The 245,255-nt window shown below is 42.2% G+C and overlaps 7 protein-coding genes and 1 long non-coding RNA gene across 22 annotated transcripts; 4 read left to right on the plus strand and 4 right to left on the minus strand.

Moving 5' to 3' along the window:
* Positions 1-728: 728 nt before the first annotated feature.
* Positions 729-13,191, plus strand: zgc:113279 (uncharacterized protein LOC553749 homolog). 6 transcript variants are annotated; one of them, XM_061782975.1, is made up of 12 exons: positions 729-819; positions 890-1,034; positions 1,412-1,533; positions 3,283-3,310; positions 3,385-3,455; positions 3,563-3,713; positions 3,811-4,084; positions 5,845-5,950; positions 6,340-6,486; positions 8,257-8,317; positions 10,035-10,198; positions 11,837-13,191. In XM_061782975.1, exons 2-12 carry the CDS (start codon positions 899-901, stop codon positions 11,858-11,860), a joined length of 1,284 nt encoding a protein of 427 aa, XP_061638959.1. In that variant the 5' UTR covers positions 729-819; positions 890-898; the 3' UTR covers positions 11,861-13,191. The 6 variants fall into 6 exon arrangements, with proteins under 6 accessions (XP_061638959.1, XP_061638961.1, XP_061638962.1 ...); XM_061782977.1 differs by lacking the exon at positions 729-819 and having other exon boundaries at positions 3,817-4,084; XM_061782978.1 differs by lacking the exon at positions 729-819 and having other exon boundaries at positions 3,409-3,455.
* Positions 13,192-18,488: 5,297 nt separating this feature from the next.
* atf5b (activating transcription factor 5b) lies at positions 18,489-23,206 on the minus strand. Its single transcript, XM_061782635.1, has 4 exons — positions 22,606-23,206; positions 21,843-22,064; positions 20,307-21,489; positions 18,489-19,708 (listed from the first exon to the last, which is right to left on the minus strand). Exons 2-4 carry the CDS (start codon positions 21,979-21,981, stop codon positions 19,522-19,524), a joined length of 1,509 nt encoding a protein of 502 aa, XP_061638619.1. The 5' UTR covers positions 21,982-22,064; positions 22,606-23,206; the 3' UTR covers positions 18,489-19,521.
* Positions 23,207-47,887: 24,681 nt separating this feature from the next.
* On the plus strand, positions 47,888-91,206 carry LOC133482385 (alpha-2-macroglobulin-like protein 1). The gene is made up of 36 exons (XM_061782453.1): positions 47,888-48,072; positions 49,482-49,662; positions 50,382-50,538; positions 52,622-52,674; positions 54,802-54,822; positions 55,235-55,403; positions 55,498-55,582; positions 55,958-56,075; positions 56,158-56,272; positions 56,360-56,469; positions 57,214-57,369; positions 58,185-58,421; positions 58,552-58,615; positions 59,043-59,188; positions 59,312-59,461; positions 61,778-61,972; positions 62,640-62,724; positions 63,386-63,518; positions 63,650-63,875; positions 64,344-64,470; positions 67,889-68,010; positions 68,476-68,527; positions 75,466-75,549; positions 75,636-75,812; positions 76,751-76,832; positions 79,715-79,871; positions 79,976-80,050; positions 82,166-82,328; positions 83,195-83,391; positions 83,462-83,677; positions 87,541-87,659; positions 88,133-88,223; positions 88,315-88,383; positions 89,840-89,945; positions 90,126-90,167; positions 90,800-91,206. The coding sequence occupies exons 1-36, from the start codon at positions 47,990-47,992 to the stop codon at positions 90,814-90,816; spliced, it is 4,380 nt and encodes a 1,459-aa protein (XP_061638437.1). The 5' UTR covers positions 47,888-47,989; the 3' UTR covers positions 90,817-91,206.
* Positions 91,207-94,409: 3,203 nt separating this feature from the next.
* LOC133482238 (pleckstrin homology-like domain family B member 1) lies at positions 94,410-116,785 on the minus strand. Of its 3 annotated transcripts, XM_061782169.1 has the most exons (10): positions 116,349-116,785; positions 115,706-115,816; positions 115,456-115,545; positions 110,687-110,789; positions 109,520-109,564; positions 108,805-109,138; positions 106,547-106,637; positions 106,042-106,188; positions 105,205-105,377; positions 94,410-95,119 (listed from the first exon to the last, which is right to left on the minus strand). In XM_061782169.1, coding segments are annotated over exons 1-10 (1,140 nt in total). In that variant the 5' UTR covers positions 116,394-116,785; the 3' UTR covers positions 94,410-95,118. The 3 variants fall into 3 exon arrangements, with proteins under 3 accessions (XP_061638153.1, XP_061638151.1, XP_061638152.1); XM_061782167.1 differs by lacking the exon at positions 94,410-95,119 and having other exon boundaries at positions 104,586-105,377; XM_061782168.1 differs by lacking the exons at positions 94,410-95,119; positions 109,520-109,564 and having other exon boundaries at positions 104,586-105,377.
* A 1,603-nt stretch (positions 116,786-118,388) lies between these two features.
* LOC133482564 (alpha-2-macroglobulin-like protein 1) lies at positions 118,389-150,744 on the minus strand. The gene is made up of 36 exons (XM_061782834.1): positions 150,447-150,744; positions 149,757-149,937; positions 149,172-149,328; positions 148,011-148,063; positions 145,880-145,900; positions 145,299-145,467; positions 145,120-145,204; positions 144,673-144,790; positions 144,476-144,590; positions 144,279-144,388; positions 142,942-143,097; positions 141,888-142,124; positions 141,685-141,748; positions 140,215-140,360; positions 139,942-140,091; positions 138,751-138,933; positions 137,997-138,081; positions 137,419-137,551; positions 137,059-137,284; positions 136,476-136,602; positions 131,708-131,829; positions 131,181-131,232; positions 130,200-130,283; positions 129,934-130,110; positions 128,983-129,064; positions 126,674-126,830; positions 126,495-126,569; positions 124,966-125,128; positions 123,840-124,036; positions 123,553-123,768; positions 122,082-122,200; positions 121,542-121,632; positions 121,382-121,450; positions 119,746-119,851; positions 119,524-119,565; positions 118,389-118,850 (listed from the first exon to the last, which is right to left on the minus strand). The coding sequence occupies exons 1-36, from the start codon at positions 150,527-150,529 to the stop codon at positions 118,834-118,836; spliced, it is 4,368 nt and encodes a 1,455-aa protein (XP_061638818.1). The 5' UTR covers positions 150,530-150,744; the 3' UTR covers positions 118,389-118,833.
* Positions 150,745-156,581: 5,837 nt separating this feature from the next.
* LOC133482726 (uncharacterized) lies at positions 156,582-165,032 on the minus strand. Of its 3 annotated transcripts, none has more exons than XR_009789889.1 (5): positions 164,894-165,032; positions 161,758-161,867; positions 161,549-161,651; positions 159,965-160,298; positions 156,582-157,278 (listed from the first exon to the last, which is right to left on the minus strand). It is a non-coding gene; the product is annotated as an uncharacterized LOC133482726 (long non-coding RNA). The 3 variants fall into 3 exon arrangements; XR_009789890.1 differs by lacking the exon at positions 156,582-157,278 and adding an exon at positions 159,275-159,380; XR_009789888.1 differs by lacking the exon at positions 156,582-157,278 and having other exon boundaries at positions 159,343-160,298.
* A 2,944-nt stretch (positions 165,033-167,976) lies between these two features.
* Positions 167,977-226,593, plus strand: LOC133482230 (alpha-2-macroglobulin-like protein 1). Of its 6 annotated transcripts, none has more exons than XM_061782144.1 (38): positions 167,977-168,446; positions 176,219-176,479; positions 181,440-181,515; positions 197,508-197,688; positions 198,117-198,273; positions 199,368-199,420; positions 201,367-201,387; positions 201,800-201,968; positions 202,063-202,147; positions 202,477-202,594; positions 202,677-202,791; positions 202,879-202,988; positions 204,169-204,324; positions 205,142-205,378; positions 205,518-205,581; positions 206,905-207,050; positions 207,174-207,323; positions 208,321-208,506; positions 209,177-209,261; positions 209,699-209,831; positions 209,966-210,191; positions 210,648-210,774; positions 212,117-212,238; positions 212,721-212,772; positions 213,669-213,752; positions 213,842-214,018; positions 214,874-214,955; positions 217,778-217,934; positions 218,039-218,113; positions 219,842-220,004; positions 220,934-221,130; positions 221,202-221,417; positions 222,775-222,893; positions 223,369-223,459; positions 223,551-223,619; positions 225,140-225,245; positions 225,426-225,467; positions 226,141-226,593. In XM_061782144.1, the coding sequence occupies exons 2-38, from the start codon at positions 176,380-176,382 to the stop codon at positions 226,155-226,157; spliced, it is 4,464 nt and encodes a 1,487-aa protein (XP_061638128.1). In that variant the 5' UTR covers positions 167,977-168,446; positions 176,219-176,379; the 3' UTR covers positions 226,158-226,593. The 6 variants fall into 6 exon arrangements, with proteins under 6 accessions (XP_061638128.1, XP_061638130.1, XP_061638131.1 ...); XM_061782146.1 differs by having other exon boundaries at positions 176,225-176,479; XM_061782145.1 differs by lacking the exon at positions 167,977-168,446 and adding an exon at positions 175,230-175,362.
* Positions 226,594-226,928: 335 nt separating this feature from the next.
* LOC133482384 (pleckstrin homology-like domain family B member 1) lies at positions 226,929-235,869 on the plus strand. The gene is made up of 7 exons (XM_061782452.1): positions 226,929-227,012; positions 228,905-229,045; positions 229,578-229,688; positions 229,849-229,938; positions 233,085-233,194; positions 233,301-233,403; positions 235,058-235,869. The coding sequence occupies exons 1-6, from the start codon at positions 226,929-226,931 to the stop codon at positions 233,311-233,313; spliced, it is 549 nt and encodes a 182-aa protein (XP_061638436.1). The 3' UTR covers positions 233,314-233,403; positions 235,058-235,869.
* Positions 235,870-245,255: the final 9,386 nt, after the last annotated feature.

Here is a 245,255-nt window from a genome sequence, read left to right on the forward strand (position 1 = left end):
ATCAGCCCCGCAATAAGAGGGAAAAAAAACAACAACAAAAGTAGATGAGGAGGAAATGAAGTCTCGGGGGTTGCTATTGTGATTTTGCAGCGTAGCCGGCAAATTTTATCTGGGAAATCTCATTGTCTCTCGAGGTGTCAGAGGATGTCGCAGTGTGTAAAAATATTTGAAAACGATTTACTACTCTTTTGTTGCCGGTAAATTGGTGTAAAAACCAGGAAATGTCTAACAGTGTACTATAAAGTTTCAGCTCCAAGCAGTCAAATGTAGCTCGCTGCTCTTAATGTAAATTAATGCTAAATAAAAGAATTTAAAAAAAAATTACTCACTGTAAATGTTAGTATGGAAGGAATTTGAAAATGTTGGTGGTCAGTTACATCAACGGAGGCATAACATGTTGTAGTCAGTCGGTGTGTTAAGTGTGTTAGAGTTGTATTTATCTGTTGTTGCCTTTTTAAACTCTCTTAGGTGTCATTTAAATTCTGCTACCTAGTTAAGTGACTTTTGGAAAATATATAGGCCTACTGTATATATTATTTCTTTTTTTGTTTTTACAAAGTTAAATAATGAATATTACAATGTCAATATTTTTATGTTGCTATTTTAAAGTGAATTTACATCCGACTTAATTTAGTATGAATGGAAGGAGTTACATTTTGGGGTTGATTTACATAATATGCAACGTGTATGCAATCAGTGGGTGTGGTTAGTGTCAGATTACCAGGTAGGTACATTACTTGTCAGCAAGCTGTCATGTCAAGGCAAGCTGGAGTACCAGGTGTGGGGACTTGATCGACCAATTACACGGAGTTTGTGGAGGTACTTGACAGAAAGTTTTGTTTTGTCTCACAGTTCTTCATTGATAGTATAATGTGTCCTTTTTTAATAGCCGGACAAGATGAGAGGACGTTATAAACAACTGGAGGGCAAGGAGCGAGTGTACGGCAGCGCTCATCCAGTTTCTCAGCCGCCGGGGTCTGCAGCACACACTGCCTCCGACTTGAGCATCCAGGAGGCAGATGACTGGGAAACAGGTACAAAGGCTTGGATCGTTTGATTAACCCTGTGGAGTTGTCAAATGTTGTAGTTCACAATTCTTCAGTTCGAAAGGAAGATTAAACGACCTCATTTGTGGAATGAAAATGCAGTAATATTCGCCACAATTTAAAAACAAACACATTTTTAAAACTTAACCTTGTTTTGAAATTATTGTACCGTATGCAAGGGTATCGGTAGGCACTAGGTAGACCATTAAAACCATCCTGACTGTATTTACTTGATACAGTCAAGAGAGTAGTGAACTGTGTCTGGCATAAACTTCATGCCTTCCTTTCACACAAATTCTGCTAACATGATTGTGAAAGTGTGTGTGCTTTCGTGATTTATGATACCATATTGCTCAATCTTTTAGCTCCAAAGCGTAGCAGTGAAGATGTTCAGAAAGTATATCTTGGAGTGCGTGTTAAGATGCCTGTCAAGGATCTGCTTCGGAATATCCGCATAGCCCAGGGCAGGGACCCCAAAGATCTTCAGGTAATCAATCAATCATTCAATATATCAATCAATCAATCTATCGATCTATCTCTCTATCTATCTATCTATCTATCTATCTATCTATCTATCTATCTATCTATCTATCTATCTATCTATCTATCTATCTATCTATCTATCTATCTATCATCCATCCTACATACCTTCCTACCTTCCTATCTGTTGGTCTAACTATCTATCTATCTATCTATCTATCTATCTATCTATCTATCTATCTATCTATCTATCTATCTATCTATCTATCTATCTATCTATCTATCTATCTATCTATCTATCTATCAATCTATCAGTCATTCAGTCTGTCTGTGATCTTGTCTGTCGGCCAACCTGTCTGTCAGTCGGACTTTATCTGTCTGCCACATGAACATTTATATAAAGGTTACGCAAATCTAACTTGTGGAGGTGTAATTTCGCCAAAGGAAAACTTGTTTGAAACTTGTTGAAGAAAAGTCAATTCTTATTAAGTTTTTACTCTGTTTAGCTTTGTATTAATATTACAATCATTATTATTTTCTGGAACAGTAAGTTCTTGTAGAGAAGGCATACTATTTTGATTGTCATAGTCTGCTGGAAGCAATTTTTTAAAATGTGGTTGTGTTTTTATGTAAAAGAAACTATCTATCTATCTATCTATCTATCTATCTATCTATCTATCTATCTATCTATCTATCTATCTATCTATCTATCTATCTATCTATCTATCTATCTATCTATCTATCTATCTATCTATCTATCTATCCATCCATCCTACATACCTTCCTACCTTCCTATCTGTTGGTCTATCTATCTATCTATCTATCTATCTATCTATCTATCTATCTATCTATCTATCTATCTATCTATCTATCTATCTATCTATCTATCTATCTATCTATCTACCTATCTATCTATCTACCTATCTATCTATCTATCTATCTATCTATCTATCTATCTATCTATCTATCTATCTATCTATCTATCATCCATCCTACATACCTTCCTACCTTCCTATCTGTTGGTCTATCTATCTATCTATCTATCTATCTATCTATCTATCTATCTATCTATCTATCTATCTATCTATCTATCTATCTATCTATCTATCTATCTATCTATCTATCTATCTATCTATCTATCTATCTATCTATCTATCTATCTATCTATCTATCTATCATCCATCCTACATACCTTCCTACCTTCCTATCTGTTGGTCTAACTATCTATCTATCTATCTATCTATCTATCTATCTATCTATCTATCTATCTATCTATCTATCTATCTATCTATCTATCTATCTATCTATCTATCTATCTATCTATCTATCTATCTATCTATCTATCTATCTATCTATCTATCTATCTATCTATCTATCTATCAGTCATTCAGTCTGTCTGTGATCTTGTCTGTCGGCCAACCTGTCTGTCAGTCGGACTTTATCTGTCTGCCACATGAACATTTATATAAAGGTTACGCAAATCTAACTTGTGGAGGTGTAATTTCGCCAAAGGAAAACTTGTTTGAAACTTGTTGAAGAAAAGTCAATTCTTATTAAGTTTTTACTCTGTTTAGCTTTGTATTAATATTACAATCATTATTATTTTCTGGAACAGTAAGTTCTTGTAGAGAAGGCATACTATTTTGATTGTCATAGTCTGCTGGAAGCAATTTTTTAAAATGTGGTTGTGTTTTTATGTAAAATAAACTGTTACGCCCAAAAACATCTCACTCCTACTTTTCTGCTTTTTTACCAGCAGAACCTGCGCACCCAAAAAGTACAAGGTAAAAATAGATTTTGTGACACTTCCTAATTTTAGTTAATTACTTTGTTAAGTCCTGTTTCATGTGATCTTCAGTGATTAGACACGTGTCTTTCTCAGGAGACAAGAAACGAGTTCAAACTTGCACAGGAAATCGAACAAGCAAGGTCAGTCAACGTGATCCCTCCTCAGATGTCTGCAAGTTGTTATGAAATAATGTCAAGAATTCAACATTCAAAGGACCGCAAATTCCTTGGCTGTCTTTCACTCACAGAGAAAGCGCACCACCAGTGGCCTGGAGGAGCTGGCAATCATTGTCGAGGTGCTGGAGGAGGATCTGAGGACCGACACCACAAACCGTTCCCTTATCCAAATGTCGTCTCCCAGCTCACCAGTATCACCTGAGTACACGTCTGAGACTAATGGTAATTTACTAGTGTCACATACAGGTATTTCTTTGAAGAAAAATATACATATTAATCAATAGCATTACCTCAATTTCCACCTTTACTTGATTAAAAGGTACAGGTTACAACAGTGATGAGTCCGATGAAATCATCCCAAGCCCCCCTTCGCATACAATCTATTCACCTGGGACAGCAGAGTACCAACAAACCCTACCCCCTCCTGAGGCCATGGTCACAAGCTACCAGCCCGCGTGGATAACAGACTATTGGTTCACTAACTGCCCAGTGAGCAGCTCCGAGTTCTTTTGGGCACAGCTTCAGAAGGAGGAAATCAAGCTGAGGACCATCTCTGACGAAGCACTGCTAGCCACTAATAAACACAGTCGAACGTAAGTTTAACATTCTTAATTGTCATTCAATTGTTAAAAAAAATTAAAGTTAAATAATGAATTACTGACTTACGCCAAGACCAAGGGCGAGCAACCTTAAATACTCAAAGAGCCATTTAGAGACAGAGAGAGCCTTTGAACATCTAAAGTGAGGATAACACTCTAGATATCAAGTTTGAACTGCTACAGAGCACACAAAATGTTATTTCTGCATGTAACAAAAACATTTTGAGCTCTGAAACAAGGCAGTGGGTCAAAGCTTACTTTCAAATAAAATGGTCACTGTCTATTTTAGTCCTCCTCGTATTCGTGATATTAAAGCCAAATTTAAAATTTCCACCAACAACAAACCAAAAATGCCGTCTTATTCTGTGTTCCATCATCATTTTATCGCATGCAAAGCATGCAGTCACACACACACACACACACACACACACACACACACACACACACACAAATTAAACACTTTAAAAATCAGATTTTTATAAAATGTGATTTTATAGATTTTTTTGTTCTCATTCTGTTTCTCAATAGGTGAGGTATAGCTATCATGTAAATTACAGGCCTCATCTTTTTAAGTGGGAGAACTTGCAAAATTGGCGGCTGACTAAATACTTTCTTGTATCCACTATATATATATATATCCATCCATCCATCCATCCATTTTCTGAGCTGCTTCTCCTCACTAGGGTCGCGGGCCTGCTGGAGCCCATCCCAGCTATCCTCGGTCAGGTGGCGGGGTACACCCTGAACTGGTTGCCAGCCAATCGCAGGGCACATACAAACAAACAACCATTCGCACTCACATCCACACTTACGGGCAATTTAGTGAGTGATGTCTGTTTTTAACACATTCATGTAGTAAGTAGCATTAAACATTCTGTTTTCTTCAGAAACTTTTCTTTTTCTTGTTCTTTTTCATGTTTTACCTACCAGAGGTCAAATAGCTCAATCAAGCTTGGTGATAGGTGTTGCACATCGGCGCATGTGTCCCATATGTAAACTAACAAATAAAATAAAAAAACATTTTATTTTAATGTTACAAGAACACTATAACCTTCAAATTTAGTATTACATTTGAAAAATAAATGATTGAACTAATTTAACTTTAAATTAAATACTCATTATTTATTTTCTAAAGTAACAGAGAGGCACAGCAAAAGGATGAAAGTGCCACATGCTGGACCACTACAGTCAAGGTGATCAGAGAGACAGGCAGGAGAGTACTTGGTGTATCTTGTGGTCGGAGAGGGTAGAAGGAGACTTAGTGGTGGAACCTCAAAGTACAGGAACTCATACAAGCTAAGAAGTGGGACACTGAGAGGACCAAGGAGAGGAGAAAGGAATACATTGAGATACGACGTAGGGCGAAGGTCGAGGTGGCAAAGGCCAAACGAGGCATATGATGACATGTATGGCAGGTTGGACACTAAAGAAGGAGAAAATGATCTATACAGGTTGGCCAGACAGAGGGCTAGAGATGGGAAGGATGTGCAGCAGGTTAGGGTGATTAAGGATAGAGATGGGAATGTGTTTACTGGTGCCAGTAGTGTGCTGGATAGATGGAAAGAATACTTTGAGAAGTTGATGAATGAGGAAAATGAAGGAGACGAAAGAGTAGAAGATGTGTGTGGTAGACCAGGAAGTAGCAATGATTAATAAGGGGGACATTAGAAAGGCATTAAAGAGGATGAAAAAGGAGCTACATTGTCCCTTTGTATATCACATCTTAATGGCTTTGTCTCACTCTCTCTCTACAGAGCTCTCCATAGTGTGGTGTGTGACGGCAACAGGGCACTGGCCTACGCAATCGCGAAAAGGCTGGCTCCTCTCAACAGTTTAGACCTGAAAGATTCGAATGGGATGGTACAGTACAAATTTGAAAAAGTTTCCAGCATTTTTTTTTTTATTATTAAATAAAGCTTCATTGCCACCAAAATTTTACAGTGTGAAAACAGAAGGATAAATGTTTTATTTGCCAGATGTGTTTCAAAGTTCTACTTTACAGTAAATCTCAAGCCCGTGCAGAATGCTTTCACCAAAGGTTTAACACCTTTGATTTTAGTGTGGTTCAGATACCCAAAACAAGTCAAGAACTGTTAGCATACAGTTACTGTATTTGTAGCACTGTTCGAAGCAGCTGGACCCATCACTGGCTCTATAGGGTCCAACAGATTTCGAAAACTGATTACAAGCAATGAGAAAATGCTCATTCGGTGAGCTTTGTAAAATGCCCTTGTCTTTTATGTTTGCAGACTGCCCTCCTCCTCGCAGCCAAGCACAACCATCACCTGATAGTTGAGGATCTGATTAATTTGGGTGCTCGTGTCAGTGAAAGAAACAACTCGGGAAAGTCGTGTCTTCACCTCAGTGCTGAGAAAGGCTTCATCCGAGTGCTTGAGGTTAGAACCTTGCTTGGAGTAAAACGCCAGTAAATGTGTCCTGATCCTCAACTGCCTATATATATATATATATATATATATATATATATATATATATGCACTTTTCCCCGTGAATATGAGGAATGAAGTGGAAATAACAGTAATGATTGCTATAGGTACTGATTATCCATAACCAAACTACAAGCAGTTATTAGGTTTATACATAAATTATTATTGTCATGTCAATACAACATTTCCTAAAAAGGAGTAAGCCAAAGATGCATTTAATTTGCATATAGAATCTGACGTAGTGCATTTTATTGTATTCTCAGTTTATAGACTGTATTCCATTTGCATCGATGTACTTCAATCCCTGTACCATTCGTTCTTTCCATTTTCAAGTGGCAATCGAAAATCTAAAATAGAAAAAAGGGACTTGTTATTTGGTTATTTGTTTTTTATTTCAACACATAAAAAGAATAATTCATGATTAAACTCAGATCAAAAATATGAAATGGAAAAACAGGCCACAGGACTGAATTTGATTTTAATAATGAATTGGTCAGGTTTGTGTGACTGAAATGTTTGGTAACCAGCGTTAGTATTCCACTTTAGCTTGTGAGCGACCGCTGTCAATTGAGACATATCCACGCAGTTCCTCGCGTAGCGTAAGAGAATGAAAATAAAGGTAACATAATTTTCCATCTTGGAAATTGTCCGTAGGTGTGAATGTGATTGCGAATGGTTGTTTATCTATTTGTGCCCTGCGATTTGCTGGCGACCAGTTCAGGGTGTACCCCGCCTCCCGCCCTAAATCAGTTGAGACAGGCGCCAACACGAGGCAACCCTAGTGAGGAAAAGCTGTTCAGAAAATGGATGGATGGATGGATGGATGGATAGAAAATGGCTGATGGATCGTGGTCAGGTGGCATCAGTACGGACTGATTATGGCGGCTAACAAGCTGTATTTTATTATTATTATTTTTTTACTAATGTTCATTACAAAATTTACGGTCATGCAAATGACCAATTAAATTCAGTCCTATATATGGCTTTTTAAATTGTTGTTATTTTGTTTTAGATTTAAAAAAAAATACAAAATAAAATTATGGGTCACTTTTTATTTTTTTTTGCATTTCAATTTTGAATTGGCAGTTGAAAGTAAATGAAGGAATGATACACAGATTTGTCCCTGTCATAGATTAAATGTTTGATGCCAGGTGACACTTTCAAAAAAAGAAAAAGAAAAATGAAAAATCGAGCTTCTGACCGAAATAGAAGCACATTGAACCTTCAAGTAGCAGTAAAATTGGAACAGTGATGACCATTAACATTATTTGCTACAAGATTGCCCCCAAGTTTTGAAAATACACATTACTTTTTAGTCCCTGTGCCACAGACAAATCGACACCACTAAATATGCAAATCAGATGTTACACAAGACATAATCAACTGATCACAAAGCCGAGACAATATTGTACTATACGTACGACTCAGTAAAACATATTTTGTTCTACCTGTATATTATAAAATCGTATATTGCAAAACCAATACACCTTCCAAAATATCTTGAAACAGTTGTTTAGTTTAAATTAATGTCCATATCTTCATATTTCGAATTGTTTGTAGCCCAGGGTGTGTGCTTTGTATTTTCAATTGACTCTTGCCAACTTGACTCTTCACGTGACTCATTAAAGCTACGACTCGTCTTTGAACTCAATCGCCTTGTTTTTTTTAAAAGCTAGCGACACATGTGATACATAACTTGCTTACCTGTCGGCTTTCTTTTAGGTTCTGAAACGTGTTATGATGGAGGGTGTGTACATTGATGTTGAAGCCACCGATAAGTCTGGTAAGTTGTTTTGCGTTTGTTTTAAAGGAAGTCCCCTGTTGAAAACCTTATGTGCTTTAATGTCTCCATGGATCAATTGCCTTTGCCAAGGAGAATTTTCATTGGCATTGGTGCATTCGAATGATTGTTACTGTGCAAATTTTTGTTTAGTTTTATCAGAGGTTGGGAGGAAGTCACATATCATCTCAGATCATGAGTACGTGTCAAGTGTGACCCTTCAAGTTTCAAGCAAGTACCAAGTAACTGTGGCAAAAATCAAGCAATTCAAGTCGAGTCCCAGCTAAAGTTGATACCAGTTGAGTTAAGTAATCACTTGGGTTAAACAAGTCATGAATTCATTGATCAAATTTGTAAGTACATACAGTATAATGCAGTTCAAAAGTTTGGGTCACCCAGACAATTCCATGTTTTCCATAGAAGCTTTCATGCTCATTCATCAAATCGGTTGCAACATGAATAGAAAATATGACAAGACATTGACGAGGTTAGAAGTAATGATTTTCTTTTTTTTTTTTCTTTAAATACAAATTTTGTCCTTCAAACTCTCACATTAGGCAGAAATGAATCTGCACGCACTTACCTCCATATGGCTCATGCGGCGTCCTTCTGCAACGAAGCATCACAGCGATCGATTTAACAAAACAAGCTCACTCAAATGTATCTAAACTCGTTATTTTCATAATCAAGCGCTGCCCACAGGGTATGGCATTGTGTTGAAAAATGTTTAATTTGGGAAAATCTCCCACTTTACCAGCCCTAATAAAATTAATTGCAAATTCTGTTCAAAGTAGAAACAAACAGTAAGATATTCACAAGCCTGAAAATACAGAATAGACACGGATTACAGAATACCGACTTGTATAAGCAGTTGTTTTGTTTTCTGCTGGTCAAATGTAATTTGATGTTAAATTAACCCGGCTAATGGATAATTAAATTGACTAGTAAACATTATTCATGACATAAAAATGGAGCCACAATCTACTTTTCTCATTGGTCCTCTTCAATCCCTCAGGCAGGCAGCTACCTTAGAACCACTGATTATTGACCAAGATTTCCTATGGTGAAAAGGCATTATTTTAAGATGTTCACATTACAATCTGGTCAGAATCTACACAATCTGATGTTTTATCTTTATTTTTTTTCCAAAAGAAATCAAATTATATCCCATTTGAGCACATATTTCACTGTGACTACAGTGTAAAATGATGTAATTCATTCATATCTGATCCAGATTGTGCATTTGGCAACTGTTTAAACATGGTCAGATGCTAGGAAGCATGTGTTTGTGCTTTATGCAGATGAAGAATATTTTATGAATCCCAATATAAGCGAGTTCAGGTAGCAGATGACAAATATTTAAGCAATGAAAGTTGTCTGTGCTCTCTGTCTTGTTAATAATTATATGTCCACTGAAGTTGCAGTCCGTAGTCCTGTACTATAGTGATTCCCATTTTTGACACAAAGCAGATGAGTAGCATATATGCCTATGAAATAGGACAGTGAAGACTGAAATTTTGACAACAGCGTTAACAACAAAAATGTATGAATTTAAATTGAGAAAAAAACAAAAACAGGTAAAATGACAACACAAACACTCTAACGGCAGATTTGCCACCATTTTGAAGAATATAAGAAAATGTACAGTATATGTAATTCCTTTTTTTGTATTGTTCTTGTTGATCTGGTATTAGTCATCCAACTATGTATGTGTTCATAGGAATGAGTGTTCTTCAGTGTGCTTCAGTGGCCCTCAAGGTGACATTGCAGCAGTTGGAACTGAGAAAGAGCCTCAATCACACTAAGCTCCACACACTCCGCAAGGAACAGCTCCTAAAGACCCTGGAGTGTCTCCTGCAAATGGCCAGCTACTCTCATGTCATGGTTCGTACGAGACCAGAGAACGGATGCATAAAGGATAGAATATGGTACTCTGTATGTCCATAGTCAAAACTTAAGCTCCCGTAGGAACGAAAACAATGCAATTAACACATAATGGAAATGCGAACACCACTAAACAATACATTAAAACCACAACGCAACGACATTAACACACAACGGAAATGCAAATGCCACAACATAGCGACATGAATGTTGTGGATCAATATCGCTATGTTGCGGAAGGATGGATGGATGTTGCAGTGTTTCTATTTCGGTTGTGTGTTAATGTCATTGTGTTGTGGTTTCAACGTGTTGTGTTGTGGGGTTTGCATTTTTTTGTTGTGTGTTAATTTTGTTGTGTTGTGGCATTTGCGATTGTTGTTACCTGTCTCGGCCACTGCAAAACTATGTATATGATTGCATTGTCCCAAAATGCAATACCTGTACATCTGAAAACTACAACAGAAGTCTATTAATTCAGAAATGGCTGAGGCATACAGCACAGGAGCAGAAAAAAAATCAAAATATTAATAAAGTAAGAGGATTAAAAAAATTCAAGAATTAAAAATGAGAGGATTCTGATATTGGAACTAGATCTCTGTATCACGTAACGCGACATTGAACAGACAATATTGTGTAATGAATAAAATACAGGTTTACGTTGGACCCGATTAAGATTGTTCACATGATGTTGTTTATGTCCAGTCATAGCTGAACAGTGTCAATTATAGGTATGTTACAAAAACAAAAAAACAACTCCAATCACGTATATCAAAATAGATGATATAATTAGATAAATAAAATGAGCCTTAGTTTGTAAAAATCAGTTCAGGATTAAGGATTTTATGCCATTTTTTTTATGTCGTGAATCGGCCCAAATTGACGCCGAAATCAGGGAACATTTTGATCTTTGTCAGAACCACAGAATATCTCATCTGAATTGAACATTTTTTAAAAAGGAGGTGTTGAAGGGATTTCCCAACAACGTCATCGGCCAGTAGAGCGAGGATTTCATTGAGCGAAACAATGAAAATCGTGATTTTGGTGGACCTCCACTAAATCCAAGTTTGGGAAATCTGTCACCACGAAATGGAAAGAAAATGGCGGCTGATTTTGTAAAATATTAATGCAACCGATTGCTCGGTCTTTTCTGAGTTCACCAATAATCATCTTCAGATTTGGATTAACTTTATTGTCTCTACTTGAAGTAACTCGTCCGTGACAACACAACCGTGTTTTGATTTTCACTTCTTTTAGTAGGGGCGGGGAGACATTTCCAAAAGGTCATCCAAACATTGCATCTGAGTGGGGAAAAAAAAAAACTTTACTATCATCGTTGTCAATATTAGCATGAAGTGAGCTGAAATGACGCTCCAGGTGTCTTTTAAACATGACTGGAAAGTCCGGCATAGTAAAAAAAAAAAGAGGCTCCCAATTTGCTTTACAAAAATGTAGTTCCTCCCATTCAGATAAGTCCCGTGCTCCTCTTCAACTCTGCCATTGTGATTTCCACAGTTGTGCTGGCAGACAGCGAACAGCAATCAATGACTTACGGCTATGGTGTGTGTGTGTGTGTGTGTGTGTGTGTGTGTGCGTGTGTTTCTAATCACAAGTTCATTTTCCTTCTGTTCTTTACAATAGGGAACCTGGGGTATGAACGCCTAAACCGCAGCATGTCAGCTCGGTCGAGACCCGACAGTAATGTTCTGAGTATGAACAGGCATGGTTTGTGATAGTGACCATAATTCATCGTCTCTTCCCTGACAAATCCAGTCCTGTTACGTCAAGCATCTAAGGTTGTGTCAATTAAAAATGCCAGATTTGGAATCAGGTCTTTAAAAATGTTCACAAAGTGTAGGTGCTCATGAGATGGTTTCTGTGAAACTTCCTTGTTTGTTACATTCAGTAACAACTTGCCTTCAGTGTGTGATCCAGTTGTAAATGTCTAGCTTGATGGTGTATGCTTGTGTGCTATGTATTGTATTTGGCTTAGTTTACTAATTCATGATTTGGATCCCATAAAGTTCCCCATAATTGACTGGTTTGTTTGTATAAAAATGCTATGCCATGCGTGTACCAAACAAACAAGTAAACCTATCAGCAGAAAATTAACCTGACCACCAAAATAACCATAATTGATACCATCTTGTTCAGATCTGGACCTTTTGCAGTAGTATCAAATTACTATTAGCTGACTTGAAGATAATGTGCTACTGTAAATATAGCCGAGTCCAATACGATTGTGTGTATCAATTTCAGCATTGCCCATCGTTATATACACAATACAGCTAATACATTTACAACCATGATACTGGATCAAGATCATACTTTTGTATGAGAGGGCATTATATTATGTGTGTTGAACATTTGTAGTGAGAGGTTCTGTTGTTTTATATGTGTTTTTAAATGGTGTGTTTCATGCAGGCTCTTCATTAATGTCACCTTTTACCGTATAATCAGTAAGTGTATATTTTGTGCTCATTTACAACTGTCAAACAGTTGAAGACTCACTTTTGGGTCAAGAGCAGCGCTATTGTACTGCCAGTTGAATGGAATCATATTTACTGTACATTGACAATTACTGCATCTAATCAAATAACTGTGTTACCGTGGCATTTCCACTTAATATCACTACTCTTAAACTGTATCGGTATTTGTGTCAAATTGGTATTTGTGTCAAATTGTGAGTACTATACTTATTATATTATTATGTATTATTATTTCAAATTTGTATGTATGTTTTGTGATTGGTAAGGAACATAAAGAGAACCCTTTGATAAACGGAGATTTAGACATCACTGTTAATTTTGTTATTGTTATTAGATGGTAGACTCGAGTTGGCAAGGCTAGTATACTGGAATTTATTTGTGTGAAAATACAGCATTGTGTTATGTATTATGTGCTTCCATGTGACAATGACTCTGTGCGGTGATGTGTAAATATAATAACTGTGCATTGCCATCTTTAGGTATGAAAAAAAGTCTATACATACAGTATCCAAGTCTTGCCGTTTTTATTTGTGATTTCCCCCCCCGCTCACACACACACACACACACACACACAAATTGAAAGTTAGTACCACCTTTTGATTTTGTGCACAGCCGTTCACGTCATGAGTCACATGTTGACATGACAAGGGCTGTACAAAATGAGTGTCAAAAAAAAAAAAAGCATACAGCAAATCATGTTGTCAAATGTCGGTCATATTTTGGGTTTGGAGCGTCTCATGCTTTGTACTCAACAACAAGGCAGACTAAAATTCAAAACCATTTCATCCCTTTTTATACATTTTATAAAGATGAACGTCATTGTTTTTAGTGCAAACTGAAATCAAGTTAAACTGCATAGTTCATGTATGAAGTGTTACACAAGACAACAGACACGTTTGTTCAGACTTGTGCTACTGGTGTAGGCACTGGTTTTTAATGTTCTTCTTGGATACTCGCAACTAAATGTGTGATCTGGTGACAAAAGGAAGCCACCGAGAAGACAAAAATGTTGTAGCCACGCACATTAGCTTGCTACCAACTTTATTGTGACAGGTACCATGGCATCCAGTAGTTAAACCAAGAACAAACGCGACAGTGCAATTGAATATAAGCAGAATTATGATCACCACTCACCTTTGTGAATGTTCAAAGAGGAACAACAGGTGATTAGGACAAGTAATTATGGCACATACAAGTTAAACCGGTTCCCGTGCTCATTTTGTTCAAATAGCATTCTTCTTGAACAGTTGCCGAAGCCCCCTAAAAATAGACCTAACGACACCACTGCATCGCGCCGTAAAATGTTGAACTGTTGCCGTAATAAAGACATGAATCCGTCATGTTCACGATAAGGATTAACATTGAGCATGTGTGTTTATGTCACCCACAGTTCATTGAATGTGTGTCTTACTTAACTCTTGCGTTACATATATGTTGCCCTTTTTTTTTTTTTTTCCTCATGCAACCCTGACAGTTTGATTGTGTGCAATAGAGTCAAATGACATCCAGCCACTTCTGCTGCATACCAGCTGAAGCTAAAATAAGTGTTACCTCGCCTACTTAGCCTGTGTAACTCAGCAGCACCACAGTGAACAGAAACATTGATCTGACACTGTTGTCAGCAAGTTACTGTAACTCAAGTTTACAGTAATTTACTGGCAACCTTCCTATGAAACGCCTAACAGTGCATGTGCCCATCTTTAAACTTTGAGCACCTTTTATACCTTTTATTCATCATACGTCATAACGTACTGTCATTTATTATATAAATATGTATGTTTTTCATATTATACAGTTTGTTGCATGTGTATTAAGTCGCTTTTTTTATATTGGAGTTTTATTTTGTTTTGTTTAACTCAGCTTTCTGCAGCCAAGTCAGCATTTCGAATGAGACTGTTCTCGACTGCCTTACCTGGATAAAGGTTAAATAAAATAAAAATGTATTATTATTTTAGATCTCCATGTATACTACTCATAAAAATTTAATGATATTCTGCTTTTGAGGGAAATTTTGAAATGAACCTAAAATGCACTATAACCTTTAGAGGTGAACTTCCTTGGGTTTTATCTAAACCTTAGAATGTACAGGCAATGCCCAAATTTTCATGGTTTCAGTACATTTTGCACAACTTGGTGCTCTCTTAAAAAAAATAAAAAAATAAAAAAGTTGAACGGCAAAATTCACAGATGTTTGATCCAGGACGCGACCAATACATTACCTGGGTCAATTTAAATTGGCATTTAAACAGTCCTCGTCATCATGCTGTTAACATCACGAGACTAAGACATCACTTAAAAATGTATCAAAAGTACTTTGCCATTGTGAGGCTTCAAACAGGTTGTTTTAAGAGGGAAGTGGCCACTGAGCTTAGTGGGTCACAGTATCATCAACAGGTTGGAAGAAAGAAAGAAAGCAGTCCCAGCCCCGGCAGTCAATGGGGTGGCGTGAGACAGTGCTGGGTATTTGGACGAAGGCATGTGGAAGACATGCTTTCAAAACACTTGGGAACTGTTTTAAATTCAGAAAATAATGCAAAATATGTCTCCTTGAAAACTGTTTACACATCTTAACATCTGTGACATGCTTTTGACAAATCAAAAATGATTGCGCACTTCACTTTACATTCCTGTCCTGTCTCATGCAAATGAACCACTGCTCATCCCGTATTGCTTCATTACCAAAATGAGCAGGGGAGGAGCTAGGACGTTTCAACAAGTCGAGTTGATATTAATGCCCATGGAGTTACATTAAATGTCAAGGTTATTGTGACTTCTAAATGTAACTTCAAGGCCTTTCCGCCGTAGGTGAAGACACACACAGGGCTGACACATTCCAAAAAAAAAGAGAGGACAATTTTGCGTGGACAACAGAAAAAGGAGAAGACGGATATGCTCATGACATAATGTGAGTTCTTGGCCTTTTGGAGCCTATGGGGGACCGAAAGTAAATAGTTAACAATTAAATAAGGAACATTTTGAACTAACAATTGAAGACTTATGTTCAGTCTCTCAGATGCTTTATATTACATCACTTTACAATGGAGACGTCACGTATGTCTTTATCTTAGACATAACCAGACGCCATTGTTTCATTTAATCCAGCGGCATCAACAAGCATTCAGCCAGCATCCCAATGCCACCCCCGTCCATACGGCTGCTCATAATGAAACGAAACCCTTCTCGCTGCTGCAAACAGAGCTTTAGACTGCTGCAGGCCATTGTAAAACAATGCTCATCCACTGTTCTGCTCCCCACCACCACTGGATGTGCTCTGTAAATCCTCCCCGACCCACATAAACCCCCTTGTTTTAAATTCTTGCATCACATCACATGCTCCAATTCTTGAGCAAGCTCCTCTTTACACCTCATGTGAGATATATATATATTTTCTTTTTTCTTTTTTTTCTTTTTGGGTAATATTGTTAACCTAATAGCATAATTGCCAAAGTAATGTTTAACTTACCACCACAATATCAATAAAAATAAAAATAAAAATAAAAACATCAATGTGTTTGCTAAAATACTGCGTTTTTTGGCTCTATGTCATGTAGGTCATGGTCATGCCCAAACATTGAGTCGTGTTTGTTTAATTTGTTGTTGTTTTTTCTCGTTTTCCAAAAGCATTAAAAAATGGCTTGGGTAATTATGCTATCAGGCTAACAATGTTTATTTTAATAGAGTGATTAAAGACATTTACAAGCACAATGAGACGTAATCTCACCAAGTCAAAACAGGAAACCAAAATAGCAACACCACAAAAAAGAACATGTAATATGTAATTATTACCTCTCCGACAGTGTCAATGAAAACTAAGCATTATTATGTGTGTAAATTTATTATCACTATTGTATATATAATGTTTTTATAGGATCCGATTACATCAGGGGTGTCTAAAACTAACAACTGATATGGCCCATTTTTATTTCCAGTACTTACATTTTTCACTGGGAGGCAAGGCAAGGTAGACGTTTTTACATTGGTTTTATAAAGAGCTTTCCGAGATTTGCGCAAAAAAAAAAACACAAATCAATTATTTTGAACAAACAGTAACATCATTTCCATTAGTGGGGCCCTGATGAATAAATATAATTCAGTGACATATAAAACAATACATCATTGCTTATCATGTCTTACCTATACTGATGGATTGGTTTTAGGGTGTCAAATCAATTCAATGCAAAAAATGTCAGAGGCCATTTCATCCTTCGATTTTTTTTTTTTTCTTTTTCTGTACGTTGGCCTTGGGCAAAAAAGTGCGGACAATCCTGCATTACTCCACTATGCAGGTGTTTTCAGGTGAATGCAGTTTGTCGTAAATTGTTTTCTGTGCTTAGAAGGACACCTGGTGGCGTTGGAACCGCTGTGGGTCACGGAAGTCATGACATTTCCCAGGACTGTTGACTCCCATGAGCATTGTGTCCATGGCTCCCTGCGCTCTTGCTTGTGCTGATTAGGGGCCACCACCAGGGATTCGGATCCCGTGAAATCACACATTTGCGCTTTCCCATGTCAATACCGCAAATGAATAATGCTGTTTTCTGTTTTGCCCCTTTCATGGTCCCTTATGGTTTCATTTTTCCCGTCCGCAGAACAATGCACTGTATTCCCAATTGTAAAAGTAACTTCCTAAAAAAAACTGTCATCCTGACACGTCTTGCATCCCTGCATTAATAATGTTATATTCATGTTGTATTCGCATTGTCACTAGAACTGTATTACTAATGTAGGTTTTTTAATTGTCACATGCAGATTTTATGTGTTCCGTTTGTGACATGCACTCACCATTTATATATTGTCACACAATCTGTTGTACATTTACTGCAGACAACACATGTGTGAGTAGTGATGTAAGATGAACACTTTAAATGAACAGCTACAAACTGATATCCTTTTGGCATGATTTTTGGTTGCATTTAATTAGATGTGTGTTAAATTTTTAAATTTTTTGCAGTGTTCAATATTAGTACCTGTATAGCTTTGTAATTCAGCAAAAGATTGTTTTTGTGCAATCTTGATTCCACAGCGATAGATTGTAAAGCGTTTACTATAATCTAGTATTTCATTCAGACAATAAACTCATTTTCAATCTTGACCTTTTCTCTGTGTACTTTTATGAAATAATGGGTTACATGACCACACAGATTATGACCACTTAGGACAATGACACCCTTTAGAAAAATCCATCTGTATTAAACGAACTAGAGAGTGAATAAACACATTTAATGCCATTCGCTGTCAGCCCAGTCTTTCATTCTGATGGTTCAACTTGCATCTCTCGCCCCTTCATGAAAGTATTGTGTGATATTGCCTCATGCACTTGAAAGGCCTTCCAACTGCTGCGAGAGATACCAAGAGACTTCACTCTCTCACACACACACACACACACACATACACCCACCCTCAGCTTTAAAATGAGATCGACAACTTCTACAGAAAAAAAACCAACAATGTTTTGTCGCACAACGGAAAGCTGCCCTTAGTGCCCTGGTGGCAAGTCCTGGATCAAAGACCTGGTCTTAATGTAAACAAAGGACAAGTATAGATTCCTTTTGCATGGTTTTTCCATTCCATTTTGTTAAATCCATCAGTGTTCTGCACTGCTTCTCTTCAGTAGGGTCGCAGGTGAGCTGCAGCCTATGCCAGCTGACTTTGGGCGAGAGGCGGAGTACACCCTGAACTGCTCGCAAGCCAATTACTGGGCACATATAGACAAACGAGCATTCACGCTCACATTCGCAATGAGATGGACAATTTATTCTACAAGTAGAGGGAGGAAGAAAAGAAAAAAAAGTCTGAGGCAGAGATGAATGATACATGACTGCTTTATTTGGCTGTAATTCACCTGATGCATAATTTCCTGACATTGATTCATAAAAGGACCTGAATTCTCACAAAAAACAACATATTGGTCAGTCAATAACAACAATTCCGTTCAGTCGCACTCATTGTGAGCCAACGTTAATCGTTGTGTGATTGTTTTTTCGCAAAGTACAGCCGAAAAAAAAAAAGTTAAGGAATTTAGTTGGGACAATGAATAATTTGGTGTCTCTCTGAGTCCAAAACCAAAACCTGAGTATGAATCACACTGGCGAAGAGAACAGAATCTTGACCAGATGATGAGTTGAACTGATGAGGTGGAGAGCTGGAAGCCATGCAGTGAACAGGATAATGCCTTCAAATAACACTCGCACATGCTTTTCCAAAATCAAACATGCATTGGGTATTTCAGTGGGGTTAAGAAGTGTAAATACACAATAATTGAGCGATACAAATCCTCTTAACGATTCCGATTATGAATAATTGCAGAGCATGTTTACATACCTTTTCAGCAATCCCTTAATTCGCCTTAGCGCAAATGGTAAATGAACATTATTAAGTAAAAATAAAATACAAAATAAATATGTACTGTAAATATATTATTTAATGTGGATCCGCCTTGATGCCGCTAATGTGTGTCGCAAAAACCACACGCAATTCAATCACTATTCACTAATTCAAGGATCTTTTTTTTTTATCCCGCCGCAAGCTCAAAACTCAAAGTGGTCACAAAGGCTTGTGAGTTCAGTTGGGATCACAGTGGTCACGGACAAGTTCAGCATCTCCTCTGGAAGCCACGTAACTAAGGCTTTGGAGAGTTCATCACCCTTTTAGGGAACCTCTTTGTTTTTCTTTATGGAAACTATGTTTTTATGCGCTCTCCTCTTGGAACATTATTTAAGTAAATATATTTTAATATAAAATTACTACCAAAATCATGCAACTACCGTTTCATTTTAACAAGAATTAAAACCAGTCTGCGCTCTTGGGTGTGGAGGTGGGGGTCAGCGTGGGCGCATTTTAGGCACTGCCATCTTGTTTGAGCCGCTGACTGCGAGCCTTGTAGACCTCGATGAGTAAATCTTTCACATACTGAATCTCTCGCTCCACCGATTCCGCCTTGTCGCGAAGTTCCCTGTTCTGCCCTTCTAGCCCATGAAGCTCCTCTTCCAGAGAATCCAACTCTGCCCTTTTCCGCAGCCTGTACCTGCAGAGGATAGGTTTTTGGTTTATTGCCTCGCATCTTGATTAAAGAGATGAATCTCTTGGGATGTAACAGCACTGCAAAAATGCAAATCTTACCATGTGAATTTATCTTATTTCTAGTGAAAACATCTTACTCTACTTATTTTCCTTTTTTCAAAATTTACAGCAAGAAAAAAAAAAAAGACTTGTTTTAAGATACATAATCTTTTTTTAAGAATTCTATCAAGTCAATTCATACCAGTTCCTTTGGCAGAGTTTTCCCAATAATTATAGGGACAAAATGTTTTGTTTTCAGTGAAAAATCTGCCAACGGAACTGGTATGAAGTGACTTAATAAGCTTCTTAAAACAAGTAATTTTGTCTTGCAAAAAAAATTATACAAAAGTCAAAACTGCCTTAAAATACAGCAAGATGTTTTCAATAGAAATATGGTAAATTCACAAGGTAAGATTGTGAGTTTTTGCAGTGAGCGAGGACTGCAGACTCAACATCAATTTAGCTGACAAACTTGCGAACATGAGGCTAAATCCCTAAAGCACCAAAACAAACCCTATTGATTCTAAAGGACTCCAGTTAAAAAGACGGAAAACAATTGATACCTGTGAGCAGCGGTTTTGTTTTGGTCTCTCTTCTTCTGCTTCCTCTCCCCAGTGTTCAAATCTAAAGAAGCGCCGCTGACCATCAGCGTCGACTTATGGGAGCAGGGATCGTCCTTTAGCCTCTGGGTCGGGCGGTGGATGGGGGCGCCCAGCAGCGTCCCCTCGCCCTCTCCTCTGGACAGACATTGGTAACTTTGGTCCGCAAGGCATTCTGGATAGAGGTAGTGGCCGTGCTGGGGCTCTACAGCTTGCGACTGCTGGTCCAGTTCGCCGATAAAGCTATGGTATGGCTCTGTGCCGGCCGTAGATTGGTGGAAGTAGCCGTCGGCAGCCATCATTGTCTCTTGGGGAATACTTCCAGACAGTCCTCCATCTTTGCTGCAGTGCAGGACCTCGAGCCCTGCGCTGTCGTAACTTACATTAACCTTCACGTTGTGCATGAGCTGTCCCTCTCGCTTGTGGTGGCCATCGTAGGAGCCACCGAGGCAAAAACTTCGCGCAATCTCTTCGCTGCAAAACATTCCTTCGGAAAAACAATAGCTCTCCTCTTCCTTCAACGATAAAGCACATTCTCTCACCTTCTTGATGCCGCCGAGGCTGTTCTTGCTCACTGTCTTCAACGTGGAGTAGTGGTTCACAGAAAACTCTGTGCTTCCTGAGTAACTTCCCTTGGAGCCCCACGTATCGAGTCCAACTTCCTCCCCGACTTTCACCGCCTCGCTGATGATTCTTCGCCCACTGTTGTGGTGGTAACGGTGGTGGTAGTTGTACGGAGCAGGTCGAGCGATTTTTGATCTGCCCATGGGACCGCCACAGAAGCTGGCCAGGTCCAGTTCCCCTGTTGCCAAGGTAACCACAACAGGGCTGCTGTCTGATTGGCTGGTCCCATACGAGCCATAGGGTAACTGGTAATAAGATTGCGAGCCCATAGCTTGGGCACCTTTGTCACATTTCGAGGATTTCTCCAACTTGCTCGCCGTGCCTGTGGACTCGGAGCGGAAGTAGTCCTCCAGCTGAGCTAGCTCCTCCTGCAATAGAGAGGTCATGACCTCCAGGTCTGAGGGCACCTTGACATCTTGTTCTAATGGTGAGGGTGGAAGGGATGAGCTGGGAGACGACTCGGTGGTTGACACGAATGAAGACAAATCAACTTTTTCCGTCATCCAATCAGAGTGACCATCACCTAGAAAAATGAACATCAAGTTGAATAAAAACAGTAAAGCAATCCATTTCTCTTTTGTGTAGATTTTTTTTTTAAAATGATTCAAACAAAAACTGCAAAAGCTGAATAATAAAAATGGATCACAAAATGTTGAAATACTGTAGGAAAAATAAACAATCATGTTGAAATCAAGCAAAAAACCCTCCCAATAAAATCCAACAACTAACCGATCATCTGAAAATGATTGAACAGCATCGTCTGCGTTCGATATATATCCACTTAGCTGTACTCACTGTACGACATTAGTCCCGTGCTGCACTGCGGCTCCGACCTCGGGATGTGGCAAAATAAAAAAGCATCTTGGCAAATCTCACCAATTAAGCGCTGCCTTTCCACTGGCTCCGCCCCCGTCGTGGGCCGCAATTGGCTGGGGCTAGCCTGTCGGAGAGGGAGAACGTGGAGCCCGCCTGTGGAAATGAGGTGAATTTTCCTGCGAAGGATCGATGCCGCCATTGTATCGTCTGCTGCGATTAAATTGTGAAATGGCACAAATAGTGCAATGGATGGATGAAAGTGTCACACAAACACCTGAAGACCTGGAAAAGGAAAAAATAATTAATTTTGGGGGGTTTCACCCTTCAGACCCAATGAAACAATTCAATTATACATAAAAGACAAATAACAGAATTCCATGAAAACAAGCAATCGTGAATAACTGTTTTGAAAGCTTCTATACAACTTTTTTGTTTAAAAAAAAAAATCCACGACTCTTGTCAATTGTTATGTCATTCAAACAAATTAATTGACAATAACAGTTTGAGAAACAATAACACAGTCAGATAAAAACGTGCATGAACAAAAACGATTTTTACAGTCCATTAAAAACTTCATTCAAATAATTCCAAAATTGATTTACAATGTTTATTAACATAATAATCAACTTGAATGGTACTTTAGCAAAAAGACGCATTTTAATAATGGAAACCCCACTTTAAAATGTCATTCTTCAATTCCAACAATCCCAAATAAACAACTTGACAGTCATGTGAGTTTAAACTGGGTCAGCGGAGTTGAAGAGTGAAAAGTAGACATTGAGGCTCCCTTCTCCCCACTAAGTCACAAAGTAGTTGTACTTACCCCATAGTTGTATGTGGTGTCAAGTGCGTTGCGGAAGCAAAGCACACGAAGCTTTCGAATGAGGACGGAGACGAAGGCACGCTTTAAAAAGCCATATCTTCCCTTTTAGGAAGACAGCAATTGCTCTGGAAGCGATATTATCGGCAAGAACACTTGAAGACACAAAGTTTGGAAATCAATCGCTTACTTCTACAACTCCAGACGCCCCGACCGGATCACATCTCGCGAAATCCCTCCGCGCTTTCCAGCGTTCAGCCGCCTGTTACGTCATCAACTCGACGGGACTTTCCCGCTGCCCAGAGACCTCCACTCACATTCGCCACTTTGACTTGTTTTCCTTTGCATTTAGCTCTTGACTGCTACGCATTGAAACGAATTATTTACTTGGCAGTTCATACGAATGCGTCCAAGGCTAGAGAGCATTTCCCCGCAAAACAAAGTAGTGAACTGTTTTCTTTAAATGGGCAAAATCTCTAATGTACCTACTCGTTCGCCTTCACTTGTGAATTAAAAGTTGAATTCTAGCGAACAAAACAAACAAAGAAAACAAAAACAAAAACGTTTACATTGAGAGAGTGGAGAAGTGTGGCTCAGACACTGGCACTAGTTTCCGGTGCGCCTCAGCGGAAGGACACCGTATTGCAGCGTGAAGGTGTAACTTTCGTTGCAGCCCTGTTGCATCAGATCCGCAGGGGGACTCAACACTCTTGTGGGCTCACTATTGGCTTAGACTGGGAACTTTTTGGTGTGTGTTTCTATTGGCCTCCCATCATTCTTTACACTGATTTCTCATCATTTCACACGAGCACCGACCAGGGAGTTGTGTTACTGACCTCCGGAAAAAAAAATAAGATCCCACAGGTCATAATATAATTAACCAGCTAACTGCAATTGAGCTTATCAAAATTGTATTCATTTTTATGGATCTATTTCGATTTAATGATGAGAGTTAAATTAATAATAAGCAATTGTGAAACGGGACGGTAACTGAAATACAAATTAATACACTTTAATTCCAAAATATTAAATCAAGAAGATGATTGTTGCACATTACAGACTTTTTATTTTTCCCATAAATGTTTTTTAAATCTCATTATTCCATGCATTTCAATCCTCTTTATCATAATTTTCTTTTTCACAGGTTGATATGGTTCAACAACAGTGGTTGCAATTCATTGCTCAGACAGAATAATTACGACATTAGACAATAGCAAAAATAAAATGCTAAGGTTTAGATTAGTAGTGATTTTGTACCAATTTATAACAAGAGTATACCCCAAATAAAGGGCTCATAAAGTGTTTATAACTGAGTTAATAATTATGTCAGAAACAGCTGCAAAACATTAAAAAACAGTTATAAACATCTCATAGCTCACCATTTCGCCCGTTCAAGGTTATCAAATGACATGACATTACAATTTATCACAATTTAATAAAGTGTTGACAGCACGTTATTACACATCTATAAACTCATCATGAGAGTACCCCTATTGTAATCCACTTTTTACAGCATTTCCAAATTGTCTACAATTTTACAAAATGCACATTAAATATTCAAATTACCTAAATACAAACTAAATGTTGATTCCCATGCGAGCTTGACCTGGACCTTTCCTCTCACCTAAAGTCAGCCGGGATAAGCTCCAGCTCACCCGTGACTTTAATGAGGACAAAACAGTATAGAAAATGGATGTATAAATGTAACTAAAGCATTAATTCATTCATTAATTTTCTGTACCGCTTGTCCTCACTAGGGTCGCGGGCGTGCTGGAGTCTATCCCGGTTATCTTCGGGCGAGAGGCGGGGTATAACCAGAACTGATCGCCATCCATTCACAGGTCACATAGAAACAAACAAACCGTTCGGACTCACATTCACAGCTCCTGGCAATTTAGAGTCTCCAATTAATACATGTTTTGGGGATGTGGGAGGAAACCGGAGTGCCCGGAGAAAACCCACGCAGGCACGGGGAGAACATGCAAACTCCACACAGGCGGGACCGGGGATTGAACCCGGGTCATCAGAACTGTGAGGCTGACGCTCTAACCAGTCGGACACCGTGCCGCCAACTTCAGAATAGTTCTATGAAAAAAAACTAACAAGATACAGATAACACTTAATGTTTTGATCATATGGGTAGAAAGAAAATCATGCATTGTAAAAATGCATCGTACATAGATAGAAGGGTTTTCCAGAATTTTGAGGTCAACATTTGGAGTGCGTATTATACATGGGTTCGCATTATACATGAGAAATTATGGTACAAATTATAAGTCATGATATATAGTCATAACATTAAAAAACACATGTAAATCGGGAATATATTTGTGAATCTGTAAAACGTGTAAATAATTTGTGGATTTGACAAACGTGTGAATCGCGGATATATTTGTGGATTTGAAAAACACGTGTGAATCCCGGATATATTTGTGGATTTTAAAAACACGTGTAAATAATTTTGAGACATACCTCTCCCCATATTGATTCACACTATTGTTTTCCCACAAGTGAAAAAAAGCAAGCCATATAAGAGACTCACAGTCAGATTACCCTTTTTATTATTTGTATTTAATTGTTCTTAACTTCTGATCTGAAAGACCTGTGGGTAATAATATTAATGTCAAAAATCACCAACTCATTCCAAATTATCCCTTACCATTTATGTTACCCCATATTGTGTCATAAGTTGGCCGCAATATTAATGAGTGACACTTTTACCCAGTTTACAATGCTTGTTTTGAAAAATCTGTGCGAGGTTTTGAGCTTCTTGCAGGCAAGTTTGCAACAATCTCATCTGCTGTGTGTGCGTCTGTATGGTGACTCTTCATAATGCATTCAAGGACAGATCAGAAAAACTTTACGACACGATTTGTTGTAATGGCTGTTAAAAGTGTGGTGAGAACAGATTCAAAAAGTGCTTCCTAAACTACGCCCCTGCTCCCAGCTGCACTCAGAGCAGCCACTGTGTGAAGCCACTGTACAGTATGTGGACAGCTTGAACATTAACAATGCACTTCAATATTGGAAAATTAAAAAAATTATCATCTTCAATACTGATTCAATTAAAAGGCATTACACAGAAAGCTTAAATGAAAATGTTACCTAAATAAATTACTTTTATTAGATGAAATGCAAATCTATTGTACTTATAACTTAAATACAACTTAATTTAAATGGTTCAGTTCATACCTGGAGGAAAGGAGTTATTTTGTAACCATTGGAAGTGTTCAATCTCATCGAATGGCAATGACCTGTGGGGTCCCTCAAGGGTCTGTACTTGGACACCCCCTGTTCAGCCTGTATATGCTACCCTTGGGTCAAATTCTTCAGAACTTTAATTTTGACTATCATAGCTATGCAGATGACACACAGTTATATCTAGCAGTGTCGCCAGATTACTTCAGTTCAATTGAGGTGTTGTGTCACTATCTAAAACAGATACATAAGTGGATGAGCCAAAACTTTCTTCAATTAAACCACAACAAAACTGTTGTTTTTGGCAATAAAGAAAAGAGGATTACTGTTAGTAAATACCTGGAGTCACTCTCTTTAAAAACCAAAGATCAAGTCCGAAACCTTGGTGTACTGATAGATTCCGACCTGACTTTCAACAGTCATATCAAATCAATGACTAAACTGCCTTCTACCATCTGAAGAACATATCCTGAGTGAAGGCTTGCATGTGCCAAGCAGACCCGGAGAAGCTCATCCATGCTTTTATCTCAAGTAGACTTGACTATTGTAATGGTCTTCTAACTGGATGCTCCAAAAAGAGCATTAAACAGCTGCAGCTCATTCAGAATGCTGCAGCTCTGGTTCTGACCAGAACAAAGAGGTCAGAGCATATTACTCCAATTCAAAAGTCTTTACACTGGCTTCCAGTCCGCTTTAGAATACATTTTAAAGTTCTGCTACAGGTCTATAAATCACCAAACGATTTAAGTCCTGCATACGTGAATGAAATGCTAATGGAATATAAACCCAGTAGGGATCTGAGATCGACAGTCTCAGGTCAAATAGTGGAGCACAGAGTCCAAAGCAAACATGGTGAATTAGCATTAAGCTATTATGTTGTGCACAATGGAATAAGTTGCCAACAGAAGTGACATCAGCCCCAAGTGTGAATGTTTTTAAGTCCAGCTTAAAAACTCTTCTTTTTTCTTATGTTTTTTAGAGCATTTCCACTTTTTTTCCATATTTCTTACACTGCACACTGTTTTAATTGTGCTTTTATTTATTTTTTCTCTTTCTTTTAAATGTCTCTAAGCTGTTTTTCATTTCTTTGTTTTCAAATGCTTTTAATCATGTAAAGCACATTGAGTTACCTTGTGTATGAAATACGCTACATAAATAAATTTGCTTAGCTTTCGTTTCTCAGTGGGAAGCTCCCATTGGGAGCACTTTTTAAAAGTGCATATAATATGTGAAACGCCATTATGAAACAAAACAAAGATTTTGAACAAACTTCTAAAACGGTTCAGTTGTTAAGATTTGTTAAATTAGAAAAGGGGAAACACAAACTTTATTTTTCTTAAATTGAAATTAAATTAAATTGAGCAACTTTCTCCTTATTTAGCCAGTACTTGCTCTTATTGTGAAATGCAGCCCTACTTTTTTTTGTAAATGAGAGCACATGTGCTCATACTGTATGTTAGATTACCGGAGCAGAATTTGAAAAGGACACTTGCACACCCACCTAACCACACCACCGACCACAATCAAACCTCTGACTTCTTCTGCGTTGACCATCTACGACCAGGAAGTGAGACGCATCTTCAAACAACAAAAGATTAACAAAGCGGCAGGCCCAGACCTTATGGCCCCATCCTGCCTCAAAGTCTGCGCGGACCAGCTCGCTCCAGTCTTCACACAGATCTTCAATAGATCTCTGGAACTGTGCGAAGTACCATCCTGTTTCAAACGTTTCCACCATCATCCCAGTACCCAAGAAACCTGCAATCTCGGGTCTGAATAACTACAGGCCTGTCGCCTTGACATCTGTTGTCATGAAGTCCTTTGAGCGCCTCGTGCTGGAACACCTAAAGAGTGTCACAGGTCCCCTGCTGGACCCGCTGCAGTTTGCCTACCGAGCAAACAGGTCTGCGGATTAAGCAGTCAACATGGGACTGCACTTCATCCTAGAACACCTTGACGGCGCAGGGACCTACTCAAGGATCCTGTTTGTGGACTTCAGTTCTGCGTTCATCACCATCATTCCTGAACTCCTTTCCTTCAAGCTTCTCCAGCTCAGTGTCTCGCCTGCCATCTGCCAGTGGATTCACAGCTTCCTGACAGGCAGGACACAGCGGGTGAGGCTGGGGGAGGCCACCTCATCGACACGCACTACCAGCACCGGGGCACCCCAAGATTGTGTCCTCTCTCCGCTGCTCTTCTCTCACTACACGAACGACTGCACCTCAACGCCCCCGGCTACCAAACTCCTGAAGTTTCCAGACGACACAACAGTCAAGAGCACTTCAAAGGCCTCTAACATCCTACATACCAAATAAATTCACAAAAAAATTATGGTTAAAGCACATCATCTATTCTACGCACACAGCTCTTCTCACGAATTAATGCTCCATTCGCGCTTTGTTTTTAATTATTTAGGTACAAATTTTACTATGTTAATAATTTTTTTATTTCCCGAGATTTAAATGCAGTGGTAATGTTCAAACTGGCGGCACGGTGGACGACTGGTTAGTACATCTGCCTCACAGTTCTGAGGACCGGGGTTCAATCCCCGGCCCCGCCTGTGTGGAGTTGGCATGTTCTCCCCGTGCCTGCGTGGGTTTTCTCCAGGCACTCCGGTTTCCTTCCACATCCCCAAATAATGCTGGGTAGGTTAATTGAAGACTCTAAATTGCCCGTATGTGTGAATGTGAGTGCGAATGGTTGTTTGTTTCTCTGTGCCCTGCAATTGGCTGGCGACCAGTTCAGGGTGTACGCCCGAAGATAGCTGGGATAGGCTCCAGCATGCCCTGTAACCATAGTGAGGATAATGGGGAAGATGAATGAATGAATCTTCAAACTGCATAATGTTACAGTGGCGTGTAATAATAACTTCCCTTTTTAAGAATAAAACCTAATTTTTAATTTACACTTAAGCCTACTGTGCTTCTATATTTGATACGTTGGTCACGATGGTTGTACTTAGAGAGCTAATACTTTTTTAGGTGGTATTTTGTGTAAAAAGTTTGGGAACTTGTACCACACTTTGGGGCTAATAAGAGGCGCTTTAAATAGTGGCTGGTGTGGGCTGATTCCCATGACCCATTCCCATTTAACATGAGTTTGAATGTGATTTGTTAATTTAGAACACAAACACATATAAGAAAGTGCGCACACTTGTCCAATCACATTATTTTAGTTGTTTGTTTTTACTAGCCCATCTCGAAAAGATAATTTTTAAAAAATATATATTTCAATTGAGTTGTACAGGTTATAGGTCACAATGATGGAAAATGTTTTGAAATGATTTATGGTGGTCTTATTTTTTTAATGTTACAAAAACCTGACTTTTAAATAGGGAGGGGGTGTGCAGACTCTGGCTACAGCCACTGTACATATAGCCATTGCCCGTTTTTATATTGCTAAGTTTATAAACAAAAAGCAATGGTCAATTTGGACGGATAGGTCACCTCACTCACATCTTGATTGATTTCTCTCAAGTCCAAACGAAATAAATAAATAAATAAAGAAATCAACCCCTGTCATTGTTCAAATTATTCTTGACTGAACGGTATATTGTGTTTATTCTGGGAAATGATTAAAATTCAAATTACATACACATATTGAGGAGCAAAAAAAAAAAAAAAAAAAAAAAAACCTAAAAGTGAACACAAGCTTATAGAAATGTATGTTTACTCTCCCTCCCATCCCGGAGAACTGTGGGTTGTCAACTATGTTTCTGCATCTTGTGACCCTCGAACCGCTCAAGGGCGTTGGGAGCAGTGTGACGGGAAGGACGTGGATGTTGGACAGAATGGCTGAGTCCAAACAAGTCTCACTCCGCTCATTAGTAAAACCGGGATGGCTCCGCATGCTCCCTGGCTCCAGTTTCTCTGCCTATCCTCAGCTTCCCTCGCAAACCAAAAGCTGATTGAAGCAGCCTAGTCTTCCTGTTGCTATAGTAATAGGCAACACTGGCTCACCCCTCTCAAAAACATGTTTTTGGCATTCCTACCGCCATGGCTTTTGTGGCCTCCCCCTCCGAGCTCTTACACCCCCATTGTTTACAATGTGTGTCTTGCTATTTTTGCCGACAGTGCACTTTTTTTTATTATGCATGATGCGCCTCTTTAGTCTCGCATTAAATCGTAATCATACCGGGTCTCCGGGAAAAAGAACGGGGTGCTATGTGCAATACCCCTGCAAGAAATTTGCATCCCATCTGTTCTATAAACTTGAACAAGTTGTTTATGAAGCTGTATAATGAAGCCCATCAACGAGTAATGTTTTTGCAATAGTATTTTGTTGGAAAAAAAATCTAATATACAGATATTTTTTAAAGATTTTATGTTTTTTATCTTCGTCAAAAAGTAATTAAAGCAGTCAAGTTTAAATATTATCCATAAAAGTATTAATAATCTAAAAAATTAAATATAGCAAATGTTTCCATGTAATGTAGAACAATAAATTTCCTATGAACTCTCTGTCATTTTCTACAATTCTAATTTCATTTTCAATATGATTGCCTGCTTTTTGTATAATATTGCCCTCCGTCTGTTGAGTTGTACTGTACAAGTGTACAGGAGCCCTCTCCAGTGGTGCATCGTGGGAAGGGAAGAGTCTGTTTCAAAGCCGCAGATGGCCATGCACTCACTCCTCTACTCTGGCACGTTGGCATCAGTTACACCATAATTTCATCACCAGCTGCTCCTTGAGAATCCTGCTTTACATTAACTTTTTACAAGGATTGGCAACACAAAGGCAGGGGTGCACAGCGGTGCCAGCGCTTGAACCCGTTTTGCCTCCAATATTCAAGAGTTTATTTCAACATATTGTTATTTGTTGCTGAAGCGCCGTATTTGTTGAATGAAATGAATTGAACAAAATCCCCCCTGTTAGAGTAGGATCAAAAGGAGGGGAAAACAATAAGGATTAAAAAAAAAAAACAAGAGACTGGAGACGTATAAGATTGTACCAGTGTGCAGGGCTGTGTTTGAATGATGGCTGGCATATTGTTTTGATAAGTGTTCCCTGAGGAGAGTGAGTCACTTTCTCCTCACATCTTTGTGATGGGGAACTGGGCACTGAGAGACAGTCAAAACAAGTCATCATAATAATTAAAGCATTTATTCTAAAATACTGCAGAGCAGCAGGTTCACACTCATACAGGAGCACAAACACAGAAACACACATACTGAATTCCAATTAATTAGTTTCACAGGAAGCCAAATGAGCATGTTAGACCCTGACATGGTGATAATTACACTGGCACTCTGGGAGCAAGGTAGAATATCAAAAATATCCTGCTATATTATCATTTACTGCATGAGATGGTTGAGACAAAATACAATGATACATACAGTGTACATTTCCATATTCATTATTAAAGTGAGAAAGTAAAATATTGAATTTCAACTGCAAATGCAAAATGCAAATGCAAAAAAAAAAAAAAAAAAAACACTTTAAGTCGGACTTGAAGAGCTGGAGGCTGATTAAATATTTGTACTGTATCATTCAAAAATAAATATTCTGATAATATAAGTAATATCATAAAGACCACATCTTTTTCAGCTTTTGCATTCACTGGAATTTCTACAGCTTTAATTCATTTGATCAAAAAGTACAGTTATAAGTACTGAAATGTTTTGTTATATGTCAGGGACGCTGATAAGTGATTAGTAAGTACACTTTTATTCAACATCTGAAGTTTGACTTTGTCTATTTCACATTTTTAGCATTTAGCACAAAGCAGCTCTCTGCCATCTGATGCCTTAATATGATGAAATGGAAAAAGTCCACTATTTACAATGATTTTGACTTAAATTAACTACAATCATGGAAAAAATGATTAGACATTGTTTTTTTCAATTTCTTGTTTATTTTCATGCTTGCATGCTACCACTAAAGGTACATTACCTTAAGAATACATACAGCCATATTATTTTACGTGCATAATTGTATTCACAGTAAATTTGGTTATTGTCAAGAACACTACGAAAACTGGCTTCATATCAGCTCTTAAATGAAATGTTTATGAGCTGTTTTGGTTGTCACCATTATATTTTTCCAAACATGCCATTCCATGACTGTATACCAATATACAATGGTCTCAATAAGAGGATAATTTTAGGAAAAGTGGCATTAATAGTGCAAGAGCACCCGTTAATGAGTAAAAAGTTGTAAAATTTCAGAGAGAAAAACATTCGTAATATCCTAGTTTCATAGAGTTACTTGGTTTGATGCAATATCGACTTATTGTCGTGTCAAAAATGTGAAAGGGTTTGCTAGAGTGTCACTAATCTGAGATGTCCTTCAACAAACATGCCTGATATTCATGAGATTCCTCCATGGTGACTGGAAAGCTTCCTGCGATATTATGTGAGGCCCTGTGTAAAATGCAAGCAAGGTTGCCTGAAGAGTCTATGAGTTCACATCTGGAGAAACCCATATTACTCGATTACTGTTGTCTTTTCACCACAGTCTCTCATTACAACATTGCAATGTGAGGAAACCAAGCTGTCCCAGCATTTTCAAGTCATGGCGGTCTCATTACAGCCGATTGTTGGTAATCGAGTTCCTTTGATCTGGGAGCTGACGGGAGCTGTGTTTTGCTGCAGTTCAAACAATGTTCTCTCTGCTCCCTCAGCACCTTCTGAGAGTCCCGTGGTAGAGCTGGAGCTACCGCCTGAGAGAGCGACGGAGAGAGAGCGTGAGCAATGCGGGTAAGATGTAGACAGAGACTTAAAGTAAGTGACTGCTGTTTAGAAGCCAGTCTGAGGTTGAACCAGAAGGGGATTAATTCAGACATTTCATTCAAAACCATTCAAAATATTTACGGTAATTCATACTAACCAGTGTTAACTCATGGTAGAGGTTCCCTAAGAAGGAGCCCTAAAAAGAAAACGATATGGAAATATAATGATATACACTCACATTCTCTCTGTCGAGGAATGCTCCAATTTAATGTTATAATAATAAAAAATCAAATGTTAACTATTCAGCTGAAAACCAAACAGCTCTATTTATGTTCTGTTGAGCCGATGACCTATAAGGAACTGCCACTTCCTCATTCATTAACTTGACCCATTACTACCAATATAGTGTGCAATTGGCCATCACACTATGCCCACAACTCAGAAAAATACATCTTCTCTGAAGTGTAATGTGTTTTGTGTTATTTTGCACTGCCAGGCAGCGGTGAACCGGACAGTGTCCACTACCCCGTGGCACCTTCCTAGCTGGCCAGCGGTTAGAGTGGGGGCCGGAGGTTCTGACCAATAGCGTTAAGGCCGTCAGCCACAAACATCGTGAAGCGAGGAGGAGAGAGAGAAACAAATAATCTGGCTGTGGCTGCCAAGGCACCTCGGCAGCCCCAGCCTGGATGACTTCTTCGCCCTCCTCCTTCTCCTCGATTACCGGCCCGCTGAATTCCAACAGAGACAAAGCGGTGGCCAGCCGAGAATGTCTCTCTGTGGCCCGTGAGAAGGTGTGCTATCTGCATCGCTGAGAATTCTTCTCTCCCCGCTTAGGAGGAGCCTTGAGTGGTGGCACGTCTTCGATTGACAACTGAGAGTTACGGGAAGGCAGGATTTTGAGAGCATTTAGCGACACGCCCGCAGCATCTGGAAGCTGAAAGAATGTTTCGATTCTTGACCGTTTTGAAGCCTGATTTCACCTACACAATTTCTTTACCCATTCATTCATTGTCCATCTTGTTAACACGCCTCTTTTCTCTGATGTGTCAAAAATGTAAGGCATTTTTTTTGGTCTGTTTGGCTTCACTTTAATGTTACTGATGAATTGGATTTCTTTAATAGAGCTTTGCTAACTTTACAAAGAACAAAAGAGTGATACAATTTCTCTTCATAAAGGTGAATAAAGTTGATTATGTTTCAGAAGCAAAAATGGTTTCCTACACTTTCTGTTCCGTGTCACGTTTTAGTGTGGTATGGTCAGTGGCGGTTCTAGCATGAATGGGGCCCTGTGTGAGACCCTCTTTGTCCCCCCCAATCCCACCAAAACACACATGCACGAATGCACACATACCAAAACACAAAAACACATTGGAGTGAATAAAGCAACAGCAAAGAATAATTGAAATTAAGGAAATTGAGAATTATAGCAACATACATCTTACATTGCACAAATGAAACAAAAACCTAAGGGAATGTTATTTCAAATAAAGAATAATTTTGAATTTGTTTCCTAGTATGTTTTTTTTTTTTCTATAACAATTTCATTGCACTACATTGTTAGTCATTTTCTCCATGCAAAACCATTTTTGCATTACATAAAAGGTTATCGTTGATTTACTGATGGATCCCACTCCCCACAAGCAAGTATAGTAATCAGATGTCCGAGCCACCTCAAATGGCTCCTCTCGATGTGGAGGAGTAGTGGCTCTCCTGGATGACCGAGATTCTCAACCTATCTCTAAGGGAGAGGAAACTCATTTCGGTCGCTTGTATCCAGGATCTTGTTCTTTCGGTCGCGACCCACAGCTCGTGACCATAGGTGAGTGTAGGAACGTAGATTGACTGGTAAATTGAGAGTTTTGCCTTTCAGCTTGGCTCCTTCTTCACCACAACGGACTGATACAAAGTCTGCATCACTGCAGATACTGCACCGATCCATCTGTCGATCTCCCGATCCATTCTTCCCTCACTCGTGAACAAGACCCCAAGATACTTGAACTCCTCCACTTGGAGAGGGCACTCCACCCTTTTCCGACTGAGGACCATGGTCTCAGATTTGGAGGTGCTGATTTTCATCCCAACCGCTTCACACTCGGCTGCAAAGTGCTCCAGTGAGAGTTGGAGATCACGGCTTGATGAAGCCAATAGAGCAATATCATCTGCAAAAGGCAGAGATGCAATACTAAGGCCACCAAACCAGACCCCGTCTACGCCTCAGCTGCGCCTAGAAATTCTGTCCATAAAAGTTATGAACAGAATCGGTGACAAAGGGCAGCATTGGCGGAGTCCAACCCTCACCGGAAACGAGTCCGACTTACTGCCAGCAATGCGAACCAAACTCTGAAACTGGTCGTACGGGGACCGAACAGCTCGTATCAGGGGGTTCGGTACACCATACTCCTGAAGTACCCCCCGCAGGACTCCCAGAGGGACACCGTCGAACGCCTTATCCATGTCCACAAAACACATGTAGACTGGTTGTTTGAAATCCCATGCACCCTCGAGGACCCTGCCGGGGGTGTAGAGCTGGTCCACTGCTCCATGGCCAGGACAAAAACCACACTGCTCCTCCTGAATCTGAGATGTGACTTCCCAACGGAGCTTCCGCTCCAGCACCCCTGAAAAGACCTTACCAGGGAGGCTGAGGAGTGTGATCCCCCTGTAATTGGAACACACCCTCCGGTCCCCCTTTTTAAAAAGAAGTCTGGCTGGATTGACATTGTCCATGCGATGTTGCAGAAGCGTGTCAACCAGGAAAGCCCCACAACATCCAGAGCCTTTAAAAACTCCGGGCGAATCTCATCCACCCTTCCACCGAGGAGCTTTTTTTCCACCTTGGTGACCTCAACCCCAGAGATAGGAGAGCCCGCCTCAGAGATCCCAGACTCTGCTTCCTCATGGGAAGAGTGTCCTCGAGTGTCCTCGTGTTGGTGGAAATGAGGAGGTCTTTGAAGTATTCTCCCCACGACTCACAACATCAGCAGCGCCCCATCCCTACTATACACAGTGTTGATGGTGCACTGCTTCCCACTCCTGAGATGTCGGATGGTGGACCATAATTTTCTCTAAGCCGTCTGGAAGTCTTTCTCCATGGCCTCACTGAACTCCTCCCACACGCGAGTTTTTGCCTCAACGACCACCAAAGCTGCGTTCCGCTTGGCCAGCCCGTACCCATCATCTGCCTCAGGAATCCCAGAGGGCAAAAATGCCCGATTGGACTCCTTCTTCAGCTTGACGGCCTCCCTCACCATTGGTGTCCACCAACGGGTTCGGGTGTTACCGCCACATCAGGCACCGGCCACCTTACAGACACAGTTCCGGTCGGTCACCTCAGCAATGGAGGCGTGGAACATGGTCCACTCGGACTCAATGTCCCCCGCCTAGCCCAGGATGAGGATGAAGTTCTGCCAGAGGGGGGAGTTGAAACTCCTTCTGACAGGGAATTCTGCCATACGTTCCCAGCAGACCCTCACAATATGTTTGGACCTGCCAGGTCGGACTGGCACCTTCCCCCACCATCGGAGCTAACACACCACCAGGTGATGATCAGTTGACAGCCCCACACCTCTCTTCACCCAAGTGTCCAAGACATGTGGCCGCAGTCCGATGACACAACCACAAAGTCGATCATCGAACTGCGGCCTAGGGTGTCTTGTTGCCAAGTGGACGAATGGACACCCTTAAGCTAGAACATGGTGTTCATTATGGACAATCCGTGATGAGCACAGAAGTCCAATAACAGAACACCGCTCGGGTTCTGATCAGGGGGGTCATTCCTCCCAATGACGCCCTTCCAGGTCTCACTGTTATTGCCCCCATGAGCATTGAAATCCCCCAGCTGGACCGCTCTCCAGCACTCCCTCCAAGGACTCCAGAAAGGGTGGGTACTCTGAACTGCTGTTTGGTGCATCGGCACAAACAACAGTCAGGACCCATCCCCCCACCCGAAGGTGGAGGGAATCCACCCTCTCGTCCCAGCCACCAGGCGCTCGCGTTTGAGCCCCACCTCCAGGCCTGGCTCCAGAGTGGGGCCCCGGTGACCCATATACAGGCAAGGGAAACCTAGTTCCATTTATTTTATTCGTCTTTTAGCCGTGCTTTGTCTGGTCCCTCACCGAGGAACTGTTTGCCATGGGTGACCCTGCTGGGGCATAAAGCCCCAGACAACTTAGCTCCTCAGATCACTAGGACACACGACCCCTCCACCACGATAAGCTGACGGCTCAGTGAGGGCGTCAAATGACTGTTTTTCCTCAAATATCTAACATTGCGTTGCTTCAATAATGTGTTTGATGTCTGTAATTAATTATTGATAAATAAAATAAACACAACAGTTCCCCCCATTGATGATTTAACTTTTAAAGATAGTTGTGATTTCCCTTCCATATACCGTTAATAAATTAAATGAAAACATGCTTCGTTTACTCATGTTTTTAGCAAACGTTTCATGCTCGAACTGGCCTTCAAAACCTGTACTTCTACTTTAGACCAAACCAATCTTTATTTCATTTCTAATGGAGAGACAAGCAAAACAACACCGTTTGTAGGCCCCAGCACTCTGGCATCTCTCCTTGCATGCCTGCATGGGTGTCGTCAGATTCTCTGCGGTGGGCAACAAAAATATGCAGTAAAGCAGTGGTACAGTTGTCCCAGGATGACAACAGTTGAGAAACATTGCTCTATTATCTAGTTTTTAAGTTGTGATCCACTCTTATAAAAGTTTGGCATAGTAAAAAAACAACAACTATATATATTGTTCAAAAATAGACATTTAAATAATATTTGTAACCATAACATGCTTTTATGCTCAAAGTGCCTTTTAGAGAATCTTATGAAGAAACTGAGGATGAACATGACAACTGCATGCACAAAATGAAAGTCAAATTAAATACATTTGCACAAAATACAGCTGCAAAATCACACTTATCTTGGCACTGATCTTTTTTTTTTTTTTTTTTTTTTAGAAAAGCCTAACATCAGGAGCTCATCTTATTTTTAGGAAATGAAGGACACAGGCAAGTAGACAACTATGAATATGCCATAAAAAACAAACTAGTATTAGAGTCATAATTAGAGCAAATTCAAAATACAAATATATTTGTAGACCATACATACAAAACATCCATCCATCCATTTTCTGAGCCGCTTCTCCTCACCAGGGTCGCGGGCGTGCTGGAGCCTATCCCAGCTATCATCGGACAGGAGGCGGAGTACACCCTGAACTGGTTGCCAGCCAATTGCAGGACACATACAAACAAGCAACCATTCGCACTCACATGCACACCTAGGGGCAATTTAGAGTCTCCAATTCATGCATGTTTTTGGGATGTGGGAGGAAACCGAAGTGCCCGGAGAAAACCCACACAGACACGGGGAGAACATGCAAACTCCACACAGGCGGGGCCGGGGATTGAACCCCGGTCCTCAGAACTGTGAGGCTGACGCTCTAACTGTGACATTCGTAACCGCCAAACATCTTATGTACGTACCTTCATGAAACAAGTACCTCCTGTAATTATCCTAAGCATACATACCGGTACTGCTGCATACATTGGGAGCAGTAAACTTAGAATCACAATCATCTTTATTTGCCAAATATGTCAAAAACACACAAGGAATTTGTCTCCAGTAGTTGGAGTCGCTCAAGTACGATAATAGACAGCCATTTGACAGAAATACTTTTGAGACATAAAAACATTAAACACAGTACGGAGAGTCACTGAGCAATGAAAGGTAACCGGTAATGCTGATACAATTTTGTATTTTTTACTTTTTGCGATAATTGTGCAAATGATGCAGAGTCCTCTAGCAATTTAGAGCAGTTTAAAATGACTAATTGAGCAATAGTCTGGTACAGTGACCGATGTGAGACTTCAATAAATTTAAGCAGTTTAAAGTGATGAGCAGTGCGATAATCTGGAACGATGTCAATTGTGCAAATGGTGCAGATAATTCTCAAGCACATGAGGGGCCAGTATGGGTCAACAACAGATATGCAAATAGTGCAGAGTGACCAGACTACTACAGTGAGTGCAGACATATGTATAATAATAATATAAAGTACAATAGGTATAATTTGTAACGTATAAGTGGCCCGACAGAGGTGTGACAAAAATCTCAAGACAGAATTGGCAGCATGTAACAATGGAATGTTCTGACCCAGCAGTGAGAGAATCACTGCCGTTAGAGTGTCAAGTGAATTCATAATTATAATAAATTAAAATTAAATTAATTTAAATTCTGAATCAAAGGTTCAGCACTGGCGGCATGGTGGCCGACTGGTTAGAGCGTCAGCCTCACAGTTCTGAGGACCCGGGTTCAATCCCCGGACCCGCCTGTGTGGAGTTTGCATGTTCTCCCCGTGCCTGCGTGGGTTTTCTCCGGGTACTCCGGTTTCCTCCCACATCCCAAAAACATGCATGAATTGGAGACTCTAAATTGCCCGTAGGCATGACTGTGAGTGCGAATGGTTGTTTGTTCCTATGTGCCCTGCGATTGGCTGGCAACCAGTTCAGGGTGTACCCCGCCTCCTGCCCGATGACAGCTGGGATAGGCTCCAGCACGCCCGCGACCCTAGTGAGGAGAAGCGGCTCAGAAAATGGATGGATGGATGGAGGTTCAGCACTTGCTAGCTCTCAATAGTCAGGCTAAAAATTTTCAATATAGGAACTGTAGATAAAGATAAAAAAGAAATACTGGCTTCATTCACATAGATTGATGATCTCAGTCACAGAGGGGATCAAAGCCCAGAGATGACAAAAGATAAAAGAAGTCCACTGGTGATAATCTTGCTCCCTTACAAATCCAAATAAAAGGACATTTCTGTCCGATACACCGGAGGCACTCACCCACAAGACTGTCACAGATGTTGTTGATAAATGGTTCAAAAACTGGAACAGTCAGACCACATTTTTTCACACTGTGGAAAACCTTTCCACTTCTTGACAAATATACAGAAAAACTATAGTTATACAATTTTTTGAATGTTGAATCTTAGACCCTAGATTTAACTTTATATTGTTCCATCTTATTTTTGAATGACCAAACTCAATTCCCTTCAGTAAATATCAAGTAACTGTTCCACTAGCCATGTCAAATACAATGGCAAGTGGAGTCCACATCACCTGTTGTGTAAAATACAATCTGATTAAATTCTGGAGTCTTGGCTCTTAAGAGGGCACGAGACATACCGCTAATTGGGCGGAATCCCCCATGTCCAATCGAAGTACGCAAAAGCCTGACTAGCAGATATCTTCTATCCATCCATCTTTTGTATTCAGCTTTTCCTCACTAGCGTTATTGGTTAGATGGAGCCAATCGAAGGGTAGATAGCTAAAGTACACTGATTGATTAACCTGTGGTTTAGGGTGTGTTATGGGTGATTTTTCCACCCCAATCGGCTCGGGAAACAGGCCAAAAATTTTGCATTTTAACCTGCCTCAGACTCCGTGATTGTGCCATGAATTGTAATGATATCCAGTTAGGAAGTGACCTGAAATAAGCACTGTTGCCATACACAAATAGAGGTTGCGTTGAGTGTGTAACAGGTCTCCCAAATCACTCAGTTTACAATATTAAAAATTATAAAAATGCACAGCTTACTGTTAATGTGTAGGGGTGATGTTATCAAAATGAGTTGTCTACCCCAGAAATTAGGGTTACAATGTGCTTATTATTATTCCAATCCATTCCTTTTTTTTGTTGTTGCTGCGGCTCAGCATTGAAATAACCATTGTCAGATTTGATGGTTTAGTCACAGACTTTCTCAAAAAATGTTGTGCCTTTCTTTCCTACAGTGAAAGTGAGAATAAAACTGCATTAAAATGTACAAAACAGTTTAAATTTATCTTGCCTGGTTGGCAGCTCAGCACCCCTTAACCTCTGATCCTAGAATCACCCTTGATACTATTACTTTGGTACTACAACAGACGAGTAAATATCAACAGCCTATGAGACTTCCCATTTCACCCCCAAAAATTAGATTTTTCATTGAACTTCATATTCATCGTATTAAGGAGATGTTAGAAAAGCATATATTATATAAATGAACTGCAAGCAGACAATGTACATGCAAACAGCAAAATATGTGAGCTGGACAATGATTGGGTTGACCTTTTGGCTAATGTTAGCATTTTATGAGCACATGGTGCACCTTCACTTAAAATTATTCATTTAGCAAGCTGACTGTGAACAGATTTGCAAATATATTTAAATTTATGAGCGGTTTTTACATCAATTGATATTTCATTATGACCGAGTAGACATGTTAAGCTGGACAACAGCCAACTACACACATAATGTGATGAAAATTACAAAACAAAATAAAATGTTTACTCTACAACTAGCAACTGTTTCAGGCACCGTTGAAGAAAGACGAAATGTTGGTAGTAATGTGACTGAAAACATCAAAGGGTTTCCTAAAGGGGCAATCACCCCATGATGACAGGATGGAAAGCAATTTCAGGGACAAATTGCAGAATGTTCAATATGATCATGAAAATTAAATGTGCGTGATCAAAATTACTAATTTTTTTTTAATCAAATAAGTCATTGTGGACATTAAAACCATGTAAAAAATGTTAGCGCTATTATCATTTCATCGTTTATTACACACACTGTTATTAGCAGAGCAGGGTGTGGGATGCTAAAATCATGTACATCCAATGAAAAAACAAATTTCAGTTCAAGAGTCATTTTACTGGTAATTGTGAAAATGTTTGGCGTTTCATTATTCTGCTACATTTTCATGATGATGGTTTCAAGACATTTCATAGTGATAGTTTGGGGGAGGTGACTCAAAATTATTGGTGGAGATTATGTCTGTTGTGTTGGTCCTAACAAGTACACTACACACACTTTGTGTGTGGTCTGTCACATTTTACAAATTGGCTAAGATGTTTAAAATTTGTGTGTATACCCTGCTCAACTTATATGGAGGTTAAGAGAAATGCTTATATTTATCCTCTGGTCTCCCTGATGCTAGGCCTCTGTGTAAACTGTGTACTTTAGCTACTTATCTTTCTCTAGGCTGCCAAAATAACCAAATAAAAATACAGTCGCACACTGCCTGCAGATTATAAATATTAGCACAAGAAGGGTGCAATGACAGCAGTGAAAATAACCATTTTGGGTTTGCCATCCACCTTCCGAAAAAAATGAAAGCTTTTTCTGAATTATCAATGGTGCTTTAAAAGACTGTAATAATGAAGATGAGTAATAAGGACAAGTAGAAATATCCCTAGTAAAATTATGGGGGGCACAAAATGAAAAAGAAAATGAAAGTCATCAGGGTTCAATGACAACTTTGTATGTCAATAACAATAATTCATTTAAAAAAATCATTTCATAAAAACGAACCACAAACAACTATTTATAAACAGCCAAAGCACAAAAAATGTCAATCTTGTCTATGTTCCTGTTTCTCTGTCTGTGTCTTCTGCTGTTTTGTTTTGTTTTGTTTCCCCATTCTTATTGATGGTGAGTGTTTATTGGCAGAGTCGCTGTCCCACTTCTGCTGAGGAAGACAATCAGCTGGGTTTTAAGGACCTGTCAGGGCTGCGGTTTCAGCACCCTGAGTCCAGCCCGTGTGTGTGAGCTAAAGAAACTTTTTTCCTCAGCTACTATGATCGTTCATCCAGATCCACGGAGGCAGTTCATAGTTGAGGTCGATGCATCAGAGGCCGGGGTTGGTGCGGTGCTGTCTCAGCGAACGCAGACTGTAGTTAATCAGAATCAGAATCATCTTTATTTGCCAAGTATGTCCAAAAGACACAAGGACTTTGTCTCCGGTAGTTGGAGCCGCTCTAGTAAAACAGAGTCAATTTACAGAACACTTTGGAGACATAAAGACATTGACAAAAAACAATTGTGCAAAAAGATGCACAGTCCTCTAGCACTTAGAGCAGTTCGAATGACTAATATTGCAATAGTCCGGTCCGGACTATTGTGCAAAGGGCGCTGAGACTTCAAGGATTGTATGCGGTTTAAAGTGACGAGTAGTGCGATAATCTGGGACAATGTTGGTTGTGCAAATGTTACAGATACTCCTCAATCAGTGTGCAAATGGAGCAGATGCTACTCTGGCATGAGTGGCCAGTATATGCAAATAGTGCAGCATGGCGAGACAACTACAGTGAGTGCACGAGTAATACATAATTGGCCCCACAGAAATGTGACAACGAACTCAAGTCAAAAAATTGCCAGCTTGTTGTAATGGAATTATAGGTTAGGTGTTTAAGAAGTTGATCGCAAGAGGGAAGAAGCTGTTGGAATGTCTACTAGTTCTAGTTTGCATTGATCGGTAGCTATCTTCGGGCGGGAGGCGGGGTACACCCTGAACTGGTCACCAGCCAATCGCAAGGCACATATAAACAAACAACCATTCGCACTCACATTCACACCCACGGGCAATTTAGAGTCTTTAATCAACCTACCACGCATGTTTTTGAGGAATACACAACATTTCAGCAACTCAGTATATAAATAACATTTATTATAATAGGCTAATGTTGCTGGCTTGGTTGGTTTTGTGCTGTGGTAAATTCAACTAACATTAGCCAAAAGCATACAATCAACTCCAGGCTGCTATAATAATTCATAAAGTTAGCCTACAACACTTCTTCACCAGAAGTCGTACGAATAATTCAATGTGCGTGGCAATGGTTTCTTGCTCATTCTATCTCCTGTTGGGTGGATGCCGGTTACTTCTAGCTCATGGTGTTTATCAACAAAACTTATTATTGACCACTATTTTTCAGTTAAACAACACACTAAAGCAGGCATCTTCAGTTAAAATCCATCGGGGTCAGGTTGCAAGGTCTGGGCAAAGGTCTGGACCTCAAAATGTTTCGATTTCGATAGCCGACCCATCCATTCATTATTTGTATGCCTTATTCTCACTGGGATAGTGAAGAAGAGAAGCTATCCCAGCTTACTTTGGGCAAGGTGTGGGTAGCACCCTGAATAGTGCTCCAGCAAATCACAGGGCACATATAGACAAGTGAGCATTGGCACTCACATTCACACTATTTTGGGTTTGCACTGAACATGTTTTTGGGAATGTGGGAGGAAACCAGAGTACCCTGTGAAAACCCAGTCAGGTACGGAAAGAACATGCATGCATCTATGCATCTATGGGGGGCACAAGCCAGTGCAAACTGTAGGCCGGTCCCAAGCCCGGATAAATGCGGATGGTTGAGTCAGGAAGGGCATCCGGATTAAAACTTTGCCAAAACAATGTGAACGTCCATCTAAAGAATTCCATACCGGATCGGTCGTGGCTCGGGTTAACAACGTCCGCCCCCGGCACTGTTGACCTGAAGGGCACCGGTGGAAATTCAGCTACTGTGGGTCGAAGACGAAGGAGAGGTGGAAAGCAGGTTCTTAGGCAGAAAGAGAAGAGGAAAGCATAGATCCTAGAATTGAATGTGGGGACTTTGAATGTGTGGACTATGACAGGAAAATCTCGGGAGTTGGTTGACATGATGATTAGGAGAAAGATTTATATATTGTGTGTCCAGGAGACCAGGTGAATAGGCAGTAAGGCTTGAATTTTAGGGGCAGGCTTTAAATTATTTTACCATGGTGTTGATGGGAAGAGAAATGGAGTAGGGGTTATTTTAAAGGAAGAGTTAGCTAAGAGGCGGCACAGTGGACGACTGGTTAGCACATCTGCCTCACAGTTCTGAGGACCGGGGTTCAAATCCTGGCCCCACCGAAGAAAAAGTGGGACACTGAGAGGACTGAGGTGAGGCAAAAGGAATACATTGAGATGTGACGTAGGGCAAAGGTAGAGGTGCCAAAGGCCAAACAAGAGACATACGATGACATGTATGCCAAGTTGGAGACTCAAGAAGGAGAAAAGGATCTATACAAGTTGGCCAGACAGAGGGATAGAGATGTGAAGGATGTGCAGCAGGTTAGGTTGATGACGGAAAGAGAGGGAAATGTGTTGACTGGTGCCAGTAGTGTGCTGGACGGATGGAAAGAATACTTGATTGTAGTTTCTGTGCAATGGAGTTGATGAATGAGAAAAATGAGAGAGAAGGAAGAGTAGAAGAGGCAAGTGTGGTGGACCAGGAAGTGGCAATGGCTGGTAAGGGGGAAGTTAGAAAGGCATTAAAGAGGATGAAAATGGAAAGGTAGTTGGTCCTGATGACATTCCTGTGGAGGTATGGAAGCATCTAGGAGAGGTGGCTGTTGAGTTTTTGACTAGCTTGTTCAACAGAATTCTAACGGGTGAGAAGATGCCTGAGGAATGGAGGAAAAGTGTGCTGGTGCCCATTTTTAAGAACAAGAGTGATGTGCAGAACTGTGGAAATGATAGAGGAATAAAGTTGATGAGCCACACAATGAAGTTAGGGGAAAGGACAGAATTGAGTATTTGCGAGCAACAGTATGGTTTCATGCCTAGAAAGAGTACCACAGATGCATTATTTGCCTTGCGGATGTTGATGGAAAAGTACAGAGAAAGTCAGAAGGAGCTAAATTGTGTCTTTGTGGATCTAGAGAAAGCCTATGACAGAGTACCCAGAGAGGAACTGTGGTACTGCATGCGGAAGTCTGGAGTGGCAGAGAAGTATGTTAGAATAATAGAGGACATGTACGAGGGCAACAGAACAGCGGTGAGATGTGCTGTAGGTGTGACAGACAAATTTAAGGTGGAGGTGGGACTGCATGAGGGATCAGCCCTGAGCCCCTTCCTGTTTGCAGTGGTGATGGATAGGCTGACAAATGAGGTTAAACTGGAATCCCCGTGGACCATGATGTTTGCAGATGACATTTTGATCTGCAGTGAACGCAGGGAGCAGGTGGAGGAACAGTTAGAAAGATGGAGGCATGCACTGGAAAGCAGAGAAATGAAGATTAGCCGAAGTAAGACAGAATATATGAGCATGAATGAGAGGGTGGTGGGGGAAGAGTGAGGCTACAGGGAGAAGAGATAGCAAGGGTGGAGGACTTTTAATACTTCGGGTCAACCGTCCAGAGCAATGGTGGGTGTGGTCAGGAAGTGAAGAAACGGGTCCAAGCAGGTTGGTACGGGTGGAGGACGGTGTCAGGTGTGTTGTGTGACAGAAGAGTCTGCAAGGATGAAGGGCAAAGTTTCTAAAACAGTGGTGAGGCCAGCCATGATGTACGGATTCGAGACAGTGGCACTGAAGAGACAACAGGAAGCAGAGCTGAAGGTGGCGGAAATGAAGATGTTCAGGTTCGCTCTCGGAGTGACCAGGTTGGATAAAATTAGAAATGAGCTCATCAGAGGGACAAGTTTGGCAAAACTTCGATGTTTTGGAGACAAAGTTAGAGAGAGCAGACTTTGATGGTTTGGACACATCCAGAGGAGAAATAGTGAGTATATTGGTAGAAGGGTGATGGGGATGGAGCTGCCAGGCAAGAGAGCTAGAGGAAGACCAAAGAGAAGGTTGATGGAAGTCGTGAGGGAAGACATGAGGGCAGTTGGTGTTTCAAGAGGAGGATGCAGGAGATAGGCTTACATGGAAAAGGATGACACGCTGGGGCGACCCCTAACAGGACAAGCCGAAAGGAAAAGAAGAAGGATGGAAAGAACATGCAAACTCCACACAGGAAGGCTGGAGCCTGGATTTGAACTCATGTCCTCAGAACTGTGGGGAGGATGTGCTAACTCGTTGGCCACTGTGAGTCCTTTTTGAAATATGCAAATGTTTTGTTTTCCGTTAAAAACTATTTTGAGGCGACTACTACAATATATGAACAGTCATTCATTATTCATTCATTAATCTACCATTCCGCTCATCCTCACCAGGGTCGCGGGCCCATCCCAGCAATCTTCGGGCGAGAGGCGAGGTACACCCTGAACTGGTCACTAGCCACTCGCAGGGCAAATAGAAACAAACAACCATTCGCACTCACATTCACACCTACGGGCAATTTAGAGTCTTCAATTACCCTAATGCGAGAGTTAAATAAGACACACATTCAACGAACTACGAGTAACGTAAACACACATGATCAATGTTACATTAATCCTTATCGCTCATGAACATGAAGGATTAACGTCTTCATTACGAAAACAGTTCAACATTTTATGGCGCAATGCATGCTGGGAGCACACGGCTTAACAATTCACTTTTTATACGCTTAAACACCTTTTAAACTCTTAAACATAGAGTAATGTGCAGTAGTACTGTCCACTATGTACATTTTATTCCTTGTAATATGTATTTTAATGAATTTTCTTTTTTGTTATTGTTGTTTTTTTTTTTACAGTTGTTTTAGGCTTGGGAAGCATTTATTTTACCACCCAAAAATTACAGCACACATTCAAAATACCGTGATATGACGAATAATGGGATAGGAATATGAAAAATAAAAACCGCACTGGACTAAGTCCGCAATAGGTGAACCGTGTAGTAGTGCGTGTAGTTCAAACACAGCCTGTCGCAGTGGCCTAATGGACAAAAAAATGTCATGGTCTGTGTTTTGGTTTGGGCTGCGTTTGGTTTTGTCCCATGTTTTCCTGCGTTCCATGTTTGTCGTGTGCTCATTCAGTTTATCGTGTCCACCTGTTCTCGTCAACCTTCTGCCTTGTGTCGACCAATCAGCTCTCGCCAGCCACTCATGTCTTGTCCAGGTGTTCCTCGTTGTCTCGTCAATCTGTTTGTATTTAGTACCCTGGTTTCTTTCACTTCTTGTTGGTTCGTTGTCATTGCAGTATGTCATTGTCAGGTGTCATTGGCCCTATCTGTTTGACATCTTCTTCACCTGTCATGGTTTGTTTCCAGTTTTAGGTATTAAAGTGTTTCTTTGTGACTCCTGCCTTGCCTCCCTGCTTGCCTGCACTTGGGTCCTCCATGTTTTTTTCCCCCTTGCCTTCCTCACCTTTGACAACCTGAGCGCTGGATAACACTTTAAAAGTGAATTTTAAAGTATAACTGTATTGATTGTTTTTTATAATCTTTGTTTTGGTTATCCTCTTCGTTGGGGGGTGGGCCACAGCATTGTTGCCCCCTCAAGAAGCGCCACTGCTTTAACAGGAAGATGAATGAGTTGGTCAGCATTCCTTTCGAGTTATTGGCAGAGTCAGTAGTGAATTTGTAACATTGACAGCCTCAGGAATTATGATAACGTATGTGATCAATAATTTAGAAGTATTCTTAGGTGATGTATGCTTGAAAATTGCGACAGGAGCAACACAAAAGATGCCATTGGCGATTCCCCCACCCACCTCTCTCAAATTCCTCATGAATTGTTGGAGTGGACAACTGGCAGCAGGCCAGTCCGGTTTTGAACTTTTGGGCAGTGAAACTCGTTTGGCAGCAGGGTGGAGAGTGCAAAAAAAAAAAAGCAGAGAACGCGGGGGAGTGTTCGTGAAGGCGGAGGGGTGGGGGGCGGTGGCTCGCTGGACTATATAAAAAAAAAAAAAAAAAAAAAAAAAGCGAAGTCCAAAAGGTTTGCACTCAGTTCATCAGTGTCCAAGTCCTCCGGTGCAGAAGTCTCTCGGCCCCGTCGGAACAAGGCGCTGTGTGTGCTACACAAACATGGCACCTGTCCTCCAAATGCTGGCGCTCATGCTGGCATCTGTCTTTCTGCAAAGTGCGTCACCGGCTCCTCTCAATGACACGTAAGTAAAGCCAATCGAGACGCGACTGGTCCATGGAATCATCAGAAGTTTGTTGTCCGCACGACGTGTGTATGCATATTACGATTCCGAGTTTTGGAATCATGTGCGTTTAAAGTTGATTGACCTCTATTTTATCATGTAATTTTCGTATCGACAGTTTACATTGTAGTACCGACCAATCAAGTTCGTCACATACTTGGTTAAGGGCCTAAGTATTCAATGTACCACGAATTCAAACTTAATTATGTCCTTTATTTCTCATTGGCAGCAGCGTGTAAGTCCAGTGATTGGAGGCTGTGGTTACAATTGGGAAATGAAAACATGACAAATAACTCGGCAATCGTGCTACGTTCAAGTGTCATTGCTATTTGGTGACTCGGTATTTATCCGTTGCACATGACACATGCACATACAGATAAACACAAAAAGTATTAATACTGAAATAATGAGGATCTCTTCTTAATTTACTCTTTAATTGACTTGGTGTGGAATCTGGGTCGGTTTAGTTTGTAACAGAAAGCTGATATACTGGCAGGAAGCCATTACTTATTCTGTTGCATGAATGGCAACAGGTGAATGCACAGGTTTATTGTACCTTATGCCAAATAACGGAACAGCATATAATTGCTTTGCTTGTCATTATACGTCGTTGGCATAGATAGATGCCAGAATTTTCAGTCAAAATAAGTGAAGGTGCCAAGTGGCACGACCGGTTAGCGCATCTGCCTCACAGTTCTGAGGACTGGGGTTCAAATCCCGGGCTGGCCTATGTGGAGTTCGCATGTTCTCCCCATGCCTGCGTGGTAAAAACATGCATGGTAGATTAATTGAAGATTCTAAATTGCCCGTAGGTATGAATGTGAGTGCAAATGCTTGTTTGTTTCTTTGTGCCCTCTGATTGGCTGGTGACCAGTTCAGGGAGTACCCCGCCTCTCGCCCGAAGATAGCTGGGATAGGCTCCAGAACGCTCGCGACCCGCGTGAGGAGAAGCAGTACAGAAACTAAATAAGTGAAACTGGACATAATCTTTGTTGGGAATCACTCCTCTATTGATTCTCTGGATTGGATTTAAGGAAGCAGGGAGCAGGGTTGACTTAACTTGTTGGTACAATGAACATGACTCGGCTGAAGCTGTAAACATGACCAAATGTCTGCTGTGAAGTTTGCTCTTTGTTTATTTGTTTGTTAATAAGCTATGGCCACAAAACTTGATATTTTTTCTTAGAGAGGAATTCAGATCATTGACGTTCACTTAAAACGCACGGTTTGTTTCAATTGTACACGAAAAACAGATGTGTCACATTTCAGTCTTTAATATTTTGCTAAATTTGCTGTCTCCAAAATATTTAGGTTATGTGACACCAAAGTTGTTTCCCAGCGCAATTTTTGTCTTCTCTCCATCCGTGCAGCATCTTTGCGGTGACTGTGAGCTCCCAGGTGAGCGGAGGTGCGCAGGAAACCTTGTGCGCCGTCATCCAGGGCCCCACGGAGCTCGTCACGTTGACTGTCACCTTGGACATGGACTCTGGCAGCACTGTCATCCTGGAGAAGGAAGTCAAACAGGACTTTTACCAGTGCACGAACTTTCAGGTCTGTCATCAACCCAAGTATATTTATTTATCTATCCAGCTATCCATTTATCCATCATTATGTACCAAATTATGTATCTGGCGCCATGAATGAAAAGCTATCAGTACGGCTCTTTGGCAAATAACTGCTCTGGACTGTGTCCCACCACAGCAAGTTGTTTTGAAACCAAACAGGCCTTGTTCGTTTTTTTTTTAATGTGAAATGACCGTCCGAGTGACCCCAATCAGTCTCTGATAATAATCTGATAACTTGTGATTTCACTCAGTTCCCCAGAGTTTAACCCGAGCTGTGTCAGATCTGGTCTGGCATTTCTCGAACTGGAGCTCAACAAAGGCCGCTTTCTGCTGGAGGCCAGCAATGTACCTGCATTCCTCTGGAAAACATTCCCCACCCCGACCGACCCTTAGTCCTTCAACACACGCATGCACGTAGACCAAAACACGGCCCTCACATATTTTGGAAGCTATCACTTGTTATGTAATAATGGCCCCATTTGCATTGTGAAAACAAGTGAAAACATATGCTTGCGAGTATAGTGATTTCATAGTTGACCCCGCAAAGTGGTTTACTGTTACAACACAGGGCCTTTTGCATTTAAAATGGCATTAATCATATTTGTACAAAGAGCCCTTATATCTGTTTGTCACTCCTCCCCTTCCTCAATTTACAATCTCTCTGTTCTCTTCTCTGTCTGACGTGTGTGATTCTTGGCGCCGTAGGTCCCAGCAGTGCGCACTAATACTGTGGCAACCATAAATGTCACTGTTAAAGGGGAGAGTGACTCCATGAACAAGAAGACCAAAATCCTCATTGTGCCCGCCGCTTTTATCCACATTATCCAGACTGATAAAACTGTCTACAAACCTGGACAGACCGGTGAGTATCACCACAATCAAAATATTCAGAGTTGAGAACTGTTTCGAGGTAGAATAGCTCGTTGCTGTATAACCAGCCTATCTCTACACTGTATAACGAGACATTTACAATAGTAGTAATTCTGAGCCAGAAGAGCCGATTGTAGCCTCAATTTATTAATTAGTATATAATTAACTAGTTAAAATAAAAATGTATAATAGTTAATTAAATTATTAAAACAATAAAATTAATATAATAATTAACCCTCTCCTTGAGTCACCACCGCGATTCTCAAACATGGCTTTTGCTAATGGAATGCGATAATGAATTGCTCTCTAACCAGTCGTCCACCGTGCCTATATCTATATATATAGAGATATATATATCTCTATATATATATATATATATATCTATATATAGATAGATATATATATCTATATATATATATATATATATATATATGTGTGTGTGTATATACACATATACACTTTTTTTATTTACTTATTTTGAAATTCACAGCCTTACTTTTTTTAGTAAATGAGAAAACATAGGGCTAGGTGAAACACATTTAATTTTAATGGAATTCAAATTAAGCTGTCAAGCATTTCAGAAAAGCATTATCATTAAACAAAACATAACCAAAAAGTAATGAATGATGGTTGTTGTTCACTCATATTTATAAAAACAAAAAACAAAACAATATTTCACAAATTCTGCCATGGTATGTAAATTTATGAGCACAACTGTACATACAGTATCGGCAGTCATGCGTACCCCTGCCATATTGGAATGAAAGTGTAGGCTACACCTTTTTCATAACCTCTAGGTGGCGGTGACATTGGAATGAAAGTGTACAGATTTTTCATAACCTCTAGATGGCGGCATACATTTATATAATGTGAAAGCTTTTTCATTTTCCCCTATACCGATGTATAATGCGCACTATTGACTTTTGACAATTTTTGGGGGAAACTATTAGTATGCTCGTGAGTGCACGACGAATAATTGACAGTCAGTTACGCCTTCACTCCCTGATTGGTTGTTATTCCTCCTAGGTGGATAAAATATGACCAAAAATATTTTTGGGGAAAATTATGAAAATCCCCTTCCGACTAAGACTGAAAAACAAAATTTAATAACTCGGCCTTTGACATGTGACATGCAAAGCAAACAAAGAGGTGAGTAGAGGTGTGTCAACTTAACGAATCGTGCTTTTTAACATCCTTATCTGTCATAAGTTTTTAAAACTAAGTGAATCACTGTACAGTGAAACACAACAAATGATGTGAGCGGCATTAACTTTGATGAGGCTTGGAGGAAGGTGAAAGATATTAAACATATTATTCCTTTTAATTCCAGGACTGTCAAAATTTACAGCGATGTGCAGTATTTAAGACAAACACACCATAAACCACCAAGATATATTTAGCAACAGAAACGTAGATCTATTTTTGTAGCAACTACTGTATGTACAAGTTCTCATATGAAATGTATACTTATTTTGAACAGGTGTAACGGACATATTTATGACTTTCACATCTGCGTAATGGCTCTCTAGGACAAACTATTTATTTGTCACTTTTTTTACTCAGCTTGTTTCAATTTGTATTTTTGCTACTTACAGTGTATAATGGAGAACAGCCAACATAATTGTTAGATTAAAAATCATGAAATGCATGGGATTTTCCTCAGATAGCGCTGAATAATTTGAATGCAATAATATAAACTAGTCTACTGTGTGTATTACATTCTCATGATAAATACATTGTGAAATGTGTTACGTAATACACTGGTCCATGTAATTATTGTGTTACTTGTCTGTGGTGAAAGAAAGGTTGGGGCCCGTAGCTGTACAGTATGTCTTTTCACAAGGCAGAAGACAGAATAATAGTTCCTTTGGCTCCTTTTTACTCTCATCCTCTATTCTGCTCTTTGTTAGACAAATGTATTTTGTATTTTCTCTTTGAGAACCATGTTTTGAGGCATAACACGGAGAAAAATGTCCTCTTTCCGTTTTGCTTTAATCTGATATTTTACCTTTTATGTCATGTATTTAAAGCAATGCTTGAAGACTTTCTTATTAATTTCCTACATTCCTGTACAGTGCAATTCCGAATCGTTTCCATGGATTCCGGTTTCATCCCTGTGGACCGGATGGTAAGTTTTCAATTAGTTTTTGTCTTTCAAGGGGTTGTTAAACTGAATGCAAAGGTGAACTTTGTCTGTTGTGATTTCTGGTAAATGTCAAGTACAAGCCTCTGTTTTTGCTTAGCACAGTGGGATGTGAAAGGAGGGCTCTTTGTTGGTTTTTGAAGCCAGCGTGGGTGTGATGCGCTGTGTGGAGTAGTGTGATAAACATGCTGTCAGTTCATTTGCCTCACACTGCATCTGACCCAAACATCTGAATCAATACAGGCTCAAGGCCTTTTCCATTAGTGAGGAGACAATCTGCCGTGCATGATGAACATCTGACAAAAGGAATTAGGAGTACTGCACCAAGTTTGGGTTTTGCTCTTTACCTTTTGCCCCATGGTGTATAGCGGTTCACCTACCAGATCAGTCTTTTGCTTTTATTTGAATGGAAAAACAGCCAGCTAGAAACCAGGGGGATGTTTTTTGATAGTATTAATCCCTTATCTACTCCTCCAAGGCCAAACGTAAAACTCAAACATATTTAATGGAAAAAATGTGAAGCTCGAATTCTGCTATTTCTAAAAATCGATAAATAATCAAAATTAAAAACAATTCTCGGCACCATTGCTCATTAAATTCAAACCCAATCTGAGAACAAAATGTGCAGAACAGTATGCACTGGAACCTTTCTCAGCCTTGACATTTCCTCTGAACCATGATTTATTTACACGTTATAGAGCGATTCTTATGATATTTTGTACCGTCAAGTCCTCAGTTCCTTTTTTGGCATTTTGGCTCATTGACACCATCATATTTCCACACAATTTGTGAGGTGAAAGAACAACAAATGAGAACACATGTCAATCTGTATTTACCTACCAATAAATACACTGTTTTCCAATATATTAGGAATCTGGTGTTATGTTCATTTCCCAAAATAATCAATACTTTTTTTCTGTCCAAGTTTTAGGCTATAAAAAACCCAGAAAAAACGATATTTAATATTATATATAATCATATTTCTGTCATTACATTCATCAATTAAAATGAAAAAAAAATAAAACTATTTCGGCCAAAAGCATCCTTGCCGATCAAATTATTTACATAGGAGCCCTTCTTTAATATCACCTTAACAATGCTCTTATACACTGCAATAATAAGTCCAGAGCCACCAGCAGCTTCAAATACCCGTTTGCTGCTCATCAGTGGTTTTTGAGCAGCTGCTTTCCTCATACAACGCATTGGCCGAACAGAACTTAATATGGACAAGCCTGTTTGGTTGCTGAATCACACACAAATTTAACAGTAGGCCCTAAAGTGATTTTTTATTATTTCTTTTTTTGACAAGTCCAATGTTTTCACCACCAACACACAACAATGTTGCTGGTGCTTAAACTACTGTAGGTAGCGACTGCACTAACTGGCTAGTTATAGTGTACGTATGGTATTTTCTGCCAGAGTGACATGTTAATCTAGTCTCGAGAATTTGGAATGTTCATGCCTGCTGGCTAAGTGAAATAAAACGGCTTAAGCTGCAAGCATGTACTGGCTCATTGTAGCCGCAAGGTGGAAAGATTACTTGGGAAATGTAGTTGGTAACAATTACAAGTTACCCTGCTGAAAATGTCAAAAAACTCAATCACAGACAAACTCATGGATTGCACCGTCCAGGTCCATCCATCCATTCTCGTAACTGCTTATCCTCACCAGGTGTGCTTATAGTAATTTACAACGCTGTGGCCAGTAAGTTACTATAAACCTGATTACACTCCTTAGTGACAACAGTGTTAAGTTAACATTTTGCTTCATTGTGGTGCTGATGAGTTAGCTGAGGTAAACAGGAGCTCTTTTGGATTGCAGAAAAAGTAGGCCCGGTAATGCTTATTTTAACATCACTTAACATCAAGCAAAGCTGACCGGGATGTCACTTTGTTGCATACAACCCACAGCCAGGGTTTCATGAAGAAAAGCGCAACAAAAAATGTAACGCGAGAGTTAAATAAGACACACATTTAATGAACTCTGGGTAACATCAACACGAATGATCAATGTTGTGGTTATAACTGTCGAATTTACAGTAATGTCTGAAAGTGTAGTGAGATATTTCGCCAGCAACTAATGAGTTTGACTTTTGTTTTTGTTCTTTTTCAGTACACAGTGGTGGAGCTTCAGGTAAGAAGCACATTTTGAGCCACACCGACACATTCTGTTCGCTTGAGTGGTTATTGAGAGCCACAGCGAAAGGGGGATTTTGTTGCGTTTGAAACCTGATATAATGGGTGTGTTTCCTCAAGGGGGATTTCACTGAATCACGGGTATGAATCTCCAGGAGAATCTTGCGTGTGTTCTAATGGTCTCTACTCACTCACACAATTAGCGATTTAACACCGCATACGGTGGAAACAGTTTTTCATTCAATCAGCTATGAGACAAAGCTGGACATTGTCACCAATCATGTGCTACAGAAAGTAAACAATAACATTGTCCCTCTTCAGGTTGTTTGGTTATTGTGACGATTCGACCCCAAACGAGACCACTACAGCGTCAATAAGCGCACTTCTGTCTTCTGTCTGTTTTAATGTAGGATCCCAATTCCAATCGAATTGCTCAGTGGTTGGATAGATTTGTTGCCGCTGGAATCCTTGATCTTTCCCATCCCATGATTCCAGAGGCAGCACAAGGAACCTATGTAATCACTGCCACCACAGACAAAGGAGAGAAAATCTCCCACAGCTTTGACATCAAGGAATATGGTCTGCTATAGTTGCTATGCAATTGTTGTGCTCGACTGTATTCATTGAAGCTTCCTTTTTTGTTAATGTTTCTTTATTTTGATTTTTCTTTTAGTTTTGCCCAAATTTGAGGTAACTGTCCACCTCCCGAGTGTGATTACAATCATGGACCAGCAGGTCACGCTGAAGATTTGTGGAAAGTGAGTGTTTTAGTGTGACTTTGCCTCTTCGTCGTCGCTTTCTGTCAGGCAGGAAAGCTACAGAGAGATATTGGAACTTTTAGGTTGTGAAAAAACATTTTTCCATAATGTTTTGGAAGTGTTCTGAAAATCATGTTAATGTAATAAGAATTTAATGTAATGCCATGCTATTCAGATTCATCAGTGATACGTCTTATAGTATGTGTATAAGCAATGTAGTGCACACATTTTGTTGTAGTCAGTCTCATATTTTGTTTTGCTTGTTTTATCACCTGTTTTTGGTGGAATTGTCAGCAGACAGCAATCATCATTGATGTTAGTTATAATAATAAAGATAAAAATGTCTATGAAATTAACTTGTGCTTCTCCCTGCAGATACACTTATGGAAAACCAGTTGTTGGCTCAGTCAAGGCGGTGTTTTGTAGGAATGCTTTTCGCTTATACTGGGGTGCCATATTACAGAAAGACCTCTGCAAGACATATAAACTGACAGTGAGTAGTTGACATAATACTGTTGACTGTTGCTTCATGTAAATCCATGAAGCTTTTGAGTCTAAAAGTGACACTCTTCTAGACCGATCGCAGCGGTTGTGCTACACAAATGGTGAGCATGGCAGACTTTGCCCTCAACAAGAACATGTATGATGATAGTTTTGTGGTGGATGCCGAATTAGAGGAGCATGGCACAGGTAAGCTAGTGGAATGTTTTACTTACCATCATGTTCATTCTATGTCTCGATGCCTTGGCGTAATCTATAATAATATTTCCCGTTTAGGGGTGATCCTGAAGGGTACAGCGCAGGCAAGCTTCAGTGCCCTTATCAGAACAGTCACTTTTGAAGATGTACCTGAAGCATACAAGCGTGGCATCCCATTTGAAGGAAAGGTAGTCACTTTTTTTTAGAGTTATGAAAGCCGGTATAAAACCATGTCAATCCAATGATCAAAAGGATAAATTGCATTGGATTGCGTACATTGATAAAGTTTTTTGTTTTAGGTTAAAGTATTAAATATTTACAAATTCATCCAAATACTTTTGCATACCTGAAAATAGATGTACTTGCTGCAATTCCGAAATGATAAATACCATTTTTTTTTTTAGAAATCTCTAAAAGGTGAAAATCTAAACTTCAATCACATCTTAATTGTTTAAAATCCATTGTGGTAGTGTCTTGTTGTGATTTTACGGGATGATTGGGTCCATTATTGTGATCTAATAGTGCTACTGAAATGCTTGGCTGTTTGAGTTTTACATACAGTATTTACAGAGAGGTGACGGAGCAACATCTTGTTTAAATTTTACATTCATGTTGCGAGTCTCTTGAGGAGCTAGTAGATCAAACAAAGGAGGTCAAGATGGTGGCGCGCTAGTTGTCGCTTTTTGGGGTAACTTATCACGGTCTCCTCCTGTTCAGGAGCCAGGATGCCTCAAGTAACCAAAGTACTAACCAGGCCCAACCATACTTCACCACATCACTAATATAAGCTTGCTGACAGGCACGATGTAGACATATTTCATTTTGTAGGGTATTTATGTGACTTTTTTAAGGTGAACGAATGTTTGTCCACTGGGAGAACGCATAGAATGTTGACCAACTAAATATTTTGTCCTCATTCATCTTGTTTGCAGGTCAAAATGACTGGTCCAGACAGAAAACCTGTGGCCAATGAGCCTGTGTACTTATTCGCCCCAGACTCAATTACCTTAACACTCACCACAAACACAGACGGCGTGGCCTCGTTTTCACTGGACACCAGCAACTGGGGGGACTATGCCAATCTTCAGGTTTGTGACTCCTCTGTTTTAGGCAACTGTGGTACATACTGAAGAAATAAAAACATTTTTTAACCGACATAGTCACAGGCTAAATATGCTAAACTCAACAGTATCAAAATGTCATCATAAACTCTGTCTGATGCTAGTGATGTTAGCAGCTGTTAGCGGCTAACAACACAAAAGGCTAGTCCAGACACCACCGATGTAGCTCTGGTTGGCATGGTAATGCAAGGCTCCTCATTCATTAAAATGCTTTTGCAGCTATTATTTTAGGGTGAAATTACTACTTATGAGTGTTTTTATAGAAAAACATTAGTTGAAGCACCAAATGTATACCATGGAAATAACAGTAAGACTGTACTCTTTGATGTGACACTTTCTTTAAAGAAAAAAATGCAGCTTTTAATAACCGATACCATCTTGATTCATTACGAACCCTTTCAATTGAAATATATTTTGTGACTATACAGCAGACACAGCAATTGCCGTGATTCCTTTTCCTGGTCTCGTCGCATGGTCTCCTGGCCACTTGTTAGGCAGAATTTGGGGAACACAATCATATTACCACAAAGCCCAACAGGAAAAGAGGCAGAAAGAGGAAGTCAGACAAACACACTCAGGAAATTTCTCCCAAAACAGCAGGAGGAATATGAGATGATGACGTATTAATCACTGCTATGTGTTAAAAATAAAAGGTATTTGAAAGAAAGTATATCAGAAGTATCTAAGTCAACATGGCCAAACCTAAATTCAAAGTCACTACTGGTTTATTATTGCGTTAACGCTTCCTCATGAATTTCACTGTTTTGTTTTGGTGTTAACAGGCCAAGTCCAAACTGGTTGAAGATGATGAGCCATATGTTCCAGGTATTCGGAAACCAGAGTACAGGACAGCTTACCACAATGTTTCTCCCTTCTACTCCAAGAGTAGTAGCTTTTTGAAGGTCATGCAGGTCAGCGGGACGATCTCCTGTGACAAAGGTGCCGCAGTAAGAGCCAAGTACATCATCCAGGGAGAGGAGCTCAAGAAGGGACAGGAGTCCCTTGACTTTTTCTATTTGGTGAGTCCAGTTACTGTCAGTATTTGCAAAGTCAGTCTTACTAGAAATGTTATCACTGTGTACACTGAATATACTAGTTCCAAATGTCCGTGTGGGAAAACTAATTTCTTATTGTGTGTGTACTTCGAAGGTGATGTCCAAAGGTGCAATCATGCAGCACGGTCATCTCCAAGTGGCTGTTAGCATGGCTACAGGTACAATTTGATAGTCACTTTTTTTCTTTTTCCTACCTGCGTGGATTGTAACTGGGTATGCTGGATTCTTTGCACATTCTAATGACGTGGTAGTTTAATCAATGACTCTCAATCCGGGGTGGCCAAACATTTTTTTCACCTAGGGCCACATACAGGAAATGGCCATCTGGAAACTATTTGACTTCCAAAAGCAATCCAAGCAATTATGTCTTGTTTTTATATACATTATAATTGAGTTTTTATATACTAGAGTCTTGCACTTGCACGAAAATAAAGATACGCCAGTTTTTGTGCTGCGTCGCAGATGCGCAAACTATGAAAATGAAGACCATTATATGAAAACCATTAAGAGTAACCCTTTTTTATTGCTTGAAATGTTTTTAGTTACATTCTCCAACATTTCCCATTTTGTTCTTACGTCTGTCAGTGAACAAAGGAGAGTTGTCCATATCCCTCCGTGAAGTGATCAACCTGGCGCCGTTTGCACAGGTTGTAGTTTACACTGTGTTGCCTGGTGGCGAGGCTGTGGCAGACAGCCAGGATTTCCCCATCCAGCTCTGTCTCAAGAACAAGGTTGTACCTGGTGTTATTTTTAAATACTCAATAAACAAATGATAAATACTTGAGTTTGAATGGAATTAAGATCTTTTGAAAACTGGATTTATCGCCACTGACCCACTGTTGTCCTCTGTACAGGTTTCTCTTAAGTTCTCGTCCCTCCAAGAGCTTCCATCAGAGAAGACCACATTGAAACTCCAGGCTCAGCCAGGCTCTTTGTGCTCTGTGAGAGCCATTGACCAAAGCATCCTACTGCTGAAGTCAGAGAGGGAACTCACTGTTGACTATGTAAGATCCCTTCAACTTCATACCGAGACACGTCTCACCCCTTGTATATACATTCATTTCTACAACACTGACTTTGACGGTGACACAGCAATCAAGTCTCCTCACATTAGGAAGGTTCAGGGCTCAAATCTGTTGACTTGGGCCTTTCTATATGGAATTTACCTGCGTCCCTCCGCCTGTGGGGATTCTGGTTCGGCACGCCGGCTTGGTCCCACTGTCCAAAAACATGTACACCCATACTATGTATCGATGCGCAGCGACGTAAGATTACTGGCACTAGAAGGCACGCTTAGTTACTGTCGTCCTTACTGTTTTTCATTTACTTGTTTTATATTTATAGTATGATATAGAAGTTTTTTTTCATTCTAATTACTGTATAATTACTGAATTATTACTGCAATTTACTGCATTTACAACGACTGTGTTGATGATAGACTCGGGCACATTCTGACTACATTGTGAGAATGGAACTCTGTCGTAAACCAAGGCGCCCACTGTATCTTATTTTCACTGAAGATGAGAAGACTAATTTTTAAAAGGCTAATTTTCCCTCACTGTGGTTAAGAGAAGAAAAAAAAATCACTGGCCACATTACTGTAGAAGCCTTTTGGGTTACAGATTAAATGTCTTCTACAACCAAGTCCAGTTGTCAGCAGTTCAGCTTTGGCAGATATACAAATTTTTTGAAACAAATCTATTTCCAGACAAAACAGCATTCACACATGCTGTAACGTGCCATGTAATCATGGAATGTAAAAATATTTTTCATTATCTCAAGACAATTTTCTCTCGTCTTTTATACACAGTAAAGTATACACGGTATATTTGAATCCAAAGAGCTAGTTTATTTCTAGCCTTGTTGCGTGTCTTTCGACGTAGTACTGTAAATATGACCGCCAATAAAAATTTTTTAATTTTATTTAAAAAAAAAAAAAAAAAAAAAAGTCGGTGGTGTGGGACAGACAAAACGTAATGCATGGATCAGACTAAAAGACAAATTTGGTCTTTCACGATTGCACTGTCAGACTACTGCAATAAAATATTGTATTCCGATACCACCACAGCCCGTCTTTTACGATCACTAGGCTTTATCTTGTCAACTCAAACGGGACTGGATACTCGTTACCATGGCGACGACAACAACAATGGATTGCGCCGTGTGTATTATAAGAACAAAATGGGACAAAACGTGTTGGTGGTCACCGGTGCTCGGGAGAGGACGTTCATTTCAGGCTTGCTTTAGGTATGTCCACGTACTTTTAATACGATACGGCTCGCAAGCAGGCAACAAAACGTTTTGTAGACTAGCAAGCTAGTGCTAGCACTCACGGTTGTACGTAAACATGCCTTTTTTCTGTCGACTCAAGCTCTAAAGGTTTGGTGTGTGTGAAGTAATTGAATAACAATAAAGTCATTTAATTACAATAAGTTAGCAACCATTATTTCTGTCACGTAGTGTTGGTTTGACCTGACTGATTAGAATAAATGACCTGACTATAGAATATTTTTGAAGATGCTCAGTATACAGTCAATGAACAAGTCATTGACACATTGCTCAATCTTGTGATCGGATCGGTTATCGTTTTTTTTAAACTCTGTGATCGGCCCCAAAAATCCTGATTGTGGAAAGACTAGTAAATATTATGCCAACAAAAATTATTTTGATACATTGTCTATTCAGCAATACAGTACTATATTTTACTGCATACAGTATAATGTAGCCAGTCACAAGGAGTCAAGCCACGTATGACAAAACTCCTTTCAACTCTGCATTTCTCTGCTTTATGCGGTTGCTGTCTTCTCCCAAATTTTCAAAGTATTCAGTTTATCTTCAGTAATATGTTTGTTTGCCTTTCACTAACAAGCACAAAGCTCTCTTTTAAAAATGGGATACAAGCTGTCAGGATGTTTTGTGTGCAAAACCACGGTCGTCGTCCTCCTCGCTATCCCTAATCAAGTGGCCAACTGGCCACCCCTTACAAATACAAACAGCTGGCTATTTGAAATTACAACAGAGGGGGTAAAAAACAAGACAATTGTTTTGCTAATGTAGTTTTCTTTGATTAAAATGTTAGTAAAATGTCAATGCTTGTGTAGTCTTCAAGTATTGACATGGATAAATTTGCTTTAATAAAATCATGAGTGAAATTTCACCATGTTTTGAGTTATCTTGTGAAGAATGCAGATATTTTGCATGAAGATATCAGTCTTTAAAAGCAGATGTCCTTGGCATAAATCCCATTCTACAAATACAAATCTAACTTTAAGTTTTAAAGTTTGGTGAGAGTATTAATAGTGTTGTGTTTAACTGTGTAGGTGTACAGTCAGCTCCCTCTGCAGAAGGTGACAGGATACTCGTATGAGATTGAAGACTACGAGCCATATCCCTGCCTTCCTGAGCCAATCCCAGAGCCTCAACCTGAGATGTTGGTGGCTCTCGAACGGCGGAGCAAGCGCTCATTTTACTTTGGGCCAACCAATCAGAAGAATGATGTCTACAGCGTCTTTAAAGTAAGACTTGACTATCAAGTAGGCTACATTAAGTACTGACATTGACCTGCTTTTAACGTGAGGGCATGTGCCTATCTCGCATGGAATTACTGTATAGTACAGGGCCCGTGGGCCACATGTGGCCTGCTCGCATTCTGTCCAGTCCACTGGCATGCATTAGTTTACAGGCAGATCGAACACAATCAACGCGGCCGACGCGGTTCCGCATCCCAGCAACGAGCCAGCTGCTCAAAGCGGGGTCTATGTACAGTATATTTTCAAAGATTCAAGAAATTTTATTGTCATACCAACACACATTTACACGCTATGGCACAGCAATTTGATTGGGGATGACCACTTCACCACCTGAGCCATTTTAAGATATTAAATTAATGTGACACATCAGGTTACCATATTGGTGTGACCCTCGACAACATCCAGTTTCTCCCTTGGCACCCTGGGAATATGAAATGCCCACGGTGCCAACTGTGACGCACCAGATTCATTGGTTTATCAATAAGGGATTTTGTTAAACGAAGATGTTTTGAAAAAATTTACATTTTCAACTTTGGAGAATGTGCATTTGTGTTCCAACGCGACCGTTCCCCAGGGCACAAAATAAGGTGCATCAAGGCATGCTTCGATGAGATGAATGTTTTGTGACTTGACAAATGTTTCTCTTTTCCAGGAAATCGGAGTCAAGCTTGTGACAAATTCTGATGTGAAGAAACCCTATGACTGCCTACGACATAAATTTGAGTATTACTATGATGGTATGTTTGCTATAGACAGTAATCCCCAGCTATATCGTGATTTTGCGGCACTAGCTGCTCGCGGATTTCACACTGGAACACGTTTATCTTTGTTCACGCATTCCACTGCTTATAGCAAGGCATCCGAAGCTGACAATGTATTGTTTTCATTAAATTGTATTCTTCTGAAGAGCTGTAAATGCTCTGCTTTGCTGGGAAAGGGCACAGAGTTTCATTCCTTCCACTGTGGAAATACAGCACACTGAAGAGTCACTGCCGGTGCATGTAACATAGCACCTCAGTACGCCAAAGCGCATAGTACCCCCTGCAGAAAATGGGGAATTGCTGTATTTGAATTTACTACTGGGTCACTGATGGTGTAGTGGTACAGTCGCCTGACTTGGTGCGGGCAGCGTGGGTTCAGTTCCCTCTCAGTGAATGTGAGTGAAAATGGTTGTCCGTGTCTATATGTGCCCTGCGATTGACTGGCGACCAGCTCGGGGTATAGTCCGCCTTTCGCCCGAAGTCAGCTGGGATAGGCTCCAGCGCCCCGTGACCCTGACCTGTGAATTTACGACTGATATTGTCCTCTATTTATTCAAATGTAGTGACAATGACTGTGATCTGACAGCTGATCCGTGTGGATTCCTATTAAAGGTAAATGTTTCTCTCTTCTTGGCAGATGTCGTAGATTCTCCGTTTTCCATGGCTTTCAATGTGATGCGAGGCTCTGGTAGCGGTGAGAAAAATATAGAGAAGGAGACCATTAGAACATCCTTCCCAGAGACGTGGATCTGGGACCTTGTTTCTGTTGGGTAAACAACAAAAACTTTATTTAATTTTAACAAGTTTTCTCTGTGTCACCGTATAATTTCTTGACTTTTCTAGCCATATTGTTCGAGCTCAAAGCTTTCTGTTAATTTCTCTTTTGTGTGCGCGTGAAAAGAGGCAATGGTTTAGTGAATGTGGAGAAGACGGTCCCAGACACCATCACCAAGTGGGCTGCTGGAGCTTTCTGTGTCTCCTCTGTGGGCTTCGGTGTGGCGCCCACCACTGCGCTGACGGTCTTCCAGCCCTTCTTCGTCAGTCTGACGCTGCCCTACTCTGTCATCCGTGGGGAAGTGTTTACTCTAAAAGCCACCGTCTTCAACTATCTCTCCAAATGCATCATGGTAAACAATTAGTTAGAGATGGAATAAAAGCAATACTATGTACTGCCTGGCTGGGACGCTTTGAATAGGATTCAAAATAATTGAAGTTTGGTTGTTTTATGAAATCTAACGTCCCTTTCTTGGATCACCTACTTTTTAAGCACATAATAGCATTGGTAGAGTCGCTGCAATACCTCTTGTGGTGTTAAGCTGTGTGCACCGCATTGCCTGGACAAACCCTCCGTAAATAGCGGCTAATACAGCGGCTATTTAAATGAACACACACACATTAAACTTGACACTAATCTAAAAACTTCTTCCACATTTTATGCTGTTTTTTGGTGCTGTGCATGTTATGGCACCACATAACTGGAATTAGAACTTGCTTTTTCCACCCACATGCAAGGCGCAACCAGATCCTCCTGAAGGAATTGATTTATTCGACTGTAATTGTTTGCTTACAGATACTGTCTGTCTGTGTGTCTGCAGGTGGAAGTTATGCTCGCTCAGTCTGAGATGTATAACTTCAGGAACTGCGACGGCTGCCAGTACAGTGTGTGTCTATGCGGTGATGAGAGCAGAACCTTCACTTGGATTGTCACTCCAACTGCCCTTGGTAATAATGACTACATCACTTGAAATGATTTTGGCTTCCACATCTCATTTTGAATCATGTGATGTTCAGTAAATTATTCATTACGTAATGGTATTAGAACTTACAGGTTATTTCATTCGATCTTGACTCTGAATATTTTGGTATTTGATTTTAACTTTTTAAACTTTTTTTAAATGGTTAAATATTGTATTAGTTATAATCCCCCAAGAGGAAATTCAATTTACTCTGCTGTATATATTTTTTTGTTGCACACCACACAAAGAACTAGAACATATGAAAGCACTCATATTTTAAATACACCCAATATCTGAACTGAAAACAAGCAAGGATATGAAAAGACGTGATATGTGAGACAGAATATCAAGAAGTTATAGATACCTATAGCTTCCAAACTATAATTGAGATAAAGTACATTAGTGGAGGCAGCATGCACTGAGGCTAGTCTTGCTTACTTGGATATTGTTAAAGTTAAAAGTAGTTATCACAATCATTTAGAGCAGCTGTTCACAAACATTTTCCACCATGTACCACCTCAAAGAATACCTAGCGCTCCAAGTACCACCATAAACTTAAAAATAGTATGAGGGGAAAGCAACTCTCACCAATTATCCAAAATAGGTGTACTTAAGTACACCTATTTTGGATAATTTGAAAAAAAACATTATATTGCAAATGTTTCTCCATGAGTTGAGCCATAAAAAAATTTAAAAACTGCAAATGGATGATTGTAATTTATACACTATGAATAGTATGTTACCAATCCAGTCCTATGGCGGGTTCACCCAAAGAATTCCATACCGGATCGGTCGTGGCCCGGGTTAACAACGTCCGCCACCGGCGCCGTCAACCTGCAGGGCGCCGGTGGAAATTCAGCTACTGTGGGTCGAAGGCGAAGAGGTGGAAAGCGGGTTATTCGGCAGAAGGAGAAGAGGAAAGCACAGAGCCTAGAACTCGGGAGTTGGTTGACATGATGATTAGGAGAAAGGTTGATTTGTGTATCCAGGAGACCAGGTGGAAAGGTAGTAAGGCTAGAAGTTTAGGGACATGGTTTAAATTATTTTACCATGGTGTAGATTGGAAGAGAAATGTCTTGGAGGTGAAAAGAGTATCAGATCGAGTGATGAGGCTGAAACTTTAAAGTGAGGGTGTTATGTATGTGATTTGTGGCTATGCCCCACAGATAGGATGTGATCTAGAGGTGCAAGAGAAATTCTGGAAGGAGCTTGATGAAGTAGTTCTGAGTATCCCAGACAGAGAGAGTCGTGATTGGTACAGATTGTAATGGACATGTTGGTGAAGGAAATGGGGGTGAGGAAGAAGTGATGGGTAAGTACAGCATTCAGGAAAGGAACTTGGATGGACAGATGGTGGTAGACTTTGCAACAAGGATGCAAATTGCTGTAGTGAACACTTTTTTCCAGAAGAGGCAGGAACATAGGGTGACCTACAAGAGCGGAGGTAGAAGCACGCCTGTGGATTACATCAGACGATGTAAGCTGAAGGAGGTTACCGACTGTAAGGTAGTGGTAGGGGAGAGTGTGGCTCGACAGCATAGGATGGTGTAAGATGACTCTGGTGGTGGGGAGGAAGGTTAGGAAGGCAGAGCAGAGAACCATGTGGTGGAAGCTGAGACAGGACGAGTGTTGTGCAGCTTTTCGGGAAGAGGTGAGACAGGCTCTCGGTGGACAGGAGGAGCATCCAGAAGACTGGACCACTACAGTCAAGGTGATCAGAGAGGCAGGCAGGAGAGTTCTTGTATCTTCTGACAGGAAAGGAGAGAAGGTGGAACCTCACAGTACAGGAAATCATACAAGGAAAAAGGTTAGCTAAGAAGTGGGACACTGAGAGGACCGAAGAGAGGCGAAATTAATACATTGAGATGCGACATAGGGCAAAGGTAGAGGTGGCAAAGGCCAAACGAGGCATATATGTATGCCAGGTTGGACACGAAAGAAGGAGAAAAGGATCTATACAGGTTGGCCAGACAGGGATTGAGATGGGAAGGATGTGCAGCAGGTTAGGGTCATTAAGGATAGAGATGGAAATATGTTGACTGGTGCCAATAGTGTGCTAGATAGATGGAAAGAATAATTTGAGGGGTTGATGAATGAAGAAAATGAGAGAGAAGGGAGAGTCGAAGAGGCAAGTGTGGTGGACCAGGAAGTGGCAATGATTAGTACGGGGGAAGTTAGAAAGGCATTAAAAGGGAGGAGAAATGGAAAGGCAGTTAGTCCTGATAACATTCCTGTTAAGGTCTGGAAGCATCTAGGAGAGGTGGCTGTGGAGTTTTTGACCAGCTTGTTCAATAGAATTCTAGCGTGTGAGAAGAGGCCTGAGGAATGGAGGAAAAGTGTGCTGGTGTCCATTTTTAAGAACAAGGGTGATGTGCAGAGCTGTGGGAACTACAGAGGAATAAAGTTGATGAGGCACACAAGGAAGTTATGGGAAAGAGGAGTGGAGGCTAGACTCAGGACAGAAGTGAGTACTTGCGAGCAACAGTATGGTTTCATGCATAGAGTACCACAGATGCATTATTTGCCTTGAGGATGTTGATGGAAAAGTACAGAGAAGGTCAGAAGGAGCTACATTGTGTCTTTGTAGATCTAGAGAAAGCCTATGACAGAGTACCCAGAGAGGAGCTGTGGTACTGCACGCGGACGTCTGGTGTGGCAGAGAATTATGTTAGAATAATACAGGACATGTACAAGGGCAGCAGAACAGTGGTGAGGTGTGCTGTAGGTGTGACAGACGAATTTAAGGTGGAGGTGGGACTGCATCTGGGATCAGCCCTGAGCCCCTTCCTATTTGCAGTGGTGATGGATAGGCTGACAGATGAGGTTAGACTGGAATCCCTGTGGACAATGTTTGCAGATGACATTGTGATCTGCAGTGAACGCAGGGAGCAGGTGGAGGAACAGTTAGAAAGATGGAGGAATGTGAAACAAAAACTGGATGGAATATGGTACAAACGTTGTATTTGGAGCACTAGCTGGCCGGAAAGCTGAGGAGTTTTAATTGCTTCCATCAAGCGGCGATGAGGACAAGGCTCTGGTGAATGTCAAATCGTGCTGCTCCATCTCCTCTTCGAGGCATGCTGACAATCACTTGTACTAACACGTCAGGTAGCATCTCTGATGAAACACTTGGAAACCTTTTCCTCAGGGTCTGATCTGTACTTGGCCTCAGTGAGAACAATTTTGGGCTGAGATAAAGAGGTATGGGGAGAGTGTGCATTATAAGGAAACAAATGGGGTTTTTAATGACAGTGAATAAGACAGAAATCTGGGGGAGAAAACAAGATTCAGAGGAGGTGGGCACGATAAACCCGAAAAAAAAATTGGACTGGATTTGTTGAAGGCTGGACTGAAGATGCATGCCTTAACATGACCTCTGAATAAGACTGTTTGTTTGCACAAAGGCAAGGTCGACCTGAAGGTGAGCGCCGAGGCCCTGAAGACCAACTTGTTGTGTGGCAATGAGGTGGCTTCTGTCCCTGACGTGGGCCGTATTGACACCGTGGTCCGCAGCCTGCTGGTGGAGGTTAGTACCTCTTAGACACAACGTACTGTATATTGTCATTTCAAAGCACAACAAATCGAACCCAGTCTTAATATTATTGCATTATCATACAAAACGGTGTAGTACAAAGTTCTTACCCAATAAAAACAGTTTCAACAGACATGGGACACAAACACACACAGCTGACAGACTTAATTGATGATAAATGTCAGGAAACACCATTGAAATAAAATAATAATAATAAACAAAATAAAACATGACAGAGAATGACTGCCCAAACTGGAGCCCTTTTTTTTTTTTTCTCTCTCAGCAGCATGGCCTCCTCATTGCAATCTGTTTATAATCTGTCATAATTGAATTGAACACAGATTAACTCCAATTAACGTGCACAAAGGATACATCAGCCTCTAGATGAACTGTCTAATTTGAATAGTGTCTCTGTAATGCATTCCAGTTTAACATTTTCTACGTTGGTCTCCCATCTAGGCTGAAGGAACGCCTCAGTCAGTGAGTCACAATGCGCTCCTCTGTCCTGCAGGTGAGTTTTCCCATGTACAAGTTGTTTGGAAAATCTCGGACACAATTTTGGGGGTTTGAATTCAACTCAGACATTTAGCAGCTCCTTGTTTTACACACATGAGAGTTTGACAAACTAATATTCATTGTCATTTTGTCACAAAATAGCAAGGTTTGTCATGCTCTAGGTTTGTCTGTATTGTTTGTGTGCGACCTATTTTCTACAGTTTTTTTATATTGTAACTCTGGTTGTAATTGATAGTTATTAAATAATTTCTTCCCATTAAATTATCAGGATAATCCGCACATTGATAAAAAAAGATGAGTTCCATTTGGTTGCAATAAATGGAAGTGTCATGAACGGAACAAAGGACAGGACCCAAAATGCACGACTTCAATTCAAATGGACAGTTTCAAAAAGAGAGGTTTAATAAACGGGCAGAGGTCGGTACACAGGCAGGCAATCCGAAAAGGCAACAGTATCCAAAAAACGTGAGGCAAAAAGGCAAGGTCAATAATCAGAACAGGGTCTAGGCTTACTATAAGTCGGTGATGTAGAAATAAGGAATGCTGGAACGTGGCAACAAGGTACAACGAACTGGCGACCAGAAAGAATGAGACATGAGGTTAAATGCATGGGGTAATTAGGGTAAACGAGGCACAGGTGGGGAAGATGCTCTCAGGAGCAGGTGTGTACAAGACCGGGTTAAGACAACAACCATAACACATGACAGTACCCCCTGCACCCCCTTAACGGCTGGCCCCAGAGCCCCAGGATGCGCAATGTGGAAGTCCTGAACGAGTGAGTCATCGATAAACCCAGACAGCACCCATGAACGTTCCACAGGCCCGTAGCCCGCCCAGTCCACCAGATATTGAAATCCCCTACCGACGATACGACAACAGCCGCCTCACTGTGAAGACAGGGTCCCTGTCCACGAAACAGGGAGGTAGTAGGGGGCCTGGAAGGCGGGACCAGAGGGGACTCCCAGGTGGGCTTGAGCAGGCTGACGTAAAATGCAGAGTCGACCCGCATCGAACTTGGGAGCCTCCGCTTCATGGTGACAGGGTTGATGACCTTTGTGATGGGGAAGGGCCCAACAAACCTGGGAGCGAGCTTCCGGGACTGCACCCGGAGTGGAAGATGCTTGGTGGAGAGCCAAACTCGCTGACCCACTTTGTAGTTCGGGGCTGGTGTCCTCCTATGGTCAGCTGCGGTCTTGTAGTACTGTCCTTGGTGTAGCAGCATTTGGCGGGCTCGCTCCCAGGTCTTCCTGCAGTGTCTCACCAAGGTCAATGCAGATTCTGGGGCTATGGCAGGAAACAGAGATGGTTGGTAACCATGCACAATGTGAAAAGGCGATAGACCAGTGGATGCAGAGTGGAGAGAATTGTGAACGAACTCGACCCAAACCAGCTTCTGAGTCCAGGATTGTGGCTCCTGTGACGCGAGACATCAAAGCCCAGTCTCCAGGTCCTGGTTCAGCCTCTCAGTTAGTCCGATGGTTTCAGGATGAAATCCAGAAGACAGACTGACGGTAGCGCCTATTAATTTGCGAAACTCCTTCCAAAATCGTGAAACAAATTGGGGGGGCCCCTATCCGATACCACATTCTTGGGAAAATGATGAAACTTGAATACCCGGTTTATCATCAACTTGGCAGTTTCTTTAGCTGAGGGGAGTTTTGGCAGTGCAATGAAGTGTGCCATCTTAGAGAACCTGTCAACAACTGTGAGAATGGTGGTATTTCCTTTAGAGGCCAGTAATCCTGTCACAAAGTCTACGGAAATGTCTGACCAAGGTTGTGGTATTGGCAGGGGTCAAAATTCCCCAGAAGGACGTTGACGAGAGGGCTTGTTAGCAGCGCATACCTGGCAAGCATTGACGTAATGGATAAACATCTCGTCTAACATTAGACCACCAAAAGCGCCGTTTGACCACAGATTGCGTTTTGGCAATGCCTGGGTGATATACAGTCCTCTATGTGAGCCCAGTGGATAACTCTTCCCCTTATGGTCGGGACCACATAAAGCCTGTTTTCAGGGCAATCTTCAGGGCTAAGAGGGTTCTTCAGAGCATCTTTTACCGCAGTTTCAATGTCCCAAACAAAAGCAGAAATGAAACATGACTTGGGCAAAATAGTTTTAGGGTCGGACAAAGAATTCTCTACGCAGAAAATACGCAATAAAGCATGTGGCTTACCATTTTTAGAACTAGGTCGGTAGGATAACGTGGAATTAAATCTTGTGAAGAATAGAGCCCATCTAGCATTTCATCTTTTAGCAGTCTTAAGATACTCAAGGTTCTTGTGATCTGTCGATACTAAAAATGGGGTCTGAGCACCTTCTAGCCAGTGCCTCCAATACACCAAAGCCACCTTGACAGCCAGCAGTTCACGGTCACCTATGTCGTAATTTCTCTCGGCTGGAGTCAGTTTTTTCAAGAGATAAGCAGAAGGATGGTCTCAAGGATGGTAAGTTACATTACCATCCTTGAGACATTTCTGGGAGAGTACTGCTCCTATTCCGGCATCAGACACATCAACCTCTACAACAAACTGCTGTTTGCGATCTGGCAAAGTGAGGATGGGAGCGGACGTAAAGCTCTTTTAGTTTCTGAAAAGCTGGCTGACAAAGCGGGTTCCACACAAAGGGTCTGTGTGGCGAGGTAAGATCATGCAAAGGCGAGGGAGGGTATTGAACTGAAATTTCTAATGAACTTTCTGTAGAAATTTGTGAACCTTTGTACGTCCTTGCGTGATGTGGGAGTGGGTCAGTTAGTCACGGCATCAACTAAGCAAGGGTTCATTTTGATTTCACCTGGAGCTAGCACGAAACCCAGAAAAGAAACAGACACACAGACTAGACTAGACTTCTTTTTTCCTGACGTCGTAGTTTGTGGAACTCAGATTTCTCAGCCTTGACAAAGTTCATTCTGCAGTAACCGCTGCAACACAGAGCGGACATGTGAGTCTTCTCATCCGGGGAGAATATAAAAATATCGTCCAAATATACAAAAATGTACACATTCAAATGTCACGCAAGAAATCATTGACTAAGTTCTGGAAAACAGTTGGAGTGTTAGTTAGTCCAAAAGGCATTACCAAATACTCATAATGTCCCGTTGGTGTGTTGAATGCTGTTTTCCATTCATCCCCCTCCCTTGTCCTAACTAGATCAGAATCATCTTTATTTGCCAAGTATGTCCAAAAAAAACACAAATTTGTCTCCGGTAGTTGGAGCCGCTCTAGTACGACAACAGAGTCAATTGACAGAACACTTTTGAGACAAAGACATTGACAAAAAAAAAAGTCATCTTGGACAATGTTGATTGTGCAAATGTTGCAGATACTCCTCAATCAGTGTGCAAATGGAGCAGATGCTACTCTGGCATGAGTGGCCAGTATTGGTCAACAACAGATATGCAAATAGTGCAGCATGGCGAGACGACTACAGTCAGTGCACGAGTAATATATAATTGGCCCCACAAAATGTGACAACGAACTCAAGTCAAAAAATTGCCAGCATGTTGTAATTGTAGGTTAGGTGTTTAAGAAGTTGATTGCAAGAGTGAAGAAGCTGTCGGAATGTCTGCTAGTTCTAGTTTCCATTGATCGGTAGCGCCTACCTGAGGGAAGGAGCTGGAAGAGCTGGTGACCGGGATGTGGAGGGTCCGAGAGGATATTGCATGCTCTTGTCTTAGTTCTGGCAGCATGCAAGTCCTCACGGGTGGGTAGGGGGGTACTGAGGTGGTCCAGCACGAGACGTTCAAAGGACTTCATGACCACAGATGTCAAGGTGACAGGCCTGTAGTCATTTAGACCCGAGATTGCAGGTTTCTTGGGGACTGGAATGATGGTGGAGCGTTTGAAACAGGATGGTACTGTTTGGTTTTTTAGCGTAGTATAGCAGTGGTCTAAAATGTTATTTTCCCTGGTAGGACAGTCGATGTGCTGCTTGTATTTAGGGAGTTCATGGTTGAGTTTAGCTTTGTTAAAGTCCCCGAGAATAATGAGGGGGGGGGGGGGGGGGGGGGGGGGAACTGAGCGGATTTGCAAAAGTTGGTGAAAGAAAGTCCGGAGTAGCCTCCTTGATGGTTAGCAAGTCTCCCCTTGTGTAAGTGAGTCGTGTAATGTCTCCAAAGACGAACGAAAAACACAAAAACAATACTAGAGAGCGCGTAACCGAGGCGATTACACTGGTAGGTGCCATCTTGGATATGCATTTCTCAAGTCTAGTTTGGTGAAAACCTTGACTCCCTCCAGGAACTCAAAGGCGGTGGAGATGAGAGGAAGAGGGTACCTGTTTTTTACAGTTATTTCATTGAGACCCCGGTAACCGATGCAGGGTCTTGTCCTTCTTGTCCACAAAGAAAAATCCTGCTCGCGCAGGGGATGAAGATGGGCGAATAATCCCGGCTGCCAGTGATTCTTCCACATACTCCTTCATGGCCATGTTTTCCGGCCCTGAAAGAGAACAACCTCCCCCGTGGAGGTGTGGTACCAGGCTGCAAGTCAACTGCACAGTCATAAGGTCTGTGGGGTGGAAGGGATTTGGCTTTGGACTTGGAAAAAACTTCTTTAATGTCATGGTAACAGGTGGGAACTCGAGACAAGTCAGGATCCCCCGATGGGGTCTGTGGAATATCATTTGAAACATAACCCTGAACATTACATGGAGGCTTGAAACAGTTCTGGGTGCAATTGCTGCCCCATAACATAACATGCCCACAGGTCAATGTGGGGGGTTATGTAATTTCAACCAAAGGTTCCCTAAAATAAGGTGGTAATTCATAGCTTCAAAAACATGAAAACTAATGCGTTCCGAGTGAGAATCAGGAAATGTCAATGTGAGTGTTTGGGTGCGGTGAGTGATCTTGCCCATAAAACTGCCGTCTGCAGCATAAGCATTGCGGTGGCGTCTTACTTGAAAGGTTCTAAGGTGCATATGTCTAATGAGGAGGGAGTTGAGTATATTTGCGTCAGAACCAGTCAATAAATACAGATGTATAAATCTCTTGATCTGGAGAGCATAGTGTTACTTCAGGAAGAACCTGGGTAGGGTCTTCCTTAATATTTAGACTCACCGCTCCCGTGCCCTTGTTACCGGCACCGTCAACTTTGACGTGACAGTTGCTCACAGAATGACCCAACTGCCCGCAGTCAAAGCACCGCCCTTCCCTCAGCCGGCGTTGACGTTCCTCAGGGGAGAGACGAAACCTGCCCATTTGCATGGGTTCATCCGTGGTGACGCTAGCCAGTGGATTGAGACTGGCAACGGGATCTGCCTTGATTTGGCTGGTGACCGAGGCTTGTCCTCAAAGTGCGCGGTGACTCATCCTTCCGCTGATCTCCGTCCAGCTCGCGATCCAAAAGCCTTTTGTTGATCTTTATGGCGAGAGCGATGAGCGTGTCCAAGGCGGTCGGAGGTCTAGTGGGACCAAATGATCCTTGACGGCGGGGGATAGTCCTTGAAAGAAATGCATCGAGTAGTGCCCTGTTATTCCACTGACTCTCAGCTGCTAGAATACAAAACTGAATCGCGTAATCTGACACCCTGCGCTTGTCATGTTGTAAAGTGACAAGGGAGCGCGCTGCCTCACGATCTGGTGTGGAATACTGAAAAACTTTCTCCATCGTCTTTACAAAAGAAGCCCAAGAATGACACGCGGCAGAATTGTGGCTCCATTCAGCAGTAGCCCACGTCTCCGCACGACCAGTCAGGTGGGAAATAACAAAAGCGATCTTTGCCTGCTCGGTGGCGAAGGCAGCTGCCTGCAGCTCAAAGTGGAGTTCACACTGAGTGATGAACGGCTTAATATTCCCAGAATCTCCAGCCAACCTCTCCGGTCGAGAGAGCTGTGGGCAGACAGCAATGGGGGTGGCAGGTGGTGGCATGGTGACTGCTTCACATGGAAACGGTGGTACAGTGGCGGCATCGGGTGCTGCTCCAGCTGGTTCCTTCTTCTGAACCATATTCATTAGAACTTCAAACTGTGAGGCCACCTGTCTCATCAAAGTCTCCTGATGCTCTGACAGTCCCTTTAGATGAAGGTGGAGGGCAGCAAGCTGCTCATCCTGCTTCTAGATACGTTGACCCTGCGCTTTAAGGGCTTTGCGCACTGGGTCTGAGTCTGCTGGGTCCATTTTATGGCCAGTTCGTTCTGTCATGAACAGGACAGGACCCAAAATGCACGACTCCAATTCAAATGGACAATTTCAAAAAGAGAGGTTTAATAAACAGGCAGAGGCAGGCAATCCGAAAAGGCAACAGTATTCAAAAAACGTGAGGCAAAAAGGCAAGGTGAATAATCAGAACAGGGTCTCTGGTTACTATGAGTCGGTGACGTGGAAACAAGGTACAACGAACTGACGACCAGAAAGATTGAGACACGAGGTTAAATGCATGGGGTAATAGGGGTTAAACTTGTTCAGACTCTCTTATCGCAGTCTAGTCTTATCAGATATGAACACAATTTGCTCTGTGTGCAGGATCACAAGCTGTAATGACAAACCACAAATGCAAGTCGCGCAATTGGCTGCAGTTTGAATTTAACATGGAAAATCCCATTTAACATGGTCTAATCAGATGAGGTAATTTTTCATCTTATCCCCATTGGATCCAGATGAAATTTTAATGCTTAAACTTTACCTCCGTCCCAGAGCTTAGTTTGTAGCAGTTATTGTTTAAATTCATTATTCTTTATTATAGTAATTTAAAGCAGTTTAATTCTGCTGTACATGTGTTGCTTGTATTACACCACAACACAAAGAAACAGAACAACATTATGGTAGTATTTTGAAAATGGAACTCTTGGTGTGAGTTCTCCCATTAGAGATGGAAACCTTTTTGGCCATAAGAGATTAAATTGTTGGTATTTATTACTAAAGCACAAGTGGGCAGTATTTGTTCAAAGGTAAGTGATGACACTCACTCAATCTTTGTCTGTTTTGTTGCCAGAGGGACCAGTGGAAAAGAACATTTCTCTTTTGATGCCAGAGATGTTTGTTGCTGGATCTGCCAGAGCCACTGTCTCTGTACTGGGTAAAAATACCTGTTATGCTCTCAAACAGCATTTTCATAGAGGTCGTCGACATAGAACCCTCCCTCATGAGATTTTTTTACTGAAGGTGACCTGATGGGCCGAGCCATTAAGAACCTGGACCAACTCCTGGCAATGCCATATGGCTGTGGAGAGCAGAACATGTTGAAGTTTTCTCCCAACATCTTCATTCTCAACTACCTGAAAAGCACAGGTCAACTGACTGCTGAGATTCTGGACAAAGCGACGCGCTTCCTCGAGAGCGGTGAGTCATCATTCCCACTTTTAAAGAAGGGTTCACAAAACAAGACTATCCAAAACAGATCAACATATGGTACAGTAAAAGGTCATTTTCATCATCAAAACAGCTTGAAAAGTATGCTATGCTAAGTAGGTAGTTTAAATCGACCCGATAATGAATGTGTAAATATTTGTTTGCTACTTGTTAACATGATGAATAATTATGAATACATGTGGCATAATTCAGACACATTTTTTGCATACATTATGACAAGTGATTCTCAACGTATGGTACGTGCACCACTAGTGGTATGTGGGCTCCCTCAAGCGGTATGAGAAAATCACTGCACAGTTCAGTTGTATTTAACGTAAACATTTTGGCAACTTCAGTCGAGTGAGGATTAGCGTAAAGTAAGATGAATGAATGAGTTCAGGGTGTACCCCGGCTCCTGCCTGCAGTTGCTGGGACCCGAGTGAGAATAAGTGGTACAGAAAATGGATGGATGGATTGATTTTAATTTTTTTTAACTTTATTGAGGTGCAATTTTTATTTAACATTTTTGTACAATATAGTTTGACTGTATCCTTTTTTAATTAGTGTTTCCTATAATTGTGTGCACTGTTAATGTTCAAACTATATGTAATGTCACAATGGCTTACAATAATAGTCTCGTCACCTCTGTCTCGTTTTTGATGAACACCTGGGTCTACTATGCTACTGTATTTTACTTGTGGTATGATAGTGGTACTTTTTGGAGCTCAGTATTTTTTTTAGGTGGGTGGAACTTGTAAAACGTTTTGAGAACCTCTACGTTATGGACATACAATTTTAGTCATTTTTAAAAACTTGCAGCCATAATTCTAAACCTAGAGGAGAGATGGCATTTTGTGCAAGTGAAACACAATGCAGCGTGTGTTCACAATCGAGAATGTGACATGCATTTGTGCGTATGTGTGTTCCAGGATACCAAAGGGAGCTCATCTACAAGCATGACGATGGCTCCTACAGTGCCTTTGGGAAAAGCGATGAATCTGGCAACACCTGGTCAGTAGAAAAGCAGAGGGGCTAATCAGTGATGGTGCTTTGTAGCAATTAAAAAGGATTGGCATTTTGAAAGAAAAAATCAAACATGGCTCAGTTGTGGAAACAGTGTTGAGTATTGAGCATCTTGAAAGTAGAAAAGAGCAATACAAATGAAAGCCCATTTACCATTGAAAATATCAATCCTTTCCAGTGTCAATTTGTCGCCTTTCTTAAAACCTTAAAATGTTGAGCAATATGACAGTGTAAACAGGCATACAAGTATAAAAAGACAATAACAATTGAGAAATAAAAAATAAATAACCATTATTCATACAAAATATAATGTAAATTACCTTTTCTTGAGAATGTAAAAAAAAAAAAAAAGGTCAAACAAAGCTTAACTTGTATAAAATTTCACTTAAGTATGGGAAAATGACTGCTTATAAGGCGAATCTCACCGCATGAAGATTTCACGACAGTAATCCCTCATTTATTCTGGGGGTTAGGTTCCAGAGCACCTCTGCAATAGGTGAAATCTGCGGTGTTGACCACGTTTTTTGAATTATATTTACACATTTAAAGCTGTATGAACCTCCTCAGACTCGTATTAATCTTCTGCAGAACACTTTCTATACTCTTAGTGCACAGTAATTATGTGCATTACTGTATGTTTATGTACATTTTATTCCTTGTGATGTGTTTTAATTTTTCTTTTTTTTTCTTTTTTTATTTACAATTTTAAAATTACAACATACACTCAAAATCCCACTATACGGTAAATTAGGCACGATATGAAAATGAAAAGAAATCCGCAATACATTGAATCTGCAATAGATGAGCTGCCATATAGCGAGGGAACACTATTTAACCTTAATACAAAAAAAGTTAGGCACTATGAACAGTAAAAAGAAGAAAATAATTATACTCGGCTTGCTGTTAACTTAGATGACTGGTAGTATACTGTATATGCAGAGGGATATTAGTCTTTGTGACATGACTTGCCTTCCAAGCAGTTAAGGTCTTCATCCGTTAGGGTTTTAAATTTGCCATATTGCCTTAGCAGCCACGACTGACGTGTACTCCATTTCCCGTTCTATGGTCATCACAGTTTTTCTCTTTGCCATCACTTGTACGCTGATGTGGTTGTATCACTAAAAGGAAAAAGAAGAAAAGAAAAAGCAGATCAATACACCTGTGGAGTAGATCCTTTTCAATGCTCACTAAACTGAAGTATCGCGAGACCTATAGATGTCTCACGTGAAGTCATAAGTGATGGCATTTTCACCCCTGAGGTTTTGTGCACCTTAATTGTTTTATTAGTTCATTTTTGAGGTTCCACTGTACTGGATATGAAGGGTTTTGTACACCACAAAAATTAAGTGCAGTTATTGAATGTCTCTGTGAAATGTTTGTTGACCTGTTTTTAAATATGAAGTGCTAAGAGATCGCTGGTGTTACATTGTGACTGTTTTGAAAAGTTTTATTAATTCATCTGGCATTGTTTCACTTTTTACTGTCACAAAAATATTTATGGTGTATTTGAGCCTCTCGCCGTATGTCACATTTAGCCTTGATGGTGATCTGAAAAGACATAAAAATACCAGAATAAATGATGTAACACACAATACAGTGCAGTTGCATCAGATGTCATAGAACATTTTTCAGTACTTAGCACTTTATTGTACAGTGACTTTATTAAGCTTAAAGTTCACACTTAATTTGATGTGAGACTAAAAATGGCACCCATGAGGCAAACGTACACATCTATGTTTTTGGCACCAGAAAACATCCTAGCCATTTACTTCACGAGGAAGCTGCCAGAAAATGTTAATATTTCCTTTAAATGGGCTTAAAGCACATCGCTGGGGGGGATTTAACAAACGTTTTGGTTTTGCTGAAAGGATGCCGGGCAGTTTGGCACTTGGCGAGCATGTATGGGGGTGGCTGTTTGTGGAAACAAGGACTCAAGTGTCCAATCACATTAATATTTGCGACAAAAGATGAGACGAAACAGCTTGAATGTGTTGTTTTCTTGAAGTAATGTAGGACTGTAATGAGGGCAAAACAAGTTTGTTCACACTTATCATATCAGGCAGCTTTACAAGAGTTGGGGGTGTTATGTGAACAAATGATAATAATAATAATCATAGCTTATAGGGCCTTTCAAGGGACCCAAAGATGCTTGAACCTTAAAGTAACAGGAAGTACATCCAATTGTACCCAGGGAGCGTTAAATCAAACAAACGGTGGGTTTTATGGGGTTGCCAGTTCCCCCAAAGTTAATAAAACGATACATTTATTTTCCTTAACTCAGTAATATGTCACTATAACTTCATACTCCACTTTACATTACGATTGTGGTGCTCCCCCAAATTTTGAATCGTAATAACATCACCAACCACGTATGCAATAGAAATTTATGCATTGAGGAAAACGTCCTCGTCACAGCCCAAATGAATGTAATCTTAAACTGAGCACTCTGGAGGAATCGGGGAGTGTTTCACTTTATAAGAGGGATTGTGTTTACACAGTTAATATTGACACTACTACAAGAAGTATTCCTGTTCATTTCTGGCTGCATTCATAACAGTATTGCAGTGGGATCCTAGAGTGTCACAATATTCATTCATTCATCTTCCGTACTGCTTATCCTCACATTGTTAGGATATTTCATTGATTTTGTACAATATTTTAGTTCGCGCTCAAAAGCATTGCTGCCCCTCTGTCTGATTCAGCTGAACTCTTTTGTAGACACAGAGGCTTCATATCATACACAAGGTCATTATGTAATTGTTATATGGCTGGGTTCATTTCGGGGTTACCGCCACAGGCACACTGTGCTTTGATTTGTTTTCAAAAGTGTGTACGTGTGTGTGTGTGCACGTGTGTCTGTCTCTCTCTAGGCTGACCGCCTTTGTGATGAAGTCATTTGGGGGGGGGAGGTCTTACATCTTTGTAGATCCCAAGCACGTTATGGAAGCCAAGAAATGGTTGTACTCTAAGCAGGGGCGTGATGGCTGCATCAGATCGGTGGGGAAACTTTTCCACAATGGCATGAAGGTAATGATGTCAGTGTGGCCATTCACATGCTTGCACTGCTGTACCTGTATGTTAGTTTAGTGTTTTACAAAGCAATACGAATGCATATTTTACTGTCCCATCAGGGAGGAGTGAGCGACGACGTGTCCCTGACGGCTTACGTCGTTGCCGCCCTGTTAGAACTGGACTCCGACACTCAAGTGAGTCAAACGTCGCTCCCCTTTTGTATCCAACACTTGGACCCCAAACTCATGTGATGTCATGTTTTGCTTGATCTTCATTTTAAATGGGTTAATACAACTAAAAAGTAAAATCATGGGCTTTTTAAATGCATTAGCTGCAAAAATCTCTCTCTCAGCTATCAGAAGATGACAATTCCTGCATTATTCCAACAATCAGGATATTTCCTTTTTTCTGTGTCATTTCATTGCTGTTACATGTTAAAATTAAATCTTATTTAAAGGGGGCCCACCCATCAAGTTTACAACAAAGTGTTTCTATTTTCTGTGCTGGCCATCTCTAAAAATGTCTGTCAGAAAGCTGTTCAGATTTTGGCTTAAATAAGTACCAAACAGTTTAACCCTACATCAGAATCAGAATCATCATTTGCCAAAAATAAGTATGTCCAAAAAACTCATAAGGAATTTGTCTCCGGTAGTTGGAGCCGCTCTAGTACGACAACAGACAGTCAATTTACAGAACACTTTGGAGACAGAAAGACATTGACAAAAAAAAAAAAGTCACTAAGCAGTAAAGGGTTGCTAGTTATCTGGTAATGCCGGTAAAAAAAAATTTGGGACAATTGTGCAAAAAGATGCAGAGTCCTAGCATTTGGAGCAGTTCGAATGACTAATATTGCAATAGTGTAATTTGGCGACTTTGTGAGTAACTTCCGCCTCCATGAGTGAGTCTTTATGGGGCCTTTTTTTGTGCGTTCATAAATATCAGACATAAACATACAGGTGAAACTAAAAGTTTACATACACTATATAAAAAGACACTTTTTTTCCTCACTGACATGAACTTTTCCTGTTTTAGGACAATTAGGATGACCAAATTTTGTTCTATTTTCTAAATGACAAAAAACTATTTTCTGTGATTTTCTTCAAAGTCAGAATTTTATATACATTTCATTAGTGTTTGGTACCATTGCCTTTAAACCGTATAAATTGGGTCAAGTGTTTTAGCATTCCGCAAGCTTCTCACAATAGTTTGCAGGAATATTGGCCCACTCCTCCTGACAGAACTGGTGTAACTGAGCCAAGTTTGTAGGTTGCCTTGCTCGCACGTGTGTTTTCAGGTCTGCCCATACATTTTCAATATGATTGTGATCAGGGCTTTGCAATGGCCACTCCAGAACATTGACTTTGTTATCCTTAAGCCACTTTGTAACCAGTTTGTTATTATGGTTCAGGTCATTGTCCATTCGGAAGACCCATTTGCATCCACGCTTTAAATTCCTGGCTGATGTCTTGAGATGTTGCTTCAGTATTTCCACGTTGCGTTCTTTCCTCATGATGCCATCTATTTTGTGAAGTGTACCAATCCCTCTTTAAGCAAACAGCCCCACTACATGATGCTGCCACACCCATATTTCACAGTTGGGATGGTGTTCTCAGGCTTGCAAGCTTCCCCCCTTTTCCCTCCAAACATAACAATGCTCGTTATGGACAAACAGTTCAATTTTAGTTTCAACAGACCACAAGACAGGTCTTTTAGAGTAATGGCTTCTTTCTGGCAGAGTGGCCTTTCAGCCAATTTCTGTACAGAACTCGTTTCACTGTGGATAATGACACAATTTTTACTTTCTCATGATATCACACAAAGAAGCAGTGGGTTTCAGGTGTGCCCCGTTGAACTACATCCACAGATATGGCTCTAATTAACTCAGATGTTGTCAATAAACCTATCAGAAGCTTCCAAAGAAATAAAATCGTCTGGCTTTCCCCAAATTTTTTTAGAAAGGCATCGTAATCTTACTGTATATAAATTTCGAACGAAGATGAAAAAGGGTTAGGGTCACTCATTTTTGTGGCATTGAGCGAATAGAAATGATTTTGGTAATCCTAATTGACCAAAAAAGATTTAGTTTGATTTTATGCCAGAAAGTTGGAAAAAAAGCATGTACAGTATTTTTGTATAGTGTAAGTAAACATCTGGCGTCAACGATAAGGATTTACACAATTAGTTTTCTGTATCCATCTGTAGGAATTAAAATTAGATTTTTAAACAGGTAGGCGGTATCACCAGTCACATTATGAGTTCACTCTTGAGACTACTCAATCCCTCATATCTTTGTGTGTGTTTTATGACAGGATCCTGTGATCCAGAGGTGTTTGGGCTGTCTGAAAGAGGCAGCCGGCCAAATGGACAATTTGTACACCACAGCGCTGATGGCCTACACCTTCACTCTGGCTAGGGACGAGGCGATGAGGCTCAAACTTGTCAGCTACCTGCACCAGCAGTCCAGTACAATGGGTACATCATCGTGTTACACACATGACGCAATGTCGGATTCCTTTCAAATCTCCTTTCATTTTTGTTGAATGGAAACGGCTCCAAGTATGTACACTGCAGTTATACTCCACTCTTAATTTATAAACACAGTGATAAAGAGGAATTACATCTGACAGTATCAATCAAAACTGACCTTTATAATATCACAATGTTTGATACAGCTCTTGTACTGTATATCTCATTAGATTGTGCAAGTCGCTGTACAGTATGTGTCTGTTCAAATGGTACATAGGCCTGTAGGAGATGGGATTCGTTGTGGTCGCCTTGACCCAAGCATTTGTATAAAAATTCATAATACAGTGCAGTTTTACATCACTGTTAACTAAAGGCATCGTGAACTTAAATTGTTCAATATTGAGGATTATTACAGGTATTTTTATTTATTTTTTTTTAAGCGTAATTGTTGCACTCGTTCTGTTGTCCCTGTTTTGGGAAAAAAAAAAGTTACAGTATACCCTGAATTCCACATTCCCTGTACCAGTGTTTTCAAACGTTTATTGGGTCATCACTATATTTATATATACTTACATAGATAAATATACTAATTATGAATTATGTACCTAGTGGAAGAACATTAAATTTTTCTGCCTGTCGCTATACGCCGCAGGCATAAAGAGATGACCAAAGATGCATTATTTGTTGGGAAAAAAATATTTTTATACCAATGAAGTAAAATTGTATCATTTCCAGCAGCACACTTGATCCTTGCCCTATACTGCACTTTTTATTGCTCTCAGCCTCAGTACTTAATGGTTAGCAAAGAGCTCAATGTCATGTTTCCCAGTCCTTTCTGTGATACATTTTGATTGCTAATATCCTTGCGGCAGGGGGAACCCGCCACTGGGAGCGAACGGGGGCCTCTATGAAAGAACTGGATTCTCTGGAGGTGGAGATCACTTCCTATGTGCTGCTGGCAGTGCTCTCCGGGCCTGTCCTGCCAAATTTTGGTCTGGACTACAGCTCTGGCATTGTGCGCTGGCTCACACAGCAGCAAAATCCTTACGGTGGTTTTTCTTCAACACAGGTAGGCAAACTTGTGAGAGGTTTCTACCGTCGGGGCAGACTTAATGACTCTGTACTCATATGCTCCTTAGGACACCGTGGTGGGCCTCCAAGCGCTGGCTAAATATGGTGCTGCCACCTATAGCGTTGGAGGCAGGACTGTTGTGACGGTGACGTCATTAGGAGGTCTGAACAAGCAGTTCATAGTTGACCAGAGAAATCGGCTCCTGTACCAGGAGGAGAAGCTGAGCGATGTCCCCGGAGAGTACACGATCAAAGCAGAGGGACAGAGCTGTGTTCTGGCACAGGTGCGATCTTAGCTGGCAGCTTAGCAGTTTTTAACAAGGCTAATGCTAATGCATGCTAATAATTGTCAGTTACTTTGCTTCGACAATTGTATCCTAGCAGGTTTATTCATTGGTAGCTGGAAATGAAATGGTATGAACATTTCACGTCACGATTACCATGACCAAAATTATCATCGCCATATTGCTCAAAGAAATGTCTGCAAGTCAATCACACAAAGCCCGATTGACCTTTTTGACGGCAACACCCAAAGTGAATTTTCATAAAATTGACAGTACTTGAAATGACTAAAATAGACAGTGATATATTTAATAGTGGTTGGACTGAGAAAACATAAATCATTTAAGGCAGGGGTGTCGAACTCAAATTCACTTTGGGACAAAATTCAAAATTGGGACAAAGTCTTGGGCCAAACTCAATATTTATTGAATATTGACTGTGATTGTGCATGTTATCCCGTTTTGCTTAAACACTGAATCTGGAATAAGCAAACTTTAATATTATAAACACAAGAACTCTAATTTGTAATAGAAGACATCAGTGGTATTTGTTTCTTATTTTGATTCATAAAATAAATGATTTTGTTTCCATCTGTAGCTTTTCGAGGAAATCTTTTTTCAAAGGTTAACAACAAAACAACTCCCAACAAATATTGTACTTCAATGAAAATCCAACCTTTCAACTATTAACAGTCCCTGCCATGGAGTAGAAAAAGTGTGTAAAGAAAACATTCTTTCAAATATGTTCTCTTCTTTCGGTACAGCCACATTGACTTTGCACACAAGACAAACAAGTCAGTGGGGAGGTGTAAATTTGACGGAGAAGCCTCTGTAGCACTGGGGGGCGCTCGCTGGTCTCGACTGACGCACCAACACACGAGCAAAGCATTCTAGGATTTGTAGTATTAGCGGTGCATGCGCTATATACCGACAGGCCAGCTCGAATACATAGTTGGGCCAAATAGAATTACATATGGCTCGCGGTCCTGAGTTTGTCACGTATAAGGAATTGAATTTTCATCCATCCATTTTCTCCCGCTTATCCAAGGTTGGGTCACGGGGGCAGTAGCTTTAGCAGGGACACCCTGACTTCCCTCTCCCCAGCCACTTCATCCAGCGTTCCCAGGCCAGCCGAATGATGTAGTCTCTCCAGCATGTCCTGGGTCTTCCCCGGGGTCTCCTCCCGGTGGGATGTGCTCTGAACACCTCACTAGGGAGGTGTCCGGGAGGCATCCGAATCAGATGCCCCAGCCACCTCATCTGGCTCCTCTCGATGTGGAGGAGCAGCGACTCAACTCTGAGATCCTCCCGGATGACCGAGCTTCTCACCCTATCTCTAAGTGAGAGCCCGAACACCCTGCGGAGGAAACTCATTTCGGCCACTTGTATCCGGGATCCCGTTCTTTCAGTCACGACCCACAACTCGTGACCATAGGTGAGGGTAGGAACGCAAATCGACCGGTAAATTGAGAGTTTCGCCTTTCGGCTTAGCTCCTTCTTTACCACAACGGACCGATACAAAGTCCGCATCACTGCAGACGCTGGACCGATCCGCCTGTCGATCTCCCGTTCCATTCTTCCCTGACTCGTGAACAAGACACCAAGATACTTGAACTCCTCCACTTGGGGCAGGATCTCATCCCCGACCTGGAGAGGGCACGCGACCCATTATGAAAGTTATGAACAGAATCTGTGACAAAGGGCAGCCTTGGCGGAGTCCAACCCTCACCGGGAACGATATGCCGGATATGCGGACCAAACTCTGACTCCGGTCGTACAGTGATTTAACAGCCCGTATCAGAGGGTTCGGTACCCCATACTCCCGAAGCACCCTCCACAGGACTCCCCGAGGGACATGGTCGAACGACTTCTCCAAGTCCCCAAAACACATGTAGACTGGTTGGGCAAACTCCCATGCACCCTCGAGGACCCTGCCAAGGGTCTAGAGCTGGTCCACTGTTCCACGGCCGGGACGAAAACCACACTGCTCCTCCTGAATCTGAGATTCAACTCTGCGACGGAGCTTCCTCTCCAGCACCCCTAAATAGACCTTACCAGGGAGGTTGAGGAGTGTGATCCCCCTGGAACACACCCTCGGGGGACCACCACCCCAGTCTGCCAATCTAGAGGCACTGTCTCCGATGCCCATGCGATGTTGCAGAGGCGTGTTGACCAGGAAACCCCAGAACCTTAAGGAACTCCGGGCGAATCTCATCCACCCCCGGGGCCTTGCCACCGAGGAGCTTTTTAACCACCTGGGTGACCTCAAACCCAGAAATAGGAGAGCCCGCCTCAGAGAACCCACACACTGCTTCCTCATGGGAAGGCGTGTCGGTGGAATTGAGGAAGTCTTCGAAGTATTCTCCCCACCGACTCACAACGTCCCGAGTCGAGGTCAGCGGCGCCCCATCCCCACTATACACAGTGTTGGTGGTGCACTGCTTTCCTCTCCTGAGACGCCGGATGGTGGACCAGAATTTCCTCGAAGCCGTCCGGAAGTCTTTCTCCATGGCCTCACCGAACTCCTCCCATACCAGAGTTTTTGCTTCAGCGACCACCAGAGCTGCATTCCGCTTGGCCAGCTGGTACCCATCAGCTGCCTCAGGAGTCCCACAGGCCAGAAAGGCCTGATAGGACTCCTTCAGCTTGACTGCATCCCTCACAGTTGGTGTCGACCAACGGGTTCGGGGATTGCCGCCACGACAGTCACCGACCACTTTACGGACACGGCTACGGTCGGCCGCCTCAGCAATGGAGGCGCGGAACATGGTCTGCTCAGACTCTATGTCGCCCACCTCCCCTGGAACATGAGAAAAGTTCTGTCAGAGGTTGGAGTTGAAACTCCTTCTGACAGGAGATTCTGCCAGACGTTCCAAACAGACCATCACAATACATTTGGGCCTGCCACGTCGGACCGGCATCTTCCCCCACTATCGGAGCCAACTCACCACCAGTTGGTGATCAGTTGACAGCTCCGCCCCTCTCTTCACCAGAGTGTCCAAGACATGCGGCCGCAAGTCAGATGACGCGACTACAAAGTCTATCATCGAACTGCGACCTCTAAGCCGGGGGGGCAATAAGTATACCGACACCTGCTCTGCGCATCTCACCGTGGGCAACTCCAGAGTGGAAGAGAATCCAACCCTCTCGAGAGGACTGGTACCAGAGCCCAAGCTGTGCGTGGAATTGAATTTTATAACATTTATCAGATAAATACTTTACATGATTTCGATTGAAATTGAATTTGGTCTGTAAAATCAAATAAAATATCAATCAAAATATTTTATTTCCCATCAGAGCACAAACAGATGAGTGCCATTTATAACAAAGTGCACTTATAGGAATGATTTCAAGCTGATTGACTCGGGGGAGCAATATATTCATTCACCAGGCTCGAAGTCCTAAATTCAAGTTGGCAATATTCAAGCAATATTTTGTCATTTTATCCAGGCCTTAGCTGGCTCCCAAATCATTTTTTGTTTTTCTACTCTAGGGCTGATCATATTGGCTAGTTGAAACTCAGAGATAATTCTTAGTTTCTCCCACATTGCAGGAATAAGTGGACACAGACTCTGGTTATGACTGTTCAACATTCTGGCATTCAAAAACAACAGCAGCTTAATAAAATGGTCGGTACCCAAAAGGGTTCTGCTTGGGAATGTACTTGTACCTTTTTGGGTAGAAGTATGCGAACACCGGGGTCGAATAATTAGCCCTTTAGGGTTCTGTAGTGTAGATTGTACATTGAGGGACATAATTTGACTCCTCCTACATCCCTGTTTTTGATTGTCTCATTTAACATCCTGCAATTGTGAGATGAAAGTGAGGTTTAAGAGCACATGTTGGTCCTTCCTGTCCCCTCACAGATTTCCATGCATTACAACGTCCCCCCTCCTCCAGACTTTTCCGCCTTCAACATCTCCACTAATACCATGTCCAAGTGCAACCCCCCCAAGCCACAGATCATCCTCTTTGTCCATGTCAGGTCAGTGTGTGCGCATATCTGTCTTTGCCTCGACAGTCATTGACCAGCTTGTCTAATAAACATGTGATTTGCATGCATAAAATGACCTCCAAAGCATGTTGAGCCTAATTGTTTTATCTGTCTCATATGATACAGTATAATATAATCATTTAATACTGTACAGTACTCTAAAAAGTTATTTTTTTCACAGCTGAGAGGTGTTGGAAAGCTTGAAAGTGTGATTTTGTTTTGGCTCCAAAATGCTGCTGCTATCAGGCCATCTAAATTGAAAGTTTTGTTCTCGTTTTTCCCTCAGTGCAAGAACAAAACAAGGAAATGCTTTGTTTCGTTGTATCTTTATTCACTGTTTTTATTTTAGCCCCTTCATGTATTATGAATGAATACATATTTTGATAGCCAAACCAAATGAACTCTTTTTGTCCATAATCTGCAAGAGATGATGAGAGAGAGAAACCATTGCCTTGTGTTTGCAGGTACCAGGGCATGAGAGAGGAGACGAACATGGTCATCATTAACATCAAACTCCTGTCCGGACACATTTTGGATAAAAGCTCTCTGGAGTCGGTGGGTTCATTTGTTCTTCTGCCCTCACATATTTGTGTCACCTGTTGTCATTGGAACTGCGCTGATGGCAGTTTACTGTGTGATGTTCTAGTTAAAGAAAGACCGCTCAGTGAAGCGCGTTGACCTGGATGAAGGTTATATCAACATCTACTTGGACGGGGTAGGAACAATTTGATTATTATTTTTTAAATCTATACTCTATAAAATGCGGAGTTGGACTTTATAAATGAAAAAGTGCTTCTTTAGCTGTTGTCATTTTTGGTTGTTTTAGTTTCAATACTACTACTCACAAGATGTTCGGGGGTCTTTCGGATTAAAATTGCAGGATGACCGAAAATGCACAACCCTTCACAGGAAAACTCCATTTGACCTCATCTAAACTTTTGAATGCACATGCCCAACTGGACAAGGAGTTAGCTAGATGGCAAAATTAACAGGTGTTTGAACCATGAACATTTCCAATGATGTCCGTTTCTATGACAACCAGCTGATGACACTCTGTGACACTCAAAAAGCTTAGTGGCCACTTCACTCTGAGAAAAATCCAGTTTGAAGCCTTGCAGTGGCGAGTACTGTTGATCAATTGTTACGCGTCATCTTGGTCTCATGATGTCGAAATTTGAACAGCATGATGAAGAGGACTGTTGAAATACTAATTTTAATTGAACCAGGAAGTGTAAATATTCATGGAACACTCACTGTTCTTAATTTTGCCCTTTATTTTAATACGTAGGGCTCTATTTTCATTGACTGTGCATCTGGAACAAAGCGCAAAAACAGGTGGCTCTTGATTTCCGTGCAAATGCAAGGCTCGCTGTGCGTCTTTGGCAATTTGGCAGACCAGTCTGCGCTTTGCTCGGCGTTCCGGTGCAGTGAAGGTGTGTTTTGGAGATGTGCACCGGTGGAGTGACAATTTGGTGGCACGAAGTTGGTCTAAACTTACGCCTGGTAAGACCACGTATAAATCTTGGCGCATCGAGTCTAACGCGATTTTGGTGAATGTCAGATGTATTCCATTCTTAAATATGAGAACAGTGAGGCTCAAACCTTCTGAATCATTGTAGAAAACAATTCATTGAACACATTATTACAGTGGACCCCCGCAAATTTCACAGTTGGGGGTCCGCAAGATTCCCCTTTTCAGTGATTTTTTATTTTTTTTATTTTTTTTTTTTCCCCCCCAATGTTTTTTTTCTGAAGGGGGTGGGGGGGGGGACCCCTTTTTTCTTGGAAAACACTGAGAGGAACTACTTTGATGGGCTGTGAATGAAGTTGGCTGGAGACTCACCCACAGTGGCGCAGCCCGCCCCACTTTAGGATCCGCTAGGTTGCGCTGGTCTACCAAATTACTAACACTGGTCTAACGCGCCCTTGGCGTACAGTTACGCACACCCGTAACGTCAGATTTGAAAATAGAGCCCAAAAAACTGTTTCCTTCAATTTACTGTGTACTGCTCAGAGGCCACACTATTCGTTTGGAGGATGCAGTTATAACCCTCCCACCTACACACCTTGCAGTAGAAACGCATACCCGATCAGAGATGGTGTGTCATGGCGAGTTGAACTGTCCATATGGTCGAAACGCGGCTTCATTGGCGTGTGGTTTGTGTTTTCAGCTGAAGAAAGGTGAGGCGATGGTTTACAGCGTCACACTGGAGGAAGACGTGCCTGTCAGGAACCTGAAAGCAGCTGTGGTCAAAGTGTACGACTACTACCAGACAAGTAAGATCCTCCTGTTATGATCGTCCCCTTTCATGTCATAACACTGGCTTGTATATAGTTTAAAATTGTGCTTGTTTTACTCTGCTGCTACCAACCAGTGACTTAATCTTTGCAGAAAAAAGAAAGTGAACATACTTGTATCCAAAAGTTTAAAGTACTATTATCTTATCTTATTTGCAGGTGACGTGGCCGTGACAGAGTACACGTCCCCCTGTGCAGAGCGTAAGTCACATTGATTTAGTTTTCCGCTTGGTTTCGTGGAAATTCAAACCCTGAAGTCTAATAGTAAATTGAGACAGCTTGAGGAAAATGCATGACCTCAGTTCAGAATAAGCTCTGATTGTGGTGTGCTTTTTGCAACACTTGTCCCCACCAAAAATGTGTGTGTATGCGTTAGACAACACTGGACACACACACACAGTTGTACACTGGGAGTGAAAAACCTCCAGCTTTAGCATAAACCATACACTTAAACTTGGACAGTGGTTAACATTGTTATTTTACGTATGTGTTCTGACTCCATCAATATCAAGTATTTTGCATTTGTATGACAGTTATATTGAAACAGTAATAAAACAATATATAGTTATTCAAGGATTTATGGTGACAGTTAAACGGATTATCAGATCATTTGTATTGTTTCCTATCGGAAATAGTTTCAAAAGTCCCAACAAATTGGAAGTCAACGAGTGCCCTGGAAAAATTGTTTGACCAAGAGGTTTCACTCTCTTTCAAAATTTAATTTCAATCAACTCAAATAGTAATGCTAGTTGAAAGGGGGATCCTTTTGGTTAGGGTTATGCAATACATACTGGGAGACCATATATAGTAATTTAAATGTGTTTGCTTTGCAGGTATCAACGAGCTTTAAATGAACAGAGGAGACTACTCGGATTCTCATCTGGAAGACTAGATGTTCATCAAACATAGATGTGACTTTTTTTTCCATTGTATTAATTTTAAGGGAATCCCTGTGATTGCAAATTATGTTCTTTCCCTTTTTCTGTATGTTCCTTTCTTTTAAAAATATTGTTGCCTCACCTCAACACACTGAACCCAAGAAAATCAGACTGTGTTGTGTAACAGTTTTAATAGGATTGACAAATCCATGTTTTTAACTCAAAGTGGAAGATAATACAAGGTACCAATAACTGAATAAATGAATGCTGTGGCTTTTTATAAGTTGATACAATTCATCACTACAGTACCGTACAATTTGAAATGTAACAGTCATGAAATAAAATTGACAAAACAAAAAAAAGTCAGTGTTTTATTTCATCTACTACTTCCATCCAGGCACCCTCTATACAGCATTTTTTTTTTTTCAATACAGATAACATCAGTACATCATATGTCAACAGACAAGATTTAACAGCCTTGCCATTGTCAAATTTGGTTTTCACACAGGAAGAGTAAAGGCAAAGAAGACATCAGTTTTGTAGACAATTTATGAGGTAAAATTCACTGAGGCACAACAAACTTCAATTATCATGACCACCCTAGTCAGCTAGAAGCAGTTCCATGTCCTCCTCTGCTTGCTACAAACTGGCACATTCATGCCAGATCTGTCGACTGACAAATTCATGGTCAACACAGACACCGACATCAAGCAACTCTAGTGTAGGATGCTCACGATCACTGGGAATTTACAGAAGCAGTAACGTTACAATGAATCATGCTGCTGCGTGGGAGATGACTGATATTTGCAATTATAACTCAAAGACCAGACTCATTTGTTTTGGTTGTTTGATTAAAATCACACTCCTGAATTGTATCTCAGTATAGTCTTAAGGTGTTTTTTTTGGGATGGGCGGGTCAATACCTTCATTATGCCAGGATCCAGACATTACACTGCAAAATCTGCAAGAATATTTGTCCTATATCTGGTCAAAACTAATTAAAATAAGACTCATCACATAAAAAGTAACCTGGTTTTAGACAATTTTCACTTGTTTCAAGCTAATTTTTACTTGAAAGTACAAAAAAAATTGCCAGTGGAGTAAGTTTAAAAAAAAAAAAACTTGACTCCAACTGGCAATCTTTTTTCAATGAAGTTGGGATGTTGTGTTAAACAAAAACAGAATACAATGATTTGCAAATCATGTTCAACCTATATTTAATTGAATACACTACAAAGACATTTAATCTTCAAACTAAACTTTGTTTTTAGCAAATCATTAGAATTTTATGGCTGCAAAAAAGCTGGGACAGGGTCATGTTTACCACTGTTTTATATCACCTTTTGTTTTAACAACATTCAATAAATGTTTGGGAACTGAGAACACTTAATTGTTGAAGCTTTGTAGGTGGAATTCTTTCCCATTCTTGCTTGATGTACAGCTTCAGCTGTTCAACTGTCCGGGGTCTCCGTTGTCGTATTTTACGCTTCATAATGCGCCACACATTTTCAATGGGAGACAGGTCTGGACTGCAGGCAGGCAGGCCAGTCTAGTACCCGCACTCTTTTACTACAAAGCCACGCTGTTGTAACACGTGCAGAATGTGGTTTGGCATTGTCTTGCTGAAATAAGCAGGGGCGTCCATGAAAAAAACATTGCTTGGATGGCAGCATGTTTCTCCAAAACTGGAATGTACCTTTCAGCATTAGTGGTGCCTTCACAGATGTGTAAGTTAACCATGCCATTGGCACTAACACAGCCCCATATCATCACAGATGCTGTCTTTCGAATTTTGCGTCCATAAAAGTCCGGATGGTTCTTTTCCCCTTTGGCCTGGAGGACACTACGTCCACAATTTCCAAAAACAATTAGAAGTGGGACTCGTCGGACCACAGAGCACTTTTCCACTTTGCATCAGTCCATCAGAGAAGCCAACGGCGTTGATAAAGGGCTTTTTCTTTGCATAGTAGAGTTTCAAGTTGCACTTACGGATGAAGCGCCAAACTGTATTTACTGACATTGGTTTTCTGAAATGTTCCTGAGCCCATGTGGTGATATCCTTTACACATTGATGTCGGTTTTTGATGGAGTGCCACCTGAGGGAATTGAAGGTCACGGGCATTCGATGTTGGTTTTCGGCTTTGCCGCTGACATTCAGTGATTTCTCCAGATTCTCTGAACCTTTTGATGATATGGACTGTAGATGAGGAAGTACCTAAATTCCTTGCAATTGTACATTGAGGAACATTGTCCTTAAACTGTTCCACTGTTTTCTCACGCACTTGTCCACAAAGAGGTGAACCTCACCCCATCTTTGCTTGTGAATGACTGAGCAATTCAGGGAAGCTCCTTTTATACCCAATCGTGGCACCCACCTGTTCCCAATTAGCCTGTTCACCTGTGGGATGTTGCAAACAGGTGTTTGATGAGCATTCCTCAACTTTCTCAATCTTTTTTGCCACCTGTCCCAGCTTTTTTGGAATGTGTTGCAGCCATAAAATTCTAAGTTAATGATTATTTGCTAAAAACAATAAAGTTTAGCAGTTTGAACATTAAATATCTTGTCTTTGTGGTGTATTCAATTAAATATAGGTTGAACATGATTTGCAAATAATTGTATTCTGTTTTTATTTAACACAACTTCATTGGAATTGGGGTTGTACTTATTTCAAGTAAAAAAAAAAAAAATGTGATGGAAACAAGTGAAAATGATGCATCCATCCATTTTCCGTACCGCTTATCCTCACTAGGGTCGTGGGTGTGCTGGAGTCTATCCCAGCTATCTTTGGGCGAGAAGCGGGGTACACCTGGTTGCCAGCCAATCTCAGGGCACATATAAACAAACAACCATTCGCACTCACATTCACACCAAGGGGCAGTTTAGAGTCTTCAATTAACCTACCATGCATGTTTTTGGGATGTGGGGGGAAACCGGAGTACCCGGAGAACATGCAAACTCCACACAGGCGAGGCCGGATTTGAACCCCGGTCCTCAGAACTGTGAGGCAAACCAATCACCCACTGTTACGCCTGAAATTTTTAGGTGATGAGTCTTATTTTAAGTGCAATCAGATTAGTTGTGAGACTTGACTAGAAACGAGACACATATTCCTGGTAAGAGTTTTTGCAGTGTACTCATTTGGTGTCGATGTAATATTTAGATAATCAGAATCAGCTGACTGGAATTTATTTTGTCCTGTTTTTTTTTTTTTTTTTTTTTTTTTTAACAATTTCAGTAATGTATTCACAATGTTTTGTCAAAAAAAAAAATTCGAAACTATTATTTTGTTATGATTGGATTTGTTTGGTATTGCCCATCCGTAGCGTCTGTACGTGGATTGCTTTAGGTCAGTAGTAAGGCATCATGCCTTACCAGCTGTGTAGTGTCGTTAGCTAAAAGCTTGCAAGGTTTCGAAAAAGATGGGGTTGTGTTTGAGGTCACAAGACGGCAACATGAAGACATTGCACAGCTGCACACCCCTGTTCATGAGTCTACTGTGGGCTGTACTGTTAGACCAATATGTTGGTTTGCGGACCGCCTGTACCTTAAAACAGACAGAGTTGATATGGAACTTGATAGCTAGTGATATTACTAATAGGTCCCTCCTTTAGCGTCGATAATGCTGAGCTAACAGCCTAACGGAATCAAGAAATAAAATGTGTACCTTGAACTTCACCATTGTCAAATGATGTCATCATCTTAGCATTGAGAAATAGTTATCCAAATACACAAAATACTTTGATCACAAGCGTGACAATCAAATAACTGCTGAATGAAGCCCTGAGCTGGAATGCTTCCAAATACTGCACCTGTAAGCTCACCTGAAACTAAACAGTTGTCAATGCTGCGTGTGATTTGGAGCGAGTCTTAAAAGTCAAGACTGATTTCTAAAGGAGCAACACATAAGCAAAGCAGAGAGGAGGATGGAGAGCTTTGCTTGCTCTCTCTATTGTGTCGTTTTCACTGAGCATATGGCGACTCCAAGAAATACACTAGATTGTTGACATTTGGCATTTTTTTCAACAGAGTAAAAAAAAACAAAAAAACAAACGAACATAGCAAAAAGCTGTGGACTAGATATAGGGAGTGTGTTCAGAGTCCCTGCCGAAAACGAGCTCGTCCTCACTTGCGTTGTCAGTTCAGGAATTGAGTGTACCCCTCGGCTCCTGTGACTATTACGTCCATCCAGATCCGCATCCAGATGCCGAGGGCGCCACCATGTAATAGAGGCGGTCGTGGGTCTTCACGCAAAACGTCAAGGCGGGATTTGGGCTCTGAAGGACACAGACAGACAAATGAAAACAAACTGGACTGTACTTGAAATCCTCCACACTTTCTTACACTCCTTTGCGTTTAAATTAGCTGTTTTATATGATGATTTTGATCTTTTTAAAACTGCACTTCAGATATTGTGTGTGAATGCCTATTGCCAGTGTAAGGTTTATTTTTTCTCACACTAAGACTTTATTCCTTTAAAATGATGCATCCATTCATTTTCCGTCACGTTTCTCCTCACACGGGTCGCGGGCGTGCTGGAGCCTATCCCATCTGACTTCGGGCGAGAGGCGGGGTATCCTTTTTAAAATTATGAGTATAATATAATTGAATTTACATTATCTTCAAAGGATGACTAAAAATGTTACAACTTTCTTCTTGCAAGATTCAAATTCTTCCCCAAATATAAGTACTTTATTCTGGTAATTATGTGACGTGATTCTCACAAGTCTTTTTTTTTTTGTCTTCTCAATATGGCTCTAGTTAGTATTCTTCAGCACATCAGAACAATCCACATTACCATGGCCCCAATCGACCCTGTGAACAGCATTGGAGCAATACGATAGTCAACTTGGAAATATGCCGATACGGTCCAGTATTTTTGAACCTATAAGTACGCATCCCAAATAAAATGCACATTTTGTTTTTAATTCACTGCCAGTGCTTCCTTAATGTCAAACGGCAATTTTTGTTGTTGTTTTTGTCAGTCAGTTTTTAATTTAAACTGTTACTGTCGTTTGCTGAGATTTAGTTTTTCCTATGGTTTCACCTGCTACCACTGACAATGTCACATTTCAAACTCACACATCATACAGTGAACACTATCTCAGACAAATTCAATCACATACAGTATCATGCAAAAGTCTTGCGCAACTCCTAGCTTTTGTGTTGATAACCTTTTCCCCAGCTGTAAACAGTAAACAGTAGGCCAGATACATTACACAAAATTATACAAAAGCAAAAATCTGTGGATCTCTGTGGAAGGGTGGCACGTGGGTCAAAGGACAACCCATGCAATTTTCGTGAGAATTTCGAGAGAAGTCTTGACAAAGGATTTTATTTTCAACTTTTTTCAACAGGCATTCCGGACACACTCCCTGGCGCCTTAAGTATTAGAACAGTGATGAAAATTCCTTGATTTTGTTGCTGTAGACTAAAGATCATGGCCCTTTTTAAGAAGGGGGACCAGAGGATGTGTTCCAACTACAGGGGGATCACACTCCTCAGCCTCCCTGCTAAGGTCTATTCAGGGGTCCTGGAGAGGAGGGTCCGTCAGGAAGTCGAATCTCAGATTCAGGAGGAGCAGTGTGGTTTTCGTCCTGGCCGTGGGACAGTGGACCAGCTCTCCACCCTCGGCAGGGTCCTCGAGGGTGCATAGGAGTTCGCCCAACCTGTCTACATGTGTTTTGTGGACTTGGAGAAGGCGTTCGACCGTGTCCCACAGGGATCCTGTGGGGGGTGCTTCGGGAGTATGGGGTACCGAACCCCCTAATATGGGCTGTTCGGTCCCTGTACGAACGGAGTGAGTTTGGTCCGCATATCTGGCAGTAAGTCGGACTCGTTTCCGGTGAGGGTTGGACACCGCCGAGGCTGCCCTTTGTCACCGATTCTGTTCATAACTTTTATGGATAGAATTTCTAGGCGTAGACGGGGTCCGGTTTGGTGGCCTCAATATTGCATCTCTGCTTTTTGCAGATGATGTGGTTCTGTTGGCTTCATCAAGCCGTGATCTCCAACTCTCACTGGAGCAGTTCGCAGCCGATTGTGAAGCGGCTGGGATGAGAATCAGCACCTCCAAATCTGAGACCATGGTCCTCAGTTGGAAAAGGGTGGCGTGCCCTCTCCAGGTTGGGGATGAGATCCTGCCCCAAGTGGAGGAGTTCAAGTATCTTGAGGTCTTGTTCACAAGTGAGGGAAGAATGGAACGGGAGATCGACAGGCAGATTGGTGCAGACTTTGTATCAGTCCGTTGTGGTAAAGAAGGAGCAAAGCCGAAAGGCGAAGCTCTCGATTTACCGGTCGATCTACGTTCCTACGCTCACCTATGGTTCCTTCGCAGGGTGTCCGGGCTCTGACACACGACTTAGACAAGATTTAATATTATTTGTAACTAAACAGCACCTTTTTAGGTGAGCAAAAGTATTGGAACAGATAGACTTGGTGTTTCGGGGGTTACTCCCATTCCCATTCCTCTATAGTGGGTCTTGCATGACTTCAGATGTTTGTAAGTTGACACTAACATGATTAAAGTCAAGTAGACTAGTCGCTGATGAGGTTATAGATTTTTTTTTCAGTAATAAAAAAAAGAAAAAAATAAGGAGGGGGGAATGGTTTGCAATATCTAAACTGACAATGGCCAGCTCATGAAGCAGAATTTCCATAGAACAGCAATAAAGCTGTTGCATTTTACTAGGCTTTTCACGATCAGGATTTTTGGGGCCGATCACTCATCAGCGAGTTTAAATAACCGATCACCGGTCCGATCACATGATGGAGGAATGTGTGTCACCTGTGGGGAGTAGCTGGACCCAAGAGCAGGCGGAGGCAGATGTAAAATGATCAACAGTTTATTGAGGAAAAGTTATGGAGGTGGTCCTGGATGTGTTGGCAGGCAGAGACAGGCTTGAGCAACGATACGTGGAATGTGGGAAGAATCTTTAGGGACTGTGGCAGTGTTAACTGGACGGAAGTGGGATTAATGATTTCGGTGATGGCAAAAGGACCAATGAAGCGTGGAGCGAGTTTATGGGACTCTGTTTGAAGGGGAAGGTCGTGGGAAGAGAGCCAGACGGATTGACCCACCTTGTATTTGGGCGTCGGGGAGTGATGACGCTGCGCGAGCCTCACATTTTTCCGGTTTAACGTATAGATGGTTCTCGAGGAGGCGCTGGAGGACTTGGCGTACATTGATGTGGTGTTCTTCGGGGGAGCGGGAGAAAATGAGGATGTCATCGAGGTATACAAACACGAACCGGTTGAGCATGTCACGGAGGACATCAGTAATTAATGTTTGGAACACTGCAGAGAGATTGTAGAGTCGGCTGGTGGGAAGTGGAGCTCCCGGCAAGAGGTCTATGGCGCAATCATACGGGCGGTGGGGGGGGGGTAGAGAGATGGCTAAGTCCTTGCTGAATACTGAGGAGAGGTCATGATATTCTTCTGGAACTTGGGAGAGGTCCACTCGGGTGGCAAAGGGTGGTGGGTCTTCTGAGGGCAGAAAGCGGTGACGGATAAATGAGTCCAGTCTATGGCGGGGTTGTTGAGTTGGACCCAGGAACTGGAACTGCAGGGCAGTATATGACAATGTGTCTATTTAAATGACCTGTTCATTTACTGTATATACTTGTGTATTTAATTGCTCAAAATATTTACATTTATATTTACAATGAATAATGTATCTTTGTTCTTCTATTTATGCCAGTGAGGCATAGTGACAGACAGAACAAATGAATGGTCTTCTATTAGATGGCAGGAAGTACATACAGTAATTAATGTATCCACCTTTTGTGACATTTTTGTTTGTTGGTGTGCCGTGAGATTTTTCAATTGTAAAATATGTTCTTTGGCTCAATAGAGGTTGGAAATAACTGCTCTAGTCAGATCGTGTATTCAAACCAACATTACAAGATTCGGAATATAAGATTTTATTGCCGTAGTCTGACATAGTGCAATCGTGAGAGCAAATTTGTCTTCAAATCTTACCCGGGCATTTTTTTACTGTATATACTTGTGTATTTAATTGCTCAAAATATTTACATTTATATTTACAATGAATAATGTATCTTTGTTCTTCTATTTATGCCAGTGAGGCATAGTGACAGACAGAACAAATGAATGGTCTTCTATTAGATGGCAGGAAGTACATACAGTAATTAATGTATCCACCTTTTGTGACATTTTTGTTTGTTGGTGTGCCGTGAGATTTTTCAATTGTAAAATATGTTCTTTGGCTCAATAGAGGTTGGAAATCACTGCTCTAGTCAGATCGTGTATTCAAACCAACATTACAAGATTCGGAATATAAGATTTTATTGCCGTAGTCTGACATAGTGCAATCGTGAGAGCAAATTTGTCTTCAAATCTTACCCGGGCATTACGTGTTGTCTGTTCCACACCGCCGACATGTTTTTTTGTTTTTTAAAATAACTTTATTGGCCGTCAGATATTTACAGGATGACGCCAAAAGACACGCGACAAGGCTAAAAATAAACTAGCTTTTGGATTCAAATACACTGTGCACAATGGCGACGCGGAGTAAATGTCTTTTCCGGAGCCGATCAATGACGTCATTGAATCGGATCGGCGAATTATGACAAAGCCAATCAGCATAAAATGCTAATTATCGGCCGATACCGATAAGGCCGATAAAATCGGTGTCAAGTCTACATTTTACATAACAAACACGTTAGAAATAGGCACGGCCCAGTTAGCGGTTTCAAGGTATAGTGTGGTTTTAAAAAGTCATTGTTTCAAAAGTCAGCGAGCCCGACAACTTTCCCTTCTGTCCAAAAAGTTGGTTCTTTTGGGAATTTTCACCCTTTGTCAAAATCAAGGTAACATTAATATATTACTATAACGCTGCCTTAAAAAGAACGTTTGCAACCAGCTACAAGAACTAGCGTGCCTATATTGTGACACATTCCTGTAAATTGTAGTTATTTACCACATACCATACAGGAAAAATACTTTCAAGTGATTATACTGTACAGTAAACCGGATCATAGGATTTTGGTTGACGTCACACAGAGAATTATTGTATTTTGCAGCAGTATTGTGTACTTACTTTCCAGTGTTTTAGTGCATGGTATGTGGTAAATGACTAGAATTTACAGCAATGTCTAAGTGTGCTGTAATATACTGTATGTTCCCAGCATGCATTGTAATATTCTTGGCTCCACAGTGTTGAAGCATTTCGGTGTAATTAACAAGACGTGTATACAATAAGAGACACATGCAAGAAAATACGATAATACAAGAAAGAGATTGATCATAAAAATCTATTTTGTAGAAATACTGAACACTAACAATGTGGCACCGTTGCAGAAAAACGTTATTTAATATGCTTCTATTATATACATGTGGGTTTGGTAGTAGCAGTACGTTTCTATTGGAGAAAGGTCATTGTAGAGGTCAAGAGACAGAGGCCAATTGCTACTTTCACAGAATGTCACCTGATTTAGGTAAGCTAAACAACTATCCCTCCATTTTCTACCGCTTATCTGAGGTCGGGTCGCGGGGGCAGTAGCTTTAGCAGGGACGCCCAGACTTTCCTCTCCCCAGCCACTTTATCCGGCTCTTCCGGGGGGAACCCGAGGCGTTCTCATTCCAGCCAGAAGACGTAGTCTCTCTAGTGTGTCCTGGGTCGTCCCCAGGCTCCAATCAACTAGTATTGAGCAAACAATGATTCACAGCCGGTGTATGAGTATGATGTATTGAGTGGTGCATGACTCCAGAATCCAATTCAGACTACTCACCTCCCACTTTTTATTTTATCTTTTTTTATTTCTTAAAGTAACTTCCTGGCAATGCAAATCTTACCTTGTGAAAACATCTTACTTTACTTATTCAGCAAGACGAAAGGGCTACTTTTAAGATACATCTTATTTCAAAAATCTTTTCAGGTCAATTCATTGTTTTCACTTAAAAAAAGACATTTGTCACAAAAATTAAATGAAATGAAAAATGGCTCAACAAAAAAAAGATGTAATCTTTTATCAAATACACATGTAATTACCTGAAAATCTTGGCTCATATTCAGCTTATGTCAAACACTAACATTTTCAATCTGCTACAGAAAAAAATTAAACAAATTGGCCTTACTACTTTTGGAGGGGTGTGTATATAGTAATTATAAAGAATAGAATAGCTAAAACAACAAATATAATGGTGGCTTAGACTTTTTCACAGTAGAGTATATTTCTTTAGAAATAAAAATAAAACCAAAAATCATCTATTATAAATGTATGGATATATCTTATGGTTCATATAAATAAGTAAGCTCTAGAATTCTACACGTAAAACATTCAACTGGAGTCCGGAGAAAATGGGAAGGGCCGAGGGAACAAGCAGGATTAGCAGATCACACAAAACACACTGACGTGTAAATCTAGGTCTAAGTCATTCTCATTCACTGGCAGGTTGCTAACCACGGGGATACGATTGGACAGGTGCACGGGCAGTATGGCGGATACATACACTAGTCAGATTCAAGTTGAAAAAGCCCCTCTAGAGGTGTGAGCAGCCGGCAAAAGCAGAATAGGGAGAAAGAAAGCAAATAATGATGTGTGCAAGAACAGGTTGAATTGGAAAAAAAATAAATGCCAAAAAAGATAATTGAGGGAATCAAGTTAGAATTCTGAGAGCAGCATACTTTTGTGGCGCTGCGGAGGTGATCATAATAAACCTCTTCGATAGCCTGGAAGTATATCACATCCTTCAGCTTGGTCTCATGTTTGTCTAAAGGGGGAAAAGGCATATTGCTTTGATCAAAAGCTGGAGGGAAAAAAAATCTGTTGCACCTTATCTTATACAATGACTCGGTTCACATCTTTAAAACAACAGGTCCAACTCTGATGATGAGCTTGTTTGTGGTGATGGATAAAAAATGACAAGCACAGCACTTTTCGCCCTCTCTTTTCCAAGCAAAGCTGCTCTTATTGTATGTTCACATTTGCCTGCCTTCTTACGCTACTCTGGTACATCATTGCACTTTGTTTCATCAGCCACTGCAGAACTGCAGTAAGGAACCGGTGGGGAAGTCAACACCCCATTTCTACCTACGGGGACAAACACTCCACAAGCCAACTTAAAGGGTAGTAGGTAGAGATGCAGCACTTCATTTCGAGGAATAGTTTAATACAGCGCTATTATCTGCTAATGACCTGTTTAGCATTCAAATAGCCTTGCGTTTGCATCTCATTTGATTGAGAACAAAATCGTACATTGGAGTTGGGGATGATTAGCAGGTATTCACAGCAATCACGATTTGGGTGTGTCACTTGTCGTTACTTATTGTTCAAGGTCAAGAGATGAGGGCAAGTGATGCATCTCAATCAGCCTCCTCGGAGAGCACCGCCGCCACGTGCATTTTAACGACGGCACAAGTCTGAGCCTCCTCACTTGAAACAAGGTGCGCTTTAAGCGGAACCTTCGGAGGACTTCAAAGCCCTGAAAGTGAACAAGTGTCCCGTAGCGCACGCCGGCACATCAATGACACCGCTGCTCAATACATGTCCAAGCAATATTTTGGGGAAAATAGTCTGCCATGTTACAGGTTTGACAAAAATATTCAAGATTATTGTGAGTCTGCCATGTTACAGGTTTGACAAAAATATTCAAGATTATTGTGCATATCTGAAGGCCTTTCGTGCCCTGTCCTTGCCGAATGATCTGATGCAAAAAAACTAAGTCTTCAACTGGAACGCTATATACTGTACAATGTGGCTTGTTTCTTTGTTGCACTTACTGTATCCAGTACGGCTTATTATACACTATTTATTAATTTAATCTGATCGTTATCTCTTCAGTTATCTTCAGTTCTAGTGGACCATAATCATAAAGAGTTTATTATAATTCCACGTTTGTTTTGGGAAAACATTGGAAATTCCATATACCTACACCGACTGGCCACATAATTTATGTCCTCTTGTACAATGATAATCCTAACATTTTTTTAAAGCTCTTTTGACACATTTGTGGGAACCAAACATAAAAATAAATTAGAAACTGGCATATACAGTAACTATTACTCATAAAAACAATAAACTGGATGCCAAAGCTCTTCTTCAAGAAAGCGCGTGTCTGCATGATAGCTAAAATGATTGAAAAATGTGCCTGTGATGTATTTTCTTGCACGAATATAGATTAGGGAAACCCTAATCTAATTTGAGCCCATGCAAACAATGTATTAAAAATTATGCCTTTACAACAATAATAATGCTTAGTTCTGATAATTATGTAGTGGATACGAACAAGTCGTAATAAAAGCAGCAGCTCCTTGTGATATTATGCTAAAAATACAGACACACTTAGGCGAAATGGTTGGTACCCTTCTATTAAAGAAAGAAAAACCCACAGTGGTCACGAAAACATCATGAAACTGACAAAAGTCAACAAAAATAATACCGTAATTTCTCGTGTATAATGCGCACCCCCAAAGTTGACCTCAAAATTCTAGAAAACCCTTGTACCCATGTATAATGCATTTTTACAATGCATGATTTTGCTTCTACCCGTATGACTAAAACATGAAGTATTATCTGTATTTTGTTATTTTGTAATTATTCTGAAGTTAAGCACTTTATTTGAAGACATAATACTTTTTTTTAATTTACTTGCTCTTATTTTGAAATTCACAGCCCTTCTTTTATTTAGTAAATGAGAAAACACACAGTTGTGCTCATATGTTTGATTACCCAGGCAGAATTTGTAAGATGTGTACAATTCTTTTAAGAAAACAACAACAAAAACATCCCAAAAACATGCATGGTATGTTAATTGACAACTCTAAATTGCCCGTAGGTGTGGATGTGAGTGCGAATGGTTGTTAGTTTGTATGTGCCCTGCGATTGGCTGGCAACTGGTTCAGGGTGTACCTTGCCTCCTGCCCAATGATAGCTGGGATAGGCTCCAGTACGCCCGCGACCCTAGTGAGGAGAAGCGGCTCAGAAAATGGATGGATGGAAGCAAGGACCAGGCGAAAGACATTTAATTTTATTTTAATGGGATTCAAATTAAACTATCAAGCATTATCATTAAACAAAACATCACCATAAAGAAATTAATGATGGTTGTTGTTCAGTCATCAGTCGTATTTAAAAAAAAAAAAAAATATATATATATTTCACAAATTCTGCCTGGGTATGTAAACGTATGAGCACAATTGCACATATATGCAGTCATATGTACCCCTGTCATATTGGAATGAAAGTGTAGTCTATACTTTTTTCATAACCTCTAGGTGGCATACTAGAATGAAAGTGTACAACTTTTTCATAACCTCTAGGGGGCAGTGGCATAGTGGAATGAAAGTGTACAGCTTTTTCACAACCTCTAGATGGCGGCATACATTTATAAAATGTGAGTCTTTTTCATTTTCTCCTATACCTATGTATAATGCGCACTATTGACTTTTGACCATTTTTGGGTGTAAAAAATGTGCATTATACACGAGAAATTACGGTAATATACTGAAAATATATATAGTTATATATATATAATTAATCAAATAACTTATTGTTGGGTCCCTTAACGCTTACAGCAGTAAAGATATGAATTACAGGCAGAACAGTTGACTGTTGTTCAATACTGCGTCCTTTAGTATTTGTTTAGTTTTACAACGGAGATTTCAAGTACAAACACAGGTACATGTTTAAGATTAAAATGCCATAAATGTATGCATGTCTTCTATTCTAATCTTTTCTTTGCCATCAAGTGATGACTTCAAAATAGAAACCAGAGCCGCCTTTGTCAGATGTCAAAACATCATCTTTGACAGTTGCATTTCAAATATGATGTACAGAGAGAGATTTAAACTGAAACAGGAGACAACCTTATTCTTTTTTAAAAAGCTTCCTGAAAACAAAGTTTCCGTCAAGGAAAGTGTGTCCACAGTCAAGCAAGAGCTGAAACTTACTGAAAACTTGGTATTGTTGTTTGGTTGAATGTCATTGTCTTTGTCTTGGTGTAATGTATAAAATAATAATAATAATAAATAAATCCAATTTTGTTTTATGTTTGCTTGAACGTCATTATCTTTGTCTTATGTTGTAATATGTTAATGTTTAAGAAAATAAATAAATAAAGGGTCCAAAATCAGCACACACACAAAAAAAGCCAATTTTTGCCGATTTGAAAAGGGCTATAAATTTGATTCATCTCTATGAATGGTTATTTTAGCTAAACTGGTAAAGAAAGACAAAAAAAATAAGACAGCGTGAATGGGATTAAGAAGCCATTTTTGGTGAAGTATTAATGTCCAGCTCTCAGCCTATCATAGATTAGCCTCAATTTAAAAACATTTCCGCATGATGGGTTTTACACCGTGTTTGTAATGTATTTCCTTTTGAGGCGGTCAAAGACAAACCAGCGTTTCTTCCACGACTTGATCTTGCCTCCCATCTTGACCAGGTAGCCCTTGCACATCTCAGTGAGGATGATGTGGTAGCAGGTGTCCACACTGTGGCCTGACGTCTCAATGTGAGTGCGAAGGTCAAACTCCTCCTTCCTAATTGGCAGGTAGCGTGTCATAGGACGGGCCTGGACACATGGAGAACAGAAGGGTCAAAAGCGGGGGCGTGACGAGCATGCAGAATGTCACTATCACAGAGATATGAATACATGACAGTAGGTTATCATTTATTGGTCTGTTTTTTCCCCCCATAATTTATTTCATAACATTTTAATGTTTATTGTCATACAGCTGTCACATACCGCATGTTACATAGGGATAGGGAAATGCAACATGCAGTATTTGTCCTACAGCTTGTTAACTTCCATGAAATAAAAACTGTCAACTGCTCAGAGTGATGATGACAAATACTCATCGGTTGCTGAGGTCATTCAATACTAGCCTGATTTGATGGATCTAATGCAGGTTGAGGTAGTTTTTTTAATAATTGCTCAATAGAACAGCAAGTTTGAAAGTGTGTTGATAAATTAGGAATACCTTGGTTTTGCATCAAAAAAATAAAAATTAAATCCCCTCTGGGGTTCACTAAAGGATTATCTTATTTTACAAACATGGACTAATGTGGAAAACACCATATGTTATAATTTTTAAAAAAAACTGACACAAAACATCAAGCAGCAGAGACTTCAATCCAGAAACCTTCAGAAGGCCATGTCTGTAAAACTCTGCTATAATTTGGAAGAGAGGGCAATTTCACACCACACATTTCCAATTACGTCTCCTTTCACTGACCTGAGAGAAGTTCTTGGCTCTCATCGTAACTTCCTTCTCCACCAGCTGCTGTTGGTGGAGAGTTTCATCTTGCGGTCTTTTCTCTGCTTCTTCTCTCCTTTTCCGCTCTTCCTCCAGCATCTGATGGCGAGCGAAGCTCTCCTGTTCCTGGAGGAGAGCTCTTCCATTTCATATTTTTGACTAGTGTACACGTTAATAAATATTTGTTTTTACCGCGCTGGTACCTGTCATTGTTAAAACCCTATTACAGTATCCACAGACAAGCTCTTCATTCAGACAGGAATTTTAGCACTGCATTAGAACCTTCAAGGCACAGAGTGATGAAATCAACTGATAAAAAGGCCAATAAAAATGAATGAAAGGACTTCAATATAGTATTGAATCGTTCTATATTCCTTTATTGATCGCATCACTGCAAAAAGTCATCAATCACCTAAATCTGATTCCAAACAATCATACTGGTGCGTCCACGATCGCATAACTCCACTGCCGGAATGACACTTACCCGAAACTCGATAAGTCTGGCTTTCTCCATCTGTGCCTCCTTCAGCATTTTCTCCATCTCTTCAATCTTCAGCGAGTCTGCTCCTCCAACACTTATGGTGAAAACAAAAACAGAATCTGGATTCAAATTGATTCAGTGATATTTGTGTTTTTACGCCAACTCTTTTCACGTGTCCTTGCCAGCGTGGAAATACGGTAAAAAACTAAACAAAACAAATCATGGTATTTAGTAAGGCGGCTATGCTTCATTGAAACATGTTCTTGTTTGTGCATGAGAAATTGTATCTTCACTAGGACAGGTTGCTTTTACAATGATGCAGCGTGAGGTTGGAAATATGTACATTTTAATATCAGCACATAGTGAAACATTGAACATAGCTAGACATTTTGAATAACTTGGAACGTGACGAACCGGAATTTAATGCATACTTTTGTTCATATCCTGTGTGAGACCACGGTTGGATGTGTAAAAAACTGGATTAGAATAAGGGCTAATACTGACTGAGTGGAAACATGCAGGTTTCCTCTGTTTATCTTTCCCCTTGGTCTCCAATGTGCTCTTTTAATTAGTGCATGAATGCCATTAAAATTATCCTAAATATTTTACCAATACAGTTTTGTCTCTTGTAAGCTACAACCGACCTGTGAACAATGGGTTCAACTGAAAGCATCCCCCAGTGAACATTTTTGTAACACAGCACCAACAGATGGTCCCCAAATTAAAACGTGCAAATAAAGTCTAACTGTTGGGGAGCAGTCTGGGAAATTGTGCCTGTGGGTGCTTTTGTCTGTGTGCCTGACTGAATTCTTCATAAAATGGCTAAATGGGATGATTCAGAATCGTAGGCCCTACGCTCATTACAGTATTAATAAATCTGGTGATGTTGCACTGCCCACTAGGGAGGTGTATTTTGATGGCATTTAGTATAAATCCACATATTACATTAGATCTATTGTTCAGCCACCTATCCACGGTTTGCTACTGACGAATTCACCTATTTGCAGATTTTTTTAAAACCCATGCTTTGTATTTGCTGGGAAACTCGGCTATTCGCTGTTTTGTGCTCTTTCTGAATCCCCCTAAGATGCCACAAGATGGTGCCACCAAACACCTGTCTCATAGAAAAGTAATCCTACTTTGCAATTAAAATGGGCCTATGGCATATTGCTGCCAAAAAGCTGTGTTGAAGTGACAACACAACTGAGAGACCAGTTTTGATTTGTTTGGCCCTGGAGGCAAAATAAATTACGAGAGAGTCATTCCCATGCGCTTGGGTGAATTTTTTCAGACCAATTCATCTGTAAGCCATTTATTTTTAAGGGTAATTTTGTAAGAAATTAGGTCGCGAGCCAATCGGAGGGCACATAGAAACAAACAACCATTCGCACTCACATTCTCACCTATGGGCAATTTAGAGTCTTCAATTAACCTACCATCCATGTTTTTGGGATGTGGGAGGAAACCTGAGTCCCCGGAGGAAACTCACGCAGGCACGGGGAGAACATGCAAACTCCACACAAGCGAGGCCGGATTTGAACCCGGGTCCTCAGAACTGGATTTGTAATGTAAATATTTGTATCCCTCCCTTGCTTATTTGTTGAAAATGATTCAACAAATCCAGTGAGGCCGGATTTGAACGCAGTTCCTCAGAACTGTGAAGCCGACACGCTAACCAGTCACCCACTGTGCCGCCTTCGTGAAAATGTTTTTTCAATTGTAGTTTCAGTTATTTCATTCGTTTTCATTTTAAATAATAACTTTATTCGGAAACTATCATTTGCAAGAAGGCAAAGCACTTACATGCCGACTTGTTGATAAGAGAAGAACCTGCAAATCATGAACTCAAGGTAAGGTGGAGTTCATTTGTTATTCTTCATAATTGCAGCAACCTGCTTGTTAAAGTTAAGGTTTAAGTGATTTCCGACTGGCTGTGGACACACCAGAGAGACTCGCCACGTGACACTGGGTAGTGCAGGGCAGGGCAGTTGCATTTGAATGAGGAGGACAGATCCACTTGTATTTGTTGTTGACTTGGTTAATAGAGATTTTTGATCGATCATACCTTGTCATGTCTTATATACAGTATTGTATAGCTTCTTACTGTGTACAAAGTGTACAAACTGTTACTAAAATAGGGACTCTTGCAGAGGCTGTAACCAATTATTCAGGTTGACATTATTTCTTATGGGAAAATGATGTTCAATTTACAAACCCCGTTCAAGAACCAATTGAATTTGTAAATCGAGGCATCACTGTACCTGGATAAATTATCTGGTGAGCAGGCGGAGTTGTTCCCCGTGGACACACTGGTGTCCATACTGTCAGAGCTCTCCAGACTCAACGTGTCGTAGGGCTGCTCGCCGGCTGATGCTGGATGGTGGTGTAGGATGGAGTGTTGGACCAGAGGATGGTGGCCTGTAGACCTGTGACTCAGTGTGGGACTGTAGGACATGACTGGGGAGTAGGAGGGCGTGGGGTTGATGAGTTGAGGCTGCAAGCTATGGAGCGCCTCCCACTGGCACTGAGCTTCTGCCGCTGCTCTCTGCTTTAGCTCAGCCAGACGACGTCGCTGCTCTTCAATCACCTGTTGACCTGAAGAATGTGAGATATAAATGGGGTGTTTTTCTGCTTTAGAATATTGGTAATACACCATCACAAAGGTTAAAGTACACAATTCATATCATGCTGCTCTGATTTTGGTGTTAGACACACCTGGGAGAGGCCCAATGGCACTTAACCCTTAAAGATTGTAAACATGCATGATTTATTCACCACCGAAGAAAACCAGGAAGGAGAGAAGATGAAAAATCATTTTTGAGAGTTAATGACACACCAGGCATGGAAGAGACTGAATGTCAGATGGATAAATTAACACCCACCAACAGTCTAGTTATGGTTAACATTGCTGTTGACTGATAAGTCTGTAACAGTAACACCATGGTTGTTTTGAGGTCACACTGTTTCAAAGGCTACCTGCTGATCTTCCTTCAATGCGTGGCTGACTGGAGGTCTGAGGTTCTGATACAAGAGACCAAGTGAAATTATTTCAAAACTTTTTCCACAATAATGTGACTTATTACTTAATTGAATGAAGAAAAGAATATTTTTGAGTGAGAAAGTACAAAAGAAATACTGAAATAATGTGGTTGCACAAATCTGCACACCCTCTTATAACTGGGATGTGGCTGTGTTCAGAATAAACCAATCACATTCAAACTCATGTTAAATGGTAATCAGTACACACCTGGTAACATTTAGAAATGTCTGGAAAAGCCTACTAGAAGAGCTGAAATGAATCAGAGGCACTTTAAATGGTAGCAGGTGTGTTGTTGACTCTCATTTACATTCTCATTCATTATTTCAGTTGTTTATTTTTACTACTTTCCAATTGAGCTGTACAGTTTATAGGTCATATTAATGGTGGGAAAGTTTTTAAATGATTTATCTTGGGATAATTGTTTTATATCACAAACACCTGCCATTTGAACACTGGTGTATCGACTTTTTATATCCACTGTACCTGCACCATTGTAAATGGTGTCAAACTGCACTGTATTAATGACTAACTGGCTCATAGTAGACATGACTAGCACAACCAACGACTTGATTTATCACCAAGCTTTATGTGATCAATCATCGTGATTGTTACGTGTGAAGACGATACACACAAAAAGAAGACCCATATAAAAATCAAGTGCATAGCATGAGCCCTTCTAATTGGGTATCTTTCAGTCCGAAATTTTTTTCCTGCTCAAATGAATTCCTTCATTTGCACCATGTTCTGCAGTACTTGGACCTGCACAGCATTTATAAATTGTATCAGACAAATGTTGCCACAAATAATCAATACTTGCAATACATGAGATCCCAATGCATATACAGTATACGTATCTATCAGTGCAGCGCTGCACCATTACACTGCTACCACAAAAGCAATTGTACCAACAGTATGAATACATGTTAAATAAAAAAATGAGCCTTAATATTCTGTAAAGTAAGAAATGGAAAGGCCAGTTTTCAAGTATTGGATTGCATTAGATTGCACAAGTACACATAATGCTGAGTGAAGAGTTCAGCATCCATGTAACACCCTATTTCTTATGAATGTATCAGAAAAGAAACATGACAGTACATCTGTACCTTTTTGCTGCAGAGCGAGCTGCCTTTTGGTCTCAACGCTCTGCAGGGTGACAGCCAGGTTCCTGGGCAGGCTGCCTGAGCTTTTGACGCTCAGAAGAGGGCTCTAAAAAGTAAGATGGAGCACAAAACTGGACAAGGAGTTGTAGTTCAGAAACCTGAATATACTGTAATGTATTAGGAATGCACTGTGATGGTCGATCCACCACGGGTGAGATGTTTGCACCTGCAGGGAAATTGTTGTGAGATGTGGTTAAATAAGACAATGAATCCATATTATAGAATCCACATGTGCGTTTTACGATCAAAGAAGCCTGCTAACATGACTGTGTGGTTTAACAAATGGCACTTTGATGCTGCAATCTCATACTGCTGAAGTGAGCTGCAGTAGCAAAAAAGAGGACTGCCTTGATAGAACCTGACGTTTTACTGAACACTGGTGTAAGCAATGTGATATCAAAAGCTTTTTATCACGAGGGGCAGTTGTTTGCTTGCTGTACTTTCAAAATGCAGCATGCATGGGTGGAATGCAGCATGATTTAGCACATGACACTAAGGGCTTTATTTTCTTTGGCAGCGCATCTGCAGCGGGGCGCAAATGCCTGCGGATCTTGATTTTTGTGCAAACGCAAGGTTGGCTGCACGTGTTTGCCAATTTGGCAGACCATTCTGCGTCAAGCAGGGAGGCGTTCTGGTGCAGAATTGAGGCTGACGCAGTCACAATTTGGTGGCAGAAAGCCGATTTAAATTTACGCCTGCTCAGAGCATGTCTCAGTCCTGGTGCTAGGAAGAAAAATACTGCACAAAGAAAAGTCAGTTGAATTGACTTAATTTGGGAGCTCATGCAGAGATCGCAGCGATTACGCATCATTCTCTTCTGCAGAGATGTGTCAAGACTGTCATTGGCCCACATTAAAAGGGAATGACAGGAGTCGCTTGTATTGGCGGGGAATGAAGTTGGCTGGTGACAGTCCACCCACCCTCAGATCCGCCGGGGGGCTCCGGTCTACGAAATGACCAACACCGAGCTAACCCACCCCTGGTACACAGTTGCACTGCTCGCCGAGCCGGTTTCACACCGGTCATGAAAATAGGCCCCTCAGTGTTTTACAAAGAGATTAATTGGCTGAAAACAGAAAGCTGCAAGAAAGGACAGGATGAATGGAAAAGAGATAGAAGACCCTCTACCTGCAGTGCGGGTCTGCGGCCTGACAGCGACTTGGCCGGCAGAGGGTGAGACCAGAGCTGGCTGGAACCCGCCAACAGCTCCTGGTACCATTGTTCTAAATCTAGTTTGGGCAATGGAGGCCTGCTGCCCTCAGACTTGTATTGCAGAGCCCACCGAGCAGCAGGAGCACAGAGAGGCAGGCGCAGCACGGAAAAGACAAGCAAATTGAAGAGAAAACAATGCAGAGATTAGAAAGCATTTAGAAACAGGAAGGAGGAGAGTTGAAACATTTTTTTTTTATACTTTGAAATGTGTTCTTAAATATCTCCAACACATTGTTCCTATCAAGTGTGGTATTCTTAATACCCTCCAGCTGCTATATCCCTGTTTTACATATCTGTATATTAATTCTACGCGGCTTCTGCAATGGCCCAGTTTCTCACAGTAGCATTAACATGTTCATCATGTTCTGTTTTACTTAATCTTTCCTTTAATGCATCTCCCCTGCAGTTTGAATTAAGAAGTGACGTCCCTCCTTGTGCAGAATTACAACTCACTGCAGACACACTCGTTCATTGTAATGACGGGATTTACTTACAATATTCAGCAGAATACAAAAAGACAAAAATATTCAAAAATCAAAATGGACTCCTCACGCATGTTAGTTCTCCCCACTAATCAGCAAAGATAATGACAATAATAAAAGAAAACTATATTATTGTGATCTAACATAATTACAAATTATGTATATGTTTTTTTGGGGGGAAAGGCTGAAAGTAAAATGGACAACAGTGTAACTCATCCCGAACATTCACCAGTAATCGCCACGTTCACATCAACGAAGCCAAACTGATCTATAACTGAATTCTGATACATCAGACTAATTCTAACATCATGACTGTGGCCTGCATCATCAACTCATTTGCCCAACGGGCTTTCTGTAGTGAATGCCCCAGTATATAAAGAAAAGCTCCTTGCCACCACTCTTTGAAAATAACAACAATACTTTGGTGCAACACATAGAAAGAGCTCTGCTAAACCACATTGCAAAATGTCTCAATGGGCCTTGGTAGAGTGTAACAAGTCTGGTAATATTCCAAAACACTTACATTATGGACTAAAAGTGATCTTTAAGTAACAGTTGCACTTTTAATATTTATCAAAATGAGAAAGTGATGCAAGATAGGTTCAGAAAAATCACAGACTGACAGCAAATGTGCCAGACACAGAGGGGAGAGAGGGAATTGGACAATTAGAGAATATGTGTCAGGAGTAAAAGGAGAAGGACAGCACACACCTCCACAGGGAAAGACAAGGAGGAGCTGGGAGGCGAGGGGGGGGGGGGGGGGGGGGGGGGGGCAGGAGAAGGGGGTATCTATGGCTCCAGACTGCAGGGGATGGCGAAGAGGAGAGGTGGGGGAGGATTCCACCTTTGGCATCCCATACATCTGACTCAACTGGCTCACTCTCACATACTCCTTCCCAAACACATGCACACGCACCAGGAGTAAGGCAGAGGAAGAGGAGAAACATCAGCAGACAAATGAGCAAAACGGGCCCTGCAGGGGGAAAATGCATCAACATACTTGTACATCGCAACAAATGCAGAAATACATAGTTTGTGTGAAATAATCCCATTTATAGCAACATAAAAATAACAATAACAGCAAAGCTGCTTCAGGGTCTTTTGGTCTCCATTTAAATGTCTCGGAAATTTTCAGATCCAGATTTAGCCCAATCAAACTCGAGATTGGCATTGTAGAGAATTAAAAAATACATATAAAGAGACTCAGACATTTTGATTTAACAAGCCAATTGGTAAATACGTCATTTCATAAGGCTATACATACTTGCATATGGCCGATAATAGTATGAGATTGGGGTCATGCTCAGAATACAACAATACATTGAGAAGAACTAGCAAAATATCACTATTACGTTTTTAATCCATTTTATTTTATTTTTACAGATTTGGGGTTTTACTGAACCTAGTCACATTGTTTTATAAATAACTATTATGGTTACCTCATTTTAAATGTCACAAAATGTTTTCGCTAACTTTATCTCCATTCTGGCAGTGTACAGTAGTTTGAATTGCAGCTGACCAGCAGAGGGCGCCACATGACATGGAAATGAAAGTTAAAAGGGAAAGAGAAAAATACAGTGAGGTGCGAGTAGGAGTGAACTAACAGAGCACACAAGAGAGGAGACAGGGAGCAATGGTACATCTACACCAAAGAACAGCGGTGTGAGATGGCCTTGTCTGCTGTACATTTTAAAGACATCAGACAGCTTCATTTACTCCTGACCACCAGCCAGCAACAGTCAAGACTGAAAACAAATTAGTTAAACCTAACTGATGCAGTGAGTAGCTACTAGTTTCTTAAGACAATGTGTCCGAAGGCAACTTTCTGCCAAAGACCGTGGTTGTGGATCATTGGTAACATCAGAACTAAGGAATGTTGCCTTCAGAAAGGAAACTAGTGAACGTCAATGTTTGATCATGAGGTTACCAGATAACTGAAACGTTAGTTGAAATCAACATCCTCAATTCATCCATTTTCTATACCACCTTTCCTGTTCATTTCGAACACAAGGAAGACTACATCCTGGACTGTCTGTCACTGCTATGTTTAATCACAAAGTAAAAGTACTGGTGTTGGAATCCATGGCACTGAAATAGTGATATTTGATATTTGTGTGCTTGTATTTCTTTATCTTTTTTTTTTTTTTTACCCCAACAAAGCAGATTGTGAGATGCCTGCCGGTAATTGATTTTCATTGTTCCCATGACAGTGACAGCATTCTATTCTATAACCCCCTATTGACAAGTTTTGATAGGTGTTGGAGAATGTTGGCGAATAATTAAAGGTAAAGGCAATGAAGAGTGAGTTTTTATTGGCCAGGGTGGGAAGTTGTTGTTTTCATTGTTTATGTTCGGCTGCAAACCAAACAGACACAATGGGAGTCGTACTGTGAACAGGACATTAATGACGCAGAGAATGATGAGCATAGCGGAAGCTTCACACGAGGAGGGTTTGATGGGTTACCTCTGTTGAGCTGCTTGGGTGCTACTGACAGACAGGGGAGGGGTGTATGTAAGAGGGAGAGAATCTAAACAGTGAATTCTAGGTGGAGAGAACATCTTCACATAAAATGTCAGATACTGTGCAACTCCTGTTTTGATAATTAAAGGTAAAAGTCATGTGAAAAAAAACAAAAGAAGATGCACAAGTTCTGTTCTGGCTTTGTTGACTGAAATAAATCTGGTGATAGAGTGAAGTAGTTTTTTCAAGCAATGGAAAGTTAGACTGCACTTAAAAGTACACTAACAAACCACATAAATGAAAGAATCATTTGTCACCAAAGCAAAGCTGTCTGATATTTGAAGGTCAGAGTCACTCCAGTGTGTGAGTGTACCTTTTCACTGGATTACTACAACACTAATAATTAGATTTCGTGTAGTGTCGTGTTTCGAGAAGTTCTCTTTCCTCGCTGACAGTTTTTGGGTGTTACTTCAGTCGTTGTCAGAGCTGTCACGCCGAAACTGTCAGCAAGGCAAGAGAACTTCTCTTTACAAAAAAAGTAGAACAGTGATTCTTACTTCTCGCATGGCTGTAGAGGACTTTGGGAAGCTCTTTCCTCCAGTTAAACTGTGGTACCTTTGTTCCAAATCAGATAGCCTCTCCTCCTCCTGTATCACAAAGACAAATCTTGTAAAGCGATTCCTAAACATATTCTACAGGCCAATGAATAAAGTGCAATGCATTCAAATCTGTAGACGTCCTGCCAGATCTGCAGCATGCCTTCATGAACATTATTTTTTGCAATTAGCCAGCATTTGAATCGTGAACCTTTTGGCGCATTTGCAGCGTGATGGTCCTGTCTTTGGCGAGACGCTCACATTCCTGAGATGCCTGGAGGCCCAGCTGGTTGGCCTGGTTCTCCAAAGCAGACACTTTCTCCTGAATAAGCGCAAAATAATGTCATTGGAAGCTACAAACAAAACAAAACAACATAAACTTACGGAGACCAAGTATCTGAATTGGTTAAAGTATGAAAGTACATATTTAATTGTATTCACTTCACAATAAAACTTGTTGGTGTTGCACATAATACCTGAAGAAAATAAGAGGTCATGACACACATGCCTCTGAATGATCAAGGTTGGTTGGATTGTGATGGATGCTTGCTACTGTAACCAGTGTGTGTGTGTGTGTAGTCAAAATTTAAGATGAGTGCACACTGTTAAAATATAGTGTCCCTTTATCAACAATGATTTGGATGTGACCAGCCATCTCAATTTAGATAAAAGGACATTTATATTTGGGCTACCTAATGAAGAAGTTGGTGAATTCTTCAACCCCCGGAAACGAATCAGAATTGAAGGAGAGCCTATTTTTAAATATCCATCCATTTTCCATACCGCTTATCCTAAAATGTTAACTATTTCAATAACCAGTGTTTTTGTATCCCTAGGGCATGAGGCTTCCATACCTTCCTCTTGGCCTCTGCTCTCTCCCGCAACAACTGCTGGCTCATTGTTTCCCTTTCCTCCTCCAAGCTGCTTTCTCTCTCAAGTTGTTGAAACTCCAGATCTTCAAACTTCTTGGTTCCTGCTTCCAAAGCTTCTCCATCCTAACAAATGGCCACATGTGACATGATGGGTAAATCACCACCAAGCCATCCATCCATCCATTTTGTGTGCCGCTTATCCTCACTAGGGTCGCGGGCGTGCTGTAGCTTATCCCAGCTATCTTCGGGCGAGAGGCGGGGTAGACTCTGAACTGGTCACCAGCCAATCGCGGGGCACATACAGTGGGTACGGAAGGTTTTCAGACCCCTTAAATTTGTCACTCTTTGTTATATTGCAGCCATTTGTTAAAATAATTTAAGTTCCTTTTTTCCTCATTAATGTGCACACAGCACCCCATATTGACAGAAAAATAACAGCCATAAGTATTCAGACCCTTTGCTGTGACACTCATATTTAACTCTGGTGCTGTCCATTTCTTCTGATCATCCTTCTACACCTTCATTGGAGTCCAGCTGCGTTTGATTATACTGATTGGACTTCATTAGGAAAGCCACAAACTATATAAGACCTTACAGCTCACAGTGCATGTCAGAGCAAATGAGAATCATGAGGTCAAAGGAACTGCCTGAAGAGCTCAGAGACAGAAGGCAAGGCACACATCTGGCCAAGTTTACAAAAAAACCTTCTGCTACACTTCAGGTTCCTAAGAGCACAGTGGCAGCCATTGAAGGCTCACAGTCACAAAGCAAATGCAGCATTTGTTTTAAAAGAGGGGAGTATGCATATGTTTTTGCTCATATGAAAACCCATGAAAAGACAGCTGTTTCTCACGGAGGTATGTTTCTGTTTCAAATCCAGTATAATCCATGTATTTTATGTGAATTGAGCTATTTTTTCTTGGTAGGCAAATGATGCCAAAATGAAAATGAATGTTTTCTTTTTAGTATTTAATACAACTCCAATTCCAATGAAGTTGGGACGTTGTGTTAAACATAAATAAAAACAGAATATGATTTGCAAATCATTTTCAACCTATATTTAATTGAATACACTAAAAAGACAACAAAGACAAGATATTTAATGTTCAAACTGATAAACTTGATTGCTTTTAGCAAATAATCATTAATTTAGAATTTTATGGCTACAACACAATATTTTATTCCACTGGTTTTAAACCACAAAATAATCCTAAAATGGGAAAATAACACCAACAGGTTGTTGCAGCCATAAAATTCTATGTTAATGATTATTTGCTAAAAAACAATCAAGTTTATCAGTTTGAAGATTAAATATCTTGTCTTTGTAGTGTATTCAATTAAATATAGGTTGAACATGATTTGCTAATCATTGTTTTCTGTTTTTATTTATGTTTAACACAACGTCCCAACTTTATTGAAAAAAAATTGCCAGTTGGAGTCAAGTTTTTTTTTTAACTTACTCCACTGGCAATTTTTTTTGTACTTATTTCAAGTCAAAATTAGCTTGAAACAAGTGAAAATTGTCTAAAACCAGGTTACTTTTTATGTGATGAGTCTTATTTTAATTAGTTTTGACCATTGTAACATTACTGCTTCTGTAAATTCCCACTGTGATTCTGAGCGTACGACACGAGAGTGGCTTGATGTTGGTGTCTGTGTTGACCATGAATTTGTCAGTCGACAGATCTGGCATGAATGTGCCAGTTTGTAGCAAGCAGAGGAGGACATGGGACTGCTTCTAGCTGAGTAGGATGGTCATGATAATTGAAGGTTGTTGATCCTCAGATAGTGACGTTTACCTTTTATCAATTGTCTGAAAACCTTATGTCTTCCTTGCCTTTACTCTTCCTGTGTGGAAACCAAATTTGACAAGCTGACAGGCTGTTAAATCCTGTCTGTCGATATATGATGTACTGATTTAATCTGTATTGAAAAAAAAAAATACATAAAAATATAGTGTATAGAAGAAGGTGCCAAGATGGAAGTAGACTTGAAATGAAACACTATGACACTTTTTTTTTTTGCTTTGTCAATTTTATTACATGACTGTTACATTTCAAATTGTATGGTACTGTAGTGATGAATTTTATCTACTTATAAAATGGTACGGCACCATTCTAAATGCGCCCACTCACATAGCATTCATTTAATCAGTTATTGGTACCTTGCATTATCCTCCACTTTGAGTTAAAAACATGGATTTGTCAATCCTATTAAAACTGTTACACAACACAGTCTGATTTTCTTGGGTTCAGTGTATTAAAAGTGTTAACACATTTCCAGTGTTGAGGTGAGGAAACAATATTTTTTTAAAAGAAAGGAACACACAGAAAAAGGAAAAGAACATCATTTGCAATCACAGGGATTCCCTTAAAATCAATTCACCAATGGAAAAAAAAGTCACATCTATGTTTGAGGAACATCGAGTCTTCCAGATGAGAATCTGAGTAGTCTCCTCTATGTTCATTTAAACCTCGTTGACACCTGCAAAGCAAACACATTTCAATTACGAAATATGGTCTCCCAGTATGTATTGCATAACCCTAACCAAAAGGATCGCCTTTCAACTAGCATTACTATTTGAGTTGATTAAAATTAAATTTTGAAATAGAGTGAAATCTCTTGAGGTCAAAATTGTTTCCAGGGCACTCGTTGACTTCCAATTTGTTGGACTTTTGAAACTATTTCCAACAGGAAACAATACAAATGATCTGATAATCCGTTTAACTATCACCATAAAACCTTGAATAACTATAGGTTGTTTTATTACCGTTTTAATATAACTGTCATAAAAATGCAAAATACTTGATATTGATGTAGTCAGAACACATACAAAAATAATACGTAAAGTAACAATGTTAACCACTGTCCAACTTGAAATGTATGGTTTATGGTTAAGCTGTAGGTTTTTGTGTGTGTGTGTATGTATATATATATATATATATATATATATATATATATATATATATACATACACACACAGACATTTTTGGCGGGGACAAGTGTTGCAAAAAGCCAAATAAAAAGCAAACCACATTATCAGAGCTTATTCTGAATTGAGGTCATGCATTTTCCTCAAATTGTGTCAAATTACTTTTAGACTTCAAGGTTTGAATTTCCACGAAACCAAGCGTAAAACTAAATCAATGTGACTTACGCTCTGCACAGGGGGACGTGTACTCTGTCACGGCCACATCACCTGCAAATAAGATAAGATAATAGTACTTTAAACTTTTGGATACAAGTATGTTCACTTTCTTTTTTCTGCAAAGATTAAGTCACTGGTTGGTAGCAGCAGAGTAAAACAAGCACAATTTTCAACTATATACAAGCCAGTGTTATGACATGAAAGGGGACGATCATAACAGGAGGATCTTACTTGTCTGGTAGTAGTCGTACACTTTGACCACAGCTGCTTTCAGGTTCCTGACAGGCACGTCTTCCTCCAGTGTGACGCTGTAAACCATCGCCTCACCTTTCTTCAGCTGAAAACACAAACCACACGCCAATGAAGCCGCGTTTCGACCATATGGACACAGTTCAACTCGCCATGACACACCATCTCTGATCGGGTATGCGTTTCTACTGCAAGGTGTGTAGGTGGGAGGGTTATAACTGCATCCTCCAAACGAATAGTGTGGCTTCTGAGCAGTACACAGTAAATTGAAGGAAACCGTTTTTTGGGCTCTATTTTCAAATCTGACGTTACGGGTGTGCGTAACTGTACGCCAAGGGCGGGCGGGTTAGACCAGTGTTAGTAATTTGGTAGACCAGCGCAACCTAGGGGATCCTAGAAGGGCGGGCTGCGCCACTGTGGGCGAGTCTCCAGCCAACTTCATTCACAGCCCATCAAAGTGGTTCCTCTCAGCGTTTTCCACGAAAAAACGTGGTTGCCCCCCCCCCCACCCCCTTCAGAAAAAAAGAAAAATTGGAAAATAAAAGAAACCAAAAATCTGGAAAAATAATCACTGAAAAATCTTGCGGACGCCCAACTGCGAAATTTGCGGGGGTCCACTGTAATAATAATGTGTTCAATGAATTGTTTTCTACAATGATTCAGAGGGTTTGAGCCTCACTGTTCTCATATTTAAGAATGGAATACATCTGACATCCACCACAGATGTGCACAGACCTCAGAAACTGTCTGCCTGGCCCTGATCAAATGCACCAAAATCGCATTAGACGAGATGCGCCAAGATTTATACGTGGTCTTACCAGGCGTAAGTTTAGACCAACTTCGTGCCACCAAATTGTCACTCCCCCGGTGCACATCTCCAAAACGAACCCTCACTGCACCGGAACGCCGAGCATAGCGCAGACCGGTCTGCCAAATTGGCAAAGACGCACCGCGAGCCTTGCATTTGCACGGAAATCAAGAGCCACCCGTTTTTGCGCTTCGCTCCAGATGCACAGTCTATGAAACTAGAGCCCTACGTATTAAAATAAAGGGCAAAATTAACAACAGTGAGTCTTCCATGAATATTTACACTTCCTGGTTCAATTAAAATTAGTATTTCAACAGTCCTCTTCATCATGCTGTTCAAATTTCGACATCATGAGACCAAGATGACGCGTAGCAATTGATCAACAGTACTCGCCACTGCAAGGCTTCAAACTGGATTTTTCTCAGAGTGAAGTGGCCACTAAGCTTTTTGAGTGTCACAGAGTGTCATCAGCTGGTTGTCATAGAAACGGACATCATTGGAAATTTTCATGGTTCAAACACCTGTTGTTAATTTTGCCATCCAGCCAACTCCTTGTCCAGTTGGACATGTGCATTCAAAAGTTTCGATGAGGTCAAATGGAGTTTTCCTGTGAAGGGTTGTGCATTTTCGGTCATCCTGCAATTTTAATCCGAAAGACCCCCTAACATCTTGTGAGTAGTAGTATTGAAACTAAAACAACCAAAAATGACAACAGCTAAAGAAGCACTTTTTCATTGATACAGTCCAACTCTGCATTTTATAGAGTATAGGTTTTATAGATTTAAAAAATAATAATCAAATTGTTCCTACCCCGTCCAAGTAGATGTTGATATAACCTTCATCCAGGTCAACGCGCTTCACTGAGCGGTCTTTCTTTAACTAGAACATCACACAGTAAACTGCCATCAGCGCAGTTCCAATGACAACAGGTGACACAAATATGTGAGGGCAGAAGAACAAATGAACCCACCGACTCCAGAGAGCTTTTATCCAAAATGTGTCCGGACAGGAGTTTGATGTTAATGATGACCATGTTCGTCTCCTCTCTCATGCCCTGGTACCTGCAAACACAAGGCAATGGTTTCTCTCTCTCATCATCTCTTGCAGATTATGGACAAAAAGAGTTCATTTGGTTTGGCTATCAAAATATGTATTCATTCATAATACATGAAGGGGCTAAAATAAAAACAGTGAATAAAGATACAACGAAACAAAGCAAAGAAAAACGAGGACAAAACTTTCAATTTAGATGGCCTGATAGCAGCAGCATTTTGGAGCCAAAACAAAATCACACTTTCAAGCTTTCCAACACCTCTCAGCTGTGAAAAAAATAACTTTTTAGAGTACTGTACAGTATTAAATGATTATATTATACTGTATCATATGAGACGGGATAAAACAATTAGGCTCAACATGCTTTGGAGGTCATTTTATGCATGCAAATCACATGTTTATTAGACAAGCTGGTCGATGACTGTCGAGGCAAAGACAGATACGCGCACACACTGACCTGACATGGACAAAGAGGATGATCTGTGGCTTGGGGGGGTTGCACTTGGAGATGGTATTAGCGGAGATGTCGAAGGCGGAAAAGTCCGGAGGAGGGGGGATGTTGTAATGCATGGAAATCTGTGAGGGGACAGGAAGGACCAACATGTGCTCTTAAACCTCACTTTCATCTCACAATTGCAGGATGTTAAATGAGACAATCAAAAACAGGGATGTAGGAGGAGTCAAATTATGTCCCTCAATGTACAATCTACACTACAGAACCCTAATGGGCTAATTATTAGACCCCGGGGTACGCATACTTCTACCCAAAAAGGTACAAGTACATTCCCGAGCAGAACCCTTTTGGGTGCCGACCATTTTATTAAGCTGCTGTTGTTTTTGAATGCCAGAATGTTGAACAGTCATAAAATGTCATAACATAGACCAAATTCAATTTCAATTGAAATCACGTAAAATATTTGATCTGATTAAATCCTTACACGTGACAAACTCGGGCCCGCGGGCCATATGTAATTCTATTTGGCCCAAATATGTGTTCGAGCTGGCCTGTCGGTATATAGCGCATGCACCGCTAATACTACAAATCCTAGAATGCTTTGTTCGTGTGTTGGTGCGTCAGTCGAGACCAGCGAGCGCCCCCCAGTGCTACCGAGGCTTCTCCGTCAAATTTACACCTCCCCACTGACTTGTTTGTCTTGTGTGCAAAGTCAATGTGGCTGTACCGAAAGAATAGAACATATTTGAAAGAATGTTTTCTTTCCACACTTTTTCTACTCCATGGCAGGGACTGTTAATAGTTGAAAGGTTGGATTTTCATTGAAGTACAATATTTGTTGGGAGTTGTTTTGTTATTAGTCTTTGAAAAAAGATTTCCTTGAAAAGCTACAGATGGAAACCAAATTATTTATTTTATGAATCAAAATAAGAAACAAATACCACTGATGTCTTCTATTACAAATTAGAGTTCTTGTGTTTATAATATTAAAGTTTTGCTTATTCCAGATTCAAACGGGATAACATGCACAATCACAGTCAATATTCAATAAATATTGAGTTTGGCCCAAGACTTTGTCCCAATTTTGAATTTTGTCCCAAATTGAATTTGAGTTCGACACCCCTGCCTTAAATGATTTATGTTTTCTCAGTCCAACCACTATTAAATATATCACGGTCTATTTTAGTCATTTCAAGTACTGTCAATTTTGTGAAAATTCACTTTGGGGGTTGCCGTCAAAAAGGTCAATCGGGCTTTCATGTGTGATTGACTTGCAGACATTTCTTTGAGCAATATGGCGATGATCATTTTGGTCATGGTCATCGTGACATGAAATGTTCATACCATTTCATTTCCAGCTACCAATGAATAAACCTGCTAGGATACAATTGTCGAAGCAAAGTAACTGACAATTATTAGCATGCATTAGCATTAGCCTTGTTAAAAACTGCTAAGCTGCCAGCTAAGATCGCACCTGTGCCAGAACACAGCTCTGTCCCTTTGCTTTGATCGTGTACTCTCCGGGGACTTCGCTCAGCTTCTCCTCCTGGTACAGGAGCCGATTTCTCCGGTCAACTATGAACTGCTTGTTCAGACCTCCTAATGACGTCACCGTCACGACAGTCCTGCCTCCAACGCTATAGGTGGCGGCACCGTATTTAGCCAGCGCTTGGAGGGCCACCACGGTGTCCTAAGGAGCATATGAGTACAGAGTCATTAAGTCTGCCGAGTACGGTAGAAACTTCTCACAATTTTGCCTACCTGTGTTGAAGAAAAACCGCCGTAAGGATTTTGCTGCTGTGTGAGCCAGCGCACAATGCCAGAGCTGTAGCCTAGACCAAAATTTGGCAGGACAGGGCCGGAGAGCAGTGCCAGCAGCACATAGGAAGTGATCTCCACCTCCAGAGAATCCAGTCCTTTCATAGAGGCCCCCGTTCGCTCCCAGTGGCGGGTTCCCCCTGCCGCAAGAATATTAGCAATCAAAATGTATCACAGAAAGGACTGGGAAACATGACATTGAGCTCTTTGCTAACCATTAAGTACTGAGGCTGAGAGCAATAAAAAGTGCAGTATAGGGCAGGGATCAAGTGTGCTGCTGGAAATGATACAATTGTACTTCATTGGTCTAAAAATATTTTTTTCCCTCCAAATAATGCATCTTTGGTCATCTATGACGTATAGCGACAGGCCGAAAAATTAAATGTTCTTCCACTAGATTCCAGAAGGTACATAATTAGTGCGGATACATACATCATTCATAATTAGTATATTTATATATGTAAGTATATATAAGTATAGTGATGGCCCAATAAACATTTGGAAACACTGGTACAGGGAATGTGGAATTCAGGGTATACTGTAACTGTGGTTTTTTTTCTTCTTCCCAAAACAGGGACAACTAAGAACAACAGAACGAGCGCGACAATTACGTTTAAAAAAAAAATACCGGTCATAATCCTCAATTTTGATGAACAATTTAAGTTCACTATGCCTTTAGTTACAGTGATGTAAAACTGCAGTGTATTATCATGTCAGCTATATATTACCTTTGGTTACCTAATTTTGAGACAGATGCTCGGGTCAAGATGACCACAACGAATCCCATCTCCTACAGGCCTATGTACCATTTGAACAGACACATACTGTACAGCGACTTGCACAATCTAATGAGATATACAGTACAAGAGCTGTATCAAACATTGTGATATTATAAAGGTCAGTTTTGATTGATACTGTCAGATGTAATTCCTCTTTATCACTGTGTTTATAAATTAAGAGTGGAGTATAACTGCAGTGTACATACTTGGAGCCGTTTCCATTCAACAAAAATGAAAGGAGATTTGAAAGGAATCCGACATTGCGTCATGTGTGTAACACGATGATGTACCCATTGTACTGGACTGCTGGTGCAGGTAGCTGACAAGCTTGAGCCTCATCGCCTCGTCCCTAGCCAGAGTGAAGGTGTAGGCCATCAGCGCTGTGGTGTACAAATTGTCCATTTGGCCGGCTGCCTCTTTCAGACAGCCCAAACACCTCTGGATCACAGGATCCTGTCATAAAACACACACAAAGATATGAGGGATTGAGTAGTCTCAAGAGTGAACTCATAATGTGACTGGTGACACCGCCTATACTGTAAATACTGTACATGCTTTTTTTTCCAACTTTCTGGCATCAAATCAGACTAAACCTGTTTTGGTCAATTAGGATTACCAAAATTATTTCTATTCGCTAAATGCCCGAAAAATGAGAATTATTTTTTTTATACAGTAACATTACGAGGCCTTTATAAACAATTTGGGAAAAGCCAGACGATGATGTTATTTCTTTGGAAGCTTAATTAGAGCCATATCTGTGGATGTATTTTAACGAGGCACACCTAAGACCCACTGCTTCTTTGTGTGATATCATGAGAAAGTTAAAAAAAAACTAAATAAACGCCCAAGATATCTGGAAGAGAATTGCGGACTTGCACAAACTTGGTTCATCCCTGGGTGCAACTTCCAGATGCCTAAACATGCCATGTTGTGTTGTATAAGCCTGTCCTCTTGCTGTGCTTTGGAAATGATATTATTGTTGGATGCCAATCAGAAGCAGAGAACTTGATGGAATTTCTTGCTTTGGAACGAGAACCATCACCAAACATTTTCAAAAGGTTGCAAAATGTCTATGGGGAAGCTGTAATAGGCTGCAGCACAGTCAAAGAGTGGGTGTCCAGGATCAAAGGCAAAGAACCAGAGCCTAGCACTTAGCCAAGGATTAACCGCTGAAGATGATCTGCCGCTCCTTTGCTTGTCACGGAGGTCACTCCAAGCAGGCTCTTGTTCTTCGCCTTTAAGACTTAACACCCATTTTTCCACTGTGTTGTAATCTATTATAGAGTGATTTCAACCAGGTTGTCAAAGACAATGTTAAGTGCACTGTAATTTGAGATCCCAGGGGTATTTTGACAATACCATGCCACCAGCATATTAAGAATGGGAATTGTTTGTGGAAAAATAATTCATAGAAAACATGTAACTTAGCAATACTTGAATGCAAGCAAGAGAGGTGCTGTTGAATAAATAAATACATAAACTAAAACGCTATCATTAACTTTTCCCCATCGTGAAATTTTGTCAAATGGCCATCCCGAGTTGCAATGAGTGCGAACAAGAAGCAAGCGCTGTTATGACATTTGACCCCTACTGCCTCAAACATCTTGTGTCCGATATACTGTATAAAGTTTGAAGAGGATCTTTTGAGAATCATCAACAGCGAACAGCTACAGTACGAACCCAGCAGGCAAGGCGGGATTAATAAATACAAAAATATGGACGTATTAACCCATTTAAAATGAAGATCAAGCAAAACATGGCATCACAAGAGGTTGGGTTCCAAGTGTTGGATACAAAAGGGGAGCGACGTTTGACTCACTTTTGTGTCGGAGTCCAGTTCTAACAGGGCGGCAACGACGTAAGCCGTCAGGGACACGTCGTCGCTCACTCCTCCCTGATGGGACAGTAAAATATGCATTCGTATTGCTTTGTAAAACACTAAACTAACATACAGGGACAGCAGTGCAAGCATGTCAATGGCCACACTGACATCATTACCTTCATGCCATTGTGGAAGAGTTTCCCCACAGATCTGATGCAGCCATCACGCCCCTGCTTAGAGTACAACCATTTCTTGGCTTCCATAACGTGCTTGGGATCTACAAAGATGTAAGGCCTCGCCCCCCCAAATGACTTCATCACAAAGGCGGTCAGCCTAGAGAGAGACAGACACACGCGCACACACACACACATACACACTTTTGAAAACAAATCAAAGCACAGTGTGCCTGTGGCGGTAACCCCGAAATGAACCCAGCCATATAACAATTACATAATGACCTTGTGTATGATATGAAGCCTCTGTGTCTACAAAAGAGTTCAGCTGAATCAGACAGAGGGGCAGCAATGCTTTTGAGTGCGAACTAAAATATCGTACGAAATCAATGAAATATCCTAACAATGTGAGGATAAGCGGTACGCAAGCTGAATGAATGAATATTGTGACACTCCAGGATGCCACTGCAATACTGTTATGAATGCAGCCAGAAATGAACAGGAATACTAATTCTAGTAGTGTCCATATTAACTGTGTAAACACAATCCCTCTTATGAAGTGAAACACTCTCCGATTCCGCCAGAGTGCTCGGTTTAAGATTACATTCATTTGGGCTGTGACGAGGACGTTTTCCTCAATGCATACTTGGTTGGTGATGTTATTACGATTCAAAATTTGGGGGAGCGCCACAATCGTAATGTAAAGTGGAGTTTGAAGTTATAGATAGTGACATATTCCTGAGTTAAGGAAAATAAATTAATCGTTTTATTAACTTTGGGGGAACCGGCAACCGCATAAAACCCACCCTTTGTTTGATTTAACGCTCCCTGGGTACAATTGGATGTACTTCCTGTTACTTTAAGGTTCAAGCATCTTTGAATCCCTTGAAAGGCGCTATAAGCTATTATTATAATGATGATTATTATTATTATTTGTTCACACAACACCCCCAACTCTTGTAAAGCTGCCTGATGTGATGAATGTGAACAAACTTGTTTTGCCCTCATTACAGTCCTACATTACTTCAAGAAAACAACACATTCAAGCTGTTTCGTCTAATCTTTTGTCGCAAATATTAATGTGATTGGACACTTGAGTCCTTGTTTCCACAAACAGCCACCCCCATACATACTCGCCAAGTGCCAAACTGCCCGGCATCCTTTCAGCAAAACCAAAACGATTGTTAAATCCCCCCCAGCGATGTGCTTTAAGCCAATTTAAAGGAAATATTAACATTTTCTGGCAGCTTCCTCGTGAAGTAAATGGCTAGGATGTTTTCTGGTGCCAAAAACAGAGATGTGTACGCTTGCCTCATGGGTGCCATTTTTAGTCTCACATCAAATTAAGTGTGAACTTTAAGCTTAATAAAGTCACTGTACAACAAAGTGCTAAGTACTGAAAAATGTTCTATGACATCTGATGCAACTGCACTGTATTGTGTGTTACATCATTTATTCTGGTATTTTTGGTCTTTTCAGATCACCATCAAGGCTAAATGTGACATACGGCGAGAGGCTCAAATACAATATAAATATTTTTGTGACAGTAAAAAGTGAAACAATGCCAGATGAATTAATAAAAGTTTTCAAACAGTCACAATGTAACACCAGTACCACGGATGAAGACCTTAACTGCTTGGAAGGCGAGTCATGTCACAAAGACTAATATCCCTCTGCATATACAATATACTACCAGTCATCTAAGTTAACAGCGAGCCAAGTATAATTCTTTTTTTCTTTTTCCTGTTCATTGTGCTTAACTTTTGTGTATTAAGGTTAAATACAGTGTTCCCTCGCTAAATGGCGGCTTATCTATTGCAGATTCAGTCCATTGCGGATTTCTTTTCATTTTCATATCGCGCCTAATTCACCGCATTGTGGGATTTTGAGTGTATGTTGTAATTTTAAATTGTAAATAAATGTGTAAATAAACAAAAAAAAGAAAAACTGGATTGAGATCTGTTTGTTTTTTTTTTTAAAAAAGAAGTAATTTACATTATATTTTGTATAAATAATGGTGATTTATTTTTCAATTGTTATTGTCTTTTTATACTTGTATGCCTGTTTACATTGTCCAATTGCTCAACAGTTTAAGGTTTTAAGAAGGCGACAGATGGACGCTGGAAAGGATTATTTCTATTTTCAATGGTAAATGGGCTTTCATTTGTATTGCTCTTTACAACTTTCAATATGCTCGATACTCAACACTGTTTCCACAACTGAGCCATGTTTGATTTTTCTTTCAAAATGCCAATCCTTTTTAATTGCTACAAAGCACCATCACTGATTAGCCCCTCTGCTTTTCTACTGACCAGGTGTTGCCAGATTTATCGCTTTTCCCAAAGGCACTGTAGGAGCCATCGTCATGCTTGTAGATGAGCTCCCTTTGGTATCCTGGAACACACATACGCACAAATGCATGTCACATTCTCGATTGTGAACACACGCTGCAGGAAATATGGCCTCATTGTGTTTCACTTGCACAAAATGCCATCTCTCCTCTAGGTTTAGAATTATGGCTGCAAGTTTTTAAAAATGACTACAATTGTATGTCCATAATGGAGAAGTTCTCAAAACGTTTTACAAGTTCCACCCACCTAAAAAAAATACTGAGCTGCAAAAAGTACCACTATCATACCACAAGTAAAATACAGTAGCATAGTAGACCCAGGTGTTCATCAAAAACGAGACACAGGTGACGAGACTATTATTGTAAGCCATTGTGACATTACATACAGTTTCAACATTAACAGTGCACTTAATTATAGGAAACACTGTAATTAAAAAAGCATTCAGTCAAACTGTATTGCACCTAAATAAAGTAAAAAAAAAAAAAAAAGGTTAAATAAAACTTGCACCTAAATAAAGTATTAAAAAAATAATAATAATCCAAATCCAAAATGTTGACGTTAAATACAACTGAACTGTGCAGTGATTCTTTATCATACCACTAGAGGGAGCCCACATACCACTAGTGGTGCACGTACCATCCGTTGAGAATCACTTGTCATAATGTATGCAAACAATATGTGTCTGAATTATGCCACATGTATTCATAATTATTCAAGGTCATGTTAACAAGTAGCAAAGAAATATTTACACATTCATTATCGGGTCGATTTAAACTACCTACTTAGCATAGCGTACTTTTCAAGCTGTTTTGATGATGAAAATGACCTTGCCTTTTTCTGTACCATATGTTGATCTGTTTTGGAAAGTCTTGTTTTGTGAACCCTTCTTTAAAAGTGGGAATGATGACTCACCGCTCTCGAGGAAGCGCGTCGCTTTGTCCAGAATCTCAGCAGTCAGTTGACCTGTGCTTTTCAGGTAGTTGAGAATGAAGATGTTGGGAGCAAACTTCAACATGTTCTGCTCTCCACAGCCATATGGCATTGCCAGGAGTTGGTCCAGGTTCTTAATGGCTCGGCCCATCAGGTCACCTTCAGTAAAAAAATCTCATGAGGGAGGGTTCTATGTCGACGACCTCGATGAAAATGCTGTCTGAGAGCATAACAACAGGTATTTTTACCCAGTACAGAGACAGTGGCTCTGGCAGATCCAGCAACAAACATCTCTGGCAACACAAGAGAGATTTTCTTTTCCACTTGTCCCCCTGAAAACAAAACATATAGAAAACGAGTGAGTGAGTGTCATCACTTACCTTTGAACAAATACTGGCCACTTGTGCTTTAGTAATAAATACCAACAATTTCATCCCATATGGCCAAAAAGGTTTCCATCTCTAATGGGAGAACTCACACCAAGACTCACATTTTCAAAATACTACCATAATGTTGTTGTTCTGTTTCTTTGTGTTGCGGTGTAATACAAGCAACAAATGTACAGCAGGAATTAAACTGCTTTAAGTTACTATAGTAAAGAATAATAATGAATTTAAACAAGAACTGCTACAATCTAAGATCTGGGACGGAGGTAAAGTTTCATTAAGCATTCAAATTTCATCTCGATCCAAAAGGGACAAGATGAAAAATTACAACCTCATCTGATAAGACCGTGTGAAATGGGATTTTCCATGTTAAATTCAAACTGCAGCCAATTGCGTGACTTGCATTTGTGGTTTGTCATTACAGCTTGTGATCCTGCACACAAAGAGCAAATTGTGTTCATATCTGATGAGACGAGACTGCGATAAGAGCGTCTGAACAAGTTTAATTGGATCTTTAAGGATCTTTCATTTATTATAGCCAAATGGGACTCATCTTTTTCCATCAATGTGAGGATTATCCTGATAATTTAATGGGAAGAAATGATTTAATAACTATCAATTACAACCAAAGTTACAAGTTAATATAAAAAACTGTAGCAATTAGGTCGCACACAAACAATAGAGACAAACCAAGTTGCTATTTCGAGACAAAATGACAATGAATATTCATTTGTCAAACTCTCGTGTGTGTAAAACAAGGAGCTGCAAAATGTCAGAGTTGAATTCAAACCCCCAAAATTGCGTCTGAGATTTTCCAAACAACTTGTACATGGGAAAGCTCACCTGCAGGACAGAGGAGCGCGTTGTGACTCACTGACTGAGGCGTTCCTTCAGCCTAGATGGGAGACCGACGTAGAAAATGTTCAACTGGAATGCATTACAGAGACACTCTTCAAATTACACGTAGTTCATCTAGAGGATGATATATCCTTTGTGCACCTTATTAATTGGAGATCATCTGTGTTCAATTCAATTATTATGAACGTAATTATTTTTAAACGGATTGCACTGAAGAGAGGCCATGCTGCTGAAAGGAATAAAACATGTAAAGGGCTCCAGTTTGGGCAGTCATTCTCTGTCATGTTTTATTTTGTTTATGATTATTATTTTATTTCCTGACATTTATCATCAATCACGTATGTAATGTCAGCTGTTTGTGTTCCTTGTCTGTTGAAACTATTTTTTATTGGGTAAGAACTTTGTACTACAGTAGTTGTATTGTATGATAATGCAATAATATTAAGACTGGGTTCGATTTGTTGTGCTTTGAAATGACAATATACAGTACATTGTGTCTGAGAGGTACTAACCTCCACCAGCAGGCTGCGGACCACGGTGTCAATACGGCCAACGTCAGGGACAGAAGCCACCTCATTGCCACACAGCAAGTTGGTCTTCAGGGCCTCGGCGCTCACCTTCAGGTCGACCTTGCCTTTGTGCAAACAAACAGTCTTATTCAGAGGTCATGTTAAGGCATGCATCTTCAGTCCAGCCTTCAACAAATCCAGTCCAATTTTTTTTTCGGGTTTATCGTGCCCACCTCCTCTGAATCTTGTTTTCTCCCCCAGATTTCTGTCTTATTCACCGTCATTAAAAACCCCATTTGTTTCCTTATAATGCGCACTCTCCCCATACCTCTTTATCTCAGCCCAAAATTGCTCTCACTGAGGCCAAGTACAGATCAGACCCTGAGGAAAAGGTTTCCAAGTGTTTCATCAGAGATGCTACCTGACGTGTTAGTACAAGTGATTGTCAGCATGGCTCGAAGAGGAGATGGAGCAGCACGATTTGACATTCAGCAGCGCCTCGTCCTCATCGCCGCTTGATGGAAGCAATTCAAACTCCTCCGCTATCCGGCCAGCTTGTGCTCCAAATACAACGTTTGTACCGTAATCCATCCAGTTTTGTTTCACATAGTTTTCCCTCGGTACACACGGTAACATACCATTCATAGGGTATAAATGACAATCATCCATTTGTATTTTTTATTTTAATTTTTTATGGCTCAACTCATGGAGAAACATTTGCAATATAATATGGGATATTGCATGTTTTTTTTTTCAAATGATCCAAAATAGAGGTGTACTTAAGTACCCTTTTTTTTCTCCTATACTACTTTTACCCCTCCTTGAGCCGTCACCTTGTCGTGGTGGAGGGGTTTGTGTGTCCCAGTGATCCTAGGAGCTAAGTTGTCTGGGGCTTTATGCCCCTGGCAGGGTCACCCATGACAAACAGGTCCTAGGTGAGGGACCAGACAAAGCACGGCTCAAAGACCCCTAATGATGACGACAAACAATGGACTTTGTTTTCCCTTGCCCGGACGTGGGCCACCGGGGCCCCCCACTGGAGCCAGGCCTGGTGGTGGGGCTCGAAGGCGAGCGCCTGGTGGCCGGGCCTGCACCCATGGGGCCCGGCCGGGCACAGCCCGAAAGGGTAACGTGGGTCCCCCTTCCCATGGGCTCACCACCTGTGGGAGGGGCCATAGGGGTCGGGTGCAGTGTGAGCTGGGCGGTGGCCGAAGGCGGGGACCTTGGCGATCCGATCCCCGGCTACAGAAGCTGGCTCTAGGGACGTGGAATGTCACCTCTCTGGCAGGGAAGGAGCCCGAGCTGGTGTGTGAGGTCGAGAAGTTCCGACTCGATATAGTCGGACTCGCCTCCACACACACCTGGGGCTCTGGTACCAGTCCTCTCGAGAGGGGTTGGACTCTCTTCCACTCTGGAGTTGCCCATGGTGAGAGGCGCCGAGCAGGTGTGGGTATACTTATTGCCCCCCGGCTCGGCGCCTGTACGTTGGGGTTCACCCCGGTGGACGAGAGGGTAGCCTCCCTCCGCCTTCGGGTGGGGGGACGGGTCCTGACTGTTGTTTGTGCCTATGCACCAAACAGCAGTTCAGAGTACCCACCCTTTTTGGAGTCCTTGGAGGGGGTGCTGGAGAGTGCTCCCGCTGGGGACTCCATTGTTCTGTTGGGGGACTTCAATGCTCACGTGGGCAATGACAGTGAGACCTGGAAGGGCGCGATTGGGAGGAACGGCCCCCCCGATCAGAACCCGAGCGGTGTTCTGTTATTGGACTTCTGTGCTCGTCACGGATTGTCCATAACGAACACCATGTTCAAGCATAAGGGTGTCCACACGTGCACTTGGCACCAGGACACCCTAGGTCGCAGTTCGATGATCGACTTTGTGGTCGTGTCATCGGACTTGCGGCCGCATGTCTTGGACACTCGGGTGAAGAGAGGGGCGGAGCTGTCAACTGATCACCACCTGGTGGTGAGTTGGCTCCGATGGTGGGGGAAGATGCCGGTCCGACGTGGCAGGTCCAAACGTATTGTGAGGGTCTGCTGGGAACGTATGGCAGAATCCCCTGTCAGAAGGAGTTTCAACTCCCACCTCCGACAGAACTTTGCTCATGTTCCGGGGGAGGCGGGGGACATCGAGTCCGAGTGGACCATGTTCCGCGCCTCCATTGCTGAGGCGGCCGACCGGAGCTGTGGCCGTAAGGTGGTCGGTGCCTGTCGTGGCGGCAATCCCCGAACCCGTTGGTGGACACCAACGGTGAGGGATGCCGTCAAGCTGAAGAAGGAGTCCTATCGGGCCTTTTTGGCCTGTGGGACTCCTGAGGCAGCTGATGGGTACCGGCTGGCCAAGCGGAATGCAGCTCTGGTGGTCGCTGAAGCAAAAACCCGGGCATGGGAGGAGTTCGGTGAGGCCATGGAGAAAGAATTCCGGACGGCTTCGAGGAAATTCTGGTCCACCATCCGACGTCTCAGGAGAGGAAAGCAGTGCACCACCAACACTGTGTATAGTGGGGATGGGGCGCTGCTGACCTCGACTCGGGACGTTGTGAGTCGGTGGGGAGAATACTTCGAAGACCTCCTCAATTCCACCGACACGCCTTCCCATGGGGAAGCAGAGTGTGGGTTCTCTGAGGCGGGCTCTCCTATCTCTGGGTTTGAGGTCACCGAGGTAGTTAAAAAGCTCCTCGGTGGCAGGGCCCCGGGGGTGGATGAGATTCGCCCGGAGTTCCTAAAGGCTCTGGATGTTGTGGGGCTGTCCTGGTTGACACGCCTCTGCAACATCGCGTGGACATCGGGGACAGTGCCTCTGGATTGGCAGACTGGGGTGGTGGTCCCCCTTTTTAAGAAGGGGGACCGGAGGGTGTGTTCCAACTACAGGGGGATCACACTGCTCAGCCTCCCTGGTAAGGTCTATTCAGGGGTGCTGGAGAGGAGGGTCCGTCGGGAAGTCGAATCTCAGATTCAGGAGGAGCAGTGTGGTTTTCGTCCTGGCCGTGGAACAGTGGACCAGCTCTACACCCTCGGCAGGGTCCTCGAGGGTGCATGGGAGTTCGCCCAACCAGTCTACATGTGTTTTGTGGACTTGGAGAAGGCGTTCGACCGTGTCCCTCGGGGAGTCCTGTGGAGAGTGCTTCGGGAGTATGGGGTACCGAACCCCCTGATACGGGCTGTTCGGTCCCTGTACGACCGGAGTCAGAGTTTGGTCCGCATATCCGGCAGTAAGTCGGACTCGTTCCCGGTGAGGGTTGGACTCCGCCAAGGCTGCCCTTTGTCGCCGATTCTGTTCATAACTTTTATGGACAGAATTTCTAGGCGCAGCCGAGGCGTAGAGGGGGTCCGGTTTGGTGGCCTCAGTATTGCATCTCTGCTTTTTGCAGATGATGTGGTTCTGTTGGCTTCATCAAGCCGTGACCTCCAACTCTCATTGGAGCAGTTCGCAGCCGAGTGTGAAGCGGCTGGGATGAGAATCAGCACCTCCAAATCTGAGACCATGGTCCTCAGTCGGGAAAGGGTGGCATGCCATCTCCAGGTCGGGGATGAGATCCTGCCCCAAGTGGAGGAATTCAAGTATCTTGGGGTCTTGTTCACGAGTGAGGGAAGAATGGAACGGGAGATCGACAGGCGGATCGGTGCAGCGTCTGCAGTGATGCGGACTTTGTATCGGTCCGTTGTGGTAAAGAAAGAGCTAAGCCGAAAGGCGAAGCTCTCAATTTACCGGTCGATCTTCGTTCCTACCCTCACCTATGGTCATGAGCTGTGGGTCGTGACCGAAAGAACAAGATTCCGGATACAAGCGGCCGAAATGAGTTTCCTCCGCAGGGTGTCCGGGCTCTCCCTTAGAGATAGGGTGAGAAGCTCGGTCATCCGGGAGGATCTCAGAGTAGAGCCGCTACTCCTCCGCATTGATAGGAGCCAGATGAGGTGGCTGGGGCATCTGATTCGGATGCCTCCCGGACGCCTCCCTGGTGAGGTGTTCCGGGCATTTCCCACCGGGAGGAGACCCCGGGGACGACCCAGGACGCGCTGGAGAGACTACATCCTTCGGCTGGCCTGGGAACGCCTCGGGATCCCCCCGGAAGAGCTGGATGAAGTGGCTGGGGAGAGGGTAGTCTGGGCGTCCCTGCTGAAGCTACTGCCCCCGCGACCCGACCCGGATAAGCGGTAGAGAATGGATGGATGGATGGATACTAGTTTTACGTCTATGGTGGTACTTGGAGCGCTAGGTATTCTTTGAGGTTGTACATGGTGGAAAATGTTTGCGAACAGCTGCTCGAAATGATTGTGATGACTACTTTTAACTTGAACAATATCAATATCCAAGTAAGCCAGACTAGCCTCAGTGCATGCTGCCTCCACTAATGTACTTTACCTCAATTATAGTTCGGAAACTATCTACAACTTCTTGATATTCTGTCTCACATATCACGTCTTTTCATATCCTTGCTCGTTTTCAGTTCAGATATCGGGTGTATTTAAAATATGATGAGTGCTTTCATATGTTCTAGTTCTTTGTGTGGTGTCCAACCAAAAAAATATATACAGCATAGTGTAAATTGAATTTCCTCTTGAGGGATTATAACTAATACAATATTTTAACATTTAAGAAAATGTTTAAAAAGTTCAAATCAAAGAACAAAATATTCAGAGTCAAGATCGAATTGAATACCACAACCTGTAAGTTCGAATACCATGAAATAATGAAGAATTTACTGGACATCACATGATTCAAAATGAGATGTGGAAGCCAAAATCATTTCAAGTGATGTAGTCATTATTACCAAGGGCAGTTGGAGTGACAATCCAAGTGAAGGTTCTGCTCTCATCACCGCATAGACACACACTGTACTGGCAGCCATCGCAGTTCCTGAAGTTATACATCTCAGACTGAGCGAGCGTAACTTTCACCTGCAGACACACACACAGACAGTATCTGTCAGCAAACAATTACAGGAGAATAAATCAATGAGTTCAGGAGGATCTGGTTGCGCCTTGCGTGTGGGTGGAAAAAGCAAGTTATAATTCCAACAGTCATATGTGGTGCCATAACATGCACACCACCAGAAAAACAGCATAAAATGTGGAAGAATTTTTACATTAGTGTCAATGTTAATGTGTGTGTGTTCATTTAAATAGCCGGTGTATTCGCCGCTATTTACGGAGGGTTTGTCCAGGCAATGCGGTGCACACAGCTTAACACCACAAGAGGTATTGCGGCTGCTCTACCAATGCTATGATGTGCTTAAAAAGTAGGTGATCCAAGAAAGGGATGTTAGATTTCATAAAACAACCAAACTTCAATTATTTTGAATCCTATTCAAAATTGTATTGCTTTTATTCCATCGCTAACTAATTGATGTTTACCATGATGCATTTGGAGAGATAGTTGAAGACGGTGGCTTTTAGAGTAAACACTTCCCCACGGATGACAGAGAAGGGCAGCGTCAGACTGACGAAGAAGGGCTGGAAGACCGTCAGCGCAGTGGTGGGCGCCACACCGAAGCCCACAGAGGAGACACAGAAAGCTCCAGCAGCCCACTTGGTGATGGTGTCTGGGACCGTCTTCTCCACATTCACTAAACCATTGCCTCTATTCACGCGCACACAAAAGAGACAAATAAACAGAAAGCTTTGAGCTCCAACAATATGGCTAGAAAAGTCAAGAAATTATACGGTGACACAGAGAAAACTTGTTAAAATTAAATTAAGTTTTTTGTTGTTTACCCAACAGAAACTAGGTCCCAGATCCACGTCTCCGGGAAGGATGTTCTAATGGTCTCCTTCTTCTCCTCCATATTTTTCTCACCGCTACCAGAGCCTCGCTTCACATTGAAAGCCATGGCAACCGGAAAATTTTCTAATAAGAGAGGAAAAATGTACCTTTAATTGGAGTCCACATTGATCAGCTGTCAGATCACAGTCATTGTCACTACATTTGAATAAATAGAGAACAATATCACTCGTAAATTCAAATACAGCAATTCCCCATTTTCTGCGGGGGGTACTATGCGCTTTGGTGTACTGCGGTGCTATGTTACATGCACCGGCAGTGACTCTTCGGTGTGCTGTATTTCCACAGTGGAAGGAATGAAACTCTGTGCCCCTTTCCAGCAAAGCAGAGCATTTCCAGCTCTTCAGAAGAATACAATTCAATGAAAACAATACATTGTCGGCTTCGGATGCCTTGCTATAAGCAGTGGAATGCGTGAATAAAGATAAACGTGTTCCAGTGTGAAATCCGCGAGCAGCTAGTGCCACAACATCGTGATATAGCTGGGGATTACTGTCTATAGCAAACATACCATCAAAGTAATACTCAAATCTACGTCGTCGGCAGTCATAGGGTTTCTTCACATCAGAATTTGTCACAAGCTTGACTCCGATTTCCTGGAAAAGAGAGAAATATTTGTCAAGTCACAAAACATTCATCTCATCGAAGCATGCCTTGATGCACCTTATTTTGTGCCCTGGGGAACGGTCGCGTTGGAACACAAATGCACATTCTCTAAAGTTCAAAATGTTAATTTTTTCAAAACATCTTTGTTTAACAAAATCCCTTATTGATAAACCAATGAATCTGGTGCGTCACAGTTGGCACCGTGGGCATTTCATATTCCCAGGGTGCCAAGGGAGAAACTGGATGTTGTCGAGGGTCACACCAATATGGTAACCTGATGTGTCACATTAATTTAATATCTTAAAATGGCTCAGGTGGTGAAGTGGTCATCCCCAATCAAATTGCTGTGCCATAGCGTGTAAATGTGTGTTGGTATGACAATAAAATTTCTTGAATCTTTGAAAATATACTGGACATTGACCCCGCTTTGAGCAGCTGGCTCGTTGCTGGGATGCGGAACCGCGTCGGCCGCGTTGATTGTGTTCGATCTGCCTGTAAACTAATGCATGCCAGTGGACTGGACAGAATGCGAGCAGGCCGCATGTGGCCCACGGGCCCTGTACTATACAGTAATTCTATGCGAGATAGGCACATGCCCTCACGTTAAAAGCAGGTCAATGTCAGTACTTAATGTAGCCTACTTGATAGTCAAGTCTTACTTTAAAGACGCTGTAAACATCATTCTTCTGATTGTTTGGCCCAGAGTAAAATGAGCGCTTGCTCCGCCGTTCTGGAGCCACCAACAGCCCAGGTTGACGCTCAGGAAGGCAGGGATATGGCTCGTAGTCTTCAGTCTCATACGGGTATCCTGCCAGCTTCTGCAGAGGGAGCTGACTGTACACCTACACAGAGTTAAACACAACACTATTAATACTCTCACCAAACTTTAAATTAAAGTTTGATTTTTATTGGTAGAATGGGATTTATGCCAAGGACATCTGCTTTTAAATAGACTTTACACCGATCTTTATCGGCTGACCGGTATCGGCCGATATTTAGCATTTCATGCTGATCGGCTGAAATGACGTCATTGATCGGCTCCACAAAAGACATTAACTCCGCGTCGCCGCGTGCAGAGTATATTTGAATCCAAAGGATAGTTTATTTTTAGCCTGTGTGAATGCTGTTTTGTCTGGAAATAGATCTGTTTAAAAAATTCTGCCAAAGCTGAACTGCTGACAATTGGTCTTAGATGGAGAAGACATTTCATCTCTAATCCAAAAGGCTTCTACAGTAATGTGGCCAGTTATTTTTTTCTCTTCTCTTAACCACATTGAGGGAAAATTAGCCTTCTAAAAATTAGTCTTCTCGTCTTCAGTGAAAACACGAAACAGGGGGCGCCTTGGTTTACGATAGAGTTCCATTCTCACAATGTAACCCGAATTTGCAAGCAAGTCAGAATGTGCCATAGTCTATCATCAACACAGTAGTGTTGATGAAATACAGTGAATTATAGTAATAATGCAGGAATTATACAGTAATTTGTATGAGAAAAAAAAATATTATACTTTAAATATAAAACAAGCAAATGAAAAACAGTAAGGACGACAGTAACTGAGCGTGCCTTCTAGTGCCAGTAATCTTACGTCGCTGCGCATCGATACATAGTATGGGTGTACATGTTTTTGGACAGTGGGACCAAGCCGGCGTGCCGAACCAGAATCCCCACAGGCGGAGGGACGCAGGTAAATTCCATATAGAAAGGCCCAAGCCAACAGATTTGAGCCCTGAACCTTCCTAATGTGAGGCGACTTGATTGCTGTGTCACCGTGAATAAAGTCAGTGTTGTAGAAATGAATGTATATACAGGGGGTGAGACGTGTCTCGGTATGAAGTTGAAGGGATCTTACATAGTCAACAGTGAGTTCCCTCTCTGACTTCAGCAGTAGGATGCTTTGGTCAATGGCTCTCACAGAGCACAAAGAGCCTGGCTGAGCCTGGAGTTTCAATGTGGTCTTCTCTGATGGAAGCTCTTGGAGGGACGAGAACTTAAGAGAAACCTGTACAGAGGACAACAGTGGGTCAGTGGCGATAAATCCAGTTTTCGAAAGATCTTAATTCCATTCAAACTCAAGTATTTATCATTTGTTTAATGTGTATTTAAAAATAACACCAGGTACAACCTTGTTCTTGAGACAGAGCTGGATGGGGAAATCCTGGCTGTCTGCCACAGCCTCGCCACCAGGCAACACAGTGTAAACTACAACCTGTGCAAACGGCGCCAGGTTGATCACTTCACGGAGGGATATGGACAACTCTCCTTTGTTCACTGACAGACGTAAGAACAAAATGGGAAATGTTGTAGAATGTAACTAAAAACATTTCAAGCAATAAAAAAGGGTTACTCGTCATGGTTTTCATATAATGGTCTCCATTTACAGAGTTGGCGCATCTGCGACGCAGCGCAAAAACAATTGCAAGACTCTCTGCGCCCATTTGCCAATTTGGCAGACCGGTCTGCGAAAAGCTGAGCGTACTCGCGCAACGAGGGTGTGTACTTTGACATGCGCCAGGCCCATGTGGCAATTTAGTGGTAGAAAGTCGGTCTCAACTAACGTCGGCTGGGGCCACATCTAATTTTTGGCGCCAAGTAGACCGCTGGTGTAACGCGATTTTGTTGAATTTGGTCGAGGCAGAGGCAGAAAGATTCTGAGGTCCGCGGACATATTTAAGTTGTCGGCATTTATCAGCTCATTGTGTAGATTTAATTTAAAGGGAACCCGGTCAGGTTCTCTGTTGCCACACCCGCCAATAGCAGTGACAATACTCCAGTCACGCACAGATCGCTGCATTCTCTTCCGCACGATGATGTCTCCAGGCAAGGCTGTGAATGCGCCATATTTAAGGGGAATGAGGTCAGCTGTGTTGACTCCCACAACGGTGCAGACCGACCGACCCTTTTTAAAAATACGCCAACTTGGACACGTCTGCAAAATTGTGAAAACCCGGTCTAACCCGCCCCACTGGATTAATGCCAGTCACAAAAATCGAGCGCAAGGAAATCAGATTACAGAGCATGTTTGACTGATCAGTAAACAAAATCAATCACTAGACTAAAACCAAGCAAATCTATTCACAATTTACAACTAAAATAATAATAACAAAATTACTCTTAATAATGGTTAAAAAAAAAGGATCATTCTGTTTCAAATCATTTGCTCTATTTTCTGCTCTGTGTCAAGGTCTTATTTGTGTACGTTTCATATTAATGATCCTTAAGTAACTGTTTTGAAATATTTCAGCCTCCTACAGATTGCTCTTGTTATGGTTCAATGCTTCGGGCCACCCCAAAATCCTGAAAAATACTCAACTATTCGCCTTGTCACCTTCAGCAGAATGCTGTGATGTAGCAGATTTTCAAACTAACTATAATGTATATAAAAACAATACATAATTGCTTGATGGATTGCTTTTGGAAGTCGAATAGTTTCCAGGTGGCCCTTTCCTGTATGTGGCCCTCGGTGAAAAAAATGTTTGGCCACCCCGGATTGAGAGTCATTGATTAAACTACCACATCGTTAGAATCCAGCATACCCAGTTACAATCCATGCAGGTAGGAAAAAGAAAAAAAAGTGACTATCAAATTAGATTACCTGTACCCAGGCGAACAGCCACTTGGAGATGACCGTGCTGCATGATTGCACCTTTGGACATCACCTTAGAAGTACACACACAATAAGAAGTCAAGTGTGAGTTTTCCCACACAGACATTTGGAACTTGTATGTTCAGTGTACACATTTCTACAAAATTTCTAGTAAGACTGACTTTGCAAATACTGACAGTAACTGGACCCACCAAATAGAAAAAGTCAAGGGTCTCCTGTCCCTTCTTGAGCTCCTCTCCCTGGATGATGTACTTGGCTCTTACTGCGGCACCTTTGTCACAGGAGATCGTCCCGCTGACCTGCATGAGCTTCAAAAAGCTACTACTCTTGGAGTAGAAGGGAGAAACATTGTGGTAAGCTGTCCCGTACTCTGGTTTCCGAATACCTGGAACATATGGCTCATCATCTTCAACCAGTTTGGACTTGGCCTGTTAACACCAAAACAAAACAATAGTGAAATTCATGAGAGGAAGCGTTAACGCAACAGTAGCGACTTGAATTTAGGTTCGGCCAAGTTGACTTAGATACTTCTGATATACTTCTTTCTTTCGAATATATTTTATTTTTAACATAGCAGTGATGAAGACGTCATCATCTCATATTCCTCATGCTGTTCTTGGAGTAATTTCCTGAGTGTGTTTGTCTGACTTCCTCTTTCTGCCTCTTTTCCTGTTGGGCTTTGTGGTAATATGATTGTGTTCCCCAAATTCTGCCTAACAAGTGGCCAGGAGACCATGCGACGAGACCAGGAAAAGGAATCAGGGCAATTGCTGCATCTGCTGTATAGTTACAAAATATATTTCAGTTGCAAAGGGTTTTTTAAAATGAATCAAGATGGTATCTGTTATTTATAGCTGCATTTTTTTTTTTCAAGAAAGTGTCACATCAAAAAGTACAGTCTTACTGTTATTTCCATGGTATACATTTGGTGCTTCAACTAATGTTTTCCTATAAAACACTGATAAGTAGTAATTTCACCTGAACATAATAGCTGCGAAAGCATTTTAATGAATGAGGAGCCTTGCATTACCATGCCAACCAGAGCTACATTGGTGGTGTCTGGACTAGCCTTTTGTGTTGTTAGCCGCTAACAGCTGCTAACATCACTAGCATCAGACAGGGTTTATGATGACATATTTTGATACTGTTGAGCTTAGCATATTTAGCCTGTGACTATGTCGGTTAAAATATTTTTTTATTTCTTCAGCATGTACCACAGTTGCCTAAAACAGAGGAGTCACAAACCTGAAGATTGGCATAGTCCCCCCAGTTGCTGGTGTCCAGTGAAAACGAGGCCACGCCGTCTGTGTTTGTGGTTAGTGTTAAGGTAATTGAGTCTGGGGTGATTAAGTAGACATGCTCATTGGCCACAGGTTTTCTGTCTGCACCAGTCATTTTGACCTGCAAACAAGATGAATGAGGACAAAATGTTTAGTTGGTCAACATTTTATGCGTTCTCCCAGTGGACAAACATTCGTTCACCTTAAAAAAGTCACATAAATACCCTACAAAATGAAATATGTCTACATCGTGCATGTCAGCAAGCTTATATTAGTGATGTGGTGAAGTCTGGTTGGGCCTGGTTAGTACTTTGGTTACTTGAGAGGCATCCTGGCTCCTGAACAGGAGGAGACCGTGATAAGTTACCCCAAAAAGCGACAACTAGCGCGCCACCATCTTGACCTCCTTTGTTTGATCTACTAGCTCCTCAAGAGACTCCCAACATGAATGTAAAATTTAAACAAGATGTTGCTCCGTCACCTCTCTGTAAATACTGTATGTAAAACTAAAACAGCCAAGCATTTCAGTAGCACTATTAGATCACAATAATGGACCCAATCATCCCGTAAAATCACAACAAGACACTACCACAATGGATTTTAAACAATTAAGATGTGATTGAAGTTTAGATTTTCACCTTTTAGAGAGTTCTAAAAAATATATGCTATTTATCATTTCGGAATTGCAGCAAGTACATCTATTTTCAGGGATGCAAAAGTATTTGGATGCAATTGTAAATATTTAATACTTTAACCAAAAACAAAAAACTGGAGACAATGGACGCATTCTGACTTTCCTACCTGGAGATGCTTCGCCTGAACATTGAGGTCACCTTCACTTTTTGTTAGACAAGTAACAAGGATGCGCTACTGGATTGAGATCTGTTTTCTTTTTTGTTTGTTTTTGTTTTTTAATGATCAGCTCATGTGCAACTCAAGACATTTTGAAGGTTCATAAATTCAGATTTTTCAGTCGCCAAGTCAGTTACCAAATCTCAACCCGTGCTTTCAGCATTTCATCCTTGATTGAACCCCAGAGGGGAAAGTCAAAATCAACTTTTCGTGTACTGAAGACAAAAGCAATGCCCACAAACTAGCAGCATCAAGTGAAGCCAACTGAGTAAAACCTTTCAAATTAAAGCTTAAAGGCTACACTTCAATTACATCATAATTACTGTCATTCAAATCCATTACGGTGGTGTGCAAATACTTCTGGACTTTACTGTACTTTAACCACAATTAAGTGCAATTTATCCTTTTGATCATTGGATTGACATTGACATTGACAAAAAAAGTGACTACCTTTCCCTCAAATGGGATGCCAGGCTTGTATGCTTCAGGTACATCTTCAAAAGTGACTGTTCTGATAAGGGCACTGAAGCTTGCCTGCGCTGTACCCTTCAGGATCACCCCTAAACGGGAAATATGATTACAGATTACGCCAAGGCATCGAGACATAGAATGAACATGATGGTAAGTAAAACATTCCACGAGCTTACCTGTGCCATGCTCCTCTAATTCGGCATCCACCTCAAAACTATCATCATACATGTTCTTGTTGAGGGCAAAGTCTTCCATGCTCACCATTTGTGTAGCACAACCGCTGCGATCGGTCTAGAAGAGTGTCACTTTTAGACTCAAAAGCTTCATGGATTTACATGAAGCAACAGTCAACAGTATTATGTCAACTACTCACTCTCAGTTTATATGTCTTGCAGAGGTCTTTCTGTGATATGGCACGCCAGAAATAGTGAAAAGCATTCCTACAAAACACCGCCTTGCCTGAGCCAACAACTGGTTTTCCATAAGTGTATCTGCAGGGAGAAGCACAAGTTAATTTCATACAGACATTTTGATCTTATTATAACTAACATCAATGATGATTGCTGTCTGCTGAGCAAGCAAAACATGAAATATGAGACTGACTACAACAAAATGCGTGCACTACGTTGCTTATACACATACTATAAGACGTATCACTGATGAATCTGAAGAGCATGGCATTACATTAAATTCTTAGTACATTAACATGATTTTCAGACCAAAATTTTTTCACAACCTAAAAGTTCCAATATCTCCCTGTAGCTTTCCTGCCTGACAGAAAAGCGACGACGAAGAGGCAAAGTCACACTAAAACACTCACTTTCCACAAATCTTCAGCGTGACCTGCTGGTCCATGATTGTAATCACACTCGGGAGGTGGACAGTTACCTCAAATTTGGGCAAAACTAAAAGAAAAGTCAAAATAAAGAAACATTAACAAAAAAGGAAGCTTCAATGAATACAGTCGAGCACAACAATTGCATAGCAACTATAGCAGACCATATTCCTTGATGTCAAAGCTGTGGGAGATTTTCTCTCCTTTGTCTGTGGTGGCAGTGATTACATAGGTTCCTTGTGCTGCCTCTGGAATCATGGGATGGGAAAGATCAAGGATTCCAGCGGCAACAAATCTATCCAACCACTGAGCAATTCGATTGGAATTGGGATCCTACATTAAAACAGACAGAAGACAGAAGTGCGCTTATTGACGCTGTAGTGGTCTCGTTTGGGGTCGAATCGTCACAATCACCAAACAAGCTGAAGAGGGACAATGTTATTGTTTACTTTCTGTAGCACATGATTGGTGACAATGTCCAGCTTTGTCTCATAGCTGATTGAATACAAAACTGTTTCCACCGTATGCTGTGTTAAATCGCTAATTGTGTGAGTGAGTAGAGACCATTAGAACACACGCAAGATTCTCCTGGAGATTCATACCCGTGATTCAGTGAAATCCCCCTTGAGGAAACACACCCATTATATCAGGTTTCAAACGCAACAAAATCCCCCTTTCGCTGTGGCTCTCAATAACCACTCAAGCGAACAGAATGTGTCGGTGTGGCTCAAAATGTGCTTCTTACCTGAAGCTCCACCACTGTGTACTGAAAAAGAACAAAAACAAAAGTCAAACTCATTAGTTGCTGGCGAAATATCTCACTACACTTTCAGACATTACTATAAATTCGACAGTTATAACCACAACATTGATCATTCGTGTTGATGTTACCCAGAGTTCATTAAATGTGTGTCTTATTTAACTCTCGCGTTACATGTTTGTTGCGCTTTTCTTCATGAAACCCTGGCTGTGGGTTGTGTGCAACAAAGTGACATCCGGTCAGCTTTGCGTGATGTTAAAATAAACATTACCGGGCCTACTTTTTCTGCAATCCAAAAGAGCTCCTGTTTACCTCAGCTAACTCATCAGCACCACGATGAAGCAAAATGTTAACTTAACACTGTTGTCACTAAGGAGTGTAATCAGGTTTATAGTAATTTACTGGCCACAGCGTTGTAAATTACTATAAGCACACCTGGTGAGGATAAGCAGTTACGAGAATGGATGGATGGACCTGGACGGTGCAATCCATGAGTTTGTCTGTGATTGAGTTTTTTGACATTTCCAGCAGGGTAACTTGTAATTGTTACCGACTACATTTCCCAAGTAATCTTTCCACCTTGCGGCTACAATGAGCCAGTACATGCTTGCATCTTTATTTTACTTAGCCAGCAGGCATGAACATTCCAAATTCTCGAGACGAGATTAACATGTCACTCCGGCAGAAAATACCATACGTACACTATAACTAGCCAGTTAGCGCAGTCGCTACCTACAGTAGTTCAAGCACCAGCAACATTGTTGTGTGTTGGTGGTGAAAACACTGGACTTGTCAAAAAAAGAAATAATAAAAAATCACTTTCGGGCCTACTGTTAAATTTGTGTGTGATTCAGCAACCAAACAGGCTTGTCCATATTAAGTTCTGTTCGGCCAATGCGGTGTATGAGGAAAGCAGCTGCTCAAAAACCACTGATGAGCAGCAAACGGGTATTTGAAGCTGCTGGTGGCTCTGGACTTATTATTGCAGTGTATAAGAGCATTGTTAAGGTGATATTAAAGAAGGGCTCCTATGTAAATAATTTGATCGGCAAGGATGCTTTTGGCCGAAATAGCTTTTTTATTTTTTTTCATTTTAATTGATGAATGTAATGACAGAAATATGATTATATATAATATATTAAATATCGTTTTTTTCTGGGTTTTTTATAGCCTAAAACTTGGACAGAAAAAAGTATTGATTATTTTGGGAAATTAACATAACACCAGATTCCTAATATATTGGAAAACAGTGTATTTATTGGTAGGTAAATACAGATTGACATGTGTTCTCATTTGTTTTTCTTTCACCTCACAAATTGTGTGGAAATATGATGGTGTCAATGAGCCAAAATGCCAAAGAAGGAACTGAGGACTTGACGGTACAAAATATCATAAGAATCGCTCTATAACGTGTAAATAAATCATGGTTCAGAGGAAATGTCAAGGCTGAGAAAAGTTCCAGTGCATACTGTTCTGCACATTTTGTTCTCAGATTGGGTTTGAATTTGATGAGCAATGGTGCCGAGAATTTTTTTTTATTTTTATTATTTATCAATTTTTAGAAATAACAGAATTCCAGCTTCACATTTTTTCCATTAAATATGTTCGAGTTTTACGTTTGTCCTTGGAGGAGTAGATAAGGGATTAATAATATCAAAAAACATCCCCCTGGTTTCTAGCTGTCTGTTTTTCCATTCAAATAAAAGCAAAAGACTGATCTGGTAGGTGAACCGCTATACACCATGGGGCAAAAGGTAAAGAGCAAAACCCAAACTTGGTGCAGTACTCCTAATTCCTTTTGTCAGATGTTCATCATGCACGGCAGATTGTCTCCTCACTAATGGAAAAGGCCTTGAGCCTGTATTGATTCAGATGTTTGGGTCAGATGCAGTGTGAGGCAAATGAACTGACAGCATGTTTATCACACTACTCCACACAGCGCATCACACCCACGCTGGCGTCAAAAACCAACAAAGAGCCCTCCTTTCACATCCCACTGTGCTAAGCAAAAACAGAGGCTTGTACTTGACATTTACCAGAAATCACAACGGACAAAGTTCACCTTTGCATTCAGTTTAACAACCCCTTGAAAGACAAAAACGAATTGAAAACTTACCATCCGGTCCACAGGGATGAAACCGGAATCCATGGAAACGATTCGGAATTGCACTGTACAGGAATGTAGGAAATTAATAAGAAAGTCTTCAAGCATTGCTTTAAATACATGACATAAAGTTAAAATATCAGATTAAAGCAAAAAGGAAAGAGGACATTTTTGTCCGTGTTATGCCTCAAAACATGGTTCTCAAAGAGAAAATTACCGTGCAAAATGCATTTGTCTAACAAAGAGCAGAATAGAGGATGAGAGTAAAAAGGAGCCAAAGGAACTATTATTCTGTCTTCTGCCTTGTGAAAAGACATACTGTACAGCTACGGGCCCCAACCTTTCTTTCACCACAGACAAGTAACACAATAATTACATGGACCAGTGTATTACGTAACACATTTCACAATGTATTTATCATGAGAATGTAATAAATACACATACAGTAGACTGTAGTGTATATTATTGCATTCAAATTATTCAGCGCGATCTGAGGAAAATCCCATGCATTTCATGATTTTTAATCTGTAACATAATTATGTTGGCTGTTCTCCATTATACACTGTAAGTAGCAAAAATACAAATGAAACAAGCTGAGTAACAAAAGTGACAAATAAATAGTTTGTCCTAGAAAGCCATTACGCAGATGTGAAAGTCACAAATATGTCCGTCATACCTGTTCAAAATATCAAGTATATATTTCATATGAAAACATATACATCCAGTAGTTGCTATGAAAAGAGATCTACGTTTCTGATGCTAAATATATCTTGGTGGTTTGTGGTGTGTTTGTCTTAAATACTGCACATCGCTGTAAATTTTGACAGTCCGGAATAAAATGGAATAATATGTTTAATATCTTACACCTTCCTCCAAGTCAAGCAGAGGGTTAATTCATATTAATAATAATTATTTAAATTAAATTTGTTTTAATATTAATTAATTATTACTTATTATACATAATTCTAAATGTTAACTAGTTTATTAATTATATAATAATACATTAATAAATTGAGGATACAATCGGCTCTTCTGGCTCAGAATTATTACAGAATTACTACTATTGTAAATGTCTTGTTATACAGTGTAGAGATAGGCTGGTTATACAGCAACGAGCTATTCTACCTCGAAACAGTTCTCAACTCTGAATATTTTGATTGTGGTGATACTTACCGGTCTGTCCAGGTTTGTAGACAGTTTTATCAGTCTGTATAATGTGGATAAAAGCGGCGGGCACAATGAGGATTTTGGTCTTCTTGTTCATGGAGTCACTCTCCCCTTTAACAGTGACATTTATGGTTGCCACAGTATTAGTGCGCACTGCTGGGACCTACGGCGCCAAGAATCACACACGTCAGACAGAGAGGACAACAGATAGGTTGTAATTTCATTTTAATTTTAATTTAAATGTAATTTGAATTAAATTTTTTAATTGCAAAAGGCCCTGTATTGTAACAGCAAACCACTTTGCGGGGTCAACTATGAAATCACTCTATACTCACAAGCATATGTTCACTTGTTTTCACAATGCAAATGAGGCTGTTATTACATAACAAAGGATAGCTCCCAAAATTTGTGAGGGGCGCTTTTTGGTTTCAAAACAACTTGCTGTGGTGGGACACAGTCCAGAGCAATTATTTGCCAAAGAGCCGTACTGATAGCTTTTCATTCATGGCGCCAGATACATAATTTGGTACATAATGATGGATAAATGGATAGCTGGATAGGTAAATAAATATACTTGGGTTGATGACAGACCTGAAAGTTCGTGCACTGGTAAAAGTCCTGTTTGACCTTCTTCTCCAGGATGACAGTGCTGCCAGAGTCCATCTCCAAGGTGACAGTCAACGTGACGAGCTCCGTGGGGCCCTGGATGACGGCGCACAAGGTTTCCTGCGCACCTCCGCTCACCTGTGAGCTCACAGTCACCGCAAAGATGCTGCACGGATGGAGAGAAGACAAAAATTGCGCTTGGAAACAACTTCGGTGTCACATAACCTGAATATTTTCGAGACAGTAAATTTAACAAAATATTGAAGAGTGAAATGTCAGACATCTGTTTATCGTGTACAATTGAAAGAAACGTGTCACGGGGAGAACATGCAAACTCCACACAGGCGAGGCCGGATTTGACAAAGTTATTTCTCATGTTTTATTTCCCAATTGTAACCACAGCCTCAAATCACTGGACTTACACGCTGCTGCCAATGAGAAATAAAGGACATAGTGAATTAATTCGGTTTGAATTCGTGTTGCATTGAATATTGAGGCCCTTAACTAAGTATATGACAAACTTGATTGGTCGGTACTACAATGTAAACTGTCGATACAAAAACGCCAAATTACATGATAAAATAGAGGTCAGTCAACTTTAAACGTACACGTCGTGCAGAAAACAAACCTCTGATGATTCCATGGACCAGTCGCGTCTCGATTGGCTCTACTTACGTGTCACTGAGAGGAGCCGATGACGCACTTTGCAGAAAGACAGATGCCAGCATGAGCGCCAGCATTTGAAGGACAGGTGCCATGTTTGTGTAGCACACACAGCGCCTTGTTCCGACGGGGCCGAGAGACTTCTGCACCGGAGGACTTGGACACTGATGAAATGGGTGCAAACCTTTTGGACTTCGCTTTTTTTATAGTTCTCCCCCCTGCATTCTTTGCTTTTTTTGCACTCTCCACCATGCTGCCAAACGAGTTTCACTGCCCAAAAGTTCAAAACCGGACTGGCCTGCTGTCAGTTGTCCACTCCAACAATTCATGAGGAATTTGAGAGAGGTGGGTGAGGGAATCGCCAATGGCATCTTTTGTGTTGCTCCTGTCGCAATTTTCAAGCATACAACATCACCTAAGAATACTTAAAAATGATTGATCACATACGTTATCGTAATTCCTGAGGCTGTCAATGTTACAAATTCACTACTGACTCTGCCAATAAATCGAAAGGAATGCTGACCAACTCATGCATCTTCCTGTTAAAGCAGTGGCGGTTCTTGAGGGGGCAACAATGCTGTGGCGCATCCCCCCCAACGAAGATGATAACCAAAGCAAAGATTATAAAATGAATCAATACAGTTATACTATAAAATTCACTTTTAAATTGTTATCCAGCACTCACCAACGCAAAAAGCGGAACTAATGCGTGTGGCTCAACTTTTTAGATGGATCTGTTGGATTTTCTATAAAGAGTTAAATAGACAGCATGAGGAATTTCATGTTGCAAGTTTTCAAGAACCACTCAACAACACTCGGGCAACATCGGTGTCGTGCATGTTGTAGCCGGTGAAGTCAGGGCTTCAAAATAAACGCACAACAGTAAAATAAACACAGGATGCTTTCGTGCGGCCATTTTTAAATAGCGGACTGCGGTGGCCCGGGCCGAATCAAGGTCGAATGCGGACCCACTGTCAATTGCCGTCAATTAAAGACAATGAGCGCTGTGTTTTTTTTCTCCGTCAGGCCGCTGCGACAGGCTGTGTATCACAGGATTTTGAATGTATGCTGTAATTTTTGGGTGGTAAAATAAATGCTTCCCAAGCCAAAAAATAAATAGAAAATTCATTAAAATACATATTACAAGGAATAAAATGTACATAGTGTACAGTACTACTGCACATTACTCTATGTGTAAGAGTTTAAAATGTGTTTAAGAGTATAAAAAGTTTCTAAGAGTATGGTTGAGGTTAATAGGAGTTTGGAGAAGTTAATAAGAGTGTGGGGAGTTTCATAAAGGTAGACATTCCTGTAAAATCTACAGTTATATACCACATACTTTACAGTAAAATACCTTAAAGTGATTTTACAGTAATTAACTACAGTTTCCACTGCATCCTGGGATTTTGGTTGAAGTCACACAGAGAGTTATTGTATTTTGCGTGCAGCAGAATTGTGAAGCCGTGTGCTCCCAGCATGCATTGCGCCATAAAATGTTGAACTGTTACCGTAATGAAGACGTTAATCCTTAATGTTCATGAACGATAAGGGTTCATGTAACATTGATCATGTGTGTTTACATTACTCGTAGTTCATTGAATGTGTGTCTTATTTAACTCTCGCGTTACATGTATGTTGCACTCCCCCCCCCATGAAACCCTGACTGTGGGTTGTGTGCCATAGAGTGATATCTGGGTCAGTTCTGCTGTGAAGTGGAACAAAAGTCGATGTTTTCTGGTCTGCTTCTTAAGCAGGTAAAAATTTGCCTTGTCCATCTCATCAGCACCACATTGAATAGAAGCATTGATTTGATGCTGTTTTCTGTAAGTAAATCTGCAAATATTGTTTTTTTTCAATATCAGGTATTTTATTTATTTATCACTATCAAATGTATTTGTGTAGCACTTTCAAATTTATTTATATCGCACTTTTCATATTAATCCAAAGCTTTTATGCACTTCATTTGGGTCAGCTGACCTAATAGCCTTTTGAAAGGTAATGTGGACATAAAATGCTTCTTCGTCTCGTATCTACAGTACAGCATGTGTATCACTATTTAAATATTCATAAATTTCCCATACCGCCTATGCTCATTGGGTCGCTGGAGCCTATCCCAGCTGACTGGGCGAGAGGCGGGGCACACCCTGAACTGGTCGCCAGCCAATCGCATGGCTCCTATAAACAAACAACCATTGGCACTCACATTCACACCTACGAGCAATTTAGAGTTTTCAATTAACCTACTATGCATGTTTTTGGGATGTGGGAGGAAACCGCAGTACCCGGAGAAAACCTACACAGGCACGGGGAGAACATGGAAACGCGACGTTCTATATGTCCATTGGGATGCTCAGAGTCTTCACTTCACCTACGGGCAATTTAGAGTCTTCTCTTAACCTAGCATGCATGTTTTTGGAATGTGGGAGGAAACCGGAGTACCCAGAGAAAACCCACGCAGGCATGGGGAGAACATGGAAACGCCACACAGGCAGGGCCGGGATTTGAACCCCAGTCCTCAGAACTGTGAGGCAGATGTGCTAACCAGTTGACCACTGTGCCGCCACTTAGCGAAGTCTTTCTTTGAAATAACCCTGACTCCATTCGTCTTCCCATCTACAACATGGTAGATGGAACCTCTACCCTTAATGCCTTTCCACCTGGTCTCCTGGACACACAATATATAAACAGCTGTATTTTGTGCAAATGTATTTAATTTGACTTTCATTTTGTACATGCAGTTTTTTTGTTTATGTTTCTTCATAAGATTGTCTGAAAGGCACTTTGAGCATAAAAGCATGTTATGGTTACAAATATTATTTAAATGTCTATTTTTGAACAATATATATTGTTTTTTTTACTGTGCCAAACTTTTATGTGCCACCATCGGGTGGGGGGACGGGTCCTGACTGTTGTTTGTGCCAATGCACCAAACGGCAGATCAGAGTACCCACCCTTTCTGGAGTCCTTGGAGGGGGTCCTGGAGAGCGGCCCCGCTGGGGGACTTCAACAGTGAGACCTGGAAGGGCGTGATTGGGAGGAATGACCCCCTCTGATCAGAACCCAAGCGGTGTTCTGTTATTGGACTTCTGTGCTCATCACGGATTGTCCATAATGAACACCATGTTCCGCCATAAGGGTGTCCATACGTGCACTTGGGAACAGGACACCCAAGGCCGCAGTTCGATGATCGACTTTGTGGTTGTGTCATCGGACTGCAGCCACATGTCTTGGACACTCGGGTGAAGAGAGGTGTGGGGCTGTCAACTGATCACCACCTGGTGGTCTGTTGGCTCCGACGGTGGGGGAAGATGCCGGTCTGACCTGGCAGGTCCAAACGTATTGTGAGGGTCTGCTGGGAACGTCTGGCAGAATCCCCTGTCAGAAGGAGTTTCAACTCCCACCTCTGGCAGAACTTCACCCTCATCCCTGGGGAGGCGGGATGAGGTGGACTAGTGGCCCATGTTCTGCGCCTCCATTGCTGAGGTGACCGACCGGAACTGTGGCTGTAAGGTGGTCAGTGCCTGTTGTGGCGGTAACCCCCGAACCTGTTGGTGGACACCAGCGGTGAGGGATGCCGTCAAGCTGAAGAAGGAGTCATATCGGGCATTTTTGGCCTCTGGGACTCCTGAGGCAGCTTATGGGTACGGGCAGGCCAAGCGGAACGCAGCTTTGGTGGTCGCTGAGGCAAAAACTCGTGTGTGGGAGGAGTTCGGTGAGGCCATGAAGAAAGACTTCCATACGGCTTGAGGAATTTATGGTCCACCATCAGACATCTCTGGAGTGGGAAGCAGTGCACCATCAACACTGTGTATAGTGGGGATGGTGCGGCGCTGACGTTGTGAGTCGGTGGGGAGAATACTTCAAAGACCTCCTCATTTCCAGCAACACGCCTTCACATGAGGAAGCAGAGTCTGGGATCTCTGAGGCGGGCTCTCCTATCTCTGGGATTGATTTCGCCAAGGTGGTAAAAAGCTCCTCGGTGGAAAGGCGATCCACCCGGATCTCATCCTCTGCAACATCGCGTGGGCATCGGGGACAGTGGCTCTGGATTGGCAGACTCCTTTTTAAGAAGGGAGACCGGAGAGTGTGTTCCAGCTAGAGGGGGATAACACTCCTCAGCCTCTTCGGTAAGGTCTTTTCAGGGGTCCGGCGGGTCCATCGGGAAGACACATCTCAGATTCAGGAGGAGCAGTGTGGTTTTCGTCCTGGCCATGGAGCAGTGGAACAGCTCTACACCCTTGGCAGGTTCCTCGAGGGTCCATGGGAGTTCAACCAACCAGTTTACATGTATTTTGTGGGAAAGGCGTTCGACGGCGTCCCTCTGGGAGTTCTGTGGGGAGTACTTCAGGAGTATGGGGTACCGAACCCCCTGATACAGGCTGTTTCGGTCCGTGTACGACAGGTGTCAGAGTTTGGTCCTCATTGCCGGCAGTAAGTCAGATTCATTTCCAGTGAGGGATGGACTCAACCAAAGCTGCCCTTTGTCACTGATTCTGTTCATAACTTTTATGGACAGAATTTCTAGGTGCAGCCAAGGTGTAGAGGGGGTCTGGTTTGGTGACCTCAGTATTGCATCTCTGCTTTTTGTAGATGATGTGGCTCTGTTGGCTTCATCAAGCCGTGATCTCCAATTCTCACTGGAATTTACACCCGAGTGTGAAGCGATTGGGAGGAAAATCGGCACCTCCAAATCTGAGACCATGGTCCTCAGTCGGAAAAGAGTGGAGTGCCCTGTCCAGGTCGGGAATAAGATCCTGCCCCAAGAGAGGGAGTTCAAGCTTCTTGGGGTCTTGGGAGTGAGGGAAGAATGGAACGGGAGATCGACAGACCGATCGGTGCAGCGTCTGCAGTGACGCGGACTTTGTATCGGGCCGTTGTGGTGAAGACGGAGCTAAGCCGAAAGGCAAAGCTCTCAATTTACCGGTCGATCTACGTTCCTACCCTCACTGATGGTCACGAGCTTTGGGTCGAAAGAACAAGATCCTGAATACAAGCGACCAAAATTAGTTTCCCCTCCCTTAGAGATAGGGTGAGACGCTCGGTTATCCAGGAAAGCCACTGCCCCTCCGCATCGAGAGGAGCCAGTTGAGGTGGCTCGGACATCTGATTACGATGCCTCCTGGAGGCCTCCCTGGTGAGGTGTTCGGGGCATGTCCCACCGGGAGGAGACCCTGGGGACGACCCAGGACACTCTGGAGAGACTACATCTCTGGGCTGGCCTGCGAACGTCTCAGGGTCCCCCTGGAAGAGCTGGATGCAGTGGCTGGGGAGAAGGAAGTCTGGGTTTCCCTTCTAAAGCTACTAGCCCCACGACCTGACCTCGGATAAGTGGAAGAAAATGGTTGGATAGATGGATGGACGGTCATTTGATTATGATTGTCCTTTTCATGGTTTAATTTAGTTTCATGATTTTCCTATCCCATATTAATACCTTCTTCTTTCTGGAATGCTCTCTCGTTAGTAGTTACACCTGTTTTCTGTGTGTTTCATCCTGTGTCTGCCATGCTGCTTGTTTTTACCTATCAACTGTTTGCCCCAACTTATGTCCTGTCCAACAGTGTATCGTGCTAGTAGTCTGAGTGCATTTAGTTCCACTGCTTCAGTTTACTTTTGTTGTTTCTTTTTTATTGATTATTCTTGTTTGCATTTGCCCCCACATCATGCATTTGTGACCACCTGCAGTAGCTCTTCCATGACACAAAGCCTTTTTCCATAACAATCTACTGACCAACAAATGATCTAGCAAAAAATGTTTGTTCTTTGTCTGTCTACGACAATTTTGCCAGCCATCAGACGGTGACCTGGTTGCACAGGCTCAGCTGGCTCAGCTTGTCGTTTGACCAGGCATTCAGGTCCCGCATCGGGGAAATCCCAGTCTATGCCCAGGGGCCCGAAACTTGTCGCAGCCCCTCTGTCAGAGGAAGGCGGTGACATTACCCTGAGGCAGACAGCAAGCCAATGTCATCTATCGGCCAGACCAGCTTGTGTGACCGGCTGGGTCGGCGAATACCAACCCAGTCTACTCTTATTGGTTGCTTGTGGGGAGTGGGTTCCATCAGGAAATCAACGATAACCTTTTATGTCATGCAAAAATGGTTTTGCATGGAGAAAATGACGAAACAATGTAATTGTTGCAAGGAAAAACCAAACATACTAGGAAACAAATTCAAAATTATTCTTTATTTGCAATAACGTTCCCTTAGGTTTTTGTTTCCTTTGTGCAATGTAAAATGTATGTTGCTATAATTCTCCATTTCCTTCATTTCAATTATTCTTTGCTGTTGCTTTATTCACTCCAGTGTGTTTTTGTGTTTTGGTATGTGTGTTTTGGTGGGGGACAAAGAGGGTCTCACACAGGGCCCCATTCATGCTAGAACTGCCACTGACCATACCAGACCAAAACATGAACAGAAAGTGTAGGAAACCATTTTTGCTTATGAAACATATTCAACTTTATTCCCCTTTATGAAGAGAAATTGTATCACTCTTTTGTTCTTTTTAACATTAGCAAAGCTCTATTCAAAAAATCAAATTCATCAGTATATTTAAAGTGAAACCAAACAGACCAAAAAAATGCCTTACATTTTGACACATCACAGAAAAAAGGCTTGTTAACAAGATGGACAAAGAAATTATGTCGGTGAAATCAGGCTTCAAAATGGAAATTCAGCAGGCCGTTAATCGAGGAGAAGGAGGAGGGCGAAGCAGTCAACCAGGCTGTGGCTGCCGAGGTGCTGCCTTGGCAGCCACAGCCAGATTATTTTTTCTCTCTCTCCTCCTCGCTTCGCGATGTATGCGGCTGACGGTCTTTACGCCATTGTTCAGAACCTCCGGCCCCCACTGCCTGGCAACGCGAAATAACACAAAGCACATTACACTTCAGAGAAGATGTATTTTTCTGAGTTGTGGGCATAGTTTGATGGCCAATTGCACACAATATTGGTAGTACTGGGTCAGGTTAAATGATGAGGAAGTGCAACTTCCTCATTGGTCATTGCCTCAACAGAACATAAAAAGAGCTGTTTGGTTTTCTGCTGAATAGTTAACATTGTTTTTATTTTTATTATAACATTAAATTGGAGCATCCCTCGAGAGAGAGAGAATGTGAGTGTATATCATGATATTTCCATATTGTTTTCTTTTTAGGGCTCCTCCTCCTTAATTATCACCATGTCAGGGTCTAACATGCTCATTTGGCTTCCTGTTAAAATAATTAATTGGAATTTAGTATATGTGTTTCTGTGTTTGTGCTCCTGTGTGAGTGTGAGCCTGCTGCTCTGCAGCATTTTTGAATAAATGCTTTAATTATTATGATGACTTGTTTTGACTGTCTCTCAGTGCCCAGTTCCCCATCACAAAGATGAAAGGAGAAAGTGACTCACTCTCCTCAGGGAACACTTATCAAAACAACATGACAGCCATCATTCAAACACAGCCCTGCACACTTGTACAATCTTATACATCCCCAGCCGCTTGTTTTTTTTTTAATCCTTATTGTTTTTCCCTTTTTTTTTTTGAGACCCATCTTCAAACAACAAAAGATTAACAAAGCGGCAGGCCCAGACCTGGTGTCCCCATCGTGCCTCAAAGTCTGCGTGGACCAGCTCGCTCCAGTCTTCACACAGATCTTCAATAGATCTCTGGAACTGTGCGAAGTACCATCCTGTTTCAAATGCTCCACCATCATCCCCGTCCCCAAGAAACCTGCAATTTCGGGTCTGAATGACTACAGGCCTGTCACCTTGACATCTGTGGTTATGAAGTCCTTTGAATGCCTCGTGCTGGACCGCCTCAAGAGCATCACAGATCACCTGCTGGACCCCCTGCAGTTTTCCTACCGAGCAAACAGGTCGGCGGATGATGAAGTAAACATCAATATCAGAATCAGAATCATCTTTATTTGGCCAAGTATGTCCAAAAAACACACAAGGAATTTGTCTCCGGTAGTTGGAGCCGCTCTAGTACGACAACAGACTACTTCTGAGACATAAAGACATTGAGAAAAACAGTCACTGGGCAATAAAAGGTTTCAAGTAATCTGGTAATGCCGGTAAAATTAAAAAAAATTTTGACAATTGTGCAAAAAGGTGCAGAGTCCTCTAGTGATTAGAGCAGTTTGAATGACTAATAGAGGCTAAGGGTGCCGAGACTTCAAGAAATGTATACAGTTTAAAGTCACTAGTAGTGCGATAATCTGGGACAATATCCATCCATCCATTTTCTGAGCCGCTTCTTCTCACTAGGGTCGCGGGCATGCTGGAGCCTATCCCAGCGATCATCGGGCAGGAGGCGGGGTACACCCTGAACCGGTTGCCAGCCAATCGCAGGGCACATACAAACAAACAACCATTCGCACTCACATTCACACCTATGGGCAATTTAGAGTTGTCAATCAACCTACCATGCATGTTTTTGGGATGTGGGAGAAAACCCACGCAGGCACGGGGAGAACATGCAAACTCCACACAGGCGGGGCCGGGGATTGAACCCCGGTCCTCAGAACTGTGAGGCAGACACTCTAACCAGTTGTCCACCCTGCCGCCGACAACAAACTCAAGACAAAAAAAATTGCCAGCATTTTGCAATGGAATTGTAAGTTAACTAAGAAGTTAATGGCAAGAGGGAAGTTTGCTCGGCAGGAAAACTGCAGGGGGTCCAGCAGGGGACCTGTGACGCTCTTGAGGTGGTCCAGCATGGGGCATTCACAGATGTCAAGGCGACAGGCCTGTAGTCATTCAGACCCGAGATTGAAGGTTTCTTGGGGACTGGGAAGATAGTGGCGCGTTTGAAACAAGATGGTACGTCGCACAGTTCCAGAGACCTATTGAAGACCTGTGTGAAGACTGGAGCAAGCTGGTCCGCGCAGACTTTGAGGCTGGATGGGGACACAAGGTCTGGGCCTGCCGCTTTGTTCATCTTTTGTTGTTTGAAGATGCGTCTCACATCCTGTTGGTGGATGGTCAACACAGAAGAAGTCAGAGGTGTGACAGTGGTCGGTGGTGCGGTTCGGTGGGTGTGGGTGTGAAAGTGTCCTTTTCAAAGTCTGCTCTGGTAATCTAACATACAGTCTGAGCACATGTGCTCTCATTTACAAAATAAAAGTAGGGCTGCATTTCACAATTAGAGCAAGTACCGGGTAAAGAAGGAGAAACGTGTTCAAATAAAATGCTCAACTTAAGAAAAACGTGTTCTCCCGGGGACCATCGACTCAGAACCACAGGCGAAAAAATCCACCGCAAAACATCCATCCAGGACAGTTGCATTTGAATGAGGAGGACAGATCCGCTTGTATTTGTTGTTGACTTGGTTAATAGAGATTTTTGATCGCTCACACCTTGTCATGTCTTATATATAGTATTGTATAGCTTCTTACTGTGTACAAAGTGTACAAACTGTTACTAAAATAGGGACTCTTGGGGAGGCTGTAACCAATTATTCAGGTTTACATTATTTCTTATGGGAAAATGATGTTCAATTTACAAACCCCGTTCAAGAACCAATTAAATTTGTAAATCGAGGCATCACTGTACCTGGATAAATTATCTGGTGAGCAGGCGAAGTTGTTCCCCGTGGACACACTGGTGTCCATACTGTCAGAGCTCTCCAGACTCAACGTGTCGTAGGGCTGCTCTCCGGCTGATGCTGGATGGTGGTGTAGGATGGAGTGTTGGACCAGAGGATGGTGGCCTGTAGACCTGTGACTCAGTGTGGGACTGTAGGACATGACTAGGGAGTAGGAGGGCGTGGGGTTGATGAGTTGAGGCTGCAAGCTATGGAGCGCCTCCCACTGGCACTGAGCTTCTGCCGCTGCTCTCTGCTTTAGCTCAGCCAGACGACGTCGCTGCTCTTCAATCACCTGTTGACCTGAAGAATGTGAGATATAAATGGGGTGTTTTTCTGCTTTAGAATATTGGTAATACACCATAACAAAGGTTAAAGTACACAATTCATATCATGCTGCTCTGATTTTGGTGTTAGACACACCTGGAAGAGGCCCAATGTGAAATTATTTCAAAACTTTTTCCACAATAATGTGACCTATTACTTGTACAACTTAATTGAATGAAGAAAAAAATATTTTTGAGTGAGAAAGTACGAAAGAAATACTGAAATACTGTGGTTGCGCAAATCTGCACACCCTCTTATAACTGGAATGTGGCTGTGTTCAGAATAAACCAATCCCATTCAAACTCATGTTAAATGGTAGTCAGTACACACCTGGTAACATTTAGAAATGTCTGGAAAAGCCTACTGGAAGAGCTGAAATTAATCAGAGGCACTTTAATTGGTAGCAGGTGTGTGGTTGACTCATTTACATTCTCATTCATTATTTCAGTTGTTTATTTTTACTACTTTCCAATTGAGCTGTACAGTTTATAGGTCATATTAATGGTGGGAAAGTTTTTAAATGATTTATCTTGGGATAATTGTTTTATATCACAACAACCTGGCATTTGAACACTGGTGTATCGACTTTTTATATCCACTGCACATGCACCAGTGTAAATGGTGTCAAACTGCACTGTATTAATGACTAACTGGCTCATAGTAGACATGACTAGCACAACCAACGACTTGATTTATCACCAAGCTTTATGTGATCAATCATCGTGATTGTTACGTGTGAAGACGATACACACAAAAAGAAGACCCATATAAAAATCAAGTGCATAGCATGAGCCCTTCTAATTGGGTATCTTTCAGTCCGAAATTTTTTTCCTGCTCAAATGAATTCCTTCATTTGCACCATGTTCTGCAGTACTTGGACCTGCACAGCATTTATAAATTGTATCAGACAAATGTTGCCACTAATAATCAATACTTGCACAACATGAGATCCCAATGCATATACAGTATACATATCTATCAGTGCAGCTCTGCACCATTACACTGCTACCACAAAAGCAACTGTAACTACAGTATGCATACATGTTAAATTAAAAAAATGAGCCTTAATATCTCTGTAAAGTAAGAAATGGAAAGGCCAGTTTTCAAGTATTGGATTGCATTAGATTGCACAAGTACACATACTGCTGAGTGAAGAGTTCAGCATCCATGTAACACCCTATTTCTTATGAATGTATCAGAAAAGAAACATGACAGTACATCTGTACCTTTTTGCTGCAGACCGAGCTGCCTTTTGGTCTCAATGCTCTGCAGGGTGGCAGCCAGGTTCCTGGGCAGGCTGCTTGAGCTTTTGGTGCTCAAAAGAGGGCTCTAAAAAGTAAGATGGAGCAGGAAATATGGTCAGATCTTGCGGCATGAGGGAGAAGTGAGTCACTATTGAAGGCATCCCTCCACGGAGATGAAAAACGAGTCTAACTTCGAGCTTGTGTTGCGGCCAAGTGTTGCTGCTCCCTGCTGCAGAGTAGATCCAGACTTGGCTTGATGAGGAGACTGCCCTGGATCACTGTCAAGCTTGGAACGGAACACCTGAAGATGGAGCACAAAACTGGATAAGGAGTTGTAGTTCAGAAACTTGAATATACTGTAATGTATTAGGAATGCAATGTGATGGTCGCTCCACCACGGATGAGATGTTTGCACCTGCAGAGAAATTGTTGTGAGATGTGGTTAAGTAAAATAATGAATCCATATTATAGAATCCACATGTGCGTTTTACGATCAAAGAAGCCTGCTGACATGACTGTGTGGTTTAACAAATGGCACTTTGATGCTGCAATCACATACTGCTGAAGTGAACTGCAGTAGCAAAAAAAGAAGCACTGGCACTGAAATAGTGATAGTGCCTTTTGATATTTGTGTGCTTGTATTTCTTTTTCTTTTTTTTTTTTACCCCAACACAGCAGATTGTGAGATGCCTGCCGGTAATTGATTTTCATTGTTCCCATGACAGTGACAGTATTCTATTCTATAACCCCCTATTGACAAGCTTTGATAGGTGTTGGAGAATGTTGGCGAATAATTAAAGGTAAAGGCAATGAAGAGTGAGTTTTTATTGGCCAGGGTGGGAAGTTGTTGTTTTCATTGTTTATTTTCGGCTGCAAACCAAACAGACACAACGGGAGTCGTACTGTGAACAGGACATTAATGATGCAGAGAATGATGAGCAGAGCGGAAGCTTCACACAAGGAGGGTTTGATGGGTTACCTCTGTTGCGCTGCCGGGGTGCTACTGACAGACAGGGGAGGGGTGTATGTACGAGGGAGAGGCTCTTAACAGTGAATTCTCGGTGGAGAGAACATCTTCACATAAAATGTCAGATACTGTGCAACTTCTGTTTTGATAGTTAAAGGTAAAAGTCCATCCATCCATCCATTTCCTGAGCCGCTTATCCTCACAAGGGTCACGGGAGTGCTGGAGCCTATCCCAGCTATCATCGGGCAGGAGGCGAGGTACACCCTGAACTGGTTGCCAGCCAATCGCAGGGCGCATACGAACAAACAACCATTCGCACTCACATTCACACCTACGGGCAATTTAGAGTCTTCAATTCATGCATGTTTTTTGGGATGTGGGAGGAAACCGGAGTGCCCGGAGAAAACCCACCCAGGCACGGAGAGAACATGCAAACTCCACACAGGCGGGGCCGGGGATTGAACCCCAGACCTCAGAACTATGAGGCAGACGCTCTAACCAGTCGACCACCGTGCCGCCAAGGTAAAAGTCATGGGGGGAAAAAAACAAAAGAAGATGCACAAGTTCGGATATGGCTTTGTTGACTGAAATCAATATGGTTAATAGAGTGAAGTAGAAAAACTCTTCAAAAAACATTTATTTGTTTCAAGCAATGGAAAGTTAGACTGCACTTAAAAGTACACTAACAAACCACAGGAATGAAAGAATCATTCGTCACCAAAGCAAAGCTGCCTAATATTTGCAGGTCAGAGTCACTCCAGTGTGTGAGTGTACCTTTTCACTGGATTACTACAACACTAGTAATTCTCAAGTTGTAGATTTCGTGCGCTCAGACAAATTCTTTTTTTCCAGTAAAGAGAAGTTCTCTTGCCTTGTTGAGACTTTTCGGTTGTTACTTCAGCCGTTGTCAGAGCTGGGAAAAAAATATTTGCATGAACACAAGAAATCTAAAAATAAAAGAAGACCGGCATGTACGGTGCAAGTCGTTGATCCACGACTTCCATCGTGCCCACCCCGGTTGCTTGGCTCGTGCGCCGCGTGGCGCACGTGGGAGGGGGGGTACTGTCAGGGCTGCTGTTTCAGCACCTTGAGTCTACCCCATGTGTGTGTGTGTGTCATGAGTGCTTTGCAGGGTTGACGTGGTGGAGTCTAGCAGCTGCCTCTTGTCATCCTAATTACACCTGACTGCTCTTAAGACGCTGTGGGACTCCAACTCGTTGCCAGACTATCAACGCTCTACGTCGAGTTCGTAGCCTATCCACCTTTCCTATCTTTTTGCTTCCTGAAGACCAAGTGAGTTACCTCTACCTAATTCTTGTTCTTTGTCCCCAGTCTGCCATCTGCCCTTGCTCCCTGCAAACCAGTGCTCACCTCTTGCGGCCCACCGACAACATGGACTCCTATCTTGCCAGACCGGTCCTCGTTGGAACCCTGCCAATCCCGGATTTTGTTCTCGGAGTTCCTTTGTTTGCTTCCAGGCTGCAATAAAACGTTCTTCACAAACTCTCCTCCCTGTCCTCTCTGCATCTGGGTCCAACTTGCAACCTGGATCCTGACAAGAACACCCCCATTACTGCCCTTATAGATTCCGGTGCCGATGACAACGTCATTCATGAAGCAATAATTCACCAGCTCCAAATCCCTCTCCAACCACTTCCATCCCCGAGGAAAGTCACAGCCCTGGATGGCCGAATCACCCCCCAGGTTAGCCACCAAACAGTGCCATTCACTCTGCTTCTATCCGTAAATCACCGTTAGGACATTTCTCTTTTTGTTATTCCTTCTCCTGAGACCCCATTAGTCCTCGGTATTCCCTGTCTTAAACTTCATAGACTGGACATGTTTAGCTATACCAGGGTGGAGCCCTCACTGTCACTCACACTGCCTGCGTTCTGCGATACCCCCATCTGGAAACCCACCACCATCTGCCACACCCTATGACCTCTCCCAAGACCCTGAAAAATATCATGACTTCTCCCCTGTTTTCAGTAAAGACCTGGCCATTTCTCTGTATCAACTATCGTGGACTTAATGACATGACCATTAAAGACAAATCACCACTACCCCTCATTGAGCCGTCATTTGAACCCCTCTGCGATACACAAATATTCACCAAGTTGGACCTACGAAACTTCTACCACCTCATCCGTATCCGAGAGGGGGATGAATGGAAGACCGCTTTCAATACCCCTCTCGGACACTTTGAGTACTTAGTCATGCCATTCAGATTAACCGACGCCCCTGCAGTCTTCCAAGCCTTCATCAATGACGTTCACCGTGACATGTTAAACCGGTTCGTTTTTGTTTACCTGGACGACATCCTAATTTTTTCCCACTCCCCAGATGAACACCATACTTACGTACGGCAAGTTCTCCAGCGCCTTCTCGAAAACCGTCTGTACGTGAAACCGAAAAAATGCGAATTCCACCTCTCCTCCGTACATTTCCTCTGCTACATTATTGGTTTCTCACCGCCGCTTCAGCCGCAATTACAGCAAGGTCGCACTTCCCCTCACCAGCCTCACAGCCACCAAGTCTCCCTTTCAGTGGACCCCGGCAGCATCCCAAGCTTTTGAGCAACTCAAAACCCTTTTTACCAGTGCTCCCATCCTATGCCACCCCGACCCCTCCCTCCAGTTTGTGGCCTCTCTCTCTCCCCCTTCCCCTCTCTGTTTTCAGCACCTGTCTCCAATCACCCTCATCACCACCGGTATTAAGCCTGCCGGTTCCAGGAAATCCTCACCAAAGTATTGCAGTTACTTCAAGCGGTACCATGGCCCATTTACCTCCAAGTAAGCCACACTATTCTTCGTTCCCTTTTTTGACTCCTGTGTTTCCTTGTTCTCAGTGTTCCCGATCCACATCACTCCTGCCACCAAGCCAGCCGCCTGTTCTGTCCACTGCCTGCCACCTGTCAACGCCACCGCCTGCCAACGCACTCAGAATCACCTCCATAACTTTTATTCAATAAACTGTTCATCATTTTACATCTGCCTCCGCCTGCTCTTGGGACCAGCCACTCCCCATACGTGACAGACATGGTTGCAAAAAAGTGGATTTCTGAAAACACGAAGAAAGTCTGTCTCAATAAAAAAGAAAAAGTGGAGTCCGAAGGATGACTTCTTCGCGAACTGATCAGATTTGACAATGCAGCATCAAAACTGTATGTGTCTGTAAAAGAGGGACAGACTTCATATTATTCTCCTTTTGAGAGAGTAATCGTGTATTATGACAAAAAGAAAAATACTTGGGAGTGTGCATGTGCTAAGCCGACCATCTCTTGTCCTAATAAGTCAATTGCAAAATGGCATTTGAACCAGATGCATCCTGAACTTTTTAATAAGGTCAAGAGTACTGACAGTGATGTGCTTGACTATTTTGGAAAGCTTGACACACAGGATGGACAAAATACTGTGCAAAACACTAATGCTGTCATGGTCTGTGTTTTGGTTTGGGTTGTGTTTAGTTTTGTTCCATGTTCTCCTGTGTTCCATGTTTGTCGTGTGCTCATTTGGTTGTTGTGTCCACCTGTTCTCGTCTACCTTGTGTCGACCAATCAGCTCTCTCCAGCCACTCGTGTCTTGTCCAGGTGTTCCTCGTCGTCTCGTCAATCTGTTTGTATTTAGTTCCCTGGTTTGTTTCAGTTCTTGTCGGTTCATTGGCGTTGCCTCCCTGCTTCCCTGCACTTGGGTCCTCCATGATTTTGCCTTGCCTTCCTCACCTTCGACCAAACCCCAAACGTGACAGAATGAACCGACTAGAACAGGACCCAACGGGAAGAACATGGCGTCACCCTGGACACCACCAAACTGCCTCCCACTGTCCTCAGCCTGCCAACCATAAGCCCTATCGTTCAGTCTTTTCTGTCCATTTCATCTGTGCCCCCCACTTCTCCTAGTTATTCACCATGCCCTACTATTTTACATCCACATGTTTTTTTAGATTCAGATTTGTCTGATTGTGAAGATGGCCCCGATTTAGTTAACCGCTTGTCAAATTCTGACTCTTGACACAGATTTAGATTTTGCCTTCCCTAGTTTATCCCGGCGGCACGGTGACCGACTGGTTAGAGCGTCAGCCTCACACTTCTGAGGACCTGGGTTCAATCCCCGGTCCCGCCTATGTGGAGTTTGCATGTTCTCCCCGTGCCTGCGTGGGTTTTCTCCGGGCACTCCGGTTTCCTCCCACATCCCAAAAACATGCATTCATTGGGGACTCTAAATTGCCCGTGAGTGCGAATGTTGTTTGTTTGTATGTGCCCTGCGATTGGCTGGCAACCAGTTCAGGGTGTAGCCCGCCTCCTGCCCGATGATAGCTGGGATAGGCTCCAGCACGCCCGCGACCCTAGTGAGGAGAAGCGGCTCAGAAAATGGATGGATGGTTTATCCCGTCCTAGTCAGTTTTTGGTCACCGCTCCCCGTTTCCAACCCCAGTGAGTCCAAATCCTTTCCCTTGGACCTTTTCTTGGGCACCCATTTGGCCATCTACCCGGGACCGCCGCGTGGTGGCCAACGGAGGCGCCCAAGTAAAGGTCAAATTTTGCCCTCTCATTTTTTTCCCCCTGTTCCCAAGTCACTTAATTTTTCACCCGTTCCCACACATTGTTCCACGCCTCCAATTAAGTCACGTCTATTCAAACCTATTACTATACAGATATATTTTAATATTTTGTTTTTTTTGTTAACAGGTGTCGTGACCTGGAGTCAGTACTCCCCTGAATATAGGAACACATACAGAATCCTCTATGTCATTGCCACCTGTGTCCAATGTCATAATAATGATAAAGACACAAAAGGTTATCGAGGAAGGGGAAAGAGAGGAGAACTTCTCAGTTTTCAGTCCGACGGCGACAGTCTGGGAGGATGCTGCTCAATGGACTGTTTTTTTTTTCTGGAGGGACTTATTAAAAAATAAATTTGCTTTTGATTCATGTTTTTGTGTGAATATCTGAAGTTACAAAAGCATCTTCATTCCATACAAGCTCCACAGTTATATAAAAACAGTGTTTGTGTAGGAACAGTAACATTTACAAAAACCCAGTTTAGATTACAAAAAAAATAATACAATTTACGGGCTTCATATGGACAGCATATTAGGGTTAGCAGGTCTGGAAAATTATACAACACACAAAGGTTTAATTGCTTGTAGTGGAACACAAAGTTTTAATTCCTTGTAGTGTGCCTGTATAGGTAAATAATTTGAGGATTAAGTGCCTTTATTAAATACATGTAATTATAGTATTTTGAAATATTGAAACAGTCTGAGATCCAGAAATCCAAAGTCAATGACATCAATTAAAATGGTTGTTTGAAGCAATTATTCAGCCACTGACATACAAACTGTCATTTCAAACTCGTCAATGTTTTCCTTCCCAACATGGCCGCCTCGGAGGCACGTGGGGGCGTACCCAAGTGGGGGCGTACCCAAGAGTGGGCGTAACCACACGGAGAGGCTGCAGACAGATACAATTGAACTCACGAGGCGAGTAGAATGGCTTCCAGTTCAAAAACAGCGACTCTAAATGCGGGCTGCACTGCGTGCTGAGCTCCGTGACGTCTGTACACCATTTTTCGTTGCTATAGAAGCATGTCCCGCCGCCTTTTGTTTCCCCGGGTAACTCCAGGACTCGGTCTGTCCGGTGAAGATGGAAGCCGGGAAAGCATGACGCCGCCATCTCGGGGACAGGCTCACAAAGCCAAGTCTCCGTAAAGCACAGGGCGGCGGAACGTCCGAAGTCTTTACTGGTCTTTATCAGAAGATGAAGGTCGTCCGTTTTGTTGGGTAGGGAGCGTAGATTCTCGAGGTGGATCGACGGAAACGCCAATCTGTATCCTCTCTTGCGGAGCTTAACTTGGATGCTGGCTCGCTTCCCTCTGTCTCCATGCGCCAAAGACCACCGCAGTCGCTGCTCCGGTGAGTGACTCGGGGGAAAAACTGAGCGGAAAGTTGAAGGAAAGTCCGGAGTAGACTCCTTGATGTTTAGCAAGTCACCCCTCGTGTAAGTCGCGTAATGTCTCCAAAGACGAACGAAAAACAAAAAAAAACATAAACAATACTAGGAACTGTTTTCTTTAAATGGGCAAAATCTCTAATGTACCTACTCGTTCGCCTTCACTTGTGAATTAAAAGTTGAATTCTAGCGAACAAAATAAACAAAGAAAACAAAAACAAAAACGTTTACATTGAGAGAGTGGAGAAGTGTGGCTCAGATACTGGCACTAGTTTCCGGTGCGCCTCAGCGGAAGGACACCGTATTGCAGCGTGAAGGTGTAACTTTCGTTGCAGCCCTGTTGCATCAGATCCGCAGGGGGACTCAACACTCTTGTGGGCTCACTATTGGCTTAGACTGGGAACTTTTTGGTGTGTGTTTCTATTGGCCTCCCATCATTCTTTACACTGATTGCTCATCATTTCACACGAGCACCGACCAGGGAGTTGTGTTACTGACCTCCAGAAAAAAAAATAAGATCCCACAGGTCATAATATAATTAACCAGCTAACTGCAATTGAGCTTATCAAAATTGTATTCATTTTTATGGATCTATTTCGATTTAATGATGAGAGTTAAATTAATAATAAGCAAGCAATTGTGAAACGGGACGGTAACTGAAATACAAATTAATACACTTTAATTCCAAAATATTAAGTCAAGAAGATGATTGTTGCACATTACAGACTTTTTATTTTTCCCATTAATATTTTTTAAATCTTATTATTCCATGCATTTCAATCCTCTTTATCATAATTTTCTTTTTCACAGGTTGATATGGTCCAACAACAGTGGTTGCAATTCATTGCTCAGACAGAATAATTACGACATTAGACAATAGCAAAAATAAAATGCTAAGGTTTAGATTAGTAGTTATTTTGTACCAATTTATAACAAGAGTATACCCCAAATAAAGGGTTCATAAAATGTTTATAACTGAGTTAATAATTATGTCAGAAACAGTTACATTAAAAACAGTTATAAACATCTCATAGCTCACCATTTCGCCTGTTAAAGGTTATCAAATGACATGACATTACAATTTATCACATTTTAATAAAGTGTTGACAGCACGTTATCACACATCTATAAACTCATCATGAGGGTACCCCTTATTGTAACCCACTTCTTACAGCATTTCCAAATTGTCTACAATTTTACAAAATGCACATTAAATATTCAAATTACCTAAATACAAACTAAATGTTGATTCCCATGTGAGCTTGAGCCTTTTGAACCATAAGGTCAAGTCCCCCCCAAAAATACAAATGTTTGTTGGAGAGATGCTTGTTTGACTTCTAGCTTCCTTAAACAAGCAATCTCTGCTCAGGCCCTTCCTCTGTGGAGTTTGCATGTTTGCCTGTACTTTCTGCTGGCACTCCAGCTTTTTTACGCATTCCAAAAGCGTATTTCTTGGGTTAATTGAAAACTCCAAATCGTCCATTGGCGTGATTATGAGTGTGAAGGCTCCCAGTATGTGTCCTGCGATTGATTGGCTACCAGTCAAGGGTGGACCTTGCCTCTCACCGAAAGTCAGCCCGGTTAAACTCCATCTCACCCGTGACTTTAATGAGGTCAAAACAGTATAGAAAATGGATGTATAAATGTAACTAAATTATTCATTCATTCATTCATTTTTTTTTACCGCTTATCCTCACTAGGGTCGCGGGCGTGCTGGAGCCTATCCCGGCTATCTTCGGGCAAGAGGCAGGGTACGACCAGAACTGATCGCCATCCATTCACAGGGCACATATAAACAAACAAACCGTTCGCACTCACATTCACAGCTCCTGGCAATTTAGAGTCTTCAATTAACCTATCTGCATGTTTTTAGGACGTGTGAGGAAACCGGAGTACCCGGAGAAAACCCACACAGGCACGGGGAGAAGATGCAAACTCCACACAGGCGGGGCCGGGTCCTTAGAACGATGAGGCGGATGTGCTAACCAGTCGCCCACCGTGCCACTAATTAAATCATAACATGTAATAAACCTGATATTGACTGTGTGTTTAATAAGGATTTAGGTAGGCATTGATTTTATCAATGACTTTTGACGGTGATATTGTACTTTTTTCACAATTTAAAACCCAAGTATTACCATTCCGTTTCACATTCGAAAACTTTATTGATCCCTGTGGGGCCAGGAAGACTTGTGGTGGAGCTTGGGGATGGCTACTTGTACTTATGCTCTAACCAGACGTCCACCGTGCCCTTTTTGTTATTTGGATTTAAATGTTCTTAACTTCTGATCTGAAAGACCTGTGGGTAATAATATTAATGTCAAAAATCACCAACTCATTTCAAATTATCCCTTACCATTTAAGTTGGCCGCAATATTAATGAGTGACAGTTTTACACAGTTTACAATGCTTGTTTTGGAAAATCTTTGCGAGGTTTTGAGCTTCTTGCAGGCTAGTTTGCGTCAATCTCATCTGCTGTGTGTGTGTGTTTGGTCGTCTGTGTGGTGACTCTTCATAATGCATTCTAGGACAGATCAGGAAAAACTTTATGACAAGATTTGTTGTAATGGATGGTAAAATTGCGGCACGGTGGCCGACTGGTTAGAGCGTCAGCCTCACAGTTCTGAGGACCCGGGTTCAATCCCCGGTCCCGCCTGTGTGGAGTTTGCATGTTCTCCCCGTGCCTGCGTGGGTTTTCTCCAGGCACTCCGGTTTCCTCCCACATCCCAAAAACATGCATGAATTGGAGACTCTAAATTGCCCATAGGCATGAGTGTGAGTGCGAATGGTTGTTTGTTCCTATGTGCCCTGCAATTGGCTGGCAACCAGTTCAGAGTGTACCCCGCCTCCTGCCCGATGACAGCTGGGATAGGCTCCAGCACGCCCGCGACCCTAGTGAGGAGAAGCGGCTCAGAAAATGGATGGATGTATGGTAAAATTGTGGTGAGGACAGATTCACAAAGTGCCTCCAAAACTACGCCCCTGCTCCCAGCTGCACTCAGAGCAGCCACTGTGTGAAGCCACTGTACAGTATGTCGACAGCTTGAACATTAACAATGCACTTAATTATTGGAAAATAAAAAAAATCTTAAATACTGATTCAATGAAAATGCATTACACATAAAGCTTAAATGTAAATGTTACCTCAATAAATTAAATGCAAATCTATTGTACTTAAAAGTTAAATATAACTGAACTGTTATACAGTTAAACTGTTATAACAGTTAAATATAACTGAAATGTACTTACTGTACTGGATTATAAGAAAAGTTCAAGACACTGTCAAATTTTGCACACTTTTAACATTTCTTTTTATTCTTTCACGTACCACTCGAGCAGTGATTCTCAAAGTAGTGGGACGCGGGCTCCCTTGAGCAGGGATCTTGTTTGACGTCACGTCTGAGACGTACAAAAATGAGCAGCAACGCATAAAATATGGTGAATCTGCATCCACAGACGCATAGCATTGCTACCGTCGTATAGGTGTGTGTTGCTGAAGTGCTTCAGTGAATCATTATCCACTAAAAGTACGAGTCCTGTCTTGGTGCTAGCCAATCAGAGGCAGAGTAGGCCGGTAGAAGCTCATCCATGCTTTTATCTCAAGTAGACTTGACTATTGTAATGGTCTTCTGACTGGACTGTCCAAAAAGAACATTAAACAGCTGCAGCTCATTCAGAATGCTGCAGGTCGGGTTCTGACCAGAACAAAGAGGTCAGAGCATATTACTCCAATTCTAAAGTCTTTACACAGGTCAGCTTTAGAATATATTTTAAAGTTCTGCTACAGGTCTATAAATCACGAAATGGTTTACGAACTGAATACATGTAAGAAATGCTAAGGAATATAAACCCAGTAGGGCTCTGAGATCGACAGACTCAGGTCAAATAGTGGAGCACAGAGTCAAAAGCAAACATGGGGAATTAGCATTTAGCTATTATGCTGCACACAATGGAATAAGTTGCCAGCAGAAGTTACATCAGCCCCAAGTGTGAATGTTTTTAAATCCAGGTTATAAATTCTTTTTTTTTCTCATCCTTTTAAGAGCATTTCCACTTTTAAATGATATTTCTTGCACTGCGCGCTGTTTTAATTGTACTTTTATTCTTTTTTTTCTCACTTTGTTTTGCAGTGGATTTTTTCACCTGTGGTTCTGAGTCGGTGGTCCCCCGGGAGAACACCGGCTTCCAATAGGCAGGAATGAATGAAAACTTCGAGACACCGCGGCTTTTGGGCTAATTAGATTTATTGAACAAGCCTTCGTGTCATAGCAGCTGCTTACAAGGCCAGAACAAAGAAAAAAGCCCCCGAAACACCTGGATGCCAGTTTATAAAGGTTTAATTATCTGGGCGTGGAATTAACCCAGCCCCTGGGTTTAACCGGAATGTGGACGCTCCGCATGACCATATTTGGAGTGTTCTATTGGCCACAAGGTGGCACTCTGTGTCCGTGAAATACCCACACCCACCCGCTGGCGACTAACAGACTGGCCAGGTGAACAAATAGTACCCTTATCTTGTAAGATGCCAAACAGTCCTCTTTGAAGACCGGAACCCCTGTTGTAAACCAAAGACAGGTTATTGTCTGACAAGAGAAGGAAAACCCTCATAAACGCACAAATGGCTGAAGGAATTCCTTTGATGAAAAATACAAAGAAAAAATGGTTGGCTTGATTACTGATCTCAAAACACTTGGTCCTCTCAAAATAATTCTGACTTCGGTACTGTTCAAATATCCTCCAGTTTTAAATGTTTCTAAGATGTTTTTCCTTTCTTTGGTTTCAAATGCTTTTATTCATGTAAAGCACATTGAGTTACCTTGTGTATGAAATGCGCTACATAAATAAATTTGCGTTGCCATGCTTTGCTTTGCTTTCTCAGTGGGAAGTTCCCACTTGGAGCACTTTTTAAAAGTGCATATAATATGTGAAACGCCATTATGAAACAAAAGAAAGTTTTTTGAACAAACATAACCTCTAAAACGGTTCAGTTGTTAAGATTTGTTCAATTAAATGTGTGAAATTGTTAAGAGACTTCACTGTTGTGCCAAGATGTCAAACAGAAAAGGGGAAACACAAACTTTATTTTTCTTAAGTTGAGCATTTTATTTGAACACGTTTCTCCTTATTTACCCGGTGCTTGCTCTTATTGTGAAATGCAGCCCTACTTTTATTTTGTAAATGAGAGATCTATTGAAGATCTCTGTGAAGACTGGGGCAAACTGGTCCGCGCAGACTTTGATGCAGGATGGGGACACAAGGTCTGGGCCTGCCGCTTTTTAAATCTTTTGTTGTTTGAAAATGGGTCTAAAAAAAAAAGGGAAAAACAATAAGGATTTTAAAAAAAACAAGAGGCTGGGGATGTATAAGATTGTACAAGTGTGCAGGGCTGTGTTTGAATGATGGCTGGCATTTTGTTTGAAGATGAGTCTTGCATCCTGTTCGTGGATGGTCAACGCAGAAATCAGAGGTGTGATTGTGGTCGGTGGTGTGGGTGTGGGGTGCGAAAATCCATCCATCCATCCATCCATTTTCTACCACTTATCCGAGGTCGGGTCGCGTGGGCAATAGCTTTAGCAGGGACGCCCAGACTTCCCTCTCCCCAGCCACTTCCTCCAGCTCTTCCGGGGGGATCCCGAGGCGTTCCCAGGCCAGCCGAAGGACGTAGTCTCTCCAGCGAGTCCTGGGACGTCCCCGGGGTCTCCTCCCGGTGGGACGTGCCTGGAACACCTCACCAGGGAGGCGTCCGGGAGGCATCCGAATCAGATGCCCCAGCCACCTCATCTGGGTCCTCTCGATGTGGAGGAGCAGTGACTCTACTTTGAGATCCTCCCAGATGACCGAGCTTCTCAGCCTATCTCTAAGGGAGAGCCCGGACACCCTGCGGAGGAAACTCCTCCTATGCCAGAGTTTTTGCTTCAGCGACCACCAAAGCTGCATTCCGCTTGGCCAGCCTTCTTCAGCTTGACGGCATCCCACACCAACGGGTTGCGGATTTCCACCAGGACAGGCACCAACCACCTTACGGCTACAGCTCTGGTCGGGCACCTCAGCAATGGAGGTGCGGAACATGGTCCATTCGGAATCGATGTCCCCCGCCTCCCCTGGAACATGAGCAAAGTTCTGTCGGAGGTGGGAGTTGAAACTCCTTCTGACAGGGGATTCCGCCAGACCCTCACAATACGTTTGGGCCTTCCACGTCAGACTGGCATCTTCCCCCACCATCGGAGCCAACTCACAACCAGGTGCTGATCAGTTGACAGCTCCGCCCCTCTCTTCACCCGAGTGTCCAAGACATGCGGCCGCACGTCCGATGACACAACCACAAAGTCGATCATCGAACTACGACCTAGGGTGTCCTGGTGCCAAGTGCACGTGTGGACACCCTTATGCTTGGAATGGAATCCCCAGCGGGAGCGCTCTCCAGCACCCCCTCAAAGGACTCCAAAAAGGGTGGGTACTCTGAACTGCTGTTTGGTGCATAGGCACAAACAACAGTCAGGACCCATCCCCCCGCCCGAAGGCAGAGGGAGGCTACCCTCTCGTCCACCGGGGTGAACCCCAACGTACAGGCGCTGAGCCGGGGAGCAATAAGTATACCCACACAATGCTCGGCGCCTCTCACCGTGGGCAACTCCATAGTGGAAGAGAGTCCAACCCCTCTCAAGAGGACTGGTACCAGAGCCCAAGCTGTGCGTGGAGGCGAGTCCGACTATACCTAGTCGGAACTTCTCGACCTCACACACCAGCTCGGGTTCCAGAGAGGTGACATTCCACGTCCCGAGAGCCAGCTTCTGTAGCTGGGGATCGGATTGCCAAGGTCCCCGCCTTCGGCCACCGCCCAGCTCGCACTGCACCCGACCCCTATGGCCCCTTCCACAGGTGGTGAGCCCAGCTAAACTGTTTTTCCATTTTGCTGCATAGTTTCTCTCTGCAATGTTAATTTTTTTAGTCAGCTGGTTTCTGGTGCGATTATACAGGGCCCTGTGCCCGCTTTGATATGTGTCCTCCTTAGCTTGGCGAAGTTGCTTAAGTTTGGCAGTGAACCACGGCTTGCTTTTATTGAATGTGCGAAATGACTTTGTTGGTACACACGCATCTTCATAGAAACTAATATAGGATGTGACAGTCTCCGTATATTCATCCAGGCTTCCAGCTGAATTTTCATAGACACTCCAGTCGGTGCAGTCTAAACAGCTTTGAAGTTCTATCTTTGCTTCGTTGGTCCACTTTTTCAATGTTTTCACTGTAGGCTTCGCGCATTTAAGTTTTTCCTGTATGTTGGTATTAAGTGAATTAAGCAGTGATCAGACGAGCCCAGGGCTGCGTAAGGTATGGCACGGTATGTGTTATTTAGCGTAGTATAGCAGTGGTCTAAAATTATATTTTCCCTGGTAGGACAGTCGATGTGCTGCTTGTATTTAGGGAGTTCGTGATTGAGTTTAGCTTTGTTAAAGTCCCCTAAAATAATGAGAGGTGAGTCCGCGTGTTTTTTTTTCAATTTTGTTTTCTTGTTCAGCGAGCATTAGCAGTGTGACATTCGTGTGAGCTTGAGGCGGAATCTAAACACCGGCAAGTATGAAAGATGCAAACTCACGAGGCGAGTAGAATGGCTTACAGTTCAAAAACTCAAAATGTGGGCTGCAGTGTGTTGAGCTCTGTGATGTCCGTACACCATTTTTCATTGATATAGAAGTCTTTTGTTTTCCCCGATAACTCCATTACTCGGTCTGCCCAGGTGTAGATGGAAGCCAGGAAGCATGACGGCGCCATCGGGGACAGCCTCACAAAGCCAAGTCTCCGTAAAGCACAGGGCGGCGGAACGTCTGAAGTCTTTACTGGTCTTCATCAGAAGATGAAGCTCGTCCATTTTGTTGCCTCGGGAGCATAGATTCGGAAATGCCAATCTGTATCCTCTCGCGGAGCTTCAGTTGGATGCCGGGTCGCTTCCCTCTGTGGCCTCCGTCTCCATGCCCCAAAGACCGCAGTCGCTGCTCCGGTGAGTAACTCGGGGAAAAAACTGATGGGATTTGCGGAAGTTGGTGAAAGAAAGTCCGGAGGAGACTCCTTGATGTAAGTCGCGGAATGTCTCCATAGACGAACGAAAACACAAAAACATAAACAATATTAGAGAGTGCGAAACCGAGGCGTCCACACAGGTATGCGCCATCTTGGAATGGGACTGCACTTCATCCTAGAACACCTCGACGGCGCAGGGACCTACTCGAGGATCCTGTCCGTGAACTTCAGCTCTGCGTTCAACACCATCATCCCTGAACTCCTCACCTCCAAGCTTCTCCAGCTCAGCGTCTCGCTTGCCATCTGCCAGTGGTTTTACAGCTTCCTGATGGGCAGGACACAGCAGGTGAGGCTGGGGGAGGCCACCTCATCTACACGCACCACCAGCACCGGGGCGCCCCAAGGTTGTGGCCTCTCTCCACTGCTCTTCTCTCGTTACACGAACGACTGCACCTCAACGCACCCGGCTGTCAAACTCCTGAAGTTTGCAGACGACACCACAGTCATTGGCCTCATCAAAGACGGTGATGAGTCTGCGTATTGACGGCTGGAGCTGTGGTGAGGCCGACACAACCTGGAGCTGAACAATCTCAAGACTGTAGAGAGTATTGTGGACTTCAAGAGGCATCCTTCGCCACAGTTGCCCCTCACGCTGTCCAACTGCCTTGTGTCTACCGTCGAGACCTTCAAGTTCCTGGGAATGTGTGTTTGAATGATGGCTGTCATATTGTTTTGATAAGTATTCTCTGAGGAGAGTGAGTCACTTTCTCCTTTCATCTTTGTGATGGGGAACTGGGCACTGAGAGACAGTCAAAACAAGTCATCATAATAATTAAAGCATTTATTCTAAAATACTGCAGAGCAGCAGGCTCACACTCATACAGGAGCACAAACACAGAAACACACATACTAAATTCCGATTAATTAGTTTCACAGGAAGCCAAATGAGCATGTTAGACCCTGACATGGTGATAATTACACTGCGACTCTGCGAGCAAGGAAGAATATCAAATATAGAGTCTGATCCTGCTCATAGACACATCTTCTTCCTGTGATATTATCATTTATTGCACGAGATGTTTGAGACAAATTACAATGATACAAACAGTGTACATTTCCATATTCATTATTACAGTGAGAAAGTAAAATATTGAATTTCCACTGCAAATGCAACAAAAAAAACAACTAATCACTTTAAGTCGAACTTGAAGAGCTGTAGGCTGATTAAATATTTGTACTGTATCATTCAAATATACGTATTCTGATAATATAAGTAATATCACAAAGACCACATCTTTTTCAGCCTTTGCATTCACTGGAATTTTTAGGTGAATAAAATTGATTATGTTTCATAAGCAAAAATGGTTTCCTACACTTTCTGTTCATGTTTTGGTGTGGTATGGTCAGTGGCAGTTCTAGCATGAATGGGGCCCTGTGCGAGACCCTCTTTGTCCCCCCCAATCCCACCAAAACACACATCCCAAATCACAAAAACACAGTGGAGTGAATAAAGCAACAGCAAAGAATAATTGAAATGAAGGAAATGGAGAATTATAGCAACATACATTTTACATTGCACAAAGGAAACAAAAACCTAAGGGAATGTTATTTCAAATAAAGAATAATTTAGAATTTGTTTCCTCGTATGTTTGGTTTTTCCTTATAACAATTACATTTCGTCATTTTCTCCATGCAAAACCATTTTTGCATTACATAAAAGGTTATCGTTGATTTCCTGATGGAACCCACTCCCCACAAGCAACCAATAAGAGTAGACTGGGTTGTTATTCGCCGACCCAGCCGGTCACACAAGCTGGTCTGGCCGATAGATGACATTGGCTTGCTGTCTGCCTCAGGGTAATGTCACCGCCTTCCTCTGACAGAGGGGCTGCAATAAGTTTCGGGCCCCTGGGCACGGACTGGGATTTCCCTGACGCGGGACCTGAAAGCCTGGTCAGTTTGTTGTCACATTTTTGTCGGGCCATTTATACATTACTCGTGCACTCACTGTAGTAGTCTCACCACGCTGCACTATTTCCATATCTGCTGTTGACCAATACTGGCCACTCATGTGCCTAAGGAGCATCTGAAATATTTGCACAATCGATATTGTCCCAGATTATCGCACTACTAGTGATTTTAAACTGTATACATTTCTTGAAGTCTCGGCACCCTTTGCCAATGGTCATTGTGGGCTATTGCTCTATTAGTCATTCAAACTGCTCTAATCGCTAGAGGACTCTGCATCTTTTTGCACAATTGTCAAAAAAAATAATAATTGTACCGGCATTACCAGATTACATGCAACCTTTTATTGCTTAGTGACTGTTTTTCTCAATGTCTTTATGTCTCAGAAGTAGTCTGTTGTCGTACTAGAGCGGCTCCAACTACTGGACATAAATTCCTTGTGTGTTTTTTGGACATCCATCCATCCATTTTCTGAGCCGCTTATCCTCGCAAGGGTCGCGGGAGTGCTTGAGCCTATCCCAGCTATCATCGGGCAGGAGGCGGGGTACACCCTGAACTGGTTGCCAGCCAATCGCAGGGTACATACAAACAAGCAACCATCCACACTCACATTCACACCTACGGGCAATTTAGAGTCTCCAATTAATGCATGTTTTTGGGATGTGGGAGGAAACCGGAGTGCCCGGAGAAAACCCATGCAGGCATAGGGAGAACATGCAAACGCCACACAGGCGGGGCTGGGGATTGAACCCAGGTCCTCAAAACTGTGAGGCAGACGCTCTCACCAGTCGGTCACCGTGCCGCCGTTTTTTGGACATTCTTGGCAAAATAAAGATGATTCTGATTCTGATATTGATGTTTACTTCATCATCCGCAGACCTGTTTGCTCTGTAGGAAAACTGCAGGGGGTCCAGCAGGGGACCTGTGATGCTCTTGAGGCAGTCCAGCACGTGGCATTCAAAGGACTTCATGACCACAGATGTCAAGGCGACAGGCCTGTAGTCATTCAGACCCAAGATTGTAGGTTTCTTGGGGACTGGAATGATGGTTGAGCATTTGAAACAGGATGGTACTTTGTACAGTTACTGAGATCTATTGAAGATCTGTATGAAGACTGGAGCGAGCTGGTCCGTAGACTTTGAGGCAGGATGGGGACACAAGGTCTGGGCCTGCCGCTTTGTTAATCTTTTGTTGTTTGAAGATGGGTCTCAAAAAAAAAAGGGAAAAACAATAAGGATTAAAAAAAAACAAGAGGCCGGTAATGTATAAGATTGTACAAGTGTGCAGGGCTGTGTTTGAATGATGGCTGTCATATTGTTTTGATAAGTGTTCCCTGAGGAGAGTGAGTCACTTTCTCCTCGCATCTTTGTGATGGGGAACTGGGCACTGAGAGACAGTCAAAACAAGTCATCATAATAATTAAAGCATTTATTCTAAAATACTGCAAAGCAGCTGGCTCACACTCACACAGGAGCACAAACACAGAAACACACATACTGATTTCCAATTAATTAGTTTCACAGGAAGCCAAATGAGCATGTTAGACCCTGACATGGTGATAATTACACTGGCACTCTGGGAGCAAGGTAGAATATCAAAAATATCCTGCTGATAGACACATCTTCTTCCTGTGATATTATCATTTACTGCATGAGATGTTTGAGACAAAATACAATGATACATAGAGTGTACATTTCCATATTCATTATTGAAGTGAACTGCAAATGCAACAACCAAAACAAAAAACAAAAAAAACTAATGAATCAGACTTGAAGAGCTCTAAAATATATGTATTCTGATAATATAAGTAATATTACAAAGACCACATCTTTAGTGATTAGTAAGTACACTTTTTGTCACGTATGGAGAGGAGCTGGACCCAAGAGCAGGCGGAGGCAGATAGATTGTGATGAACAGTTTATTTTGGAATGTAATGGAGGTGTTCCTGCGTGCGTTGGCAGGCAGTGGCGTGGACAGGCGGCTGGCTTGGTGGCAGGAGTGATGTGGGTCAGGAACACAGGAGAACACTGAGAACAAGGAAACACGAGTCAAAAAAGGGAACGGAGAATAGTGTGGCTTACTTGAATCAAGCGGGCCGTGGTACCGCTAGAAGTAACTGCAATACTTAGGGGAGGATTTCCAGGAACAGGCACGCTTATATGCAGGTGGTGATGTGGCGTATTTGGAGACAGGTGCTGAAACAGAGAGGGGAGGGGGGAGAGAGAGAGGACGCAAAGCGCCATCCAGGCTCCAGTAAGGGAACTGCAGGGCAGTACATGACACTTCTATTCAACATTTGATCGTTTGACTTTGTGTATTTCACATTTTTAGCATTTAGCACAAAGCAGCTCTCTGCCATCTGATGCCTTAACATGATGAAATGGAAAAAGTCCACTATTTACAACGATTTTGACTTAAACTAAATACAGTAATGGAAAACATTGTGAGACAAACCTTGTTTTTTTTCAATTTCTTGTTTATTTTAATGCTTGCATGGTACCAATAAAGGTACATTTGCTGAAGAATACATACAGCCAAAATATTATTTTACATGCATAATTGTATTCACAGTAAATTTTTTTATTATCAAGAACACTATGAAAAATGGCTTCATATCAGCTCTTAAATGAAATGTCCTTCAACAAACATGCCTGATATTCATGAGATTCCTCCATGGTGACTCGAAAGCTTCCTGCGATATTATGTGAGGCCCTGTGTAAAATGCAAGCAAGGTTGCCTGAAGAGTCTATGAGTTCACATCTGGAGAAACCCATATTACTCGATTACTGTTGTCTTTTCACCACAGTCTCTCATTACAACATTGCAATGTGAGGAAACCAAGCTGTCCCAGCATTTTCAAGTCATGGCGGTCTCATTACAGCCGATTGTTGGTAATCGAGTTCCTTTGATCTGGGAGCTGACGGGAGCTGTGTTTTGCTGCAGTTCAAACAATGTTCTCTCTGCTCCCTCAGCACCTTCTGAGAGTCCCGTGGTAGAGCTGGAGCTACCGCCTGAGAGAGAGACGGAGAGAGAGCGTGAGCAATGCGGGTAAGTTGTAGACAGAGACTTAAAGTAAGTGACTGCTGTTTAGAAGCCAGTCTGAGGTTGAACCAGAAGGGGATTAATTCAGACATTTCATTCAAAACCATTCAAAATACTTACGGTAATTCATACCAACCAGTGTTAACTCATGGTAGAGGTTCCCTAAGAAGGAGCCCTAAAAAGAAAACCATATGGAAATATAATGATATACACTCACATTCTCTCTCTGTCGAGGGATGCTCCAATTTAATGTTATAATTATAAAAAAATGTTTTTTTAACTATTCAGCTGAAAACCAAACACCTCTATTGATGTTGTGTTGAGCCGATAAACTGCCACTTCCTCATTCATTAACTTGACCCATTACTACCAATATAGTATAGTGTGCAATTGGCCATCAAACTATGCCCATATCTCAGAAAAATACATCTCTGAAGTGTAATGTGTTTTGTGTTATTTTGCGCTGCCAGGCAGCAGTGAACCGGACAGGGTCCACTACCCCGTGGCCCCTTCCTAGCTGGCCAGTGCTGAGAGTTTTTTTCATAGAGCTTTGCTAACGTTACAAAGAACAGAAAGAGTGATACAATTTCTCTTCATAAAGGTGAATAAAGTTGATTATGTTTCATAAGCAAAAATGGTTTCCTACACTTTCTGTTCATGTTTTGGTGTGGTATGGTCAGTGGCAGTTTTAGCATGAATGGGGCCCTGTGCGAGACCCTCTTTGTCCCCCCCAATCCCACCAAAACACACAACAAATCACAAAAACACACTGGAGTGAATAAAGCAACAGCAAAGAATAATTGAAATGAAGGAAATGGAGAATTATAGCAACATACATCTTACATTGCACAAATGAAACAAAAACCTAAGGGAACGTTTTTGCAAATAAAGAATAATTTTCAATTTGTTTCCTAGTATGTTTGGTTTTTCCTTATAACAATTACATTGTTTCGTCATTTTCTCCACGCAAAACCATTTTTGAATTACATAAAAGGTTATCGTTGATTTCCTGATGGAACCCACTCCCCACAAGCAACCAATAAGAGTAGACTGGGTTGGTATTCGCCGACCCAGCCGGTCACACAAGCTGGTCTGGCCGATAGATGACATTGGCTTGCTGTCTGCCTCAGGGTAATGTCACCGCCTTCCTCTGACAGGGGGGTTGCGATAAGTTTCGGGCCCCTGGGCACGGACTGGGATTTCCCCGATGCGGGACCTGAAAGCCTGGTCAGAGTTTGTTGTCACATTTCTGTCGGGCCAATTATACATTACTCGTGCACTCACTGTAGTAGTCTCGCCACGCTGCACTATTTCCATATCTGCTGTTGACCAATACTGGCCACTCATGTGCCTGAGGAGCATCTGAAACATTTGCACAATCAATATTGTCCCAGATTATCGCACTACTAGTGACTTTAAACTGTATACATTTCTTGAAGTCTCGGCACCCTTTGCCAATGGTCATTGTGGGCTATTGCTCTATTAGTCATTCAAACTGCTCTAATCGCTAGAGGACTCTGCATCTTTTTGCACAATTGTCAAAAAAATAAATAAATTGTACCGGCATTACCAGATTACTTACAACCTTTTATTGCTCAGTGACTGTTTTTCTCAATGTCTTTATGTCTCAGAAGACAATAAGGATTAAAAAAAAACAAGAGGCTGGAGACGTATAAGATTGTACAGATGTAAAGGGCTGTGTTTGAATGATGGCTGTCATGTTGTTTTGATAAGTGTTCCCTGAGGAGAGTGAGTCACTTTCTCCTTTCATCTTTGTGATGGGGAACTGGGCACTGAGAGACAGTCAAAACAAGTCATCATAATAATTAAAGCATTTATTCAAAAATGCTGCAGAGCAGCAGGCTCACACTCACGCAGGAGCACAAACACAGAAACACACGTACTAAATTCCAATTAATTCGTTTAACAGGAAGCCAATGAGCATGTTAGACCCTGACATGGTGATAATTAAGGAGGAGGAGCCCTAAAAATAAAACAATATGGAAATATCATGATATACACGCACATTGTCTCTCTGTCAAGGGATGCTCCAATTTAATGTTATAATAAAAATAAAAACAATGTTAACTATTCAGCTGAAAACCAAACAGCTCTATTTATGTTCTGTTGAGCCGATGACCTGTAAGGAACTGCCACTTCCTCATCCATTAACTTGACCCAGTACTACCAATATAGTGTGGAATTGGCCATCAAACTATGCCAACAACTCAGAAAAATACATCTTCTCTGAAGTGTAATGTGTTTTGTGTTATTTTGCGCTGCCAGGCAGCGGTGAACCGGACAGGGTCCACTACCCCGTGGCCCCTTCCTAGCTGGCCAGTGCTTAGAGTTTTTTTCATAGAGCTTTGCTAACGTTACAAAGAACAGAAAGAGTGATACAATTTCTCTTCATAAAGGTGAATAAAGTTAATTATGTTTCATAAGCAAAAATGGTTTCCTACACTTTCTGTTCATGTTTTGGTGTGGTATGGTCAGTGGCAGTTCTAGCATGAATGGGGCCCTGTGCGAGACCCTCTTTGTCCCCCCCAATCCCACCAAAACACACATACCAAATCACAAAAACACACTGGAGTGAATAAAGCAACAGCAAAGAATAATTGAAATGAAGGAAATGGAGAATTATAGCAACATACATTTTACATTGCACAAATGAAACAAAAACCTAAGGGAATGTTATTTCAAATAAAGAATAATTTAGAATTTGTTTCCTAGTATGTTTGGTTTTTCCTTATAACAATTACATTGTTTAGTCATTTTCGTATTCGCCGACCCAGCCGGTCACACAAGCTGGTCTGGCCGATAGATGACATTGGCTTGCTGTCTGCCTCAGGGTAATGTCACCGCCTTCCTCTGACAGAGGGGCTGCGATAAGTTTCGGGCCCCTGGGCACGGACTGGGATTTCCCCGATGTGGGACCTGAAAGCCTGGTCAGATGACAAGCTGAGCCAGCTGAGCCTGTGCAACCAGGCCACCGTCTGGTTTGGGCCCTTCTTGGGCCCCTTTATCTCAAGGACTATGTGACTGACTTTCTAAAAACTTCAGTCAGTGCTTTGCCTGTAATGTGGCAGAATAACGCACAAGGCCAAGGTTATGCGGGTAAACTGGCAATCTACCTGGTATACTCAGCTAGGGAATGCTTAGTTCTGGCCCTTATTTGTATGTGTTTTGTTGTTAGCTCTAGAAAGGCGGGGCTAACCATTCTGAAAAAAATAGATACTTGGTGGTTGGACAGGCTGATGATAGACAAGTGACTGGCTGGCAGGCTGACGGCTGGCAAAATGGTCGCAGACAGCCAAAGAACAAACATTTTATGCTGGATCATTTGCTGGTCAGTAGATTGTTATGGAAAAGGATTTGTGTCATGGCAGAGCTACTGCAGGTGGTCGCAAATGCATGATGTGGGGGCAAATGCAAACAAGAATAATCATTAAAAAAAAAAACAAAAGTGAACTGAAGCAGTGGAACTAAATGCACTCAGACTACGAACACGATACACTGTTGGACAGGACATAAGTTGGGGCAAACAGTTGATAGGTAAAAACAAGCAGCATGGCAGACACAGGATGCCATTAAGAAGTTTCATGGCTTAATTTAGTTTCATGTTTTCCCTATCCTATAATTTGTAATGTATCAGCGGCCCGACAGAGACGTGACAAAATTGGCAGCATGTTACAATGGAATGTTCTGACCCAGCAGTTGAGAATCACTGCAGTTAGAGTGTCAAGTAACTTCATAATTAGTATAATAAATTAAAATTAAATTAAATTAAATTCTGAATCAAAGGTTCAGCCCTTGCTAGCTCTCAATAGTCAGGCTAAAAAAATTCAATATAGGAACTGTAGATAAAGATAAAAAGAAATACCGGCTTCATTCACATAGATTGATGATCTCAGTCGCAGAGGGGATCAAAGCCCAGAGATGACAAAAGATAAAAGAAGTCCACTGGTGATAATCTTGCTCCCTTACAAATCCAAATAAATGGACATTTCTGTCCAATACACCGGAGGCACTCACCCACAAGACTGTCACAGAGGTTGTTGATATGTTGATAAATGGTTCAAAAACTGGAACAGTCATACCACATTTTTTCACACTGTGGAAATATACAGAAAAACTATAGTTATACAATTTTTTGAATGTTTAATCTTAGACCCTAGATTTAACTTTATATTGTTCCATCTTATTTTTGAATGACCAAACTCAATTCCCTTCAGTAAATATCAAGTAACTGTAACACTAGCCATATCAAATACAATGGCAAATGGAGTCCACATCACCTGTTGTATAAAATACAATCTGATTGAATTCTGGAGTCTTGGCTCTTAAGAGGGGACGACACATACTGCTAATTGGGCGGAATCCCCCATGTTAAAAAAAACAGAAAAACATGTTGGCGGTGTGGGACAGACAACACGTCTGAGACAGGCAACAGGTAATACCCAGATAAAACTACAAGACAAATTTGCTCTTTCACGATTGCACTGTCAGACTTCTGTAATAAAATCTTGTATTCCGATACCACCACATCCCGTTATTTTCCGATCATTGGGCTTTATCTCGTCAACTCAAATGCGACCGGATACACTCGTTACCGTGGCGATGACCACACGAGTAGAGCGTGCTGACTTTGTATTATCAGGACAAAATGGGTGAAAACGTGTGGTGATGGTCACGGGTGCTCAGGAGAGGAGAGGACATTCGTTTAAGGCTTGCTTGAGGTATGTTCACGTACTTTTAATACGATACGGCTCACAAGCAGGCAATAAAATGTTATGTAGCCTAGCAAGCTATTAAAAATAAAGTAATTTAATTACAATAATTTAGCACCCATTATTTCTGTCATGTTGTAATGTTGGTTTGACTTGACTGATTAGAATACACGATCTGACCAGACCAGTGATTTCCAACCTTTATGGAGCCAAGGAACATATTTTACAATTGAAAAATCTTACGAGCCGTGCTTTGTCTGGTCCCTCACCTAGGACCTGTTTGCCATGGGTGACCCTGCCAGGGGCATAAAGCCACAGACAACTTAGCTCCTAGGATCAATGGGACACACAAACCCCCCACCACGATAAGGTGGGGTAAGCATAAGCATGTTTAAGCATAAGGGTGTGTCCACATGTGCACTTGGCACCAGGACACCCTAGGTCGCAGTTTGATGATCAACTTTGTGGTCGTGTCATCAGACTTGCGGCCGCATGTCTTGGACACTCGGGTGAAGAGAGAGGTGGAGCTGTCAACTGATCACCACCTGCTGGTGAGTTGGCTCCGATGGTAGGGGAAGATGCCGGTCCGACGTGGCAGGCCCAAACGTATTGTGAGGGTCTGCTGGGAACGTCTCGCGGAATCCCCTGTCAGAAGGAGTTTCAACTCCCACCTCCGACAGAACTTTGCTCATGTTCCGGTGGAGGCGGGGGACATCGAGTCCGAGTGGACCATGTTCCGCGCCTCCATTGCTGAGGCGGCCGACCAGAGCTGTGGCTGTAAGGTGGTTGGTGCCTGTCGTGGCGGCGATCCCCGAACCTGTTGGTGGACACCAACGGTGAGGGATGCCGTCAAGCTGAAGAAGGAGTCCTATCGGGGCTTTTTGGCCTGTGGGACTCCTGAGGCAGCTAGGCAAGCGGAATGCAGCTTTGGTGGTCGCTGAAGCAAAAACTCAGGCATGGGAGGAGTTCGTTGAGGCCATGGAGAAAGACTTCCGGATGGCTTCGAGGAAATTCTGGTCCACCATCCGCCGTCTCAGGAGGGGGAAGCAGTGCACCATCAACACTGTGTATAGTGGGGATAGGGCGCTTCTGACCTCGACTCGGGACGTTGTGAGCCGGTGGGGAGAATACTTCGAAGACCTCAATTCCACCGACACGCCTTCCCATGAGTGAGTAGAGTCTGGGTTCTCTGAGGCGGGCTCTCCTATCTCTGGGGTTGAGGTCACCGAGGTGGTTAAAAAGCTCCTTGGTGGCAGGGCCCCCGGGGTGGATGAGATTCGCCCGGAGTTCCTCAAGGCTCTGGATGTTGTAGGGCTGTTGTTGTCCTGGTTAACACGCCTCTGCAACATTGTGTTGACATCGGGGACAGTGCCTCTGGATTGGCAGACTGGGGTGGTGGTCCCCCTATTTAAGAAGAGTGGGATCAGGGGGATCACACTCCTCAGCCTCCCTGGTAAGGCACCAGGACACCCTAGGTCGCAGTTTGAGGATCGACTTTGTGGTTGCGTCATCGGACTTGCGGCCGCATGTCTTGGACACTCGGATGAAGAGAGGTGCTGAGCTGTCAACTGATCACCACCTGGTGGTGAGTTGGCTCCGATGGTGGGCGAAGATGCCGGTCCGACATGGCAGGGCCAAACGTATTGTGATGGTCTGCTGGGAACGTCTGGCAGAATCCCCTGTCAGAAGGAGTTTCAACTCCCACCTATGGCAGAACTTCACCTACGTCTCAGGGAGGCGGGAGACATTGAGTCCGTGTGGACCATGTTCCGCGCCTCCATTGCTGAGGCGGCCGACCGGAGCTGTGGCCGTAAGGTAGTCGGTGCCTGTTGTGGCAGCAATCTCCGAACCTGTTGGTGGACACCAGCGGTGAGGGATGCCGAAGCTGAAGAAGGAGTCCCGGGGCTGGATGAGATGGGCCCGGAGTTCCTAAAGGCTCTTTATGTTGTGAAGCTGTCCTGGTAGACACACCTCTGCAACTTCGCGTGGACATCGGCGACAGTGGCTTTGGATTGGCAGACTGGGATGGTGGTCCCCCTTTTTAAAAAAGGGGACCGGAGGGTGTGTTCCAACTACAGGGGGATCACACTCCTCATCCTCCCTGGTAAGGTCTATTCAGTGGTCCTGGAGAGGTGGGTCCGTCGGGAAGTCGAATCTCAGATTCAGGAGGAGCAGTGTGGTTTTCGTCCTGGCCGTGGAACAGTGGACCAGCTCTACACCCTTGGCAGGGTCCTCGAGGGTGCATGGGAGTTCGCCCAACCAGTCTACATGTGTTTTGTGGACTTGGAGAAGGCTTTCGACCATGTCCCACGGGGGGTCCTGTGGGGGGTGCTTCGGGAGTATGGGGTACCAAACCCCCTGATACGGGCTGTTCGGTCCCTGTACGACCGGAGTCAGAGTTTGGCCCGCATATCCGGCAGTAAGTCGGACTCGTTTGCGGTGAGGGTTGGACTCCGCCAAGGCTGCCCTTTGTCACCGATTCTGTTCATAACTTTTATGGACAGAATTTCGAGGCGCAGCCGAGGCGTAGAGGGGGTCCGGTTTGTTGGCCTCAGTATTGCATCTCTGCTTTTTGCTGATGATGTGGTTCTGTTGGCTTCATCAAGCCGTGACCTCCAACTCTCACTGGAGCAGTTCGCAGTGTGAAGCGGCTGGGATGAGAATCAGCACCTCCGAATCTGAGACCATAGTCCTCAGTCGGAAAAGGGTGGCGTGCCCTCTCCAGGTCGGGGATGAGATCCTGCCCCAAGTGTAGGAGTTCAAGTATCTTGGGGTCTTGTTCACGAGTGAGGGAAGAATGGAACGGGAAATCGACAGGCGGATCGGTGCGGCGTCTGCAGTGATGCAGACTTTGTATCTGTCATGAACATGGTTAGGGCGACGGCGAGGAACGCAAGGGAAGAACATGGTGGACGCAATTGCAGGGAAGCAGGGAGGCAAGGCAGGAGTGCGGGAATCTCAAAATAATAATATTTAATCACAATGATAAAACAACAGGCGACTATGACAAAAACAACTGGCGACTATGACAAAAACAACTGGCGACTATGACATGGCAAGACATGTGACAACGACAATGAACCCACAAGGACTGAAAGAACCCAGGGAACTAAATACAAACAAATTGACGAGACAACGAGGAACACCTGGACAAGACACGAGTGGCTGGAGAGAGCTGATTGGTCGACACAAAATAGACGAGAACAGGTGGACACAACAACCTAATGAGCACACGACAAACATGGAACACAGGAAAACATGGAACAAAACTAAACACAACCCAAACCCAAAACACAGACCATGACAGTACCCCCCCTCTAAAGGAACGGATCCCAGACGTTCCCCAAACAACAACCAAAAAGTCATCAACCCAGGGTGGGCGGAAGGGGGCCTGGAGGAGGGTACAGAGTCCACCCCTCAGGTCAGTCTGGTGGCCATCCAGGCCACCCGAGGTGAGGTGCTTGGCTGAGCGGTTCAGGAGGTCGTCCAGGACGCCAAGCACCAGGGTCTTTACAGGGCCATTCAGGCGGACGGCCACGGTGCCGAACCCAATGGTAATGCAGGGGCCAGGCAATAGGGTTGGGTGGCGGCCGCTGGACGAGCGCCGCCGGAGCGTGGTCGGGTGGCGGCCGCTGGACGAGCGCCGCCGGAGCGTGGTCGGGTGGCGGCCGCTGGACGAGCGCCGCCGGAGCGTGGTCGGGTGGCGGCCGCTGGACGAGCGCCGCCGGAGCGTGGTCGGGTGGCGGCCGCTGGACGAGCGCCGCCGGAGCGTGGTCGGGTGGCGGCCGCTGGACGAGCGCCGCCGGAGCAAGGACGGGTGGCGGCCGCTGGACGCGCGCCGCCTGAACATGGACGGGTGGCGGCCGCTGGACGAGCGCCGCCGGAGCAAGGACGGGTGGCGGCCGCTGGACGAGCGCCGCCGGAGCAAGGACGGGTGGCGGCCGCTGGACGAGCGCCGCCGGAGCAAGGACGGGTGGCGGCCGCTGGACGAGCACCGCCGGAGCAGGGTCGGGTGGCGGCCGCTGGACGAGCGCCGCCGGAGCAAGGACGGGTGGCGGCCGCTGGACGAGCGCCGTTGGAGCAAGGACGGGTGGCGGCCGCTGGACGAGCGCCGCCGGAGCAAGGACGGGTGGCGGCCGCTGGACGAGCGCCGTTGGAGCAAGGACGGGTGGCGGCCGCTGGACGAGCGCCGCCGGAGCAAGGACGGGTGGCGGCCGCTGGACGAGCGCCGCCGGAGCAAGGACGGGTGGCGGCCGCTGGACGAGCGCCGCCGGAGCAAGGACGGGTGGCGGCCACTGGACGAGCGCCGCCGGAGCAAGGACGGGTGGCGGCCGCTGGACGAGCGCCGCCGGAGCAAGGACGGGTGGCGGCCGCTGGACGAGCGCCGCCGGTGCGGGAGCCTGGCGCAGCTGCCGAGGAGCCGGAACGGGAGCCTGGCCCAGCTGCCGATTAGCCGGAACGGGAGCTGCAGTCGCTTCCTCAGCCTGCCGCCATTGAGGTGTGGGAGTAGAGGGTATGGGAGTGGAAGAGTGCACAAGGTCTCGGGAAGGTGAACTAGGAAAAATGGCTGGTACTGAACATGGCTTGGGGGCAGGTTTGACTAGACGTGACTTAATAGGATCCGTGGAACAACGTGTGGGAACAGGTGAAAAATCAAGTGATTTGTGAACAGGGGGGAAAAAATGAGGGGGCAAAATTTGACCTTTACTTGGGCACCTCCGTTGGCCACCACGCGGCGGTCCCGGGTAGATGGCCAAACGGGTGCCCAAGAAAAGGTCCGAGGGAAAGGGTTTGGACTCACTGGGGTTGGAAACGTGGAAACGTGACAAAAACTGACGAGGACGGGATAAACTAGGGAAGGAACCAGAAAAATCTAAATCTGTGTCAGAGTCAGAATCCGACAGGAGGTTAACTAAATCAGGGCCATCTTCACAATCAGAAAAATCTGAATCTAAAGAAACATGTGGATGTACAATAGTAGGGCATGGTGAATAACTAGGACAAGTGGGGGGACCCGAGGAAAAGGACAGAAAAGACTGAATGATAGGGCTTACTGGAGGACGGTAGGTATGGATGGCAGGCTGAGGACGGTGGGAGGCAGTTTGGTGGCGTCCAGGGTGACGCCATGTTCTTCCCGCTGGGTCCTGTTCTGGTCGGTTCATTCTGTCATGAACATGGTTAGGGCGACGGCGAGGAACGCAAGGCAAGAACATGGTGGACCCAATTGCAGGGAAGCAGGGAGGCAAGGCAGGAGTGCGGGAATCTCAAAATAATAATATTTAATCACAATGATAAAACAACAGGCGACTATGACAAAAACAACTGGCGACTATGACAAAAACAACTGGCGACTATGACAAAAACAACTGGCGACTATGACATGGCAAGACATGTGACAATGACAATGAACCGACAAGGACTGAAAGAACCCAGGGAACTAAATACAAACAAATTGACGAGACAACGAGGAACACCTGGACAAGACACGAGTGGCTGGAGAGAGCTGATTGGTCGACACAAAATAGACGAGAACAGGTGGACACAACAACCTAACGAGCACACGACAAACATGGAAGACAGGAAAACATGGAACAAAACTAAACACAACCCAAACCCAAAACACAGACCATGACAGTATCGATCCGTTGTGGTGAAGAAGGAGCAAAGCCAAAAGGCGAAGCACTCGATTTACCGGTCGATCTACGTTCTTACCCTCACCTGTGGTCATAAACTGTGTGATGACCGAAAGAACAAGATCCCGGATGCAAGCGGCCAAAATGAGTTCCCTCCGCAGGATGTCTTGGCTCTCCCTTAGAGATAGAGTCGAGCCGCTGCTCCTCCGCATTGAGAGGAGCCAGATCAGGTGGCTCGGGCATCTGATTAGTATACCTCTCGGACGCCTCCCTGGTGAGGGGTTCTGGGCACGTGTCACCGGGAGGAGACCCCGGGGACGACCCAGGACACGCTGGAGAGACTATGTCTCCCCCGGCTGGCCTGGGAACGCCTCGGGATCCCCTCGGAAGAGTTCGAGGAAGTGGCTGGGGAGAGGGAACTCTGTGCTTCCCTGCTGAGGCTGCTGCCCCCACGAGCTCGGATAAGCGGAGGAAAATGAATGAATGAATGAATGAATCTTGGGAGTGAGGAAGCTGAGAGTGAGATACAATCAGAGTGTGAGACAGAGAGAGAATATGTGCATCAACAAGCACCGGACCATTAAGTTTGTGTTGTTGAAAAAAACATTTCCCTGCTCAATATGTGCATGCATGCACATGTGTACGCATGTGACTTTATTTTAATAACATTAAAATTAACATCAAATTAATGTTTATTTAACAGGTACGATATGTACAACCTTGCTTTAAACAATGGGGAAAAACTTCAGTTAATTGGCATTCTTCGTGCCTGGTCAGGCTTTAGAGTAAAATGAAAAAATGCACTGAATACAATAAGAATATCATTAATCAATGCAATTAATAAATAGAATGCATATCTAAATAGAGTAAAGCAATTTAAACAGTAGTCTACAGTATGTGTACCTCTTCATTTTTAACTAAAGACAAAAAAGCAAGGGAGAGGAATACACAACATTTCAGCAACTCAGTATATAAATAACATTTATTATAATAGGCTAATGTTGCTGGCTTGGTTGGTTTTGTGCTGTGGTAAATTCAAATAACATTAGCCAAAAGCATACATTCAACTCCAGGCTGCTACAATAATTCATCAAGTTAGCCTACAACACTTCTTCACCAGAGGTCGTACCAATAACTCAATGTCCGTGGTAATAGTTTCTTGCTCATTCTATCGCTTGTCGGGTGGATGCTGGTTACTTCTAGCTCATGGTGTTTATCAACAAAACTTATTCTTGACGACTGGTTAGCACATCTGCCTCACAGTTCTGACGACCGGGGTTCAAATCCCGCCCCTGCGTGTTTGTAGCTTGCATGTTCTCCCCATGCCTGCGTGGGGTTTCTCCTGGTACTCCGGTTCCTCCCACATCCCAAATGGGAAGGATCTGCAGCAGGTTAGGGTGATTAAGGATAGAATGTGTTGACTGGTGCCAGTAGTGTGCTGGACAGATGGAAAGAATACTTTGAGGAGTTGATGAATGAGGGAAATGAGAGAGAATGAAGAGTAGAAGAGGCAAGTGTAGTGGACCAGGAAGTGGCAATGATTAGTAAGGGGGACGTTAGAAAGGCATAAAAGAGGATGAAAAATGGAAAGGCAGTTGGTCCTGATGACATTTTTGTGGCAATATGGAAGCATCTAGGAGAGGTGGCTGTGGAGTTTTTGTCCAACTTGTTCAACAGAATTCTAGCGGGTGAGAAGATGCCTGAGGAATGGAGGAAATGTGTGCTGGTGCCCATTTTTAAGAACAAGAGTGATGTGCACACAATGATGTTATGGGAAAGAGTCGTGGAGGCTAGACTCAGGACAGAAGTGAGTATTTGCAAGCAACAGTTTGGTTTTATGCCTAGAAAGAGTACCACAGATGCATTATTTGCCTTGCGGATGTTGATGGAAAAGTACAGAGAAGGTCAGAAGGAGCTACATTGTGTCTTTGTAGATCTAGAGAAAGCTTATGACAGAGTACCCAGAAAGGAACTGTGGTATTGCATGCGGAAGTCTGGAGTGGCAGAGAAGTATGTTAGAATAATAGAGGACATGTACGAGGGCAGCAGAACAGCGGTGTGGTGTGCTGTAGGTGTGACAGACGAATTTAAGGTGGAGGTGAGACTGCATAAGGGATCAGTCCTGAGCCCCTTCCTGTTTGCAGTGGTGATGGATTGGCTGACAGATGAGGTTAGACGGGAATCCCCGTGGACCACGATGTTTGCAGATGACATTGTGATCTGCAGTGAAAGTAGGGAGCAGGTGGAGGAACGGTTACAAAGATGGAGGCACACACTAGAAAGGAGAGGAATGATTAGCCGAAGTAAAACAGAATATATGTGCATGAAAGAGAGGGGTGGTGGGGGAAGAGTGAGGCTACAGGGAGACGAGATAGCAAGGGTGGAGGACTTTAAATACTTGGGGTCAACCGTCCAGAGCAATGGTGAGTGTGGTCAGGAAGTGAAGAAACGGGTCTAAGCAGGTTGGAACGGGTGGAGGAAGGTGTCAGGTGTGTTGTGTGACAGAAGAGTCTCTGCTAGGATGAAGGGCAAAGTTTATAAAACAGTGGTGAGGCCAGCCATGATGTACGGATTAGAGACAGTGGCACTGAAGAGACAACAGGAAGCAGAACTGGAGGTGGCGGAAATTAAGATGTTCAGGTTTGCTCTAGGAGTGACCAGGTTGGATAAAATTAGAAATGAGCTCATCAGAGGGACAGCCGAGGTTCGATGTTTTGGAGACAAAGTTAGAGAGAGCAGACTTTGATGGTTTGGAGTGAGTATATTGGTAGAAGGTTGATGAGGATGGAGCTGCCAGGCAAGAGAGCGAGAGGAAGACCAAAGAGAAGGTTGATGGATGTCGTGAGGGAAGACATGAGGGCAGTTGGTGTTCGAGAGGAGGATGCAGGAGATAGGTTTACATGGAAAAGGATGACGCGCTGTGGCGACCCCTGAGTCAACTTCCAAACTTTAAAAAAAAGTTGCTTCTTCCCCCACAAATCCAGCATATCGCTTCCGGTAAACAGTTGACAGATTCGCTAATTATGGTCACGTGGTCACAACGAAATACAGTAATCCCTCGTTTATCGCAGTGGTTGGTTCTGAACTACCCCCGCAACAGGTGAAATCCACAATATAGTAGGGATGTTACGGTCCAGCCTCTCTACTTGAATCTGATTCGACCAAATGAAGCAGAGGAGTGGCAAAGCACTGTTTCGACACTTGGTTCAAACATGCGGAAAATCAGGTGATCACTGTGAACGACGCCTCCAACGTCACAGCAGTGTTGAACTGGATGGGCAAGTCTATAGCTCATTCAAAACCCCTTCAAATGTGTCAGAATCTATGGTGGCTTTTTTGAGAGATTTAAAGCGTTATTGATACAGTACATCGCAATCATTTTCAACAAATAAGCCAGGGAGGGATACAAATATTTACATTACAAATCCAGTTCTGAGGAGTTCATATGTTCTCCCCGTGCCTGCATGGGCTTTCTCCGGGTACTCCGGTTTCCACTCACATCCCAAAAACATGCATGGTAGGTTAATTGAAAACTCAAAATTGCTCGTAGGTGTGAATGTGAGTGCAAATGGTTGTTTGTTTATATGTGCTCTGCAAATGGCTGGCGACCAATTCAGGGTGTACCCCGCCTCTCGCCGAGAGTCAGCTGGGATAGGCTCCAGCGACCCAATGAGGATATGCGGAATGAATATTGAAATAGTGATACACATGCATCGAGATGCTGTACTGTCAATACGAGACAAAGGAGCCTTTTATGTCCACATTACTTTTCAAAAGGCAATGAGGTCAGCTGACCCAAATGAAGTGCGTAAAAGCTTTGGATTAATATGAAAAGTGCTATATAAATAAATTTGAAGGTGCTACACAAATACATTTGATAGTGATAAATAAATAAAATACTTGATATTGAAAAAAAACATTTTATTCCTTGTAATAGGTATTTTAATGAATGTTATTTTCTTTTTTTTTTACAATTGTTTTAGGCTTGGGAAGCATTTATTTTACCACCAAAAAATTACAGCATACATTCAAAATCCTGTGATATGACAAATTACGCGATATGAATATGAAAAATAAAAACCACACTGCACTAAATCCGCAATAGGTGAACCGTGTAGTAGTGCGTGTAGTTCATACACAGCCTGTCGCAGCGGCCTGATGGAGAAAAAAAAACACAGCGCTCATTGTCTTTATTTGACCGCAATTTATTTGATAACAATTTAAAAGTGAATTATTAAGTATAACTGATTCGGATGCCTCCCGGACGCTTCCCTGGTGAGGTGTTCCAGGCACGTCCCACCGGGAGGAGACCCAGGACACGCTGGAGAGACTACATCCTTCGGCGGGCCTGGGAACGCCTCGGGATCCCCCCGGAAGAGCTGGATGAAGTGGCTGGGGAGAGGGAAGTCTGGGCGTCCCTACTAAAGCTATTGCCCCCGCGACCCGACCTTGGATAAGCGGTAGAAAATGGATGGATGGGATGGAACTGTATTGATTCATTTTATAATCTTTGCTTTGGTTATCATCTTCGTTGGGGGGGATGGGCCACAGCATTGTTGCTCCCTCAAGAACCGCCACTGGAAGGAAGATGAATGAGTTGGTCAGCGTTCCTTTCGATTTATTGCCACTAACATTGTGAGCAGAGTCAGTAGTGAATTTGTAACATTGACAGCCTCAGGAATTACGATAACGTATGTGATCAATCATTTTGAAGTATTCTTAGGTGATGTTGTATGCTTGAAAATTGCGACAGGAGCAACACAAAAGATGCCATTGGCGATTCCCCCACCCACCTCTCTCAAATTCCTCATGAATTGTTGGAGTGGACAACTGACAGCAGGCCAGTCCGGTTTTGAACTTTTGGGCAGTGAAACTCGTTTGGCAGCATGGTGGAGAGTGCAAAAAAAGCAAAGAATGCAGGGGGGAGAACTATAAAAAAAGCGAAGTCCAAAAGGTTTGCACCCAGTTCATCAGTGTCCAAGTCCTCCGGTGCAGAAGTCTCTCGGCCCCGTCGGAACAAGGCGCTGTGTGTGCTACACAAACATGGCACCTGTCCTTCAAATGCTGGCGCTCATGCTGGCATCTGTCTTTCTGCAAAGTGCGTCATCGGGTCCTCTCAGTGACACGTAAGTAGAGCCAATCGAGACGCGACTGGTCCATGGAATCATCAGAGGTTTGTTATCTGCACGACGTGTACGTTTAAAGTTGACTGACCTCTATTTTATCATGTAATTTGGCGTTTTTGTATCGACAGTTTACATTGTAGTACCGACCAATCAAGTTTGTCATATACTTAGTTAAGGGCCTCAATATTCAATGCAACACAAATTCAAACCGAATTAATTCACTATGTCCTTTATTTCTCATTGGCAGCAGCGTGTAAGTCCAGTGATTTGAGGCTGTGGTTACAATTGGGAAATAAAACATGAGAAATAACTTTGTCAAATCCGGCCTCGCCTGTGTGGAGTTTGCATGTTCTCCCCGTGACACGTTTCTTTCAATTGTACACGATAAACAGATGTCTGACATTTCACTCTTCAATATTTTGTTAAATTTACTGTCTCGAAAATATTCAGGTTATGTGACACCGAAGTTGTTTCCCAGCGCAATTTTTGTCTTCTCTCCATCCGTGCAGCATCTTTGCGGTGACTGTGAGCTCCCAGGTGAGCGGAGGTGCGCAGGAAACCTTGTGCGCCGTCATCCAGGGCCCCACGGAGCTCGTCACGTTGACTGTCACCTTGGACATGGACTCTGGCAGCACTGTCATCCTGGAGAAGAAGGTCAAAGAGGACTTTTACCAGTGCACGAACTTTCAGGTCTGTCATCAACCCAAGTATATTTATTTACCTATCCAGCTATCCATTTATCCATCATTATGTACCAAATTATGTATCTGGCGCCATGAATGAAAAGCTATCAGTACGGCTCTTTGGCAAATAATTGCTCTGGACTGTGTCCTACCACAGCAAGTTGTTTTGAAACCAAAAAGCGCCCCTCACAAATTTTGGGAGCTATCCTTTGTTATGTAATAACAGCCTCATTTGCATTGTGAAAACAAGTGAACGTATGCTTGTGAGTATAGAGTGATTTCATAGTTGACCCCGCAAAGTGGTTTGCTGTTACAACACAGGGCCTTTTGCAATTAAAAATTTTAATAAAAATTACATTTAAATTAAAATTAAAATGAAATTACAATCTCTCTGTTGTCCTCTCTGTCTGACGTGTGTGATTCTTGGCGCCGTAGGTCCCAGCAGTGCGCACTAATACTGTGGCAACCATAAATGTCACTGTTAAAGGGGAGAGTGACTCCATGAACAAGAAGACCAAAATCCTCATTGTGCCCGCCGCTTTTATCCACATTATCCAGACTGATAAAACTGTCTACAAACCTGGACAGACCGGTAAGTATCACCACAATCAAAATATTCAGAGTTGAGAACTGTTTCGAGGTAGAATAGCTCGTTGCTGTATAACCAGCCTATCTCTACACTGTATAACAAGACATTTACAATAGTAGTAATTCTGTAATAATTCTGAGCCAGAAGAGCCGATTGTAGCCTCAATTTATTAATGTATTATTATATAATTAATAAACTAGTTAACATTTAGAATTATGTATAATAAGTAATAATTAATTAATATTAAAAAATTTAATTTAAATAATTATTATTAATATGAATTAACCCTCTCCTTGACTTGGAGGAAGGTGTAAGATATTAAACATATTATTCCATTTTATTCCAGGACTGTCAAAATTTACAGCGATGTGCAGTATTTAAGACAAACACACCACAAACCACCAAGATATATTTAGCATCAGAAACGTAGATCTCTTTTCATAGCAACTACTGGATGTATATGTTTTCATATGAAATATATACTTGATATTTTGAACAGGTATGACGGACATATTTGTGACTTTCACATCTGCGTAATGGCTTTCTAGGACAAACTATTTATTTGTCACTTTTGTTACTCAGCTTGTTTCATTTGTATTTTTGCTACTTACAGTGTATAATGGAGAACAGCCAACATAATTATGTTACAGATTAAAAATCATGAAATGCATGGGATTTTCCTCAGATCGCGCTGAATAATTTGAATGCAATAATAGAAACTACAGTCTACTGTATGTGTATTTATTACATTCTCATGATAAATACATTGTGAAATGTGTTACGTAATACACTGGTCCATGTAATTATTGTGTTACTTGTCTGTGGTGAAAGAAAGGTTGGGGCCCGTAGCTGTACAGTATGTCTTTTCACAAGGCAGAAGACAGAATAATAGTTCCTTTGGCTCCTTTTTACTCTCATCCTCTATTCTGCTCTTTGTTAGACAAATGCATTTTGCACGGTAATTTTCTCTTTGAGGCATAACACGGAGAAAAATGTCCTCTTTCCTTTTTTCTTTAATCTGATATTTTACCTTTTATGTCATGTATTTAAAGCAATGCTTGAAGACTTTCTTATTAATTTCCTACATTCCTGTACAGTGCAATTCCGAATCGTTTCCATGGATTCCGGTTTCATCCCTGTGGACCGGATGGTAAGTTTTCAATTCGTTTTTGTCTTTCAAGGGGTTGTTAAACTGAATGCAAAGGTGAACTTTGTCCGTTGTGATTTCTGGTAAATGTCAAGTACAAGCCTCTGTTTTTGCTTAGCACAGTGGGATGTGAAAGGAGGGCTCTTTGTTGGTTTTTGAAGCCAGCGTGGGTGTGATGCGCTGTGTGGAGTAGTGTGATAAACATGCTGTCAGTTCATTTGCCTCACACTGCATCTGACCCAAACATCTGAATCAATACAGGCTCAAGGCCTTTTCCATTAGTGAGGAGACAATCTGCCGTGCATGATGAACATCTGACAAAAGGAATTAAGAGTACTGCGCCAAGTTTGGGTTTTGCTCTTTACCTTTTGCCCCATGGTGTATAGCGGTTCACCTACCAGATCAGTCTTTTGCTTTTATTTGAATGGAAAAACAGCCAGCTAGAAACCAGGGGGATGTTTTTTGATAATATTAATCCCTTATCTACTCCTCCAAGGACAAACGTAAAACTCGAACATATTTAATGGAAAAAATGTGAAGCTCGAATTCTGCTATTTCTAAAAATCGATAAATAATAAAAATAAAAATAAATTCTCGGCACCATTGCTCATCAAATTCAAACCCAATCTGAGAACAAAATGTGCAGAACAGTATGCACTGGAACTTTTCTCAGCCTTGACATTTCCTCTGAACCATGATTTATTTACACGTTATAGAGCGATTCTTATGATATTTTGTACCGTCAAGTCCTCAGTTCCTTCTTTGGCATTTTGGCTCATTTTAGGCTATAAAAAACCCAGAAAAAAACGATATTTAATATATTATATATAATCATATTTCTGTCATTACATTCATCAATTAAAATGAAAAAAAATAAAAAAGCTATTTCGGCCAAAAGCATCCTTGCCGATCAAATTATTTACATAGGAGCCCTTCTTTAATATCACCTTAACAATGCTCTTATACACTGCAATAATAAGTCCAGAGCCACCAGCAGCTTCAAATACCCGTTTGCTGCTCATCAGTGGTTTTTGAGCAGCTGCTTTCCTCATACAACGCATTGGCCGAACAGAACTTAATATGGACAAGCCTGTTTGGTTGCTGAATCACACACAAATTTAACAGTAGGCCCTAAAGTGATTTTTTATTATTTCTTTTTTTGACAAGTCCAGTGTTTTCACCACCAACACACAACAATGTTGCTGGTGCTTAAACTACTGTAGGTAGCGACTGCACTAACTGGCTAGTTATAGTGTACGTATGGTATTTTCTGCCAGAGTGACATGTTAATCTAGTCTCGAGAATTTGGAATGTTCATGCCTGCTGGCTAAGTAAAATAAAGATGCAAGCATGTACTGGCTCATTGTAGCCGCAAGGTGGAAAGATTACTTGGGAAATGTAGTCGGTAACAATTACAAGTTACCCTGCTGGAAATGTCAAAAAACTCAATCACAGACAAACTCAAGGATTGCACCGTCCAGGTCCATCCATCCATTCTCGTAACTGCTTATCCTCACCAGGTGTGCTTATAGTAATTTACAACGCTGTGGCCAGTAAGTTACTATAAACCTGATGACACTCCTTAGTGACAACAGTGTTAAGTTAACATTTTGCTTCATCGTGGTGCTGATGAGTTAGCTGAGGTAAACAGGAGCTCTTTTGGATTGCAGAAAAAGTAGGCCCGGTAATGCTTATTTTAACATCACGCAAAGCTGACCGGGATGTCACTTTGTTGCACACAACCCACAGCCAGGGTTTCATGAAGAAAAGCGCAACAAACATGTAACGCGAGAGTTAAATAAGACACACATTTAATGAACTCTGGGTAACATCAACACGAATGATCAATGTTGTGGTTATAACTGTCGAATTTATAGTAATGTCTGAAAGTGTAGTGAGATATTTCGCCAGCAACTAATGAGTTTGACTTTGTTTTTGTTCTTTTTCAGTACACAGTGGTGGAGCTTCAGGTAAGAAGCACATTTTGAGCCACACCGACACATTCTGTTCGCTTGAGTGGTTATTGAGAGCCACAGCGAAAGGGGGATTTTGTTGCATTTGAAACCTGATATAATGGGTGTGTTTCCTCAAGGGGGATTTCACTGAATCACGGGTATGAATCTCCAGGAGAATCTTGCGTGTGTTCTAATGGTCTCTACTCACTCACACAATTAGCGATTTAACACAGCATACGGTGGAAACAGTTTTGTATTCAATCAGCTATGAGACAAAGCTGGACATTGTCACCAATCATGTGCTACAGAAAGTAAACAATAACATTGTCCTTCTTCAGGTTGTTTGGTGATTGTGACGATTCGACCCCAAACGAGACCACTACAGCGTCAATAAACGCACTTCTGTCTTCTGTCTGTTTTAATGTAGGATCCCAATTCCAATCGAATTGCTCAGTGGTTGGATAGATTTGTTGCCGCTGGAATCCTTGATCTTTCCCATCCCATGATTCCAGAGGCAGCACAAGGAACCTATGTAATCACTGCCACCACAGACAAAGGAGAGAAAATCTCCCACAGCTTTGACATCAAGGAATATGGTCTGCTATAGTTGCTATGCAATTGTTGTGCTCGACTGTATTCATTGAAGCTTCCTTTTTTGTTAATGTTTCTTTATTTTGACTTTTCTTTTAGTTTTGCCCAAATTTGAGGTAACTGTCCACCTCCCGAGTGTGATTACAATCATGGACCAGCAGGTCATGCTGAAGATTTGTGGAAAGTGAGTGTTTTAGTGTGACTTTGCCTCTTCGTCGTCGCTTTTCTGTCAGGCAGGAAAGCTACAGGGAGATATTGGAACTTTTAGGTTGTGAAAAAATTTTGGTCTGAAAATCATGTTAATGTACTAAGAATTTAATGTAATGCCATGCTCTTCAGATTCATCAATGATACGTCTTATAGTATGTGTATAAGCAACGTAGTGCACGCATTTTGTTGTAGTCAGTCTCATATTTCATGTTTTGCTTGCTCAGCAGACAGCAATCATCATTGATGTTAGTTATAATAAGATCAAAATGTCTGTATGAAATTAACTTGTGCTTCTCCCTGCAGATACACTTATGGAAAACCAGTTGTTGGCTCAGGCAAGGCGGTGTTTTGTAGGAATGCTTTTCACTATTTCTGGCGTGCCATATCACAGAAAGACCTCTGCAAGACATATAAACTGAGAGTGAGTAGTTGACATAATACTGTTGACTGTTGCTTCATGTAAATCCATGAAGCTTTTGAGTCTAAAAGTGACACTCTTCTAGACCGATCGCAGCGGTTGTGCTACACAAATGGTGAGCATGGAAGACTTTGCCCTCAACAAGAACATGTATGATGATAGTTTTGAGGTGGATGCCGAATTAGAGGAGCATGGCACAGGTAAGCTCGTGGAATGTTTTACTTACCATCATGTTCATTCTATGTCTCGATGCCTTGGCGTAATCTGTAATCATATTTCCCGTTTAGGGGTGATCCTGAAGGGTACAGCGCAGGCAAGCTTCAGTGCCCTTATCAGAACAGTCACTTTTGAAGATGTACCTGAAGCATACAAGCCTGGCATCCCATTTGAGGGAAAGGTAGTCACTTTTTTTGTCAATGTCAATGTCAATCCAATGATCAAAAGGATAAATTGCACTTAATTGTGGTTAAAGTACAGTAAAGTCCAGAAGTATTTGCACACCACCGTAATGGATTTGAATGACAGTAATTATGATGTAATTGAAGTGTAGCCTTTAAGCTTTAATTTGAAAGGTTTTACTCAGTTGGCTTCACTTGATGCTGCTAGTTTGTGGGCATTGCTTTTGTCTTCAGTACACGAAAAGTTGATTTTGACTTTCCCCTCTGGGGTTCAATCAAGGATGAAATGTTGAAAGCACGGGTTGAGATTTGGTAACTGACTTGGCGACTGAAAAATCTGAATTTATGAACCTTCAAAATGTCTTGAGTTGCACATGAGCTGATCATTAAAAAACAAAAACAAACAAAAAGAAAACAGATCTCAATCCAGTAGCGCATCCTTGTTACTTGTCTAACAAAAAGTGAAGGTGACCTCAATGTTCAGGCGAAGCATCTCCAGGTAGGAAAGTCAGAATGCGTCCATTGTCTCCAGTTTTTTGTTTTTGGTTAAAGTATTAAATATTTACAATTGCATCCAAATACTTTTGCATCCCTGAAAATAGATGTACTTGCTGCAATTCCGAAATGATAAATAGCATATATTTTTTAGAACTCTCTAAAAGGTGAAAATCTAAACTTCAATCACATCTTAATTGTTTCAAATCCATTGTGGTATGGTCTTGTTGTGATTTTACGGGATGATTGGGTCCATTATTGTGATCTAATAGTGCTACTGAAATGCTTGGCTGTTTTAGTTTTACATACAGTATTTACAGAGAGGTGACGGAGCAACATCTTGTTTAAATTTTACATTAATGTTGGGAGTCTCTTGAGGAGCTAGTAGATCAAACAAAGGAGGTCAAGATGGTGGCGCGCTAGTTGTCGCTTTTTGGGGTAACTTATCACGGTCTCCTCCTGTTCAGGAGCCAGGATGCCTCTCAAGTAACCAAAGTACTAACCAGGCCCAACCAGACTTCACCACATCACTAATATAAGCTTGCTGACATGCACGATGTAGACATATTTCATTTTGTAGGATATTTATGTGACTTTTTTAAGGTGAACGAATGTTTGTCCACTGGGAGAACGCATAAAATGTTGACCAACTAAACATTTTGTCCTCATTCATCTTGTTTGCAGGTCAAAATGACTGGTGCAGACAGAAAACCTGTGGCCAATGAGCATGTCTACTTAATCACCCCAGACTCAATTACCTTAACACTCACCACAAACACAGACGGCGTGGCCTCGTTTTCACTGGACACCAGCAACTGGGGGGACTATGCCAATCTTCAGGTTTGTGACTCCTCTGTTTTAGGCAACTGTGGTACATGCTGAAGAAATAAAAAAATATTTTAACCGACATAGTCACAGGCTAAATATGCTAAGCTCAACAGTATCAAAATATGTCATCATAAACCCTGTCTGATGCTAGTGATGTTAGCAGCTGTTAGCGGCTAACAACACAAAAGGCTAGTCCAGACACCACCAATGTAGCTCTGGTTGGCATGGTAATGCAAGGCTCCTCATTCATTAAAATGCTTTCGCAGCTATTATGTTCAGGTGAAATTACTACTTATCAGTGTTTTTATAGGAAAACATTAGTTGAAGCACCAAATGTATACCATGGAAATAACAGTAAGACTGTACTTTTTGATGTGACACTTTCTTGAAAAAAAAAATGCAGCTATAAATAACAGATACCATCTTGATTCATTTTAAAAAACCCTTTGCAACTGAAATATATTTTGTAACTATACAGCAGATGCAGCAATTGCCCTGATTCCTTTTCCTGGTCTCGTCGCATGGTCTCCTGGCCACTTGTTAGGCAGAATTTGGGGAACACAATCATATTACCACAAAGCCCAACAGGAAAAGAGGCAGAAAGAGGAAGTCAGACAAACACACTCAGGAAAATACTCCAAGAACAGCATGAGGAATATGAGATGATGACGTCTTCATCACTGCTATGTTAAAAATAAAATATATTCGAAAGAAAGAAGTATATCAGAAGTATCTAAGTCAACTTGGCCGAACCTAAATTCAAGTCGCTACTGTTGCGTTAACGCTTCCTCTCATGAATTTCACTATTGTTTTGTTTTGGTGTTAACAGGCCAAGTCCAAACTGGTTGAAGATGATGAGCCATATGTTCCAGGTATTCGGAAACCAGAGTACGGGACAGCTTACCACAATGTTTCTCCCTTCTACTCCAAGAGTAGTAGCTTTTTGAAGCTCATGCAGGTCAGCGGGACGATCTCCTGTGACAAAGGTGCCGCAGTAAGAGCCAAGTACATCATCCAGGGAGAGGAGCTCAAGAAGGGACAGGAGACCCTTGACTTTTTCTATTTGGTGAGTCCAGTTACTGTCAGTATTTGCAAAGTCAGTCTTACTAGAAATTTTGTAGAAATGTGTACACTGAACATACAAGTTCCAAATGTCTGTGTGGGAAAACTCACACTTGACTTCTTATTGTGTGTGTACTTCTAAGGTGATGTCCAAAGGTGCAATCATGCAGCACGGTCATCTCCAAGTGGCTGTTCGCCTGGGTACAGGTAATCTAATTTGATAGTCACTTTTTTTTCTTTTTCCTACCTGCATGGATTGTAACTGGGTATGCTGGATTCTAACGATGTGGTAGTTTAATCAATGACTCTCAATCCGGGGTGGCCAAACATTTTTTTCACCGAGGGCCACATACAGGAAAGGGCCACCTGGAAACTATTCGACTTTCAAAAGCAATTCATCAAGCAATTATGTATTGTTTTTATATACATTATAGTTAGTTTGAAAATCTGCTACATCACAGCATTCTGCTGAAGGTGACAAGGCGAATAGTTGAGTATTTTTCAGGATTTTGGGGTGGCCCGAAGCATTGAACCATAACAAGAGCAATCTGTAGGAGGCTGAAATATTTCAAAACAGTTACTTAAGGATCATTAATATGAAACGTACACAAATAAGACCTTGACACAGAGCAGAAAATAGAGCAAATGATTTGAAACAGAATGATCCTTTTTTTTAACCATTATTAAGAGTAATTTTGTTATTATTATTTTAGTTGTAAATTGTGAATAGATTTGCTTAGTTTTAGTCTAGTGATTGATTTTGTTTACTGATCAGTCAAACATGCTCTGTAATCTGATTTCCTTGCGCTCGATTTTTGTGACTGGCATTAATCCAGTGGGGCGGGTTAGACCGGGTTTTCACAATTTTGCAGACGTGTCCAAGTTGGCGTATTTTTAAAAAGGGTCGGTCGGTCTGCACCGTTGTGGGAGTCAACACAGCTGACCTCATTCCCCTTAAATATGGCGCACTCACAGCCTTGCCTGGAGACATCATCATGCGGAAGAGAATGCAGCGATCTGTGCGTGACTGGAGTGTTGTCACTGCTATTGGCGGGTGTGGCAACAGAGAACCTGACCGGGTTCCCTTTAAATTAAATCTACACAATGAGCTGATAAATGCCGACAACTTAAATATGTCCGCGGACCTCAGAATCTTTCTGCCTCTGCCTCGACCAAATTCAACAAAATCGCGTTACACCAGCGGTCTACTTGGCGCCAAAAATTAGATGTGGCCCCAGCCGACGTTAGTTGAGACCGACTTTCTACCACTAAATTGCCACATGGGCCTGGCGCATGTCAAAGTACACACCCTCGTTGCGCGAGTACGCTCAGCTTTTCGCAGACCGGTCTGCCAAATTGGCAAATGGGCGCAGAGAGTCTTGCAATTGTTTTTGCGCTGCGTCGCAGATGCGCCAACTCTGTAAATGGAGACCATTATATGAAAACCATGACGAGTAACCCTTTTTTATTGCTTGAAATGTTTTTAGTTACATTCTACAACATTTCCCATTTTGTTCTTACGTCTGTCAGTGAACAAAGGAGAGTTGTCCATATCCCTCCGTGAAGTGATCAACCTGGCGCCGTTTGCACAGGTTGTAGTTTACACTGTGTTGCCTGGTGGCGAGGCTGTGGCAGACAGCCAGGATTTCCCCATCCAGCTCTGTCTCAAGAACAAGGTTGTACCTGGTGTTATTTTTAAATACACAATAAACAAATGATAAATACTTGAGTTTGAATGGAATTAAGATCTTTCGAAAACTGGATTTATCGCCACTGACCCACTGTTGTCCTCTGTACAGGTTTCTCTTAAGTTCTCGTCCCTCCAAGAGCTTCCATCAGAGAAGACCACATTGAAACTCCAGGCTCAGCCAGGCTCTTTGTGCTCTGTGAGAGCCATTGACCAAAGCATCCTACTGCTGAAGTCAGAGAGGGAACTCACTGTTGACTATGTAAGATCCCTTCAACTTCATACCGAGACACGTCTCACCCCCTGTATATACATTCATTTCTACAACACTGACTTTATTCACGGTGACACAGCAATCAAGTCGCCTCACATTAGGAAGGTTCAGGGCTCAAATCTGTTGGCTTGGGCCTTTCTATATGGAATTTACCTGCGTCCCTCCGCCTGTGGGGATTCTGGTTCGGCACGCCGGCTTGGTCCCACTGTCCAAAAACATGTACACCCATACTATGTATCGATGCGCAGCGACGTAAGATTACTGGCACTAGAAGGCACGCTTAGTTACTGTCGTCCTTACTGTTTTTCATTTGCTTGTTTTATATTTAAAGTATAATATATTTTTTTCTCATACAAATTATTGTATAATTCGTGCATTATTACTATAATTCACTGTATTTTCAACTACTGTGTTGATGATAGACTATGGCACATTCTGACTTGCTTGCAAATTCGGGTTACATTGTGAGAATGGAACTCTGTCGTAAACCAAACTGTTTCGTGTTTTCACTGAAGACGAGAAGACAAATTTATAGAAGGCTAATTTTCCCTCAATGTGGTTAAGAGAAGAGAAAAAAATAACTGGCCACATTACTGTAGAAGCCTTTTGGATTAGAGATGAAATGTCTTGTCCATCTAAGACCAATTGTCAGCAGTTCAGCTTTGGCAGAATTTTTTAAACAGATCTATTTCCAGACAAAACAGCATTCACACAGGCTAAAAATAAACTATCCTTTGGATTCAAATATACTCTGCACGCGGCGACGCGGAGTTAATGTCTTTTGTGGAGACGATCAATGACGTCATTTCAGCCGATCAGCATAAAATGCTAAATATCGGCCGATACCGGTCAGCCGATAAAAATCGGTGTAAAGTCTATTTAAAAGCAGATGTCCTTGGCATAAATCCCATTCTACCAATAAAAATCAAACTTTAATTTAAAGTTTGGTGAGAGTATTAATAGTGTTGTGTTTAACTCTGTGTAGGTGTACAGTCAGCTCCCTCTGCAGAAGCTGGCAGGATACCCGTATGAGACTGAAGACTACGAGCCATATCCCTGCCTTCCTGAGCCTCAACCTGAGCCTTTGGTGGCTCCAGAACCGTGGAGGCGCGAGCAATCATTTCACTTTGGACCAACCAATCAGAAGAATGATGTCTACAGCGTCTTTAAAGTAAGACTTGACAATCAAGTAGGCTACATTAAGTACTGACATTGACCTGCTTTTAACGTGAGGGCATGTGCCTATCTCGCATGGAATTACTGTATAGTACAGGGCCCGTGGGCCACATGCGGCCTGCTCGCATTCTGTCCAGTCCACTGGCATGCATTAGTTTACAGGCAGATCGAACACAATCAACGCGGCCGACGCGGTTCCGCAGCCCAGCAACGAGGCAGCTGCTCAAAGCGGGGTCAATGTCCAGTATATTTGCAAAGATTCAAGAAATGTTATTGTCATACCAACACACATTTACACGCTATGGCACAGCAATTTGATTGGGGATGACCACTTCACCACCTGAGCCATTTTAAGATATTAAATTAATATGACACATCAGGTTACCATATTGGTGTGACCCTCGACAACATCCAGTTTCTCCCTTGGCACCCTGGGAATATGAAATGCCCACGGTGCCAACTGTGACGCACCAGATTCATTGGTTTATCAATAAGGGATTTTGTTAAACAAAGATGTTTTGAAAAAAATGAACATTTTGAACTTTAGAGAATGTGCATTTGTGTTCCAACGCAACCGTTCCCCAGGGCACAAAATAAGGTGCATCAAGGCATGCTTCGATGAGATGAATGTTTTGTGACTTGACAAATATTTTTCTCTTTTCCAGGAAATCGGAGTCAAGCTTGTGACAAATTCTGATGTGAAGAAACCCTATGACTGCCGACGACCTAAATATGAGTATTACTTTGATGGTATGTTTGCTATAGACAGTAATCCCCAGCTATATCACGATGTTGCGGCACTCGCTGCTCGCGGATTTCACACTGGAACACGTTTATCTTTGTTCACGCATTCCACTGCTTATAGCAAGGCATCCGAAGCCGACAATGTATTGTTTTCATTGAATTGTATTCTTCTGAAGAGCTGGAAATGCTCTGCTTTGCTGGAAAGGGGCACAGAGTTTCATTCCTTCCACTGTGGAAATACAGCACACCGTAGAGTCACTGCCGGTGCATGTAACATAGCACCTCAGTACGCCAAAGTACCCCCTGCAGAAAATGGGGAATGCTGTATTTGAATTTACTACTGATATTGTTCTCTATTTATTCAAATGTAGTGACAATGACTGTGATCTGACAGCTGATCAATGTGGAGTCCAATTAAAGGTACATTTTTCCTCTCTTATTAGCAAATTTTCCGGTTGCCATGGCTTTCAATGTGAAGCGAGGCTCTGGTAGCGGTGAGAAAAATATGGAGGAGAAGAAGGAGACCATTAGAACATCCTTCCCGGAGACGTGGATCTGGGACCTAGTTTCTGTTGGGTAAACAACAAAAAACTTTATTTAATTTTAACAAGTTTTCTCTGTGTCACCGTATAATTTCTTGACTTTTCTAGCCATATTGTTGGAGCTCCAAGCTTTCTGTTTATTTGTCTCTTTTGTGTGCGCGTGAATAGAGGCAATGGTTTAGTGAATGTGGAGAAGACGGTCCCAGACACCATCACCAAGTGGGCTGCTGGAGCTTTCTGTGTCTCCTCTGTGGGCTTCGGTGTGGCGCCCACCACTGCGCTGACGGTCTTCCAGCCCTTCTTCGTCAGTCTGACGCTGCCCTTCTCTGTCATCCGTGGGGAAGTGTTTACTCTAAAAGCCACCGTCTTCAACTATCTCTCCAAATGCATCATGGTAAACATCAATTAGTTAGCGATGGAATAAAAGCAATACAATTTTGAATAGGATTCAAAATAATTGAAGTTTGGTTGTTTTATGAAATCTAACATCCCTTTCTTGGATCACCTACTTTTTAAGCACATCATAGCATTGGTAGAGCAGCCGCAATACCTCTTGTGGTGTTAAGCTGTGTGCACCGCATTGCCTGGACAAACCCTCCGTAAATAGCGGCGAATACACCGGCTATTTAAATGAACACACACACATTAACATTGACACTAATGTAAAAATTCTTCCACATTTTATGCTGTTTTTCTGGTGGTGTGCATGTTATGGCACCACATATGACTGTTGGAATTATAACTTGCTTTTTCCACCCACACGCAAGGCGCAACCAGATCCTCCTGAACTCATTGATTTATTCTCCTGTAATTGTTTGCTGACAGATACTGTCTGTGTGTGTGTCTGCAGGTGAAAGTTACGCTCGCTCAGTCTGAGATGTATAACTTCAGGAACTGCGATGGCTGCCAGTACAGTGTGTGTCTATGCGGTGATGAGAGCAGAACCTTCACTTGGATTGTCACTCCAACTGCCCTTGGTAATAATGACTACATCACTTGAAATTATTTTGGCTTCCACATCTCATTTTGAATCATGTGATGTCCAGTAAATTCTTCATTATTTCATGGTATTCGAACTTACAGGTTGTGGTATTCAATTCGATCTTGACTCTGAATATTTTGTTCTTTGATTTGAACTTTTTAAACATTTTCTTAAATGTTAAAATATTGTATTAGTTATAATCCCTCAAGAGGAAATTCAATTTACACTATGCTGTATATATTTTTTGGGTTGGACACCACACAAAGAACTAGAACATATGAAAGCACTCATCATATTTTAAATACACCCGATATCTGAACTGAAAACGAGCAAGGATATGAAAAGACGTGATATGTGAGACAGAATATTGAGACAGAAGTTGTAGTTTCCAAACTATAATTGAGGTAAAGTACATTAGTGGAGGCAGCATGCACTGAGGCTAGTCTGGCTTACTTGGATATTGATATTGTTCAAGTTAAAAGTAGTCATCACAATCATTTCGAGCAGCTGTTCGCAAACATTTTCCACCATGTACCACCTCAAAGAATACCTAGCGCTCCAAGTACCACCATAGACGTAAAAGTAGTATAGGAGAAAAAAAAGGGTACTTAAGTACACCTCTATTTTGGATCATTTGAAAAAAAAAACATGCAATATCACATATTATATTGCAAATGTTTCTCCATGAGTTGAGCCATAAAAAATTAAAATAAAAAATACAAATGGATGATTGTCATTTATACCCTATGAATGGTATGTTACCGTGTGTACCGAGGGAAAACTATACTAACAGAGTACACGGAACCATTAGCAAAAAAAGGGGTCTCAAACTGAAAGGGAGAAAGGGAATGACAATGTGAAACAAAACTGGATGGATTACGGTACAAACGTTGTATTTGGAGCACAAGCTGGCCGGAAAGCGGAGGAGTTTGAATTGCTTCCATCAAGCGGCGATGAGGACGAGGCGCTGCTGAATGTCAAATCGTGCTGCTCCATCTCCTCTTCGAGCCATGCTGACAATCACTTGTACTAACACGTCAGGTAGCATCTCTGATGAAACACTTGGAAACCTTTTCCTCAGGGTCTGATCTGTACTTGGCCTCAGTGAGAGCAATTTTGGGCTGAGATGAAGAGGTATGGGGAGAGTGCGCATTATAAGGAAACAAATGGGGTTTTTAATGACGGTGAATTAGACAGAAATCTGGGGGAGAAAACAAGATTCAGAGGAGGTGGGCACGATAAACCCGAAAAAAAAATTGGACTGGATTTGTTGAAGGCTGGACTGAAGATGCATGCCTTAACATGACCTCTGAATAAGACTGTTTGTTTGCACAAAGGCAAAGTCGACCTGAAGGTGAGCGCCGAGGCCCTGAAGACCAACTTGCTGTGTGGCAATGAGGTGGCTTCTGTCCCTGACGTGGGCCGTATTGACACCGTGGTCCGCAGCCTGCTGGTGGAGGTTAGTACCTCTCAGACACAACGTCCTGTATATTGTCATTTCAAAGCACAACAAATCGAACCCAGTCTTAATATTATTGCATTATCATACAATACGCTGTAGTACAAAGTTCTTACCCAATAAAAAATAGTTTCAACAGACAAGGAACACAAACAGCTGACATTACATACGTGATTGATGATAAATGTCAGGAAACACCATTGAAATAAAATAATAATCATAAACAAAATAAAACATGACAGAGAATGACTGCCCAAACTGGAGCCCTTTACATTTTGTATTCCTTTCAGCAGCATGGCCTCTCTTCAGTGCAATCCGTTTAAAAATAATTACATTCATAATAATTGAATTGAACACAGATGATCTCCAATTAATAAGGTGCACAAAGGATATATCATCCTCTCGATGAACTACGTCTAATTTGAAGAGTGTCTTTGTAATGCATTCCAGTTGAACATTTTCTACGTCGGTCTCCCATCTAGGCTGAAGGAACGCCTCAGTCAGTGAGTCACAACGCGCTCCTCTGTCCTGCAGGTGAGCTTTCCCATGTACAAGTTGTTTGGAAAATCTCAGACGCAATTTTGGGGGTTTGAATTCAACTCTGACATTTTGCAGCTCCTTGTTTTACACACACGAGAGTTTGACAAATGAATATTCATTGTCATTTTGTCTCGAAATAGCAGCTCGGTTTGTCTCTATTGTTTGTGTGCGACCTAATTGCTACAGTTTTTTATATGAACTTGTAACTCTGGTTGTAATTGATAGTTATTAAATCATTTCTTCCCATTAAATTATCAGGATAATCCTCACATTGATGGAAAAAGATGAGTCCCATTTGGCTATAATAAATGAAAGATCCTTAAAGATCCAATTAAACTTGTTCAGACGCTCTTATCGCAGTCTCGTCTCATCAGATATGAACACAATTTGCTCTTTGTGTGCAGGATCACAAGCTGTAATGACAAACCACAAATGCAAGTCGCGCAATTGGCTGCAGTTTGAATTTAACATGGAAAATCCCATTTCACACGGTCTTATCAGATGAGGTTGTAATTTTTCATCTTGTCCCTTTTGGATCGAGATGAAATTTGAATGCTTAATGAAACTTTACCTCCGTCCCAGATCTTAGATTGTAGCAGTTCTTGTTTAAATTCATTATTATTCTTTACTATAGTAACTTAAAGCAGTTTAATTCCTGCTGGACATTTGTTGCTTGTATTACACCGCAACACAAAGAAACAGAACAACAACATTATGGTAGTATTTTGAAAATGTGAGTCTTGGTGTGAGTTCTCCCATTAGAGATGGAAACCTTTTTGGCCATATGAGATGAAATTGTTGGTATTTATTACTAAAGCACAAGTGACCAGTATTTGTTCAAAGGTAAGTGATGACACTCACTCACTCTTTTCCATATGTTTTGTTTTCAGAGGGACAAGTGGAAAAGAAAATCTCTCTTGTGTTGCCAGAGATGTTTGTTGCTGGATCTGCCAGAGCCACTGTCTCTGTACTGGGTAAAAATACCTGTTGTTATGCTCTCAGACAGCATTTTCATCGAGGTCGTCGACATAGAACCCTCCCTCATGAGATTTTTTTACTGAAGGTGACCTGATGGGCCGAGCCATTAAGAACCTGGACCAACTCCTGGCAATGCCATATGGCTGTGGAGAGCAGAACATGTTGAAGTTTGCTCCCAACATCTTCATTCTCAACTACCTGAAAAGCACAGGTCAACTGACTGCTGAGATTCTGGACAAAGCGACGCGCTTCCTCGAGAGCGGTGAGTCATCATTCCCACTTTTAAAGAAGGGTTCACAAAACAAGACTTTCCAAAACAGATCAACATATGGTACAGGAAAAGGCAAGGTCATTTTCATCATCAAAACAGCTTGAAAAGTACGCTATGCTAAGTAGGTAGTTTAAATCGACCCGATAATGAATGTGTAAATATTTCTTTGCTACTTGTTAACATGACCTTGAATAATTATGAATACATGTGGCATAATTCAGACACACATTGTTTGCATACATTATGACAAGTGATTCTCAACGGATGGTACGTGCACCGCTAGTGGTATGTGGGCTCCCTCTAGTGGTATGAGAAAGAATCACTGCACAGTTCAGTTGTATTTAACGTCAACATTTTGGATTTGGATTATTATTATTTTTTTAATACTTTATTTAGGTGCAAGTTTTATTTAACTTTTTTTTTTTTTTACTTTATTTAGGTGCAATATAGTTTGACTGAATGCTTTTTTAATTACAGTGTTTCCTATAATTAAGTGCACTGTTAATGTTGAAACTGTATGTAATGTCCCAATGGCTTACAATAATAGTCTCGTCACCTGTGTCTCGTTTTTGATGAACACCTGGGTCTACTATGCTACTGTATTTTACTTGTGGTATGATAGTGGTACTTTTTGCAGCTCAGTATTTTTTTTAGGTGGGTGGAACTTGTGGAACTTCTCCATTATGGACATACAATTGTAGTCATTTTTAAAAACGTGCAGCCATAATTCTAAACCTAGAGGAGAGATGGCATTTTGTGCAAGTGAAACACAATGAGGCCATATTTCCTGCAGCGTGTGTTCACAATCGAGAATGTGACATGCATTTGTGCGTATGTGTGTTCCAGGATACCAAAGGGAGCTCATCTACAAGCATGACGATGGCTCCTACAGTGCCTTTGGGAAAAGCGATAAATCTGGCAACACCTGGTCAGTAGAAAAGCAGAGGGGCTAATCAGTGATGGTGCTTTGTAGCAATTAAAAAGGATTGGCATTTTGAAAGAAAAATCAAACATGGCTCAGTTGTGGAAACAGTGTTGAGTATCGAGCATATTGAAAGTTGAAAGAGCAATACAAATGAAAGCCCATTTACCATTGAAAATAGAAATAATCCTTTCCAGCGTCCATCTGGCCGTAGGGGGGGGTGTGGGTGGGTGGGTGGGGGGGGCGGTGGGGGGGGGGGGGGGGGGGGGGGGGGGCCAAGTGAAAGTGGAAAAAAAAAGGAAAAAGTGGGAAAAAGGGGTGGGGAAAATATAAAATTTTATTTGTATATAATTTAATAATATATGGTGTTTTGTTTTGTGTTTTTTTTGTTTTTGGTTTGGGGTTGGGTGTGGGTGGGGTTGAGGGGGGTGGGTGGGGGGGTTTGGTGTGGGGGGGGTAGTGTGTGTGTTGTAGTTGATAGTAAGATTGATATTTAGGGTGGGAGTATTAAGAGATTTTAAATATTGATTTAATGGTTTTTTTTGTTTTAAATGTATATAATTTTTAAAATGAGTTTATATTTAATTTATAGTGTTATAGTGTTATTTTTTTTTTTTTTTGTGTAGAAGTATTTACGTGTGTGGGTTATTAGTTTAGGATGTAGAAAGGAATTATATGGGAGGGCTGCCTGCGGGTCATGTTAGGTATTGGTGGTGTTGTCTTCGGCATGGGGTCACTGGTTACTGTCACTAAATTAGTGAGAGGTAGTTGTCCCCTCCCTATGCACATTAGCCGTAGTATCGAAAAGCCATCGTGGACGACTGGTTAGAGCGTCAGCCTCACAGTTCTGAGGACCCGGGTTCAATCCCGGGCCCTGCCTGTGTGGAGTTTGCATGTTCTCCCCGTGCCTGCGTGGGTTTTCTCCGGGTACTCCGGTTTCCTCCCACATCCCAAAAACATGCATGAATTGGAGACTCTAAATTGCCCGTAGGCATGACTGTGAGTGTGAATGGTTGTTTGTTCCTATGTTCCCTGCGATTGGCTGGCAACCAGTTCAGGGTGTACCCCGCCTCCTGCCCGATGACAGCTGGGATAGGCTCCAGCACGCCCGCGACCCTAGTGAGGAGAAGCAGCTCAGAAAATGGATGGATGGTGATCTGAAAAGACCAAAAATACCAGAATAAATGATGTAACACACAATACAGTGCCGTTGCATCAGATGTCCATCCATCCATCCATTTTCTGAGCCGCTTGTCCTCACTAGGGTCGCGGGCGTGCTGGAGCCTATCCCAGCTGTCATCGGGCAGGAGGCGGGGTACACCCTGAACTGGTTGCCAGCCAATCGCAGGGCACATCGAAACAAACAACCATTCGCACTCACAGTCATGCCTACGGGCAATTTAGAGTCTCCAATTAATGCATGTTTTTGGGATGTGGGAGGAAACCGGAGTGCCCGGAGAAAACCCACGCAGGCACGGGGAGAACATGCAAACTCCACACAGGCGGGGACGGGGATTGAACCCCGCACCTCAGAACTGTGAGGCTGACGCTCTAACCAGTCGGCCACCGTGCCGGCATCAGATGTCATAGAACATTTTTCAGTACTTAGCACTTTATTGTACAGTGACTTTATTAAGCTTAAAGTTCACACTTAATTTGATGTGAGACTAAAAATGGCACCCATGAGGCAAACGTGCACATCTCTGTTTTTGGCACCAGAAAACATCCTAGCCATTTACTTCACGAGGAAGCTGCCAGAAAATGTTAATATTTCCTTTAAATGGGCTTAAAGCACATCGCTGGGGGGGGATTTCACAAACGTTTTGGTTTTGCTGAAAGGATGCCGGGCAGTTTGGCACTTGGCGAGTATGTATGGGGGTGGCTGTTTGTGGAAACAAGGACTCAAGTGTCCAATCACATTAATATTTGCGACAAAAGATTAGACGAAACAGCTTGAATGTGTTGTTTTCTTGAAGTAATGTAGGACTGTAATGAGGGCAAAACAAGTTTGTTCACACTTATCACATCAGGCAGCTTTAAAAGAGTTGGGGGTGTTGTGTGAACAAATAATAATAATAATCATAGCTTATAGCGCCTTTCAAGGGACCCAAAGATGCTTGAACCTTAAAGTAACAGGAAGTACATCCAATTGTACCCAGGGAGCGTTAAATCAAACAAAGGGTGGGTTTTATGCGGTTGCCGGTTCCCCCAAAGTTAATAAAACGATTAATTTATTTTCCTTAACTCAGGAATATGTCACTATCTATAACTTCAAACTCCACTTTACATTACGATTGTGGTGCTCCCCCAAATTTTGAATCGGAATAACATCACCAACCAAGTATGCATTGAACAAAAACGTCCTCGTCACAGCCCAAATGAATGTAATCTTAAACCGAGCACTCTGGAGGAATCGGGGAGTGTTTCACTTCATAAGAGGGATTGTGTTTACACAGTTAATATGGACACTACTACAATTAGTATTCCTGTTCATTTCTGGCTGCATTCATAACAGTATTGCAGTGGGATCCTAGAGTGTCACAATATTCATTCATTCAGCTTGCGTACCGCTTATCCTCACATTGTTAGGATATTTCATTGATTTCGTACAATATTTTAGTTCGCACTCAAAAGCATTGCTGCCCCTCTGTCTGATTCAGCTGAACTCTTTTGTAGACACAGAGGCTTCATATCCCACACAAGGTCATTATGTAATTGTTATATGGCTGGGTTCATTTCGGGGTTACCGCCACAGGCACACTGTGCTTTGATTTGTTTTCAAAAGTGTGTATGTGTGTGTGCGTGCGCGTGTGTCTGTCTCTCTCTAGGCTGACCGCCTTTGTGATGAAGTCATTTGGGGGGGCGAGGCCTTACATCTTTGTAGATCCCAAGCACGTTATGGATGCCAAGAAATGGTTGTACTCTAAGCAGGGGCGTGATGGCTGCATCAGATCTGTGGGGAAACTCTTCCACAATGGCATGAAGGTAATGATGTCAGTGTGGCCATTGACATGCTTGCACTGCTGTCCCTGTATGTTAGTTTAGTGTTTTACAAAGCAATACGAATGCATATTTTACTGTCCCATCAGGGAGGAGTGAGCGACGACGTGTCCCTGACGGCTTACGTCGTTGCCGCCCTGTTAGAACTGGACTCCGACACAAAAGTGAGTCAAACGTCGCTCCCCTTTTGTATCCAACACTTGGAACCCAACCTCTTGTGATGTCATGTTTTGCTTGATCTTCATTTTAAATGGGTTAATACGTCCATATTTTTGTATTTATTAATCCCGCCTTGCCTGCTGGGTTCGTACTTTTAACTGTTCGCTGTTGATGATTCTCAAAAGATCCTCTTCAAACTTTATACAGTATATCGGACACAAGATGCTTGAGGCAGTAGGGGTCAAATGTCATAACAGCGCTTGCTTCTTGTTCGCACTCATTGCAACTCGGGATGGGCATTTGACAAAATTTCACGATGGGGAAAAGTTAATGATAGCGTTTTAGTTTATGTATTTATTTATTCAACGGCACCTCTCTTGGTTGCATTCAAGTATTGCTAAGTTACATGTTTTCTATGAATTATTTTTCCACAAACAATTCCCATTCTGGCGGCACGGTGGACGACTGGTTAGAGCGTCAGCCTCACAGTTCTGAGGACCCGGGTTCAATCCCCGGCCCCGCCTGTGTGGAGTTTGCATGTTCTCCCCGTGCCTGCGTGGGTTTTCTCCGGGTACTCCGGTTTCCTCCCACATCCCAAAAACATGCATGAATTGGGGACTCTAAATTGCCCGTAGGCATGACTGTGCGTGCGAATGGTTGTTTGTTCCTATGTGCCCTGCGATTGGCTGGCAACCAGTTCAGGGTGTACCCCGCCTCCTGCCCGATGACAGCTGGGATAGGCTCCAGCACGCCCGCGACCCTAGTGAGGAGAAGCGGCTCAGAAAATGGATGGATGGATGGAATTCCCATTCTTAATATGCTGGTGGCATGGTATTGTCAAAATACCCCTGGGATCACAAATTACAGTGCACTTAACATTGTCTTTGACAACCTGGTTGAAATCACTCTATAATAGATTACACAGTGGAAAAATGGGTGTTAAGTCTTAAAGGCGAAGAACAAGAGCCTGCTTGGAGTGACCTCCGTGACAAGCAAAGGAGCGCCAGATCATCTTCAGCGGTTAATCCTTGGCTAAGTGCTAGGCTCTGGTTCTTTGCCTTTGATCCTGGACACCCACTCTTTGACTGTGCTGCAGCCTATTACAGCTTCCCCATAGACATTTTGCAACCTTTTGAAAATGTTTGGTGATGGTTCTCGTTCCAAAGCAAGAAATTCCATCAAGTTCTCTGCTTCTGATTGGCATCCAACAATCATATCATTTCCAAAGCACAGCAAGAGGACAGGCTTATACAACACAACATGGCATGTTTAGGCATCTGGAAGTTGCACCCAGGGATGAACCAAGCTTGTGCAAGTCTGCAATTCTCTTCCAGATATCTTGGGCGTTTATTTAGTTTTTTTTAACTTTCTCATGATATCACACAAAGAAGCAGTGGGTCTTAGGTGTGCCTCGTTAAAATACATCCACAGATATGGCTCTAATTAAGCTTCCAAAGAAATAACATCATCGTCTGGCTTTTCCCAAATTGTTTATAAAGGCCTCGTAATGTTACTGTATAAAAAAAATCATTCTAATTTTTCGGGCATTTAGCGAATAGAAATAATTTTGGTAATCCTAATTGACCAAAACAGGTTTAGTCTGATTTGATGCCAGAAAGTTGGAGAAAAAAGCATGTACAGTATTTACAGTATAGGCGGTGTCACCAGTCACATTATGAGTTCACTCTTGAGACTACTCAATCCCTCATATCTTTGTGTGTGTTTTATGACAGGATCCTGTGATCCAGAGGTGTTTGGGCTGTCTGAAAGAGGCAGCCGGCCAAATGGACAATTTGTACACCACAGCGCTGATGGCCTACACCTTCACTCTGGCTAGGGACGAGGCGATGAGGCTCAAGCTTGTCAGCTACCTGCACCAGCAGTCCAGTACAATGGGTACATCATCGTGTTACACACATGACGCAATGTCGGATTCCTTTCAAATCTCCTTTCATTTTTGTTGAATGGAAACGGCTCCAAGTATGTACACTGCAGTTATACTTCACTCTTAATTTATAAACACAGTGATAAAGAGGAATTACATCTGACAGTATCAATCAAAACTGACCTTTATAATATCACAATGTTTGATACAGCTCTTGTACTGTATATCTCATTAGATTGTGCAAGTCGCTGTACAGTATGTGTCTGTTCAAATGGTACATAGGCCTGTAGGAGATGGGATTCGTTGTGGTCGCCTTGACCCGAGCATTTGTCTCAAAATTAGGTAACCAAAGGTAATATATAGCTGACATGATAATACACTGCAGTTTTACATCACTGTAACTAAAGGCATAGTGAACTTAAATTGTTCATCAAAATTGAGGATTATGACCGGTATTTTTTTTTTAAGCGTAATTGTCGCGCTCGTTCTGTTGTTCTTAGTTGTCCCTGTTTTGGGAAGAAAAAAAAAAAAACACAGTTACAGTATACCCTGAATTCCACATTCCCTGTACCAGTGTTTCCAAATGTTTATTGGGCCATCACTATACTTATATATACTTACATATATAAATATACTAATTATGAATGATGTATGTATCCACACTAATCATGTACCTTCTGGAATCTAGTGGAAGAACATTTCATTTTTCGGCCTGTCGCTATACGTCATAGATGACCAAAGATGCATTATTTGGAGGGAAAAAAATATTTTTAGACCAATGAAGTACAATTGTATCATTTCCAGCAGCACACTTGATCCCTGCCCTATACTGCACTTTTTATTGCTCTCAGCCTCAGTACTTAATGGTTAGCAAAGAGCTCAATGTCATGTTTCCCAGTCCTTTCTGTGACACATTTTGATTGCTAATATTCTTGCGAAGGGGGAACCCGCCACTGGGAGCGAACGGGGGCCTCTGTGAAAGGACTGGATTCTCTGGAGGTGGAGATCACTTCGTATGTGCTGCTGGCACTGCTCTCCGGCCCTGTCCTGCCAAATTTTGGTCTGGGCTACAGCTCTGGCATTGTGCGCTGGCTCACACAGCAGCAAAATCCTTACGGTGGTTTTTCTTCAACACAGGTAGGCAAAATTGTGAGAAGTTTCTACCGTACTCGGCAAACTTAATGACTCTGTACTCATATGCTCCTTAGGACACCGTGGTGGCCCTCCAAGCGCTGGCTAAATACGGTGCCGCCACCTATAGCGTTGGAGGCAGGACTGTCGTGACGGTGACGTCATTAGGAGGTCTGAACAAGCAGTTCATAGTTGACCGGAGAAATCGGCTCCTGTACCAAGAGGAGAAGCTGAGCGAAGTCCCCGGAGAGTACACGATCAAAGCAAAGGGACAGAGCTGTGTTCTGGCACAGGTGCGATCTCAGCTGGCAGCTTAGCAGTTTTTAACAAGGCTAATGCTAATGCATGCTAATAATTGTCAGTTACTTTGCTTCGACAATTGTATCCTAGCAGGTTTATTCATTGGTAGCTGGAAATGAAATGGTATGAACATTTCACGATGACCATGACCAAAATGATCATCGCCATATTGCTCAAAGAAATGTCTGCAAGTCAATCACACATGAAAGCCCGATTGACCTTTTTGACGGCAACACCCAAAGTGAATTTTCACAAAATTGACAGTACTTGAAATGACTAATATAGACCGTGATATATTTAATAGTGGTTGGACTGAGAACATAAATCATTTAAGGCAGGGGTGTCGAACTCAAATTCAATTTGGGACAAAATTTAAAATTGGGACAAAGTCTTGGGCCAAACTCAATATTTATTGAATATTGACTGTGATTGTGCATGTTATCCCGTTGTGCTTAAACACTGCATCTGGAATAAGCAAACTTTAATATTATAAACACAAGAACTCTAATTTGTAATAGAAGACATCAGTGGTATTTGTTTCTTATTTTGATTCATAAAATAAATGATTTGGTTTCCATCTGTAGCTTTTCGAGGAAGTTTTTTTTTCAAAGCCTAACAACAAAACAACTCCCAACAAATATTGTACTTCAATGAAAATCCAACCTTTCAACTATTAACAGTCCCTGCCATGGAGTAGAAAAAGTGTGGAAAGAAAACATTCTTTCAAATATGTTCTCTTCTTTCGGTAAAGCCACATTGACTTTGCACACAAGACAAACAAGTCAGTGGGGAGGTGTAAATTTGACGGAGAAGCCTCGGTAGCACTGGGGGGCGCTCGCTGGTCTCGACTGACGCACCAACACACGAGCAAAGCATTCTAGGATTTGTAGTAGTAGCGGTGCATGCGCTATATACCGACAGGCCAGCTCGAACACATATTTGGGCCAAATAGAATTACATATGGCCCGCGGGCCCGAGTTTGTCACGTGTAAGGATTTAATCAGATCAAACATTTTACGTGATTTCAATTGAAATTGAATTTGGTCTATGTTATGACATGTTATGACTGTTCAACATTCTGGCATTCAAAAACAACAGCAGCTTAATAAAATGGTCGGTACCCAAAAGGGTTCTGCTCGGGAATGTACTTGTACCTTTTTGGGTAGAAGTATGCGTACCCCGGGGTCTAATAATTAGCCCATTAGGGTTCTGTAGTGTAGATTGTACATTGAGGGACATCATTTGACTCCTCCTACATCCCTGTTTTTGATTGTCTCATTTAACATCCTGCAATTGTGAGATGAAAGTGAGGTTTAAGAGCACATGTTGGTCCTTCCTGTCCCCTCACAGATTTCCATGCATTACAACATCCCCCCTCCTCCGGACTTTTCCGCCTTCGACATCTCCGCTAATACCATCTCCAAGTGCAACCCCCCCAAGCCACAGATCATCCTCTTTGTCCATGTCAGGTCAGTGTGTGCGCATATCTGTCTTTGCCTCGACAGTCATTGACCGGCTTGTCTAATAAACATGTGATTTGCATGCATAAAATGACCTCCAAAGCATGTTGAGCCTAATTGTTTTATCCCGTCTCATATGATACAGTATAATATAATCATTTAATACTGTACAGTGCTCTAAAAAGTTATTTTTTTTCACAGCTGAGAGGTGTTGGAAAGCTTGAAAGTGTGATTTTGTTTTGGCTCCAAAATGCTGCTGCTATCAGGCCATCTAAATTGAAAGTTTTCTTCTCGTTTTTCCCTCAGTGCAAGAACAAAACAAGGAAATGCTTTGTTTCGTTGTATCTTTATTCACTGTTTTTATTTTAGCCCCTTCATGTATTATGAATGAATACATATTTTGATAGCCAAACCAAATGAACTCTTTTTGTCCATAAGCTGCAAGAGATGATGAGAGAGAGAAACCATTGCCTTGTGTTTGCAGGTACCAGGGCATGAGAGAGGAGACGAACATGGTCATCATTAACATCAAACTCCTGTCCGGACACATTTTGGATAAAAGCTCTCTGGAGTCGGTGGGTTCATTTGTTCTTCTGCCCTCACATATTTGTGTCACCTGTTGTCATTGGAACTGCGCTGATGACAGTTTACTGTGTGATGTTCTAGTTAAAGAAAGACCGCTCAGTGAAGCGCGTTGACCTGGATGAAGGTTATATCAACATCTACTTGGACGGGGTAGGAATAATTTTATTATTATTTTTTAAATCTATACTCTATAAAATGCGGAGTTGGACTTTATAAATGAAAAAGTGCTTCTTTAGCTGTTGTCATTTTAGGTTGTTTTAGTTTCAATACTACTACTCACAAGATGTTAGGGGGTCTTTCGGATTAAAATTGCAGGATGACCGAAAATGCACAACCCTTCACAGGAAAACTCCATTTGACCTCATCGAAACTTTTGAATGCACATGTCCAACTGGACAAGGAGTTGGCTGGATGGCAAAATTAACAACAGGTGTTTGAACCATGAAAATTTCCAATGATGTCCGTTTCTATGACAACCAGCTGATGACACTCTGTGACACTCAAAAAGCTTAGTGGCCACTTCACTCTGAGAAAAATCCAGTTTGAAGCCTTGCAGTGGCGAGTACTGTTGATCAATTGCTACGCGTCATCTTGGTCTCATGATGTCGAAATTTGAACAGCATGATGAAGAGGACTGTTGAAATACTAATTTTAATTGAACCAGGAAGTGTAAATATTCATGGAAGACTCACTGTTGTTAATTTTGCCCTTTATTTTAATACGTAGGGCTCTAGTTTCATAGACTGTGCATCTGGAGCGAAGCGCAAAAACGCGTGGCTCTTGATTTCCGTGCAAATGCAAGGCTCGCGGTGCATCTTTGCCAATTTGGCAGACCGGTCTGCGCTATGCTCGGCGTTCCGGTGCAGTGAGGGTTCGTTTTGGAGATGTGCACCGGGGGAGTGACAATTTAGTGGCACGAAGTTGGTCTAAACTTACGCCTGGTAAGACCACGTATAAATCTTGGCGCATCTCGTCTAATGCGATTTTGGTGCATTTGATCAGGGCCAGGCAGACAGTTTCTGAGGTCTGTGCACATCTGTGGTGGATGTCAGATGTATTCCATTCTTAAATATGAGAACAGTGAGGCTCAAACCCTCTGAATCATTGTAGAAAACAATTCATTGAACACATTATTATTACAGTGGACCCCCGCAAATTTTGCAGTTGGGCGTCCGCAAGATTTTTCAGTGATTATTTTTCCAGATTTTTGGTTTCTTTTATTTTCCAATTTTTCTTTTTTTCTGAAGGGGGTGGGGGGGGGGCAACCACGTTTTTTCGTGGAAAACGCTGAGAGGAACCACTTTGATGGGCTGTGAATGAAGTTGGCTGGAGAGTCGCCCACAGTGGCGCAGCCCGCCCTTCTAGGATCCCCTAGGTTGCGCTGGTCTACCAAATTACTAACACTGGTCTAACCCGCCCGCCCTTGGCGTACAGTTACGCACACCCGTAACGTCAGATTTGAAAATAGAGCCCAAAAAACGGTTTCCTTCAATTTACTGTGTACTGCTCAGAAGCCACACTATTCGTTTGGAGGATGCAGTTATAACCCTCCCACCTACACACCTTGCAGTAGAAACGCATACCCGATCAGAGATGGTGTGTCATGGCGAGTTGAACTGTGTCCATATGGTCGAAACGCGGCTTCATTGGCGTGTGGTTTGTGTTTTCAGCTGAAGAAAGGTGAGGCGATGGTTTACAGCGTCACACTGGAGGAAGACGTGCCTGTCAGGAACCTGAAAGCAGCTGTGGTCAAAGTGTACGACTACTACCAGACAAGTAAGATCCTCCTGTTATGATCGTCCCCTTTCATGTCATAACACTGGCTTGTATATAGTTGAAAATTGTGCTTGTTTTACTCTGCTGCTACCAACCAGTGACTTAATCTTTGCAGAAAAAAGAAAGTGAACATACTTGTATCCAAAAGTTTAAAGTACTATTATCTTATCTTATTTGCAGGTGATGTGGCCGTGACAGAGTACACGTCCCCCTGTGCAGAGCGTAAGTCACATTGATTTAGTTTTACGCTTGGTTTAGTGGAAATTCAAACCTTGAAGTCTAAAAGTAATTTGACACAATTTGAGGAAAATGCATGACCTCAATTCAGAATAAGCTCTGATAATGTGGTTTGCTTTTTATTTGGCTTTTTGCAACACTTGTCCCCCCCAAAAATGTCTCTGTGTGTATGTATGTATATATATATATATATATATATATATATATATATATATATATATACATACACACAAAAACCTACAGCTTAACCATAAACCATACACTTCAAGTTGGACAGTGGTTAACATTGTTACTTTACGTATTATTTTTGTATGTGTTCTGACTACATCAATATCAAGTATTTTGCATTTTTATGACAGTTATATTAAAACGGTAATAAAACAACCTATAGTTATTCAAGGTTTTATGGTGACAGTTAAACGGATTATCAGATCATTTGTATTGTTTCCTGTTGGAAATAGTTTCAAAAGTCCAACAAATTGGAAGTCAACGAGTGCCCTGGAAACAATTTGGACCTCAAGAGATTTCACTCTATTTCAAAATTTAATTTTAATCAACTCAAATAGTAATGCTAGTTGAAAGGCGATCCTTTTGGTTAGGGTTATGCAATACATACTGGGAGACCATATATAGTAATTGAAATGTGTTTGCTTTGCAGGTGTCAACGAGGTTTAAATGAACATAGAGGAGACTACTCAGATTCTCATCTGGAAGACTCGATGTTCCTCAAACATAGATGTGACTTTTTTTTCCATTGGTGAATTGATTTTAAGGGAATCCCTGTGATTGCAAATTATGTTCTTTTCCTTTTTCTGTGTGTTCCTTTCTTTTAAAAAAATATTGTTTCCTCACCTCAACACTGGAAATGTGTTAACACTTTTAATACACTGAACCCAAGAAAATCAGACTGTGTTGTGTAACAGTTTTAATAGGATTGACAAATCCATGTTTTTAACTCAAAGTGGAGGATAATGCAAGGTACCAATAACTGATTAAATGAATGCTATGTGAGTGGGCGCATTTAGAATGGTCCCGTACCATTTTATAAGTAGATAAAATTCATCACTACAGTACCATACAATTTGAAATGTAACAGTCATGTAATAAAATTGACAAAGCAAAAAAAAAAAGTGTCATAGTGTTTCATTTCAAGTCTACTTCCATCTTGGCACCTTCTTCTATACACTATATTTTTATGTATTTTTTTTTTTCAATACAGATTACATCAGTACATCATATATCGACAGACAGGATTTAACAGCCTGTCAGCTTGTCAAATTTGGTTTCCACACAGGAAGAGTAAAGGCAAGGAAGACATAAGGTTTTCAGACAATTGATAAAAGGTAAACGTCACTATCTGAGGATCAACAACCTTCAATTATCATGACCATCCTACTCAGCTAGAAGCAGTTCCATGTCCTCTGCTTGCTACAAACTGGCACATTCATGCCAGATCTGTCGACTGACAAATTCATGGTCAACACAGACACCAACATCAAGCCGCTCTCGTGTCGTACGCTCAGAATCACAGTGGGAATTTACAGAAGCAGTAATGTTACAATGGTCAAAACTAATTAAAATAAGACTCATCACATAAAAAGTAACCTGGTTTTAGACAATTTTCACTTGTTTCAAGCTAATTTTGACTTGAAATAAGTACAAAAAAAATTGCCAGTGGAGTAAGTTAAAAAAAAAACTTGACTCCAACTGGCAATTTTTTTTCAATAAAGTTGGGACGTTGTGTTAAATAAAAACAGAAAACAATGATTAGCAAATGATGTTCAACCTATATTTAATTGAATACACTACAAAGACAAGATATTTAAACTTCAAACTGATAAACTTTATTGTTTTTAGCAAATAATCATTAACATAGAATTTTATGGCTGCAACAACCTGTTGGTGTTATTTTCCCATTTCAGGATTATTTTGTGGTTTAAAACCAGTGGAATAAAATATTGTGTTGTAGCCATAAAATTCTAAATTAATGATTATTTGCTAAAAGCAATCAAGTTTATCAGTTTGAACATTAAATATCTTGTCTTTGTTGTCTTTTTATCCATCCATCCATCCATTTTCTGAGCCGCTTCTCCTCACTAGGGTCGCGGGCGTGCTGGAGCCTATCCCAGCTCGACGTCACTTACGGTCTGCAGCTCATAATGATTTTGCCCAACACGGCGCCCCCCTTGCGTTGATTATTGATTCTGTTTAATTCTTATTACACAAACACAATATTAATCAGAGCAACGTATTTTGACTTATGCTGGACTACAAGATGTATTCTTGCTTTAAAAATGTTGGCGTCCAGTTAAATTGCCAGCTAAGTTTGTATTTGTTCCCTTTTATAGTGTAACTGTTTTATAATTAATACATACTGTAAATTAAGTACAATTTATAACAATAATTGTTAAGAATGATATATACAACAAAACGATTAAGAAAATAAATGAGATTGAACTATTATCTTTTTAGTGTATTCAATTAAATATAGGTTGAAAATGATTTGAAAATCATATTCTGTTTTTATTTATGTTTAACACAACGTCCCAACTTCATTGGAATTGGAGTTGTATTAAATACTAAAAAGAAAACATTCATTTTCATTTTGGCATCATTTGCCTACCAAGAAAAAATAGCTCAATTCATATAAAATACATGGATTATACTGGATTTGAAACAGAAACATACCTCCGTGAGAAACAGCTGTCTTTTCATGGGTTTTCATATGAGCAAAAACATATGCATACTCCCCTCTTTTAAAACAAATGCTGCATTTGCTTTGTGACTGTGAGCCTTCAATGGCTGCCACTGTGCTCTTAGGAACCAGAAGTGTAGCAGAAGGTTTTTTTGTAAACTTGGCCAGATGTGTGCCTTGCCTTCTGTCTCTGAGCTCTTCAGGCAGTTCCTTTGACCTCATGATTCTCATTTGCTCTGACATGCACTGTGAGCTGTAAGGTCTTATGTAGTTTGTGGCTTTCCTAATGAAGTCCAATCAGTATAATCAAACGCAGCTGGACTCCAATGAAGGTGTAGAAGGATGATCAGAAGAAATGGACAGCACCAGAGTTAAATATGAGTGTCACAGCAAAGGGTCTGAATACTTATGGCTGTTATTTTTCTGTCAATATGGGGTGCTGTGTGCACATTAATGAGGAAAAAAGGAGCTTAAATTATTTTAACAAATGGCTGCAATATAACAAAGAGTGACAAATTTAAGGGGTCTGAAAACCTTCCGTACCCACTGTATGTGCCCCGCGATTGGCTGGTGACCAGTTCAGAGTCTACCCCGCCTCTCGCCCGAAGATAGCTGGGATAGGCTCCAGCACGCCCGCGACCCTAGTGAGGATAAGCGGCACAGAAAATGGATGGATGGATGGCTTGGTGGTGATTTACCCATCATGTCACATGTGGCCATTTGTTAGGATGGAGAAGCTTTGGAAGCAGGAACCAAGAAGTTTGAAGATCTGGAGTTTCAACAACTTGAGAGAGAAAGCAGCTTGGAGGAGGAAAGGGAAACAATGAGCCAGCAGTTGTTGCGGGAGAGAGCAGAGGCCAAGAGGAAGGTATGGAAGCCTCATGCCCTAGGGATACAAAAACACTGGTTATTGAAATAGTTAACATTTTAGGATAAGCGGTATGGAAAATGGATGGATATTTAAAAATAGGCTCTCCTTCAATTCTGATTCGTTTCCGGGGGTTGAAGAATTCACCAACTTCTTCACTAGGTAGCCCAAATATAAATGTCCTTTTATCTAAATTGAGATGGCTGGTCACATCCAAATCATTGTTGATAAAGGGACACTATATTTTAACAGTGTGCACTCATCTTAAATTTTGACTACACACACACACACACTGGTTACAGTAGCAAGCATCCATCACAATCCAACCAACCTTGATCATTCAGAGGCATGTGTGTCATGACCTCTTATTTTCTTCAGGTATTATGTGCAACACCAACAAGTTTTATTGTGAAGTGAATACAATTAAATATGTACTTTCATACTTTAACCAATTCAGATACTTGGTCTCCGTAAGTTTATGTTGTTTTGTTTTGTTTGTAGCTTCCAATGACATTATTTTGCGCTTATTCAGGAGAAAGTGTCTGCTTTGGAGAACCAGGCCAACCAGCTGGGCCTCCAGGCATCTCAGGAATGTGAGCGTCTCGCCAAAGACAGGACCATCACGCTGCAAATGCGCCAAAAGGTTCACGATTCAAATGCTGGCTAATTGCAAAAAATAATGTTCATGAAGGCATGCTGCAGATCTGGCAGGACGTCTACAGATTTGAATGCATTGCACTTTATTCATTGGCCTGTAGAATATGTTTAGGAATCGCTTTACAAGATTTGTCTTTGTGATACAGGAGGAGGAGAGGCTGTCTGATTTGGAACAAAGGTACCACAGTTTAACTGGAGGAAAGAGCTTCCCAAAGTCCTCTACAGCCATGCGAGAAGTAAGAATCACTGTTCTACTTTTTTTGTAAAGAGAAGTTCTCTTGCCTTGCTGACAGTTTCGGCGTGACAGCTCTGACAACGACTGAAGTAACAGCCAAAAACTGTCAGCGAGGAAAGAGAACTTCTCGAAACACGATACTACACGAAATCTAATTATTAGTGTTGTAGTAATCCAGTGAAAAGGTACACTCACACACTGGAGTGACTCTGACCTTCAAATATCAGACAGCTTTGCTTTGGTGACAAATGATTCTTTCATTTATGTGGTTTGTTAGTGTACTTTTAAGTGCAGTCTAACTTTCCATTGCTTGAAATAACTACTTCACTCTATCACCAGATTTATTTCAGTCAACAAAGCCAGAACAGAACTAGTGCATCTTCTTTTGTTTTTTTTCACATGACTTTTACCTTTAATTATCAAAACAGGAGTTGCACAGTATCTGACATTTTATGTGAAGATGCTCTCTCCACCGAGAATTCACTGTTAAGAGCCTCTCCCTCTTACATACACCCCTCCCCTGTCTGTCAGTAGCACCCCAGCAGCTCAACAGAGGTAACCCATCAAACCCTCCTCGTGTGAAGCTTCCGCTCTGCTCATCATTCTCTGCATCATTAATGTCCTGTTCACAGTACGACTCCCATTGTGTCTGTTTGGTTTGCAGCCGAAAATAAACAATGAAAACAACAACTTCCCACCCTGGCCAATAAAAACTCACTCTTCATTGCCTTTACCTTTAATTATTCGCCAACATTCTCCAACACCTATCAAAGCTTGTCAATAGGGGGTTATAGAATAGAATACTGTCACTGTCATGGGAACAATGAAAATCAATTACCGGCAGGCATCTCACAATCTGCTGTGTTGGGGTAAAAAAAAAAAGAAAAAGAAATACAAGCACACAAATATCAGAATCAGAATCAGAATCATCTTTATTTGCCGAGTATGTCCAAAACACACAAGGAATTTGTCTCCGGTACTTGGAGCCGCTCTAGTCCAACAGACAGTCAATTTACAGAACACTTTGGAGACAGAGACATTGACAAAAAACAATTGTGCAAAAAGATGCAGAGTCCTCTCGCACTTAGAGCAGTTCGAATAACTAATATTGCAATAGACCGGTGCAATGACCATTGTGCAAGGGGCGCTGAGACTTCAGGGAGTGTATGCGGTTTAAAGTGACGATTAGTGCGATAATCTGGGACAATGTTGGTTGTGCAAATTTTACCGATACTCCTCAATCAGTGTGCAAATGGAGCAGATGCTACTCTGGCATGAGTGGCCAGTATATGCAAATAGTGCAGCATGGCGAGACAACGACAGTGAGTGCACGAGTAGTACATAATTGGCCCCACAGAAATGTGACAACGAACTCAAGTCAAAAAAAATTGCCAGCTTGTTGTAATGGAATTATAGGTTAGGTGTTTAAGAAGTTGATCGCAAGAGGGAAGAAGCTGTTGGAATGTCTACTAGTTCTAGTTTGCATTGATCGGTAGCGCCTACCTGAGGGAAGGAGCTGGAAGAGCTGGTGACCGGGGTGCGGAGGGTCCGAGAGGATTTTGCACGCCCTTGTCTTAGTTCTGGCAGCGTGCAAGTCCTCAATGGTGGGTAGGGGGGTACCGACAATCCTTTCAGCAGTTTTGATTGTCCGTTGCAGTCGGAGTTTGTCCTTTTTTGTAGCAGCACCAAACCAGACTGTGATAGAAGAACACAGGACTGATTCGACTACCGCTGTGTAGAACTGTCTCAGCTCCGGTGGCAGGCCGTGCTTTCTCAGAAGCCGCAGGAAGTACATCCTCTGCTGGGCCTTTTTGAGGACGGAGTTGATGTTAGTCGCCCACTTCAGGTCCTGAGAGATTGTAATTCCCAGGAACTTGAAGGTCTTGACGGTTGACACAAGGCGGCTGGACGACGTGAGGGGCAGCTGTGGCGAAGGATGCCTCCTGAAGTCCATGATCATCTCTACAGTCTTGAGCGTGTTCAGCTCCAGGTTGTTTCGGCCGCACCAAAGCTCCAGCCGCTCCACTTCCTGTCGATATGCAGACTCGTCACTGTCCTTGATGAGGCCGATGACAGTGGTGTCATCTGCAAACTTCAGGAGTTTGACAGTCGGGTTCGCTGAGGTGCAGTCGTTCGTGTAGAGAGAGAAGAGCATCGGAGAGAGGACACAACCTTGGGGCGCCCCAGTGCTGATGCTGCGTGTGGATGAGGTGGCCTCCCCAAGCCTGACCTGCTGTGTCCTGCCTGTCAGAAAGCTGTAAATCCACTGGCAGATGACAGGTGAGACGCTGAGCTGGAGAAGCTTGGATGAAAGGAGTTCAGGGATGATGGTGTTGAACGCTGAGCTGAAGTCCACGAACAGGATCCTCGCGTAGGTCCCTGCGCTGTCGAGGTGTTCTAGGATGAAGTGCAGTCCCATGTTGACTGCATCATCTGCAGACCTGTTTGCTTGGTAGGCAAACTGCAGGGGGTCCAGCAGGGGACCTGTGACACTCTTGAGGTGGTCCAGCACGAGACGTTCAAAGGACTTCATGACCACAGATGTCAAAGCGACAGGCCTGTAGTCATTCAGACCCGAGATTGCAGGTTTCTTGGGGACTGGAATGATGGTGGAGCGTTTGAAACAGGATGGAACTTCGCACAGTTCCAGAGATCTATTGAAGATCTGAGTGAAGATTGGAGCGAGCTGGTCCACGCAGACTTTGAGGCAGGATGAGGACACATGGTCCGGGCCTGCCGCTTTGTTAATCTTTTGTTGTTTGAAGATGCGTCTCACATCCTGTTCATGAATGGTTAACGCAGAAGTCAGAGGTGTGATTGTGGTCGCGGGTGCGGCCGGGTGGGTGTGTGGTGCCAGTGCTTCTTTTTTTGCTACTGCAGTTCACTTCAGCAGTATGTGATTGCAGCATCAAAGTGCCATTTGTTAAACCACACAGTCATGTCAGGAGGCTTCTTTGATCGTAAAACGCACATGTGGATTCTATATGGATTCATTATTTTATTTAACCACATCTCACAACAATTTCCCTGCAGGTGCAAACATCTCATCTGTGGTGGAGCGATTATCACAGTGGATTCCGAACACATTACAATATATTCAAGTTTCTGAACTACAACTCCTTATCCAGTTTTGTGCTCCATCTTCAGGTGTTCCGTTCCAAGCTTGACAGTGATCCAGGGCAGTCTCCTCATCAAGCCAAGTCTGGATCTACTCTGCAGCAGGGAGCAGCAACACTGGGCCGCAACACAAGCTCGAAGTTAGACTCGTTTTTCATCTCCGTGGAGGGATGCCTTCAATAGTGACTCACTTTTCCCTCATGCCGCAACATCTGACCATATTTCCTGCTCCATCTTACTTTTTAGAGCCCTCTTCTGAGCGCCAAAAGCTCAAGCAGCCTGCCCAGGAACCTGGCTGCCACCCTGCAGAGCGTTGAGACCAAAAGGCAGCTCGGTCTGCAGCAAAAAGGTACAGATGTACTGTCATGTTTCTTTTCTGATACATTCATAAGAAATAGGGTGTTACATGGATGCTGAACACTTCACTCAGCATTATGTGTACTTGTGCAATCTAATGCAATCCAATACTTGAAAACTGGTCTTTCCATTTCTTACTTTACAGAGATATTAAGGCTCATTTTTAAATTTAACATGTATGCATACTGTAGTTACAGTTGCTTTTGTTGTAGCAGTGTAATGGTGCAGCGCTGCACTGATAGATACGTATACTGTATATGCATTGGGATCTCATGTTGTGCAAGTATTGATTATTCGTGGCAACATTTGTCTGATACAATTTATAAATGCTTTGCAGGTCCAAGTACTGCAGAACATGGTGCAAATAAAGGAATTCATTTGAGCAGAAAAAAAAATTCGTACTGAAAGATATCCAATTAGAAGGGCTCATGCTATGCACTTGATTTTTATATGGGTCTTCTTTTTGTGTGTATCGTCTTCACACGTAACAATCACGATGATTGATCACATAAAGCTTGGTGATAAATCAAGTCGTTGGTTGTGCTAGTCATGTCTACTATGAGCCAGTTAGTCATTAATATAGTGCAGTTTGACACCATTTACACTGGTACATGTACAGTGGATATAAAAAGTTGATACACCAGTGTTCAAATGCCAGGTTTTTGTGATATAAAACAATTATTCCAAGATACATCATTTAAAAACTTTCCCACCATTAATATGACCTATAAACTGTACAGCTCAATTGGAAAGTAGTAAAAATAAACAACTGAAATAATGAATGAGAATGTAAATGAGTCAACCACACACCTGCTACCAATTAAAGTGCCTCTGATTAATTTCAGCTCTTCCAGTAGGCTTTTCCAGACATTTCTAAATGTTACCAGGTGTGGACTGACTACCATTTAACATGAGTTTGAATGGGATTGGTTTATTCTGAACACAGCCACATTCCAGTTATAAGAGGGTGTGCAGATTTGTGCAACCACAGTATTTCAGTATTTCTTTCGTACTTTCTCACTCAAAACTATTTTTTTCATCATTCAATTAAGTTGTACAAGCAATAGGTCACATTATTGTGGAAAATGTTTTGAAATAATTTCACTTGTTCTCTTGTTGTATCACAAAACCTGGCATCTGGACAGGGGTGTGTAGACTTTTTATATCCACTGTACAGTAGCATATACAGATTCTTTACATTTGTCTGTCTTTGTCTGCGGTCTTCAGAACCTCAGACCTCCAGTCAGCCACGCATTGAAGGAAGATCAGCAGGTAGCCTTTGAAACAGTGTGACCTCAAAACAACCATGGTGTTACTGTTAGACTTATCAGTCAACAGCAATGTTAACCATAACTAGACTGTTGGTGGGTGTTAATTTATCCATCTGACATTCAGTCTCTTCCATGCCTGTCATTGACTCTCAAAAATGATTTTTCATCTTCTCTCCTTGCTGGTTTTCTTCGGTGGTGAATAAATCATGCTTGTTTACAATCTTTAAGGGTTAAGTGCCATTGGGCCTCTTCCAGTTGTGTCTAACACCAAATTCACAGCAGCATGATATGAATCGTGTACTTTAACCTTTGTGATGGTGTATTACCAATATTCTAAAGCAGAAAAACACCCCATTTATATCTCACATTCTTCAGGTCAACAGGTGATTGAAGAGCAGCGACGTCGTCTGGCTGAGCTAAAGCAGAGAGCAGCGGCAGAAGCTCAGTGCCAGTGAGAGGCGCTCCATAGCTTGCAGCCTCAACTCATCAACCCCACGCCCTCCTACTCCCTAGTCATGTCCTACAGTCCCACACTGAGTCACAGGTCTACAGGCCACCATCCTCTGGTCCAACACTCCATCCTACACCACCATCCAGCATCAGCCGGAGAGCAGCCCTACGACACGTTGAGTCTGGAGAGCTCTGACAGTATGGACACTAGTGTGTCCACGGGGAACAACTCCGCCTGGTCACCAGATAATTTATCCAGGTACAGTGATGCCTCGATTTACAAATTTAATTGGTTCTTGAACGGGGTTTGTAAATTGAACATCATTTTCCCATAAGAAATAATGCAAACCTGAATAGTTGGTTATAGCCTCCGCAAGAGTCCCTATTTTAGTAACAGTTTGTACACTTTGAACACAGTAAGAAGCTATACAATACTGTATATAAGACATGACAAGGTGTGAGCGATCAAAAATCTCTATTAACCAAGTCAACAACAAATACAAGCGGATCTGTCCTCCTCATTCAAATGCAACTGCCCTGGATGGATGTTTTGCGGTGGATTTTTTCGCCTGTGGTTCTGAGTCGATGGTCCCCGGGAGAACACCGGCTTCCGTTGGGCAAGAATGAATCAAGACTTCGAGACACCATGGCTTTTGGGCTAATTAGATTTATTGAACAAGCCTTAGTGTCATAGCAGCTGCTTACAAAGCCAGAACAAAGAAAAAAGCCCCCGAAACTCCTGGATGCCAGTTTATAAAGGTTTAATTATCTGGGCGTGGAATTAACCCAGCCCCTGGGTTTAACCGGAATGTGGACGCTCCACATGACCATATTTGGAGTGTTCTGCTGGCCACAAGGTGGCACTCTGTACCCACACCCGCCTGCTGGCGTCTAACAGACTGGCCAGGTGAACAAATAGTACCCTTAACTTGTAAGATGCAAAGCAGTCCTCTTTGAAGACCGGAACCCCTGTTGTAAACCAAAGACAGGTTATTGTCTGACAAGAGAAGGAAAACCGTCATAAACGCACAAATGGCTGAAGGAATTCCTTTGATGAAAAATACAAAGAAAAGATGGTTGGCTTGATTACTGATCTCAAAACACTTGGTCCTCTCAAAATAATTCAGACTTCGGTACTGTTTAAATATACTCCAGTTTTAAATGTTTCTAAGCTGTTTTTCCTTTCTTTGTTTTCAAATGCGTTGAATCATGTAAAGCACATTGAGTTACCTTGTGTATGAAATGCGCTACATAAATACATTTGCTTAGCTTAGCTTTGCTTTGCTTTCTCAGTGGGAAGTTCCCACTGTGAAACGCCATTATGAAACAAAAGTATGTTTTTGAACAAACATAACCTCTAAAACGGTTCAGTTGTTAAGATTTGTTCAATTAAAATATGTGAAATTGTTTGAGACTTCACTGTTGTGCCAAGATGCCAAACAGAAAAAGGGAAACACAAACTTTATTTTTCTTAAGTTGAGCATTTTATTTGAACACGTTTCTCCTTCTTTACCCGGTACTTGCTCTAATTGTGAAATGCAGCCCTACTTTTATTTTGTAAATGAGAGCACATGTGCTCAGACTGTATGTGAGATTACCAGAGCAGACTTTGAAAAGGACACTTTCACACCCACACCCACCGAACCGCACCACCGACCACAGTCACACCTCTGACTTCTTCTGTGTTGACCATCCACCAACAGGATGTGAGACGCATCTTCAAACAACAAAAGATGAACAAAGCGGCAGGCCCAGACCTTGTGTCCCCATCCAGCCTCAAAGTCTGCGCGGACCAACTCGCTCCAGTCTTCACACAGATCTTCAATAGATCTCTGGAACTGTGCAACGTACCATCTTGTTTCAAACGCTCCACTATCTTCCCAGTCCCCAAGAAACCTTAAATCTCGGGTCTGAATGACTACAGGCCTGTCGCCTTGACATCTGTGAACGCCCCATCCTGCACCACCTCAAGAGCGTCACAGGTCCCCTGCTGGACGCCCTGCAGTTTTCCTGCCGAGCAAACTACCCTCTTGCCATTAACTCCTTAAACAGTTAACTTACAATTCCATTGCAAAATGCTGGCAATTTTTTTTGTCTTGAGTTTGTTGTCGGCGGCAGGGTGGACGACTGGTTAGAGCGTCTGCCTCACAGTTCAATCCCCGGCCCCGCCTGTGTGGAGTTTGCATGTTCTCCCCGTGCTTGCGTGGGTTTTCTCCCACATCCCAAAAACATGCATGGTAGGTTGATTGACAACTCTAAATTGCCCGTAGGTGTGAATGTGAGTGCGAATGGTTGTTTGTTTGTATGTGCCCTGCGATTGGCTGGCAACCGGTTCAGGTTGTACCCCGCCTCCTGCCCGATGATCGCTGGGATAGGCTCCAGCACGCCCGTGACCCTAGTGAGGAGAAGCGGCTCAGAAAATGGTTGGATGGATATTGTCCCAGATTATCGCACTACTAGTGACTTTAAACTGTATACATTTCTTGAAGTCTCGGCAACCTTAGTCTCTATTAGTCATTCAAACTGCTCTAATCGCGAGAGGACCTTTTTGCACAATTGTCCAAAAAAATTACCAGATTACTGTTTTTCTCAATGTCTTTAAATCTCAGAAGTTCTAGCATGAATGGGGCCCTGTGCGAGACCCTCTTTGCCCCCCCCCCCCGCCCCCCCTCAATCCCACCAAAACACACATACCAAAACACAAAAACACACTGGAGTGAATAAAGCAACAGCAAAGAATAATTGAAATGAAGGAAATGGAGAATTATAGCAACATACATCTCTCATTGCACAAATGAAACAAAAACCTAAGGGAATGTTATTGCAAATAAAGAATAATTTAGAATTTTTTTCATCGTATGTTTGGTTTTTCCTTATAACAATTACATTGTTTAGTCATTTTCTCCATGCAAAACCATTTTTGCATTACATAAAAGGTTATTGTTGATTTCCTGATGGAACCCACTCCCCACAAGCAACCAATAAGAGTAGACTGGGTTGTTATTCCCCGACCCAGCCGGTCACACAAGCTGGTCTGGCCGATAGATGACATTGGCTTGCTGTCTGCCTCAGGGTAATGTCACCGCCTTCCTCTGACAGAGGGGCTGCGACAAGTTTCGGGCTCCTGGGCACGGACTGGGATTTCCCTGATGCGGGACCTGAAAGCCTGGTCAAAGTTTGTTGTCACATTTCTGTCGGGCCAATTATATATTACACGTGCACTCACCGTAGTAGTCTCGCCACGTTGCACTATTTCCATATCTGCTGTTGACCAATACTGGCCACTCATGTGCCTGAGGAGCATCTGAAACATTTGCACAATCGATATTGTCCCAGATTATCGCACTACTAGTGACTTTAAACTGTATACATTTCTTGAAGTCTTGACACCCTTTGCCAATGGTCATTGTGGGCTATTGCTCTATTAGTCATTCAAACTGCTCTAATCACTGGAGGACTCTGCACCTTTTTGCACAATTGTCAAAAAAAATAAAAATTTTACCGGCATTACCAGATTACTTGAAACCTTTTATTGCCCAGTGACTGTTTTTCTCAATGTCTTTATGTCTCAGAAGTAGTCTGTTGTCGTACTAGAGCGGCTCCAACGACCGGAGACAAATTCCTTGTGTGTTTTTTGGACATACTTGGCAAAATAAAGATGATTCTGATTCTGATATTGATATTTACTTCATCATCCGCAGACCTGTTTGCTCGGTAGGAAAACTGCAGGGGGTCCAGCAGGTGACCTGTGATGCTCTTGAGGCGGTCCAGCACGAGGCATTCAAAGGACTTCATAACCACAGATGTCAAGGTGACAGGCCTGTAGTCATTCAGACCCGAAATTGCAGGTTTCTTGGGGACGGGGATGATGGTGGAGCGTTTGAAACAGGATGGTACTTTGCACAGTTCCAGAGATCTATTGAAGATCTGTGTGAAGACTGGAGCGAGCTGGTCCACGCAGACTTTGAGGCACGATGGGGACACAAGGTCTGGGCCTGCCGATTTGTTAATCTTTTGTTGTTTGAGGATGCGTCTCCAAAAAAAAAGGGGAAAACAATAAGGATTAAAAAAAAAACAAGAGGCTGGAGATGTATAAGATTGTACAAGTGTGCAGAGCTGTGTGTGAATGATGGCTGTCATGTTGTTTTGATAATTGTTCCCTGAGGAGAGTGAGTCACTTTCTCCTTTCATCTTTGTGATGGGGAACTGGGCACTGAGAGACAGTCAAAACAAGTCATCATCATAATTAAAGCATTTATTCTAAAATGCTGCAGAGCAGCAGGCTCACACTCACGCAGGAGCACAAACACAGAAACACATGTACTAAATCCCAATTAATTATTTTAACAGGAAGCCAAATGAGCATGTTAGACCCTGACAGGGTGATAATTAAGGAGGAGGAGCCCTAAAAAGAAAACAATATGGAAATATCATGATATACACTCACATTCTCTCTCTCTCTCTCTCTCTCTCGAGGGATGCTCCAATTTAATGTTATAATAAAAATAAAAACAATGTTAACTATTCAGCTGAAAACCAAACAGCTCTTTTTATGTTCTGTTGAGGCAATGACCTGTTGCACTTCCTCATCATTTAACTTGACCCAGTACTACCAATATAGTGTGCAATTGGCCATCAAACTCTGCCCACAACTCAGAAAAATACATCTTCTCTGAAGTGTAATGTGCTTTGTGTTATTTCGCGTTGCCAGGCAGTGGGGGCCGGAGGTTCTGAACAATGGCGTAAAGACCGTCAGCCACATACATCGCGAAGCGAGGAGGAGAGAGAGAAAAAATAATCTGGCTGTGGCTGCCAAGGCAGCACCTCGGCAGCCACAGCCTGGTTGACTGCTTCGCCCTCCTCCATCTCCTCGATTAACGGCCTGCTGAATTTCCATTTTGAAGCCTGATTTCACCGACATAATTTCTTTACCCTTTCATTCATTGTCCATCTTGTTAACAAGCCTCTTTTCTGTGATGTGTCAAAATGTAAGGCATTTTTTTAGTCTGTTTGGTTTCACTTTAAATATACTGATGAATTGGATTTTTTGAATAGAGCTTTGCTAATGTTAAAAAGAACAAAAGAGTGATACAATTTCTCTTCATAAAGGGGAATAAAGTTGAATATGTTTCATCAGCAAAAATGGTTTCCTACACTTTCTGTTCATGTTTTGGTGTGGTATGGTCAGTGGCAGTTCTAGCATGAATGGGGCCCTGTGTGAGACCCTCTTTGTCCCCCCCAATCCCGCCAAAACACACATACCAAATCACAAAAACACACTGGAGTGAATAAAGCAACAGCAAAGAATAATTGAAATGAAGGAAATGGAGAATTATAGCAACATACATTTTACATTGCACAAAGGAAACAAAAACCTATGGGAACGTTATTGCAAATAAAGAATAATTTTGAATTTGTTTCCTAGTATGTTTGGTTTTTCCTTGCAACGATTACATTGTTTCGTCATTTTCTCCATGCAAAACCATTTTTGCATTACATAAAAGGTTATCGTTGATTTCCTGATGGAACCCACTCCCCACAAGCAACCAATAAGAGAAGACTGGGTTGGTATTCCCCGACCCAGCCGGTCACACAAGCTGGTCTGGCCGATTGATGACATTGGCTTGGTGTCTGCCTCAGGGTAATGTCACCGCCTTCCTCTGACAGAGGGGCTGCGACAAGTTTCGGGATTTCCCCGATGCGGGACCTGAATGCCTGGTCAAACGACAAGCTGAGCCAGCTGACCCTGTGCAACCAGGTCACCGTCTGATGGCTGGCAAAATTGTCGCAGACAGACAAAGAACAAACATTTTTTGCTAAATCATTTGTTGGTCAGTAGATTGTTATGGAAAAGGCTTTGTGTCATGGAACAGCTACTGCAGGTGGTCACAAATGCATGATGTGGGGGCAAATGCAAACAAGAATAATCAATAAAAAAGAAACAACAAAAGTGAACTGAAGCAGTGGAACTAAATGCACTCAGACTACTAGCACGATACACTGTTGGACAGGACATAAGTTGGGGCAAACAGTTGATAGGTAAAAACAAGCAGCATGGCAGACACAGGATGAAACACACAGAAAACAGGTGTAACTACTAACGAGAGAGCATTCCAGAAAGAAGAAGGTTAAATTAATATGGGATAGGAAAAACATGAAACTAAATTAAACCATGAAAAGGACAATCATAATCAAATGACCGTCCATCCATCCATCCATCCATCCATTTTCTTCCGCTTATCCGAGGTCGGGTCGTGGGGCTAGTAGCTTTAGAAGGGAAACCCAGACTTCCTTCTCCCCAGCCACTTCATCCAGCTCTTCCAGGGGGACCCTGAGACGTTCCCAGGCCAGCCCGGAGATATAGTCTCTCCAGAGTGTCCTGGGTCATCCCCAGGGTCTCCTCCCGGTGGGACATGCCCGGAACACCTCACCAGGGAGGCGTCCAGGAGGCATCGTAATCAGATGTCCGAGCCACCTCAACTGGCTCCTCTCGATGCGGAGGAGCAGTGGCTTTCCTGGATGACCGAGCGTCTCACCCTATCTCTAAGGGAGGGGAAACTAATTTTGGTAGCTTGTATTCAGGATCTTGTTCTTTCGACCCAAAGCTCGTGACCATCAGTGAGGGTAGAAACGTAGATCGACCGGTAAATAGAGAGCTTTGCCTTTCGGCTTAGCTCCGTCTTCACCACAACGGACCGATACAAAGTCCGCGTCACTGCAGACGCTGCACCGATCAGTCTGTCGATCTCCCGTTCCATTCTTCCCTCACTCCCAAGACCCCAAGAAGCTTGAACTCCCTCTCTTGGGGCAGGATCTTATTCCCGACCTGGACAGGGCACTCCACTCTTTTCCGACTGAGGACCATGGTCTCAGATTTGGAGGTGCCGATTTTTTTCCCCCAACCGCTTCACACTCGGGTGTAAACCGCTCCAGTGAGAATTGGAGATCACGGCTTGATGAAGCCAACAGAGCCACATCATCTACAAAAAGCAGAGATGCAATACTGAGGCCACCAAACCAGACCCCCTGTACGCCTTGGCTGCACCGAGAAATTCTGTCCATAAAAGTTCTGAACAGAATCAGTGACAAAGGGCAGCTTTGGTGGAGTCCATCCCTCACTGGAAACGAATCTGACTTACTGCCGGCAATGCGGACCAAACTCTGACACCTGTCGTACACGGACCGAAACAGCCTGTATCAGGGGGTTCGGTACCCCATACTCCTGAAGTACCCCCCACAGAACTCCCAGAGGGACACCGTCGAACGCCTTACCCACAAAACACATGTAAACTGGTTCGTTGAACTCCCATGCACCCTCGAGGAACCTGCCAAGGGTGTAGAGCTGTTCCACTGCTCCATGGCCAGGACGAAAACCACACTGCTCCTCCTGAATCTGAGATGTGTCTTCCCGATGGACCCTCCGGACCCCTGAAAAGACCTTACCGAAGAGGCTGAGGAGTGTTATCCCCCTCTAGCTGGAACACACTCTCCGGTCTCCCTTCTTAAAAAGGAGTCTGCCAATCCAGAGCCACTGTCCCCGATGCCCACGCGATGTTGCAGAGGATGAGATCCGGATGGATCGCCTTTCCACCGAGGAGCTTTTTACCACCTTGGCGAAATCAATCCCAGAGATAGGAGAGCCCAGACTCTGCTTCCTCATGTGAAGGCGTGTTGGTGGAAATGAGGAGGTCTTTGAAGTATTCTCCCCACCGACTCACAACGTCAGCAGCGCCCCATCCCCACTATACACAGTGTTGATGGTGCACTGGTGGACCATAAATTCCTCAAGCCGTGTGGAAGTCTTTCTTCATGGCCTCACCGAAGTTTTTGCCTCAGCGACCACCAAAGCTGCGTTCCGCTGCGTTCCGCTGCGTTCCGCTGCGTTCCGCTGCGTTCCGCTTGGCCCGCCCGTACCCATAAGCTGCCTCAGGAGTCCCAGAGGCCAAAAATGCCCGATATGACTCCTTCTTCAGCTTGACGGCATCCCTCACCGCTGGTGTCCACCAACAGGTTCCTGGGTTACCGCCACAACAGGCACTGACCACCTTACAGTCACAGTTCCGGTCGGTCACCTCAGTAATGGAGGCGCAGAACATGGGCCACTAGTCCACCTCATCCCGCCTCCCCAGGGATGAGGGTGAAGTTCTGCCAGAGGTGGGAGTTGAAACTCCTTCTGACAGGGGATTCTGCCAGACGTTCCCAGCAGACCCTCACAATATGTTTGGACCTGCCAGGTCAGACCGGCATCTTCCCCCACCATCGGAGCCAACACACCACCAGGTGGTGATCAGTTGACAGCCCCACACCTCTCTTCACCCGAGTGTCCAAGACATGTGGCTGCAGTCCGATGACACAACCACAAAGTCGATCATCGAACTGCGGCCTAGGGTGTCCTGTTCCCAAGTGCACGTATGGACACCCTTATGGCGGAACATGGTGTTCATTATGGACAATCCGTGATGAGCACAGAAGTCCAATAACAGAACACCACTTGGGTTCTGATCAGGGGGGTCATTCCTCCCAATCACGCCCTTCCAGGTCTCACTGTTATTGCCCACATGTGCATTGAAGTCCCCCAGCGGGGCCGCTCTCCAGCACCCCCTCCAAGGACTCCAGAAAGGGTGGGTACTCTGAACTGCTGTTTGGTGCATTGGCACAAACAACAGTCAGGACCCGTCCCCCCACCCGATGGCGGAGGGAAGCTACCCTCTCGTCCCGGCCACCAGGTGCTCGGCTTTGAGCCCCACCTCCAGAGGGGGACCCCGGTGACCCACATACAGGCAAGGGAAACCAAGATTCATTTATTTCATTCGTCTTTTAGTCGTGCTTTGTCTAGTCCCTCACCAAGGACCTGTTTGCCATGGGTGACCCTGCCGGGGCATAAAGCTCCAGACAACTTTGCCCCTAGGATCACTGGGACACACAAACCTCTCCACCACAATAAGTTGACGGCTCAGTGAGGGGGTCAAATGACTGTATTTCCTTAAATATCTAACATTGTGTTGCTTCAATAATGTGTTTGATGTCTGTAATTAATTATTAATAAATAAAATGAACGCATCCCCTCATTGATGATTTAACTTTTAAAGATAGTCGGGATTTCCCTTCCATATACTGTTCATAAATTAAATGAAATGCTTCATTTAGTCATGTTTTTAGCAAACATTTCATGCTTGAACTGGGCTTCAAAACCCGTACTTCTACTTGAGACCAAACCAATCTTCATTTCATTTCTAATGGAGACAAGCAAAACAACACCGTTTGGAGGCCCCATCACTCTGGCATCTCTCCTTGCATGCTTGCATGGGTGTGGTCAGATTCTCTGTGCAGTAGAGCAGTTGACATTGCTCTACTATCTAGTTTTTAAGATGCGATCCACTTTTATAAAAGTTTGGCACAGTAAAAAAACAATATATAGTGTTCAAAAATAGACATTTAAATAATATTTGTAACCATAACATGCTTTTATGCTCAAAGTGCCTTTCAGACCATCTTATGAAGAAACATAAACATAAAAACTGCATGTACAAAATGAAAGTCAAATTAAATACATTTGCACAAAATACAGCTGTTTATATATTGTGTGTCCAGGAGACCAGGTGGAAAGGCATTAAGGGTAGAGGTTCCATCTACCATGTTGTAGATGGGAAGACAAATGGAGTCAGGGTTATTTCAAAGAAAGACTTCGCTAAGTGGCGGCACAGTGGTCAACTGGTTAGCACATCTGCCTCACAGTTCTGAGGACTGGGGTTTAAATCTGCCTGCCTGTGTGGCATTTCCATGTTCTCCCCATGCCTGCGTGGGTTTTCTCTGGGTACTCCGGTTTCCTCCCACATTCCAAAAACATGCATGCTAGGTTAAGAGAAGACTCTAAATTGCCCGTAGGTGAAGTGAAGACTCTGAGCATCCCAATGGACATGTAGAACGTAGAAGCACGGAGGTGGATTACATCTTATCCAGACGATGTAATCTGAAGGAGGTTACCGACTGTAAGGTAGTGGTAGGGGAGAGTGTGGCTAGGCAGTATAGGATGGTGATGTATAAGATGACTCTGGTGGTGGGGAGGAAGATTAAGAAGACAAAGGCAGAGCAGATATCCATGTGGTGGAAGCTGAGAAAGGAA

The sequence above is a fragment of the Phyllopteryx taeniolatus genome, chromosome 8 (genome assembly GCF_024500385.1).
Source record: "Phyllopteryx taeniolatus isolate TA_2022b chromosome 8, UOR_Ptae_1.2, whole genome shotgun sequence".
In the NCBI taxonomy this organism is placed as follows: domain Eukaryota; kingdom Metazoa; phylum Chordata; class Actinopteri; order Syngnathiformes; family Syngnathidae; genus Phyllopteryx; species Phyllopteryx taeniolatus.

What these genes read in the sequence shown, in the direction of transcription:
- LOC133482385 (XM_061782453.1), top strand. Translation starts at nt 47,990, where the DNA reads ATGGCACCTGTCCTCCAAATGCTGGCGCTCATGCTGGCATCTGTCTTT. An exon ending in ATGTCTACAGCGTCTTTAAA is followed by an intron (nt 61,973 to 62,639) that starts GTAAGACTTGAC and finishes TCTCTTTTCCAG; the next exon opens with GAAATCGGAGTCAAGCTTGT. An exon ending in GACGCGCTTCCTCGAGAGCG is followed by an intron (nt 75,813 to 76,750) that starts GTGAGTCATCAT and finishes TGTGTGTTCCAG; the next exon opens with GATACCAAAGGGAGCTCATC.
- LOC133482564 (XM_061782834.1), bottom strand. Translation starts at nt 150,529, where the DNA reads ATGGCACCTGTCCTTCAAATGCTGGCGCTCATGCTGGCATCTGTCTTT. An exon ending in AGCTCTGTCTCAAGAACAAG is followed by an intron (nt 140,092 to 140,214) that starts GTTGTACCTGGT and finishes TCCTCTGTACAG; the next exon opens with GTTTCTCTTAAGTTCTCGTC. An exon ending in GACGCGCTTCCTCGAGAGCG is followed by an intron (nt 129,065 to 129,933) that starts GTGAGTCATCAT and finishes TGTGTGTTCCAG; the next exon opens with GATACCAAAGGGAGCTCATC.
- zgc:113279 (XM_061782975.1), top strand. Translation starts at nt 899, where the DNA reads ATGAGAGGACGTTATAAACAACTGGAGGGCAAGGAGCGAGTGTACGGC. An exon ending in CAGGAAATCGAACAAGCAAG is followed by an intron (nt 3,456 to 3,562) that starts GTCAGTCAACGT and finishes TTTCACTCACAG; the next exon opens with AGAAAGCGCACCACCAGTGG. An exon ending in GCTTCATCCGAGTGCTTGAG is followed by an intron (nt 6,487 to 8,256) that starts GTTAGAACCTTG and finishes GCTTTCTTTTAG; the next exon opens with GTTCTGAAACGTGTTATGAT.
- LOC133482238 (XM_061782167.1), bottom strand. Translation starts at nt 116,393, where the DNA reads ATGAGCCAGCAGTTGTTGCGGGAGAGAGCAGAGGCCAAGAGGAAG. An exon ending in GCTCGCTCTGCAGCAAAAAG is followed by an intron (nt 109,565 to 110,686) that starts GTACAGATGTAC and finishes CTCTTGTATCAG; the next exon opens with AACCTCAGACCTCCAGTCAG. An exon ending in TCACCAGATAATTTATCCAG is followed by an intron (nt 106,638 to 108,804) that starts GTACAGTGATGC and finishes TTTCACCATAAG; the next exon opens with TGTTGGAGGAGCAGACTCGC.
- LOC133482384 (XM_061782452.1), top strand. Translation starts at nt 226,929, where the DNA reads ATGCCAGATCTGTCGACTGACAAATTCATGGTCAACACAGACACCAAC. An exon ending in GTCGTACGCTCAGAATCACA is followed by an intron (nt 227,013 to 228,904) that starts GTGGGAATTTAC and finishes GCCATTTGTTAG; the next exon opens with GATGGAGAAGCTTTGGAAGC. An exon ending in CGCTGCAAATGCGCCAAAAG is followed by an intron (nt 229,689 to 229,848) that starts GTTCACGATTCA and finishes TTTGTGATACAG; the next exon opens with GAGGAGGAGAGGCTGTCTGA.
- atf5b (XM_061782635.1), bottom strand. Translation starts at nt 21,981, where the DNA reads ATGGCGGCATCGATCCTTCGCAGGAAAATTCACCTCATTTCCACAGGC. An exon ending in GGAAAGGCAGCGCTTAATTG is followed by an intron (nt 21,490 to 21,842) that starts GTGAGATTTGCC and finishes TCATTTTTCTAG; the next exon opens with GTGATGGTCACTCTGATTGG. An exon ending in AACAAAACCGCTGCTCACAG is followed by an intron (nt 19,709 to 20,306) that starts GTATCAATTGTT and finishes TATCCTCTGCAG; the next exon opens with GTACAGGCTGCGGAAAAGGG.
- LOC133482230 (XM_061782144.1), top strand. Translation starts at nt 176,380, where the DNA reads ATGCCAATCTGTATCCTCTCGCGGAGCTTCAGTTGGATGCCGGGTCGC. An exon ending in ATGTCTACAGCGTCTTTAAA is followed by an intron (nt 208,507 to 209,176) that starts GTAAGACTTGAC and finishes TCTCTTTTCCAG; the next exon opens with GAAATCGGAGTCAAGCTTGT. An exon ending in AGCCACTGTCTCTGTACTGG is followed by an intron (nt 213,753 to 213,841) that starts GTAAAAATACCT and finishes TTTTTACTGAAG; the next exon opens with GTGACCTGATGGGCCGAGCC.